General features: G+C 41.0%; 1 pseudogene; it reads right to left on the bottom strand.

Annotated features, from left to right (window-relative positions):
• Positions 1-230,522: 230,522 nt before the first annotated feature.
• On the bottom strand, positions 230,523-230,641 carry LOC148522202 (5S ribosomal RNA; annotated as a pseudogene).
• Positions 230,642-288,358: the final 57,717 nt, after the last annotated feature.

The following is a 288,358-nucleotide window of genomic DNA, read 5'->3' as shown; positions in this document are numbered from 1 at the left end:
AAATTTAGATCTAATCAACAAAAAAGGGAAATCTGTTTGTATGACATCGCTAGACCCTTCCATGGCCAAATTAAACATTTGTATGCATTTGGGCATTAACCAGGTGTACATTTAATATATTTATACAATGTAAAATATGGCCTAAATATTAATATCAACATCTTTGTCAATGTGTTACCTAACTTACCAATGCTTTCCATGTAGGTTTGGATGAAACACCTTTTCAAAATGTGGATGCCAGCTTTGATGAGAACCCTGTGATGGCAGAAGTTTTAAATTCACTTAACATAATACCTATTAGCCCAACCATGCCAGCTCACCACACAGGGGATACAACACCACCACTACTCTGACCTACCCCTCGTCTTCCTACATAGCCAGATCGGGATTTTTTAAATAGTATGGCTGGCTTTCAAGAGCAGCAAACTATCCTTCTGACAACATGGACAGCAGCAGTTAAATGTAATGAATACATTTTTTTAACAGGTGGAATCACACCGTGGCTGCACAAACATTACAACAGACCAGGATGGTAAACAGTCTGGAACAGATTTGGGAGGCAAATACATCACACCATCACACCTTAATCACAATGCTTGAAGGCCAGAATAGTTTTCATGAAGCAAATGGAAGTTTTCAAACTTTTTGGGACACTTATTACAGAAACAGATTCAAGCATTTTGTGATCTTAATGGGACCCTATTAAATTTTGGCATCCATATTTTAGCTAGGATCCCTGTCACTAATGCCAGTACTTCTGGTGCCAGCATATCTCGAACCAATACTCCGGTTACTACTCCACCCCAAAGATCTATCCGTACTAGAGGTGGTTCCAAACCTGGCCATGGCGGAAAGGTTGGGCCAATGGATAGTTTATAAATAGCTACCAAGATGACATTCTATATTTGTAATAATATTTTCATTTACCTTTGTATTTTCCTTCCTTAAATTGCACAGAAAAACATATTTTAACTATTGTGATTACCATATTTGCCTTACAAATACTATGTATAGTTTTTGGAATGTTAATTTGAACATTTGCAAATTTTCCAGGATACACTGTGTTTGTATATTATAAACAAACCAACTATTTGCACTAACAAATAAAAACAAAGATATAAGTTTGAGCACGTACTAAATTTAATTTATTTGACAGTGAGGCATAGTGCCCTCCATAACATTTTAGCTGGTATTTTGACCTTTACAGCACACATGGGCTAGGATTAGAAGTAGGCTAAAGAACCATCCTATCTTCAGATGCTAACTAAAGGACTAGTGGGTGAGTTTTATTAAAGTAATGTGTTTAATTATGAACAACCAATTTACTTTGCAGTTTAGAGCAGTGATTGTTTAAACTGATGTTGCCCATAGCAACCAATCTAACATAAAAACAAGGCACCTACTGTAGCACCATCGTATCTTTAAAACCAACCAAACAGATTGTTGGATAAGGACAGCATCAAAATTCAAACAGACTTCTGTAAACTGACAAGGTAGTATCCAAAACATTAGTATGTGTGAAATGTTTAGTAATAACACTTTGCAAATTAAACTACAACCTGTCACGCTGGGCGGCGGGTTTTTGAAAACCAAGGTCTGAGGCTGTGGGAGGAGGCAAAGGCGAGGGGCCTATGATCCCCACATCCACAGGTCTTGGTCATTGGCTAGACCTAGTCAATGGTGCGGAGTCTAACTCACAAGGAGGTGTTCGCCAGTGACCACTCCAAGCGGGATATGGGCTTGTGTGGCTTCCTGTAAGCAGGTCGCGGGCCTTTGACTTGGTGACCAAGGCCTGCAGGGAAAAGAGAATCAAACACCCGTGGCCCAAGGGTAATGCCTGCAATAGGCACGTGGGGAGTGAGATAGAACTCCTGGCTGGAGAAAAGCACTTGAGGTGCTGGCTAGAGAGGTGTGGAGATTTATTGGTAGGCTGAGGTAACAGCTGGATATCCCACGAAGCATATACCAGATTGCCGGCCGGAGATCATGCACTAGGGTGTAATGAGATGAAGGGTTAACCTGCACACAGGCTGTGATGGTGAAAGCACTGTGATGAGATGAAGGGTTAACTAGCACACAGGCTGTGATGGTAAAAGCACTGAGGTGAGATGAAGGGTTAACTTGCAAACAGGCTGTGATGGTAAAAGCTCTGCGATGAGATGAAGGGTTAACTTGCACACAGGCTGTGATGGGAAAAGCACTGAGGTGAGATGAGGGGTTAACCTGCACACACGCTGTGATGGTGAAAGCACTGCAATGAAGGGTTAACTTGCAAACAGGCTGTGATGGTAAAGCACTGTGGAGAGATGGAGGTTAAACTTGCACACAGGCTGTTGATTAGTAAAGGCACTGTGGAGAGATGGAGGTTAGCTTTCACACAGGCTGTTGATAGTAAAGGCACTGTGGAGAGATAGCTTAGAAGCTCTGGAAGAAACACACTGGAAGCACGGAAACCTGGAACGAGACTCCTCTAGTTACACTAGCGGCGACAATGATTGTTCAGGCAACTACCTAGAGCACAGGAGCCGGATATATACCCCTAGAAGACTGCTGATAGGCCCACAGCATCAGCTGACCAGCCAGCCACTCAGGGAAGGAAGTACTGACATAGGTAAAGTGTCATGGCGGCGCCCATGACGGAAACTGCGATCCCCGCTCACCAGGTCGCCTGTCACCACAGCTACAGGGTGAATGCTCAGCTCCTCCCACGTTGCCGCGCCAGCCGCCCGACTGCCCGGGAAGTCAGAGGAAGCCAGCGGGATGGTAAGGGACGGCCAATCCCCGGCTGAACTCTGACACAACCATGGGAAGATGACAGTGAGCATGCACATAGTGTCACCCGATGATGCTGGTTGGGGGACTGTAGTAGAGTATTGTATAGTGCACTTTTCAGCTTATGTAGCCCACATAGACTGACAGTAGTTTTCAATATGTGTTTTTATTGTGGCAAACACAAAAACAAAGGTGCCTATGTATCCTGCATTTACCTTAATTGTTGCTTTTTAATTTATAAAAAAAAATTAAATGTATTTGTTTAGATTAGAAATGGGAAATTGTCTGACTTTTAAAGCCTAACAAAAATTAAATATACAAATTGTTTTAACATACTAGACCCAATGGATCTAAATGGGTATAAAGTTAGGACTATCATGTAGAAACCTAAAAAAAAAAAAACATACAGTATTACCTTTTTCCCCAAAAATAATACAATATCTTCAGATGCTTTAAACTCCTAAAGTTTTGTTGATTTTACCGTTCAGTGCACCACCAAAGTACTGGCACTTGTACCGATTAGTTTTGAATTATTTATAATTAATACATTTATATAAGTATATTACTGGAGAAATGCAGCCAAGTTGCAAACTCTGTGTATATTTGCAAAAAATAATGAATATAAAAAAACAAGAACTCAGCGCTTCCACTCCAGTAAACACACTAAAAAATTGTATTAAGATGGTATAATAAGGACAATATCCTAGAAATGAGATATATAAAAATGAACAATGTATTAGCCAATATTAATACATAAAATCAATAATCTAAACAATAAAGGAAAATAATAAATAACATTCAAAAAATACATAAAACGCAAACAGTAAACCAATAATGGGATATAGATGTAACCCAATTATTAGTATTCCTGACCACTGTGCTTCTTGTTACAGATCATAAGTAACCTTGTGTTAACTTTTATACAAAATAACTTTGTGCTCCTGTGAGCTATTGCTGTAGCAAATAAATGTGACTTGATATCCGGAAGGTTTTGATATAAGAAAAAAATGTTTACAGAGATCAGACAGTCTGTCCAAAAACATATAAGTTTTTTGTGTGTTTCCTTCCAGCTTTCAATATGCAATCTCTATAGATAAAATCAAGATGTGATGTTGGCTCCTGTTAGCATGTTCTAAGGCATGTATTTCAGACTGTGCCTATAACACAACCAACGCTAATCAAAAAATTAATGAAATTCAAAATAGTTCTCTTTGCAATCAATAAAGCTCTTTAAAGCAATGTGGTAAGTGTTTTATAGGCAATTGAAAATTAGATACAGCTTGTATAGCTGATTAAATCATGTCTCCAGCCAAGAGTAAGTGAAAACTTAGACACGGACCGTCCATAGGTAGAGGAACTGTGAGTACTCACGGTCTGTAGAATATGGGGGCCCCCTTTATTCTCCTCACCTCCTCAGTTTTCTGTATTCAGGAGTATATTGTCTGGTATCAGACTAGGCTGAAAGGCCGATCTGCGTACTGTGGGTCACGTGCTGCAATGATCTCCTGTGTGTCTCAGGCGCCTGGAGCATAAGCCTGGACACAATGCTGGAGCGTGTACCTGGTCGGAGTGTGGACAGTCACAGGAAGCAACAGTGTATCAGTGGATACTGAATGATGAGATAGTCCCGCCTAACGCGTTTCGTCACTTGACATGTGACTTTATCAAAGGTGATAGGGAGATCTCCATGTTACCTTTATATACCTGCTAACACAGGTGATTCTACAAAAATCAATTAATCAATCAATAAATTATTTAGTCTGTTCATTGTAACATTAAATAATATACGTACTACGTTTATATCTCATTGCATTAAAGGAAAGAAAATGAAATAAAATAAAAATATTCATAAAACCACACAATATATAATAAAATAAATGTGTATAGAAGCGTGACCAACATATATTGATATATAACAATGTTAATAGATTGATCAATCTACCAATAATAGATAGTAATTAAATAGTAATTCAATATAACATGAATATGACACTGCTAATATAAAACTGATTTTAGTAGATCAGTCTCTCGATCATATAGCCCATAACAAACTATAACCAGATATATAAATACTAGAAAATAAATATGTTGAAAAATACATAAAGATATAAATATCTACAATCAGTATTGAAAGATATATAAATATAAATATAAAATTATGTGACATATTAAACCCAATATATTGTTATGATGCATGACTCACCCTATATAAATCGTACAGACACTGTATAAATTTTTTCCGAAAATTCTTACAACAAGATGATCAATTGTAATTTATAAGATAGCATCAAAATACATCTTGATCGCTATATATAATAAAGATGAAATTATGGCGACTAATTCGTACAAATCCCAATAAATGTATATATATCTCCATTTAGTACATATATATATGATCTAAAGCAATCACCCTCAGAATCTATTAAAATCTTCAAAGCATAATAGCCTTCAATGCATATCTTAGTAGATAACATGTAGCAGTATATTATATTGTACAGGGACGTCAAAAGAAAAGATGACATTATATTATAGCATCAAGTGGATATAGAAAGATCGGACAATGCACAACAAATTTAGTAATGAAATAGGAAGGGCATAGTAAAGAAGGGGGTGGCGGAAATATAGATCTCAGATCCCTCCGGACAGAGGGTCCCCGATATCAAGTCCCACCCTCCCCTATTTCACATCTACCTAATAATCCAAAAAAGCCATTAACAAAAATCGTCATTGCTGGACAGTGTACTCATCAGTCTATTTCAATAGTTTCATTAAACCCCTCAGGAGAAAGTGTACCCATTTTGTGTATCCAGTAATTTTCTCTTAAACAAAGTTTCTGAAACCTATCACCACCCCTTACTGTATGTGGAATATGTTCAATTCCTGTAATTTTAATATCTTTAGGATTTGAGTGATGTATATTCATAAAGTGCCTCGGAACACTATGCATTATACTTTTCTTCATGATAAGTCTCCTGTGCTCTAAAAAACGACATCTTAATGGTCTAATAGTCCTACCAATATACTGGGTGCCGCAGGTGCACTCCAGTAAATATATCACGTATGTTGTATTGCAGTTTATAAAACTTCTTATAGGATATTTTTCATTAGAATTTGTTGATACAATTTCACAGCACCTACTTGTAATGTAGTCACAAGTAATACAGGATGGTCTACCACACTTGAAACAGCCCATAGGTGTATTACTCAGCCAATCGCCCTTATTAGTCATCTTGTTGGTGATTATAGGATCTTTTCTAAAAAAGCTCGGTGCCAATATATCCTTCAGATTATTGGCTTTTCTAAAGATGACTGAGGCATCTGCTGGAATATGCTCTTTAAGTTTATAATCTAATAGTAGAATCTGATAATTCTTAAATATAATATTCCTAATTTGGTTAGAGCAATTATTATACTTAGATATAAATTTAGGCTGAGCTAAAAAAGGATCGAATCTTAATTTAGAAGCTAGCAGCTCTTTCTTGTCAAGTGATCTGGTTTTTTCAAGTGCTGTGTTAAGAAGGGTTTCAGGGTAATCTCGTTCACTGAAAGCTTCAAGGATATCCACAGATTGACTCTCAAAAATGGCATCACTTGTGCAGTTGCGACACATCCTCCTGAGTTGTCCATAGGGGATGTTGTTGATCCAAGGCTTATAATGTAAACTATTAAAGTGCAAAAAATTGTTTGTGTCCACATCCTTTCTATATGTTTTGGTATGAATATTATCATCCTCAATGTAAAGGGTGATATCGAGAAAGGAAATAGTGGAAGGGTGATAAGTGCTCGTGAATGTTAAATTATAAGTGTTAGAATTAAGCTGAGAAATAAATGATGTAAGTGATTCTACATCCCCATCCCAAATAAAAAATAAATCATCTATATAACGACCATAGAGCACGAGACTCAAGCTAAGCCCCGCCCCCCACACATGTGTCTCCTCAATGACACCCATGTAGAGGTTGGCGAAGCTGGGCACAAATCTCCATCTTATACCATCTTAATACAATTTTTTAGTGTGTTTACCTTTCAGTGCACGGCCATGTATGGAAGCTTCCACTACGCACATGCACAGTGCCAGCTTCCTATGTAATAGGCTTCACATTTGCAAGGTGTCTTCTCCTAAATGGCAGGGATATAACTGAGGTATAGCAGTTACCACAGGCGCTGTGAATTGCCAGCAGGACTTAGGCATGATTTTCAGAATACAATTTCTTAGATAAACAAACACTTGTAATGGCCCAAAAAGAAATATAAAACCAATTTAGGATACCTAGCCCCCCAATTACCATTTTTAAATAAAAATGTGATTTGTGGACATCCAAATACAAGATTACTTAAATAATTTGTGGTTACCACTAATAAAAGTCAGACCACAAAGTAAGCCTCAAATTAAAAGAAAACTCAATGTGTATAACTTAAATGGTGAAAGTGTTGCCAAACTAAAAAATGGCAGGAGAGAAAACTTAGGGAAGTATGACTTCCTCAGGTAAAACCCACAGTACGTACGCTATTTAAACTTTATACGCCAAAAATAAAAAAACAGTGGTAATCACATGTGCAAAACCAAATGCTGAGTAAATATACATCCTTATATACATAACTATGTTCTGCACAATCAAAGGAAGGACCTGCTGGGCTAGGAAGTAAGACAGCAGGTGGAGGCCCACATGTTTGACATACCTGCAAAGGAGTAATTTGTGTATTTTTCCTTAAAAAAATTATTGTAAGTTAGTTAATTAAATGAAGAAGGACATAGCAAACCAACAGAATGTACTTTACAATTAACTAACACCTTCTTGAAGATAAATTAGATAATCACAATGCTTGCTATGGGCAACATCCTATTTAAATGACACTTGATTTTAAAAAAAGAGGGGAAAAGTCAAAAACACAGACAGTACTGTTGTGGTAAAGGATACTTACATCTAAAATGATGTCTGATGACCTGCAGCCTGATCTGCCTCCCACTACCTGTTGTCAAATTGTTACCAGGTACAACAGAGTCCCCTGTCTGCTCACTGTCTAAAGCAAAATCAGCTGGGATTGGCTGCTGCAAACACAAACTACGCAATAGACAGCAGCTGAGCACAATATCTGAAACTTTAGCAACAGAATATAACAAAAGACCATCAGCTTTATCCAAACATCGGCAGTGAGATTTAATTAGACTAAATGTATGCGCTATCACAGATCTAGTGGACTTATGTGCTCGATTATAATTATGCTCAGCAGGAGAAATTGGAAGTGCCAATGGAGTTAAAAGCCAACTATGACACCCATACCCAGCATCACCTGTAAATAAATTAAAAACTATATGGAAATATTGCGCACTGGACCAGAACTATATGTGCGGGGTGAGCTGCACTTATAGAAGGGTGTCTGACCTTCTAGGAATAAACTATAATAACTAGACTAGCAAATTGTAAACAAAGTGCATATAAAATGCGCTCAGAACTCCTGTTGTTTATGATGGACGTAAAGTGTTAGTTGATATCAAGTAACAAACTTCAGTAATGCAAAAAGCAAAATACCAAAGTAAATGCTCTAGGTTAATGCTTTACTGTAATGATAACAATGACAATCATAAAATATACATGTAAATGAATGCATAGTAAAATAATCTCCTAAAATAAAATTGATGAAAAAAAATAGAAATAAATATATACACCAAGCTACACAAAAGAACCAATAGTCAAAAAATATAAAGAAGATGAAATGTCAGTTTCTTTGTTGGTGAAGAGTATACCCTATATGCCCTGGAGCTCGTAGTAAAGGGTACTGCATGGAGTAACAGTAAGTTTGATGTGATGGTGCGGTGTCCCGCACAATATTATAACAGATGATGCAGGAATGGTCAGGATGCACTGTGTAAGACGATCTTCCTAGGGCAAGTAGTACGGAAGGTAACTGGAGTCTGTGGGAGGTGTGGCTATCACTCTAGTGCCCACCAGTGGAAGTGTACATCGGAGACCGCCCAGGGCCACCCGGCAATCTCCTGCGTGTTCCAAACTGGCAGGTGCCTAAGGGTGCAAGTAGGGGGAGGGGGGGATGTGCGGTCCTGGTGGTAGAGACCTGATGCTGCACTCCCCTCCTGACCTATGGACTCACCTCCTTATTCTCAACAGCGTCCCCTCTTGCCCCTGGCTGTCCTGCTCAGTCACTCTGCTCCTCTTCTTGCATGTCCCCGGGTGTGTGTAGCAGGTCCTGAGGTGCTGCCAAAGGCCGGTGGTCTCAGACTGAGTATATAATCCTTTATAATGTCCAAAGTGTGGCCAATATGTTTCAACCCATGTGGGGTCTTCTTCTTGGGCAAAATGATGGAATTGGCTGTGTCCAGGGGTAACTTAAGTTCATAATGTCTGGGGCGTGTCTCATCATAGATAGGCTGCTGCAGAATGGGGCGTGGTGCATGTACTCTGTGCATCGTCTAGTGTTGGGCAAATGAGCTGTCATTCAGCCCAATGCATGGCTTGAATTAAATACAGTTAAATAGGTTCATAAGCCATTCAGTAATGTATTATATTCTGATCATTAACGAGAAAAAAAAGATGGTAGAATTACCACCATGTATTGGAAGGTAATGAATCCCATATGCGTGCAATAAATAAACCTAAATATAACACGTCATATATATGAAACACGAGAATCCCATCTACCTAAATCCTAATATCAAAACTACAGCCTAATGCAGGGATAACGGATCACTGGTGGGAGTAATGAACAATAAATATATATTTTAGACTGTATATCTATGTAATGACGTCTATGTTCACCTAGTATAATAGAGGGGCTGCCGTGTCTACAAATCAGGCTCAGACTAAGTCTGGGCCTTACACAAGGAATTAATTAAATTGATGTCTAATTTATTTAAAGTCTTGTGAAACTAGGCCTAATGAGACATTGTCCATACTAATGAAGAACAAACTGGATCCATGTGGTCGGTCAAGTTCTCCCCACAAGATTATTGTAAATTAATAGAAAGTAGTATTTGTGGTCCGCGCATGATGATTAAAGGACTCGTGTTTATAATGTATGTCCTGCTAATGGGCATAGGAGTAATAAGTCAGCATGTGATGGACTAATGCCTGCGGTGTGTACTGCTGGACTTAGTCACACACAATGGACCTGATTTCGTTGTCCAGATTGAGTCCTCTTGGGTGCAATGTGCCCATGTATATCATAGCTCTGAGTTCCTCTTTGTTAATTGCTTTAATATAATCCCCACCTCGCCAATTATGCCTACTTGCTTTTGTTGTCACATGTTATTCAGAGTATTTTGTGTAATGGCTGTATTGCAAGGTGGTATATGATTGTTAGTGATTTTCATTCTGATGTCCAGTGTCTTTCAAAATACTACTTTGGGCTTGGGGGGTAGAGCTTTGCTCAGGATTTTGTCTGCTAAGAGAATAGGCCAATGTTTGGACACCAGTTGTTTGATACATTTTGCTTGATTACTGTATTGAGTGATAAAGTATATGTCATTATCTTGATGCTTATCTGATCCTGATTTATTATATGTCAAAAGGGGGTCTCTGTCACCCTCTTTTACTGCTAGGAAGGCTTACTCTACTATACCTGTGTTGTATTTCTTAGCTATGAGTTATGATTTAAGCTGTTCACACTGTGTCACAAAATCCTTGGGTCTAGAGCAATTGCGCCTAAGTCTCATAAACTGTCCTGTCGGTATGCTCTTAAGCCAGCTTGGATGATGACTGCTGGTAGCTAGGATGAAGCTGTTGACATCTACTTGTTTACGGTAAGTGCTGGTGTGGATATGGTTATCGTCTATAAAGATATTTAAATCTAGATATTCAATGTTGGTCTTGCTGTATTTGGTCATAAAATGTAGATTCTGATTGTTATTATTGATGTAATCCATAAAGGATATGAGTGATTGTTCATTGCCTTGCTATATAAAAATTATGTCATCTATATAGCGGGCCCAGAGGACGAGGTTTGCACCAAAGTCATTGTTGGACCAGATGTAATCATCCTCCCAATGACTCATAAAGAGGTTGGCATAACTAGGTGCAAAACTCGTCCCCATCGCCATGCCTGTGACCTGTAGAAAGAACTGCTCATTGAACCATAAATAATTATGTGATAAAATAAAGGATATACTGTTCAGGATGAATTCAGCTTGAATCGAGGACATTTTAGAGTCATCTGTAAGGAAGTGTTTGATGCTTTCTATACCTTGAGTATGTCTAATAACTGATTAGAGGGAAGTGACATCACTGGTCGCTAGCCAAAAGTGTTCATTCCAGTCTATTGTGGCGAGTTTGTTGAGGATACTTGTAGTATCTTGTAGATAGGACTTTTGCAGTTTTACATAAGGATGTAAGTAGGTGTCGAGATATTGGGAAAGGTTGGAAGTTAATGACTTGATACTTGATACAATGGGCCGACCAGGTGGGTTAATGGAATCTTTATGAACTTTGGGGAGCTAATAAAATACTGGGATAATGGGGTGTGTGATGTCTAAAAACTCATGTTCTTTCTGAGTGAGTATCTCCTTGTCTGATCCCTCCTTTAATAACAACCTCAGTTCATGCTGGTATTCTCTTGTGGGGTCATGTGGTAACAATTTGTATGTAGAAGTATCATATAAAATCCTATGTGCTTCTTGAATGTATCTGATTTTATCCAAAATAACTATGCCACCTCCCTTATTTGCTGGCTTGATGACTATATTAGTGTTATTTTTTAACTTTTCAAGTGCTTGTACTTCCTTCTTAGTTAGATTGTTGTGATTGAAATGGGGCTTTGATGGCTTATCACACAAGTGTTTGAGATCTTTCACTAACATGTTTGTAAATGTAGTGATATGATTACCTGTAGCTTGAACGGGGTAGAATCTGGACGGAGGTTTTAGTTCTGTGTGTAAAAAGGCATCTTGAGATGGTTTGTATTGTGGTGGAGGTTTTTGATAAAATAATCTCTTGAGGGTTAATTTCCTGGCAAATTTGTGTATATCAAAATACGTATTCAATTTATCAGGTTGGGTGGTGGGGGCAAATTTGAGTCCCTTGTCTAATACTGATATATGGTTATCTGTTAATGTAAACATGCTTAAGTTAAAGATGCCTTGTCCTCTATTGATGTTTGTGCCTGTCCGGATTTTTTTGCTACTCTCCCCTCCAATGCATCCTCTTCTAACTTTATTTTTGTTTGTTTAGATTACACATTGATTGGATTCAGAGGTGTTGGTTGTCCTAAAAAAAGGGGGTGTGCACATGGTGAATTTGGCACTTCTTTATATATACTCTATAGAGTTATATCATTGGTCTGATCGTCAGTAGTGGGATTTGGTGTGGTCTCTGGATGGTTTTCATGAGTGATCAAGTTCAGGAGTTCAGAATCTGTGTCTAGCCAACCCCTTTCTAATGACAATCTAGCTAAATTGTGGTCAGTATCTTCCTCTGTGTCATAAATTAAAAAAGAGACCTCACTGGATATAGTAATATCAGAACTGGTCGAAGGGAAAGGGGCAGCCAGAATATTGACAATTTTATTCTTTTGTGCAGTTCTTTTCTCTGTGTGAATCTTGGTTTGGTATTCTTGATATGTCAGATTCAATTTTCTATATACTGGAGTACATTGTGTAGAATAATTAAACCCAGTATTTGTATGGCTATTTTGTTTGTGTCTCGTTTTACCAGGATCTTGTCCCTTTTTTTTGTTTGGTGTGTCTTCAGTAATAATGTATTATTACTTATTCCATATTTATATCTAAGAATTTTTTTCTTTTTAATTGAGATCTTATCTTCTTTTTTATTTATTTTATCTGTAATGAGTCTAGCCAGTGTAAGAAACTCAGTATCTTGTTCATACGGGGTAAGTAATTAATACAACTGTTGTATGTCCTCATTAAGACTTGACAGATGGTTTGTATGTGTTTCAACCAGTAATTAGACTAATTAATGTGAACATTCCTGTAGTATTATACACCATGCGTCTGTAAACTTAGTATTGTTGTGATAACAAGATGGTTGTTTTTTAATTTTCAAACCTTTAGATATTACTTTATTGTCTGAATACCATTTAAGAGTCTGTAGGTCCCACCATAGTTTACTTTCTTGTGTCGCTAATTTTTCTAATTTAGTGAATGTTGTGAAAAAATCATTTATGTTATTACTCTGTATGTCCTTGTGTCCTAATTGTGAAAATAAGGTGTTTGCCTTATCTTCCCTGACATCTTTATTTGTAAAAGGTCCCATCTATGTGCATATGTTTTGGTCCTTGCTGCAATATATAGACACTCTGGTTAGTGTAGGACAAAATCTATATGGAAATATTGCACACTGGACCAGAACTATATGTGCCGGGTGAGCTGCACTTATAGAAGGGTGCCTGACCTTCTAGGAATAAACTATAATATCTAGACTAGCAAATTGTAAACAAAGTGCATATACATTGTGCTCAAAACCCCTGTTGTTTATGATGGACGTAAAGTGTTAGTAGATATCAAGTAACAAAATTCAGTAATGGAAAAAGCAAAATACCAAAGTAAATGCTCTAGGTTAATGCTTTACTGTAATGATAACAATGACAATCATAAAATATACATCTAAATGAATGCATAGTAAAATAATCCCCTAAAATAAAATTGAGGAATAATATTGAAAAAATGATGAAAAAAATAGAAAAAAATATATACACCAACCTACACAAAAGAACTAATAGTCAAAAAATATAAAAATGATGAAATGTCAGATTCTTTGTTGGTGAAGAGTATACCCCATATGCCCTGGAGCTCATAGTAAAGGGTACTGCACGGAGAACCAGTAAGTTTGTGTCCCGCACAATATTATAACAGATAATGCAGGAATGGTCAGAATGCGCTGTGTAAGACGATTTTCCCGGGGCAAGCAGTACGGTAGGTAACTGGAGTCTGTGGGAGATGTGGCCGGTGCTGTGATGGGAGAGGGTTGGGGAGAGGGGTTCATGAATTAGGATTGAAAGTCTAGGGATATGGATTGTTTGAGGGAGGGGGCCCCCAAAATCGGTATCTTGCCTAGGGCCCCATAAGGTCTAAATCCGGCTCTGCGTTGTGGTCTGAAGGCCTCAGACTGCAATTTTTCTACACAGAAAAAGTCCAGCACCTGACAACTGTGTTTTTTACTTACAGCAAAACAGGTGAACAATTTAATGATGGGCACACCACTTAGTTTTTCCAGTACCAGGATGAGAAATTAATATTAAATGTGCTATGTCAAAATGACAGTTTATATTAAAAAGTAAACACATAAGAACAGTAAGCTGAGATTAATCTGCCAGTCCATTCACTTTATAAATTTAGAGAAAGTACATAAATAATGTGATAAATGAAAAAGAGTGGAACAATAAATAAGAACAGTATACAATATCTTCCTAGAACTTAAGCTCATTATTGCTCAACATTGGCTGTAATGAGAGTCTGAGAACCCAAGTCACTTTTTAACATGTGAGCAGTAGCATATTGTAATATAGGCAGAATGGGCAATTTCTAGGTTCCCAAGGAAATAGGGAGACCACAGTTGCAGCCTAATTATCTCCAGGGCTTACCACAGAAATCTGCTTCTTTGGATGTTTAATTGGATTAGTTTTATTACCTAGCAATAGGTGGAGGATCTGGAGCAGATGGCATAGACAATGAACTGCAGAAAATCTGGCATTGTTGTCCTTTATGGTGGCTAGCTGCTCACCAGGGTTCTGCTGCTGGTTATTTATCCCTTGCCCTGGCAGGCATAGCTCCATGCCATGCTTGAAATTATCACTTTGTTTCAAGAATACAGTAAACCGCTATAGACCTTATATTGTACTTACTGTATTATGGGACATCCATACTGTATATTGTTGCTACATGGTGTAAAGGTGCCTGGTTAAAGATGCATCAGCAGTTTTTCATAAATACAGATTATTTAAGGTTAAAAATTCTTAAAGTGCTATTGTCAACTTTTTGCACTGGCCTGCTCTTTCCCGGATATTACTGCACAAGTTTCACTTTGATTGACAACAATTGTGCATAATATGTAACCAAAATGAGATTAACCCATGAAGAAGTCTCTTGGAGACAAAACGCGTAGGGATTCTGTTTACTGGATCCTCTCTAAGAATACAAAATTGTGGATATTGACTCCAACAAAAAGGTAAATTGTACATGCTCAGATGTGGGATTCTTTTATGTATAAATCATGTATTGGAATTTTTTTATTTTTAATTTTGATAATCTTTGATCTAGAACAGCACCCTCTCATAGACCTTTCAGACATATATATATATATATATATGGTGGTGGTGGAGATTGCATGTTATGGTCCAAACTGCTGGTAGCTGATACTGGACTGCTTTTTATTAATTTACAAATTGTAATTTTGTTAAACAAATTGCATGAACTTGCTGCAAATGATGTAACAGGGAGGAGGTGCCAAGATGGTTAATGTCCCTTCCTCTACTAACTGTGGCTTTACAAATGGAACAGATGCCTTCACAACTGTTGTCAAAATTTAGATTAAAATAATTCCACATGGAAGACGTTGCTTTTCTGGCTTTCGTCTTATCAGTAGCAAGAACTGCTGCCACTGATGGCTGATTTACGCAAACCACATCCTTATCATCAACTTCCACATTAGCATCAGATAGGACACAAATTTCCCCCTCATCCTCCATTTGCACTTCCTCCACACTGTCATCCTCATTTTTTATTATTCCACCATCTAATACTAGCACAGCCGTCATGGCATCAGTGATCAGCTGTGAAACTGGGTGACAGCTGTTATACATACTTCCTCTATCAAAGGACTGTTTAATAGTCAATTGTTTTTTTAAAATACTACCGATCATGAATGAGGATGTAGGTGATGATGCTGGTGTTGGTGTTGGAGATCAAAGGTGCATGGATCCCACAGAGAGGGAGTAGGTAGGTTACACTGGACTTGTTATGTTTTGAGTTTTGGAACTTGGCGACATACACTTTGATTTTTGATGAATGCGCTACAAGTGACATAACAAGGAGGAGGTTCTTATGTGGTTTAGGTCCCTCACTCTACTCACTCTTGGCAACGGGCACATATGGCTTGACTACTGTTTCCGGATCAGAATGGAAATAATTCCACACGTGAGAAGTAGATTTTTTTGTCTTTTGTGTAAGCATGACAACAAAGGGCTTTGGCTTTTTCAAACCATGGTCAACAGCTGTTGCCTTACTTACACAAAGGACATCCTCGGCATCAACATCCTCATCACCAACATCCTCATCATCAACATCCTCATCATCCTTAGTGCCTTCAACTACCAAAATATCCTCCTCTTCCATGTGCAATTCCACAGCAGCATCCTCAATGACTACGTGTGCAAGATGTTGACTGCCCTTCCCCACATTTACAGAGGGTACACAAATGTTGGAACTTGGAGGATCCTCCAGTACACAAGTATTTAGGTCGGGCTCACACATGGCAACCGCGGACACACTTGCACTCTCCTCGGGGATTTGTGATTTCGATTTCTCAGGGCACACAGTTGGTTTTCCCGGAGCTGTCTTAACAACTTTCACATTTTTAATTGGACCACCACCACTACTACTACAAGCAGAAGGGCAATCAGCAGTCTTCATAAAGAAAGGCTAAGGCCTTATCCTTTCCTTTCCACTTCGTGTAGTGAATGGCATATTGCCAATTTTTTGTTTATCTAAAGGCAAATATCCTTTCAATTTTTTTTTCTTATCTTCAGTAAAACTTGCTTTACCATATCGATGGCGTGACTTAAGCCCTTGGGCATGGGCCTTCCTAGAGGATGAGGAAGTTGACGGCCTTGCACTGCTGGCGGCAGCTACACCATGTGGTTCTTGGCCTTGCTCTCTGGTCATGTGACAGCCCTCCATATTTTCTGCAGTCTTGAAACAGGGTCACAATCACCAATAGTGTAGGCAAAAACTTCACACACGTGCAGTCATGCACACACACAAAATGTTAGAAAAAAAGACAAATGATGATTTATATTTTTGACAGCTCTAGAAGAACTTGGGCCAAGAACACCGATTGATCATGACTGGAGTTGGGCAGCACAAGGTTGCAACTTGCATTGCTGGCTGGCTCTTGTGCACTACTGCAATTAAGCCCAACACCCACAAGCACACACAGAAGAAAAATATATATGAGACAATTTTATTGGTTTTTTTTTGGAGAACAACTGGAGTTGGGCAGCACAAGGTTGCAATTTGCATTGCTGGCTGGCTCTTGTGCGCTTCTGCAGTTATGCCTAACACCCACAAGCACACACAGAAGAAAATAATATAAGACACTTTTATTATTTTTTTTTTAGAACAACTGGAGTTGTGCAGCACAAGGTTGCAACTTGCAGTGCTGGCTGGCTCTTGTGCACTACTGCGGTTAAGCCTAACACCCACAAGCACACACAGAAGAAAAAAATATAAAAAGCACACACAGAAAAATATAAAAGACACTTTGATTTTTTTTTACTTTTTACTTTTTTTTTGGTGTCCAGCACTTGGGCCCAGAGATGGACACAGCACAAGCCCAGGACACAGTAGACAGCCCAGATGGATCAGCAGATAGCACAGTAACAGTGACAGCGCCATGACCAGAGACCGGAATGGATCAGCAGTCACCAGCCCAGGACACAGCAGACAGCCCAGATGGATCATCAGACAGCACAGTGACAGCATCATGACCAGAGACCAGAATGGATTAGCAGACAGCACAGTGACAGCAACGTGACCAGAGACCAGAATGGATCAGCAGACAGCACAGTGACAGTGACAGCATAGTGACCAGAGACCAGAATGGATCAAATGGATCAGCAATCACCAGCCCAGGACACAGCAGATAGCACCAGCACCTCTCCCAGCCCTACACTACCCACCCTCCCTGTTCAGTCTCCACAGCCAGAGTGAAATGGCATCCATCACATGGTCCCTTATATACTACATTCATCATAGAGACGAAAGCTCAGAGTCAGATTCTGAACAGGTAATCCAGTGGAAGAGGACAAAACAATATAATTTAGGTTCAATTAATCAAACGTGATGTAATTATGGGATAACACAAAATCAATCTAATAATTAAGCCATGAATTATCACACTAAGGCCCGTATTCAATTTGGAGAAAAAAGTCCATTGCCAGACTTTTTGCTGTCTTTTCTGCTTTTCTGCATGAAAAAGTATTGCCCGCATCCCCGCATATCCCCATATTCAATGCCAAATTGGCAAAAGAGGGACGCGGAAAAACTCAAACAGGCGAAAAGTCCTGTTGTTTTTGGGGAAATCTAGCCTGACACCCCCCAAAAAATGCTCTCACATGGGGGTTCACTATGGGTATCCCCGATTAGCCCTGCTTAAAGTATTTGGGGTCTTTGAATGGTATCAGTAGGCGCTGTTTAGTGTCTGTCAGCAAGTGGTGAAGAATAGTATTTTGCAACTTTCTTTGGGGAAAATAAGAATTCCCATCAAGTTTGGGGTACATTAAAATGGGTGCAAGCATATTTTAAAGTTACTAAAGTCAGCATTAAAAAGCACCAAAAACGCACCTTCAGCAAACACCTGCAATCAAATATACACCTCCCTCATACTTCCAGAACCCCCAAAGGCTATTTAGCTAGATTATGAATTTGTACCCCTACTTTTAATTTTTTTTCACCCCTTTTTTCAAAGTGCTTATTTGGGGTGTCCTTTGTGTTTATTTTTTGCATTTTTTAATAAAGTTAGCATCAGGGGGGTGTTCAAAGTGTGCAGGCTGGTTCCCACAACATTGCACCCCAAAACCCCAATTCTGCACTTTTTTCCACCGGGTGTTCACTGGCGAAACTTTGTCGCCTATTACATGGCATTGCATTATCACGAACGGTGCTGAAATTGAATACGTGGATAAATGAAATCGGTAAAAATGACATCATCTGCAAATTTGTTTTGCCTAAAATGGCTCTTCTCTTCTAATTGAATACGGACCTAAATCAATTCAGATACCCACAATGAGAACAATTTGGAATTGTTCAAATAATTTGCCTGGGGCATTCCCAGAATAATTAATGCTTGGTGCACACCAACATAATATAATAAATGTGCAATAGGCATAAGACATGCAAAAACACCATCCAGGGTCCTCAATATAGATGTGCACAGACCCCGTGTTTTGGTTTTGGATCTGGATTCATTTTTATGTTTTGTCTCTGGTTATGGTTAGGGGTGTGCACCAGCCACTTTTCGTGTTTCGTGTTTCAGTTTTGGATCTGGATCTTTCTTCGTGTTTTGGATCTGGATTGGTTTTGCCAAAACCACCCTTCCGTGTTTTGGATTCTGGGTTTTGTGTTTTGGATCTGTATTTTTTGGAAAAAAATCATAAAAACAGCTAAAATCACAGAATTTGTGGGTTTTTCTGCTCCTATGCTATTATTAACCTCAATAACCTTAATTTCCACTCATTTGCAGTCTATTCTGAACACCTCACACCTCACAATAGTGTTTTTGTGTCCAAAAGGTTGCACCGAGGTAGCTGGATGACTATGCTAAGCGATACAAGTGGGCGGCACAAACACGTGGCCCTTCTAGGAGTGACACTGCAGTGGCAGACAGGATGGCAGTTTGAAAAGCTAGGCCCCAAACAGTACATAATGCAAAGAAAAAAAAGAGGTGCAAGATTGAATTGTCCTTGTGCCCTCCCTCCCACCCTTATGTTGTATAAACAGGACATGCACACTTTAGCAAACCAATCATTTCAGCGCCAGGGTCTGCCACATGACTGTGTCTGAAATTATTGGTTCGTTTGGGCCCCCACAAAACAAGCTGGCAATTAATCTGTCTCTGCACAAACTGGCTCTACGGAGGCAAGATGTCATCCTCATCCTCCTAATCCACCGATTCCTCACCCTCTTCAGTGTTGTGTACATCCTCATCCTCACAGAGTATTAATTCGTCCCCGCTGGAATCCACCACCACAGGTCCCTCTGTATGTTCTGGAGGCTGGTCTCCCTGGAAGAGTTGATAATTCATTTTATGAATACCATCTTCTCCACATTTTGTGGAAGCAGCCTCCTACGCCTTTCGCTGACAAGGTTCCCGGCTGCACTAAACACTCTTTCGGAGTATACACTGGAGGGGGGGCAACTCAGGTAAAATAGAGCCAGTTTGTACAGGGGCCTCCAAATTGCCTCTTTTTCCTGCCAGTACAGGTACGGACTGTCTGAAATGCCTACTTGGATGCTGTCACCAATGTAATCCTCCACCATTCTGTCAATGGTGACAGTATCATATGCACTGACAGTAGACATGTCAGAAATTGTTTCCATGTCCAAACTTGGTCCTGCCTGCCCTGCATCACCGCCAGCGGGTTGCTTAGGATATCTAAGTTTTTTCCTGCAAGCCCCAGTTGTGGGAGAAAATGAAGAAGGAGCTGTTGACGTGTCACGTTCTGCTTCTGCTGACAGTGTTTTCACCAGGAGGTCTTTGCACCTCTGCAGGCTTGTATCAGCCGGAAAGAGAGACACCATATAGGCTTTAAACCTAGGATCGAGCACGGTGGCCAAAATATAGTGGTCTGATGTCAACAGATTGACCACCCTGAAATCCTGGCAAAACGGATGAAGGACTTCATCCACAAGTCCCACATGCCGAGCGGAATCGCTCAGTCTTAGCTCCTCCTTCAGTTTCTCCAGCTGCCTCTGCAAAAGCCTGATGAGGGGAATGACCTGACTCAAGCTGGCAGTGTCTGAACTGATTTCACGTGTGGCAAGTTTGAAGGGCTGGAGAACCTTGCACAACACGGAAATCATTCTCCACTGCGCTTGAGTCAGGTACATACCCCCTCCTTTGCCTATGTTATAGGTGGATGTACAGGCTTGAATGGCCTTTTGCTGCTCCTCCATCCTCTGAAGCACATAGAGGGTTGAGTTTCAGCATGTCACAACGTCTTGCTTCAGGTGATGGCGGGGCAGGTTCAATAGTGTTTGCTGGAGTTCCAGTCTTCGGCACACAGTCGCTGAATGGCAAAAGTGGCCAGAAATTTTTCGGGCCACCCAAAGCATCTCCTGCACGCCCCTGTCGCTTCTCAGAAAATTCTGCACCACCAAATTTATTGTGTGAGCAAAACATGGGACGTGCTGGAATTTGCCAAGATGTAATACCCGCACAATATTGGTGGCGTTGTCAGATATCACAAATCCCCTGGAGAGTCTAAGTGGGGTAAGCAACTGGGCGATCATTTCCCTCAGTTTCTCTAAGAGGTTGTCGGCGGTGTGCCTCTTACTGAAACCGGTGATACACAGCGTAGCCTGCCTTGGAACGAGCTGGCGTTTCAGAGATGCTGCTACTGGTGACGCTACTGTTGTTGCTGTATAAGGTGATACATCTACCCAGTGGGCTGTCACAGTCATATAGTCCTTAGTCTGCCCTGTTCCACTTGTCCACATGTCCGTGGTTAAGTGGACATTGGGTTCAACCGCATTTTTCAGGACACTGAGGACTCTTTTTCTGATGTTTCTGTACAGTCTTGGTATCGCCTGCCTAGTGAAGTGGAATCTAGATGGGATTTGGAACTGGGGACACACTACCTCCATCAATTGTCTAAATCCCACTGCACTAATGGCGGATACCAGACACACATCTAACACCAACATAGCAGTCAAGGCCTCAGTTATACGTTTTGCTTCAGGATGACTGCTGTCGTACTTCATCCTCCTCGCTAAGGACTGTTGGAGGGTCAATTGTTTAGTAAAAGTAGTGGTGTTCCTACTTCCTCTCTGGGATGATGAACGACTCCCAGCAGCAGCAGCAGTAGGCGTAGCAATGCAGGATCCTCCGGAGGTATCCCGGATAGGAGAGTCAGTCATGCCAGTGACATGGCCTGCAGGACTACTTCTGATCCTGTCTAAGGAGGAAATTGATGAGGAGGGTGTTGACGGTGTGGTTTGCAGGCACTTGGATACAACAGGACGAAGGGGTTTAGGTGTCCATGGACTGCTTATGGTCTCAAGACAAAGTTTCTGAACTTGACAGTAACTTTTTATGAATGCGCTGCAGGTGACGTATAAGGGAGGATGTTCCTAGGTGGTTAACATCCCTACCCCTACTTATTTCATGTTAACATATGGTACATATGGCAAGACAGTTGTTGTCCGGATTTGGATAGAAATATTGCCAGACCAAAGAGGTGGAATGCTTGGTCTTCTGCCCAGGCATGACCATGATGGTCTTTTTCATCCCACGGACAACAACTGTCTCCCCTGGAGCCTGATTTAAACAAACGACATCACCATCAGAATCCTCCTCGCCAACTTCCTCCTCAGCGCCAGCTACACCAGTATCCTCATCCTGTTGTACTTCAACAGTGACATCTTCAATTTGCATATAAGCAAATGGACTGTGGGTGCTCCTTTCAGCACTTGCAGAGGGTATGCAAATGGTGGAAAGAACCACCTCTTCCCGTCCAGTGCTGGGAAGGTCAGGCATTGCAACTGCCACCACACTTGGACTCTCCTTGGAGATTTGTGATTTATTCTTAGAATGCACAGTTCGCTGTGCTTTTGCCAGATTAACTTGTTTGATTTTTTTAGCGGGAGGAGGGCTTCCATCGTCATGTGGAGCAGAACCACTAGTCATGAACATAGGGAAACACCTTAGCTGTTCCTTGCCACTCCGTGTCGTAAATGGCATATTGGCAAGTTTATGTTTCTCTTCAGATGATTTAAATGTTTTTTTTAAGGTCATTTTCCTGAACATTGTCATTCGGAATTGTATGTGCCCTCTACTACTAGTGGCAGCTGCTTCAGCACGAGGAGGCACTGGTTCTTGATCTTTGCCTATTTTATTTTTATCGGAGAAAATTTGGTCCTCCATTTATGTTACATTGATATATACGTGCGCTTAAGGCGCACACAAACACAGAAAATATTTTTTTATTTTTGTTGGAGACTAGCGCACTTTGTGGGTTACACCACCATTTAAGAAATGAGCCAGCCGGCTCTTTACCTATGACAAAGGCGCAGGCTTAATGCTACTTTGTTGATGCACGTGCAGCTACTGCGCACACAATTCACAAACACAAAAAAATATATTTTTTTATTTTTTTTGGAGTGCACTTTGGGCGTTACAGCACCCTTTAATGGACAAGCCAGCAGGCCCTTTACTTATGGGACACAGGCGCACGCTTAGCGCTGCTCCTTTGTTGATGCACGTGCAGCCACAGTGCACACAATTCACAAACACAGAAAATATTTTTTTATTTTGTATGGAGTGTACTTTGGGGGTTACAGCACCCTTTAACGGACAAGCCAGCCGGCCCTTTACCTATGACACAGGCACACGCTTGGCGCTACTTTGTTGATGCACGTTCGGCTACAGCGCACACAATTCACAAACACAAAAAAATATATATTTTTATTTTGTTTGGAGTGCCCTTTTAGGGTTACAGCACCCTTTAGCGGTCAAGCCAGCCGGCCCTTTACCTATGGGACACAGGCGCACGCTTGGCGCTGCTCTTTTGTTGATGCACGTGCAGCCACAGTGCACACAATTCACAAACACAGAAAAAAAAATATTTTGTTTGGAGGGCCCTTTGGGGGTTACAGCACCCTTTAACGGACAAGCCAGCCGGCCCTTTGTTTATGGGACACAGGCGCACGCTTGGAACTACTTTGTTGATGCACGTGTTGCTACTGCGCAAACAATTCACAAACACCGAAAATATTTTTTTATTTTGTTTGGAGTGTACTTTGGGGGTTACAGCACCCTTTAACGGACAAGCCAGCCGGCCCTTTACTTTTGGGACCCAGGCGCACGCTTGGTGCTGCTCCTTTTGTGGATGCACGTGCAGCCACATTGCACACAATTCACAAACACAGAAATATATTTTTTTATTTTCTTTGGAGTGCCCTCTGGGGGTTACAGCACCCTTTAACGGTCAATCCAGCTGCCCCTTTATTTATGGGACACAGACGCACGCTTGGCACTTCTTTGTTGATTTAGAAAAGAAAATATGCAGCGCTGATAATAGATGCAGTTTAATATAAATATAAAAACAATACAATCATAAAAATAAAAACATATCAGAATATATTATGTGGTAATATTGTGGATCCACTGCGATAGTAAATGGAGGTCCAAATTACAAACTCATAAAGCATGCATGATATCCTATAGGCACTATTGCTGCAGCAATTTATACTGGATGGACACTGATGTAATGTCTCGCAAGGTAACTTGGGATATAGTTGTAAATCCAACAATGGGAGAGATTTTACCAGCTTGTGTTCAGATGAAACGAGGGTCCCAAAATTAGCGATGGTATCACACCGGCGAACAACCAACGCACGGAAAAACCTCTAGAAAATTTATGCTGGAACCAGAAATGGCATCCCAAGTTGAGTAAACTCCAGTACAGTTCCTGAATGGTGTCCAAATGATGAGTGCCTGATATAGGAAGAACCACCAATGCGTTTCACTACCACCTGGTAGCTTTTTCAAGGTGTCTCTATGGCTGATATACAGCCCTCTTATACTGCTTTTCATTAGGCTCAATTGTCCTCAGGTGGATCCAATTAATTGTATAAAAAAACTACTTAGTAGTCAAAAAATATAAAGAAACAAACAATACAAACAACAGGAGGCAGACATTGACATACATTAATTCAAATAGTTAAACTTACTGTTTAAAATACAATACAATATTCGATCTAAAAACTCACCACAGATGTTTTCTGTATTGGTAGGTATTTATTGGTCAGAAACAATCACGTGACCATATGGAGCGCTATGGAATCACATGTTGCGTTCCAAGCCTCCGGCTGATGACGGATCTCTGCTGGGCAGCGGGTCACATGACCCGCTCGGGTTTTCGTGTGGAATGCTACGGCATAAAGCGCTGCGTTCCACAGATTTAACTTCCCCATTCCATTTAGTATGTTCGTCACATGGTTTCCCTGACGGGACCACCGCATACTCCTATACCATGTGCCCAGTCAGCGCTCAGATATTTTTAACTCCTTAGTCCCCAGATGTTATATCAAAATACTACATAGAGGAATATGGTATCGATTCTCATTATAATACTACAATTATATAAACTATGTCTTTAATAGAAAGAACAAGGAAAAGAATATCAATGTAACTATAAATAAATAAATGCATAACTGAGTCTATTAGATGTGATATAGACATCATGATAAATAATATAAACTAAATGAACAAAACAACAAAATAATAAATATATCAAGGACAACATCACAAAAGCAGATATAAACATTCTTAATCCACTCTGTATGACATATATATCATAAATTGGGTGGACCACTGAATAGAATAAACAGGTAAACCACTAACCTATTAGATATGACACACGCCAGAGGTAAATCAGTGTTGAAGGTACACTGAAAACATACATCTGATAACCCTAGATAATACAATAAAGGAACAATCAACCACCCAAGGTGATACCTAAATGTCCCTATTTTATAGAATAGCATTGAGTTCAGGGCTTCATTAAGTCCACTTGGGAATAGAGAATTAAGTTGAAATGTCCAGTAAATTTCCTGTTGGCAGAGTTTTCTAAATCTATCACCTCCTCGTGAGGTTGATGGAATAAATTCTAAACTGATAACTTTTAATGAGCTTGGATCACTATTATGTTTCACCATAAAATGTTTAGGAATACTATGGTTCTGTTTTTTATTTATAATATTCCTACAGTGCTCCATGTAATGCACCTTAAGGGGTCTCGTTGTTCGACCAACATATTTGAGATTACAGTCACATTGGAGGAGATAGATTACCCAACTAGAGTTACAGTTAATAAAGCTGGTAATACTTTTTTCTTCTCCTGTCATAGTAACAACAGATGTAGTTTTATTTAATACATATTTACAGGTTGTACATCTTGTGTTTCCACATCTAAAAAAACCTACTGTTCTTCTGCTTAGCCAAGAATTAGTACAATTGTCCGAGTCTTTGACCACAGGAACAGATTTCATAAAGCTTGGAGCAAGAATGGTTTTTATGGAGCGATTTTTCCTGAAAATAAATTTAGGATGACTGGGAAGGACTTGGTTGAGTATAGGATCAACTTTTAATATATGGTAATTTGATTTAATGATTTGTTTGATAGTATTTGAAGGGTTATTAAATTTACTAATAAAAGCCAACTCTCTAGATCCTTTTGGATTGTTATCATTTATTTCTAACATTGTCTCCTTTTTTGGGTGTAATAGCGAATCTCTATCTATTTCTGATACTTCTTTGAATGCCCTCTCTAAGATATGATTAGGGTATCCTCTGCTCATAAAAGATTCCAACAACTTTTTCGATTGTTCCTGGAATCCTTTTTCTGTCGAACAATTCCTCCTAATCCTGAGGAGTTGCCCCTTCAGAATATTGGTCTTCCATGGCATGTAATGAGCACTACGGAAGTGTAGATATGCTTCTGTCCCAACATCTTTGATGTAATTAGAAGTGATGATTTTATCACCCAAAATCTCAAGGGTCACATCCAGAAAATTTATAACACTCTTGTTATAATTGTAAGTGAAAGTCAAATTATAGGTGTTAGTGTTGAGAAAACGTGCGAAATTAAGAGCTGTGTCCAAATCCCCATCCCAAATGAAAAATAAATCATCTATGTAATGGCCATAGAGAACCAGGTGGCCTCCCAGCTCGCCCCCCCATATGAGCTGGTTCTCGACCTTGCCCACATAGAGGTTGGCGTAGCTTGGTGCAAACCTGGTTCCCATGGCCGTTCCCATAGTCTGTAGATAAAAAGTGTCAGAAAAAAGAAAATAATTGTGGGTAAGAATAAAGTGAATGGAGTCTAATAAGAATTCTTTGTGTCTGTTAGTCAAATCTCCATCTTCATTAAGAATGTCACGAATGACCTGGACACCCATTTGATGTGGAATATTGGTGTACAAACTTTGTACATCCATAGTAAGAAATGCATATGAAGATTTCCATTTCACATCTCGTATTAGTTGCAAAAAATGTATTGTTTTTATATTTATATTAAACTGCATCTATTATCAGCGCTGCATATTTTCTTTTCTATATTGTTATATAGGAGGCTGACTACCTCCCCTTTTTGCAGCTGCTGGGGAGACTTCTTACCACAGCACCCTATTTACTATTTTTATAGTTCCATTCTTGCACTTCTTTGTTGATGCACGTGTGGCTACTGCGCACACAATTCACAAACACAAAAAAATATATATTTTTTATTTTGTTTGGAGTGCCCTTTGGGGGTTACAGCACCCTTTAGGGGTCAATCCAGTCGCCCCTTTATTTATGGGACACAGGCGCACGCTTGGCAGTACTTTGTTGATGCACGTGCAGCCACAGTGCACACAATTCACAAACACAGAAAAAAAAAATTTTTTTTAGCACTTGGGGGGAGCACCCCTGATGGACAGAGCACTCCCTGGACAACACTACAGCACCCCTTTAGGACTGAGACACTGCACAGGACTTTGGAGTGGACACAGCCCCTATTGACAACTGACTGCACAACACAGTCCAGCCAGCCCCTATGGACTTTGAAGTAGTGGACACAGCACCTATGGACAACAGCAGCACAGCACAGCACAACACTACACTGCACTACACTACACTACACACCCCAGCCAGCCCTAACTCCCACCCTCCCTCTTCACTGTCCACAGCCGAGTGAGAAAATGGCACCGATGCGGGTACCTTATATAGGATCCAAAACCTGCGAGACCCGGAAGGCGGGATGATGACGTTTTGCCTCAATTTCAGATCCGATTCAGGCGGGAAAAGTCGAGCCTGACTCGGATCTGCCTTGGATCGGGGGGGCTCGGGGGGGTTCAGATTTCAGAAATCCGAACCCGCTCACCCCTAGTTATGGTTATGCTAAACCAAGTGTTTTGGATCTGTATTTTTTTTCAAAAAATTATAAAAAAATATATTTTAACATACTTCATTGCTCCTATATTTCCCCTCATATAGGTTTTCTCATGGGAATCTTGACTGATTCTGCTTGCCCCAAATGATGACTCTGGTTGGGGGTTTGGCGTTTTGCTACTGATTATTTAGTGAATTCTGTCCTGCTAACAACCGAATGGGCCATATTTGGCTTTATAACTGTTGATACTAAGGATAGGTTCAGATGTCTAAGATCCAAACCCGCTCATATCTAGTTGATACCTGGGTTCCTAGAGATGTTAAAAGAATGCTATTCGCACTTTCTTTTGCTGCTTGATAAACCATGTTACATTTATGGATACAGAGCTCTCTGCCAACCCTTGAAATTTTTAAAATAAATGTTTTCTTTATTTTTAGTATGAATTGGCTGGAAGCCTCCCTTCAGAAAGAAACATGTACTAAACGATTCTTTGCAACATGGGTGAGTTATACTGAGGTTTCCCCTGCCTCCACTAAGGAGGCAATCCATCACTGCTTTGGTAGCACTATGTGGTACTAGACTTATATCCTTCTGCAGGACCCCCACAATATTTTTAATATACCAAGATTGTTTAGTCCAGTTCTGGAGTGCCTCCACATTGTCTTTGCTTTTGTATTATAAATGAATATATGATGTTATAATTTACTCTAAAATAGCTTGTTCATATTTTTGTATTACTTTTGAACCTATTTACTATTATTCTTTTGATGCTTCAATAATTTCCATGCATTTCCAGTCAATTTTAATCACCTCACAGCTCACAATATTCTTTTCACTACTTTTTCCCAATACAGGCCAAAGTCTGCAGCGAGCTGCCTGGCTAAAGTAAGCAACAGAGCAGTGGCACAAATGCACAACAGTTTAAAAAATATTGGACTTATATGAAGCATTGCCACACAGCAGTGGCAGTAATATAGACTACAAAAATGTCAGTCAGCAATGCCCCATATAGTGCAAAATGCAAAGAAAAGAGGTGCAAGATGGAATTATCCTTGGACCCTCCCACCTACTCTTATTTTGGATATTAGAAAGGACATGCACAGTTTACCAAACCAAGGACTTCAGCCACAAAAGTGTCAGTCCTTCAGCGACAAGGACTGACAGTTTTCTGGCTGAAGTCCTGCGCTTGTTTGGGCTCTCACAAAACAATTTTTTGGATGGACTACCTACAATCATTAAAGAACAGGTTGATGATGAGGGTGTTGGCGGTGGAGATTACAGGTGCTGGTCCAAACTGCTGATAGCTGATACTGGACTGCTTGCTATCATTTTACAAAATATCATCATTTTGTTAATTAAATTGTATAAAACTCACTGCACATGATGTATCAAGGAGGAGGTGCCTAGATGGATAATGTCCCAACCTCTACTAAATATGACTTAACATATGGTACAGATGCCATCTCAACTGTAGTCAACATTTGGGTAACAATAATTCCACACCCAAGAGGTGGGTTTTCTGGTATTATGCCCAGGCATGACAATGGCTTTCTTTTTATCATGAGCAAGAACTGCTGCCACTGATTTACACAAAAAAAGTCCTCATCGTCATCAACATCCTTATTAGCATCAGAAAGGACACAAATATCCCCCTCATCCTCCTTTTGCACTTCCACCACACTATCATCTTTAATTTTTATTATTTCACCATCTAATACTAGCACAGCCATCACGGCATCAGTGATCCACTGGGCAACTGGGTGATGGCTGTCAAACTTGCTTCCTCTATCAAAGGATTGTTTAACAGTCAATTGTTTTTTTTAAACTACAGCACTACCACTAGTAGTCTTATTGGTCTCATTCAGGGATGAAGATCCACCCCCCAGCAGCAGCAGGCCTAGAGCTCAATGATTTTTTTGAGAAATCCAGTATAAGGGAGGACTTAGTTAACCTTATCAAATTGGATGCGTTAATTGAGCTCACACTAGCTCAAAATAGCTTTTTTGCTTTCTTTTTAGATGTTTTAATATATATTCTCAATCTTTATTAGTGCCTGCTTAGTAGTTATTTGTCAAATTGGATGAAGGACTAATTCAGATCATGATTGAGGATATTGTTGATGAAGTTATTGGTGGTGGACATGGCAAATGCTTGGATCTAGCAGAGAGAAGGGAGCTAGTTGATGCTGGACTGCTTGTTGGTACTTTTTTAGTTTAGTTTCTTGTTTTCCTAAAAACTTTTCATGCACGTGCTGCAAATGACACAACAGGGAGAAGGTTCCTATATGGTTAAGGTCCCTATCTCTACTTAATGTGGCTTTGCAAATACTACAGATGGCTTGACAATTGTTGTCTGGATTTGGATAGAATTAATTCCACAGATAAGAGGTTTATTTTGTCATGTTATGTCCAAGCATGACAATGTTGTTTTTTATCATTGGCAACAACTGTTTCAACTGGTGCCTGACTAAAGCTGGGTACACACTGACATATATTGGCCGATCAATTGATTGGCCAATATATCTGATGCTCGTCAGCCAGTGTGTACACATGATATGTCTCTGAACTGCGTCATTCACAAACATATTCCACAGGCTGTGCTGCACACCCGATGGACAGATATGTTTGCAGACAAATCTGTCCATCGGCACACACAGCCGCAGCCACAGGGAGGGGAGTGGTACACATTCCTGACCCACCCAACAGCTGCCTGGTCCTGACCCCTGGCCGCCAGGTCCCGGGGGCACAAGCAGATGATCGCCCTTCAGTGTGTATGAATGACCATCATCTGCAGATCTATCTGCAGATCACTCGATCTGCAGATATATCTGTTAGGTGTGTACCCACCATTGCACAAAGAACCTCATCAACATCCTTATTAGCACTAGTGTCAGCTATAGAAATATCCCAGTGCACTTCCACATTAGCATTCTCTATTTCCACATGCATGTTGACATGTGCATCTCATTCCCACATTTGCAGAGGATGCATAGATGGTGAAAGGAGGCTCCTCTTTGAATATAGTATTGAAAAGGTTAGGCTCACACATTGCACCCACAGACACACTTAGGGGTACATTTACTAAAGTGAGAGTTTTTAGAAGTGGAGTTGTTGCCCATAGCAACCTAACAGATTCTATATATTATTTTCTAGAAGGTGCTACTTAAATGTCAAATAAAATCTGATTGGTTTATATGGTCTTAGCACAGCCCTGGATGGACACAGATCCTGGATGGAACACTACAGCCCCTGGATGGACACAGCCTAGCCTCCATATGGGCACAGCCTAGCCCACCTCACAGCTGGATGGAACAGTGCAACAACAAACCAGCAAAAAAAAAAATATATATATATATATATATATATATATATATATATATATATATATATAGTTTTTTAACTGATTTTTTCCATTTTTTTTAGGTAAACTGGAGGGTGTTTTTACAACCGACATTGCTCAGAGTCACAGTGCTTATTCAAAGTTGTTGAATGCAATGGGCTATGGCCTGCAGACTCAATGCAGCACCAGTGTGTGATAGGACAGGGAATAGATGGACACAGCACATCTGGATGGATGCAACAGTAGTGGTGGATAGACAACACAGCCCCTGGTTGGAACAGTAAATCCCCTGGATAGAAAAATGTAGCCCCTGGAAAGATTGAGCACAGCCCTTGATGGACAAAGACCCTGGATGGACACAGTCCCTGGATGGAACAGTACATCCCCTGGATGGACACAGACTCTGGATTCAACAATACAGACCCTGGATGGACTCCGCACACCCCTATATTAGAAACAGCCAAACAGTCCATCCATTGAATGGAACAATACAGTCCCTGGATGAAGTCAGCACAGCCTATGATGGGCACAGACCATGGATGGATAAGTACAGCTTTCTGGATGGAACAATACAGCCCATGAATTGACTTAGCAGTCAACACAGCCCCGGATGGACACAGCCACTAGATGGAACAGGACAGCCCCTGGATGGAACAGTACAATCACTGGATGGAACAATGCAGCCCCAGATGGAACAATGCAGAACCAGGAAGAGCAATGCAACCCCTGGATGGACACAGCCCCTGGATGGAACAGTATATCCCCTGGATGGAACAGTACAGCCCCTGGATGGAACAATATAGCCCCTGGATGGACTCAGCACAGCCCTGGATGGATCGGCCACTGGATAGAACAGTACAGCCCCTGGATGGAACAGTACAGCTCCTGGATGGAACAGTACAGCTTCTGGATAGAACAGTACAGCTCATGGATGGAACAGTATAGCCCCTGGATGGAACAGTACAACCGCTGGATGGAACAGTACAGCCCCCTGGATGGACTCAGCACAGCCCTGAATGAAAACATCTTAGCAATTTGATGGAAACAGCCAGGACCAGCAACAGGGGGGTACAAACGGTACCCCAGTCCCAGGCCCAAAGGTTTGGGGGCCCTGAGGGGCAAAAAATTGGCCTTTTGCGCCTAATTATTATAAATAAACTGACAAGCTGCCAGCGCGATACAAGTGGGCAAAGATAATCTACTTAATAAGCTATTAAGCAGCAGCTAGCAAGGGTACCTCCCTCATGGTCAACTGATCCGGGTCTGTGAGCATAGAATGAATGATGCTCTGACATCATTACAAATGATGCTGTGCCCAACTGGTTGGTCCCTGCCTGCCTCCATGCCGCCGGCTGCCACAGCCCATCTCAAAGGAGCATGAGCAGGCAGCCTGACAATGATAGTGACTCATTAATGGAACCGCTGGGCTGTGGGCACTGGAGAAAAAACTGCAGGCATGGTCTTCTCCCTGAACCCTCCCACCAATGAGGCAGCCACTGCAGCAGTGTGACACTGCCATCTGCAACCTGCATCAGACACAGTGTGTGGTGTGGTAAGGTGACAGTCTCTATTTACTTATTTAATTTCCATATTAATAATGTCTTTCTGCATATCCTGTTAATTGAATCTGTTGCTTATTTAAGTGCAATATATTCATTGGATTGTACACTGAATATTAGGTAGAAAATGTTGCTGTGTGGGGGGAGAGAGAGACTTGTTAGCTATATTCATCATGTGGGCTTTTTAATATCTGAAGCTTAATTGTGTTTTTGGGACAAGTGTATATGAGAGAGACTGTTGCTTGGGGTTGATAGTAGCACAACATGTACAGTATATTGCAAAGAGGTAGAATGTGGGCCTGATTGAGAGATCCACAGTATGTTCATTTGATGATGCAAGTACATCTCTGAAATTTCCAGGCTACAGCATGATTGACATGCTGTTGTATTTTATGAGTGGAGCAGGGGCATGGTCACCATTCTTGGAAGGGATTAGACTGTGGTCTTCGTAAGTGATCAGCACCCATTCAGGCTGTGGGAAGCTTCAGCTTCTGCAACCTGACTAGAGGAACAACCATTGCAACCAGTCGCGATGGAGATCCCAGCCTGCGACATCGGTCACAGTGCTGGGATCACAAATGCAAGAAGGAGGTGTCTGATACTTCCATCTGTATTTGCATCTGAGATCGATGGATTTGCACATTCACTTGTGTGTGGCTCTGCAAATCTGTCCATTTCTAAAGCAGGCCCTGTGTGCAGAGGTTGGAGGTGGGGCCGGGAGGAAGGGGCCCCAGAGAAACCAGTGTACCAGGCCCCAAGATTTCTGTTGCTGGCCCTGGACACAGAACTGCTGGATGGAACAGTACAACACCAAACCAGCAAATGTATATGTATTATTATATTATATTTATTTTACACTTTTTAATTTAAACTTGTGTTTTTTTTACAACCAACTTACAATGCTCAGAGTCACAGTGCTGCATTTCACAGTTGTTGAACACAGTGGAATATGGCCTGTGGACTCACTGCAGAACCTGTGTGTGACAAAAGACAGGGAGTGGATGCACAGCTGGATGGATACAACCGACCTGGATGGACACAACACAGTGTTTTCTGTGCCACTGGGTAACTTACCTCTCCTGTCACACTGTGCTCCATGGCAAGATGTCAGCATCCTTTGTCCATTGTGGATGCATAGACTTCAGTTTGGTTTGGTTTCTCTGCCTGCTAGGCCAAAGGTCCCAAACTGTGCACCGCGGCACCCTGTGGTGCCTCGGGACACTTGCAGGGGTGCCTCAAGTTGGTGGTCCAGCACCAAATCAAAATATTTATGGTCAGTGTAATGTAATTATGTCTACACAAAGAAGCTCAAACCTGTCCACAACCACATTATTGACCCTAAGGATGACAGGTAAGCACAATTTACTTCACTTTACTACTGTACTAATTTTTTTCAGAATTTCTCAATAACAAACGTTTGCCTTAAGGGTGCCATGAAAACAAAGCTGATACTCTAGGGTGCCATGATTCAAAAAAGTTTGGGAACCTTTGTGCTAGGCCATAATCCACATAAGAGCCTAGCTTGTTATGCACCCTGGTTCCATCCACTGGCTCTAGCAAATTGCCAGTACAACATCTAAACTCATGGTCTCATTCAGACCTGCTCCAAGTGCAGGATGCTCGCAAGCAGGTCGATGGTAGCCAAATGCGCATGCGCACGACGGAGGGAGTTCCGTAGTGTGCATGCGCGAGACCCGGATAGCTACAGCCAAGCTGTCGCTCCGGGTCTCGCACCAAAGGGGGCGTGCTGTCGATGGTGACAGCATGCCCCCTTTGGTGGGTGTGCCAGGGGCGTGGCTGCCAGATGGAGGTGTTCCCATGGGAATGCTTACCGTCTGGGTCCGGCCCCACTGACATCACTAGTGATGTCAGTGGGAGTGATTTTGGCTCTGATAGAGCCAAAATCACTCCAGGGCTTGCGGCAGTGAGACCCTACCGCCTGGTCTCGTTGCAAGCCCGATGGTCATGATGGTCTTGACCATCGCGACCATCATCATGGACGCTCGCATAAGCTGTGGGTGGTAACCCACAGCTATGCAAGCGTCCAGAAGGACACTCCAAAAAAAAAAAGACCCTGATTCTGTGCAGGCGCTCGTTCAGAGCGTCCGGCTCTGAATCAGGCCCTCAGTTCCCACAGAGCCTATGTTACTCTAAGCTCCTGAACTAGTCTCCTGAGCAGTGTAGTTCTACTATCCTGCTGTATTGCTGCTGTTAACCAAGTCTTTACTGGGTGAAGCTGCTCCTGAACTCTGTGACTCATTTCCTAATTAGTGCCTTTCCTAGCAACTGCAATATTTGTTCCAGAATTCAGATAGCTAATATCTTGGCTTCACCTTCAGAATACAGAACCAGATATCTATTAGTTTGCAAGATTTCAGCATTATTAGAGACTGTGACTTTGCCTGTGTTGAGTCAAATTACCATCTCTGTGATTCACCTGTACTTCCACTCTGCTACAAGGAATCCTTAATCCACAGCAATGTAACTATCCTGTGGTCTGATTCAGCATTTCTTCATATCTGCTTCATCTCTGGCCCACCATTAATCAACTGTGTATTGCCTAGCTCAGTCCCTACTGAGTGAAGCTCAACTGTGCTCCACTTACATTCATTTGTTATCAAGCTGGTGCAGTTTTGTTATATTTGCAGCAATAGTTTTTTATTAGAGATGTGCGCTGACCCCGGTGTTTTGGTTTTGGATCTGGATCTCCCCTGGTTTTGGATCTGTATTAGTTTTACCAAAACCTCACCTCCATTTTTTGTTTTCGTGTTTTGGTTTTGGATCTGGATTTTTTCTTAAAAAATAAAAAACAGCTAAAATCACATAAAATGGGCTATTTTTGTTCTTACAGTATAATAACCTGAATAACATTTATTTCCACTCATTTCCAGTCAATTTTAACCACTTCACAGCTCACAATATTTGTTTGTTCTTCTTGTTTAGGCCCAAAATTTGCACCAAGATAGCTGGCTGACTAAACTAAGCTGCAGTAGTGGGCGGCACAAACACATGGTAGTTCAACTTCAAACATGGCACATCAGGAAACACTTTTATTATTGAAAAGAGGCCTAAGGGAGTTGGAGTATGTATGTAGTTGAAGGTAGGGCAGGGACAGGAAGGGTTGATTGGTAGTAAATTTAATTTAGTTTTTGGATTTATAAGAAAATTTATGAGGGAGAAGGGGAGGGATGGAGGCATTTAAATAAAAATGTGATACAGTACATTTACATCAGTCCTTGCAATAGAAGAATCCTTGAGCATGACTGCTGCTGCTGGGAGTTGATTTTCTCATCCCAGAAGAGGACCAGGAAGAGTGCTTTCCAAAAACAAATAAACAATTGACTTAAATAATCTTTGCAAACCTTCTAAAAGCATTTCCCAATGTGTACAAGGACATAAAAAACATAATTAGCAAGTGGCCTCAAAGTGCCACTTAACCAGCACAGATATGTGCACAAGCATAAACTCTATGATTTATGGCAGGGGTAGCCAACACTGGTCCTCGAGAGCTACCAACAGTGCATGTTTTCCAGGTCTCCTTACATAATCAAAACTATAATATTTAACTCCACCTGTGGATCTTTCTAAATGTTTGGTGAGTAATGAATACACCTGTGCACAAGCTAGGTCATCTGGAAAACGTGAGCTCTTGAGGACCGAGGTTGGCTACCCCTGAATTAAGACCTTATGTTGTGTCTTTTTTGAGAATCCTGTGCATGCTTCTGCAGCTAGGAGTGGATTTTCATCCCAGAAAGGGTCCATGAAGAGTGCTTCTGAAAAACAATTGACTTAAATAATCCTTTACAAACCTTCTGTAAAGGAATTTTCCAACCTGTACAGGGACATTAAAAAAACAGATTTAGTTAGTGGCCTTCAAACTGCCATTGTTCCCCCTGTCCACTTAACCATATGAGATATGTGAACAAGCGGAACAGAGCATTAAATGCAACATTTCAGATTTTAGGTTTAAGTCTTGCGTTGTGTCTTTCTTGGGAATTCTTTCTTGAGCGCCATGCCTGCTTGCTGGGCGTGGAATTTTTTCATCCCAGAAGGGAACCAGGAAGCGTTCTTTCCCAAAATAAATAAACAATTGGCTTAAGTTATCCTTTGCAAACCTTCTGTTCTATAAAGGAATTTCCAAACCTGTACAGGGACATTAAAACACAGAGTTAGTTAGTGGCTTTCAATTTGCCATTGTTCCCACTGTCCACTTCTTAAATATGAATATGATGTTAAAATGTAGAAGGCCAATAATTTTGTGGACCACACATGGCTGATTTATCAAACATGGCAACTGGATTCATGTCATAAGGAAGAGGAGGCTGCAAACTGGCTGTCATATTATAAGTTGGCCATATGGGGTGTGATGCTGGTAATGGATTAGGCTGGTTATCATAATTTATCAGTTGACACATTATTATTATTATTATTATTATTATTATTATTATAGCTGTTGTTATTTTGGGTTGCCATCTCCTTAAGGGTGTTTGCCAACAGACAGAGACTACCTACCTATCAGCTCAGGCATAGACACTTCCTAAGCAACAGAGCTCTGTTCTCTGGAGGGAAGTCAAATAGGTGGGAGCCCTTGTTCCAACATCTGAAACTCATATCTATCCACATCATCTATTATAATGAAAAAAATGTCATTGGGGACATCTAGCTCCTCTTTCCATAATCTACTCACCCTTTTTGGACAGGAAGTCCAGGATGGATGGTTTGGAAGAAGAAGGCCTACCAACAGATGGGGATGGTCATTATCAAAACCTGTTTCCCCCAGTGGGTGTAGTCTGGGAGGTATTGGTTGGCATGCAGGCAGCAGTATAACAAAGGCCTCCATGTTGTCTGTGCTTACTATTCCATATTTCAGTTTGCGATTCAGGTAGGAATAAAGTTGACTACAGAACACAGTGACAGAATCACTGGATGTCTTAGTGCATTCAGGCCAAATACGATCCTTGAATTCCCAGACAGATTCCAGACAGATGAATCCTTTGCTTGTAATAATCTTTGGTAATTTCTGGCAAAGGTGGGTGTTATAGCCAGACACTTTGAAGGCTGTAACTTTGAACTACTTTATAAAAAGCATGTGAATGAAACCTTTCCATACTGCAGAACATGATGGAGAAATTCCTTAAAGTTCAGCACCTAGAGCATCTTTTTTCATGTTCTCTGAGGACTCTCCTGACTGTGAAGAAAGATTATCCACACTGTAGTCTTTCATTGTGACTTTCTAATGATGATTTCAATGCTGTCCACTGGCTGAGATCCATCTCATCTGAGGGTTGGGTTTTCCCCATGCAAATGAGACAATTCAAATCCAGAAGGTGACTCTTATGTTTTTGTTTAGCCATGGTGTCAGTCCCTCTTTTGGCAGAATTTGCAAAATCTTAGGACCTCATTCAGAGTCAGTCGCAGCGGCCGCACGGTCGTACGCATCCAATGTTTTTCTTTCTGTGCCTGCGCATGGCTAGCTGTGTGCATGTCCGTACGAGCTTTACCGATGCAAAATACTGTCGGTCGTAGGGCTTCCGAAATGGAAGTGGCTTGCAAAAGTTGATTGACAGGAAAGTCCGTTTTTGGGTGTATACGGGGGTGGTGGTCTGCAAACGGAGGCGTGCTTCAGCGTTTCCTGGTGTTTTAGGGGAGTGCATAAATTATCTGCTTCGTACGACCATGAATTGCTGATGCATGACAACATCACTCTACGAACAGGATGATCGTTCAGGCTAAGGTAGGCAAGAAGCGTCCGTAAGCCACAACAGTACAATCGTTAATCCGATGTTACTTGTGATGTTTCTAATTGGAACCACACAAACCAAGCAGCTAAGATTGGTGCATTGTAACTATTAACACTGCTAATTACCTTGTAAATGATTTCACTTGCGTGTGCATTAGGGAATTCGTAACACAACTGTTTATTTGTGTTTTTTTAACTTATTTTTTTCAGGCATTTTTTAAAACATATAGCATTGTGTTTTGTGTAGCAGCCTTTTCAGATACCATACTTTTTAAACCATGTATACATTGATATAGTTAAATATAGACATTGTGTTAATAAAATGTTTTATTTTTCGGAAATTAGCCTTTAATCACAATTTTACTTACAATTGTTAGGGCAACATTTGCCTATAAATAAAAAAAAAAATACAATTCTCAAATTAAAATAAAAAAAAAAGCTTGAGTCATTGGTGACAAGAAATATGGGGACTGGACAAGAGGTGAGGGAGGAGATATCCATGGCTACTTACATCATTTGGGCCGGCTCGGGGGAAGAGGTAAGCTAAGGACAGCTGACTGGCATGTAACCCGCTGACTGGCCTGGTAGATGGTATTTCCTCAGGCCTAGGCATAGGGCTCTCCATACTTGTGGGGGTGGCAGATGGGCTGCCAGAGGTGGTGGTCCTGGGAGGAAGGGAGCCTCACTCCATCATGGCAGGTGGGTTTGCCTGCTCCTGGGTATTGGCCCAATGATCTATGGCCCCAGCAATGGTCTCCAGGGCCACCGGCACCCTCACCAGAGTGGTCTCCATCCTCAGAAGAACACATCTGTTCTCCTGAGTTTGGGAGACCAACCTGGTGAGGAGAGACACTGCTCGTTCCGATGGTTGCCCTGAAGTAGACTCCACAGGGTCACCAGATGGAGTACTTGGATCCTCCCCTGCAGAGTCTCCATCTGTGCTGGACCCATACCTGACCTCAGTAGCAGGCACTACCTCCTCTGAGTCTGGAAAAAAAAATGTTAAAAAAAAATGTATTTTTTATTAAAAAAAAATGCATACACGTTTTAGCTTTATACTTTTTTGAGTCCAAAAAATATTTACATTCTTGCACATGTGGAGCATTGAAGTCGGCCATGTCAGTGTCCATAGTGGACACACCAACTATCTCCTATTCCATCACCCATCCCTGAGCCAACATCTCCAACCTCGTCAAGGTCAGCTCCTCAGGGATGGGACCGCTACCTGTCCCCGCAGCATGGTCCACCCTACTCCGTAGCTTCCTCTTCAGCTGGTATTTGAAATCAGTCCATCTGACAATGTGATTTGGCATTTTTTAAGGGTTAGTTTATTTAATTAAGATCTCACTTTTGACTTCAGTACACTCACAATAACATTTTTTTACCTTTTTTTGATGACTTTCATGGTTCTGTGGGTTGTCCCCACAGCATTAACAGCCCTGGATATCTCCTCCCAAATCCTGTCTTTGGCTCCAGCCCCCATATTTCTTGGGGCATGGACAAGGTTATCCATTGTCATGGTCACCAATGTCTCAAGCTCTAGCCTTGAAAACGGTGGATTTCTGGGCCTTGGCCTGCTTGGCCCCGCCTCCTCCTCCTCTGGTGGTGGTAGTGGATTCCCAGCACCTACAATATTTTTTAATTTTGTTAATTGAAAAAATGCATTTGTGGAAGATATGAACTGTTATTGTGTTTTTTAAAAAATGTGTTTAACACTTACCTGCCTCATTTGTCCTCTGCCCACCATGCTCCTCGCTTGCCATTTTCAAAACTTGTGACAGAGCATGAAGAATAGTGCTTTTGATGAGTATTTTATAGATGTGAGCGCATCCCTGGATTGGTTACCGGGGCATCCCTATTTGACTACGTACAATGCACACCTTGCCTGCATTCCGTAATCACTGCGTGGGTTGTCCGAGATGTGAGCGCATCCCTGGATTGGTTACCCGTGCATCCCTATTTGCCTACATACAAATGCACACCTTGCCTGAATTCCGTAATCACTACTTGGGTTGTCCGAGGTCTGAGCGCATCCTTGGATTGGATACCCATGCATCCCTATTTGCCTATGTACAATGCACACCTTGCCTGCATTATTCAACCATTGTGGGTTTTTTTGGCCATTTTTAAGGCCAAGCCAAATGTTCCCTTACTTGTGTTTTATAGTTGGAGTGATTTGTGGTGCAGGAAGGGATTGCTAGTGTTTACAATATTTGGAGTTGTTTGAGTGGTGCATGTGTTTGTTGTTTGAGTGTTGTTTTTTAAAAAAAAAAAAAATTTTGGGTGGTGGGTTTTTTATTTCTTTTTTTTTTGGTGTTCCTTTTTTTTACATTTTTTTATATTTTTTTGGGTGGTGGTTTTTTTTTTTTGGTGTTCCTTTTTTTTACTTTTTATTTTATATTTTTTTGGGTGGTGGGTTTTTAATTTCTTTTTATTTGGGGTTTCCATTTTTTTTTTGTACATAAATTTATCAAACCTGGTTACTTTGTGTGTTTGGGTGGACGTGTTTTTGGAGGAACAAAATAACAACGTTCTTTGCAGACTCCAGTAAGTGTGCCAACCTACTGCAAGCTGTTTTTTTGGGGGGGAATTTAAAACAAAAAAAGAACATTATTCAAAAAATTATTGTCATTTTCTATTGTTTTGTTTTAGGTGTTTAACAGTCCAGTTTGTACTGGATTCAGGTAAGTTTCTATTTTTAAAAACCTAAAAGTTTGTTGTATTTAATAATGAAGTGTTTTATGCAGTCTTTTTTACATTTAATAATGCATTTGTGGTTTTTATTGCTAAAACAATAATTATGTTTTCAATTTTTAATATTGCCCAATTTCAAAGTTAAGGATTGTTTTAACAATAATAGTAGTAATAGACATTTTTTTTTTTCAAAATAATATTTTCTTTTTCTTCAATAAAATAAAAACCCATACACAAACAACACCTGTTGGGGTTCCAGAAGATGGCACAGCCCGACCCTGTAAGAATATGCACCATTATTACTAAGCTAAGTATTTTTTGAAAAATATTGAAAATTCTTTCTCAACAACACTTTTTTTTTTTAAATTATAACTTTACAGAGTGATGTGGGCCAACTAATAGTGGCCATGTTGCCCCCCACCAACCTTCCTCAGCCTCCTCCTGGGTGTAGGCATAGGAGGCGTGCAAGGGCAAAGATATATAGAACACGTGTCACCCTTTTTGGAATGACTGATGATGTGGTTGTAACCACTTATTGCCTGCCTCCAAATATTATCCTAGACACTCTTTCAATAATAAAGAATGATCTAGAAAATCAGATTAACATTTCTACAGCAATCACACCACTTTACACAGTTGTTGGTTGTGTTACATTTCTGCACCTCAGGGTCGTTCCAAACCACTGTGGGGCTGGTGGGTGGCCTCTCCCAGCCCTCATTTTCATAGATCTTGAGGCGTGTGCTAGATGCATTCTTTAATCATATAGCACATTTTATTAGTATGCCTTTGGATATGGATGCCCTTGATGTGGTAAAGCAGAAATTTTTTGAGATTGCAGGTTTTCCACACATCATAGGGGTAGTGGATGGCACTCACATAGCACTTCAGCACCCTGCATGCAGGGAACAAATCTATAGGAACCATAAACATTTCCATTCGCTAAATGTAATGGTGCTATGTGATGCCTCCCTCCAGATCCTCTCCCTGAATGCCAAATTTCCAGACTGCAGCCATGATGCATACATGATCCAGCATTCAGGGATTTGGCCAAAATTAAGCACACTGCAAGCTGGTGACGCGTGGCTTCTTGGTAAGTATAAATCCAGTATGTAGCTATAGTAATAGTGTAAACATGTTTTCATTTACAATTTATGGATCTTTTGGTGTCCCATTTCCATCAGGTGACAGTGGATATCCTTGCACGCCCTGGCTGCTGACTCCTTATTTGAATCCCACACCAGGGCCTCAAACTCAATATAATGCCACATTTACTGCCACCAGGCAGGTGGTGGAGTGCTGTATCGGCCTTTTAAAGGGCCGGTTCCGGTGTCTCCATCACTCTGATGGTGCACTCATGTACTCGCCGGATATGGTTTCTCGCATTCTGGTCCTGTGTGGGATTTTACACAACATTGCAATAAGGAGTCAAGTACCCATGCAGCCAGAGGATGCCTTGCCAGAGGATGGCCCCCCAGAGGAAGGTGTTGTGATGATGTCGGGTGGGGGGCAGACACGATTCTGTGGTTTCAAGATTTTTTAGGTAAAAATGTTTAACTTTATTTTTAATTTTACACTTAGAGCAAATGTATTTTAAGGTGAACCTAATTGTTTTTTTTTCTAAAAAATCACAACACTTTCCGAAACTGAAAAACTAAAGGAACCCATTGGCAATACCCTGTACTGTTTTTGGACAACTAACATAATTTTTCCGGATATACCACCACATGTTTAGTTAATTTTGATTATTTTTTTTTATTTTGTCTGTTAAAAAATAAATATTATGATTGAGTTTTGCTTTTGTTGTTTATGTCTGACTAAGCAAGATATTTTATTTTAGGAAAACCTGAGGACATTTTTTTGTGTGATTCTGTGATGAAATGCTTTTTACAATTAAAAGCATGTTGGCAACATGTTTGTATATTTAATAAATGTTTTACCAAAAAATATGGTTTGGTGTAAATATATTTTGAAACCCATTTTGAGGTGGATAGTGTAGGGCAACCCCAAACAAAAAACAAAAAAAACATTACTGCAAATGTTGTTAAGGTTTACATAATCATTTTTGTATTAGTTACTCTATGGAAAGGCACCCAGCTTTGTTCACAAAGTATTTGAAATGCAGAATTACACCATTTAAATTTTTAAGAAAAAAAGAGGACAAATGTTTTTAGAACAAAAACTTTACTGGAAATATCTACATTTTTAAATGTACAAAGGTAAAAAACCCTAAAAATGCTGAAGACTCCCCACAATCCGCTGTAGGCAGCAGTAGGCCTCCAAAAGATGGCCAATTGTTCTAGTGAGCTCCTTACGTATTCCCACAAGTATGTTGGTTAGATCTGTGGACAGAAAAATGTATTTTTAGATTAAAAACATCTAAAAAATTACCCACATTTTAACATTAAACATTATTCAATGTCCCAAACAGGGGGTATACACAATGATGTTAGGGTGTGTTCTAAAGTTTACTCCACACAACATTATTATTATGTGTAAACTTTAATGGTGAAAAAACACTTTGAAACCCTAACTAGGTGGCATAATCAAAAATACCCTAGGATGATTTATAAACAACTGGGAGGTGTATTCTTAAGTCATGACGGCCATATCCTTAAAACACAGTGCACGTATTCACTTCTAGAATGTCCTTGATAATCCAAAACTACAATGTGTTTGTCTGCTATTGCTAACATCACTTATCCTAATGAAGTTACATCTTAGTACATTTTAAACACAGTGTACACAACATTAACAAGGTTAGTCTGGTTCCTATCACCTTCCCAAGTTCTGTGACATGTTTTATTTAAATCTAAAATACAAATCCAAATGTAATCAATTTTTACAACAAAAAAAGCATTTTGTAAACCCCAAAAGGCATACATTTTTGGCAACCCCCCCCAAAAAAGGGTCCAGGCACAAAACATAACCACAAAATATTGAGTAACAGGATTACTGTGCAATGATTATGACACCGATACTGTAAAAATGAAAACTAACACACAGCCAAAATATTTAAAAAAAGAACATAAATAACAACAACATTTAAAAAAAAAAAAAAAAACATAATATTAAAAAACACAGAGCGTGGCAAGGAAGCACCCGATGGAGATGGTGCTGGAGATGTAGATGGGGAGAAAGTTGGAGTTGGTGGAATGGTGGGAGGGGAAATGGAGTGTAAAAAATCCAAGGGAGGGGATATTTGGGTTGAGGACTCGGGCACGAGAGTGGTGATTGAGGATGAGTGGGCAGGGGAGGGAGGAATACTAGGGGAGTTTTGGAAGAGGGAGGGTTACTGGGAGAGTATGGTGGTGGGGAGGGAGGGCTCGTTTGAGCAGATGGGGAAGGTGAGGGGGAGGGCTGCATGTTGGGACCTGCATTGCGGCCAAATCTGCGGGCCCTTCTCTGTCTCCGCTGTGTTTCTAAAATTTAAAGATATTAAAAAAATCTAAGTTTAGTTTTCACTTTCGGCTACACAATACAAGTACACTTTACACATTCAGGACAATAGGCACAACATACAGGAGGGTTGGTTTACATTTAAGAAAAGAATTGGAAAAGAAACAGACATTTTTAACAGTCCACTAATTTTTACATTTATACAAACGCATACTTACGTCTGCGTAATCGCGCCCGCAAATTAGCCAAAAGGACTGGCGACCAGCGGCGCAAATCAGACCAAGGCCTCTCTAGTTGCGCTATATTGCATCGAAATCCAGCACGGCGAAGGGCTCTCCTCACCTCCACATAGGCCGCATGCTTTAAGCAGTTGGAAATGGGAGGCTGGGCGTTTGTAAGCGGCCTGTCCAAAATGTTTACCAGGATGCTCAATTCCTGACGGGTAAAGGCCGCGGCTCTCATGATGGTAATGGCCGATTTTACAGAAAACATGAAATATACATGGGGTAATATAAAGATGATTGGCTAAAATATTTACTCAGTTTCCTAAAAAAACCACTATTGGACAATCCTTTAATCATGTGACCTGAAAAATACGGTCAGATTTGATTGGTTAAAACACGCAGTGTGCAATTGCAAACATAATAGTGCACATGATCCTAACGCAAAATGCACATGCATTTTTAAAGTTAACACAATTAGCAACAGTACATTCACAGATAATAAACATTACTTTGTTTTGGAATTTAAAAAAAAAAAACGAGAACTGGGAAAACCACCACAACAAAACCAATAAAGTTTATTGACACATTAAAAAAACTGAATAAAAAGAACAGCAAGAGTTAAACACTCTTAATTAGATAATTAACAACAAGCTAATAACAAGCTGTTCGATAGTCCATGTAAACATGACATGTGACCATCAATACAACACATACAGCCGCAACCAACACAACATAATTTGAATACAGCGACTGACAGCGCCTGACTACGACTGTCTCATTCGTTCGATCAGATCAGTTGTTAGCTAGAGGAGGTGCAGTGCTAACGAATGGGCGTCACTTTGTTTACGGTCGACCAGCCGTACAATCAGATTTTACAGCCGTAGCCCATACGACCGTGCGGCCACTACGACCTACTCTGAATGAGGTCCTTAGTCTTGGGGGCACCATGATGAATCAGACAGATCCTCCAGGGTAAACATCTGATCTTCTGTTGTATCTATTTCTATTAAACCTTTGTGTGTGAGTTTAGTCATCTGCCACTTGTGGTGGAGCTCTTTTTATGCTTTCTAAATGATCTCCAGACACAATGTAAAACTTAAACCTTAAAATGAAATGTTGCATTTAATGCTCTGTTCCGCTTGTTCTAATAACACACTATAACACACTAGACTTATAATCTTTGCTTTTGTTTACAGTTTTGAATAGAATAGTTTTAGAATTTAGGATGGTTACTCTATATAGGTTGTAAACAAATATAGGCTTTAGATTTTTAGAGAATATAACTTTATAAGCTGTTAAGATAACATTTCTGCTATGTTTAAGATTAAAAAAAACAACTTTTGGTAACCCAATAACTTAAAAATAAAGTTTTCATTGCAATATTCATGCAGCCCCTTGACAGACAGGAGCACAGCACCCCTGTGCACCTATGCCGATGACAGTGGCAGCCAGGTGTGGCTGACCTGCACACAATAAAAATTGTTTATTTATTATTTTGGGCAGCAGCCCCTCAACAGACAGGAGCAAAGCACCCCTGCACACCTACCCTGATGACACACACCCAAAAAAAAATTGACAAAAAAATAAAAAAAAATTTTTCAGCTCCAGAACTTGGGCCCAGAGCACAGATTGATCACTACTGGAGTCAGGCAGCACTAGGTTGCAACTTGCATTGCTTGCTGGATCTTGTGCGGTTAAGCCTAACACACACTCACACAGACAGTAAAAGATCAAAAATAGACAATTGATTTTATTTTTATTCTTATGCTCAAGAACTTCGGCCCAGAGCAGCGATTGATCACGACTGTAGTGGGGCAGCACTAGATTGCAACTTGCATTGCTGGCTGGATACACACACATACACAGACAGTTAAAGTTAAAGATAAAAAAAGACTATTTTCTTTTCTTTTTTTTATGCTCCAGAACTTGGACTCAGAAAATAAATGAATCACGACTGGAGAGGGACAGCACTATGTTGCAAGTTGCATTGCAGGCTGGATACATGCACACACACAGACGGTTAAAGTTAAAGATAAAAAAAATATATATTTCTTTTTTATGCTCCAGAACTTGGGCCCAGAGCAGCGATTGATCACGACTGGAGTCGGGCAGCACAAGGTTGCAACTTGCATTGCTGGCTGGATCTTGTGCGGTTAAGCATAACACGCACACACACACACACACACAGAAAAATATTACACTAAAAGACACTTTTACTTTTTTTACAATATATATTTTTTTTGGGGGGGGGGAGTCCAGAACTTGGGCACACATGGACGCAGCACCAGCCCAGATATATTCTGCACCAGCCCAGATGGACACAGCAGACAGCAGAGCACCAGCCCAGAATGGATCAGCACTGCAGCACCCCAGGACACAGCAGACAGCAGAGCACCAGCCCAGAATGGATCAGCACTCAGAAGCACCAGCACAGAATGGATCAGCAGTGCACCAGCCCAGGACACAAGACACAGCAGACAGTACAGCACACAGCAGCACTCTCCCAGCCCTACACTACCCACCCTCCCTGTTCAGTCTCCACAGCCATAGTGAAATGGCATCCACCGTGTGGTCCCTATATACTACATTGATCATAGACATGTAAGCTCGTGAACCATGAGATTTCTGACTCTATGGTTTTTCCTCGGTTTTGAGATCCGTGTCAGGCAGGAAACTTCGAACCTGCTTGGATCCGACTGGGATCTGCAAAATGCGGGTGGGCTTGGTTCTCTGAGAGTTGAACCTGCTCATCCCTACTTTTTATGCCATTCTACTCCTCTGTAATCAGCATTTCAAGTTTTACAGGTAATTACAGCTTTCTTCTGTTTTCTGAATCTGTAATACACCTGTGCAAAACATCCACCTGTCTGCTCAGGTATATTAGCCACTCCTGATTCTCTGGTTCAGTGCCAGATTACTGCACAGCTGCCATACATTCTGGTGTTTGGTTTGTATCCTGTCATCATTAGACTGCTCCCAGACTACAGAGAAAACCCAGTCCAAACCTGGTAAATACTTCTGCCAAGATCTGCCACTCAAGTATCCTGGACTACAGAACCAAGTAAGTGATTTTATTATTATCAAGTAACAACAACGCAGTTCAGCCTTGTACTCTTCTCTGTTACATACATCATACCATCAACAACACCGATGTCCCTGGTGGTATAGTGGGTATAACCCAGCATCTCTCTGCTGAGACCAAGGTCCAATTTTCTGTAAGGGAAGCATCTATTCACATGTCAAGAGGTCTCTTCAGGCCTGCCAGCTTTGCATACACACCTCCCACTACTCAAACAGACATCTACCTGACCCTGGTTTCACAAGAAAACACAATCATGACACACAACCCCCCTGGATGGACACAACACAGCCCCCCTGGATGGACACAACACTGCCCCCCCAGATGGACAGCCACAGCCCTTGGATGGACACAGCCACAGCAGAGTACCACAACAGTAAAGCAAATGGTGCTGATCATCATGGGGAGGGACATACTGTATATGCAATCTAAAACCCACAAGAATCCAAAGCAGGTGACATTTTGCCTTGTTTTCAAATCAGAGTCATGTAGGAAGACACGAGCCTGTCTCAGATCCTATTTGGATTTGTTATGTTCCAGTGGGTTCAGTTCTCAGAGAGCCAGACCTGCTCATCTCTTGTCTTTAATAATATTTTGATTCGAAAGCAACAGTCTCTCATGCCAGTGGTGTCTTCAGTGCAGGTTTACTGGCTGTGTCAGCAGTGCAGGGGTTTGCTGACGGTTTCCTCAGTACATGGATTTGCAGTGCTGGCAGTGTCCTCAGTGAAGGGTATTGGCAATGTCGACAGTGCCAGTGGTGTCTCTAGTGCAGGTTTGCTGGCTGTTTCAGCAGTGTAAGGATTGCTGATGGTGTCCTCAGTACATGGAATGGCAGTGCTGTGGTGCTGGCAGTGTCCTAAGTGAGGGGAACCGGCCATGTCAGCAGTGCCAGTGGTGTCTTTAGTGCAAGTTTGCTGGCTGTGTTGGCAGTGCAGGGGTTGCTGATGGTGTCCTCAGAACAGGGAATGGCAGTGCTGCAGTGTTGGCAGTGTCCTTAGTGAAGGGTACCAGCGATGTTGGCAGTGCCAGTGGTGTCTTTTCTACAGGTTTGCTGACCGTGTCAGCAGTGCAGGGGTGTTATCAATGCAGGGTGCCGGTGGTGTCAGCAGAGCGGAGGAGCCAGCAGTGTCCTCAGTGCAGGTTTGCTGACTGTGTTGGCAGTGCAGGGGTGTTCTCAATGCAATGAAGGGTGCCTGCGGTGTTGGCAGAGTGGGGGTGCCAGCAGTGTCCTCAGTTCATGTGTACTGACAGTTTCTGCAGTGCAAGGGTGCTGTTGGTGTCCTCAGCATGGGAGTACCATCAGTGTCGGCAGTGTGGGGGTCACTGATGGTGTCATCAGCATATGGGGCAGCAGTGCAGGGGTGCCGGCAGTGTTGGCAGCAGGGGTTGCTGCCAGTGGGGATTCCTGGCAGTGTCGGCAGCGGGGGGTGCAGTGTCAGACAGTGGGGGATGGCGAGCACCATCTTCTTATGCTTCCTGTATGTGTGCAACAGTGCATATTAAATGGGCTTAATGCTGATTGGCTGAGTGCTGTGACAGACAGCTCTCTCAGGCAATCAGTGTAAAGCCAGCTCAATACAAAACCACACGACACGACAGTGGGATTGCGAAGTTATGCCTCAGGTGAGGGATCCAGGGCAGGCAGGTAGATCCAATCTTGGCTCGGATCGCCCCAATCCCCAAAACTCAGGTGGGTTCAGATCTCTAAGATCTGAACCCGCTCATCTCTAGTTGATACCCGGGTTCCTAGAGATGTTAAAAGAATGCTATTGGCACTCTCTTTTGCTGCTTGAAAAACCAAGTTACATTTATGGATACAGAGCTCTCCGCCCACCCTTGAAATATTTAAAGGAAATGTTTTCTTTATTTTTAGTATGAATTGGCTGGAGGCCTCCCTTCAGAAAGAAACGTACTAAATGATTCTTTGCAACATGGGTGAGTTATACTGAAGTTCTCCCTGCCTCCACTAAGGAGGCAATCCATCACTGCTTTTGTAGCACTTTGTGGTACTAGACTTATATCCTTCTGCTGGACCCCCAAAATATTTTTAATATACCAAGATTGTTTGGTCCAGTTCTGGAGCGCCTCCACATTGTCTTTGCTTTTGTATTATAAATAAATATGATGTTATAATTTACTCTAAAATAACTTGTTCATATTTTTGTATTACTTTTGAACCTATTTACTATGATTTTTTTGACGCTTCAATAATAATATGAACTACTTTTCCCCAATACAGGCCAAAGGCTGCTGTGAGCTGGCTAAAGTAAGCCACAGAGCAGTGGCACAAATGCACAACAGTTTAAAAAATATTGGACATATATGAAGCATTGCCACACAGCAGTGGCAGTAATATACGCTACAAAAATTTCAGTCAGCAATGCCCATATAGTGCAAAATGCAAAGAAAAGAGGTGCAAGATGGAATTATCCTTGGACCCTCCCACCCACTATTATTTTGGATATTAGAAAAGACAGGCACAGTTTACCAAACCAAGGACTTCAGCCACAAAAGTGTCAGTCCTTCAGCGACAAGGACTGACAGTTTTCTGGCTGAAGACCTTGCTCATTTGGGCTCTCACAAAACAATTTTTTGGATGGACTACCTACAATCAGTAAAGAACAGGTTGATGATGAGGGTGTTGGTGGTGGAGATTACATGTGCTGGTCCAAACTGCTGATAGCTGATACTGGACTGCTTGCTGTCGTTTTACAAAATATCATCATTTTGTTAACTAAATTGCATGAACTCGCTGCGCACGACGTATCAAGGAGGAGGTGCCTAGATGGTTAATGTCCCTACCTATACTAACTATGGCTTCACATATTGTACAGATGCCATCACAACTGTTGTCAACATTTGGGTAACAATAATTCCACACCCTAGAGGCCGGTTTTCTGGTATTATGCCCAGGCATGACAATGGCTTTCTTTTTATCATGAGCAAGAACTGCTGCCACTGATTTACACAAAAAAAGTCCTCATCATCATCAACATCCTTATTAGCATCAGAAAGGACACAAATATCCCCCTCATCCTCCTTTTGCACTTCCACTACACTATCATCTTTCATTTTTATTATTTCACCATCTAATACTAGCACAGCCATCACGGCATCAGTGATCCACTGGGCAACTGGGTGACGGCTGTCATATTTGCTTCCTCTATCAAAGGATTGTTTAACAGTCAATTGTTTTTTAAAACTACAGCACTACTACTAGTAGTCTTCTTGGTGTCTTTCTGAGATGAAGATCCACCCCCCCAGCAGCAGCAGGCCTAGAGCTCAATGATTCTTTTGAGAAATCCAGGATAAGGGAGGACTCAGTTAACCTTATCAAATTGGATGCATTAATTGAGCTAACACTAGCTCATAATTGTTTTTTTGCTTTCTTTTTAGATGTTGTGATATATATTCTCAATCTTTATTAGTTCCTGCTTAGTAGTTATTTGTCAAATTGGATGCAGTACTACATCAGATCATGATTGAGGATATTGTTGATGAAGTTTTTGGTGGTGGATATGGCAAATGCTTGGATCTAGCAGAGAGAAGGGAGCTAGTTGATGCTGGACTGCTTGTTGGTACTTTTTTAGCCAAAGTTTCTTGTTTTCCTAAAAACTTTTCATGCACGTGCTGCAAATGAAACAACAGGGAGGAGCGTCCTAGATGGTTAAGGTCCCAATCTCTACTTAATGTGGCTTTGCAAACACTACAGATGGCTTGACAATTGTTGTCTGGATTGGATAGAATTAATTCCACAGATAAGAGGTGTATTTTGTCATGTTATGTCCAAGCATGACAATGTTTTTTTTTTAGCATTGGCAACAATTGTTTCCACTGGTGCCTGACTAAAGATGGGTACACACTGACATATATTGGCTGATCAATTGATTGGCCAATATATCTGCTGCTTGTCGGCTGGTGTGTACACATGATATATCTCTGAAATGCGTCATTCACAAACATATTCCACAGGCTGTGCTGCACACCCAATGGACAGATATGTCTGCAGACACATCTGTCCTTCGGCAAGTGTGTAAGGGCAGTCTGCAGACTGGCTGAGCACACGCAGCGGCAGCCGCAGGGAGGGGAGAGGTGCACATTCCCAACCCACCCAACAGCTGCCTGGTCCCGACCCCTGGCCGCCAGAACCCGGGGGCACAAGCAGATGATCGCCATTCAGTGTGTATGAATGACCATCATCTGCAGATATATCTGCAGATCACTCGATCTGCAGATATATCTGTTAGGTGTGTACCCACCATTACACAAAGAACCTCATCAACATCCTTATTAGCACTAGTGTCAGCTATAGAAATTTCCCAGTGCACTTCCACATTAGCATTCTTTATTTCTACATGCATGTTGACATGTGCTTCTCATTCCCACATTTGCAGAGGATGCACAGATGGTGAAAGGAGGCTCCTCTTTGAATATAGTATTTAAAAGGTCAGGCTCACACATTGCACCCACGGACACACTTAGGGGTACATTTACTAGACTGAAAGTTTTTAGAAGTGGAGTTGTTGCCCATAGCAACCAAACAGATTATATATATTATTTTCTAGAAGGTGCTACTTAAATGTCAAGTATAATCTGATTGGTTTATATGGTCTTAGCACAGCCCTGGATGGACACAGATCATGGATGGAACAGTACAGCCCCCTGGATGGAAAACTACAGCCCCTGGATGGACTCAGCAGTCAGCACAGTCCTGGATAAACACAACCCCTGGATGGACACAGCCTAACCTCCGGATGGGCACAGCCTAGCCCACAGCACAGCTGGATGGAACAGTACAACAACAAACCAGCAAAAAATAAATAAATAAATAATATATATATATATATATATATATAGAGAGAGAGAGAGAGAGAGAGAGAGAGACAGAGAGAGTTTTTAACTGATTCTTTCCATTTTTTTAATGTAAACTGGAGGTTTTTTTAAAACCGACACTGCTCATTCAAAGTTGTTGATTGCAATGGGCTATGGCCTGTGGACTCAATGCAGCACCAGTGTGTGACAGGACAGGGAATGGATGGACACAGTGCATCTGGATGGATGCAATAGCAGTGCTGGATGGACAACACAGCCCCTGGATGGAACAGTCAATCCCCTGGATAGAAAAATATAGCCCCTGGAAAGATTGAGCACAGCCCTTGATGGACAAAGACCCTGGATGGTCACAGCCCCTGGATGGAACAGTACAGCCCATGGAAAGATTCAGCAGTTAACACAATGCTGGATTGACACAGTCCCTCGTAGGAACAGTATAGCCCCTGGATGGAACAATATAGACCCTGGATGGACTCTGCACAGCCCTAAATTAGAAACAGCCAAACAGTTCAGCCATTGAATGGAACAATACAGTCCCTTGATGGACTCAGCACAGCCTAGGATGGACACAGACCCTGGATGGATAAGTACAGCCTTCTGGATGGAAGAATACAGCCCATGAATGGACTTAGGAGTCAGCACAGCCCAGGATGGACACATCCACTGGATGGAACAGGACAGCACCTGGATGGAACAGTGCAATCACTGGATGGAACAATGCAGCCCCAGATGGAATAATGCAGAACCAGATAGAGCAATGCAGCCCCTGGATGGACACATCCCCTGGATGGAATAGTATATCCCCTGGATGGAACAGTACAGCCAATGGATGGAACAATATAGCCCCTGGATGGACTCAGCACAGCCCTGGATGGATACAGCCACTGGATAGAACAGTACAGCCCCTGTATGGAACAGTACAGCTCCTGGATGGAACAGTACAGCTCCTGGATGGAACAGTACAGCTCTTAGATGGAACAGTGCAGCCCTTGGATGGAACAGTACAGCTCTTAGATGGAACAGTGCAGCCCTTGGATGGAACAGTACAGCCACTGGATGGAACAGTACAACCACTGGATGGAAGAGTACAGCCCCCTGGATGGACTCAGCACAGCCCTGCATGAAAACAGCTTAGCCATTGGATGGAAACAGCCAGGACCAGCAACAGGGGGGTACAAAGGGTACCCCAGTCCCAGGCCCAAAGGATTAGGGGGCCCTGAGGGGCTAAAAATGGGGCTTTTGCCCTAATTATTATACATAAACTGACAAGCCGCCAGCGTGATACAAGTGGGCAAAGATAATCTAATTAATAAGCTATTAAGCTGCTGCCGGCAAGGGTACCTCCCTCACGGTCACCTGATCCGGGTCTGCGCACATACAATGAATGCTCTGACATCAATACAAATGATGCTGTGCCCCTCTGGTCGGTCCCTGTCTGCCTCCATGCCGCCGGCTGCCAAGTCCCATCTCAAAGGAGCATGAGCAGGCAGCCTGACAATGATAGTGACTCATTAATGGAACCGCTTGGTTGTGGGCACTGGAGATAACACTGCAGGCATGGTCTTCTCCCTGAACCCTCCCTCCCATGAAGCAGCCACCGCAGCAGTGTGACACTGCCATCTGCAACCTGCATCAGACACAGTGTGTGGTGTGGTAAGGTGACAGTCTCTATTTACTTTATTTAATATCCATATTAATAATGTCTTTCTGCATATCCTGTTAATTGAATCTGTCGCTTATTTAAGTGCAATATATTCATTGGATTGTACACTGAATATTAGGTAGAAAATGTTGCTGTGTGGGTGGGAGAGAGAGACTTGTTAGCTATATTCATCATGTGGGCTTTTAAATATCTGAATCTTAATTGTGTTCTGGGGACAAGTGTATATGAGAGAGGCTGTTGCTTGGGGTTGATAGTAGCACAACATGTACAGTATATTGCAAAGAGGTAGAATGTGGGCCTGATTGAGAGATCCACAGTATGTTCATTTGATGATGCATATACATCTCTGAAATTTCCAGGCTACAGCATGATTGACATGCTGTTGTATTTTATGAGTGGAGCAGGGGCATGGTCACCATTCTTGGAAGGGATAAGACCGTGGTCTTCATAAGTGACCAGCACCCATTCAGGCTGCGGGAAGCTTCAGCTTCTGCAACCTGACCAGAGAAACAACCATTGCAACCAGTCGCGATGGAGATCCCAGCCTGCGACATCGGTCACAGTGCTGGGATCACAAATGAAAGAAGGAGGTGTCTGATACTTCCATCTGTATTTGCATTTGAGATGGAAGGATTTGCACATTCACTTGTGTGTGGCTCTGCAAATCTGTCCATTTCTAGAGCAGGCCCTGTGTGCAGAGGGCGGTGGTGTTGCCTGCAGGAAGGGGCCCCAGAGAAACCAGTGTACCGGGCCCCAAGATTTTTGTTGCTGGCCATGGACACAGCACTGCTGGTTGGAACAGTACAACACCAAACCAGCAAATGTATATATATATTATTATATTTAATTTATTTTACACTTATTTAAGTTAAACTTGTGTTTTTTTACAACCAACTGACAATGCTCAGAATCACAGTGCTGCATTTCGAAGTTGTTGAACACAGTGGGATATGGCCTGTGGACTCACTGCAGAACCTGTGTGTGACAGAAGACAGGGAGTGGATGGACAGCTCGATGGATACAACTGACCTGGATGGACACAACACAGTGTTTTCTGCGCCGCTGGGTAACTTACCTCTCCTGTCACGCTGTGATCCATGGCAAGGCATCAGCATCCTTTGTCCATTCTGGATGCATAGACTTCAGTTTGGTTTCTCTGCCTGCTAGGCCAGTGGTTCCCAAACTGTGCACCGCGGCACCCTGGAGTGTCTCGTGACACTTGCAGGGGTGCCTCAAGTTGGTGGTCCAGCACCAAATCAAATTATTTATGGTCAGTGTAATGTAATTATGTGGACAAACAGAAGCTCAAACCTGTCGACAACCACATTATTGACCCTAATGATGACAGGTAAGCACAATTTACTTCACTTTACTACTGTACTAATTTTTTTTCAGAATTTCTCAATAACAAATGCTTGCTTTAAGGGTTCCAAGAAAACAATGCTGATACTCTAGGGTGCCATGATTCAATAAAGTTTGGGAACATTTGTGCTAGACCATAACCCACATAAGAGCCTAGCCAGGAGTACTGCTGTGACATGTTCTGATCACATGACCACAGTCCATCCAATCCTATGCCAGATTGAGCTTCCCTGAACCACCTTATTCTGCTAAGCCTCTCACAGCTAACCCAGGGGTATAAATTCCATCCATGGGCATAACTATTATAGGTGCAAGGAGTGCAGCTGCTATGGGGCCCAGAGCTTTGGGGGCACATCTTCCTTGTCAAAGTTACATGTGTTATATACATTTATCACCATTGGGTAGTACATGAGGGCCTTTACTACTCTTGCTATGAGGCCTTCAAATACCTAGTTATGCACCCTGTTTCCATCCACTGGCTCTAGCAAATTGCCAGTACAACATCTTATCTCAGTTCCCACAGAGCCTATGTTACTCTAAGCTCCTGAACTAGTCTCCTGAGCAGTGTAGTTCTGCTATCCTGCTGTATTGCTGCTGTTAACCCAGTCTTTACTGGGTGAAGCTGCTCCTGAACTCTGTGACTCATTTCCTAATTAGTGCCTTTCCTAGCAATTGCAATATTTGTTCCAGAATTCAGATTGCTAATACCTTGGCTTCACCTCCAGAATCCAGAGCTAGCTATCTATTAGTTTGCAAGATTTCAGCATTGTTAGAGACTGTGACTTTGCCTGTGTTGAGTCAAATTACCATCTATGTGTGGTACACCTGTACTTCCACTCTGCTACAAGGAATCCTTAATCCACGGCAATGTAATTATCCTGTGGTCTGATTCAGCAGTTCTTCACTTCTGCTTCATCTCTGGCCCACCACTAATCAACTGTGTGTTGCTTAGCTCAGTCCCTACTGAGTGAAGCTCAACTGTGCTCCACTTACATTCATTTGTTATCAAGCTGGTGCAGTTTTGTTGTATTTGCAGCAATAGCTTTTTATTATAGATGTACGCCGACCCCTGTGTTTGGTTTTCGATCTGAATCTCCCCTGGTTTTGAATCTGTATTGGTTTTACCAAAACCTCACCTCCGTGTTTTGTTTTCATGTTTTGGTTTTGGATCACATAAAATGGGCTATTTTTGTTCCTACAGTATAATAACCTCAATAATATTTATTTCCACTCATTTCCAGTGAATTTTGACAACTTCACAGAGCACAATATTGATTTGTTATTCTTGTTTAGGCCCAAAATTTGCACAAAGATAGTTGGCTGACTAAGCTAAGCTACAGCAGAGGGCAGCACAAACAAATGGTAGTTCAACTTCAAACATGGCACATCAGGAAACACTTTTATTATTGAAAAGAGGCCTAAGGAAGTTGGAGTATGTATGCATGTATTTGAAGGTAGGGCAGGGACAGGAAGGGTTGATTGGTAGTAAATTTAATTTAGTTGTTTGATTCAAAAGAAAATTTATGAGAGAGAAGGGGAGGGGAGGAGGCATTTACAAAAAAATGTGATACAGTACATTTACATTAGTCCTTGCAATAGAAGAATCCTTGAGCATGACTGCTGCTGCTGGGAGTTGATTTTCTCATCCCAGAAGGGGACCAGGAAGAGTGCTTTCCAAAAACAAATAAACAATTGACATAAATAATCTTTGCAAACCTTCTAAAGGCATTTCACAACCTGTACAGGGACATAAAAAAACATAATTAGTAAGTGGCCTCAAAGTGCCACTTAACCAGAACAGATATGTGCACAATCATAAAATCTATGATTTAAGGCAGGGGTAGCCAACACTGGCCCTCGAGAGCTACCAACAATACATGTTTTCCAGGTTTCCACACAGAATCAAAACTATATTAAATAACTCCACCTGTGGATCTTTCTAAATGTTTTGGTGAGTAATGAATACACCTGTGCACAAGCTAGGTCATCTGGAAAACGTGAGCTCTCGAGGACAGAGGTTGGCTACCCCTGATTTAAGACATTACGTTTTGTTTTTTTTGAGAATCCTGTGCCTGCTGCTGTGGCTAAGAGTGGATTTTTATCACAGAAGGGGACCATGAAGAGTGCTTCCAAAAAACAATTAATTTAAATAATCCTTTGCAAATCTTCTGTAAAGGAATTTTCCAACCTGTACAGGGACATTAAAAAAATAGATTTGGTTAGTGGCCTTCAAACTGCCGTTGTTCCCACTGTCCACTTAACCATATGAGATATGTGAACAAGCGGTACAGAGCATTAAATGCAACATTTCAGATCTTAGGTTTAAGTCTTACGTTGTGTCTTTCTTGGGAATTCTCTCTTGAGCGCCTTGCCTGCTTGCTGGGAGTGGATTTTTTTCATCCCAGAAGGGGACCAGGAAGCGTTCTCTCAAAAATAAATAAACAATTGACTTATGTAATCCTTTACAAACCTTCTGTTCTGTAAAGGAATTTCCAAACCTGTACAGGGACATTAAAAAACAGAGTTAGTTAGTGGCCTTCAAATTGCCATTGTTCCCACTGTCCACTTCTTAGATATGTGAATATGATGTTAGAATGTAAAAGGCCAAAAATTATGTGGACCACACATGGCTGATTGATCATCCTTGGCAACTGGATTTCTGTCATAAGGAAGAGGAGGCTGCAAACTGGCTGTCATGTTATAATTTGGCCATATGGGGTGTGTTGCTGGTAATGGATCAGGCTGGTTATCAAAATTTATCAGTTGATACATTATTATTATTATAGTTGTTGTTATTTTGGGTTGCCATCTTCTTAAGGGTGTTTACCAACAGAAAGAGACTACCTACCTATCAGCTAAGGCATAGACACTTCCTAAGGAACAGAGCTGTGTTCTCTGGATGAAAGCCAAATATATGGGAACCCCTGTACCAACATCTGAAGCTCATATCTCTCCACATCATCTATAATAGATGTAAAAAATGTCATCGGGGACTTCTAGCTCCTCTTTCTGTACCCTACTCACCCTTTTTGGACAGGAAGTCCAGGATGGATGGTTTGGAAGAAGAAGTCCTAGCAATAGATGGAGATGGTCATTATCAAGACCTGGTTCCCCCAGTGGGTGTAGTCTGGGAGGTATTGGTTACCATGCAGGCAGTAGAATAACAAAGGCCTCCATGTTGTCTGTGCTTACTATTCCGTATTTCAGTTTGCAATTCAGGTAGGAATAAAGTCAACTACAGAACACAGTGACAGAGTCACTGGATGCTTTAGTGCATTCAGGCCAAATACAATCCATGAATTCCCAGACAGATTCTGGACAGATAAATCCTTTGCTTGTAATAATATTTGGTAATTCCTGGAAAAGGTGGGTGTTATAGCCAGACACTTTGAAGGCTGTAACTTTGAACTACTTTATAGAAAACGTGTGACTGAAACCTTTCCACACTGAAGAACATGATGGAGAAATTCCTTAAAGTTCAGCACCTAGAGCATCATTTTTCATGTTCTCTGAGGCCTCTCCTGACTGTGAAGAAAGATTATCCACACTGTAGTCTTGCATTGTGACTTTTTAATGGTGATTTCAATGTTATCCGCTGGCTGAGATCCATCTCATCTGAGGGTTTGGTTTTCCCCATGCAAAAGAGAAAATTCACATCCAGAAGGTGACTCTTATGTTTTTGTTTAGCTGTGGTGTCAGTCCCTCTTTTGGCAGAATTTGCACAATCTTGGTCTTGGGGGCACCATGATGAATCAGACAGATCCTCCAGGGTAAACATCTGATCTGGTGTTGCATTTATTTCTATTAAACCTTTGTGTGTGAGTTTAGTCATCTGCCACTTGTGGAGGAGCTCTTTTTATGCTTTCTAAATGATCTCCAGACATAATGTAAAACTTAAACCTTAAAAAGAAATGTTGCATTTAATGCTCTGTTCCGCTTGTTCTAATAACACACTTTAACACACCAGACTTACAATCTTTGCTTTTGTTTACAGTTTTGAATAGAACAGTTTTAGAATTTTGGATATCTACTCTATATAGGTTTGTTAACAAATATAGGCTTTAGATTTTTAGAGCATAAAGTATAACTTTATAAGATGTTAGGATAACATTTCTGCTATGTTTAAGATTAAAAAAATAAAACCTTTTTGTAACACAATAACTTAAAAACAATATATAATATATAATGCAATAAAATTTTGCAATCAATAGAGGTTTTTAGCATATTCTTCGCCAAGGTTATGTGCCTACCTACCATATCCAGGTAACGTCTGTAGGGTAGGTCCCTAACATACTACGATTCAAATCCAGAGCACTGGACACCCCCAAACAAGCACAAATAAGCCACCCCAGGGCACCGCCATAGTAAGAAAAGTGCAGTGTGAAAGAGATAGTTAGGAGCAGCTACTTCTGCATATAAAGAGTGAAAATAAAAATTGAGGTACATATATAATAAACAAACAGTAAATGGTTCAAATGTGTTATAAAAGAAAAATGTGTTATAATGCGGTGCCCTGAAACAGATCAACAAAGGCAATCCAGGGGGACCCATGCCCCAAAAATGAACCAAAGTTGCACTACAGTATATAAAACTTGTAGGACTTACCTAGAAATGTGCCTAAAACTAGTGTGCATATACATTACAAGACTCCATGGTTTTAAACCAATAAGGTAGGGGTGCTAATCCAGACTGATGGCATCTCCTTTCCCTCAGAAGTGCAGTAAAGTATATTAAATGGATTATATGGGAAAGATTTCTGGACTGCACACCCAGCATATATATATATATATATATATATATATATATATATATATATATATATATATATAATGGAAGGTGCTACCTGATGAGACTAATTGCAGGCACAAAAACAGACCAGTCTCTGGTGCACAACTATAAATTATTAAAAATATATCAATGCAATACAATTTTGAAATCAATAGTGGTTTCTAGCATAATCTTGGCCAAGGTTATGGGCCTACCAACCATATCCAGATATCCTCTGTAGGGTAGGTCCCTAACATACTATGATTCAAATCCAGAGCACAGGACACCCCCAAACAAGCCCAAATAAGCCACCCCAAGGCACCGCCATAGTAAGAAAAGTGCAGTGTGAAAGTGATAGTTAGGAGCAGCTACTTCTGCATATAAAGAGTGAAAATAAAAATTGAGGTACATATATAATTAACAAACAGTGAAGGGTTAAAATGTGTTATAAAAGAAAAATGTGTTATAATGCGGTGCCCTGAAACAGATCAACAAAGACAATCCAGGGGGACCCATGCCCAAAAATGAACCAAAGATGTACTACAGTATATAAAACTTGTAGGACTTACCTAGAAATGTGCCTAATACTAGTGTGCATATTCATTACAAGACTCCTTGCTTTTAAACCAATAATGAAGTGTTGCTAATCCAGACTGTGGGCATCTCCTTTCCCACAGGTGTGCAGTAAAGCACATTGAATAGAGTATTTGGGAAAGATTTCTGGGACTGCACACTCTGAATATATATATATAATATGAGGTGCTACCAGATGAGACTAATTGCAGGCACAAAAACAGACAAATCATAGGTGCACATCTCCAAATTATTCATAATATATAAATGCAATAAAATTTTGCAATCAATAGAGGTTTTTAGCATATTCTTCGCCAAGATTATGGGCCTACCTACCATATCCAGGTAACCTCTGTAGGGTAGGTCCCTAACATACTACGATTCAAATACACAGCACAGGACACCCCCAAACAAGCCCAAATAAGCCACCCCAAGGCACCGCCATAGTAAGAAAAGTGCTTTGTGAAACAAAAAGTTAGGGGAAGCTACTTCTACTTATAAAGAGTGAAAATAAAAATTGAGGTACATATATAATAAACAAACAGAGAAGGGTTAAAATGTGTTATAAAAGAAAAATGTGTTATAATGCAGTGCCCTGAAACAGATCAACAAAGACAATCCAGGGGGACCCACGCCCAAAAATGAACCAAAGATGCACTACAGTATATAAAACTTGTAGGACTTACCTAGAAATGTGCCTAATACTAGTGTGCATATTCATTACAAGACTCCATGCTTTTAAACCAATAATGAAGTGTTGCTAATCCAGACTGTGGGTGTCTCCTTTCCCTCAGGTGTGCAATAAAGCACATTGAACAGAGTATTTGGGAAAGATTTCTGGACTGCACACTCTGAATAGATATATAATGGGAGGTGCTACCACATGAGACTAATTGCAGGCACAAAAACAGAAAAATCTCAGGTGCACAACTCCAAATTATTCATAATATATAAATGCAATTAAATTTTGCAATCAATAGAGGTTTTTAGCATATTCCTCGCCAAGGTTATGGGCATACCTACCATATCCAAGTAACCTCTCTAGGGTAGGTCCCTAACATACTGCAATTCAAATCCAGAGCACAGGACACCCCCCAAACTACCCAACTAAGCCACCCCAGGGCACCGCCATAGTAAGAAAAGTGCATTGTGAAACAAATAGTTAGGAGCAGCTACTACTGCATATAAAGAGTGAAAATAAAATGTGAGCTACATATATAACAAACAACAGTGAATGGTCCAAATGTGTTATAAAAGAAAAAAGTATTATAAAGCGGTGCCCTGAAACAGATCAACAAAGGCAATCCAGGGGACCCACGCGCCAAAGATGAACCATTGTTGCACTACAGTATATAAAATTTGTAGGACTTACCTGGAAATGTGCCTAATACTAGTGTGCATATTCATTGCAAGACTCCATGATTTTAAACCAATAAGGTAGGGGTGCTAATTCAGACTGTGGGCGTCTCCTTTCCCTCAGGTGTGCAGTAATGCACAATGAATGGAGTATTTTGGAAAGATTTCAGGACTGCATACTCTGAATATATATATAATATGAGGTGCTACCAGATGAGACTAATAGCATGCACAAAAACAGAAAAATCTGAGGAGCACAACTCCAGATTATTCATAATATATAAATGCAATTACATTTTGCAATCAATAGAGGTTTTTAGCTTATTCTTCGCCAAGGTTATGGGCCTACCTACCATATCCAGGTAACCTCTGTAGGGTAGGTCCCTAACATACTACAATTCAAAACCAGAGCACAGGACACCCCCACACTAGCCAAGCTAAGCCACCCCAGGGCACCGCCATAGTAAAATAAGTGCAGTGTGAAAGAGATAGTTAGGAGCAGCTACTTCAGCATATAAAGAGTGAAAATAAAAATTGAGTTACATATATAATAAACAAACAGTGAAGGGTTAAAATGTGTTATAAAAGAAAAATGTGTTATAATGCGGTGCACTGAAACATATCAACAAAGGCAATCCAGGGGGAGCCACGCCCCAAAAATGAACCAAATTTGCACTACAGTATATAAATAACTTGTAGGACTTACCTAGAATTGTGCCTAATACTAGTGTGCATATTCATTACCAGACTCCATGCTTTTAAACCCATAAGGTAGGGGTGCTAATTCAGACTGAGGGTGTCTCTTTTCCCTCAGGTGTGCAATAAAGCACATTAAGTGGAGTATATGGGAAAGATTTCTGGACTGCAAACCCTGAATAGATATATAATGGGAGGTGCTACCCGATGAGAGGTTTTTAGCATATTCTTGGCCAAGGATATGGGCCTACCTACCATATCCAGGTAACCTCTGTAGGGTAGGTCCCTAACATACTACAATTCAAATCCAGAGCACAGGACACCCCCCAACCTACCCCAGCTAAACCACCCCAGGGCACTGCCATAGTAAGGAAAGTGCAGTATGAAAGAGATAGTTAGTGGCAGCTACTGCTGCATATAAAGTTAACCTCTCTAGGGTAGGTCCCTAACATACTATGGTTCTAATCCAGAGCACAGAACACCCCCAAACCAGCTAAAATGGGAGTTTCGTAAGAACCATAATGCTTCAGGGGCTGAAGTAGGGGAGAAGATAGAAGGATGGGTCTCATGGTTGAACCCAGTGAAATGGTTCTCAGGCCTAGGGGAATGGGTCCAGGAAGTGATCATCACAATAGGCAAATTCTTGATTCTTATACTGGTTTTTAGCATAATCTTGGCCAAGGTTATGGGCCTACCCATCCATATCCAGGTAACCGCTGTAGGGTAGGTCCCTAACATACTACAATTCAAATCCAAGCGATGGATGCCCCCAAACTAGCCCAGCTAACCTACCCCAGGGCACCACCTTAGTAAGAAAAGTGCAATGTGAAAATGATAGTTAGGAGCAGCTACTGCTGCATATAAATAATGAAAATAAAAAGTGAGGTACATATATAATAAACAAACAGTTAAAATGTGTTATAAAAGAAAAATGTGTTATAAAGCGGAGCCCTGAAACAGATCAACAAAAGTCAATCCAAGGGGACCCACGCCAGTATATTCCTCCATCCAGTGCCTCCAATCCTCAAATGCCCACTTGATGGCCAAAAGCTCTCAATTCCCTATGTCATAATTTCTTATTTCCAAGAGAAATAAGCACAGGGATAGAGTTTGCCATTCACAGGATCATTCTGAGACAGTACAGCCCCCACGCCAACCTCTGAGGTGTTTACTTCGACAATAAGTGAAAGGTCAGTATTGGGATGCCGAAGAACCAGAGCGGAGTAAAGGCAAGTTCAAGGAGTCAAAGGCTTGAAGAGCTTTGACTGGTGAGTTGGCGACATCAGCTCCTTTCTTGGTGAGCTCCACAATATTTGTGACTATGAATGAAAAGGAATAGTCAAATCTCCTGTAATAAGAGGGCAAAGCCAAGGAAGCGCTGTATTGCTTTTAGATTGGTAGGCTGATCCAATCTAAAATGGCCTTAACTTTGCTCGGATCCATCAAGAATTCTTGAGAGGAAATGATGTACTCCAGAAATGACACTTCTTGAACTTCAAAATCGCATTTCTCTGGTTTTGCATATAAATTGTTCTCCATGAGTTCTAGCAGCACCAGTCTCAAGTGCTTGCAATGTTCTTCCAGGGAGCTAGAATAAATTAGGATATCATCGAGGTAGACCACCGCAAATACCCTGAGATATTCCCTCAATACATCATTAATGTTGTCCTGGAAGACAGCCGGGGCATTAGACAGGCTGAATGGCACCACCAGGTATTCATAATGGCTGAAATAGGTGTTAAAGGCCGTTTTCCAATTGTTACCCTCTCTGATGTGGACCATATTATATGCACCTCTGATATCTATTTTGGCAAAGATGGAGGCCCCCCGAGGTTTAACAAACGATATTGAAATCAAGTACAAAGGATAGGAGTTCTTTACCGTGATGTTATTCAATCCACGAAAATCAATGCATGATCGAAGTGAGCTACCCTTCTGTTGCACAAAAATGAAGCCCGCTCTGACCGGCGATTTGGAAGGCCAAATAAATAATTTCTCCAAAGCGTCCTTGATATATTCCTCCATAGCCTTGCTTTAAGGAAGTGATAGAGCAGAGAGTCTGCCTTTGGGAAGCTTAGCACCAGGAAGGAGATCAATCGCACATAGGAATGGTGAGGTGGAAGGGTTTCTGCCTTTCTTTTAGAAAATACTTCTGCCAAGTCTTGATAAGGACCCAGAATCCTGGGAGCCAATTTGGACTGAAATTTAGTAGCCAGATGGACAGGAAGCATGATACAGGTAGAGGAACAAGAATTACTCCACTGAATAATTTCTCAAGTTTGCCAATTAATGACATGGTTATGTCTTCTAAGCCAAGGAAGACCCAACACTAATGGAGCCAGCGGACACTGGAGCAATAAGAATGTGATGGGATATGTCGAAGATATAACGACAACTCTGGAACGTTCTTCTCCATTAAGTCCAACTACTGAAAGAGGTTGTATAAGAGGTTCGGCTGCCAGTCCAAATGATTCAAAAAAGGAGACGTCCATAAAAATTCCTGCTGCTCTGATATCCAAGAATGCTGGAACAGAAACTTGACTGCCTCTACCTTGAATGATGGTGAAGATAAGGACTGAATTTGCAGGAGAGACAGATGCATGGTCTAGGTGCAGCTCTCCTAAGACACCTAGACATTACCTTTTCCTGATTTAACAAGACAATTCAAGGCTGAATGCCCTTTCTCTCCACAATATAAGCAGAGGCCCTGGGAGCTGATAGGCACCTGACTGAATAGGTTCTCCAGGATCCGGTTGAGTTACCCAAACAGGAGACCAAGGAGCAGATGTAGGGAGCTCCTTCTCCATTCTACATTCCCGGATGCGGTGATCAATATGAATGACTAGGTGCATGAGGTCGTCCCATGTCTCCGGAACCATATATTGTACAAGGATATCCTTTAACTGATCCGAGAGACCAAGATGGAATTGACTTCTTAGTGCAGGATCATTCCAACCAGAGTCATTGGCCCTCTTACAGAACTCCGTGCAGTAATCTTCTGCAGATCTTTGATTTTGTGACAAAGATCAGAGTTTTGATTCAGCCAATGCTGCCTTGTCTGGCTCATTGTACAGAAGGCTTAGAGTGTCAAAGAAAGCATACACCATTTAGAGAGCACCATGAGCTGGAGGTAGACCAAAGGCTCAGGTCTGGGGGTAATCTTGCAGCAAAGAAATAATAATACTGACCTGTTGAGTCTCTGATCCAGAAGAAGCTGGCCGAAGCCTGAACACCAATTTGCAGCATTCCCCGAAGTTGTGAAAATCTTTACGAATGCCATAAAAATGATCCAGCAGGTTAAGTTTAGGCTCAGGGAGCTAAACTGGGGCTGAAACTGATGCTGAGGGTGGAGCTGCCCATGTCTCTTTCACCCGGAGAGATAGTTCCTGGACCTTTTGTGTTAGGACCTGTATTTGGACAGCAAGGATTTGAGCTGGGTTCTGACCAAGCTCCATTATCAATCTGTGGCTCTACAAATCTTTTGTGGCCAGTAATAATGTTGTGATTCCTGGAGGAATCAACTGTATAAATGTAGAGCCAACTGATGACAGCCTTGAGGGCTGGAATGTATAGTACTAGTCATGGCCAAGGGTTAAGGATTTGATGCAACCTGTGGGCTGTAGGTGCAGCCTTGAGGGCTGATTGTGGCCTCTATAGTTGTGGCTAATGGACTGATGATGTGAAGCAGCTTTTGGGCTGTTGCAGCAGCCTTCAGGGCTGAAAAAGACCTGGGGCCACAGAACCGTTGCAGCTCTTGGGCTGATGAGACTCAGGTGTGGTATGCAACAAGAACATGGGCTGCTATCAGTGCCGCCGAGATGACACTGGCAACGGTGCTTAATAGCACACCTGGAATGCAGCGTTGCTACCAGTGTTGCTTGGATAACATTGGCGACGGTGTGCTAAATTGTGCACCTGGAATGCAGAGTTGCTACCAATGTTGCCGGGATGACACGGGCAACAGGTAGCAGTCGGGAAGCCGATAGACTTAATCCCGACCACTGGCTTCCCGACTGTCTAATCCTGGCAAGTGTCTAATAACAGGCATTGATATCCCGACACCTGTCATTAGACCTACGACAGGAGATCAACACCAGGCTTACTGATCGAAGGTAAGCATGGTGCCAGGCATTGGCAGCCACTTGGGGGAGGGTTAAGTTTAGTGTTCCCAGGGGGGATTTAGGATTAGACACCTCCCCAGGAGGTTAGGTTAAGGCTAGAGGAAGGAAGTGTTAGGGTTAGGCACCCCCTGGGGGACTTAGGTTTAGGCAGCAGTGAGGGGGGATTAGGGTTAGGCACTTGGGGGGAGATTAGGGTTAGGCACCCCTAAGGGAGGGTTAGGGTTATGGGGGGGGATCAGGTTAGTTTATACTTACCTTAGGATGTTGGGGATCTTCACCTCTGTCGGTCTGCATGCGTCCGGCGGTAAATCATACTGTTCCTCTGGTGATGGTGTGCTGAATTGCGCAACTGGAAAGCAGAGCTGTTTCCAATGCTGCCAGGATGATACTGGCAACAGTGTGCTAAATTGCGCACATGGAACTCAGAGCTGCTACCAATGCCGCCAGGATGACACTGGCGACGGTGTGCTAAATTGTGCACCTGGAATGCAGAGTAGCTACCAGTGCCGCTGGGATGACACTGGTGACAGTGTGCTAGATTGCGCACCTGGAATGCAGAGTAGCTACCAGTGCCACCGGGATGACACTGGTGGCGATGTACTAGATTGCGCACCTGGAGCGCTAAATTGTGAGTGGTGCCGCCGGGTTGACACAAGCTGCCGGATGGTGACAGATGTTTCTAAGGTAGGAAGCACACTGTGCATGTCAGATGGTACAAGCAGCACGTGTGGATGAGATGCATGTGGAGCCACCTGGATGGAATAAATGGCACCAAGAATACACAGCTTGACTGTCTCAGGAACTTGACTGACAAGCAGAAGACTAGAAACTGGAAGAATGAAAAACTCTATCGCTGTCATGGAATGAAGGGCTGGCTGGAATTTAACAGAAACATGACCCAACCAGAGCAAGCCTCCCTTAACGATGCACCTGTGCTGGGCACAGACAGGAGAATCACATAGCATGCACCTGACACTGTACACAGAAGCTGCAAACAATATGATCTGCTTAACCACAGATCCTGACAATGGGTCATCCAAGGTAAGTCTACTTGCCTAGATATCTACAGCCATACCTATTTCTCAGCACCCAATCTCATCCAATCTTGGCAGCTAAGAGTTGTCGGGCCTGGGTAGTACTTGGATGGGAGTCTTCCTGGGATGTCTGGATGCTGTAGATGGATCTTTGATTTTATACAGAAGCCCTGGCCCTGAATAAGAAGAACAAAAGGAAGCAACATCCTCAGATGAAGAAGGAGAAGGGACACATGGACCATTATCTACCATTCACTGAAAGATATATTCATTCCTAATGAACTAGACTCCTGGTGGACTTGAAGGAAGAATGAAAGAACCCTGCAAGGCTCCCACAAACTATTTAAGTCACTATGTGATGTAAAAGAAAAGAGTCAATACCCGTGAAACATCATGGAAATTCTAGTGCCATTTCCACCCCTATGAAATGAATAATAAATAAGGGAAAAATAATCCCAAATGCTTAAATACATTATTATTTTTATTTTTATTTATATCAAAGAGGTAGCTATTAAGATATCAACATATCTATGAATACTATTTAGTGTGTGCAGTAAATATTTTACATAATGGGGTAATATTAACCATTGGGTTCATATCCCAAATCACAACATATTTTACATTCATACATGCTATTTACTTTGTCTCCAGAAGATCCATAACATCTGGGCTGGGGCAATATTCTAATAGTCGACATAATAAACATATCCAGTTTCTTATGTTTCTAAATTAATTTAAGTATTTTACTAATAATGTTATTTTGCAATATTGAAAGTTGATATATACTTATTTTCTATAAGATATTAGTTATTTGTGCATATGTGTTTGATTAGTAGTCAATGACATTACTTTAAATGTATATCTGAATTTGAGTATACATTGTTGGACTAAATTCTATCAGAAGGAATCTGAATGGGAGTGTGTGAATTGGAAGAGGCTGCATGTATTTATTCAGCTAAATTATAGTTATCAGGTTAAACTCAGCTCACAGGAAGTGAGGTCATTGATTAGTACTTATTGACCCCAATTAGTGGGGTATATATCCCTAGGATTTCTTATGGAGCCACATTTCCCTTGACAAAGTCTGTGGATCAGACGAAGCTCCATACCCTTTCCTTACATGAATTTGCCTAAGAAATTACAAACTTAATATGAATTACCTCTTTTAATCCATATTGCTCATTGTATATGTGTTTTTACTTTCTATTTTTAGTCTTTTTTAGATATATTTATGGAATGTTGTTATTAGCATAATAAAATTGTTTTTATCCTTTTTTCATATTACCACTTGTTTCTCTGGTTTGTACCTAAGAATGAGGTAATGTATATCAATTGCCCATAGACTATAAGGGACCTATTATAGCATGTGCTGCTATTGTATGCTGCACACAGGTTCTCTTTTTAAATATCTCTTTTTTGCACAGATGCACTGGCACTTTATCATATCATCTAAGTTTTAGTTTTCTATATATATATTACCTATACATTGTTCACTAGATTAGAACATAATTGCACATTAATAATTTGTGAAAGATATTCACATCAGTATACTTCTTCTTCTTCATATGCTCATTGCTAATACTAATTAGCTCATTTGTTTATAGCACTAAAGTCGCTGCACACTAAGGGCCTGATTCAGACCCGGACGCTATCAGCCGTTCACTCGCAGGAGGTACGTCCGTCCAAATGTCAAACCAAGCGCTCGCACGAGTGATCGCTCATAGCGAGTCTTCCACCCCCTATTTCCACTACCCCTCCTCTAGCTAACGAGCGTCCAAAATAGCGAGCGTACTACTCGTTTTTGGATGAAGTGTTCGCTCGCACAAGTACGACCAGAAGTAGGCCTGGCATTTGTAGATTGCCTTGTTTTTCCTTCGTTAAACATCCGTGAATTGATTGGTGGCAATCATTACCTTAATTGACTTAATTGTTGTTCGTAAGTTTTCAATGTTGTTTTTTTTTGGAATGTCAATAAACTTTATTGTTTGTTTTGAGTTCATTTTGGTCCATAGAATCTGTCCGCTTTTAACGGGAAACTTGTTTTTTTTCAATCCAAAGGCAGTTTATTTTATTTTTTCTTAGCTTTTAATTTGTTTTTAAATTATGAAATTGTTTGATTTCCAGCTTGTTGCTAACGCATCCAAATGCAGCAAGCCAATCATAAGTCACAATATATTTTAAGGGGTTGTTCACATGACTCACACATTAACCAATATAATGCTTCATATTATTTATGAAAGTACATTAGCCAATCAAAATTTAGGGGTCACTGTAATAAAACTGATTTGTGTAAAAAAAAAAACATTGCCATCATGAGAGCCAGTGCTTTCACACGGCGGGAGCTACTGGTGCTGACGGAAATAATAGATCGCCGTATAACGGACATGCCGCCCCCCATCACCAACCAACGCAAGTGCCGCGCGTACGGCGCAGGCTGTGGGCCATTGGCTTTCGGCAGACCATCGGCCAATTGAAAGGCCGGTGGTCCGATTTACGACGCCAGTCCTCACACCTGCTTGCGCATCTTCGGATGAGGATCCATCGGTGTAAGTGGATATTTGAATGTTTATATATCTATGACAATCTGTGTTACTTTTTGTCTTTGCTAATGTAAATTTGCATTAATGCATGTGCATGCATGCAGTATGCTTTTTTTTAGGCCTAAATGACACCTTTTTTTCTCACGATTAATATTTTCTTTTGATTTCATGTTTTAGCTTTAAAATCTTTTTGGGTATACATATTTGCTAATATTACAAACTATACATCATTTAGGTCAGGAGCAGATACGGAGACATAGAAGAAGGCCTGCCCGACCCCTCTCCACAACTCCCTCCATCTCCTCCCCTGCCCACTCCTCCTACATTTCCCCACCCTCCCCTGACCTGCTCATCCCTATTTCCCCTCCCTCTCCTGCTCCCCAAAAACAAATAACCCCTCCCTCCCCTGTCCTACCCATTCACATTCCCACACCCTTCCGCTGGTGCACCCACTCCTCAATCCAACCCCTCCCCTTTATCCCAATGGACATTTATCCCCCATCTACACCCATCCACTGGCCCACTTCGGAGGAAGAGGATCTGGCCCAACCTGGCCCTCAACCTGCAGGTATTTTGTTTCTGATGTTTTCATTTTTTGTGTTAAAATGTGCCCTATATGCATACACTGTTGTATCCCTGCTTACAATCTAAGGGCAGTCCTTGTTTGGGGGGGGGGGGTTGAAAATTGACTTTCAAATTTTTTTTTTTTTTTTTTTTTTTTTAATAGACGTTTTTTTTTTTTTGTCTAATTTTTCTTTATTTTTTGTCTTAATTTTTGGCCAATTTATTCCTGTTTCAAAAAATAAAAGAAAAAATTAAAAAACATATGCCAGAGCCAAATACAAGTTTCATTGTGATGTTTAAAATGTATACACTAAAATCAATATACAAATGGTGTAAGGATTATTTAAGTTCCCAAAGTGATTGTTCAAACCACTCTTCTCATGTCCATGTTTTTTTGGGGGGGTTTGTGGCAATTGCTAATTTTTGCAAATTTTTGATAACACTATAGTTTGGCAACAAAATTAGCATGGTATTTAAATTTTATTTAAGTGTCAATAATCCTGTTTTTCTTGTATGTATTTGTTTTACAAATCACATTTAATTTAAATACATATTTGTCTTTCTACAGACACAAGGATGCGTGATTGTGCCATTTTGGGGCAGATCGTGGAAATGTGAGGACATTTCGTGCAGCTCCTGTTTGCAATGGACCATTTGATTGTTTTGCTGCACTATTCATTTTTTGATTTCTTCTATTTTGTTAATAATTTTTTTTGTTTAAAACAATCTCATTTATTGACTCACAAATTAGCTCACAAGGTAATTTTGTTTTATATTTATGGTGTAAACATTTGGGTTTATGGATTTTGCATAGGAAAATGCAAACAATGTGGCATACCAAATTCAGGGAGTATGTCATCTTTTAAAGTTAAACTTTTCACCCAAAAAAAGTGTTTTCCTAGACTTTAATACATATTTTGACATTCCAAAAATTGGTCCAAATGTCATTCAGTCCATAAGGTTTTTTGAAAAATACCTTATATCATTATTTTAGTTAATTCAAAAATCCATGCAACTCCCAAAATGTAAAAAAAATGAGAAAAGGTAGGCCCACTATGCAAACATGTTAATTGTTATGTGTTTTTTTTATTTTTTAACAACCCCAAAAATAAATTTATAAAACAAAAACCCAATTAAGTTAAAAGGGAATGTCCATTTGCTGGTTTTTCATGTAAAAAAAACAAATGATTTTAAAAGTCATTTATTAAACAATATATGACAATAAAAAGCAAATACACACAATGAATGGCAACAAAAAAATCAAGAACTGCTTGAAGATGGTGCATGCCAACATGTTGTCCCAAAATCAGGTAAGAAACACATTTGTCCAGGTGTAAAGGTCATTTTGGAGTCATTCATGTCACAGGTGAGCATTTTCAGGAAGTAAGAAAGTTGTTGTTTGGATTTTGCATTAAAAAAAAAAGGTTAAAATTCACAATGTCAACACATGTAAAACCAAGGAAAATCAAATACCTGAAAAAGCGGGAAACGACATCATCACATATGGCCCCCCTGACACTCTCCTCCGACCAACCTGGGGGGGCCATCCTCAGGCAAGGCATCCTCTGGCTGCATTGGGACACCACTCTTTATGGCAATGTTGTGAAATATCCCACACAGGACCACAATTTTGGAAACCATAGCCGGCAAATACATGAGGTCGCCACCAGAGCGGTGGAGGCATTGAAATCGGCCTTTTAAAAGGCTGATACAATGCTCCACCACCTGCCTGGTGGCAGTAAGTGTGGATTTATATTGAGTTTGTGGCCCTGATGTGGGAACCAAATAAGGAGTGAGCAGCCAGGGCGTGCAAGGGTAACCACTGTCTCCTGTGAGAAAAAAATAAAATTCAGTACCATTTCTAAGTCAGCAGTGTTTGGTTTTCAAATTAGGGGTACCACTTACCCAGAAGCCACGCGTCACCAGCTTGTAGGTTGTTTAATTTGTGCCAAATGACAAATGAATCATGTGCCCTTCCTGAAAATTTGGCATTCAGGGACAGGATCTGGAGGGAGGCATCACATACCACCATTACATTCAACGAATGAAAATGCTTGTGGTTCCTAAATATGGCCTCCAGCGCTGCTGGAGGCTGAAGTGGTATGTGAGTGCTATCCACAACCCCTATGTTGTGTGGGAAGCCTGCAATTTGGTAAAAATTCTGCTTCACCACATTTAGGGAACCCATATCCAATGGCATATTAATAAAATGATGTAGGTGCTTAAGCAGTGCATCCATGACCGCCCTCAGGATCCTTGAAAAGGAGGATTGGGAAATGCCTGCAACAATCCCAACTGTGGTCTGGAAGGATCCTGAGGCACAAAAATGTAACACTGACATTAACTGCATAAGTGGTGGTATTGCTGTTGGATTATTAATTTGCCTTTCAAGATCACTCTCTATTAATGAAAGAGTGTCTAGGATGATTTGGGGTGGTAGGCGATACCACCGTAAAACCACATCATCAGGGATTCCACAAAGCGTGACACATGTTCTAAATATCTGGGGCCTTGCACGCCTATGATGCCTACGCATACGAGGATGTTCAGGTTGGTCGGGGTCGTGGACCATTGCCACTATAATTCGCCCAACATCAATCTGAAATGTTAGACAATGTAGTTAGTTTAAAAATATTTATAAATAAGAAAATATACTTGACGTCTTGAAGAAAACCTACGAATTAGATTTAACATAAATAAAAACTCCCAAAACAAAATAAAAATAAAGACAGGCAAAAATCTAAAGAATGCATGCACTACACAGAAGTTATTAGTGTCTGATTTAAATCAATTAATCCAGTGTACGCTAATGCCACAGTCAGGAGCTGTGCAAAATATATGCAATAGAGGACCAAAAATACCGCTAAATGGTACGCTAATGCCACAGACAGGAGCTGTGCAAAAAAATCGCAATACAGGACCAAAAATACTGCTAAATGGTATGCTAACGCCACAGACAGGAGCTGGGCAAAATATACGCCAGACATTTCGCATTTTTGATGGCCAAATAATCATTTGGGCCCCCCCCAAAAAAAGGCAGAATGATATCCCTTAAAAAAACATGATAAATGTTAACAATAAACAGGGTCTAATGTATCGCAATAAACACTTACCTTACAAAGACAATCCCGAAACTCGAAAGGCAGTCCACAAGACGAAAGGAGATAAACTTTAAAAAAAAAAAACTAAAAAACAAAAAAGCGAACCACAAAACTTACCTCAAAACAAAAAAAAACTTAATAGAAAAATGGAAAAATGCAAAAAACAAAACCACTCGACAACTCTCAGCAAATCCAAACACCTTCACAATCAACAACTCCGCACCTAGAACATCCACCAACAACTTCTATCAACCCACACTGAAACAAGGCCACAAAAAAGCTTTAAATAGACCTAACTTTCCCGCTCAAATCAATGATGCTCAATAGATGCTCCCATATAATGCACACGCATCTATAAAAATGTCACAAGAGGCCACAATGGGTCTGCTGATTTCAAGGGATGAATCATGTCCACTGAACAGCAGCAAAGCCAAATTCTGGGACCAAACAGTAAGTAGCTCCAAATGTAAAGTTAACACACCAAAATAAAAAAAAAATGTTTGTTATGTTTTTGGAAGGTGTTGAGACTGACAATGAGGAGGCTGCGGGGCCTAGTACCCAGGCCAGGGCCAAACGAAAAAGGCAGCCACAATTCACAAGAAAGGAGATGGAGGATTTGGTGTAACACTGCGTGGATAACCTGGCACAGGCACCCCGAAATATGGGTGCAAGCCAGAGATGGAAACTGTGGGAGAAAATAGCCAGTGCTGTCAATGCTGTGGGTGATTTTGTCCGTTCAACCAAGTGGAACACCGGTAAGTAAATGATGGAACCTATTTCCACAATTCTAAAAACTTAATTAAAAAAGTAAACATACATTTTTAACCAACAGATGGAGCGACTTCAAATATCAGCTCAAACAAAAACTGGTAGATAGGACTAGGCAAGCAGGGGGGACAGGTAGTGGGCCAACCCCTGTGTCATCGGAGTTAACCGATTTGGAGGAACTGGCACAGGGGTGTGTGCAGGAAGAGGAGGTGTTTGGCATGTCCAACATGGACACAGAAATGCCAGACTTTGCGGCTCCACATGTTGCTGCAGGTAAATTTTTCTACAATGTTTGAACAACTTGTTTAAATACAAAGACAAATGTACTAATATTTTTTTGATCTCTCTTTTTCACACAGGCACATAAGAGGACGAGTCTGCTCCAGAACTGAGGTTTGGCCACAGTAGATCTGCTGGCTCTGCAGGGGAAGAAGCAGTATTTCTGGCTATGGACCCTGTGGCGGATAGTCCAGGGCCTTCCCCCTCTCAGGCAGTGGCCCTTCTCACAGATCTTAATTATAAAACGGAAAAAAAAACGAGATTCTGGTGAGGATGGACGCCAAACTGCTATGGGTGGCGGCCGCCCTGGAGGAAAATGCTGCTGCCAACGTTAGAATAGCTAATGCCCTGGAGCAGCTCGTCCACCTGCGCATGTTGGAGCCGGCCTCCCTTCCTGCCGGAATATCAGGGCCCTCCACCTCTGGCGCAACATCGGCCATCCCTCCAAATGTGCCTAGCCCTATGCTTAGCACAGAGGAAACACCAGCTACCTCTGCCCAGCCACGCTGGACAACCAGACAGACAAAATCATGCTCCCTCCAACATCAAGCCAAGCGGGGCAGAAGGCATTGACAGCACTGGCTAATTTCCACAAATTACATCTCTGTGTTTGCCCCATATTTTGGCTACACCAAACCTCCCTCTCCTTTCTTGTGAATTGTTTTTTTTTTAACATAATTTTTTTGTTTGAATGTATAAAAAATGTATACATTGGCTGTAAAAAAACCAACATTTGTCAAGAAATGACAACATTTAATTTTACCAGAAATAAAAATCCATTCTTCCAAAAATGTGTGTCCATTTCATTAGCAAATGGCTGAAAGGGACTGGAACAAACATACTTAAATACATAACAAAGGTCATATACTTCAAAAAATATTTCAAACCAAAAAACATAAGGTAACAGGTAGGAAAACAATAACACAAGCAAAGCAATAAGTAGATGATTGTGTTTCTGTATTGTAACCAAATTGTCCCCAAAAATTAGACATAAAAAAAGGTGGTGGCCTTTTTAAAAAACAAAAAAAACTGACAACAACATGCGTACGGAATTTTTGTGATTGCTGTGATTATAAAACCCAAACAAATAGGAACACAACATGCGTTCCAAATTTAGCTAATAAATCATAGCCATTGAAAATCACCTTCTCGCAAGTGATCCAATTATTAGGTGATTGGTCTTGTGCCTTGTAAAGGAGAATAGCAAAACATCGATTCGCTAAGGGAGCTACGAAGAGACCATCTTATTTGCGAGATCCAATACCCTACCACAAGCTGAACGAGCAGTCATAATGGAAACTGGATCACACAGTGACGTGTACAAAATAGCGTCCACATTGGACATTCGCACAAGATAATACATGTACGCCCAAAAAACGGCTTGCCACGCCTGCGTTATCTCATCTCCACGTCCGTTACCACCCATAAACGGAACATTCTGTCAATCAAATGACATAGGTCACTTCCTGTTCGCTGTGTATACGAGCGAACGAAAAATGACCACAATGATCCGGCCGCACATGCGCAATGAGAACCGGACGCATGCGTGGTTCAAAACAATCAAATGCATATGAGCGAACGGCTGATAGCGTCCGGGTCTGAATCAGGCCCTAAGTTCACTATTCAAATAATTTTCTTATATTAGCAGATCACCTATATCTCTTGAGATAGCTGACACCAATAACCAGATGGGAAAGTGCATTCAGTTACATTGCTATATATACTTCTCTGTATAACTGAATCCAGGTGGCGCTTATATATATTTTACTTGTTTCAACACCACAACACTCATTAATTTCATGTTTGCCTCCCATTTTGGGCCGATTGCCAATTTTTGATGCGCCGTACGATAAATCGTGTAAAAATTGTGTATTTTTTAAGTAGCATATGATCTAATGCGTGCTCCCGCAGCTCCTAAACGATACAGTATGATCAGATGTGCAGTGCATACGATCCATCGTATCATGTGCAGATCATACCGTGTATTTTTGCATGTGATGCATCTTGCGTCCATTCATGTAATTTCAATGACTTTTTCCTGATGACTTTTTCCTGATGAGTGCGTGAGGCACATGATCAATCGTACAAAGAAAATCAACAAATCATGTGACTGGGACTGCCAGGGAGCTTCGGGGAGTTGTATGGTGAATCATCTTATGTTATGCTGCTCGTACTCTAGTGTATGGCCAGCATTAGTGTTGTTTCCACTAAGTGTTGCGTATCACTATATCATGCCTCAGTTGCTTAAATGCTTCCTAGAGCCTAAGAAGATGAGCTAGTTGGAGTCTGGTACTAAAATACACACAACAAAAGAAAAAAAATATCAGTACTCAGGGTAGCACAAATAAATCCTAATATTTCACACTGACTCATCTTTATTTAAATGTGCAGTTTTTAAGACATTAGGATCTGTTAGAGGAAGATACCTTTGTATGATACAATACAGACACCAGCAAAATATTATATAGCCTGCAGGTTCATAAATTTATGATTTGTTTGTTTTTGTATTTACTTTTCTCCTGTCCATCCTGCCAATCACCAGTGCCATTGATAATGTGATCTGTTCTGCATTACTTATAAACCTTACTTGTTATAAAAAGTAATGAAATAATTCACACAAGTGCAGATTCTTAAATAAATGACAAGGCTTTTACTTAAAGACAGCTTAATTATACATGTATGTTGCCAGTGCAGATTTACAACAAAAGCATAGGTTATACAAGCAGCAGTGGAGATAATTTGCAATGATTAGCACAGCCTAACAGGTCTGCAGTCTGCCAATTTTCATACATACATATCATCGCCCCCGACTCTCGACCTATGCCCTCTCCACATTCTCTGATTACCTCCGCCTCCCTCTGTCTCTCACAAGCTTTATACTATGCTTCTAGCTATACCTCCAGTTAATCCAATGGGGAATATTAATTTAATTAATATTCATAAGTGCTAGGTCTTAATTGGTTATGGGTGTCTTAACCATAATATTGGCACTATTCTGTGTTATCTTTCTGTTCTCATGTATAATTCTAACATGATTGCTCATTTAGCCTTTATTTCAAACTATTGCAGAAAAATGCTATCTTGATTTAACTCTTTTTGTTTATAAAATTCCTGAGATTTGCTGTCTACTATTCTGCACACACTAAACTGACACATTTTATACCCATAATTCTTATTGCTAAAACATTGTAAATAGCAGTTTAACCTATACATATCTCTGCAGTTAATCACACCTGCATAGAAGTAAAACACTAATTTGTATATACTTTTTAATACATCATTTAACATACATTTAGCTAAAATATTAAACAAAATGGCTGCTGCATCAGACACACACACTTGCTTACTTTAGAGAGAAAATGAATGCCTTATCCTCTCTATGCCTAAGGCTATTCGACAAATGCAGCCTTCTGCAACTCACACAGCTATATGAATATAATCTCAATCATTTCTATGTGCTCTTAATTGCAATGCAGGAAATAATAAAATACAGCATGCATATATTCGTGAATTGCTGATGAGACATGTACATCCACATATTTCTGTATTATCACCATATTAAGGCAATGTATTTGGACATATAGGACCAGAACCATATTAGTTTAATATATGGCACTTTCATCATATTTCAGAAATTGCTGGAAATATGGCATATGCACATTAGACAACGGTATAGTTTCAGGGACTTAGTTATTTTGTGTATGCTTTGGTGCCATTTTTTTTTAGGAAATGGCCCATGGGCATCTGCCTACAGGTCCCTTTCAGTCTTAAAATTGCCCTGTCTAATATTCTGTCCACACAGAGTCAGTATGTGCTACTTCTTTTACACCAAAGTTCCGGGTCTGACCCGAGGGTTGGAACAGGGTTCCAATCCAGAACTTAACCCTTTGATACTGCGGCGCTGACAAAGGATATTCCTGTGTTGTGCCATTCACACTGGAGCTGGGTCTACAGTGACCCAGCTCTTCCAGCATTGCAGTGGATGTTTGAAGATGAAGATAACTTCATCTCCATGTGCCACTGAAGCCGGACAATCGGACGGCATGCGGCATGATCCAGGTCATCATGACCGAGATCACGCTGTTTACACTGCAGGGTTGTTTCCATGTTAAACACTGCAAGTTACCTGGGTTGGATTGCTGGGTCACTCGACCAGGAAATCAAACCCTGTCCCCTTTTACACCTAGAAGAAACCCAGGTTAACCCTGCAAGAACCTGGGTTTTAGCTCTGGTCTAAAAGGGGTAAATGTAGTCAGGGCTATTTTTCTGTGAAAAAAATAGGTTCAGGAACTGTGCAAGAAGCTATTGGGGATGGAGCTATAGTAAAACAATTATATATACTTATATATCTTTATTTTATACATTTTGGCCCGTTCTATTTAATAAGTGGTTCAGGAAGTTCTTGCTTGTAGACTAGGAATTTGAGGAGAGTAGAAAACCATCATTTATTTGTACTGATTATGATATAAACAAGTGTTCTAGACATTATCATCTTTTATTTTTTGGACATTACAGAACCTATGAGTAATTCAACTCTGAGTTTAAGTTGAAACATGCACTCCTCCATATAGAATAGCTTTTGCCATAACTATGCAGTTTCTGCATAATTTAATTAAAAACCTACTTGATTACTAGGCCTGTCAGATATGTTTACAGGTTGTGTTTCTGTTAATGTTTCATTTGTTGTTCTCATTCTGCTTATATTTTGTAAAGATGATAGTTAGTCTATTTTAATGAGCTAACACTATTGACTCATGTGAGACATTATGTTAGTAACATAATGTCAGTAATGGCTTATCTCTGCAATGTTGATTGCATGAGCAACAAGTGTTACACATCATAGTAACTGGTCCCTTTGTGAGCAGTAAAGAGTTGTAAAGAGTTTATATACTTCAAATACAGTAGAAATTACTAATACTTTGCAGGGACAGTTTGTGGTAAATTTACTAAGCATCATTTATGTTTTCATTTTGTGATTTTACATTAGATTTACTAATGGCAAATTTTACAAAGATGCACAGAAAAACATAACTTTAAATGGCATTAGACAGTAGTGGACCATTGGACTGACTATTCATTATTTTACATAAACAAGATTATAGACCCCAAATTTACTAGCCAATGGTTAGTTAAATCTGAGAGAACCCACGAAAAACCCACAGAAGACATGTCAAAAAGTTTATAGACTAGAATTTTATAGATGATTTTGTAACTAAAATGACATTCTATTCATACAAGCTTCATCAGGGTTCCTATAAACTGGGACATAACCACCCGGAACAATGTGCTTTTAGGAAATATGGCAGCAAGAAGTTTGTTACTGCTCAGCATTTACCTGAACTATGCACTACTCCACCGGCTGACTGCGAGAATGCAGAAACTGAGGAGGATCAGCCACTTTCTGAGGTACTGCAGAGCCTATGCAAACCTAAATGTGAGAATATAAAGATGTTCTGCCTTAATCATAACAACTTAATGGACCTGTATGTCCTTGTCATGACTATTTAGATAGAGAGGTTCTATTATGGGACACATGGAAACTAAATCAGTGATATAAAATGTTTACAAATTAACCTTTATTGTCAGTGGTAGTTCTAGGGGTGGGCTAGCAGGGCTATCACCTGGGGTGCTGTGGCCTGTGGGCGCAGCCACATTCACCCTGCTGTCGCTGCTAATCTGACAGCACCCGCCTGCTCTTGCCCACTGCTGGCTGACACAATTACACTGCCTGCTCTTGCCCACCGCTGGGACTCTGGCATCCTTGCCCACCCACTTGGAGTCCCAGTCTCCTAGCAACCCTCCTAGAATGTCGATGACAGGAGTGACAACATTGCGCATGGCATTCTGGAAGCGGCCGCGGAAGACAGAAGATAGATTAGCAGCAGCAAGGGGGAGGGACACACCTATCTTCCCAATTTAAGCCCTGCACCCCCCTCCCCAGCAAACAGCTCCACCCAGATAAATGGCACTCACTCACCTTGCAAGTGGTGCCCCGTGATGCAGTGCACAGGGACATTTTGCAGCCCCACATTTACTATTTTCTTAATTTTATATTTTTGTCCATCAATGGCCACGCCCACTTTCAGGCCATGCCCCCAAAGCTCACAGCATTGAAGAAAGCTCTTGCCCTGAGCTCCACTAACTCTGTAACTGGCCCTGTTTTTGTACTAAGATAAAATGAAAGTAAATTATATCTAATTATATATGTGAGTTGTGTTTATTATTTCTCCCTGTCAGGTTCTGTATCTGTTACAAAACAGGATTTATTGACTTATTAAATACAAATATTTCAACCTGTATTATATCCTGGAGAATTTAAATGTAGTACTTACTGTACATTATATTTCCACATATGTAATTTCTCTATTATTGTATATTCATGAGGTTAGGATAAAGTAGAGTATAATCATCCTATTCAATTACTAATTTCTGATATACATTTCCTGTAGAATATAATTGGATAAGAGCTATACAGTATACAGTAATTATTTTCTCAGTCTCTTACATCGGCAGCAGAGTGGTCAAAATTTGTCAATTTTGCTGCTTGAGGCTTATTCCTAATGGTTACATAAATAACAGCATGACACAATCGTAGCTCCTTCCAAACCAGATCTATATTTATCCTCATCATAATAAAATAGCAGCAGGATGTTTATTCTATGATCAAGCAGTCTGAGGTGATTACTGGTTAAATACATTTTGGAGTCTTATAAAATAAGTTATAGTCACTCTTGCCAGGTTGACTAAGGGTTAGGATTCTTGTTTTATAGTACACAAGTTCTTGTCGACGTATGTTCTTATTTTTAAATCTCACCCACGGTCCTGGAGGCTGTAATTGTGAATGGAACTGTTGTATTTCTCTTTTATCACTGAAACACCATTATATGAGCAATAATAGTGTGTGCACTTTATATACCCACATATTAATCTCCATGTGATTTGTTGCAAATCATTATATTTAAGTAGTGGTATTTATAGTTTGCTCCACATTTGTTAATTTTGTGTCCTGCAATTAATAATCTAAAAGCAGTGAGCAGTAAATTCCATTTTATATATGTACAATTCTTACTTCTAAGGGTATTCTTATAGCATTGTTGGGTACAGTACAGCCAAATGAATAGGCCAGCACTGTGTTGATCAAAATGTTATAGACACACTCCCTTCCTCTGTTAGGCAGATAGCACAACTGACTCTGTATGCTAGTGTACTTTCCCCTTATTTGGCTATTCCTACGTCCACTGCGAACATAGGGGCTGATTCACTACCATAGGCAACTGCGATTACACATGCAATTGGTCAATTGTTGCTTTCTGCGCAATCATATGCATCGCAGTGCACGTTCACAAACTAGCCACTGTAAATAATGACTGTGATCACAGAGGGTACACAGACCTTCTGTTATGGTTCTCGCACAGTTGTGTAAGACCTCTAGAGCCAGGGAGAGGATCTTCCACCAATAACAGCCACCCGCTTTTCCCTTAGAGAGTTATTTACTCGCCGGTACTTAGCTGGCTGCCTGGATTTATGCCTCCAGCAGTAGAGGCTTACCCAACCCACGAGACACCGCAGGACTGATGACAGATAATTGGTCTCAGGAATGTCCAGGGACAGTGATGCAGCTGGGTGTTCAGGCAATGAGTGGCATGACAAAACTAATTGCTGCTGGGCAGCAGCGACCTGGACTGGACTAGACAAGACAAGAATAGACTAAGAGACACAAACTGGACGGACACAACAAAAATAGACACAAGGTACTAGATGGCCTTGCAGGCCGTGGTGCAGCTATGACAGCCAAGACGAGATGCAGGTTATGATGCGGCCTTGCGGGCCATGATGCAGCTTTGACAGCCGAGATGAGATGTAGGCTATGACGCGGCCTTGCGGGCCATGATGCTGCTATGACAGCCGAGATGAGATGCAGGCTAAGGTGTATCTGGAGCTATATGGCAGACAGGTGAACTCAGGCATGACAGGAACACAGGCAGGAAGCAGACTGACATGGCTTGGCTGGACTCTGGAATCAACGTGCCACAGGCAGCAGCAGGATATATTCCACAGGTAAATATTAAACAGACAAATAGGTGCAGGACACTGGAACTGTGGAACTTGGAGAGACCGACGAAAGTTCAGACTTCAGAGAGACATGCATACATTGGTTGTCAGACATTATAACCGGCATGAACTGAAGGGCTAACTGAAACTTAAAGGAAGCAGGATCCAATCAGAACCAATTCCTGGAGATGATTACTAACCCAAGGCATGTGTGTATTAGCTCTGCAAAGAGACAGCTAATAATTAGTGTACACCTGAAGCAAACACACATACAGACATGAATGACAGGTATGATAAAACACAGGCAAGATAGGATTTCCAGCTTCCTGCAAAAAGGCCAGAACAAGGATAGAACATGATGCAGTATCCCAATAACAACTATGACTGGGAACTGCCACCAAGATGATTTGCTCCGCAAATCCTAACAGTACCCCCCCTTTGAGGGTGGACTCCGGACACCCCAATGTCACTAAGGGGAGCATGAATCTTGGAGTGACAGAGAATGATTAATGTTTTTTACGATGTCTCTTTTTTCTCCCCACCTTTTTAGGCTTAACAATGGGGGTCCCAAAGATATTATTACTGTCCACAGGAAGCACAGACATTTCTTCCAAGAATCTTTCAACTGCTACTGGATCGTAGTCAGAACTAGAGTCGTCATTTACAGACAGAGCCATATACTTTTTATTAGACATGGCTTGCTTCACAGATAGAGAAGCTAATGACTTCCTCATTACCAAATTGATTCGAGATCCTATTCCTGGGTAAAGTTAGCAAGCATCCCGAGTGGAGATATGTAGGTTGAGTCTCCTGTAGAGATGAGGAGATACTACAATCTTGAGGAGGTAGAGATTTACTAGCTGATTTAGCAGATCTTGATTTGGGTAGTCTTTTGAAGGTACAGGTAGAACTTCTAGAAGGTTTAGCAATCACAATGTCTGGACCCCCAAACTTCCTAAGGACTGCACAGACAAATAAATCAAGATCATAGAGAATGGAGTCCTTCGATCTGATGTAGGGTTCAGCCCATCTTTTAGCCTCTCCTTTAAATGCCAAAAGCAGGAACAGGATTTTATCATATTGTGAAAGATTTGAAAGAAGCATCTGGAGTTGAAGCATTAGGTCCTGAAATTGTTCTAAGTTCCCATCAAAGGTAAGACAGTCAGAGTCCTGACTAGGCACAACAGATTGAGGATCCCCAGCTGGAATAGATATATCGGACTCTCTTCTTGGGAATGGAACACCAGAGTTCTCTTTTGGGGTCAGTAAATCGAACTCCCCTCTTGGTATCGGTACTTCACACCTCTCCTCTGAGGTTGGTACAATAAACTCCTCTCCTGGGAGCAGTACTACAGAGACCTCTTCTGAGGGCAGAACATCAGGCACCTTTTCAGAAGTCGATACATCGGATTCCACTGTTGGCGTCGGTACTTCACAACTCTCCTCTGAGGTTGGTACATGAAAATCCTCTCTTTCGAGAGCTATACTATGGAGACCTCTTCTGAGAGCAGTACATCAGACACTTTTTCTGAAGTCGATACATCGGATTCCCCTGCTGGGGTCTGGACAAATGAAATATCAGGAACCCCTTCAGGAGTAGGTACATCGGACACCTCACTTGAGGTTGGAACATCGAAGTCCCCTCCTGGGGTCTGTATGACTGGAACAATGGGAATTGCTTCAACATCAGGCACCCTTTCTAAAGTCAATACATCGAGCTCCCCTCCTGGTGTCTGTACATCAGGCACTTCTTCTGAGGTTGGTACATCAAACTCCACTCCTGGAGTTGGTACTTCGGAGACCTCTTCTAAGGGCTGTACAACAGGCACCTTTTCTGAGGTTGATACATCGGAAATCACTTCAGGGGTTGTAAAATTGGACTCCTCAGTTGAGGTCGGCACATCAGACTCCCCTACTGGATTTGGCATTTCAGACACCTCTTCTAAAGTTGGCATATTGAAGTCCTCTCCTGAGGTCTGGACAACTGAGACATCAGAACCAGAACAGGCAGAATCCGGGACGGGACCGGAACAGGCAGAATCCAGGACAGGACCAGAACAGGCAGAATCCAGGCTGAGACCGGAACAGGCAGAACCTGGGACGGGACCAGAACAGGCAGAATCCAGGACGGGACCAGAACAGGCAGAATCCAGGATGGGACCGGAACAGGCAGAATCCAGGCTAAGACTGGAACAGGCAGAGCAGACCCCTCCTGGGGTAGGAAAATCAGGTGTCTCTCTGGTTATGAGAGGTTTATCGATTTTAAAATTGGAAGTTCTTCCTACGAAAGAACATACTGAACCCTTGCTGATACAATAAGAGTCTTTGTTTAATTGGTTCCGAAACTTGGAATTTGGTCCCCTAGTGATGGGACCCCAATTATCAATAACTGGCTCCTTTTGGGGAACTATGGCACCTTTGTCAGGAATTACGGAGTCTGTGGCATTAATAGGCTTACAAGGTGGGTGGTTGACTTGAGTCCTAGGACTTTGGGACTGGTCATTTTTCTTGGGGTTGCACATGGAACAGTCTCCAATAAAATGATCAGCATTCCACAGTATAAACAGAGGTGATTTTCCTTACAACTTTGCCGCTCGGCTTCAGAGAGCCTGGGTCATAAGTAGCTCCGATAACCACTTTCTTTCTGCATAGAGGTAGCCATTGCAGAAGTAGGGGAAATGGAGACTGTCACCTCCTTAGTGACTGTTAGGAAAGATGGAGTCTTTTCAAAGTCCGATAAATTCCCCCCAAGTTTTTGTATTAACAGATTAGTACTGTACAACAAATTTTGTAACTGTTCTGTCTTTGAACAAAATTCCTGCAATAACTCAGGGTTCATTAATTGAAAAGACTGAGATGTTCTAGAACAGTTAGCAATTGGGGTGCCGTCCAATTTTTCCTTCCTAGACAGATTCTTGCGATGATTAGTTGCATCCAATGAAGTCTGGGAAGCGTGAATTATTTGCTGCTGCAGCACATCCACATGTGAGGACAGTCCAAGGACAGCTTGTAGCAGCAGCATTTGTAAACTCTCAAGGTTCATAATTTTATTTGTTAGTCCCAAATCGGGGTTCATAACTGAGGTCTGATTTGGCAAGACCTGAACCAGATTTGACAAATTAGAGACCATGTTGAACATTCCAGTTGCGTCTGTATTTTGGGCCGGTTATAATGTTATGGTTCTCACACAGTTGTGTAAGAACTCTAGAGACAGGAAGAGGATCTTCCACCAATAACAGGCACCCGCTGTTCCCTTAGTGAGTTATTTACACACCGGTACTATGTGGCCGCCTGGATTTATGCCTCCAGCAGTAGAGGCTTACCCAACCCACGAGAGACCGCAGGACTGCTGACTAGGACAAGACAGGATGGTGATGTGGCAGTCCTTCCACAACTGGCTAACTGTAGTGAGGCTACAGGTAATGGTATTTAAACAGGCGGAATGGACAGGATACACCAGCAGTGACAGATAATGGGTCTCAGGAATGTCTAGGGACAGTGATGCAGCTGGGTAGTCAGGCAATGAGTGGCACGACAAAACTAATTGCTGCAGGGCAGGAGCGACCTGGGCAGGAGCGACCTGGACTGAACTAGACAAGACAAGAATAGACTGACAAGACTGACAGAAAATAGACACGAACTGGATGGACACAACAAAAATAGACAAGGTACGAGATGGCCTTGCGGGCCGTGGTGCAGCTATGACAGCCGAGATGAGATGCAGGCTATGATGCAGCCTTGCGGGCCGTGATGCGGCTATGACAACCGAGATGAGATGCAGGCTATGATGCAGCTTTGCGGGCAGTGATGCGACTATGACAGCCGAGATGAGATGCAGGCTATGGTGCAGCCTTGCGGTCCGTGATGCGGCTATGCAAGCCGAGATGAGATGCAGGCTTTGATGCGGCTTTGTGGGCCGTGATGCGGCTATGCTAGCCGAGATGAGATGCAGGCTATGATGCTGCCTTGCGGGCCGTAATGCGGCTATGACAGCCAAGACAAGATGCAGGCTATGATGCGGCCTTGCGGGCCGTGATGCGGCTATGACAGCGAAGACGAGATGCAGGTTATGATGCGGCCTTGTTGCAGGCCGTGATGTGGCTATGACAGCCAAGACGCGATGCAAGCTATGATGCGGCCTTGTGGGCCATGATGCGGCCTTGTGGGCCATGATGCGGCTATGACAGCCGAGACGAGATGCAGGCTAAGGTGTGTCTGGAGCAATATGGCAGACAGGTGAACTCAGGCATGACAGGAACACAGGCAGGAAGCAGACTGACACGGCTTGGCTGGACTCTGGAATCAACGTGCCACAGGCAGCAGCAGGATATATTCCACAGGTAAATATTAAACAGACAAATAGGTGCAGGACACTGGAACTGTGGAACTTGGAGAGACCGACGAAAGTTCAGACTTCAGAGAGACATGCATACACTGGTTGTCAGACAGTATAACCGGCATGAACTGAAGGGCTAACTGAAACTTAAAGGAAGCAGGATCCAATCAGAACCAATTCCTGGAGATGATTACTAACCCAAGGCATGTGTGTATTAGCTCTGCAAAGAGACAGCTAATAATTAGTGTACACCTGAAGCAAACACACATACAGACATGAATGACAGGTATGATAAAACAAAGGCAAGATAGGATTTCCAGCTTCCTGCAAAAAGGCCAGAACAAGGATAGAACATGATGCAGTATCCCAGTAACAACTATGACTGGGAACTGCCACCAAGATGATTTGCTCCGCAAATCCTAACACCTTCATAGAGTGATTGACCGGAAGTGCCATTTGTGGGTGGTGACAAGGGGGCTGGTTGGAGAAACGTAGGTATGCCAGTGCGTTTCCACGCCATTTCAGGGAAGTGCATGTGCATAAATTAGCCACTGTGATATCCTGCACAGTCTGAGGTCTCATAACGTGCATAGTTGTTAGCAATTTCTGAGTAAGATCAGGGCTTGTGTAAGTGTGTGTGAGGCTGCAATATATTTTAACAAGAATACTAGCATTCTGTTCTACTGCACAGATCTAATATATTATGCAGAAATGTCTGTTAAATACATTTTACATGAAAAATGTATTATAGATTCATGACCGAAAATATAATTAAATCTTATTTCTTAGTTAATAGCCCTATGAGATATTTCTCAATTACATTTTATAAGAAGGGCTTAAAATATAAAATGTGATACCATCTTCAATTCATTATAAATTCCATGTATTTTTAAATAAACTTACTTCTAAATGAAAATTTAGGATAACATTAGCTCTTCATTATTATAACCTGAATATAAATAATCCTATAGAAATATAAACAAATATTTTATATGGAAATCAATTTATTATTTTTCTGTCTGCTGCACTCTGCTGTGAGGTTTGACCGGGACCCCAACCACTAGGCATCCCAGACCAATTGCCAGACCTCTGTGAAGTTTTCATACAAATCCATCCAGTGGAAGGCCCAGAACAGGCTTTCCTGGTCAAAGTTCTGCCCAGCATACACCAATGGGAGGTCCGACTAATATGTCTGCTGGGATCCAATGTTACCACTCTGAAGTTTTTATCCAAATCCATTAAGTGGAAGGCTTAGAACAGGCTGCCTGGGTCAACATTCTTCCCAGAGTACATCAATAGGAGGCCCAACCGGGACCCTAACACCACAAAAACTTGGCCAGGATCCAATTGGACCACCTTGCATTGGTTTCATCCCAATCAGTGCAGAGGTATATCTTCAACTCATTAAGTTTTATTATGTGATGTTGTCCAAATCCATCCACTAGATGGCCCAAGATAGACTAGCTGAGTGAAAATTATTCCTGGTGCACTCCACCTTGAGGTCCGAGTTGCACTTCAACCACTCCTTTATGCATCCCAGTCCAAATGCCACCCAGTCCAAATCCATCCAACAGAAGGCCCAGAAAAGGCTCACATGTTCAAAGTTCTGCCAAGCATAATCCAATAGTAGGTCTGACTGAGACTCTCTAGTATGTATTCTGGGATCCAATGGTACCATCCAAGTTTTCATCCAAATCCATCCAGTGAAAGGCTCATTACAGGCTCCCCGATTATGGACAGCCTCTCTGGGTCAAAGTTCTTCTTGCGCACTCTGCCGTGAGATCCGACTTGAATCCAAACCACTCCATTAGGCATCCCATACCAATTGCCACTCCTCTGGGAAGTTTTCATTCAAATCCATCCAGTGGATTGCCCAGAAATGGCTCCCTAGTCAAAGTTTTGCACTGCATCCTTGGTTCAAAGTTCTGCCCACCATACACCAATGGAAGGTCCTAGTATGTTTTCTGGGATCCAGTGTTAATACTCTATGATGGGGTTTCAATCGGGAAAACGGCACTCAGCTTGGTGATTGCTTTATCCCGGCAAGGGTTAAATGACAGGTGTCTAAATCTAGATGCCTGTAATTTTTCAGATGCTGGAAGACCGGCACCTGGCATCCCGATCGAAGGTATGCCGGGGGCAGCGAGCAGACAACCATGGGGGGGAGGGTTAGCTTTAGTGCACCCAGGGGGAACTTAAGGTTAGGCACCCCCCCGGGAGGGTTAGGGTTACAATAAGGGAATGGGGGTTAGGTTTAGGCACTTAGAGTGGGGATTAGGGTTAGGCACAGGGGGGAGGTTAAGGTTAGGCACCCCTAAGGAGGGTTAGGGGGGTTAGGTTAGGTTAGTTTGTACTTACCTAGGGATGATTGGGATTTCCAGTGCTGTTGGGCAGCCGCTGCCGGGATCTCTGCATCTGTCAGGCTGGCGCTGCCGGAGATCGAACTGCCGGCCATGCGTCAGCCGTTATTTCATACCGAATGCCTATGATGTAATCCCCCAAATTCAACCAGTGGAAGGCTCAGAACAGGCTCCCCAGGTCAAATTTCTGACCAGCATACACAAACAGAAGGTCCAACTGGGGCCTTAAACCCCCTAAAACTGATAAAATGTCCAAATGGACCATCTCACTTTAGTTTCATCCCAACTGACAAACAAACAAAAAAACAAATAGACAAATAAATGTTATATATAAAATACTGTATAATCTCATCTTATATATCTAACGTGATTTGTAGCACAAGGAGGATATATGTACTCTATGTGAACACATCTGTATTCATATATTGCCACATATATACAGTATATTACATTGGGCACGGGTTCTAACATTGTATGCCAACAGCAGGTGAATCTGCAGACAAAGTCAGCCTCCATAGATTACTGGAGATACTGAATACCACAAGATTATCTGGTTCTATGCAACATGGCTCACACTGATCATTACCACATCTTACCCATTTTACTAAGTAAACTAGTGAGTGACATTGAGGTGGTCTGCAAACCTTTGAAATTGCCAGGAATAAACCTTGATGTCCGGACAAATTATAAGCTTGCATAATTTATAGTACCAGTAGACAACTGAATTAGCTCCAAATGGTCTGCTAACTATGGTTCATAAATAAACCACAGTTTTTTTAAAGGGAATACTTTTTCTATATATAAATAAGTTTATCTGTCAACTGAGAGTATTCAATGCAAACTGAACAATAACTGCTGAATTAAGTCTCCCATAAAAGAACAACTACTAAAGTGATGCATGCTTTCAATATTCTTTGTCTTGGTATTGTGTGATACATTTTGATCACTATGTTCTATAAGCATAGTTTATTGTTACATTGTGTCCAGTGGATTTATTAAATATCTCTCTCTCTCATTTTCTCTCTCTCTCTTTTACACATTATATGCACAATTTCGATCAATCACAACGATCAATCGTGCATATAGTGTGTGTTTTGACATGCTGTATGACTGCGATGCGCGTCCCCGCCGTCGTACAATTGCATCGTAGATCTCATGGAAAAACCATAAGATCTGTGATCCATCATGCTGTTAAATAGGTAAATGAAACATCTTGTAAGATGCATCATTTACCATTCACAACAGCATGTTATGCATCGGGCTGAATTTGAAGATGTACCGAGGTGTCGTACGTATTCAAATCGCACCATGCATGGGCCACTTAAGTCTTTCCAAAATTATAGAAAACTTTTAGTCTCTGCGGTATCCAAGAATTATTTTCTCCCATTAAATTTTGTTTCTTTTTTACAAATAGACTGGGGGCCATATTCAATTTCAGCTTATCTGATTTCCAAAATATTACATTATCACTAAATTCAGATACATTGTTTTAACTTCATTAAGCTTGAGCAGAAGAAAATTATTTTTTTATAATTATTTAATTTAATATGCTTTGTATTATATTTGGTGACAAACAGCATGGATCTGTCACCATTCAAAAATGTATTTATCTTTGTACAACAAACATGTACAGAGAACATCAATAGAAAGCCATATTAATTGATACAGTTTATATATATATATATATATATATATATATACACACACAGTCAGGTGCATAAATATTGGGACATTAACAGAATTTTCATATTTTGGCCTCTATTCACCACCACAATGGCTTTGAAATTAAACAAAAAAGATGTGCTTTAACTGCAGACTTTCAGATTTAATTTGAGGGTAATTACATCCAAATCAGGTGAACGGTGTGGGAATTACAATGGTTTCTATATGTGCCTCCCACTTTTTAAGGGGCCAAAACTAATGGGACTATCAACTCAAAAGCTATTTCATGGACAGGTGTGGGCTATTCCCTCATTATTTCATTATCAGTTAAGCAGGTAAAAGTTCTGGAGTTGATTCTAGGTGTGACATTTGCATTTGGAATCAGTTGCTGTCGACTCTCAATATGAGATCCAAAGAACTGTCACTATCAGTGAAGCAACCCATCATTAGGCTGAAAAATCAAAACAAACCCATCAGAGAGATAGCAAAAGCATTAGGTGTGGCCAAATCAACTGTTTGGAACATTCTTAAAAAGAAAGAATGCAACGGAGAGCTCAGCAACACCAAAAGACCCGGAAGACAACGGAAAACAACTGTGGTGGATGACAGAAGAATTATTTCCCTGGTGAAGAAAAACCCTTCACAACAGTTGGCCAAATCAAGAACACTCTCCTGGAGGTAGGTGTATATGTGTCAAAGTCAACAATCAAGAGAAGACTTCACAAGAGTGAATATAGAGGGTTCACCACAAGATGTAAACCATTGGTGAGCCACAAAAACAGGAAGACCAGATTAGAGTTTGCCAAACAACATCTAAAAAAGCCATTACAGTTCAGGAACAACATCCTATGGACGGATGAGACAAAGATCAACTTGTACCAGAGTGATGGGAAGAGAAGAGTATGGAGAAGGAAAGGAACTGCTCATGATCCAAAACATACCACCTCATCAGTGAAGCATGGTGGTGGTAGAGTCATGGCGTTGGCATGTATGGCTGCCAATGGAACTGGTTCCCTTCTATTTATTGATGATGTGACTGCTGACAAAAGCAGCAGAATGAATTCTGAAGTGTTTCGGGCAATATTATGTGCTCATATTCAGTCAAATGCTTCAGAACTCATTGGACAGCGCTTCACAGTGCAGATGGACTGCATACTGCATACCCGAAGCATACTCCAAAAGCAACCAAAGAGTTTTTTAAGGCTAAAAGTGGAATGTTATGCAATGGCCAAGTCAATCCCCTGACCTGAATCTGATTGAACATGTATTTCACTTGATGAAGACAAAACTGAAGGGAAAATGCCCCAAGAACAAGCAGGAACTGAAGACATTTGCAGTAGAGGCCTGGCAGAGCATCACCAGGGATGAAACCCAGCGTCTGGTGATGTCTATGCATTCCAGGCTGTAATTGCCTGCAAAGAATTTGCAACAAAGTATTAAAAAGTGAAAGTTAGATTTAAGATTGTTTAGTTTGTCCCATTACTTTTGGCCCCTTAAAAAGTGGGAAGCACATATAGAAAGCGTTGTAATTCCTACACCGTTCACCTGATTTGGATGTAATTACCCTCAAATTAAATCTGAAAGTCTGCAGTTAAAGCACATCTTGTTTGTTTCATTTCAAAGCAATTGTGGTGGTGAATAGAGGCCAAAATATGAAAATTATAGATATATATATTGATATTTTGTATTCTTAGTGCTTACAGTGTGCATCTGCATCCCCCCCTTTATCTTCATTAGAGCTACAAGTCTCAGAATGGTAATACCTCTTATTATGTTTAAATTAGGATGTGCCAACAAGCCCCCGTTTTTCCTATGTATGAGTGTATTTAAGGAACACTTGAAGGTGAGACCCCCTTTCCTTGGCTAGCTCTCCTCCTACCTGCCCAATTTGATTTTAATTAGTATGGGTCCTGTGCATTGCAGTACACACATGTAATGGGAACTATTAAAGGTAAGTCCTAGATACATTTATACTATATGTCAGTATTATGGATGTCAGGGACCCACGTGATGAGGTCACCTTGTTGTGGTAAGTGGGCAAACATATTTGGCCAAACATGTACAAAGAACATCAATAGAAAACCATTAATTGATACAGTTTATTATATATATTTTGCACAATGGCATCACTTTCGTGTATCTAGTACAGTAATCCATTTTCACCAAAATATATTGATGGCCCCGGGATGATTTCATTAGAAGTCCAACCAAATCCATAGCTATCCATTCAAACAGGACCTCAATAATGGTGGGACAAGTGGACTTTTAAAATGTGGCCTTGGAGCATGATACTGACATACACTAGTGGAATCAATTCTGGACACTTTTAGGAAATTTTTAAAATTTTGAATTTAGTCATTATTTGTACATTACAATCACTTCTAATTTATATTCCATTTTAAGTATATGTGAGTGCAATCATTACTATTTGTTTTTAAGTTGACATTTGACAAATTTCCAGTGAAAAAGTTTTACAGGTATGCTTTTAATACGGAAAAAAATTATGCAATTTCACCAATAAACAAAATTAATATTTTGTTGGATATCCTTTGTTTTTAAGAAAAGCTTTGATTCATCGAGGCATTTTGTGAACCAGACATCCCAGATCTTCAGGTGAAATCACGTGGTACCAGGCCTGGATTGGTTTCACCTCCAGCACTGCTTTTTGGCATTGATATTGCTATCAATGACAGCCAAATGTCCCACACAATGGCTGGCCATGCTGCCCCACACCATCACACTCACTGGGTGCTTCATAGTTGCCGTGGTGCACTCAGGAAAAAGATCTTCCCCAGGCCGACGCTGAACCAATTACACTCCATCACTCCTGAAGATGCTGATTTTGGTCTCGTTGCTCCAAATAATCTTGTCCCTGTCTTCTTTTCTCCAGTCCTTGTGAGCCAGAGCCCAAACTATACATTTCTGCCTCTGTTTCTGGTTTAGATTAGGCTTCTTTCTCGGGGTCCTAGCTTGCAAACCATTTTCATGAAGTTTTTTTTTCGCATGGATTGGTCACAATCTTGGACACCAGATGTTTTCATTATGTTGTTGATGGCTTTTGCAGACCTTCAACTGTCATGCAGGGCCAGGCGACAGATTCTGCACTCATCTTGTTTTGTAAGTGTGGGCTTTCTCTGAGTTCTTGCAGCTGATTGTCGATCCACTGCTCGCAACCCTTATGCAGAGCTTCCTTACACCTGACTTTGTTGCCTCACCACCCAACCTCTTCACAAAGTCTTCATAGGTATACCCTTCCGCATGAAGTGTCATGGCTTTGCCTCTCTTCCCAGGCAACCAGCCAACACGTTTTGAGGAATTCAGAGCCATTTTAGTCGTTATTCACACTTTGACCAGTGCTGCAACTAGCTTTGAGGATTGATTGTAAAGGCTGCCACAGTCTGGATGAATTGAGTGCTCAACAAAGCACATGATCCTGTATGGATGCTGTGTGGGACCTGCTCCCGGATCCTGTCAGCTTGCTGGTTCACCACTGACAGTGGCTGGTAAGTGTATTTCAAAACCTTCTCTCTCTCTTTTCTTTCTCCCACTCTATCTCTCCATCCCCTTCTTCAAGTTTGCTTTCTCTCTCTGACAAATCATGTTAAAATATTAAGTATAACATCATAGATTAAAAGAAAAACATTAAAGTATTGATTTGGTATAGCAGAATATGAATTTTCTGCATAAATATCAAATAAAACTTTTTTTATTGGATGTGTCCAGAATTAATTCCACTGCTGTATATGGTATGGTGTACAATAATCAGATACCTGTTTATGGACCCCGGGCCAGAAAAACCTATGTAATATTCGCTCAGTGGTTTTTTCTACCCCTAGGTGACCTGCAGTTATGTGACCATGAGCCAGGTCTAACACCGTTCTTCTATTTGCCTTAGGAACTACCAATTGTTCCACAATATCTTCCCCTTTCTCAGTCACTTGATACAAAAATCCTGGTATACTGCCATGTGAGAATATGACAACTGGTCATTTAACTGCTCTATGGAAAATATCTCTTATCTGACTTCAAGATCAGGCAGATGATCAATTGGTTCAATAACATTTCCTATTTAAGTAGAAGGTACATCATTTGGTTCCCCACTACTGCTCTTAGCATTTTCTGGTTCCCCAATAATGCTAGAAAAAGAGAACATTTCACACTCGGAAGACACTACCACTGCTACTGTATCAGTAACCTTCTCAAATGGGTCTGGGTTATTTACTTATGTAACAAATCGGCTTTCCCACAACTTCCATAAGTTGGCAAAGTCTCTCCCCAATATTGCATCATACATCAAGCCAGGAACCAAACCACACTGCATATCTATGTTCACTTCTGCAGTAACATAATACCAAGTATCCCTATGTATGCAAGTCACACCAACAGTTTCTCTTTTATGATTTAAGGGGTTCACTAGTTTGGCTTTCATAAGAATAACCAGGCTACCAGAATCTAAGATAGCCTCTATACAGTTGCCTTCTATAGTGACTGTACACATTTGCTTATTTGTCTCACCCTGTCGGTCAGCAGTGCAGGCTGGTTGAACAAAGAAAGACATTCTGTGATTGACATAAGCAGTATCACATTGCATAGGTTCAGAGGTAAGTGAACAATCAGCAGCAATATGGCCCAAACCACCACAATGAAAACATTATATCATATTATTATCAAGTATTGTATGGTGTAGGAACCTTCTTGGCCCTGCTGACCTATTTCCAGGTACCAAACCCACAGTCTTAGGTTCATTCCACCATCCAGCATCCTTCTTCCCTGGAATTGTCTTACCAGTGATGGGAGATCACCATTGTGGAGCTAGGGCCTGGTGGGGTATACTTAATATCTCCTCAGCCGCCACATACCTCTCCACCATTTCAACCAATTGGTCTGCTGTTTTAGGATCTGCATGGCTCACCCATTTTCACAGAGTTGTAGGTAAAGATCACGGGTACCGATCCATAATGAGTCTCTTTCCATGATCTGTGGTCCTGAGGGAGGTCTCCATTTTTATTTTGCTTTGGGCTCCAAATACCCTAGTTACGCCACAGCACAGTAAACAATAATAGAGCATGCAAACACACACACACTAAACATTGACGCTACCCACCTAGTGTACTAGATGTTGCACATTTAATATACTGATTATTAATGTTATACACCGGTTGCACTACATCCCACACCTTTATTATACTAATAATTGATGCTATTCCCTACATGCTCTAATGTTGCACCTTCAGTGTGGCCTAAAATGGTGGGCTCTTCATACTGGGACTTATAGTTCCACCTGGTTGTCAATTTAGGAGCAAAAGAAAAATACAAAAACTTTCTTATAGTAGGGGGTAAATTTGGCAAAGTAAGAGATTTGAAAAGTGGAGATGTTGTCCATAGCAACCAATCAGATTCTAGCTATTATCTACTAAAATGTGCTATTTATATATTAAGTAGAATCTGACTGGTTGCTATGGGCAACATCTCAACTTCTAAAAACTCTCATTTTAGTAAATGTACCACTAAGTGTCACCTTGCACCCATATTTACAATATGATACAGTAGTAAAGCAAGCTGCATGCACCCACACTGATCATTGACGCTATGTACTGGGTGCACTACATGTTCAGTGCTGCCTAAAATGTTGGGCTTTTTATGCTGGGACTTATAATTCCACCTGTTTGTCAATTCTGGAGTAAAATAAAAAAAATAAATAATAATGATAACAATAATAATAATATTAATAATAATAATGTTTTATAAAATGAGGTGTTATTTTGCTGAAACTTGCAGATGTTAAAAAATATATTCAGCATCTGTCCTTAAAGGGGATCGAACCCCATTTGGACAATGGTATTGATTATACCAGTAGCCAAAGGTAGCCACATTGTCTGGTACTTCACACCTGCAGTGAAATAGCGATGTCACTGATTGTAGTGAATATTTTTTTTTCTAATGACTGTCAGCTGTTAGAGGTTATGGCAGAATTAATATATTTATTCCCATACCCTTCTGTACACCACTCCAGATCCCTTCTAACTATTATCACTATTTTTCTATTTTACTATTTTTTCAAACCCCCCGACTATTGTACTAAACAGCACTGTGGGATGCCACTCTCTGCTGTCCTCTGCAAACCAGGCAGCAGCCCGCAGGAATGGCATACCGTATATCAAGAACTGCTACTAATACCATACTACCATCTGCTAATATGGAACTATACATGGTAGCACCTAATGTTCATTGTTTCCACTGTATAAAGTACAAGTAATTGATACCACTGTATACGTGTGACACCCTTTGTGATAGATATTATACTAAGATACTCTGTATTTCCACCAATCTGATTCCTGTTTATACTACTGTGACTATATACAAGGCATGTAAGAATAACTCTGTGAATAACCATTAAACACTATAGCTGCATACACACACAACGATTTAGTTAATGAACGATTTTAGTAAACTATTTTTTCCCTTGAAAAAATTAACTAAAATCGTTTACTAAAGTTGTTCATTTACTAAATGTAATGAACAATTTTTATGAACTACAAACGATTTTTGCATATTAACTTAAAGAAAATCGTTGAGTTGACAAGTCTGACTGAACTACAAACTACAAACTACAAACGTGAACGCGCATGAACAATAATCGTTCATCGTTTGACTCAGAAAGCGAACAATTTTTTCAAACGATTATCGGTAAACGATAATCATTCAAAAAATCGTTGTGTGTGTATGCACCTTTTGACTTTATAGCATCTTCTTCCATGGGCACTGGCAGTGGATCTGTTTACACTGTCAAGTACATGACTGGCCCAGCCATCAGGATTTGCTAAATATAATGTAGAGTCATTTCTATCCACTGCTATTGGATTTAGATCTCTAGTGTTAATCAGTGGAGAACTGGTCACCCATTGGTAAAGATGTGTATTACATGCCATGGATACTGTCACTTCTCACTGCACCTCTCTACAATATTTTCATGCCGTAAATTAACTGATCTCTGAGGCTGCTAAGCAGCTACTTCTGTCAGCTATCAGCTTTGCAAACGTAAGCTGGGCATCCACTATACCACAGGTTCTCAAACTCGGTCCTCAGGACCCCAAACAGTGCATGTTTTGCAAGTCTCCTCACATAATTACTAGTGAAACTGTTAGCTGCACCTGTGGATCTTTTAAAACGTGTCAGTGACTAATGAATACACCTGTGCACCTGCTGGGTGATCTGCAAAAAGTGAACTGTGGGGGGTCCTGAGGATCGAGTTTGAGAACCACTGCACTATACAATTTTCTGACAGATATCTGTCCAATCTGGCTGGTTGGAATGATAACCTGGTAATGTATAGGAGCAAATGACAGTCGTCCATTTGCTCACAAACACTGGAAAATAGGCAAAAATGGTTGTTCAGACAAATTGGTTAAAACACACAAATTTAACCAATTTGAACAATTTTTTTGTCCTTTTTTCAGTGTTTAAAACTATATGATCGACTGTCATTTGCTCCTATACATTACCAGGTTTTCATTCCAACCAGCCAGATTGGACAGATATCTGACAGAAATTTGTTTAGTGGATGCCCAGGTTAACACAGTCCAACAAGCACGGCAGAGGAGAGGAGGCTGGGAAGTAAAGAATCATGGGAAAAAAATGAAAAAGAGACAAGTCCCTGAGGGCTTGATTCAGCAAGGAATGCAGTTGCATATATGCACAGAATTGGTCGATTAATTTGCACTGTGCATTCATATGCATTGCAGTGTGCTTGTGCGAATTAGCAATTGCAATAGGAACTGTGTCTGCAGAGGCTAATTAAGACGCAGAGCAGAGTGATTGACAGGAAATGTTGTTTCTGGCTGGTGACGATGGGGTGTTTGGGCGAACGCAGGCATTCCAATGTCATTGCATGGGTGTGCATAAATTAGCCACTGCGATACATGATGCCTTCTCAGGTCTCATAGCATGCGCAAACGTTAGCAATTCCTGAATGAGGTCTGGGCTTCCTTAACTGTATGCATGGTTTCGATGTTACTTGATGTTACCAATTGTTTTGCTATGTTGCCCTAGTATACGGATGTCAGTAGGGGGAAGTGGGTGTCCTTATGTCAGGCTGTGTACGCAATGTGTATGCACACATTTAAAAAGCACCTCTGATATTCGCAAAGCAGTTGCGTGTATATATGCAGAATAGCGTTCCTTACTGTGTACCCTGGTTATGCCACTGCATCAGATACATATTCTGTATGACACATAGCCATAAATAACAGCTGAGGAATCTATACGGTTGATCTTTAATTGTTCATAAGCATTGTCCATTAATGGCAGTATTTATGAATCAGTGGGTTTGCAAATAAACTAGTGGAAAGGTAATGTGGCTTCTCATAGTATAATCATTAACAATTATTTCATAAGCATTTGCATAGTCTAGTGCTTGACACTACTGTATGTATGAGTTCAGTGGAGAAATTTGAACAGATAGTTGTAAGTAACCACAGTAGTTATGACCATAAACATAAATAGTATTAGTGTATCATTTATTATAATGCCTGCATATAGTTGCCACACTTATACTTGTTATTAATTAATTTAAAGTTGATGTCTGTTGTGGCTTGGCATTATAACAATACTCAATTATTATATGATGTCTGCTTGCGATTGCCACATAAATACAATTGCTGTCAGCTACTTATAAGTTGCTATCCGCATTAAGGTAAGGACATAAGCAGTATTTGTAACTTACCATAGTAGCAGTGTTCATCTACTACAACGCCTGCTTGCAATTATCACATACACGTACATGCAAATACTGTTGGCCACTCATAAATTGCTGTCTGCATTAATGTAAGGACATAGATAAGGTTTGTGGCTTAGCATTATAGCTGTGATCATTGTTATACAATGCCTGCTTGCAATTGCCACACCTAAACAGTAACTGTTAGCTACTTAGAAAAAGCTATCCACATAACGTTTAGTAAATCGCTGCCATAGTCGGCATAATTAACAACGAGTGTATGAGAGCCCCCTGGCATCATATGATGTGCATTTCGGCTATAGATTATTTATGGAATCAATCTGATGGGTGGGTTGATAGGATTTAAATACCATCACCTTTCAGCTCATTAGTTGTCCAGCTAATCAAACATCCGGGATCACTGAGATTCTGAAAATAGGAGTGCTGGGCGCTTGCTGAATTATGTATCAGGCATAACTAATAGATAATGGTTACCGTGATTCTGTATACTCCCGTATAGTCAGTGATATCAGATATACAATGATTGTATAAGGAATCTATGATGATATTGACATGTAATGTATTAACTGTGTGATGTTCAGCACCAATTCAACAGAGAGTTATATATAGGAGAATTAAAAGGTGTTATCCTATTAATATAGATCATGATCACAATATTGTCAATATATTATTAAAAAGATATAAAATATATCTATGTATAAAAACAAGAGCAGGACCTAATAAAAATAATTGTGTCTAAAGATCACCAAATGAAGATAAGTCAACAAATGAATCCTAAATGCAAAAATATGCTAATGAATGCAATTGCATAGCAACCGCAGCACTATACCAAGACACCCACCACTGTATAAAGCCGCCCACTTCCCATGACATGCATCCACAAGTCAGCGAACACATCGGTAACATTGAGTAATATCAACCCATAGGCACATTTGTGGTTGACCATGACCTGTCGCACAAACTGCTAAACTGCCTGTCTCCAACTAAATCTCTGGCTACATATACAATTGCAGGGGCTTAATTATGCATGCCTCTGTAAAGGCATTCAAACAAACAGGCACACCTGCATTCACCTGACCACCACCCTTCTCCACTCTCAAACGGTCACTTCCTGGCAATCACTGTGTAATGGGACTGGGTGCTTAATGCGATTGATTCCCGATCACAGTAGACAGTTCACGCACACGCGCACAGTGATGTATTCATATTTGCAGAATCCAAACATCATCTGGCTGTATGCGAACGCAGCCTTGAGAAGCAACCTGAATCAGGGCCTTAGAACGAAAATTGAACAAGCTTTGACCCATTTTTATCTATATACCAATACTACTGTATATTTCAAGCTCCTGCTTTCTATACTTTTTGATACACCATCATCATCTAGTGGATCTGCAGGATATTACTTGTACCTGTTATAATACAGCTCTGCTTGATTTTTGCTTATCTCGTACAACTATTCATATTCTAATTTTCTCATCTCCTGCTCACCCGGATTTCTCTCACCTCCTGCTCACCCAGAATATACCTGCACTCTATTTAGTTGACTATATCCTCTATCATGCATAAGACCTAGACTAGAGGCAGAAGAAAAAGTACCCAACAGGGTATCATACAACACCTCTCTCAGTCTGACTCCCAGCAACCATCAGAATCTCCTCCAGCTTCCCCTGTGAGCTCACACTATCCTGCACTTTCCCCTGGACACACTTTTTCAAATAAAAGTGACATCCAAACCAAGATTGCTGACCTTAGTAAATTGCAAAATTCCTCCAACTGTCTTTGGACCTTAAGACTGAGATTGCTACACTTAATGGCTGCATTTCTGAGGTGGAGACTAAAGTAGAATCTAGCACCAGAGGGCTGCAGGAAGTCTGTCAGGACATGAATTTTCTAAATAAAGAGCTTGCTTTTCTTTGCAATAAAAATTATGACTTGGAAAACAGACAACAAAGAAATAACCTTAGGACTCGCAATGTTCCTGAGTTCATGCCCTCCCAGCAATTGGAACACTACTTGCAAAGATTCTTTATGATGTTGGTCCCTACCATTACAGAGCAGTCTCTCCTCATTGAAAGGGCTCACAGAGCCTTGCGTCCTAAACCTAAAGATGCTGCTCTGCCTAGAGTTGTTGTTTGAAAATTCTTATCCTTTAAAACTAAGGAGCTGATCATTAATGCTAGTAGGAAGTTTCCTCATATATTGTTTGAAAATAGCCATCTTCAGATTTTGTAGGACTTAGCACCCAATACCATTTTTAAACTCCGAGACCTTTGGGAAGTCACCAATACCCTGCCTGACAATGGCTATACATACAAATAAAGTTTCCCTTTTCATCTGATTGTGTCAGTCAGAGATCGCACAGTGTTGGTGTGTGACCCTGAAGAAGACACATAACTTTTACATAGGTTGAAGATTGGTGCTACTGCGGTGAATCACTCCTCCCGCAATTAAGAAATTTCTCCAACTTGAATTCTGCCTCTATATCTCTGTTATCACTGTTACATTATTAGAACTGCCTTTTCTGGGGCTTACCACTGACAAGTTGTGGTGTCTTTGCTGTCTGCCTTGCCCCATAATGCTTCATAATTACCTTTGGAGTCTAGTTTGTGGTTCCGTCTATACTTATTTTTCCTTTTGATGGAGCTTGGGCCTGGTGGTGAGTACCTTGATTACACAATTTTACATGTTGTTTGGACATGTTTACATTTAGTTCCATTTCTTAAATGTAACAAATGCCAGTATTTGAACCTTTAATTAATGCTGCTTGCTTTTTCAGTTCTCTTCCGTTACTCTGTCTTGATATTGTTGCATGGGTATCTTGGTCACCTATATTTTGGTTTCCTCTGAAACATCTAAGACTTGGGTTAATGGGTTAATTGTGGAGACTGGAACATTGCACTTTCTTTGGTTATGTTGTTATTACTTTTTATTATTTTTCAGAATTGCTTTTATTGTTAGATTATTTGCACTTGTTCCCTAGAGCAGGTGTAGTGACCTGATAAGTTGGTAATTTTAGTCCTATTATTTATAGGTGATCAGTATGTAGATGTCCTTCTTTGTCCACTCTCCCTACTTGATAAGACTAGTGAGAGTCTGCCTGTGGTCATTAAGTCTCGCTTTCTTTTTCAATTTAATCTTTATTTTTTGCTCTCCCAAATTTTTGAGCCCATGTGATCCATTCCTCTCCTTGAGGGCTATTGCAAACCTTGATCTCCCTGTTGGGAAGTGATTTGTCTGCAATCCCCTAGTCTTTTCCTTTTTATTACCTCATTCCCCCTCCTCTACACCAGACAATATTGTCTTTGACTGTTATATTTGGGGTCCAGTTTCTTCTCCTTTTTCTGTCACTATGCCCCTTTCCATGCTCTGGCTTAATATAAAGGGCCTTAACAACCATTATAAATGATAATTTCTGTACAAAACAATTGTGCTCACTGAGGGGACCTTGTTTTTTTACAGGAAACTCACTTCAAAAAAGGTTCTCTTCTTTCCCTGGTATCTTGTAGATTTCCAATTGTTGAATATGCCTTACACTCTACTAAAAAAACTGTTAGCCATACTGATTACCACTTTTCTCTTTAAAACATCTAAGGGGGGGTATCACCACTTTTGTGACAAAAACACCTAAGGGGGGAGTATTGCCACTTTTATGATGAAAACCCCTAAGAGGGGAGTATTACTACTTTTGTGACAAAAACACCTAAGTGGGAAGTATTATCACCCATTTTGATAAAAGCTCCAAAGAGGGGAGTATTACCACTGTTGTGACAAAATACCTATGGGGGAGTATTACTACTCTACTGTTTAAAACACATAAGGGTTGAGTTATCCTGCTTTTGTGATAAAAACACCTAAGAGGGGAGTAATATCATCCCTTTTGTGATAAAAAAAAACTAAGAGGTGGTATATCGCCACTCTACTATTTAAAACACCTAAAGTGGGAGTTTTACCACTTTTGTGACAAAATCACCGAGGGGGGGGATACTATCACCCCTTTTAAGATAAAAAAACACCTAAGGGAGAGTATTACGACTATTTGGACAAAAACATCTAAGGGAGAGTATTACCACTCTTTAGTTTAAAATACTTAAGAGGGAGTGTTACCACTCTTCTGTTTAACCACTTAACTGACAAATTATCTTTTCAAAAACCGCTCCAAATCTTAATGTGGGAGTATTATGACTTTTGTGACAAAAACACAAAAGAGTATTATCACCCTTGTATGATAAAACTAACAATATTTTATTTAAAACACCTGAGGGTGGAAAGTTACCACTTTTTTGACAAAAACATCTAAGGGGGGAATATTATGACCTTTTATGATAAAAACACCTAAAGAGGAAGTATTACCACTCTTCTGATAAAAATACCTATGGGTGGAGTGTTACCACTTTTGTGACAAAAAACAAAAGAAGTGAGTATTGTTGCAAATTAGTAATCTATTAGTGCAATAACTAACAAAAATGTTTATCTATGCAAAAAATAATATCCCAAATGCCCCCCCATATTGCTGGCCATAATAAAAAAATAAGTTTTACAAGATGGAATTGTCCTTGGGCCCTGCCACCCATTCATATGTTGTATATTAAAAAGGCCATGTACAGTTTAACAAACCAAGCACTTCAGTGACTGACAATTTTGTAGTAAGAATAGATGGTTTGCACACACTAAGTAACCCGCTAAATGTACCAAGTGCTGCTAGCTTTATGAGGTGTTCCAGACCCCTCCAAATATATTGTAAAGAAAATTTTAAGCTAAGCGCTGTATGGTACTGCAATAAATATTCTATTCATGTCCTTATGTGTGTCCTGGTCTATCTATAGAGCATACTAATGATTGTGTATAGTTCCTAGTAGGCTTATGTCAGGTAGGCAATATCTGTAGGCTGGATATTCCTTAATAATGCAAAAAGACCTTGCACTTCAGTCCTATATCAGCTCAGCTATATCTTTTGGCAGTGTATTCGGATGGTGAAATATGCAACAACTCTGTGTTCTTACACCAGGTGGACAATAACTTAGGGCAGTGTGTTCAATAGGTATTAGAGAAAGACCAGCGCTACACATTGTGACCACATACACCTATCGGAGCATGTGCAGTAGGAATACATAGACATGTGATGAGTCACATGAGCAGCAATACTGACAGAACCAGGAAGTAAGGCTGATAAACACACAGAAGGGATGCCCAGGTTAATTACAGTGGGTATAAAGCAGGGTAAGTTACACCATCACCCCATTTGCCCTTGAAAAAGTCCCAAAACAGGGACGATACGCGTTGGGACCACCAGGACATTTGTTGCATTGACTTTTTTGTTAATAGCAGCAACACACAGCTGTTTTTTTTAGTATAAGCCTACAATAAAAGGTTTTTATTCAGATAAACATCAGCTCCATAGTCACATCATTTAGCCTTATATGCATGAAGTTACAAGTCAGCAAGCAGGGGGACCAGCAGAAGCCACTATTTGGTTAGTACTTTCCAATCTACTAACAATCTGCATATATAGTGTCCAAGTACCCTGATACTGCACTCATTTCACTTTGAGGTATCCATGATGTTATAAAGAAAGGAGGGAAGAAACACTCAGACTTCCTGCATACAAGGACAGTTGGATCACAGATGTTTATGTGTTTATTTCACCACCTATTGAATACACTGCCCTAAGTTATTGTCCACCTGGTGTAAGAACACAGAGTTGTTGCATATTTCACCATCAGAACACACTGCCAAAAGATATTGCTCAGCTTATATAGGACTGAAGTGCAAGGTCTTTTTGCATTATTAAGGAATATCCAGCCTACAGATATTGCCTACCTGACATAAGCCTACTATGAACAATACACAATCAATAGGACGCTCTATAGATAGACCACGACACACATTAGGACGTGAATAGAATATTTATTGCAGTACCATAGAGCGCTTAGCTTAAAATTTACTCACAATTTTGTGGCTTAAGTCCCTAATTTGTTTCGACTCCCACAAAGCTAGCTACCAATGGTCTTAAGGCAGCTAACAGTGTTGTTAATGATCCCTACAGTGGTGAGATTACATTATTAGCATCCTTATCCTCAGCCTCATCAGTATTATTGTCATCATCATCACTACCACCACCATCACCACTACACAATATTAACTCATCCCAACTGGATTCCACCATTACATAAATCTCCGTACTTTGACATAAATGGTGGGAATGGTCTTCTTCATGGAATTTGTTGGAACTCTTTGCATCTCTTAAGATTTGTGTCTGTGAAAGACATTATGTATGACTTTCACCTACAGATGTAGCCACTCTCATCTATCCCATAATGCAAGTGCATCACGGCATGGATGGCATGACTAGTGTGTCCGCTTCTGTGTTATGCACATGTGTTTGGACATGCACACTATAGACTTCATTGGGGTAATTGTCAGCTGTGAGTGCTTGTGCCTGTCGAATGCTGTGCTTTGCCACAATGCATGTGCACGTGCAAGCGGATAGTGGCAAAGATGCGCATGGTAACATCTTTAAGATCAAGTATAGTAACCAAAATGAAGTGATCCAATTTCAAGATGTTAACAACCCTTTGGTGCTGGTGAAGTGAATAAAGAAGTTAATCTACAAGTCCACCATACTTGGTGGAATCGCTGTGTTTCATCTCCTCCTTTAGTTTCTTGAGCTCCTTTTCCATTTATTTGTTTAAGGCAGGGGTTCCCAACCATGGTCCTCTAGGTGCACTAACTGTCCAGGTTTTAGGATAGCCATACTTGAGCACAGGTTTCTTAATAGTAACTTAGTCATTTTGATTTAGCCATATGTGCTCAAGCATGGATATCACTAAAACCTGGACTGTTGGTGTGTCTTGAAGACCAGTGTTGGGAAATACTGAATTAATGGATTCTCCTAACTCAAGCTGAACTAACTTCATACAGTAGTTTACTACTTTGAATGGATTAAATACCTTGACAGAATATATTCTCCACTGTGCTGGACTAAGGTACATTCCCTCTTCTCTTCCTATGGCATGTCTTCTTGTATAGGTTTGCATGGCATGTTACTGTTCCATCATTCTCTGAACCATATAAAGGTTGGAATTCCACCTTGTTACTACTTTTTGCTTCAGTTGGTGGCATGACAAATTAAACTGTTTTAAAGCTGCTGCAATCTTTTACATGCTGTTGCTGAATGCCGAACATGTCCAGCATTTTTTCTGGTCACAGACAACATTTACAGAACAGGCTTGTCATTTGTATTTAAACTCTGTAAAACCAAATTGATGATGTGCTCAAACCATTGTTGAAGTCAATTTATTGAGTATGATCGCTGTGCAAATATTATCTGACAATTTGGTCATCTATAGTCTGATGACGAATTGCTTGGACGTTGCTCTGCGTCAGCGCAAATCCGATATACACAAATATATATTTATATTACTACAAGTCAGAGTGTGGAAAACAGGTTTTAATGTGTATGTCTATGAGTGTTTTGGGAAACTCCACATACTAATACAATATGTCTGTAACAAATAATTAATATGTAACACAGATAGTGATATGATCAGAGAAGGGTTCTAAATGCAAAGTTAGGAATCATTGTCAGGAACCTGCAAATTGTTAACAATTGTATACCTTTTGTTCAATACTGTTTTGGTTCATTGGAACTGACATCTTCAATCTAATTAAGTAAAGAAAAGCCTGTCACAGGCTACCAGACAAGGATGCAACAGCAAACAGCTGAGGGTCTCCCCCTGCTTAGAGATAAACCTTTTTATAAATGACACCTTAGAATTTGGTTCAGGCAATGTCTAAATATTAAAACATGCCAGAAATGGATAAAAGTTGGGTATATATATATATATATATATATATATATATATATATATAATATCCATTACACATACTCTGATGCACATAACACATAAATATATAAAATGGTGATTCACAATGGTGCATGCAACATCAATGCATCAGAGTTCTACAACTAAGTTGTTGTATAACAGAGATTTCAAATATACAGAATGGCATTTCAAAAACCCTTGTATCAATACATCAAAGTTCAAAAAAAGAAGAAAAGGCTCTTACTCTATGAGAATTTAGCCTACTTCTTTTCATTCTGTTTGTGGAGATCTTCTTTTAGTAATTATCAATTCAAAGATTCTCAATGTTTTATTTAAAATATAAAATACAGGCATATAACACCTAAACAGTAATATAGTAATTGGGATATACACACGATCAATTACCCTCCTGGATAGTATAGGTAAAGGGGGTGTTCAGAGTTCCAGAATTCTGTTTTCCTCCTCAACCCAGAGTCAGGATAAAATCACGCAATTCCCTCTTAGTCCTTGTGTCACAGGCTCAACGCGTTTCGGAACATGTGTCCTTCATCCTTAATTCTCATAGAGTAAGAGCCTTTTCTTCTTTTTTTGAACTTTGATGTATTGATATAACAAGTGTTTTTGAAATGCCATTCTGTATATTTTAAATCTCTGTTGAGCAACAGCTTAGTTTTTGAACTCTGATGCATTGATGTGGCATGCGCCATTGTGAATCACCATTTTATATATTTGTGATTCATTAGAGAAGAAAAGTGTGAAAGTTCTTCATTTGTTGTTTAATAGGTAGTTGTCAAGATTTGCGCATATTTTAAGTTAATTTATTTTTTAGCACATAACACACACACATGTGTCCTTCATCCTGAATTCTCATAGAGTAAGAGCCTTTTCTTCTTTTTTTGAACTTTGATGTATTGAGAAATATATATATATATATATATATATATACAAGCTGTCTGCGGATATTGGAGGGGAGTGCCGGGCTGAATTTGGACATATATATATATATATATATATATATATATATATCCATTACATACACTCTGATGCACATAACACACACACATAAACCTATATGCATACACATAGACACTCACATGCATACTCACATACATATGAACATTACACGGATGCACATATGTGAACGCATATGTATAAAAATGTCCCTTCACATTAAACGTAATATTAGAGGTTTTAGAAGCACATAATTAGTTTGTGAAATGTATGTATATGGTATTTAAAGTATAGAACATAGTAGACAAGTCATGTTTGGTACCATTCTAAATCCCTGTTTATTTGTAGATCTCTGGTTCTATCGGCAAGGAAATCGCAGCATGCATTCACAAGATATGAATTATAGGTTAAAATGTATCTTTGTATGTAGTCTCTTTTTTATTAGTTCTTCGGCGGGAAAACCATACAAAGCAACATCTGAAGATCAGGGACATACCCCCAGTGATACCATATGAACTAACCAATGAACAGAGTGACAAGAAGCAAGAACCAATGAGCATCTGTTATTCTGTGCCTTTTTGTCTCTGAAACCTGTACCAAATATAGGCTTGTGAGCTGGGAAAGTAGTCCGTCATTTCATCCTATCCTTGGGTGACGATGACCGCAGATTCAGGATTGAAATACTACATACTGGACCAGTGCGCACGCATATGTATCAGTTTCTACCTTTGTATTTACTTGCTTTTTTTGCGCTGATTGTGTTAGATCAAAGTGTGTAACTTTATTTTTATTGCAAAATAACTTTTTGTGTTTTGGAACCACAATAGGATTGGAAAGCAATTATTTTTTATGTGACTTGTAGTGCTAAATAGTGACATTTTGGGTATATAGATTTAGGGGTGTCAATAGATGGGGGCTTGCAGCTGATATCATGCCACCGGAATTCGCATGATAGCGAACGGATCTTGATTCCGCAACAAAGGGTAGATGGCACCATATGCAGGTAAGAATGCACTGTGTTCAAAACCCTGCTCCCATTCAGTGTTGTGGAATTGATATCCTTTATTGTGTGATTTTAAGGGGCACTGATTAGGAACCTGGGTAAAAGAGAAAAATGTTTGTTTCTTTTATTGTCTGTTCACGCTTTGTGTGGAAGTCGCATTATTGTGCATGCGACTAGTCGCACAATAGCGTAATTTTTATTTTCACGCTTTTGTGTATCAGTCGCATTATTGTGTATGCGACTAGTCACACAATAGCGTACATGTGTATCTGGTAATACTGCCGTGGGTTTAAACAGTCATTTTGATAAATAGTTTTGTTACATACATGGCATGGTTAACTGGTTAACCCCTTTAAATTGTAACTGCCAAATTTAAATAAAAGTTTTTCTGTGCAGAAAACAAAAGGTATATGAAAGTAAATGTATGCGTATGATTTAAATAGGTCACTGTCTGTTAGGCGTAGGGAAACTTGGTTGGTGCCTGACAGGGCAAGAAAATTACTGGGGCAGTGTACAGAGAAGGTACATTGCGGTATTCAGTAGCTAACCGTAAGTTTCCCGTGTGTTGGGAATACAGAGGTTAGCTGTTGATTGGCCCCTCAGAGTAATCGCAAAGTGCATTGATCAGTTAGGTTCTCTGGGCGTTGCAATTGGACCGCATGGTTGGGTAGACCATGATTGTGATGGGGCATATGGAGTCAAATCACTGGAAAGGGTAAGCATTAGTGGAACAATTACATGCTACCAGGGGAAATTGACTCAAAAAGGGGAGGAGTGGGTACATGTAGCTCATTGAAATCATTTATAAGCGAGCGGTGAAGCTTTGCTGAATTTGCCGCAAGCAGGGCAGATTGCAATAGGCAGGTATTTTGCTCCTTGTTGTGCAAGATGACCAGAATGGATAGTGGGTTGGCAGGCATAATGGGAAGGAGTGCGTACACATAGCTTGTGAAATCATGTACCGGTCAACATTTTCTTAGCGAGGTTTCGGTGTTTTCCCAGATGGGTGCTAGACAATCGCTAGCCATGATCGACAATAGGCTGCTCATGGAAGGAACAACAGAGTTGGCAAGGCATATAATGTATACTAAGTATGGTACACATGCAATTGCGCACTGTGATGTATGAGTTAAGATGAAAGAGGAATGTGTGAAGCCTTTCCCTAAAAGTGACAGTCTCGATTTTGAGGTGCTAAATAATTTAAAAGATAGGATATGTGTAGTCAAATCCCTGAAAACATGTGTAAAGTACAATGACTGTTTAAAGTTGTGGCAGCACAAGGGGAACATGTGTTTAAGGTAGCATGCACGCGACACAAGATAGCGCAGGCATACTTCTATCGCCCTATGCGATGGAAGTTGAAGGTACTGCCAATGAAAAAAATAATAAAAATTTAACAAGTAATATTTTTTTTTCCCTGTGTTAAGGCACTTTAAGGTAAGGTTTCTGAAGAAGAAAACTTAACCTACTGTAAAATCAGCCATGACTGAAATTGGTGAGATTAATGTAAAAAGTAATGGTTTAAAGGAAAAAATGTGTGTTGTTAAGCAAAATACTTTATCATTGCTATAAAAGAGCAATTATTATTATTTTAGATACTTAGGTGGTTATTCATGATTTTGGAATGTACTGTATTAATCATTGTGCATTTCAGGAAAGTAAGATGTCGTTGTTTACAGTAAATATTGGGATTAGGAATTCAATTCAGAATAGTTACTATATGCTAATAAGGACAGGTTTTTATTCCCTTGAAACATCTTTTTTTTTAATTCTTATTATTGAATCAGAGACATATAGACAAATGATTCAAGTCAACATTAAGTCACTAAGAAAACAAATTGGTGGATATAAATTAACAGATATTTTCAATTTGATATAATCAAAATATCAGAACATATGCAATACATAGATAACAGTATATTGAAAATAAAATTATTTTATTACTGTACATAATATAAGTGAAGGGTGCGTTGTGTGGGATATCACTATGGAACCACTGGAGGATCACTGTCAAGCAAACGTAAAAGGTACCATGAAGAAGAAGAGAACCATTTAATGAGAAGTTGTTGAGTGTTTACTGGGAGTGTAGAGATATAGCTCTCCCATATTTAAAAAAAATTTTCCACCCTAGATTCTTTGTCCAAAGAAGCCTCCACCCAGTCCATTTGGAATATATAATATAACTTCTCTTTAAATAGTGAAAAGGGGGGTGTACCTGGCTGATTCCATACCTGTAAAATGGTTTACTTAGCTGCCGCGCTAACCGCCAACAGTAGACTGCGACAACCTTTTGTTATATGTTGATCTTGGGGAAAAATACCCAATACCGCCCATAAGGGGTCAAATGGCACAAAATTAACTAAATTATCCATAGTATATTTGCGAACTCTCAACCAAAATATTCTAATCAAAGGGCAAGACCATAGACAATGAAAAATATCTGCGTTGTCCTCTCCACAACATCGACATGCATGTGAAGTCGAAGATCCCATCAGGAAGCTACGATGTGGGCTAATATATGTTCTGTGGTAGACATTTAAAAATAATTCTTGGTAAGAGCTAGCAGAGATAATTTGACAAGAGTGATATAAATTTTTTAAGTAAAATATCAGGTGTGAGTTGGGAGAATTGGCACAGCCACAAGGGCAAACCAGTTTGAAGAGTGTTGTAATCCAAGCTATCTCTCAAAAATAAGTAATGGTGGGATATCGCTTTACATGAAGGTGGAGGGGCTGACAGTAAATCGTCCAAGTTATTGACCCAATCTTTTTCTGAAAAGTATTTAATGACTTGCTTTATATAATGTTGTGTTAGGTAATAAGCAAAGGGAAAACAAGATAAAAACTAAAATTTCTCTATCGCCCCTTGGAATGTGAGAGGACCTCTAAGATCAAAATCTACCAGACAGCATACAGACCCAATACCCCGGGCAGGCCACATTGAAAAGGGAAATGTAGCACTTCCATGCTGAAAATCTGGGTTTCGATGTAGGGAGACAAACAGAGTTTTATGGGCATTTAATCCCTGCTTATGCCTTAATATATGCCACATCCTACGTGTGGTCCATAAAAGAGGGTTAGATTTTGGATCTAAGGTAACCTCACAGTCATGAAGATGTAAAAATGAGATTAGATTGTACTCTGTTAAGAAATTATCCTCCAGGGTTAAATCAGTGTATATAGATGTGCCATTCAACCAATCTCATAAATGGCGCAATAAAGCAGAATGGTTATAATGAACAATATTTGGGAAATTAATTCCCCCATTAGATTTACATTGTTGGAGCTGAATCAGACCAATTCTACTTCGTTTATTATTCCAGATAAACTTAACAAATGATGTGTTACATTTTTTAACATCCTCTAAGGACAGTAATAGTGGTAATGATTGAAACAAGTATAACAAATGAGGAATCGCTACCATTTTGAGCAAGCCAGCCCATCCCAGGTAAGAGAGCCGAAGATGCCCCCAACCATTTAGAACCCCAAGCAGAGTTTTAATAGCCCTCAATATATTAGTATAATATAAAGATGAGGGGTTTTTAGTTATCTGAATTCCCAGATATGTAAAACACCCCCTCGCCCAGGTAAAGGGTACAGTAGCATGCCACCGTGGGCGAATTAAACCCGGCCATAAATATAAAGCTATCGATTTTTCTGAGTTTACCCGGAGTCCAGAAATATCCCCGAATTCTCTAAGTAAAGACAATAGATAAGTTATAGAATTTTTGGTTTGAGACAGATATAGGAGCACATCGTCTGCAAACGCCATCACCTTAAATTCATTAGTACCTATCTTAATGCCCTTAATAGAAGAATCCTCCTGAATAAGATGAAATAGGGGGTCTAATGATAAATTAAATAGAAGAGGGGACATTGGACACCCCTGTCTAGTGCTTTTATGTAATCTCATCACACCTCCCAGTAAGCCATTGAATAAAAAATTGGTCTGTGGGGAGTTATAAAAGTAATGTATTAAATTAATAAAATCTTTTCCAAAGGCTCTACGTGACAAAATTGCAAATAAATGGGGCCAAAGAACGGTGTCAAAGGCCTTGTGTGTATCAAGACGAGCAATAAGTTGGAGGAGGATATATCTTGGGAAGAAATAATGGTAGCCGCTATTGCTGACCAAATGCCCTTGACTGAATGTCTACCTTTTACAAATCCAAGTTGGTGTGACATCAATAAATTAGGGAGAATAGATTGTAATCTATTAGCCATAATCTTTGCCAAAATTTTGAAATCAACATTGAGCAGGGATATGGGTTGATAGGAGGCCACCAACTGGGGGTCTTTATCGGGTTTAGGCAAAAAAATAGTATGGGAGGAGTTAAAAGAAGGGTATGGAAGGGATTGTCTATGTATTAAATAATATAAATCCAGAAGTTCCTCCATTGACATATCCTCCTCCAGACAATCCACCTGATTCCAGGACAATTTAGGAAGACAAGCACTATTTAGTAAACTGTCTTGCCTAGCAGTATCTACACTTTCAGAACTATATAATTGTTTATAATAAGAGTAAAAATGTGAGGTAATGTCTGTGAGACGAGTAAAGTAGGATCCTGTTGATTGATCCCTAAGAGAATGAATAAAAGTTTTTCTTTGTTTGGTCCTGGCCAAATTTGCGAGTAATTTACCTGGCTTATTTCCCCACCAAAAATACTTATTTTTAATAAAGTCTAATTTAGACTTGGATTGGGACAAAAGATAAGACTCTAAGAGACGACGGGCTTGTTTATATAATAAGAATGTGTCATCACTAGGCCCATCCACATACGCCTGAAAAGCCGAGGCCATAGTTCTCTGCAAGGAAGCATAGCGAGCTCTTTCTTCACGTAGTTTTTTAGTAAGGTAGCTGATAATATGGCCCCGCATCACTACTTTGGACGTTTCCCAAAACAGAATTGGGGTATCCCAGTGACCAATATTGTCATGTAAATAGTCGTTCCACCTCCAGGAGAGGTAGTTTCTAAAGTCTTCTGAGTTTGATAAGTAGGAAGGGAATTTCCAAAGGCGTGAGGACAACATGGGGGAGGAGTAACATAAAGATATGCTTATAGGGGCATGGTCTGAGATTACGATATCTTCTATAGTCACATTTTGTACATAAGACAATAAGGATTCTCTTACTAATATACAGTCAATCCACGATAGGGAGCGATGGACCGCAGAGAGGTGAGTGTAAGAATGATCGGTGGGATTAAGAATACGCCAAGGATCAACCAAGTCACACAATGTCATAAACCTAGTTAAGTGTTGCCAGGCAGAGCTGCGCAAAGAGGTAAGGGGTGGAAATTTATCAATTAGTGGATCAGTCACCGTATTAAAGTCAACCCCCACCACCAGTCCTGGGGTGTCTTGCTGAGCTAAAATTTGGGACAGATCTAACAAAAATTCAGCAGGATTATTGGGAGCAAAAACATTCAATAAAGTATATCTAACCCCATAAATAAGTATTTCCAAAAGGATAAATCTGCCCTCCTGGTCCAAAAATCGGTCTAATATTTGGTATTGTAATGAACGACTGAATAGTATTGCAACTCCCCTAGCTTTGATGCGAAAGGGGGCAGAAATACATTCCTGGATCCATCCATCCCTTAGAATGGAGTCATCTCCAACCATCCAGTGAGTTTCCTGCAAAAATACAATCTGTGCCTTATAACGCTTTAAATGTGTGGCAATTCTTTTCCTTTTAATAGGTGAATTAAGTCCTCCCACGTTCCACGAGACTATATCAAGGCCCGAGCTCCGAGGCAGAGACAACGGATCCTGCTCCAAAGAACAGGAAGTCATCCTATACCTCCAGAAAGGAAATAGCTATCAAAGATTAATAGTGTATGGTAAGGCCTCTCCCCGTCCCAGCCTACGAGGAGATTCAGCCATGACATATGGCCCACACAATGCTTCACCTTCATAACATTAAAATTCCATATGAAAAAATTGAACAATAATACCATATGTTGAATACACAAAATATATACTACATAAGCAATAAAATGGACATGTCTCTGAAAAAAGCAATTTTCTATTTTTCCAACCCAAAAAAAATTTGAAATGTCTCTTTCAAATGTGAAGAAAGAAACAAAAATGAACAATGATAATAACAAGAAAGTATTAAGTTTACGAAGTTTTGATACACTAGTTAGAACCAGCGTATAGAATATGAAGTGGGAACACTCCAGGTCACCAACCTCCAGAAATCTAATACAAGAACAATCATAAAGCAAGATATGATATCATACTGAGTAATATTAAATCAGATCAAACTTCAGGGCGATGAGCAGGTGACCGCGGAGGGGTAGGATGACGCAAAAAATGAGCCTTAGCTCTATCTGGATCCGTGAAAAACCTTGTTTGACCATCTATGTCAACTCGAAGTCTTGCCAGGAAAAGAAGAGCAAATCAAAGATTATTCTCCACTAAGTGACGACAAACTGGAGAAAAGTCCTTCCTTTTTTGAGCCACCAAGGCCGAGAAATCTTGGAAGATTAACACATGGTGGTCATCTATTATTATTTGGGGGGGTTTTCTGGTGGCTGCCAAAATTTTTTCTTTAACCCTAAAATCTAAGAACCTGGCTATTACAGGACGTCGGCGGTCGTTGACTCCATCTCTCTCCGGGCCTAAACGGTGTGCTCTTTCAATTTGAGGTGGGATGGGGTCTGTAGATATGTTTAGAGCATGAGGTAGTTTAGTACTGAGATAATCTATTAAGTGTGGGTTTTTACTGATTCGGGGATTCCAATAAAACGCAAATTATTTCTTCGATTCCTATTTTCAAGATTGTCTAATTTTTCAGACATTGAGTTTTGGGATTGGGTTTGGGCTTCAATAGAGGCTTGTAAAGAGTGTATAGTGTCCTCCGTGTCACTCAAATGTTGTTCAAGACCAGAAATACGGGAGGTATTGCAAACTACTTTAGTCATAGCCACATCTAATGAGGCTTGCATATTTTCTAATTGTTTGTTTATTTGGGGAAGAAAAGCCTTGGTCATCACCTCCACCATCTCAGTGATTGATACAGGAGCCACGACTACTCCCTGTTCTAAGTGGGCATTATCTGAGGTATTCGAGTGACCTGAAGCCCCTTGTGAGGATGAGGCTTTGTTTGTACCTCTATTTCAGCCCATTTTTGATGGAGTTTCCTGTGGTATATCACCGGGATTTGTTAACTTATCAAAATATTTATCCATTCCACACTGATCGACCAATAAGAGAGGAAACAAATATTGCGGTCACCTGCTATAATATTTTGAAATACAAAAAATGTATGGCATGACAAGTATGATAGTAGACCTGGAGTGGGGTTCCCACATTTAAATTTAAAAAAATCTCTTCATATATTGCACAAGCAAAACACAGTAAAAGAGAAAAGAGAGATAAACAAATTAGAAGAAAAATACAGTAATTGTTATAGCTCTTATGGTTTAAAGAATTGAGTATGTAGAAAGAATGACATATGCAATAATTCACAGACACCACAAGAGGGCAACCTTGGCTGAGTAATATTGGGTATTCTGAAATGAAGCAACATACATTAGAAATGTTTTCTCTGAATTTCCTACCCCTAACCCTCCCACCTCTGCTTCAACCTCAAGTTACCATATAAAATAAGAGATAACAGAAATGAGATATTAGGTCATACAAGCCTGTAATGAATTGTCAGCCAGTACGAGAAAGCGGACTTCTGTGCGGAAATGAGAGTCCCTTGAGAGTCCAGAACCAATAAGAGACAAAAGTCCCAGAAAGTAGGTAACACAAAACTGTAGAAGATCCGTCTCACAATCCCTCGGAAATTAAATCTCTTGTATTCCCTTCCTCTCCACGGCAATACGATAATTGGCTGTCAGCGGTGTGGACAGAGAGAAAAAAGGAGACCAAGGGGGGAGTAGAGAGGGGAACAGAGGGACAGAGATCGGGGTATGGAAGGAAACACCAGGGAAGTAAAATAAAAATAAATAAGGGGGGTAGAGAACTAAAATGACAAACCAAGGAGGAAGAGACAAGCAGCCAATTTCCAGCAGATATCCTCCGGTCGTCACAGCCAAGTGGGGAGCAGCACACGTCCAGGCAGTCTGATCACTTCTCTCAGGTGCAGGAAAGGGGATCGCAAGAAGGTGCCAATGTCAGAGGGATACCGGGAAATCTCTCCTCAGGGAACCCAGGCGATTGTGCAGGTCAGCAGCACAGCTCTGAACACATATTCCGGCAGCCGTTGTTGCAGGCTCCTCACTGTAAACGGTTCCAGCGGCTGCAGTAACCTTCAATGTCAGGTGTAGGTCTCAGCTCTCTTGCGCCGTGCAAACAGCTCCCCTCAGACAGAAAGACAGCCTGACACACGCGGAGTCTCAGGCAGCCGTGTTCACCTCTCCAGCCAGAACAGCAACCCCGCTTAGAGAATCAGTTCCCGGCAGCTCTATCCCCCGCTACAATTCACACGTCCTCAGCAGATGGTTGGGCTGTCAGATGAAAGGACTAGTCAGTCCTGGCAACCCCTCGCAGCCAAAGTGGCAACATCAGACAGCAGTTTCCACACTACAAGCGGTGACCACACAGGTTTGAGAACTCGGCAGTCCGACCGCCAGGTGCAGGTAAGGGATTCTTGTAGGAATCACAGTGGAGCCATCACAACAGTCAGCACAGCTTTTCAACAGCACAGCTATAGCTCCAAGTGCAGCACTCCCTGTCTCCCCACGTTCAGGACTCCGTAGATGATGCACCAGTGTGTACTGCAAGGTATGCTTAGCAGCTTGCAGGGTAAGAGCCTGACAATTAGCTCTCTCTCCCCCTGCCAAATTTTCATGCCAAATATATGGTGGTCATACTGGCCAGTAATTCGTGTGGCCAGACTCCGGTGGATATAAATATCCTGCAGAGACAATATAGGTCTCAGTCAGCTCACCCACTGTTTAGCTAACATATATGTCAGATGTGAGGAGCCTACGAACCCTCAAAATCACGGATTATCTCCGATAATATATGTCCCCTGTAGAAGCAAGACTAAAAGGCGGCCATGCTTGATGCCCCGCCCACCGGAATCCCCTTGAAACTTCTTATTAGTCTAGACAGTAGATTATTTTGTTGTGTTTATAAGAGATTTACTTTGATCTAGTATTAAAAAGAATTGGGATTCTAAATTACAATAGATAGAATGTTAACTTAAGTTATAAGGTGGCCGTCTCAATAAGAATATCACTTCAGCGTTGAATTCTCATAGTACTAATTATAAACTTACTTATGTTAATTTTTCTCTATTTTTGAAGAAATGGTAATCAAAGGTATCTTGTATTAACCCTGTCTGTGCTTCCTATATCATATAGGCCACCCAGCAGCATATCTGCTGTGAAAATTGGGCATTAAAGTCACACATATACAATGCTTGTTTTAAAGTACTAGGGGAATTCGTAAATAATGGCAGCCAATGCAGATATGACTAATTTTCATATATTTGAAGCAAATGAATGTAGCTGGAAATTCATTTTTTTAGAGATGATAAAATTATTATATATATATATATATATATATATATATATATATATATTTTTTTTTTTATGGATTGTTCTAATGTGGTGTGTTCTGACTTCTAAGTATGACAAACATTATAATTGGCACATTTTAAGATGTTTGTTATGATTTATTTGTATTTAGGACTTTCTGTTGTTCTCAATGTCTTATTGTGAACAAAAGGGGGGTGGGTTTACACACAATCTTGGAGAATAGGGATCTGTGTAATACAGGGCATTACTGAACACACACACATGCAATACAGAAGTATTGAGGTTTATTTTGTGTATGTACTTCTGAAAATTTCCTTGTAAGTACGGTAGTTTATAGATTTATGTTAGGTTAAGAAATGTAGTTCTGAGTTTTTTATGACATATGACATGTTACATTGTATTATCTGTGTATTAGATCGCATGTAAACCACACATTACCTTGCAGTTATAACTGAGTATGATTTGAATGCTGAAACATGCATAGTACATTGTTTAAGATGATCAGGTTACTGGATGTGTCTTGTAAATTAAATAAGGGCAGGTATGGACCCTGTGGAAGCTGACAGGTTTAACTCACAGGAAGCTTTGGTTGCTATACACATATAGTGCAGCGAGGAGGACTCGGTGTTGGGGGTCTGTAAGTGGTACAAGATAAAAGAAAGCTGTAGAGAAAAGTTAGCAATGTTAAGAGATATAAGATGCTTAAGAATATCTGGGATAAAATCACGCAATTCCCTCTTAGTCCTTGTGTCACTGGCTCAATGTATTTCGGAGCATGTGTCCTTCATCCTGAATTCTCATATATATATATATATATATATATGTATATCCATTACAAACACTCTGATGCACATAACACACACACATAAACATATATACATAAACATAGACACTCACATGCGTACTCACATACTTATGAACATTACACGGACGCACATATGTGAGCGCATATGTATATAATGGTTCCTTCACATTAAACGTAATATTAGAGGTTTTAGCAGCACATAATTACGTTGTGAAATGTATGTATATGGTATTTAAAGTATAGAACATAGTAGACAAGTCATGTTTGGTACCATTCTAAATCCCTGTTTATTTATAGATCTCTGGTTCTATCGGCAAAGAAATCGCAGCATGCGTTTGCAAGATATGAATTATAGGTTAGAATGTATCTCTGTATGTAGTGTCATTTTTATTAGTCCTTTGGTAGGAAAACCATACAAAGCAACATCTGAAGATCTGGGACATACCCCCAGTGATACCATATGAACTAACCAATGAACGAAGTGACCTGAAGCAAGAACCAAAGAGCATCTGCTATTCTGTGCCTTTGTTTTCTCTGAAACCTGTACCGAATATAGGCTTGTGAGCTGGGGCAGTAGTCAGTCATTTCTCCATATCCTCGGGTGACGATGACTGCAGATTGAGGATTGAAATGCTGCATACTGGACCAGTGCACAAGCATATGTTTCGGTTTGTACCTTTGTATTTACTTGTTTTTTTGTGCTAATTGTGTTAGATCAAAGTGTGTAACTTTCTTTGTATTGCAATATACCTTTTTGTGCTTTAGAACCACAATTGGATTGGAAAGCAATTATTTCTTATGCGACTTGTAGTGCTAAATAGTGACATTTTGGGTATATAGATTTAGGGGTATGAATACCATGGGACATGTTCAAATTATCCCAGTAATAATGATCTCACAATATACAGATGTAGCCACCCTTATATATACTGCGATGCAAGCGCATAGCAGCATGAGTGGCACAACTAGTGTGCCTGCTTCTATGGCATGCAAATGCTTTTGCACTCACATACTATAGACTTCAAATGATGTAATTGCCGACTGCGAAGACTTAATTTTCTGATAAAATGCAACCAATGTGAAATTTGTTAGCAGGGACACAGGAGCACAATTAACGGTCTATAAACCAGATGCATTAATGGAAAATATTGGATGCAAAGTTAATGCTAGCATAGCAGCCTTGGCTTCAGTAATCTGCTGTGCAACAGGATAGCATCTGTCATACTTGCGTCCTCATTCAAAGGATTGTTTCATAGTCAATTGTTTTTTGAAACTACAAGAAGTCTTCTTAGTCCCCTTCTGAAATGAAGATTCACACCTAGCATCACCAGGTTTACTGCTCAAGGATTAGTCTAAGGAATCCTGTATACGGGAGAGGAGTCAGTTAGCTTTAGCAATTTGAATGCAGGACTAACACTAGTCCTTAATGAGTAGATTGATGATGAAGGTGTTGGCAGTGAAGATTGCAGTTGCTGGGATCTAGTTGAGAGAAGAAGCTAGCTGATGCTGAACTGCTTGTTGTTATTACTTTAGCTTTCCTTTCAAATGTTGCCAAAAAATTTTATGAACTTGCTATAAAATAAGTAACAGTGATGAGGAGGTTCCTAGATGGTTAACATCCTGACTTCTGGCTTTACATACACTATAGATGGCTTGACAATTGTAAGGATTTGGGTAAAATAATTCCATCCTTAAGATGTGGATTTTTGGTCTTAGGTCCAGGCATAACAATGGCCTTCTTCTTATCATTGGCAAAAACTGCTTCCACTGATGCCTAATGTACACAAGAATATTCTCATTATCAACATCCTTATTAGCACCAACATCAGGTACACAAATATACCCCTCATACTGTTGCACTTCCTAAGTAGCATCTTCAATTTCTATATCACCATACATATTTGTGCTGCTCATCCCAACATTTGCAGAGGGTACATAAATGGTGGAAGGAGGCTTTTCAATGAGTGTAGTATCAGGAATGTCAGGCTCACACATAGCTCTTGTGGACACTCTTAGACTCTCCTCAGGAATTTCAACATTTCTAAACACAAAGTTTGTTCTGCAGTCTGATTCATTTCTGCAAACATTTGCATGTTTTAATTGTGGCATATCTTCTTGACTCTGAGGGGTAAAATTTACTAAGATTGGAGTCTGATCAAGTTTTTTTTTTCAACACGATTTACATCACTGAAACTCAGGTGATTTGATGCTTCTGAAACTCGCAAATTTGCAAAAACGTGAGTTTAGCTGAGAGTGAGTTGGCGGATGGTAAAGAAGATCAAGATTTCTCTCCGAGTTGCAAGTTTTAAATAAAATAATAAAAAACCACAACACACACATTGTGTCAAGTATAACTTTATTACATACACCTACCTCACTCACACATACTTAGCTGCTGCCCATCACTCTGACTGCTTCTCCAAGTAGAAATCCACCTGAAAAAAAATACTCTCCTTCCTGGCGCTGGTCTCAAGAGCAGCCATGTGTCTTGGCTGAAAAACAAACCGGCACCCAGACCAGACACTTACATTAGTGATGTACGTGTGTGACCACATACACCACTAACTGGCTCCTAACTGCTTAGCACACATGTGAGCTATCAAGAGTCAGCCTCCAATCAGTGGCTACTAACTGTAGAGCTGCTGCTGATTGGCTCTGACTCCTGACTGACTGACCAGCCCATGTGGGATTTGTCAGGAGCCAGAGTCAATCAGCGGCTGCTCTACAGTTAGTAGCTGCTGTTTGGCTGCCGCATCCTGATAGTTCACACGTTTTCTGAGCTGTCAGGAAAGGAAAAAAAAGAAATAAAAAAAACAGTGCTGTGAAAATGAAAAAAATTTATCCACATATTAATAAAATGTAGTTTAATAAAACACATATGTCAGCACTCAGGTAACAAATATTAAATACATAAAATACATAACATTAAAGTCATATCAATACAAAATATGTAGCAATATTTAAGTGTATTTAAACTGCAACAGCAGTAACAATAATTGTTTCCAAATCCTCACAGCTCCACAATGTAACCAATTGAATCCTCACAGCTGCATCCAGCTCAAAAAGAATGTCTCTGTGTGCAAATTATTGCTAGATCCACACACGTATTATATATGCCTGGTGTTTTTTGTATAAGGAATGAAAACATATATATATAAACTTACCTTATAGGAACCATACTCAATTAATGCATTGTTTGAGTAGCCACCAGAATAATAATAAATCTCCACTACAGGTATACCTGTTCTATTCACAGCTGATATAGCTGGTCAACAATATTGTACGGAGGGAGCTCCGTCGTGCGCATGCACGAGACCCACATAGCGACAGCCAAGCTGTCGCTATGGGTCTCGCACCAAAGGGGGCATGCTGTCGATGGTGAGTGACAGCACTCCCTGGTGGGCGTGCCGGGGGCGTTGCTGCCCAGATGGAGGCATTCCCATGGGAACACCTTCCATCTGGAGCCGGACCCACTGACATCACTAGTGATGTCAGTGGGAGTGCTTTTGGCTCTGATAGAGCCAAAACCACTCCTGGGCTTGCGGCAGCGAGACGCTACTGCAGGGTTTCGTTGCAAGCCCAATGGTTGCGATGGTCTTGACCATCGTGACCATCTTTTTGGCCGCTTGCATAAGCTGTGGGTGGTGACCCACAGCTATGCGAGCGACCAGGAGGCCGCTCCATTTTTAGGTAGGAGGGCCCTGATTCAGAGTGAGCGCTCTGGTCAGAGTGTCCGGCTCTGAATCAGGCCGTCAGTCAATTGCCAGTATCTGTAGTCACCAAAAAACAGCCTCCTCAATGCGGCAGCCAACATAGATTTCTGCTTAGCTTTGTGTAGTCATCTCCATAAGGAGCAGGTGACGGGTGTCTAGTGTAGCAGCATCCACAGCAGAGTGATCCCAATGCATTGGTTTAATGAATCCCCCATTCTCTGCCTCTCCATGTTGGTAGTGACACACTGCCAATTAACGGGTTTTGCTCACAATGGGGCTTAGCCTGCAGTTTGTCCTGTATGAACTCAGCAAATCCTGATAATCATACAGCATATGCTGTAAAGTCTTTGAGGTAGATAAAGTCTATGCAAACAGAACTATATAGTGGAGATGGTGCTGTGGAGATAGTATCCAATAGCCTTAATGCATTTCTTCCAGTATGGGATTTCTTCATCCCTCTGAAGAATCTCATATGAGTAGAAACACGTTAAGGTGCGTCACTCTGCTCTGCTCTCTATACGCTTTATATAGATGATTTGTTTTTTGTTTGGAAAGGGAATAATTAGGAAGCTTTGCATTTTGTTGATCAATGTAACCACAACCAATACAATCTCACTTTCACGAGCCCAATACACCACCAGGTGATTCATTTACTTGACATTACCTTAGAGATTGTTGATAGGAACATAGGGCCTGATTCAGAGCCGCTCGCTAGATGCGATCGCTCGCACGATGTGTATGCAAATTGCATAGGCAGTGCTATCACACAGCAATGCATTAGCACACCGATAATTCTTAGACAGCGATCACATAGTGTATGCAGACACCCACCAGCCTGTTTTAAGATGCCCACATGTGCACATCATGTCCAGGAAGTGTATGCAACCATCAGTACATCGGTTAACATCAGATGCTATCGCAGTGCTTGAGGTTGACCATACCCTGCAGCAAGCACTACGAGCACTTCAGTGTAAAAAAAGCCAGGTGACATGTACTATGATGCTGGCATGTAATTATGCACACCTCTAAAACACAGTTGAGATGCTCAGGCACGCCTGAGTTTGCACCTCCATTCCCCCATTTTTAATGGCCAGCCCCTGTTACCACCTACAAATGGTTTCCCCTGTCACTCACTCTGCTGGACTGTCTATGTGCAGCGAGTGAATGCATTGTGAACTTTCGCTAAGGTATGCACATACGCACTGAGATGCATGTGCACAATGCATACACATTGCATACCATCGGTAGCAGCGAGAGTATACATCTTAACGAGCAGGTCTGAATGAGCTCCATAGTCACTTAAACCTTGCAAAAGGAAGTGGACAGTAATAACAATTTAGATTATACCAGCAATCATCAAAGGAGCTGGATCGATAATATTCCACGTGGACCATTGTGCAGGTAGAGACGTAATTGCACCAATACTGATAAATTTAATGAACAAGCATTAAAGATGATAGGTTCCTTTAAGGATAAAGCTTATTCAGATGAATTAATACAGAACTCGAGGGATACCTTAAAGCTAGATAGGTCTGATTTATTACATCCCCCTAATCATAAAAATTAGAATAAAAGTATATTTGATGGTTCCATGGTTTTTGTTTCCAAACAAAATAGTGCAATATATTAGGTTATAAATATTATAAATAAAAATGTCTCCATTTTGAAACTTGATCTGATTTTAAATTATAATTTGAATGATACACCAATTGTTGTTTAAGAAGGCAAAAAATGGTAAGGAGCCATTTCATATACAAAGGAGAACAGAACAGTTTGATCGCTCTGTTGAACTGGCACAGTGCTAAACCCTGTGGTTGCTTTAAATACAGCCATAATCAGTGTATCACTTGAATACATATCTGTCACTGACAGACCAATCTCTCCTCTTTTATTACAGGACAATGTTTTCATATTAAGAGGTACATGTAGTAAAGTGAGAGATTTTAGAAGAGATGTTGCCTATAGCAACCAATCAGATTCTAGCTATATTCTTGTAGAATGTTCTAGTAAATGATAAGTAGAATCTGATTGGTTGCTATGGGCAACATCACTTCTAAAACTCACTTCTAAAAACTCTCACTTTAGTAAATGTACCCCTAATTCTTTTTTGAACTGTGAGTCAGATTTTGTGATATATGTACTATCCTGCCCATGCAATAAACAATACGTAGGGTGCACTATTAGAAAATGTAAAAGTTGGTTCCTGGAACATCGCAGGAAGATTATTAGAGGTATATTGAAACATATATTGAAACATAGCGCCCACCACTCTAACCCAGAAATGCTCACTGCAACTATACTATAACAAATTCCATGCACACAATGAGGGGGCGATCGATATCGCTGACTGTGTGCTAGAGAGACATTCTGTATTCATTCACTTCATACTCTGTTCCCTGAGGGTCTTAAAATGAAAATGTATAATTAGTTTCTTAATGGTGTTTAGTATATTTTGATCTATTGCTTGTGATCTATTTATGTAGTATGTTAAATAATGCTCTATTTGATACAGCATATTAAATTTTGTCACGGTTTATTTACTATATTTTTTCATCTATATATTTACATCTGATGGGTGACGATTAGGATTATCTCATTTTTCATTTATATATCTATATTGTATTTTTCAATTTCTGTTTTAGAAAATAAGATTTTTCTTCCCTTGAATGGGATTCTACCATTCATGTTCATTAGCTTTATTATTTCTATCATGCTTATTATTATTTTTTGTAGGTTGTTTGTAATTTATTTGCTTCATTATGTACATTTTAGATTATCTGCAATATTATATACATTGTTCATGTGTTTGTATATATCAGCAAGCTTGTGATATGTCAGGTGTAATGAACCACAGGTGTAAGTAATTGACCTTAATTAGAATTAACTCACTATATAAGGGGCTTTCAGCACCGGACATAGGCCCTCATTCAGACCCGCTAGTAGTGGTATGCGCTCACAAGTGGGTCAATGGTGAGGGCCTGCGCATGTGCTGCACTCGCAGAGAACATGTGCAAGCCCTGGAGCGAGTGACAAATTCTCTCGCTCCGGGGCTAACTACCAACGGGGTGGCTGTCAATGTTTATCGACAGCTTGCCCCATTTTGTAGGTGGGGTGGGGGGGTGGCCAGACAAACGGAAGCATTCCTGAAGAACATCTGCCATTTGTAGACAGCACTACTGACATCACCAGTGACCGTTAAAGGGTACTGTAACCCCCAAAGTGCACTCCAAACAAAATAAAAATTTTTTATCTGTGTTTGTGAATTGTGTGCATTTTGGCTGCAACAACAAAGGAGCAGCGCCAAGCGTGCGCCTGTGTCTCATAAGTAAAAGACCGGCTGGCTCATCTCTTAAAGGGTGGTGTAACCCCCAAAGTGCACTCCTACAAAAATAAAAAAATATATATTTTTTGTGTTGTGAATTGTGTGCGCTGTAGCTTGTGAGGACATGAAATGTGCGTTACAAATGTACTGGCAGAATCTCAGTCCTTGCAGAGATCAATTTACTTTTTAGTCCTTTTGTGTTCCCCTTCCCGTCTTCTAGTGTATGTGATCATTCACAGGACACACATTTCCATTAGCATGTATATTATGTACTGTAATAATGTAAGTAATTGTAATGTTTAATACTGGATAAGCCTTGATGTTAGCCTGGTCCATATGTCTGTGTTATTCGTAACCACTAGAGCAAGGTGACACCTACCAGAACAAAAGACCCTCTAAGTTAATTCCCACCTCCCCAGGGGATGCTCAGGATTTACTCCTCCTTTCATTTGCCTGTTTTGTGTCTCACATGAATCTGGTAGCCCGAACGGAACCATCGCAGCAGGTGTTCATCAGGGAAGTAATACCCGGAGGAGGTAGGAGAAAGTGACAGCATAAGGGACGCGCACCAATCAGCAAATGGTGCAACCCCCCTGGGTGATCACAAAATCATGGGAAATTGAAAGATTTCAAAACAGGTCACCAAAGGTAGCTCCACATGTTGGTTGCTGACTTTGGCTAAGAGGTCTCACTCTGCCAAGGTGCTAGTGGAATGCTTCACCAGTTCTGTGGATTTATACTTTGGAAATTCTGCAAGGAACTATACACTATTCATTGCTGTGTGTTCTGTGATTAGCTTCTACTATATGGGGTCCTGGAAACGCTTGATTGGACCTAGGGACTATCACTGCTGTGTGATCTCTGATAGTTTCTACGTGTGGGGTCCTGGAAGCGATTGAGTGGACATACGCTATTCACTGCTGTGTGATCAGTGATAGTTTCTACTGTGGGGACTGAGGGTCTCTAGCTAGTTTGTGGAATTGTTCTGGGACATTATACTCTACTGGGACTGCCTCTGTCTGGACTGCTACCTGTTTATTGCCTGTTCACTGGATTTACCACTTGTCCTGACATATTATCTATTTCTGTGTGCTGTGGAAAAATAAACCATCACGTTGGTTTCATCTGCTCGGTGTCTGGGTGATTGAGAGAACCCCGTATCCTCACATTTGGCGGCAGTGACAGTGGGATCATTCAGACATCAATCAAGGAGCAATGAAAGCATGAAGTCCCTCACAATAAAGAAGAGAGGATCAGGCCATATGTAAGGAATTTGCAGTAAAGTGGTCCCAGCAACTGAGCAGTCGTCAGTCCAGTAAAAGGTAAAATGGTGCTAAGGAAAGAAAGTCAGTGCCTCAAGTCTCCCAGGGCAGTGAAGCTCGTGGATGGAGGCACGTCGGCATGTCAGCAGGATAGTAAGCCGGATATGTTATTTATTATAAGGATGCAGAACATATGGACCTACAGGAATAATGCTCGGAGGATGATTAGCGGGTGGAGAGTATCCAGCTTATATGACAAATTGTGTTATCTGGGAGATGCTTTCATGCACTACAGAAGTGTAGCAGTCACATGGAAGATGCTGGATGAACCAGAGTTTGAAGAATTCACAGAGGAAGTGAAGACTACAATGGCCCAAATGATACAAGAAAGCCACTGTACAAAGACAGAAGGGCAGGTCCAGAATAAGTTATCCTCCTGGACAGACCCAGAGGAAAGATCCAAAATAGAACTACTGCAACCTGGCCAGACAACCGAGGGGGTTGCCCCAAAATTAACTGTTACCAGTGGAGCGGGGTCATTGTCAGGGGGGCCCCTAAGCCCTCTGGAAGAAATGAACATCGAGGAGTTGATAGCAGAATGCCAGCTGTAGGGCATCCCTGGCCAATTCGGCACACACAGGGAAATCCTTCAGTGTATACTCCAGGACCAGGGGGACCCCACCAAAGCGTTCACAGATTATCGGACATTTATCCTCCATCTCGGCCCATGGATGAGTGTGGGGGAACAGCTGGAGTGTCTGGAGTCATGCTTTGTTGTAGCAGAGGAAGAGGCCTCAGATCGTGGTCTCCTGGATACCCCAGGCTGGCGGGACCAGTGTGGCAGGGTGGATGCGGAAAGGCACTGCCTGCAACAGCTTCTCCCACTCCCAAAGGACACAGCTGCCCAGTGTACAATACTGGGAGAGGCTAGCGTCCAAGTGAAGGAAGCAGTGCCCATAATACAGGCACCCCAGGAGGAGTCGCATTACACCTTCCCTTTTTGCTGAGGTGGAAGATGGAGACCATATTAACCAGATGCCAGGGGATCTATGAGGATGGTGTCTGAGAGGAGATCACCAAGGTTGGGGGAGTACCGTCTCACTTCCCGACCACAAGCATACCGGTCGCAGATGGCATCGTGGTCCAGGCTTTTCAGCATACTCAGCTGGGAGAGGCCCATCATGAAGAACTGGCAATGGCAGACTCTTTTATTTCATCGGGGGAGGGTGAGGAGAAAATGCCCTGTGTATATTCTGCTATCCTAACTCCCCCTGAAGGATATGAAGGATTGTACCCGATCCCCTATTTGGAAACTGAGGAATTGCAGGCAAAATGTTGGTACGTACCCTGTGATTTAAATGGAACATGGGTAGCAAAAACTGTTAATCTAACATCAGATCATAAATCAGGAGAAGATTTGTTATCACCCTGTAATAACTCAGACAGTGGTGTGGACTGTAACTATGTGCCAGGGGATATGCCTGCCGTTGTTAAGATTCCAGCAAGTACAGACCAGGTGGATGTCAGGAGACAGCACTTGCAACCCCTTCTCCCACCCCAGGGAGAAGGCACTGCACAACCCGGCCCCCTGCATCTCACAGAACACGAGACATTCACGGAAATAAGTTTGGAGTGTTCAGCGGTTAAAAACCTGAGTGGTACCCAACGTGTTATCCAGATGACCGGGCTAGTAGAGGGAGTTACCAAGGAGGAGGACAGTCCAGAAGAAGTTCCAGGTGAGATGCTGGCCTTTGAGGGGGGAGGGCCGGGACAGGACCAGCCTGTCCTGGTGGCTCCCCTGCAGCCACTAACTGCATTGTTCCAGATAGAAGGTTCTTCCTGGGACCCGAGCCGTGAGGAGCCCACATGTTGCACTGAAAGTTGTCAGCCCCCTAGTTGGTGTTTGGGGGAGGAAGGAATGGACAGTGCCACAGAAGTGCCATGTAAAGATCCCCAATATTTGCCTGCCCCTGGGCAGCCGTTACTTGTACAAAGTGGTGAGCGGGAAGGTACCCACTGCCCCTGTGTTCCAGAAGTGAGGGTATTAGGACACCTGATTGGTATGCTTTGGGGAAAGGGTTGTGATAATGTGAAGGGGGAACACTGACTGTCTGACTTGAGGGAATTGCTAAATCCTCTGGTGGTAAAAGGGGACATGTTATATTGTAATTTTGTACTTGCAGATTATCTAACTAGACTGCTTCTTACAGCCTGGGTCTTATGTTACATTACTCCATGGGACACAGGTGGCACACTCACCCACAATATGCTTTACTTTGCACCCCACTTCGCCCAGTCTGTAGTGGTTTTGGATCCCCCCCTGGAAACAAGGCCTAAAAAGTGGGAGAGGAATGTGAGGACATGAGAAGTGTGTTACAAATGTACTGGCAGCATCTCGGTCCTTGCAGAGATCAATTTACTTTTTAGTCCTTTTGTGTTCCCCTTCCCGTCTCCTAGTGTATGTGTGATCATTCTCAGGACACACATTTCCATTAGCATGTATATTATGTACTGTAATAATGTAAGTAAATGTAATGTTTAATACTGGATAAGCCTTGATGTTAGCCTGGTCCATATGTCTGTGTTATTTGTAACCACTAGAGCAAGGTGACAGCTCCCAGAACAAAATACCCTCTAAGTTAATTCCCACCTCCCCAGTGGATGCTCAGGATTTACTCCTCCTTCCATTTGCCTTTTTTGTGTCTCACGTGAATCTGGTAGCCCGAACGGAACCATCCCAGCAGGTGTTCATCAGGGAAGTAATACCCGGAGGAGGTAGGAGAAAGTGACAGCATAAGGGACGCGCACCAATCAGCAAATGGTGCAACCCCCCTGGGTGACCACAATATCATAGGAAATTGGAAGATTTCAAAACAGGTCACCGAAGGCAGCGCCACATGTTGGTCGCTGACTTTGGCTAAGAGGTCTTGCTCTGCCAAGGTGCTAGTGGAACGCAACACCAGTTCTGTGGATTTATACTTTGGAAATTCTGTAAGGACCTATACACTATTCATTGCTGTGTGTTCTGTGATTAGCTTCTTTTTTTTTTTTTTTTTTTCAAAAATGTTTTTATTGAAGTCAACAAATACACTCTGGTACACAAGTAAATATGACAAGAAACAATGACATAATTACAATTTATAGCATACAGTTCACTTGTGGTTTGAGGTAATAGACTTGCCACAATTTTCTCTTTTTACCGATCAATTGAAAATTAAACAGTAATATATTATAATGACTTCAACCATAATAGAAGAAATGAAGGGGGAAGAAAGTAGATGGGTGATGGAGGGGTGGGGGGGTGGATAAGTATAAGAAGAGAGAGACGGAAAAAAAAAAAAAAAAAACAGAGAAGAAGAGGAAATAAAGTGGGAAGGGGGTTATGAGCCATGCACTCCCAGGGTCAATCCCCTACTACTCTTCTTTTATTTATGTAGGTCCCCTTTTTTTTTTTCTCTTTTTCCCTCTCTTAAGCGTAAGTTATTGGGGGGTCTTGTAGCAGTATTCTAGTTTCATACCATTGTGTTGATTTGAAACACTGTTGTATTTGTCTTTTAATCTCAGGATTTAAAGCCTCAATAAAGCTTTCCCAAATTAAGAAGAATTGTTCTGCTTTCTTTTCCTTGTTGATAGAAGAGTTGACCCAATCCATTTTGAAAATATAAAATAATTTCTCTTTGAACATGGTTAATGAAGGAGGGGTAGGAGCAATCCATTGTTGCAGGATACATTTTTTAGCTACAGCCGAAATAATTAATAATAATTTTTTACAACCCTTGGAAACTCTAGTTATTCCTGGAATATAACCCAATATTGCCCATTCTGGTGTTAATGGAAGATAATTGATTAGCTCAGCTAGCACATATTGTTTCACTTCCATCCAAAATTTTTTTGATGACCCTACAGTCCCATAGGCAGTGGTATAAAGATGCCTCTAAATGGGTGCATTTTGGACACGCAGAGGAGGTTGCAATACCAATCAAGTGACAACGTTTGGGAGAAAGATAGCTCCTATAGAATAATCTGTAGAACATTTCTCTGTAGGTTGTAGCTGTCAATGTTTGGAGGGAATACTGTAGCGTGCGCAAAATATTAGTTTCTGTTAGATTTGGAAAGCAAGTCTGCCACTTAGTGATACCAGTGGAGAATGTTCCCGTAAAGTAAGGAATTCTTAGTAGGTGGTAAAACAGGGATATAGCCCTATATGGATAGCCAGCCGACAAGAAGGCAGTGTCTAACCTATTATACCAATCCAAGGGAGATAAAAAAGATAATATTTTACTGGTGTAGTGTTGTGCCTGTAGGAAGGCCAAGTTACAAGAATGAAGAAAATCGTATTGTGTATGTGCCTGTTCAAACGTTAATGGGCGTTTAAGTGAAGAATTAGTGAAATGTCTAACTGTACGAAGGCCCAGTGAATCCCACCTTCGGAAAGGGTGTGTTGCAGACCCATTCTGAAAGTCATTGTTTCCCAGCAGAGGGAGATGTAGTGAGTAGGAAGCATGAATTTTAAATTTGTTAAGTATCGAGTGCCATGTTGACCATGTTGACATCAGGAGTGGGTTATCAAGCAAGTGCGGTGGTATATCATGTTTAGGCATATGTAAGAAGTAAACCAAGTCCAAACCAGATAGGAACTGTCTCTCTAATTCATAGTGGGCGAAATGATTTCTATGTAGAATCCAGTCATGAATGTATCTACATATTGCAGCTTGGTTATAAAGGAGAGTATGGGGAAAGTTAATTCCCCCCTCTTCCTTAGTGCGTTGAAGAATTTTCAAACTAAGCTTTGGTTTTTTGTTATTCCAGATAAATTTCCGAAAAGCGGCATCTATCTTTTTAATATCAGTTAAAGTGAGAAGTATCGGGAGGACTTGTAGAGGGTATAGCAGTTTAGGGAAAATTATCATTTTTATTAGATTGGCCCTTCCTAGGTAAGAAAGCTGAAAATGTTGCCAGCTGTCCATTTCCGCACAAATTTTATTTATTATTGAGGTAACATTTAAAGAATATAGGTTGTTAATATTCTTGGGTAATTGTATACCCAGGTAAGGTATGCTGGAAGATGCCCATTTTAAGCCTCCTAAATTGTCTCTAGGTCTAAAAGATCTATTACCCAAAGCTAGTGCCGTAGATTTAGTAAAGTTAATAGTAAATCCAGAAATGTGACCAAATCGTTCCAATTTTTCGAACAAGGGGGTCAAACTAACCTCTGGATTAGATATGAAAAGCATGAGATCATCCGCAAAAGCTATAAGCTTTAATTCGTAATCTCCAATGGAAGCACCGCGCAACAGCGACCAATCTTGAAGAGAATGGATTAGCGGGTCAAGTGCTAAATTGAATAAAAGGGGTGAGAGCGGACACCCCTGTCTCGTACCTCTAAACATATGTAATGTGTTGCCGAGAAGGCCATTGACAAGTAACTTAGTACATGGATTCAAATAAAGATATTTGATCATATTAATAAAAGACGTACCAAATTCCCTGGCATCGAGAACTAGGAACAAATATTCCCATAGAATTTTGTCAAAGGCCTTCTCAGCGTCCAAACTCAACAGAATAGTGGAAGATCTCTGATCCGCTGGGGAGGAGGCCAGAACTGCAACTGCCGAGCGAATGCCCAACACCGATTGGCGGCCTTTTGTGAATCCTAGTTGATGTGGGGTAAGGATTGTCGGCATCATATTATGTAATCTAATCGATAAGATCTTTGCCAAGATTTTATAATCCTGGTTAAGCAAAGTAATGGGTCTATATGAAGACAGCAAGGAGGTATCCCTATCTGGTTTGGGAATCAGGATTGTTGTTGCCTCGTTAAATGAGGGATATGCAATGTTATTCGAGTAGATTTGTTGCAGTAAATTGGTAAGTGTAGGTGTAATGTCGTCTTTTAGGATATTATAGTAATTTGCTGTAAAGCCATCAGGGCCAGGTGATTTATTCAATTTGAGCGATTTAATAGCCATGAGAACTTCCTCCTCTGTGATATTATCTTCTAAACATTCCCTCTGCTGGGTGGATAGTTTTGGTAGAATTGTCTCATTAAGAAAAGTGCTTGCATTTGCTAAGTTAGACGTTTCAGCTGCATATAAATTTTGGAAATATACTTCCAAAAGTTTTGTTATATCAGATTGAGATGTAATGGTCTCTCCCGTTATAGGATCGCATAGACTAGTGATGTAATGTCTTTTCTTTTGTCGATTGGCCATAAATGCTAGAAGTCAACCTGTTTTGCCCCCCCAACGAAAATATTGATTTTTTGTGTAATCTGTTTTAAGTTTAGCCTCTTGCAATAGAAAAGCCTCCAATACTTGTTTATTTTGAAGGTAGAGGGATTTATTTTCAGCTGTTGTAAAAAACAAATAACGTTTATAAGAGGTTTGTAATCTGCTATTTAAAAGGCGTAACTTTTCCTTGTGGTCTCTATTACGTTTTGCCAAGTAAGATATGACATGACCCCTCATAACTGCCTTTGATGCTTCCCAGAATAGTACTGGGTCATCCCAGTGTTCAATGTTATCATCCAAGTATTCATGCCACTTAGCTTTTAGGTATATTTGAAAATCTTCATTTTGAGAGAGGAAGGAAGGGAAGCGCCAAAGGCAGGAAGTATTCAGAGGAGTATGTCGCGTTAAATCCAAAACAATAGGGGCGTGGTCAGAAATAATGATGTTATCAATATAAGTTTGGGCAATGCGGGAGAATAGTGTTTCTGCAATTAGAAAGTAGTCGATTCTGGTGAAAGAGTCATGTACTCGAGAGTGAAATGTGAATTCACGACTAGAAGCACTCTGGAGTCTCCAAGCATCGATCAGAGCATGGTGAGAACAAAGGAGGGAAATGCCTTCCTGTTGATTGACAGAAGATCTATTCAGTGGATTGGAATGGTCCAGAGTACTGTCATGAAGCGAATTAAAATCTCCGCCAATTATAAGGTTAGGTGTATCGTGTTTCATAAGTATATTAGAAATAGTCCTATAGAAGGAGAAATTAGGGAAATTTGGAGCATATATGTTGAGCAATGTGAAATGCTCACCTTGGATTGTGACATGAATCAAAAGGAATCTGCCCTCAGGGTCCGCCAGCGTCTCCGAAATAGAATAAGCTAAATTCCTGTTAAATAATATAGCTACCCCACGTTTTTTCTTACAATATGAGGCAGATACACATTCCTGTATCCAAGGGCTTTTTAAAGTAGAGTTAGCATTTTTTAACCAATGGGTTTCCTGAAGCATTATGATGTCAGGGCGAAAACGTTTGAGGTGACATAAGACCTTACGTCTTTTAATAATTGAATTTAGCCCTGCAACATTCCATGACATACATCTGAAGGAAGTAGAGTTGAGTTGTATATTAGTTGGTGAGGAGGATTGCAATGACATCAACCTACCCCAGTTCTACAGTGAGACCAGCCAAGAAACTGCGATGGAGTGTCCTCCGTCTCATCCCAGCGAGCAAGACGAAAGAGGATTCTAGGAAAGTCAAACGACCAGACCCCAGGAGTGCACATCCCAAGAAGGAAAGGGAGGAGGAAAAGAGGGGAAAACAAAAAGGAAAGGAGAAAAACAAAGAGGAACAAAAACATGTAGTATATCAAGAACAGTAATAGCAATGATCGCTCCACGGTGTGGAGGTAATCATTAATAGACATACCATACATAAAAAATATCAAATTGCAATCGCGTGCTATTCACGCTTACTCAATATGGAATTTGTTGTGTGTTAGCGCTAAGATAAAGTATTCATCCATTAGGGGGTGGATTGGTGGAAGATGTGTTCTGTGAGATTTTAAAGTGATTTCTGGCCAAAAGAGGGTCCTCAAAAAGAATGGGTTTACCATCAGCCATGACCCTAAGCTTTGCTGGGTATAGCAGAGCAAAGCGAATGTTATTTTCAAACAAATGTTTGCAGATAGGGGTGAATTCTCTACGCTTCTGGGTGACAGAGACCGAAAAGTCCTGAAATATCAAGACCTTAAAGTCACGTATCATGAGTGTGCGCTGTTTCCTGTATGCTGTCAGGATGTTCTCTTTATCTCGATAATTCAAAAATTTTGCAATGACTGGTCTAAAATTTGCATTACGAGTTTCCCGTTCTGGCCCAATGCGATGTGCTCTTTCTATAATCACCGCACCAGAAGTGGTAGGAACATTAAGTGTATTGACAACATCTGTACAGAGGAGGTCAAACAGGTCAGATCCTTTAATTTGTTCCGGAATACCAATGAACCTCAGGTTATTTCGTCTGTGATGATTTTCTAAGTCATCTAACTTGGATTCCATAGTCGCTATGTATTGGGCCTGTTCCTCAACAGTGTTTTGAAGTGCCAAAATGGCGTCTTCATTATCACTTGTACGTTGTTCAACCTCAACAAGCCGTTTGGTATTAGACTCAAGGTGGGTTAGGATTGCATTAATGGATGATTGAATAGCATCCAATTTTTTATCAATTTGTGAAGCCTGTGTTGAGGAGAGTACCTGAGAGGATTCAGGGATATCATGTAAAGGTGGGCTTTCAGGGGGCATAGTTGTAGGGGACACAGACCCTGGAATTGATGAATTAGATACTGGTGAAACCCTGGTAGGAGCAGATTTACTGAGTTGCTTTTGTGGTTTCCCCATTTTAGGTGTTTGAATCTTAGTGAAGTATCTGTCCATACCATGGAGAGAAATGCAGGCCAGAAAGATGATATTATCCCCCCCAGATGATACACAACGATTACATATTTATACTAGAACAATAGAATGTTATGAAACAAATTACCTTGTTTTGTTTAACCAATATTTGTCAGACTGATACTGAATATAACTGTATTAATAATAGTTTGCCACTAGGTGGCGGTCCTGCACAAGGTAACTTTCAGAACGAAGGTAATGGTATCAAGATAATCAGTATTCTGTGAAAATGTAACCCAGCAAAGCTATGTGAGTTAAACATAAATCAGCATGTAATTAAAACCAGCAAGAATTAGCATATAATTAGAAGCCAACAAAAATTAGCATACAATTAGAAGCCTTGTCTTCTGTGAAGTGAAATCACCATTGTCACAAATGTAAAATGTATTAGAATGGGACGGGAGGGGGAAGGAGGGGTATGTTTTATCAAAGGAGAGGCAAAGGTGAAGCAAATGGAAAAAATCAGCGTGATTTATAGTACCAGACTGCCGGGAGTGGAGAGTCCCCGTCTAGCAGTAATTCCCACAGAGCAGCCGTCTCTTAAATCACTTCTCGTACATCAGCAGTGCAACAGACATGTACCGTAGGAGTTCATCTGTTTCTGGTTAACTGTTTCACTGCAGAGGTTAAGACACTGTGGGGACACGGTCTGTCAGTTTCCAGAAAGCTCCTCAATTAGGCGATGTCCTGTGTTCAGGTATGGTAGGGGTTAAGTCCACTCTCGCAGCACTACCAGGTAATATTAACTGCCTAGATGAATGGCAGGCTCAACGCGACCCCAGCCCTCAGATTGCAGCAACCGGCAGACGGGAGCCAGGGGGTGAGAGAGAGAGCCGCTAAAGGAGATCCGATTTACTGCCGTGTCAGATCCTATCAGTTGCTCGATATGCAACAGCCCCGGCAAACTCCACCGGCCTCCCGTGTTACCGGCTCTATCTCCTGAAGCTGATGCACCCGCAGAGTATGAAGGATGCCCCTTACGACCCGGAGAGTCAGCAGATGTACTCCCGCGAATATGCAAGGAAGAGTTAGCTGGCGAGCTCCGCAGATCCACTCACAGGCAGCCGGACAGCAGACAAGCAAGATCCCACAGAGGTCATTCGTGTGTCCACACTCAGCAGTCCATCCCAACAGCAGCCCGTAGACACCGCAGGTTTACTCACAGACAGCAACAGCAGGTAAGTACAATAAGTGGATGCTCACCAGGAGGCAGTCTGCGGCGTTCACAGAGGGCCGAAGTCACACTCCGACATCCATTTCAGCCGTTTCCACGGCAGCAGGCAAATGCTGTATTCCACTCACAGGCGGAACCTCCGTCCAGCCGGTCTTCAGTGGCACCTGCCGTCCCAGCCCGGCGCCGGGGTGAGACAGCAGATAGAGGGACCTGCAGCCGGGTTTTCACAGTAGGTCTATTCAGTCTGTGATGTAGTGTAGGCAGGCCATGATAGAACGCCGCAGCTGTGGATGAAGGGATCAATGTTGGGAAGGATGTTTGCCTCGTGGCGCCAACGGCTCACAGCATCCGCATGCCTCTGGGCCCTAATACTTTCAGGGTGAACCCCGGTGGTAATATGCCTCCGTATAATAAAAGATTTATATTGTCAGATTTATCTGACCCTCCACTGCCAGCAAATCTCCTTCACGTGTTGAAGGGACCGAGGGAAGCTTTAGATGCAGTTAGATTAGGCAAAAGGGTGACGGAGCTTCAGTAAAACGCGGCCATCACGATGCTCCGCCCACCGGAAGTTCCTGTGATTAGCTTCTAATGTAAGGGGTCCTGGAAATGCTTGATTGGACCCAGGGACTATCGCTGCTGTGTGATCTCTGATAGTTTCTACGTGTGGGGTCCTGCAAGCAATTGAGTGGACATACGCTAATCACTGCTGTGTGATCAGTGATAGTTTCTACTGTGGGGACTGAGGGTGTCTAGCTATTTTGTGGAATTGTTCTGTGACATTATACTCTACTGGGACTGCCTCTGTCTGGACTGCTACCTGTTTATTGCCTGTTCACTGGATTTACCACTTGTCCTGACATATTATCTATTTCTTTGTGCTGTGGAAAAATAAACCATCACGTTGGTTTCATCTGCTCGGTGTCTGGGTGATTGAGAGAACCGCATATCCTCACATAGCTGCACATCCATCAACAAAGGAGCAGCACCAAGCGTGCGCCTGTGTCATAAATCAAGGGCCAGCTGGCTCGTCTGTTGAAGGGTGGTGTAACCCCAAAGTGCTCCAAAAACTAAAAAACTATTTTTTTCTGTTTGTGACTTGTGTGCGCTGTAGCCGCACGTGCATCAACACAGTAGCAGCACCATGCATACGCCTGTGTCATAAGTCAAGGGCCAGTTTGGACATCTTGTCCGGACTGAAGGACATGTCAACAATTTCTGACATGTCTACTGTCACGGCATATGATACTTTCACCACTGACAGAATGGTGGAGGTTTACATTGGTGACAGCATCCAAGTAGGGATGTCAGACAGTCCGTACCTGTACTGGCAGGAAAAAGTAGCAGTTTGGAAGCCCCTGTACAAACTTTCTCTATTTTACCCGAGTTGCCCCCCCCTAGTGTGTACTCCCAAAGAGTGTTTAGTGCAGCTGGGAAGCTTGTCACCAAAAGGCTTAGGTGGTTACTTCCACAAAATTTGGAGAAGATGATGTTCATAAAAATGAATTATCAACTCTTCCAGGGAGACCTGCCTCCAGAAAGTACAGAGGGACCTCTGGTGGTGGATTCCAGCGGGGACTTATTAATTGTCTGTGAGAATGAGGATGTCTACAACACTTAAGAGGGTGAAGAAGTGTTGCATGAGGAGGTTGAATACGACATCTTGCCTCCGTAGAGCCAGTTTGTGCAGGGACAGATTAATTGCCAGCTTGTTTTGTGGGGGCTCAAATGAACCAATCATTTCAGCCACAGTCATGTGGCAGACCCTGGTGCTGAAATAATTGGTTTGTTAAAGTGTACATTTCCTGTTTATACAACAGAAGGGTGGGTGGGAGGGCCCAATTACAATTCCATCTTGCACCCCTTTTTTTCCTTTGCATTATGTAATGTTTGGGGCCTAGTTTTTCAAACTGCCATCCTGTCTGCCACTGCAGTGTTACTCCTAGATGGGCTACGTGTTTGTGCCGCCGAGTCGTGTCGCTTATAGCATAGTCATCCAGCTACCTCGGTGCAACCTTTTGGACTAAAAACAATATTGTGAGGTGTTCAGAATAGACTGGAAATGAGTGGAAATTAATGTTATTGAGGTTAATAATAGCATAGCAGCAGAAAAACCAACAAATTCTGTGATTTTAGCTGTTTTTATGCTTTTAAAAAAAAAATACCGATCCAAAACCCAGAACCCAAAACACAGAAGGGTGGTTTTGGCAAAAACCATTCCAGATCCAAAACACAAAGAAAGATCCATATCCAAAACCAAAACACAAAACACGGAAAGTGGCCGGTGCACACCCCTAGCAAATATTGCTGCAATATCATTTCAGACCATGCACTCATCACTGTCTCTCTACAGTTATACTCTGACAGAGGATCAAATAAACATTGGAGATTTCCTTCATGCCTAGCTCAATCTCCTAAATTTCATAACAGATTGGGAGTGGTTTGGGAAGACTATAAAAGTAATAATAGTACTTATTTAGACACTAACCCGATGCTATACTGGCAAGCAGCCAAGACAGTTCCAAAGGTAGAGATAATTTCTTATGTAGCTAATACTAATAAACAATATGCTCAGTCATATGCACAGCTCCAAACAACTCTCACAGACGCATACCAAAGTTTTAAAACACTCCCAAATACTTCAACAAAACATAATTACCTACAAGCAAAAACTCATTTTGATGAACTACTTCAAAATATGGGTGATCAATATTTATTTACAATAAACTATCGCTTTCAGAAATTCTTTAATAAACCAGGAAGATTACTGACCAATCTTCTTAAAGGTTCTAATCCTCCCACGGTGATACATCCACTTAAACTACTCAACGGTTCCCTCACTAATTCTAATGCTCAAATCGCATGTTATGAGCTCATTTTGTAAGTCTCTATACTCAGCCCCCTCCAATCCATCTTCAACGGAGACACATGCAAACTCATCCACAGACCAAATGTGGAATTCCTTACCTTATCCAAATGTCCCCTCAGACCTACTCTCCACACTAACTAATCCCATTATATCAGAGGAAGTAGCAGCAGTGATTCAAAACCTTAAAACAAATAAAGCTCCTGGTCCAGATGGATTAAATAGCGATTTCTACAAAATATTATTGCTCAGAATTGTAGAAGTTCTGGCTCTAGTTTTTAAAACAATAATCTCCATGAAAACACTTCCACTATACTTTACTTTGGTCCTGCTAAAAATCCTTCTGAAACCAGACATTGACCTATCCCTGCCCAGCACCTACAGACCAATATCCTTACTTAACTCTGACAAGAAAGTATTTACAAAAAATCTTAGCTGATAGTTTGAAAATAATTCTTCCTCATATTATTCATGAAGACCAGACTGGCTTCATATGGAGTCGCCACTCAGTGGTTAATGTACGACGTGTTTTAGCTGCAATTCACTTGGTGGTGGTTGGTGGGGATCCTGGGGCTGGCATGATTATCTCACTCTTTGCAGAAAAAGCATTCAATCTCATCTCTTGGGAACATTTTTTCTCCACCATGCTAGCCTTCGCATTCCAGGAACCGTTCATTGAGGTGCTCAAATCTCTTTATATATCCTGTAATGGATTCAGATATCCTGTAACGGATTCCTCTCCTCTCCTTTTACAATTCAAAGAGGCACTAGACAGGGCTTCCCCCTTTCCCCCCTTCTCTTCGCTGTATCTCTAGAGCCATTGGAGATAGCTCTTCTGACATCACCTGCTTTTCATGGTATACGTATAGGGAATGTGAATCTCAAATTGTCATTATTCGCAGATGGTATGCTGCTATACCTGACTGATCCTCTATCTTCCTTATCTGAAATTCTTAGATTAATATCTTCATTTCGTTTAATATCCGGCTATAAAATAAATTATGACAAATCGGAGTTCATGTGGCTGGGATCACAATCTGATAAACCACAATCTGCATTAAGGACCTGATTCAGAGCCTCTTCATAGATGTGATCGCTCGCCCCCAGCGTATGCAAATTTGGCTAATTGACAGCATGGCAGGTGCTTGCTCGGAAAGGCATTAGCACGCCCATTTTGTCTTAATGAGCGATCACTTTGTGTATGGAGATACCTATTTGCATATATAGAACACCCACTAGTGCACATCATCTCCAGGAAGTGTATTAAAACATTGGTACATCGAGGACCATCGGAAGGACTCAGCGCTTGTGGTTGCCTTACCTTACTGCAAGCACTGCAAGGATTTCAGTGTAAAAGAAAAGCTTGTGACATGTACTATGATGCTGTCTGCTAATTATGCATGCCTTAGAAATGGCGTTGCAACACTCAGGCATGCCTGCTTTCGCACCTCCACTCCCTCTTTATTAGTGTCCTGCCCCTGTTATCACCCGCAAACAGCCTATCCTGTCACTCATTACAATGAGCTGTCTGTGCATGGTGAGCGTGCAGATTCCGATCGCTCGGAGTAGTTCGCGCAGTACGAAGTGTGCACATGCGTGGTCGCTTAACATTGGCCGCATACGAGCGAGTGGCTGCTTGCAAACGGGTCTGAATTAGCTCCTAAATGTATTCAAAGAAACAACATCCAACTTCAAATATTTAGGTATACAAATTCCTTCCGACCTCTCTAAATTGTACCCCTTAAACTTAAAAAACAATCATTACCAAAGTCATTTCTATGTTGGATAATTGGAAGCTTCTCCCCTATCTTTAATGGGACACACAGCAGTTGTAAAATCCCTCATATTCCCAAAAGTATTTTACTTCATGCAAATGATTCCTCTGCAAATTCATAAAGCGAATTTGAACTCTGGGCCTGATTCAGAGCTGCTCGCATAGCTGTTGGTGACCACCCACAGCTATAGCGAGCGGCCATGATGATGGTCATCGGGCTTGCGACGAGACTCTTGTGGTAGGGTCTCATTGCCACAAGCCCCAGAGAGATTTCATCCCTAACAGAGCTGGAATCTCTCCAATGACATCACTTGTGATGTCAGTGGGGTCGGTCCCAAATGGTAGGCGTTCTCATGGGAACGCCTCCATCTGGGCAGCCACCCACCCGGACCGCCCACCAAAGGGGGCATGCTGTCGCTCAACATCGACAGCATGCCCCCTTTGGTGCAAGACCCGGAGTGATGGATTGCCCGCCGCTATCCGGTTCTCGCGAATGCACACGACGGAGCCTACTCCATCGTGCGCATGCGCTCTGGGCCACCATTGACCTGTTGTGAGCGCTCAGCGCTTGCGACCGGGTCTGAATCAGTCCCTCTATCTCCAGCACAATTTCCCATTTTTTATGGCAAGGTAGAAGACCAAAAATTGCTTTATCTAATCTTACCTTTCCTAGTAAATTTTCTTTAACTATAACTTTTTTTTAACCTATGTCCACTGCATAGGTTAGAGCAAAGGTTTTCAACTTCTGTGCCATGGGCAGTTGTGAAGTGTGCCATGGCACAAGAGATGCTTGTTACATTAAAGAACTGCAGACTTGGCAGCACTGCTGCTGAGATCATCTGGGAGGCTCAGGCGTACCATGACCATGACCTGCCTAAATGTTGTGGTATGAAACACAGGTCACACATGCTGCGTTGCCTATCGGGCCTGCCCACCTACCTCTCCAGACTCATCCAGCCCTTCTTTCCTACCCATGGCCCACCAGATAGCCTGCAGCCCACCTGTCATGCAGGTAGTCCTTCCCTACTAGATGCCCACAGCCAGCTAGCCACTGCTGACAGCTCTGCACTGTGGGAACCCACAGCCGATGAGGGACAGGTAGGTCTAGAAAAAATGAAAGTTATTTATAATGTAGGAGCCAGTGTGATTTGTTTTGGGGGGAGCAATGTGCTTTTTCACTTTGTATGTGTGTTTTATCCCTGTGGGGCCAATGTTTGTGTGTTTTATTATTTTGGGGCCAATGAATGTGTGTTTTATTCCTGTGGAAGCCAATGTAGTGTGTTTTTTTTCCTGAGGAGGCCAATGTAGTATGTTTTATTCCTGTGGAGACCAATGAATCTATTATTTTTATGTGGAAGCCAATATGTGTGTTTTTTCATAAGTTGTGCATGCCATATCACCGGATGGTGTGCCTTGGCAATTTTTGAAATCTTGCGTAGTGTGACTGGAGTCGAAAAAAGTTTAAAATCACTGGGCTAGAGGGACCAGGGCTGTAACTTTGGTGGTAAGGATGGTGCACCTGCACAGAGCGCACATGCCCTGTTGGCAGAACTGGTCACATCTACCCATGACCATCTCCTCTAATTTGCCTTTAATTTACAGTGGATGCCCACTGCAATGTATAATAGAAACTGTGTGCCCAGCTTCTTCCCTGCCAGGTGCACCACTACTATTGCATACACAGTACAGTGGGCAGTGCTGCAGTGCCTGCCCCGTGAGCTCCACCCCCTCCCCCATCTTCTATGGTGGCTTCAAGGACTGGTAGAGACATCATGACGTTCCTCCCAGTCCAGTCCCCTGTGCTGAGGAGCCAGTTCCTTTGGCTCTAGGCTGCAGACATAGAACTTTGAAGGAGGAATAGGCAGGAATGGAGAGTGCAGCTTCCCACAGTGATGCAGGTAAGTGCTGAGAGACCTGGGGGGCCTTTGTACAGTGTGGCATAATGTGTAAGGTAGAGTGAGGGTTGTACTGTGTGGCATAATGTGAAATGGGGTAGGGGGGTTGTACTGTGTGGCATGATGTGTAAAGGGGGAGGGGGTTTGTACTGTGTGGCAAAACGTGTAATGGGGGTGGGAAGTTGTACTGTGTGGCATAATGTGTAATGTGGAGGGGGATGTACTGTGTGGCATATTGTGTAAGGGACAGGGATTGTACTGTGTGGTATAATGTGTAATGGGGATGGGGGTTATACTGTGTGGCATAATGTGTAAGGGAGAGGGGGGTTTGTACTATGTGGCAGAATGTGTAATGCGGAGGGAGTTGTACTGTGTGGCATAATGTGTAAGGGAGAGGGGTTGTACTGTGTGGCATACTATGTAATGTGGAGGGGGTTGTATTGTGTGGCTTACTATGTAATGTGGAGGGGGGTTATACTGTGTGGCATAATGTGTTTAGGGAGATGGGGAGTTGTACTGTGTGGCATAATGTGTAAGGGAGATGGGGAGTTGTACTGTGTGGCATAATGTATAAGGGAGAGGGAGGAGTTGTAGTGTGTGGCATAATGTATAAGAGAGAGAGGGGGTTGTACTGTGTGGCATAATGTGTAAGGGAGAGGGGGTTGTACTCTGTGGCATAATGTGTAAGGGAGAGGGGGGCTTGTACTGTGTGGCATAATGTGTAAGGGAAAGGGGGGGTTGTACTGTGTGGCATAATGTGTACTGTAGAGGGGGGTTGTACTATGTAGCATAATGTGTAAGGGAGAGGTGGGGTTTGTACTGTGGCTATAATATGTAAGGGGTATTACTACTGTCTGGTGTAATGTGTAAGGGGCACTACTACAATATAGCATAATGTATATAAGGGACACTACTACAGGTGTGAAGTGTAATGTAAATAAGGAGCACTACTGTGTGGTGTAATGTGTATTGGGGTACTATAGTGTGGCCATGCCCTTTTCACTCTAAGCACTGTCCTTGTTTACAATGGGGTGGGACAGGTAACAAATCTCTTTCTGGCACAGGGCACCATAATGTCTAGATATGGCTCTGAGAGGGAATAAATAGAGTTTATTACCATTAGGGAGTAATGCTGCTTTCAGACCAATCTTTGAAGAATCATTTAAACAGTCAATGCTCACGAGTATTCCATTATTGATCATAAAACCATTACAAACACACACTGAATTTTTATTTTAAAAGAGTTCTAAAACTTGAAATTGTCGTACCTTGAGCAGAAGGTTCCACTGTTGCAGCCTAAAACCCAAACGTTTTTGTTTGTTGTTTTTACAGTTCAAATCACAAAGAAAATCTTTTAATTCTTCCAGTTCTATGATGGGAGGTGATTTGTCTTGAGTTTTGGGGTGATACTCCAGTGTAATTTCTGTATCTTCTGACTCTTTTCTCTGATGTCCCTGATTCACTGGTACACACTCAAAGTACAGGAATAGGCAGCACATCTCCATGAGGCACAGCTTTTAGCACTAAAGACACTTTATGATGTTTTACAGTGTGCATAGTTCTACTGTAATGCCCAGCAATACAAGTTAGACAAAATAACTGTCAGTACAGTGGTCCTTATGCTGGGTACACACTAGAGTAAGGGGTTCCCAACTACGGTCCTCAAGGCACACTAACAGTCCAGGTTTTAAGGATAACCATACTTGAGCACAGCTGAATTAATTAGTACCTCAGTTATTTTGACTTAACTATCCATGCTTAACCATGGACATCACTAAAACCAGGACTGTTAGTGTGCCTTGAGGACCGAGGTTGGGAATCACTGCACTAGAGGATGTGCCGTTCAATCTGGCAGGCTTTTATGACATATCAGGCACATTATCTATTGTGTACCCACTATGTTGCTGACAATGCGTGCTCTCACTCATCATCAGTGACATCGCCTGTTGGACTAGCATGCAGGTCAGACGGGCAACATAGTTACTGAAGGCCATGCAGCCAAATTCAACATGGCCTCCTCCATTGCTTCATTGCTGCTGGCATCGGCAAGTGTGTATGCACCAGCAGATGCTGGCACCCCAGCAGGTTCCGTAGATGATGAAGTTGGTACACACTAGACATTGTCTAGTTTGTATTGGCCTTTAGGCTCTCACCATACAATTGGGAAAGCAAAATGCATCATATGGTGGTTTCCTGACAACCATTCTATCAAATTAGTTGCACAGGTTATGCAAGAAATATGGGGTGCAAAGATTTTATCTTGGTCACCAAGAGCACAGTCAAAATAAATTTTATAAGTCTTCTTTATCAGGGCACTAATAGGCTTTCTTTGACTTTTTGGTGTGAACTTACAATGTTTACAATAAAAGTTTTCAGGACAGTATAAACTAGAGATGAGCGGGTCCAGTTATCTGAGAACCGGACCCACCCAAACTTTGTGTTCTGTGGTGGGATCTGACTCTTGCTTGGGTTTTCCCATGTGACTTGGATCTCAAACTTAGGCAAAACGTCATCATCCCGATGTCAGATTCCCATTGGTTTTAGATTCTATAAAGGTCGCAGCGCTTGGCACCATTTTCACTCTGGCTGGGGACAGTGGGCCTGATTCAGACCCACTCGCAAGCACTATGTGCTTGTGAGCAGGTTGATGTTTGGCCACTGCGCAAGCGAACGCTGCGGCTGGCTCCAATGTGCGCATGCACGAGACCCAGCTAGTGACGGGTGCTCTGTTGCTATGGGTCTCGTACCAAAGCAGGGCAGCTGTCGATTTTGATTGACAGCTTGCCCCATTTTGGAGGCGGGCAGCAGGGGTGCCTGGTCAAACAAAGGTGTTCCTGAAGGAACACCTGCCATTCGGGGGCAGCCCCACTGACATCATGAGTGATGTCAGTGAGTGAGCTTCTGGCTCTAATAGAGCCAAAAGCTCACTGGGGCTTGCGGGAATGAGACCCTACCACAAGGGTCTCATTGCAAGCCACGATGGTCGTGATGGATGAGACCATCGTGACCATCACCAGGCCGCTTGCAATAGCTGTGGGTGGTCACCCACAGCTAAGCAAGCAGCCAGTAGGCCGCACAAAGAAAAAAAAATGCCCTGATTCAGAGCGAGTGCTCTTTCAGAGCATCTGGCTCTGAATCAGGCCCAGTGTACAGAGCAGATGTGGTGCAGTTAATGTAGTTTTCAACTTATCAGTCATCAATTATTGTCAGTGACTTGTCATTATTTGTTCAAGGGTGCAGTGTTGTCAGGCTGGAGCTACAGTACATAAAGTGGGGGGTGCTGCTCTGTCACTCACTGTTGTCCTGTCAATCAAGGAGCGGGGGCTGCAATACATAAAGGGCTGCTGCTGTCTTGTCCAGTCCATCAAAGGGCTAGGGCTGCAGATCATAAATGGGTGCTGTGTTGTCCTGTGGTCCTCTTCCCCAGTATAAAAAATATTGTTCGCTGACACTGCCGGTCAGACCACAGTGTAAGTTTGTTGATATGGAGGATGATCAAATGAGAGGAGGCAGGAATCACATACCATTCTTGCAAATGTAATGATGATAATGCAAGGCTGTCAACATCATCTATGAAGGCAGATGCCTAAGCACTTACCTAAGGGTATTAAAAATCAACAAGCAATGTTTTGCAGTGGTAAAGAAAAAAAAATAAAAGGTAAGTTAGATGCAGATAAATAAAAAATTGGTAATATGCCATTTACTACACAAAGTGGCAAGGAAAGAATAAGGCATTGACCATTATTTATGACTGGTGGGTCTGCTATTCTCCCTGTAGAATTGTCAAAAAAAAAAATTGCTAAGGCACATGAACCAACTGTGTGCTCATAAAAGTTAAAGGTCCGAGAGGAGAGTCCAAGTGTATCCGCGGTTGCCATGTGTGGGGTGTGATACTATTTGCCGACAAAGCTAATACCGTCATGAAACCAGGCGACAGTGGAATCCCGGTTGTGTTAAAATACCAAACAACGTAACCAAGATACTAAACATAGACCTACAATCATTATACCGAAATATAAAATCCAGACAGTATCATTATACCAATATATTGTTATCCCGAACGTCAAGACTCAGACGGGTTATAAACTCGAAACAAATGAAATAACGACAATTCATTATGCTCACAGTTTAAATACCGAAACTGCAATAAACCCGACAGCCCAAAAGACTGAAAATCACAATGTAAATAAGTTAAAATACCTACATATATATAATATCAACATTAACATTCCCTGACAGAAAACCGACAATTTAAATACCAACAAATAAATTTACCAACAGAACATTTTAAGATGCTGACAATAATTTCAGGAACCAAAATATTGACAACTAAAATACCGACAAACCCAATCTTGACACACATATAACTATTATAATACCAATCCTTACAATACCAACAAGTAAATAACCTCCATTAACTGTCATAATATTTCAGGAATCAAAATATTGACAACTGAAATACCGACAAACCTAATCTCGACACATCCATAACTGTGACTATACAGATCCTCATAATACCCAACCCGAACCCGAACCCACCTGAATTTAGCAGATCTGAGTAGGATCCAAGCAGGCTCGGGATTTCCCGCCTGACTCGGATCTCAAATCTGAAGCAAAACCATAGAGTTGGAAATCTCGCTGTTCAAAAGCTTAGGTCTCTATGATCAATGTAGTGGACAAAGACCACGTGGCAGATGCCATTTCACTCCGGCTGTGGAGAGTGAACAGGGAGGGTGCTGGGTAGTCTAGGGCTGGGAGAGGTGCTGGTGCTTGTGCTCCTGCTCGTATGCTGTGCTGTCTGCTATGTCCTGGGCAGGTGCACTGATTCATTCTGGGCTGGTGCTGTCTGCTGTGCTGTCTGCTGTGTCCTGGGCTGGTGCTGCTGATCCATTCTGGTCTGGTGCTTTGCTATCTGGTGTGTCCATCTGGGCTGGTGCAGATATGTCTGGGCTGGGCCTCTGTCCATCTGGGCCCAAGTTCTAAACTCAATAAAAAATATAGTGTAAAAAAAAAAACAATTAAAGTGTCTTTTTGTGTAATATTTTTCTGTCTGTGCATGTTAGGCTTAACTGCGCAAGATCCAGTCAGCAACGCAAGTTGCAACTTACTGCTGCCCAACTCCAGTCTTCATCAATTAGTGCTCTGGGCCCAAGGTCTGGACCTGTAAAAAAAAATACTAAAAGTCTTTATTTGTGTAATCTTTTCCTGTGTGTGTGTGTGTGCGTGTTAGGCTTAGCTGCACAAGATCCAGCCAGCAACACAAGTTGCAACCTAGTGCTGCCCAACTCCAGTCGTCATCAATCGGTGCTCTGGGCCCAAGTTCTGGACCTGAAAAAAATATATATTGTCTTTTTTTTTCTAATAATTGTCTGTGTTTCTGTGCGTTTTAGGGTAAGCTGTACAAGATTTAGCAAGTTAACAATGCAAGCTAGTGCAGCCCGACTCCAGCCGTCATAAATCTGTTCTCTGGGCCCAAGTTCTGGAGCAGAAAATAATAGAAAAATATTGTCTCTGTTTTCATGAATTTTTTATGTGTGTGTGTCAGCCACACCTGGCTGTCACTATCATTGGCGTAGATGCGCAGGGGTGCTATTCTCCTGTCTGTCGAGGGGCTGCTGCCCAAAATAATAAATAAACAATTTTGATTGTGTGCATGTCAGCCACACCTGGCTGTCGTTGTCATCACCATAGCTGTGTAGGTGTGCTGTGCTCCTGTCTGTCAAGAGGCTGCATGAATATTGCAATTACAACTTTTTTTAAGTTATTGGGTTACAAAAAGTTGTTTTTTAATCTTATACATAGCAGAAATGTGTTCCTAACAGCTTATAAAGTTATATGCTCTAAAAAACTCAAGCCTATATTTATTTACAAACCTATTAGAAGAAGACATCCTAAATTCTAAAACTGTTCTATTCAAAAACATAAACAAAAACAAAGATTAAAAGTCTAGTGTGTTACAGTATGTTATTATGATATTATAAATGAATGTAAAAGGCCAAAAATTGGGAGGACCACATATGGCTGATTGATCAACCATGGCAACTGGATTAGTGTCATAAGGAAGAGGAGGATGCAAACTGGGTGTCATGTTATGAGTTGGCCATATGAGGTATGTTGCTGTTAACGGATCAGGCTGATTATCATTATCAGTGGACACATTATTATTATAGTTGTTGTTATTTTAGGTTGCCATCTCCTGAAGGGTGTTTACCAACAGACAGCGACTACCTATCATCTCAGGCATTTTCACTTCCTAAGGAACAGAGCTCTGTTCTCTGGAGGGAAGCCAAATAGGCGGGTGCCCCTGTTCCAATGTCTGAAGCTGTCATCTCTCCACATCATCTATTATAGATGAGAAAAAAATTTAATCAGGGACATCTAGCTCCACTTTCTGTACCCTGCTTACCCTTTTTGAACAGGAAGTCAATAATGGATGGTTTGGAAGAAGAATACCTAGTAATGGGGATGGTCATTATCAAGACCAGGTCCCCCCAGTTGGGTGTAGTCTGGGAGGTATTGGTTGGCATGCAGGCAGCGGAATAACAAAGGCCTCCATGTTGTCTGTGCTTACTATTCCGTGTTTCAGTTTGCGATTCAGGTAGGAATAAAGTCAGCTACAGAACACAGTGACAGAATCACTGGATGTCTTAGTGCATTCAGGCAGAGTATGATCCATGAATTCCCAGACAAATTCCAGACAGATGAATCCTTTGCTTGTAATAATCTTTGATAATTTCTGGCAAAGGTGCGTGTTATAACCATACACTTTGAAGGCTGCAAATTTGAACTGCATTATAGAAACATGTGAAAGAAACCTTCACACTGCAGAACATGGAGAAATCACTTGAAGTTCAGCACCTAGAGCATCTATTTTCATGTTCTCTGAGGCCTCTCCTGACTGTAAAGAAAGATTCTCCATACTGTACTCTTCCATTGTGACTTTTTAATGGTGATTTCAATGTTGTCGACTAGCTGAGATACATCTCATCTGAGGTTTGGGTTTTCCCAATGTAAATGAGACGATTCACATCCAGAAGGTGACTCTTATGTTTAGCCATGGTGACAGTCTCTCTTTTGGCAAAATTTGCACAATCTTGGTCTTGGAGGCACCATGATGAATGAGAGAGATCCTCCAGGGTAAACATCTGATCTGGTGTTGTATCTATTTCTGTTAAACCTTGTGTGTGAGTTTAGTCATCTGCCGCTTCTGGTGGAGCTCTTTTTCTGCTTTCTAAATGATCTCCAGACACAACATAAAACTTAAAACTTAAACTGAAATGTTGCATTCAATGCTCGGTTCCACTTGTTCACATATCTAAGAAGTGGACAGTGGGAACAATGGCAATTTGAAGGCCACTAACTAACTATGTTTTTATATGTCCCTATATAGGTTGGGAAATTCCTTTACAGAACAGAAGGTTTGCAAAGGCATATTTAAGGCAATTGTTTATCTATTTTTGGAAAGCACACTTCCTGTTCCTTGTCCCCTTCTGGGATGAAAAAAATCCACTCCCAGCATGCAGGCATGGCGCTCAAGAAATAATTCCAAAGAAAGACACAATGTAAGACTTAAACCTTAAATCTGAAATGTTACATTTAATGCTCTATTCTGCTTGTTCACATATCTCATATGGTTAAGTGGACAGGGGGAACAACGGCAGTTTGAAGGCCACTAACTAAATCTGTTTTTTTAATGTCACTGTAAAGGATGAAAATGCCTTTACAAAAGGTTTGCAAAAGATTATTTAAGTCAATTGTTTTTTGGAAGCAGTCTTCATGGTCCCCCTTCTGGACCACAGGACCACAGAAGCAGGCACAGCTTTTCAAGAAAGACACAACGTTAGGCCTTAAATCAAGGGTAGCCAACCTTGGTCCTCGAGAGCTCACATTATCCTGACCTAGCTGGTGCACAGGTGTATTCATTACTCACCAAAACATTTAGAAAGATCCACAGGAGGAGTTAATTATTCTAGTTTTGATTCTGTGAGGAGACCTGGAAAACATCCAATGTTGGAAGCACTCTAGGACCAGGGTTGGCTACACCTGCCCATAAATCATACATCTTATGCTTATCTCTATGTGCAAAAGCACTTTGAGGCCACTAACTAACTATATTTTTTATGTCCCTGTACAGGTTGGGAAATGCCTTTATAGAAGGTTTACAAAGCATTATTTAAGTCAAATTTTTATTTTTTTGGAAAGCACTCTTCCTGGTCCCATTCTGGGATGAGAATATCAACTCCCAGCATCAGCTATGCTCAAGGATTCTTCTGTGGCAAGGACTGATGTAAATGTACTGTATCACATTTTTTTTGTAAATGCCTCCTCCCCTCCCCTTCTCCCTTATACATTTTCTTTGGAATCAAAAAACAAAATTAAATTTACTACCAATAAATCCTTCCTGTCCCTGCCCTACCTTCAACTACATACATACTCCAACTCCCTCAGGCCTCTCATGAATAATAAAAGTGTTTCCTGATGTGCCATGTTTGAAGTTGAACTGCCATGTGTTTGTGCCTCCCACAGCTACAGCTTAGCTTAGTCAGCCAGCTATCTTGCTGCAAATTTTGGGCCTAAACTAGATGAACAAATCAATACTATGAGCTGTGAGGTTGTGTAAATTGACTGGAAGTGAGTGAAAATAAATGTTATTGAGGTTATTAATACTGTAGGAATAAAAAAGGTCAATTTTATGTGATATTAGCTGTTTTTTTTTATTTTTTAAGAAAAAATCCAGATCCAAAACCAAAAACACGAAAACAAAACATGGAGGTGAGGTTTTGGCAAAACCAAATCAGATCCAAAACCAGGAAAGATCCAGATCCAAAACCAAAACACGGGGGTCGGCATACATCTCTACCGACAAGTAAACAACTTCCCTTCATTGTCACAATACTGACAAAAGCCAACCAAGAAGTGACATCAGTCATAGGAGTCACTAAGTCCCATAATAACTGTTCAGATCCGCCATGTAAGAGACGGCAATGTAGACGGCTAACCCTAGGCTAATGCATGAGTCCGCCATCATACCCCTTCTAAAAATCAAAATAGCCGTCCCTTATTAGATAGAAAGTTAGATGCCCAAACATATGATAATATCCGGCCATCAACCCCTCGCAGGCCATCCCATCTACAATGGTCATACAAGGGCAAGTTAGATGGATAACATTCTCTATTTGGATTCTCGGTATATTAACAAAATCCCATTTTCATACCTAACTATATACACTTTTTTTTGTTTATTTTTTTTCCATCAATGATTTTTTTAATCATGTTTGCTTACTGTAATGCACATACACATGCTGTATATATACGGGATATGTATCCTATGCCTACAAGGGGGGTGCCTATCTTACCATCACCCCATGCGGCTACTTCTTCTTTTACTTCTCTTAAGGATGCCGGCAGTCTGGATTTTGGTGTCTAGCTAAAGATAGGTGTCTGAATTTAGACCCATAACTTAATTCCTGCTTTATGTTTTAGGCGTCAGGGTATAGACCAGCAGAATCTTATCCACCAGGGTGTATTAGCTACATCACAGACCAGCGGAATCTTTTCCACTGGTGTATTAGTTACATCCCACAAGGAGTATATCTATATAAATAACTTTATTGTTTAATATGCATTAACCAATTGAAATATAACATATATTAAGTATAGACTTTTTTATTTTTTAAATGACCTTAAACCGAATGATGGCTTAGCAGTATCAGGTAGAGGGTTAGACAATAGGGTGAGTGTTTTTTTTATATTAATTTTATGCATGGCATGGATGTAGCTAATATACTGCCCCAAAGATCCTGTCCAGCACTCTACTGTTATTTCGATATTTAGCCTAAACCCAGATGGAGGGACTTGAATAAAATCCAATAGAATTTAAATTCTAGAACATGTGATTATGAATAATTTTGTCAGTTACAGCCTACCTATAAATACCATGCCTTTCAGCACAAATAGTCCAAACTAGAAAATTTTGCTTTGGATTTGGTCAATGGAATTGAACGACCTAAAAATGGAACAACAACAGCAACCCTCCTGCAAGCTTGTTCCTTCACAAAAGGGAGGTATGTTGTTGAACATACATGGACAATGTTTGCTAAAAACAAGATGAGAAGTGACATTTCAATTTGAAATTGTGTGGAGAAAAGAAGTGGCTACTGTTTGTCATATGCCAGTACCACTGGTTTTGGAGAACCTGCAGTGTGTTCACATGGAGAGCACAAACATCGTCCTCATGCCATTCAGACTGATGTATTAATCACCAGAGCTGCTCTGAAACAAAGGGCAAGATGTACAACAGAATCTCCTGTACAAAGAATTCAGAATGTCACCATAGAAATGTCAACTACCAGTGCTATTGCCATGCCTAATCGAGATGAATTGAGGCAAGTTATAAAAAGGGCCAGAAGAGAGGATATACCTAAAGAAGCCCAATCTTTGACAGATATAAATGTGCCCCAAAACTTAAGAGAAATTGATGGCGCGGTTTTGCTGGCTTAAAGATAAAACCTTTGCTGGTAACAGAATATTATTGTTTTGTACAGTAGATAACTTAATTCAATTTCAAAAGGCACCATACTGGATTATGGATGGGACTTTAAAAACCTGCCCCACTCTTTTATGTCAATTATATACTATTCATGCCATGGTTGGGACAGATGAGTCCTCCCAAAGATTACTACTTTTGGTATATAATTTACTTTCCAGCAAAAGGAGATCAAATAACCTTGCGTTAAATGGGACATCTGTCTTTGTTAATAATCAGGTATCTCTAGCAGCCAACCAGCACAAAACACGTGAAGAATGCCAAACTCCACACATAAAAATTGAGAAGAAAATATGTGTAGTGCTTAGTGGTGCTCAAAAATACACAAGATGAATAAATCAAAAAGTAAGATTATTTATTACATATAAAATGACATCCACAAATATAGAACTCCCGGGAGTAATGAATCTTATATTAATTAAATAGTAAACATATAAATGATAGAAAATGTAAGTTATAAAAATATATGAAAAAATACTAAAATAAAAAATAAAATAAAAAGAAAACATGAACAAATCCTTAAAAAGACAATGCTTGAACTGAATGAGCCAATTGGAGTGGCACAGTCTTACGTATTACTTAATACTCCAAGGTGTTTTGAGAATACTTGAATGACACAATGATGCCTTATATTATAGAAAATTCCAATGTAGACAATGTAGCATAGTCTCTAATATCAATCCGAGAGCCTGTATCTCAAATTCAGCCTCAGACTTTAGATTCCAATTTAATGTATTGTATATAGCTGTAACAGTAATGTATAAAAAACAGTCTCTGGACTCTTTTCCACTTGGTTTAAATATTGAGATATATTCACAAGTCAGAGCTCAGTAAAATTCCAGAGTCCACACTTAATCTTTATCCATAAATGCCAAAAAGTGTGTGTGCCAGCGGTAATCGGGAAATGATCTGGATACCTCCCGCTGTCATCAATAACTTACTGGGGAGCTGCAGACTCGCATCCAGTGTGAGAGCAGATGGATGTACTGCTCTGAGATTCTCTGTGCCGGTAACCGGAGCCAATAGTGCCGCTGACACCGGATGTATACCAGTTGGTCCTCCCGCTAAATAACGGAGCCTCACTCAAAGGTGCTGACAGCACAATAAGCAGGAAGGTGAGCGGGCTGAGCTGGATAAGCTCCCAAGGGGACGGGAGGCTCCATGCTGGAAGGTTCTGGATGTGAACAGTCTATCCAGAGGGCAGTCAGGATAGTTAAGCAGTAATAGCACAGAGCAGCAGGATAGCACCTGTGCCTTCAATGCGTTTCTCTGTATTAGACAGCTTTTTTTAAGAAGCAGGTGCATGCCTGTCAGCGGCACTATTGGCTCTGGTTACCGGCGAAGATCATCTCAGAGCAGTACATCCATCTGCTCTCACACTGGATGTGAGTCTGCAGCTCCCAGTAAGTTATTGATGACAGTGTGAGGTATCCGGATCATTTCCTGGTCACCGTTGGCACACACACTTTTTGGCATTTATGGATAAAGATTAAGTGTGGACTCCGGATTTTTACTGAGCTCTGACTTGTGTATATTGTGATATATTAGTATATCTCAATATTTAAACCAAGTGGACAAGAGTCCAGAGACTGTTTTTTATACATTACTGTTACAGCTATATACAATTCATTAAATTGGAATCTAAAGTCTGTGGCTGAATTTGAGATACAGGCTCTCGGATTGATATTAGAGACTCTGCTACATTGTCTACATTGGAATTTTCTATTCTATAAGGCAACATTGTGTCATTCAAGTATTCTCAAAACACCTTGGAGTATTAAGTAATACCTAAGACTGTACCACTCCATTTAGCTCATTCAGTTCAAGCATTGTCTTCTTAAGGATTTGTTCATGTTTTCTTTTATTTTTCTTTATTTTTTATTTTAGTATTTTTTCATATATTTTTATAACTTACATTTTCTATTTCATTAATATAAGAACCATATATTCCCGGGAGTTCTATATTTGTGGATGTAATTTATATGTAATAAATTCTCTTACTTTTTGACTTATTCATCTTTGAGCGCCACTAAGCACTACACATATTTTCTTCTCTACTTTCTAGCAAACCCTGGACTGCTGCAAGCAATTTTTTTTCGGATTTACAGGATTTTGCAGATGAAACTTAAATCCAACTGGCATCACAATATATCATGACTGACTTTGAATTGGGTTCCATTAATGCAGGTAAGAATGAGTTTGGGAGCAGTGTACACAAATGCTGTCTTTTCCACTTGTCCAAAAATATTTGGAAAAGCATACAGGGTGTCAGACTAGCAGAACAATATGGGTCAGACCCTGATTTTTCATTACAAATGAGACATTTACAAGCACTTGCTTTCTTGACAGAAAGTGAAATCCCAACTGCCTTCATTGAATTAAAAACTCAGATGCCTGCTAATGCTCAACCAGTACTTCAATACTTTAAGGAAATTATGTACTTGGCAAAACACGAACAGGAATGAGGAGCAACTCAGCCAGAATTCCTCCAATTTATCCCCCCTCAATTTGGTTGGTAGCAGTAAATAATGACCTAGGTATACCCAGAACGCAGAATAAATTAGAAGGTTGGCATCGCCGCTGGAACACTATTCTAGGACACAAAACGTGGGAATTTTTAATGTGATTACCCATCTAATCAAAGAACAGTGCAATACAATCATTCAATGTGAAAGAGTTGTAGCCAATGTGTCCAACCCCCCATGTAAAGAAAATGTCACTACAGAAAGAGCATTGCAGAATTGCATCCGCAATAGAGATACAGTGGACACAATGACATTTCTAAGAGGCATTTCTCACAATTTGAAACCTTAAATACATTTTTAATGCTAAAGTATAGAATAAATCTTCTGCACTTTTCTGCATATGTTAAGTAAAAGTTTACCTGTGTTATGCTTGAGTTCTTAGATTGTTTATTTTCTTTTATAATGTGATTAGAACCTAATTTTTCTACTTTAAAATCTAAATATTATGGAAGTTGCTCTTTACAGAATATTGCCTAAGGAATAAATAATAAATTAATGACTTTTGACTTTACTACTGCTTTGCCTTTTTTTAATAAAATGTACACTTATTTTAAAATATATATTTATATTTTAATACTTATTTATTATGATTATATGTAAAATTTCAATCATACTCCAATTTTTTTTTGTTTAAAAAAAGAAACGTTATATTTTATTACTGTAGCCACCATCTTTTTCTAGGATTTAATAAGTAATGCAAAATATAGGTAAATCAGTATGAATTTACAAAACCCCTGACTTATGTTCCCTGTTTTATACCTACTGTACCTACTGTACAGTACACACAAGTCTGTGTATGAGTGGAATGTAGATAATAAACCTGCAACCGAGATGTTGCCGGTCTATTTTACAACAACTAAATCCCCATGGGGACTTAAAATAGGCATCTAAATATATATTTCCAGCATGTTGTAGATGGCTAACGGTAGCTGTGATCTTCCAGTCTCTAAACCACTAAACCATGCATATCCTCCATATTCTAGATCGATAACCCTAGCAGCTGTACATACAGGGTTAGTCACAATGATTGTGATCCTAACCCCTCCCCCTCTAGTTTCCTAAACCTTGCCCACCCCCTACTGCCGACGGCTGTGAAGCCACCGGTTCAAAGCCAAACAAGAGGAGATCCCAATGCTGGCTGTTACGTACCCTAACCCTCCACCCCTCTAACTCTAACTATCCCTTAGGGGTGCCTAACCCTAAAACTCCAGGGGTGGTGTCTGACCCAAAGTCACCCCCCACTGGGGTTGACCAAACCTAACATCCCCCCTGCACCGTAAACCTAATTTGAGTGACCTAAGAGGAGAGTCACTCACCACCTGACCTCCAGCCACTCACTATCAGTGAGCTACCACTCCATTGGATCCAGGTGCAGTGCGGACACTGCACCCACCTCTGAATCCAACCTTGCCTCCGTCAACTCTGCCACACCTGAGTTCCAGCCACCGAACCAGCAGACAAAGGCAAGACAAAGACAAAGAAGGGTATGAACCCACGTCCACCACCCGGCCGCAACATTCACCACATGAGCAACCTACAGGTAGGTACACCTAAATTCTAGAGACACTGCATCTCATTACCACTGAGCGGGACACGGTAGACACAAACTTCCTACCACAGACCTCACTCTCTCAGATGGCTCCTGAAAACTGTAGACCATAGGTCCAGCAGGGACAATGTGCTGGTCAAGAACCACATGGCAAGGAGCCCCCTGAAAGGGTCGACCTACCTTCCCACCGGAGGCCCAGCCCATCACACCTCTCCCACCAGACCCCAATTCTTCCCCCCCACTCAAACACTTCCCACCCCTATGGACCATATCGAAGCAGCATTTTGCCTCTCAATAAATGATTTGGCCCCAGCATTCTGTGTCTGTCATTTCTCACAGCACTACACAACACACTGCATACCATCACCTCCGCACACAGACAACAATTTTTTTTATATATTTTTTTAATTAAAAAAGTAAAAAATTTATATTTTGGCACAACAATAATCTTAATACACTTTTATCACCAGCAAAACACATGTACTGCACAGATGCATGCCTGTTAACATGGGAGAGATATACATTTATAATTGGATGAATGTATATATTTGAAATGGAATGTAGTTATAATACTAAAGGTCAGGGTGCCATCAGTTTGAAAGAAGTCCTCAATCCTCAAACCAATCTAACAGTCCTAGTTTAAAGAGAATACATAATGAAGAATTTGATAAGTAATATTTTACTTAGACAAGTAGTGAAACCATGGATATCCTTAAAACATGACCTGTATAAATGCATTAAGTAATTAGTGTAGTAAACATCTTTATATGTTCAACATATTAAAGTTTGAAAAAAATTAGAATGTAAGCTCTCATGAGCAGGGACCTCTTCCCTCATGTGCTTCTCTTTACATTTTCTTCTACTCTCTACTCCCCATTAGGGCACCTAACACGGGACCGCCAACTCCCGGCAGCTTATTGTGAGTGCTTTAATCACTATTTCAGCAATGTATATAAGTTGTGTCCCTGTCCTGCACTGTAATGTACTGTAAGTTACTTGTTTCTTGTTCACTTATTAGTTCTATGTACTATGTAAGGCGCTGCGGAACACTTGTGGCGCCATATAAATAAAGGATAATAATAATAATAATAATTAAAATAATACGTTTAGTTTGTTACAAATATTTAAATTTTGATATTGCATACAGGACGTAATTTTGTATCAGGATTACATCATACCAATGCTCACCTTTATGGAGCCTGAATGTTGCCACCAGTATAACTGTGGCTACAATTTGATTATGTCAAATTATACTGTTTACTTTTGTGGGGTAGGGTGAAGTGAAGGGTTACTTATTGATGTAAGGTTAGTATAAGGGGATTTGATAATTAACTTTAGACGTGTGGGATGTCACTGAGTATTCCTGGTCTGTGATCCAGAGCACTAGCATTATGTTTTCTGTGATCTAGTACACAACCTGATTTACCTTGTTTAAGGCCTTTATGCTTTATAAATGTGTATGTTTATTTTTGAAATTGTTTGAATAGTAATTTATTTTTTGAAGTAAGTTTTTTAAATATAAATATTTTTTTTTTACATTTTTAATAGCTATTTCAAGCATGTGTGAGGTGGTAAGGACACAAGAAGAAACTGATCGTGACCAGAGGAGGATCGGTCAAGAAGAAGGAAACCAAGACACCTCAACAATGGAGACTGTCAACATGTCACATGATGAAGATGAGTCAGAAGATAAAGGGTCAAGGCAGAGAGCCCCAAATTTCAGCGCAAGGCAAACGGAGACCCTCATAGACCAGGTAATTCTTCACACATCTCTGCTTTTTGGTTCGCAGGCAAAAAACATGCACCACAAATTCAAAGATTAAACATGGGAAAAAAATTTTGCAAGCCGTTTCTTCAATCGGTAAAACAGAACACACACCCGGAAAATGCAAGAAGAGGCTTTCTGACTGTAAAATGACAACTAATACCGAAATCCAATATGGAAATAGCCTTGAGAAAGAATGGGAAAATAAGATACAGACACACTTCAATATGGTCATTGAGGAAGAAATTCCAGGCACTAGCTCACAATGTATGTATGTATGTATGTATGTATGTCATTTATAATTATTATTTGGTTGTTTTTTTCCTTTTTTTACAAGTAGTGAGGTTTAAGACTTGAAATTGTCAAAACCAAATGTCCAATTTTTATTGTGGTTGTTGTATAGGAACGCCAAAGCAGAGCAATAAAAAACCAGACCATCAAAGAAGGAAAAAATTACATGAAAGAAACATGCAACGACACCATCAGAAATGGAAGGTAAAAAATATTGTTATTTACATTGCTTTAACAATTTTTTCACATAATACATACACGGCATTAACCATGTTGGACACAGGTATGCATGTTTAACCAAAATGTACAATGTATTTACTTAGTAGAGACATTGAATAGTTAGTGATTATAATAAATTTTTCAGCTATAAAACTTAAAGGAGTGTTTTGTCCATTATGGTTGTTCTTGAAATACAGTCAGTCAGAATTACAATGCAAATGTTCCAACACATTTTGGTCCATATTATATGCCTCACAATCTCATTACTCTAACCCTCATTTCCTAGTGTTAGAGCCTAAAATATCACCTACTGTAGTAAGTAAAGTTAACCTAACACTCACCATACACTATACCTAACTCTGTCCCTTAGTGCCTAAATCCAACCCTACCCCCAACTACATAAGTTATTTGGAGTGGGGAACATTTATTACATTTAAGTCTTTAAAAGTTCATTCACGAGATCAAGAAAATTGCACTCTGGTTATATGTATAAATTGGACATAAATATGTCAAAACTCCATGATATGATTCACTTTTCATCTTCGTCGTGGTTAGTTCATCCAAAACGAGACAGATGTTCTATTCCCATAAAAAGTATCTTTCATTGCTGAGACAATTTTGTGAATTAAAGACTTGTGGATATCATTTAATTGTAAAACGGGGAAGCTGTGCACTTGAACACTTTGGTCCAGATGTACTAATCTCTGGAAAGTAATTAACTGGACAGTGATAAATGACCAGCCAATAAGCTCCTAACTATCATTTTTTTAACAAAGCCTGAAACATGACAGTTAGCAGTTGAGTTGCTGGCCGTTTATCACTTTCCAGCGGATAACTTTTCACAGCTTAGTACATGATAAATATACTGGACTTCAACTAAGGGACAGGAAAATAATGTTTTCTTATTTTCAGTAGATTGTAAAAGTGTATCAGAACTCGTGCTTTCACCCAGCAACATTTTTTTTGAATGAACTTTTATGATTAACTCTGGTGGATGTCCACAATATTTTTTGGGAAATCACAAAGCTGTCTCATCAATGAAAAAGGCTTGTGGAAATAGAACATCTAGATTGTATGTGAGTTCAGCACACATTTGTTTAAATTAAACCTAAAATACTTGAGAACACCTATTGCATAGTGAGTGGAGTACACCACTTTTTTATTAATTGAATCTTTATTGTGGGATTCAGAAAGAACTGCTGATTACATAAAGGGAATCTGATTTAGTCCATATACTACACATTCCACTAGTGATTTTTCTTGGGTTATCAATACTCATAACAGAATATGATTTTACGACATTGGTAAAACATTAATATGTTGTAATTTTAAAGCAGAAAACACAGAAAGAACTGTTCCTTTTGACAAGGAAGAAACTGTAGGTGCAGGGCTGGATTAAGGTCTGTGGGTGCCCCTGGACAAAAAACATATGGGGCCCATATTAAATGTGACAAACTGGGGGTATGCACAATGGGGACCCCAGTAGTGTCAGTGCCCACAGTGGTAGTGCCCCATATGCAGAGCCCACAGTAGTGGTGCCCTTTATGCAGTGCCCCCAGGAGTGGTGCCCCTTATGTTGGGCCCCTATGCAATACTCCCATTAGTAATGCCCCCTTAGAAATGCCACCTATAGTAATGCCCCCTGTGGTTGTGTCCCTAATAGTAATGCCCCCAGTAGTCATGTCCCCTGTGTTTGCCCAATAGTAATGCCCCCTGTGTAAATGCCCTCAGTAGTAATACCCCTGCAGTTGTGCCCCCAGTAGCCATGCCCCTTGTGGTAGTGGCCCCAGTAGTAGTGCCCCAGTAGTAATGCCCCGCCTTCAAGTACTAAAGCCCCCCAAGAGTAGAGCCCCCAAGAGTAGAGCCCCCAATAGAAATTCCCCCAGTAGTAATACCCCCCAGTAGTAATCCCCCCTGATAAATGCCCCCAGTAGAAAAGCCAATAGCACTTAAAGAAAAAAAAAAGATAACACTTACCTCAAGCCCCACTCCCACTGCTGTCCACATCCATTCCGCCCGGCTGCTCCTCTGCACTATGGAAGAGATGTCATGATGTCTCTCCCATAGTGCACTGTGTGAGCCAGAAGCCGGAGCTCACGAATGAGCTCCAGTCACTGGCTCCAGATGACACTGCTGGGAGGGAGCCAGGTGCACGCTGGTTACAATCTCAGTGGGCATCTGGCAAATAATGCCTCCCTGCCATGCCGGGGTTAGGTTGGCCAGAGGAGGCGGAACTGGTTCCGTCTCCTCCAGTTCACATTAACACCAATGGGTGTGGGGTCCCTTCAGGTGTGGGGGCCCAGGGACAAATGCTTTAGTCGCCCCCCCCTTAATCCGTCCCTGTGTAGGTGAAACGGCAGCCAGGACTATGACCACAGTACAAGGTTTTGTTGACACAGGTATGTCTGTTTCAAAATAATCAAAGACTGTCTAAGTTTCATTCATTGTACTGTTTTACATCAACATAATCACTACATACTATTGTTATAATGTAATCTTTAGAAACTTTCATTTTTGAAATTGGTTATTTTTTCTATTAATCAATATAAAAAATAAATGTTTTGTAAAAAATGGTTTCTATATATATATATATATATATATATATATATACATTTAAAATTTTAATGGTTTTGTACAATTGCAGGAGGACAAAGTACAATAGAGAGTAACATAGATACTGCATCTGTAAGACCATCCTCCACAAACTTGCAATCAATTGAAGAAAATGTACCTCAAACAGAGATTATTAGTAAGGACCAAAATTATTGTACATAAAAAAGAATTTTTTTTTTTAAATATATTTACATTTATTTACATAATTTTACATTTGTTATATTAATACTGCAATAATAGAGCATCGTGAATGGATGGAACAGAAAATAAGGGAAGATCGGGAATGGTTTGAAAAAAGGAGAAGAGAAGATTGGGAATGGATAGGAGAATGAAGGACAGAAGATCGGGAATGGATGGAATGACATTTTAACAGCCTGGTACAGATCATGAACTAGATTTCAACTATATAGCTAAATCACTCATGCAGTTGGGAAATGGTAGGCCAGTACTTTGGTCAAATGACTACAATGATTGATGTGCTTTTTAGTCATCTCCAACAGATGGACAGCCGCCTTAACCATATGGTAGTGTGGTAGCATCAAGGCAACACAAACACAAGATTGATTGCTAACCAACTGCAGCTTTGAGGGATGATATCTAAAGAAGATACTCTGAAGTAGATCAACCACTACAAACTGAACAGGTTGCAATGCCATCAACATACAGTGGAGTCCAGCAAATACATGAAGAAAACAGAGAGCTTCGGATGAGGATGGAAATGGAATGGATGCAATTCTCAAGCCAGGAAGAACAGGACCAAGAACCAAGAACTGATGAACCATGATTTTTAAAGGTAAAATATATTTTTGATTGTAACCCTATAAATGTATTGATTTATTTTTTGCCGGGGGTTGAGTATGTGTTTTATTAGACTCCTTTTATTTATTTTTGGTAAAAGATTTATTTTGGGGTATTTTTTTTGGAGTTAGACTGGGTGTAAGGGGTCTGTGTCCTACTTTGGTGCGCAGGAACCTGTGATGACAGCACGAGGATATCGGGCTAACAGTATGACTTGGGGACCAGATCCTAGTTTTTTTTCTTTCGGGAAAAGATTGGAGTTCCATGTTTTCCTCCACCTTTCAGTGCCCAGGAGATGCAGGATGGCATGAAGGGACCAGCCTGCCACTAGACTGGGAGGAACCAATGAGGCTGGCATAGAGCTGTAAAGGTGGTGAGCAGACGGTAAGTGCAATATATTCTCTATGGCTTCCCCCACAACCACCTTTTAAATGTTACCTATTACACTCCTTTTATTTATTTTTGGTAAAAAAATGTTTTTTTGGAGGTACTTTTTTTTTTTAGTTAGACTGAGCATAAGGGTTCTGTATCCTACTTTGGTGCGCAAGACCCTGTGATGACAGCACTAGGTTATTAGGCTAAGAGTAGGACTTGGGGACCAGATGCTAAATGTTTTTTTCTTTCGGGAAAAGATTGAAGTTTCATGTTTTCTTCCACCTTTAAGTGCCCAGGAGAAGTGGGATGGCATGAAGGGACCAGCCTGCCACTAAATAGGGAGTAATCAATGAGGCTGGCATAAAGCTATAAAGGGGGCAGATGGTAAGTGCAATATCAGAGCCAGCCCTAGGCATAGGCATTCTAAGCAAATTCCTAAGGCATCTGGAATTCCTGGGGGCATTCCACGGCACTGCTCCACTGCTGCAGAGATTGATAGGAGCTGAGATCTCTGATCAGGCCAGTGGAGGGGGGTGTTGAGGGTAATTCCTCCTCTCTATACTATTCATGATTCATGCAACTTACAAGGAAGTGCATTGTTCTTCAGCAACCCCCTAGTTGTCCCCCAGCAATGTCTGGCTACAGCTTCCCGACTAAACAGTGAGTGGAGTGCAGTACTGGTATGGAAACTGCTGCTGCTTCTGCTTTTGTGATGTAGTGTATCCACTGCCCCATTTACCCCTTCACTACCTGGGGAAATGGGCATGCATTTCAGTCACTGTACCAGCTGTTGCTACCAGCAACAACTTACATTATACAGGTACAAGCAACAACTTATATTGTCATGTATGAGAATAGGAGGCTGTGTGCAGGATGTCAGAGGTCTGTTATGTATGTCGGCCTGGAAAGACCACACAGTGCAAGGTGGGTTAATAGAACTGAACTCTAAGGGGGTGCAGAGGGGGTTAAATGTATTGTAGCAGAAGTGTCAGATCTTATTGACAGTGACAACTTTATATATGGGTAGGGGGGGATAAGAGAATTCTGCAAGGAAGGGACACTCACCTACACATACTCAATGGGCCTGATTCAGACCCGGTCACAATCGCTGTGCCCTCGAAACCAGGTCGATGGTGGGCCATTGCGCATGCGCACGACGGAGCCGGCTCCGTTGTGCACATGCGCAAGACCCAGATAGCGACGGGCACTGCGTCGCTTCGGGTCTCGCAACAAAGGGGTTGAGCTGTCGATGTTGAGTGACAGCTCGCCCACTTTGGTGGGCGGTGCGGGGGAGTGGCTGCCCAAACTGAGGTGTTCCCATGTGAATGCCTCCATTTGGGGGTAGTCCCACTGACATCACGAGTGGGAGAGATTTCGGCTCTGTTAGAGCCGAAATCTCTCTGGGGCTTGCGGCAACGAGACCCTACCACAAGGGTCTCATCGCAAGCCCGATGGTCACAATGGTCTTGACCATCACGAGCATCTTCCTGGCCACTTGCAAAGCTGTAGGTGGTCACCTACAGCTATGCGAGTGGCCAGGAGGCCGTTCTAAAAAAAAAAAGACCGTCCCTGATTCAGAGCGAGCGCTCTGTCAGAGCGTCCGCCTCTGAATCAGGTCCCATGTTCCAAAAGCTGCCTGAATTCCCAGTTTGTTGTACTTCTATGGCTGACATTACAGTTGTCCTATGCAAGGGTGCAGAGGAGGGCTCTCTGTCATGTGCTATAATAATAATGTGCACTATGTGTGCTGTATGGTACGGTAGGTGCAGAGCCTTTAGTGCCAGCTACAGGACAATGAGCCATGAGGTTCTGCAGATATGACTTTTCCTGGTCCAGTTGGACTGCTGGAAGAACTGATCTGGTCCCCATTCTCAGAGGCTTCTCCAGCACCAAGCATTTCCCTATTCTCAGTTAAAGGTACATATGTATGTACTGTGTCACGGTGTGTGTATTATGGAGCATGTGTATGTACTGTGACATTAAACAAATAGAGACATCACACATTTTAAATGTTAATTTCAGCATTGTGAAGCAGGAGGCGGGGCCACAATGATGCAATTCAGCTCAAATCGCATCACCACCCTCTCGCCCTGGCTTTGAGGGTTTTTATCATTACTGCAGGGCGGAGTGCGGGGGGTGGGTGGGTGGGAGACTTGATATCTGCTAGGGGGCACCTGCCAAAATTTTGCCTAGGGCATCAAATTAGCTAGGGCCGGCTCTGTGCAATATATTCTCTGGGGCTTCTCCAACAATGTTTTGCTTTAAGATAAAGTAATACATGAATAAAAAAGGGATACTGTCATCATTCCAGCTTAAGGGATGCTCACTGTAATTACCATTACTAGAATACAAACAGTGGCCCTAATTCTACAAGTAAAACAAGTGCTACCTTGCGGTCAGATGATTCTTGCATTCTGCGTATACATCTTAGTCAGTGAGCGTATGCAAACTAGTCACTAAAATAGGGAATGCGATTGCAATGTATACACAGTCCTACCTGGATGTGATTGACACAAAGTGGCATTGGTGGGTGGTGTGGGACTATGGTCAAGCAAGTGCAGGTGTGTCACTGCATTTGAATGAAGTTGCAGGGGCATGCATTAATTATCCATTGCAAACCTATATGCAGCCTGAGCAATCACTGTGTGAAGGGGCAGGATTTATGATGTGCTGGGTCTGTATTGTGATGGCATTCATTACAAAAACTTTGCAGCGTGCGTGTGCAGGATTGTTATACGTGATGAATCAACCCCAGTGTCAGGTTCCCAGCTACAGAATGCAAAACATGGGCATGAAGAAGGTAAGATTCAGAGGTTAAGGTAGTGTTAGGTCTTGGCAGAACTGGTGTGTTAGGGTTAAGGTGAGGGAGGGGGTTTTATGTTTAGCCACCACCAAGAGGGACTTGGGGTTAGGCACCACAGGGGGGAGTTAGGATTAGGATTAGGCACCACAGGGGGGAGGTTAGGCACCACTAAGGGAGGGTTCTTGTTAGGGGGTGGGGGAGAAGGGGAGGGTTAGTGTACTTACCATGTCCAGTCAGGATCTTCAGAGTTCCTGATTGCAATGTTGGTATCTAGTAAGATACTTACCAGACCTCAGAATTTCATGCACAACGCTATAGAAAATAGTTTGCTAAATATTTATTATGCTAATGAAGAACTGTTTCAATAATTTAGGACTGTGTGCTTTTGTTTTAAATAACATATTGGAGTATAGTTGGATTTTAATCTTATTTTTATTCACAGCTAACAAAGTAATTTGAACTAGTGAAAATGGATTGAAAAAAATACAAGTCAATAAATAAAAAAACATTTATACAAATACAATAACAAAAAGATACAAAGAAAAACATGTATTTGTTTTTCAATTGCAACCATAAGAAATAATGTATAATATGTTTTAGCTTGTAAATTTTAAAATTTTATAGTTTGTTGATTTGATTTGTGAATAATAAAAATATGACTTGCATTATTTTTTTCTTTAAATTTTATTTTTATCAAGATATGTAATACTGACTTGCCATTTAAAATTATACATGTATGTGTTTGTTTATACATACATAAATGAAGGTCCGTTTATAGGGGCAGGCGAACCATGCAATTGCATGTGGCGCTCTGCCCTGAACCCTGCTGACAGAAACGCTGGCCTCTGAAGCCACCGGAGGCTAAAGAAGCATCCACTTCAGAGAACAGCAGTGTTCCCAATAATGCACTGCTAGGGTGAAATCATTACATTACCCGCACGGTGCAGTCCCTGCGCACCTGCTGGATCAAGTTAAATTAAGTCAGAGGCACAAGACAGTAGCAGCTGTAGCGGTGCTCAGAGTCTGGAGAAGACAAAGGAAAGTGGCCAGGTAAGTAATACTAAGTAGGCTGCGGATGCTGCATATGGGGCACTACTATGTGTGAAAAAAACTAACAGGAGGCAATGCATAAATGACACTGCAAAAGGGGCACAACAACAGGGCCAGAAATACAGTGGGGCACTGAATAAGGGCCACAAATACAGGGGGCACTGCATAAGGACCACAAATAAAGGGGGCACTACATAAGGGCCACAAATACAGGGGGCACTGTTGCTTGATTGCCAGTGGGGGGGGCAGCCTGCAAGGTAGGGGGCTGGAGTGACATATGGAGGAGCTGAAGTGTGTATTAAGTGAACCTTGCTTTTTCATTGTATTTTTTGCGGTTCTGGATTTCTAAACATTTCAATTATCTGCCGTTAAATATTTATTTGGAAGAGTGTCGGCTTCCACATTTGCTATATTGGAGTCCACCAGGGATATTTAAGGAAGGCACTGGGACACGCTATCGCTGGTGATTAGAGTGTGTGTGTATGTGTGTAGTCCACAGCAGAAAAGGAGGACTACCACATTTTTGCTTGTAAAGCTAGAGGCAGCACTAAAGACAGACATCTATATAGACAAACCCATCTAGATCTAGATGCCAGAACCCTGACAGACGGATTCCATAATGAATGTAAGCAAAACAGGAGTAGCTGTTAGCCGTGGGGTGAGGGTAGGCTTAGTTTTAGGTCCCCCCAGGAAGTTAAAGATTAAGCTAGGATAAGGGGGAGATTTGTTTTAGGCACCACCCTTGTAGGATTAGGATACATTTCCCGTATATACAGTATGTGTATTACAGGAAGCAAGCGTGTTTAAAAGCTTTGATTGAAAAAGAAAATAAAACAAACAAAGTGTATATAGTTAGGTATGAAAATGGGATTTTGTTAATATACTGAGAAACAAAATAGAGAATGCTATCTGTCTTACTTGCCCTCTAATAAGGGACAGGTATGGCCGTTGTAGACGGGATGGCTGGCTAGGAGTTGACGGCCAGACATTATTATACATTTGGGAGTTTAACTTTCCATTTAATAAGGTATGGCTATTTGAAATTTTAGACATGGTATGAAGGCGGACCACGCATTAGCCTGGGGTTAGCCGTCTACATTGCCATCTCTTACATGGTGGATATGGACAGTTATTATGAGACTTAGCGACTCCTCTGACTGATGTCTCTTCTTGGTTGGCTTTTGAAGGTATTGTGACAGTGAAGGGAGGTTGTTTACTTGTCGGTATAATGAGGATTGGTAAAGTCACAGTTATGGTTGTGTTGAAATTAGGTTTGTCGGTTTTTCAGTTGTCGATATTTTGGTTCCTGAATTATTATGACAATGAATGGAGGTTAGTTACTTGTCAGTATTGTAAGGATCGGTATTATAACAGTTATAGGTATGTCAAGATTTTGGTTCCTAAAATTATTGTCTGCATTTTAAATGTTGAATTTATATGTTGGTGTTCTGGCAGTAAATTCATTTGTCAAGATTTGACTTGTCAGTTTTCTGTCAGGGAATGTATCATGTTAATGTCGGTATTTCAAGTGATATGGGTGGTGTACTGTTTGGTTTTATGTAGTGTCAGGATTTTTGTTTTGGATTTATGGTAACTGTCTGGATTAAGTGGGTGTCTGTATAGCCTTTGTCGGTATTATGTTGTTGTCGCCATTTCTCATTTGAGCTGATTGAACATATCAAAATTTTCAGTAGTCAGTATACAATAGTGATCAGTATTTTGTTCATCAGGATATCATTGATGGCCACTATCGCTCCAACATTCATCGGCATCTTGACTACAACCCCATGTGTGAGCCTGACCTTTCTCATACTGTGCTTGAAGAGAATCCTGCTTTCAACATTTGTCTGCCTTCAGCAAATGTGGGGATGAGCAGCACAAGTCAACATGCTGATGTAGCAATTGAGGATGATTCTGTGGAATTGCACCAGGAGGATGAGGAGGATATTTCTGTAGTCAGCACTAACAAGGATGGTGAGGATGTTGATGATGAGGATGTTGATTCCAAGGATGTTTTTTGTGTAAATCGGGTAACAGTTGTTGTCCATGGTATGAAAGTCCTTTGTCATGCTGGGGCAAAAGATAAAAAAATCCACTTCTCATGTGTGGAATTATTTTCAAACAAATCCGGACAACAGTTGTCAAGCCATCTGTAATGTTTGCCAAGCAAGAGTAAGTAGAGGTAAGGACCTTAACCATTTAGGAACCTCCTCCCTGTTATGTCACTTGCACCGTATTCATCAAATTCCAAAGTATTTGCAAAATTCAGAAACTTTGGCTAAAAATGTAGCCATCAGTTCAGAGTCACCTAGCTGCTCCCTTCACCAAGCACCTGCAATCTCCACCACCAACACCTGCATTATCAACATCTTCAATTGTGATCAGAAGTAGTCCTGCTGCATCCAATTTTATAGGCATGTCTGACTCCTCTCCTATCTATGATACCTCAGAAGGATCCTTGAGTGCTACGTCTGTTGCTGCTGCTGCTGGGGGCAGAGCTTCATCCCAGAAAGGGAAAAAGGAGACTACTACTAGTAGTAATTTAAAAAAAACTATTTACTATTACACAATCCTTTGATAGAGGAAGAAAGTATAACAGCTGTCACGCAGTTGCACAGCGGATCACTGATGCCATGATGGCTGTGCTAGTATTAGATGAAGAAATAATAGAAAAGGAGGATGATATTGTGGAGGAAGTACAAAAGGAGGATGAGAGGGAAATTTCTGTCCTATCTGATGCTAATAAGGATGTTGATAATGAGTATTATGTTTGCGTAAATCAGCAACCAGTGGCAGCAGATCTTGCTTGTGATAAAAAGAAAGCCAGAAAAGCCACATCTTGGGTGTGAAATTATTTTAATCTAAATTCTGACAACAGTTGTGAAGGCATCTGTTCAATATGTAATGCCAAAGTTAGCAGTGGAAGGGATGTTAACCAACTCGGCACCTCCTCCCTGTTACGTCATTTGCAGCGAGTTCATGCAATTTGTTAAACAAAATTATAATAATTTGTAATTTAATAACAAGCAGTCCAGTATCAGCTACCAGCAGTTTGGACCAGCACATGTAATATCCACCACCGACACTCTCATCATCAACCTTCTCCTTAATAATTTAAGGTAGTTCTTCCAAAAAAGGTTTTATGGGGGCCCAAACAAACCAAGGACTTCAGCCACAAAAGTATCAGGCCTTGTCGCTAAAATGCTTGGTTTGTTAAACTATGCATGTCCTTTTTAATATCCCACATAAGAGTGTGTGGGAGGGCCCAAGGACAATTCCATCTTGCACCTCTTTTCTTTTCATTTTGCACAATTTGGGGCATTGCAGTCTGACATTATTATAGTTTATTAAACTGCCATCCTGTCTGCCACTGCTGTGTTTCAATGTTTCATAGATGTCCTATACTTTTTTAAACTGCTATGCATTTGTGCCACTGCTCTGTCGCTTACTTTAGCCAGCCAGCTCGCTGCAGCCTTTGGCCTATACTGGTGAAAAATAGTGAGATCAATATTGTGAGGTAGATAAAAATACATGGACATGCCTGAAATGATTGTTCTTAAGGTTGATAATACTGTAGGAACAACGCAGCCCTAAATTATGTGGGTTTTACCTGTTTATATAATTTTTTGGAAAAAAAAATACAGATCAAAAACCAAAGCCAAAACACGCAAGGGTGGTTTTGTAAATCCAAATCCAGATAGATCCAAAAACCATGAGAGAGATACAGATTAAAAAACAAAACATGGGGGTTGACGCACATCCGCAGTTTGAACACCCACAAATTTTAACTGCTGCCATTACATTATACAGTATGTATTTACAAACAGTGCAAAACCTGTACTCACAAAGATAACAAATAACTATCACAAGCAAAGAATACCACTGATGTGACAGGATCTTCATAATTTTCACATGCAGTGAATGTGGAATGTCCAGATATCTCAGATTTGGTAGAGCAAAAGCAGTAGGACCGAAGGTCCAGTTCAGGTGTCAGATCCAGGCCAGGGTTTGTGTGTGTAAGTTTGAATCTGGAAAGGCAGCTGATTACAGACAGATGGCCAAGCTCAGGTTATAGGCCCGAGGATAACTAGTGTTATGGATCCTGGACCTGTGAGTCCACCAAATAACTGTATTGCTGTTTGTAAGGTTCTGTGTACCATCCTGTAACATCTTGCCTATGAACAACTGCACTGTCTTGTATACCTGCAAGTGGAAAGCAAATAATTGTCTGTTGGATTTTACCTGGTCTATGTGATTCTTGTCACATTTGGTGCCCGAACAGGGACCTTGCTGGATACTACTACACAGCAAGAGCACTGCCCGGATCCACCCACAGTGGCAGTGAGACTCATTGCAGGATGCTACACACTGTGCAGTGGCCTGGTGAGTCTGAGTCGCATTACTAGCAGCTGGGTAGGTGAGTGTGGCAGGTAAAACATAAAATTGCAGTTGTTCACAGTTATAATCTGTCCATGTGTATATGCAAATTGTGCACAATATAAAAATGCTTAATTCCTGTGTATGGGGCTGTGAGCCCAGGGAATGTAGTGCAGTTTTAAGGGAAGCCAGCTGATATAGATTGCTGGAAATCTGGATTGCAAAAGATAATTTCTAAAGCCTCCTAATTTTGTCCACAAAGGGGTAAAGCAGTGTAATATGGAGGAGTTTTTGAAAAGTTTTGCTGAATTAACAGCAGGGCAGCAAGCACAGGTGCAAGGACAGCAAACTTTGATTCAGGGTCAACATACTCAAATTCAGTTATTACTTGCAAAGTTAACTAAAATGAGGAAAGGTGGGCGTGAGCGAAAGGTTTTACAGAAGCTTACCCCATCTGATGACTTTGAGGCTTTTCTGTGCACCTTTGAGCATACTGCTGCACGTTTAAGATGGCCTGAGGAGGTGTGGGCTGCCAGACTTGCTCCCTGTATTACAGAGAGCATATGTGATTTAAACATGACTGAGGCAAACTTCTATCCTAACTTGAAAAAGGCCATACTCTGCAAAGTTGGTGTGACTAGCCCTAGCAAAGCTCAGGAGTTTCAAGAATAGTGGCTGAACCTGTCTGAGCCTCCAATGGTCCAGGTGGCCAAATTATCCAGGCTGAGCAAAGCATGGTTGCAGCCAGATAAAAACTCTGCTCAGAGTATAGTATAGATGGTGGCTTTGGACCATGCTGTGCATGTACTAGACCATGTGGTGCAACAGTTGGCCCTACAGGCTGATCCTCAAACATTTGAGGAGTTAGCGGTGGTGATTGAATTGTACATGACTCATGGGAAATTGAACAAAGCCAAGCAAGGGTTACAGCCAGTACCCAAGCCTAGAAATCAAGTCTAAGTTGTCAAAGCCAACAACCCACCTCCAGATGTGTGTTTCCCTGGTCATTTGTGCCGGGACTGCCCAAAGCAGGACAAGATGATGGACTGTAGTGCTGGAAAAACAACTTGACCAGTCATCAACATGGCTGCTGGAAGCACTTCACTAGTGCAAACCACCTTGTTTAGTTTGGTGGTGCAAGTGGAAGACAAGGAGGTCTGGACCTTTGTGGATACTGGCAGAAAATTAACCATCATCTTTGCCAACCTGGTTCCACCTGGGGCTGGTCAGTTGCTACCCCAGTAAAGATTATATGAGTACATGGGGATGTAGAAGAACGCCCCCGAATGTAGTATTCACCAGACCACCCTACCCATTGATTCTAGGTTGGAACTTTCCATTATTACAAGAGGTGGTTACGTGGCATGATGACAGCAGAAAGTCCATGTCAGAGGTGTCCCAGGAGCAAAGCTCTGCTGTGTCCCAAAGTTTGGTGGCTGTAACACCCTCCTTGGCCAGTGAGCAGCAGGAGGGGAGTGAGACCGAAGCACAGTGGCAAGCAAGTGTCTTTACAGGACTTTGGCCAAGACCAAAAGAATGATATGAACTTGATAAATGCATTTGAAAATATTGCATAGATAAATGGTAGAGTACTCATGGTTTTACCATCAGAAGGTATACCATACTTTGCATTGAAATTATATTTGTTGTATTGTGTAACATATTTGCAGGGTTAGAAAGTATACCAATTGTTTGTTCCCCAGAAATACAAGCAGTTGGTGTTGAGGGTGGCCATTTGGGGTAGGATAAAACTCTTCAGTATATTGAGTTAAGATTCTTATGGCCTGGCATTCATGCAGCAGTAAAAACATAGTCAGGAATGTCCAGGAATGGTAGGGACCCACCTGCTTAGGTTCACCAAGGTGGGAAAACATCTTTGGAAAATATGTACTAAGAACCTCAATTTAAAACCATGCTTATTGATAGTTTATTATATATTTTGTTATATTCACTGTTCTTAGTGCTTAGAGTGTGCATCTGCTTTCTCCCTTCTAGTTCGGCTATAGAACTACAGGTCTCAGCAAGGTAGCAACTCTTATGGTGTTTAAATTAGCATGTGCAGCCAAACCTCCACTTTTTTTTAGGAATGCCCAGTGTGTCAGAAAACTGCACCCCGGGCAGGGTTTCAGTAAACCTTGTTTCCCCTACCTGTCATTTCTGTACCTTTTGAGAGTATTGGTATTGATCTGATAGGGCCGGTGGTAAAAATCTGCTTGTGGGCATCAATACATATTAATGGTAGTAGAGTATGCCACAAAGTACCCAGAGGCAATCCTGCAATGTAACAAGAAATCTAGCACTATTGCTCGGGAGTTATTGATGCTACAGTATATACCCATCAGAAAATACCAAAAGAGGTTCTGACAAATCAAGGTACCCATTTTGTATCTAAATTGATGAAGGATTTGTGCTGGCTGGGAGCAACAGCCATACCAAGAAATATCATTCAGTTTGTGTCCCAATGTATGACCGGTTAAGGCAGATTGCGCCACTGCTGAACGAACATATGGAAAGAGCGCAACAGCATCAGAAATGCAATTATGATGTTACCACAGTCGACCGGTCTTTCAAACCAGGAGACAATGTACTACTGCTTATGCCTATTACTGAAAGCAAATAGAATGTTCAATAGCTAGACCCTAATGAGATCATAGAGGACGATGGGACCTGTAAACTACAGGGTACGACAGGAGGGTAGAAAGAAGGAGGCACAAATTTATCATGTAAATCTATTGAAACCTTGGAAAGAAAGTGCCAGTCAGAAAGAATGTGCCAGTCAAGAAAACCCCAGACTATCAGGTAACCATAGAGGGCACACTCAGTCTTAGTAGCACAAAATGAAATTGTATTCTCTGCTATTCCGGGAAAAACCAAAATCATTCAGCATGATAATGTCACTCCTCCTGGGGTGATAATAAAGCAGAGACACTATTGCATACCTGAGGCAAATATAGGCAGCGGTTAAACGAGTGGTGGAGGAGATGCTGCACTATGGAGTCATAGAGGAGTCAAACAAATAATGGAATAATCCCATTGACTTAGTGTCTAAGCCTTTGGGGGCTTTAAGATTCTGTAAAGACTTTCACAAGTTAAATCAAGTATCGCAGTTTGACACCTACCCTATGCCCTGGGTTGACGAGATGGTGGAGAATCTAGCAAAAAGCCAGTATCTCACCACTCTTGAATTGGCAAAAGTGTATTGGCAGTTTCCTTTGACTGAAGCTGCTAAAGCAAAAACATCCTTCTCTACCCCAGATTGTTTGTTCCAGAACAATATGCTGCCTTTTGGTTTGCATGGAGCCCCAGCAACTTTCCAGAGGGATATGAATAATTTACTTCTGCCCCAGAAAGAGTATGCAGCTGCATATTTACACAACATAGTTATCTTTAACCCCGACTGGGAGTCACACCTTCCAAGAGTAGAAACAGTGTTACGGTCTTCACAATCACATGGGTTTACTGCTAATCACGGGAAGTGTGCCATTGGAATGGCGGAGGCAAAATATTTGTGATATGTTATAGGTAGAGGCCAGGTAAAACCTCACCACAGTAAGGTGGAGGCGGTACTCACATGGCCTAAACCCAAATGTAAGTCCCAGCTCAAAATGGTCCTTGGCCTAGTGAGTTACTACTGCAGATTCATTCGTGATTTTTCTACTAGGGCAGCACCATTAACTGAATGTCTAAAAAAAAAGTTCCCAGACAAAATAGTGTTGTCTAGACCAGCAGAAGCTGCATGGCAGGAATTTATGCACACCTTGTGTGTAGAACCTGTTTTGCAGGCTCCTGATTTCAAGAAGCAATTAATATTGCAGACAGATGCCTCAGGTATGGGATTGGGGGAAGTCCATTCCCAAGTGGTAGAAGGGGAAGAGAAACCCATCCTCTACTTCAGCTGGAAATTGCTGCTCAGGGAGTGCAAGTACTCAACTGTGGAGCAAGATTACTTGGCAATAAAAAGGACAGTAGACTCATTAAAATATTATTTAGTTGGGGCAGGAATTTGTGTTGGTTACAGATCAGTGGATGCACTCAAATAAAAGAAGTAATTGCTCATGTAACCTGCTCTTTTTTGTCTTTGCAGCCAATTAAATTTGAGGTACAGCATCATACAGGGAAATAGCACCTCAATGTTGATGCCCTTTCCACTAAATTTGTTGGGCCCAATCCTCCAACCAACCCAATGGTGAAGCTAGGGGAGGAGAAGGAAGAGGGTGAAGATGGCGATCTCTAGAAAAAGGTAGTGCATGAGAAAATGTGATCACAAAAATTCTGTGACGATGGGCTGCAAGCTTAAATGCATTGATCAATTCATGAACTAAAACCCTACTGTCTATTATGTTTATTATTAGTTATTATGGTGAGTACAGAGCCCCTGTGATTTCTATTTAAACAATGTGGTCACATACCATGTTGCACCCCAAATCTAGGAATGGTGAGTGCCGTGGATTAGTGCTTTTTGTTTATTTTGATTAATTTTTATAATGAATCATTTTTGTGATCACAATTTCTCATGCACCCCTTTTAACTAGTGTAATTAGCTTGTGTCAGCTGTTTTCCTAGGTGCTTTGGAACAGGTGTGCTTGGTAACTGTCTCACGTTTAAAAGCAAAATTGCTGTGAGCTTTAAAACTTGATAGCATACCCTGAGTTTAACACTAATGTGATGGCTATGTCCATGTTATAATTCTGAGCAATAGATTAGGGACTTGTAGTAAAGTGGGGTCCCCGTGATGATGGGCTGCAAGCTTAAATGCATTGATCAATTCATTAACAGAAACCCCACTGTTTATTATGTTTATTATTAGTTATTATGGTGAGTGCAGAGCCCCTGTGAATTTTATTTAAACAATGTGGTCACATACCATGTTGCACCCCAAATCTAGGAATGGTGAGTGCCGTGGATTAGTGCATTTTGTGTGTATATATATATATATATATATATATATATATATATATAAAGTCAGAAATCCACTGCACTCGCCACTCCTAGATTTGGGGTGCAGACCTGCACTCGCCTTTTCCACGACTGGGGTGCAAGTGGCCTGTGACCACATTGCTTAAATAAATAAAAACAGAAAACCCAGCACCACCATGTTTAAACACCCACAATGATGTATAAATAAGTAAATAAATAATAAGTAAATAAATAATGGAGATTTGGTTCATGGATTGACCAAAAAGACTGCTGACACAGCTGTCTTTTTGGTAGTGTGATAGAAGCTTTGTCAGGTGACTGCCTTACCTTTAAAAGCCATTAGCTGGCAGGTGAGCTTTAAACCAGGTAAAATTTTTTCAGTCTAAACTATGTGATAGCAGCTACCAGGTTTCCATCAGTGTGACGGATAGTGTAGGACCTGCAGAAAGTGGGGTCCCGTGATGTGGGCTGCGGGCTTAAATGCATTGATCAATCCATGAACCAAATCCCCATTATTTATTTACTTAAGGTGCATACACACTGGGCGATTTTGTGACCAATTTAACGATAAAGATATTGTTATCGTTCAATCGTTTAAAAAATCGGGTGTGTTTTTGCAAAAAACGATGACCGATCACGATATTGCGCGCTCCCGTTTGTCATTTATCTGTGTCGTTTATTGCCAGTACATGCAGGCCGATTTGAACGATATCATTGTGTATTTCATTCATATCGGTCTGTATTTTAGAAAACGATAAACGATATTGTCCCATTCAAATGGCTTTCAATATCGGTTGATGACATCGTTTATCATGGATCGTTTATAAAATCGGCCATAATATCGTTCATTAAAAATGAACGAAGTGAACGACATTGCCCACCAGTGAGGACAATAAATTTCTAAACAATCGTTGATCGCTATCGGTGAATCGCTAGGTCGCCCAGTGTCTATGCGCCTTTATTTATACATCATTGTGGGTGTTTAAACATGGTGAGTGCTGGGTTTTCTGTTTTTATTTATTTAAGCAATGTGGTCACAGGCCACTTGCACCCCAGTCCTGGAAAAGGCAAGTGCAGGTCTGCACCCCAAATCTAGGAGTGGTGAGTGCAGTGGATTTCTGACTTTGTTTATGCGGTTAATTTTTATTAACCTTTTGTGATCATAGCTTTCTCATGCACCCCATGTGCAAGCTCGTTTATATTAACCTGTGTCAGCTGTCTTTTTGGTAGTGTGATAGAAGCTATGTCAGGTGACTGCCTTACCTTTAAAAGCCATTTGCTGGCAGGTGACCTTTAAACCAGGTAACATTTTATCAGTCTAAACTATGTGATAGCAGCTACCTGGTTTCCATCAGTGTGACGGATAGTGTAGGACCTTCAGAAAGTGGGGTCCCGTGATGTGGGTTGCGGGCTTAAATGCATTGATCAATCCATGAACCAAATCCCCATTATTTATTTAATTATTTATACATCATTGTGGGTGTTTAAACATGGTGAGTGCTGGGTTTTCTGTTTTTATTTATTTAAGCAATGTGGTCACAGGCCACTTGCACCCCAGTCCTGGAAAAGGCAAGTGCAGGTCTGCACCCCAAATCTAGGAGTGGCGAGTGCAGTGGATTTCTGACTTTGTTTATGCGGTTAATTTTTATTAACCTTTTGTGATCATAGCTTTCTCATGCACCCCATGTGCAAACTCATTTATATTAACCTGTGTCAGCTGTCTTTTGGTAGCATGATGGAAGCTATGTCAGGTGACTGCCTTACCTTTAAAAACCATTAGCTGGCAGGTGAGCTTTAAACCAGGTAACATTTTTTCAGTCTAAACTATGTGATAGCAGCTACCAGGTTTCCATCAGTGTGACGGATAGTGTAGGACCTGCAGAAAGTGGGGTCCCATGATGTGGGCTGCGGGCTTAAATGCATTGATCAATCCATGAACCAAATCCCCATTATTTATTTACTTATTTATACATCATTGTGGGTGTTTAAACATGGTGAGTGCTGGGTTTTCTGTTTATATATATAATGTGACACAGTCAGGATAGGGTTCCCTCTCCTGGGGTAGATGGACTCCCGCTTTACACAAACAGCAGCTGTAGAAACCGGATACAAATCAGGGGTTCTTGTACACACTGGTCGGTGCCAGTCTTTATTGTGCCAAATGAATATAAACAAAAACAAAACATAAACATAAGTCCTAGCCCGGCTCGGCACTAGCTACACAGCAGGTTCCCTCTCTATAATTATGGTAGGGCCTATTGCCTTCACCATCAACAAAACACATGCACAGTACTTACAAGGATTATCACCAAGTGTCTCTGAACATGCTAGTCTGCCTGCTCTACCAGGTGTGAGACACTCATCCACAAACAAACCATGCTTATATTAGCCATTTCCAGCTGCAAGCCCTAATGAGCCTGCTTCCAGGGTGAAAGGCCCAAAACCCAAAGTAGCCTGTGGATGGAGCACTCCCTCTCCTCGCATCCACACCCCCAGGACACAAATGCCAACACTCTAGTCTGCTTACAAAACAGACTTCTCCTAGAGGTTTTTAGAACACATAGGCCAAAAACCTAGCACAAATGTACCTGCCATTGACCACTTTACCAGTGCTTCTATCACATACCCCCTCTTTGTTTCGACCTATGGGGCGGAACAACTGCTGCCCCCAAACAATGTACATGTGACAAAGCATCAACTTCAGATGGGCATGGTCAGTGATCAATCTGAACTTTCTTCCCACCAAGTAGTACCTGAGAGTCTCTAATGCCCACTTTATGGCCAATGCTTCTTTCTCGACTGTAGTAAATGTACATTGAATTTCCAGCTTAAGAAGAAAATCGGGTGTTCTTCACTCTCTTTGATTTGGGACAGGACGACTCCGATGCCTCCATCTGATGCATCAGTTTGTACAACAAACTCTCTGTCAAAATCAGGGGTCATCAGAACTGGTTGGGTACATAACGCTATTTTTAACTCCTGGAAAGCCTTCTCTGCTTCAGGACCCCATTCCACCATGACTTTCTGTTTGCCTTTGGTAAGGTCAATCAGTGGGACTGCAATGGTGGGAAAATTGGGTATAAACCTCCTATAATACCCAGTGATCCCTAAGAAGGCTCTCACCTGCTTCTTATTCAGGGGTCCTGGTCAGTTTTGTATTGCCTCGATCTTATTGAGCTGTGGCTTCATCAAACCTCTGCCAATGGTGTTCCCAAGATACTTTACTTCTTACATCCCCAGAGAACACTTTTTGGGTTGGCTGTCAAACCTGCCTCATAGATGGAGTCCAACACTGCTTGTACTCTGGGCAAGTGAGACTGCCAATCAGGACAATGAATGACAACATCATCCAGATAAGCAGCAGCATACTGTCTATGGGGCCTTAGAATTATATCCATCATTCTTTGAAAGGTATCTGGTGCCCCATGTAGCCCAAAGGGCAACATTTTGTATTGAAACAACCCCTCTGATGCAGAAAAAGCTGTCTTTTCTTTGGCATTCTTAGTTAACAGCACTTGCCAATACCCTTTGGTTAAGTCAAGAGTAGTTAAATATCTGGCTATCCCCAGCCTTTCAATTAGTTCATCCACCCTAGGCATAGAACTTTGACACACTGTTCAATTTAAGGAAGTCATTGCAGAATTGCACACTCCTGTCGGGTTTTGGAATGAGCACAATGGGACGTGACCACTCACTTTGCGATTCTTCAATTACACCCAACTCTAACATTATTTTAATTTCCTTCGACACTGATTCTCTTTGGGCTTCTGGTAACCTATAGGGCTTTAGGTTAACCCTTAACCCCTGGGTCAGTGATTATGTTATGTTTGATGACCGTGGTTTTCCCTGGTAGGTCAGAAAACAGCACCCTATTTCTGATCAGAAATTCCTTAACTTCCTGCTGTTGACTGGCTGACAGGGATTTTGCCACTGCCACTTCGGGTACCATGGGCCCTTGGTTTACTGGAGGGGCTCAGAAGGCTGACAGTGCTGCTCTATCCTTCCAGGGTTTTATACGATTTACATGGTATATCTGTTCTGGCTTTCTGTTCCCCAGCTGGTAAATTTTATAATTGACTTGCCCCACTTTTTCTAAGATTTCAAAGGGTCCTTGCCATTTAGACAAAAGTTTACTTTCTACTGTGGGAACCAACACCAACACTCTGTCCCAAGGTGCAAAGTTGCGTAAGTGAGCATTGCGGTTGTATACCCTCTACTGTGCCTGTTGGGCCTGTTCCTAGTGCTCTCTTACTATCGGCACCAAAGCAGCAATTCTTTCTTGCATTTGAGAAACATGATCAATTACTGTTTTATACGGACTGGACTGCCCCTCCCATGTATCTTTGGCAATGTCAAGTAACCCCCTTGGATGTCTCCCGTACAAAAAATCAAAAAGGGAAAACCCAGTTGAGGATTGGGGAACCTCTCTTATGGCCAACAGCAAATAAAGTAACAAGTAATCCAAATCTCTACCATCTTTGTCCACTACTTTCATTAGCATGTGTTTTAAAGTTTTATTAAACCTCCCCACTAATCCATCAGTCTGGGGATGGTACACAGAGATTCTTAATCAGTCAATTTTAAACAAGCGGCATAAATCCTACTTGATTTTTTACATAAATGGGGTACCTTGGTCAGTCAGGATCTCCTTAGGTATTCCCAACCTGCTAAAGACATGGACTAATTCTCTAGCAATGGTCTTTTTTGATGTATTGCATAATGGTATCGCTTCTGGGTACCGGGTAGCATAATCCATTATCACCAGAATATATTGATGGCCCCGGGCAGATTTCATTAATGGGCCAACAAAATCCATAGCTATTCTTTCAAATGGAACCTCGATAATGGGTAACGGAACCAGGGGACTTTTGAAATGTGGCCTTGGAGCATGATACTGACATTCAGGGCAGGATGCACAATAGTCACATACCTCTTTATGGACCCCAGGCCAAAAAAACCTCTGCACAATTTGCTCAGTAGTTTTATCTACCCCTAGGTGGCCTGCCATTATATGACCATGGGAAAGATCTACTATTGTTCTTCTGTATGCTTTGGGAACTATTAATTGTTCCACAATATCTTCCCCCTTTTTAGTCTCCTGATACAATAAATCCTGACATACTGCCATGTGACAAAGGATATGACAAAGGACTATCAAGGTCTATGGGTTTACCATTGATGACCTTGACATTCTCCCTGGCTTTTACCAGAGTAGGGTCATTCAACTGCTCCACGGCAAAGACCTCTCTCCTGATCTCAAGATCAGGCCGACGGTCCACGAGCTCAATAACACTCCCCACCTCAGTGGGAGGCACACCACTTGGCAATCCACCACCATCAGTCTCTGCATTCTCTATTTCGCCAATCATACTAGAAAAGGGGAACATAACTGACTCTGCTACTACATCAGTAACCTTCTCAAACAAGTCAGTGTGATTTATCTCTGTGCATAATCGGCTTTCCCTCAACTTCCAGAAGTGAGCAAAGTCCCTGCCCAATATTTCATCATACATTAAGCCTTGTACCAAACCCACAGAGACTATCACGGAACAACATGGTGTATCTATGTTCATTTCTGCAGTATCATAATACCGGGTATCCCCATGTATGCAGGTCACACCAACAGTTTTCCCCTTACATTTCAAGGGGTTCACCAGTTCAGCTTTCATAAGTGTATCCAGGCTACCAAAATCTAACAGAGCCTCTACTCGGTTGCCTTCTACAGCAAGTATACACATGTGCTTATCTGTCTCAACCTGCCGGTCATCAGTACAGGCTGGTTGTGCAAAGAAAGACATCCTGCAGTCGACATGAGCAGTATCAAATTGCATAGGTTCAGAGGTAAGTAAATAATTAGCCGCAATATGGCTGAAACCACCACATTGGAAACATTGAATTACATTAATATCCAGTATTTTACGGGGTAGGAACCTTCCTGGCCTGGCTGGCCCATCTCCAGGTTCCACACCCCCAGTCTTGAGTACATTCCACCGCCCAGCACCCTTCTCCTCTGGAACAGTCTTACCAGTGTCAATGGGCACACTCATCAGCTCCTTGACTAGCTGGTCTATGGACTTAGGATCTGCATGGCTTACCCACTTGCACAGAGACGCAGGTAGCGATCACAGATACTGGTCCATCACGACTCTTTCCACAATCTGTGGCCCTGTCTGCAACTTGGGCTGCAGCCATTTTTTGGTTAGTTGGACGAGGTCATGCGTCTGTGGGCATGGAGGTTTTTCCATTTGGAACACCCAGCAGTGGACTCGTTGGGCCCAAACAAATGAGGTGACTCCCAAGTAGGTTAGGATATCCAGTTTTAACTTGCATAGTCTTTTGCATCATCCAGGCATAAATTATAGTAGGCCTCTTGTGGTTCTCCAGACAGGAAGGGTGCCACAAGACTTGTCCACAGCTCTTTAGGCCACTTCTCTCTTTTGGCGGTTCTTTCAAAGGCTGTACAGTATGCCTCCACATCATTGCTCTGGGTCATCTTTTGCAGAAAGTGACTGGCCGGTATGGTATCAGTGTTAGCTTGAAGAACAGGGTAAGCATCTCCAGACCAGACTACAAGCTGTTGTACCACCTATTTTATGGCCTGGCTGTTTTCTGCTATGGCCTGGCAAGTTTCCTTGATGGTGACTAGTTGTTGCCTCTGGGCTGCCTCCAAGGCCATTAGTTGCACCTGGGTGGATTCCTCCTGAGCCCTGGTAGCTTCTTGCTAAATTTTGTTAATTTTCTGCTAAGCCCTGGTAGCTTCCTGCTGAGTTGCCGTAGCTTGGAACAAGGCTTTAACAATGTCCTCCATTTTGTCCTGGGGTGTAGGCTGGAAGCAGAATCTGGCTTCCCTAAGCATCTGCAGACACCACGTCTATGGACTTCAAAGGACACAACTTTATATCCACCCTGATGAATTGGAATCTGTCCCTTTAAAATTTTAAATGAAAATGTTTCCTTGCTGCAAACTTCAGTGTGTGATTGCCCACATTCTCCACCAAATGTGACACAGTCAGGATAGGGGTCCCTCTCCTGGGGTAGATGGACTCCCTCTTTACACACACAGCAGCTGTAGAAACCGGATACAAGTCAGGGGTTCTCATACAAACTGGTCGGCACCAGTCTTTATTGTGCCAAATGAATATAGACAAAAACAAAACATAAACATAAGTCCTAGCCCAGCTTGGCACTAGCTACACAGCAGATTCCCTCTCTATAATAATGGTAGGGTCTATTGCCCTCACCATCAACAAAACACGTGCACAGTACTTACAAGGATTATCAACAAGTTTCTCTGAACAGGCTAGTCTGCCTGCTCTCCCAGGTTTGAGAAACTCAGCCACAAACAAACCATGCTTATATTAGCCATTTCCAGCTGCAAGCATTAATGAGCATGCTTCCAGGCTAAAGGTCCAAAACCTGGAGTGGCCAGTGGATGGAGCCCTCCCTCTCCTCACATCCACAACCCCAGGACCCAAACTGGCTTTTCCAAAAGCCTACACTCTGGTCTGCTTACAAAACATACTTCTCCTAGGGGTTTTTAGAACACATAGGCCAAAAACCTAGGACAAATGTACCTGCCATTGACCACTTTACCAGTGCTTCTATAACAATATATATATTTCATAGACAAAAAACCTTATGGCTTCACATGTCCCATTAAGGCTTCTCAAACATTATCTGAAATTTCAGAAAACCTACTGAATTTGTGCCACTCAAACTAAAAAAACAATGAAATTTCAATCATTAAGGCTGACGCTTTATTGGATGTGTTTCTTGTGCAATACAGATATGGTATGCCATCACACCCTGTGGTTAACTGCAGATTCAGCACTCTCACAGAGTGAGATTGTTGTCACTCACAAAATGGTGGAGCTTCTAATTCACAAAAATGTGTGTTCTAACTGAAGATTGTCAGAAAAAACTGACAGTTGGAAATTTAGATTACTCCCAAAACCTATTTTTTTTATGTTTTGCCCTTTAAATTTGGTATGCAGCACCAAGTGGCAGTTCTACCCACCAGTGCCAAATTTCAGCTCCATACCTCCAATAGCTTCTGAGGTGTAGCCCCTTAAACATGATGCCCCCTCCCCCTCAGGATTTCTCTATGGGTGAATTCTAGGTTTATAGATTCAGTCTTAAAATAAGGGAATGACTGTGGCCTTATAAAAAAAATCTATAAGCTTTACAGTGCATTCAATAAAAGACATGCTGCTAACCACCTTTCCTCTTTATTGTTTTAAACAATAAACAAAGATGTTAAAGTGAAAATGTATAAAACTATTTATGTATGATGTGGTGTCTATGTAGCACAATGCCTTTCTTGCCATATAGCACAAAAATGCTTGGTGTATAAGAACACATTTGTAGACTAAGGAGAGAGAGAAACATTAGATATTGTATGTGTGAGAGAGAAAGAGGAGTAAAGAAAAAAGAATGTGGAAGGAAGGAGGAAAGAAGAGAAAGAGTTAGGAGACAGAGATGAAGATAATTACTCCCTTGCATCATCACTAGGATGGGTGTTTTACTTTTTTTTTTAAATGGGTAAAAATATTGGAAATGTACAATTACATTTACTTAAGTATATATACAGCTTGTTTATTACCATCAGGTTCGTAATGGCCTGCAGGGGAGCCAAGATATTCCCCAGGGGGTGCCACTGATACTAGGACCCTCCCTCTGTAGTGGAGGGGAGGGGCCTACAATGCTGATGCTGTCTGCAAAAGGAGCTCCTTAGGATAACAAGGAATAATGACAGGGAGCTACCCAGTGGGTACTTAATATGCTTTTTTTAACCCTCGGGAGTCCCAGCACTTGGAGATGGAGCCTTGGGGAAGGGGTGGTGCTCCATGGAGGGGAAGAGTCTTCTTTCTCCTAGGACTTGACTGATGTGTACTGACTGCCTCTGTGACTATTCCTGTTGGCTGCCCATAGCCCCAGAAAGGATGTCACATGTAAGTCAGGCTCAATGAGTGAAATCAGCGTCAGAGATTTCATAGTTGAAATTAGCCTCTGCTTGACTCACAGATAGGATTGGACACCTAGAGCTGTGCCCTTTTACAGTGCAGGTGAGCTCCATTATTGATGATATTGGGTACTAATAGTATTCTCTCTCTCTCTCTCTCTCTCTCTTCATCAGGGTGAAAGAAGTGCAAAAGAAAAAGGACCTCATTCAGAGTCAGTCATTGCAGCTGCTTGGTCATAAGGGAAAAGAGGCTGGATATGCAAATGAGGTGTCCGCAAGTTGCGTCGTTAAGATGGATCATTAGCTGGACGAGCGAGGGGAGGATGCGGCCGTAAGTCTAAAAACATGCCCCCCTTCTCGTTCACAATACACGTCATCTAGGGGCATATAAGGATTGATTGAGACCATCAGGAACCATCGGAGCTGGTCGAAGAGCTTAAAGTTGACCATACCCTTTCTTAAGCACTACGATCAAGAAAGTGTAAAAACCTCCCATGTCACATGTGCCATGACACTACTTAGTTAATTATGCACTCCCATAAAATGCCGTTTGCATAGTCAGGCATGCCTGCATTCGGATCTCCACTCCCCCATTCACAAGCATCTTCCCCTATTACCATCCACAAACGTCTCATCCTGTCACTCAAACTAATGACCTGGCCAAGTTGAAGGAGAGAAAATTTCCAATCACAACAGCTAGCTTGTGCATGCACATCGCGAAACTTACGCATGCGCTGTTTTGCAAACATCGCTGGGTACGACCGAGCGGCCGCTTACAACCGACTCTGAATGAGGTCCAATGTGCTTACCTTATATAAGGGGATATAGGACCTCATTCAGAGGCAGTTGTTAGATGCCAGTCCTCGCTCTGAATGAGGGCTGCCGCTTGCATCTTGTAGTGCCGCCTCTTGGTCGCTCACTAAGCTGTCGGTTACCACCCACAGCTCTAGCGACTGACCAGGGTGATGGTCGCGATGGTCAAGATCATCACGACCATCAGGGCTTGCGACGAAACCCTAATGTTTGGTCTCAGCACTTGCAAGCCCCAGGGAGCTTCCTGCTCTGATCAAGCAGGAAGCTCCACACTGACATCACTGCTGATGTCAGTGGGGCTGCCCCCAATGGCAAGCGTTCCTATGGGAATGCCTCAATTTGTCCAGCCATGCCCCCTGCCCACCTCCCAAATGGGGCGTGCTGTCGCTCAACATCAACAGCTCACCATCTTTGGAGCAAGACCCCTAGCGATGGAGCGCCCATCGCTAGCTGGGTCTCATGCATTCGTTCGTCAGAGCTGGCTCCAATGTGCGCATGCCCAGTGGGGGAACATCGACCCGGTTGCAAGTGCTCAGGGCTTGTGACCATGTCTGAATTACCTCCATAATCCCAAGAGTGACTGGGTGATCATCTGTCTCTCGCCGCCAAAGCAGTTGTCGCGTAATGCGAGACATCATCAAAGGGGAACGGGATGGCTCAGCAGTGCTGAAAAGGTAGCCATGGTAACAAGGATACAACATGAACTGTAGTACACTCTGCAGAATCCAGCAAGGTGGGAGAGAGAGGGAGAAATATTGGCCTGGAGGAAAACATATGCATAAGTGTTAAGTGTTACAAAACATGTTAAAAAATTATTGAAAGACCCAAGTGCACAATAAATTCATTAGACAATAGTAAATACAGTAGGTGCAATGTGATAAGTGTCTAAAAAAGACATCGTTTTATGAAGAGAAAATAAAATAAGTACATATAGAGCTCCAAAAATATGGAAATATGATCAATCAACTAAAATAATTGCAAGGATATTCAATAAAGTATTGTAAATAATATGTTGTAAAAGAAGTGTTATAAAATGAATGCTCTACAGGCGCTTTTGTCATTAAACCCTCTAGGGTGTATGGTATCCAAGGTATGAAGTCATCTGGACTACATGGGCATGTTATTAAGTAGATTACATATTTAGATGTACATGTGAGAAAATGGTTAATTTTGTACTCTTCAACTGAGTGGTGGTGACGGAAACTGGCTCCTGTCTCTAAATAACTGCATGTAACACAGGGGATACATGTGTAACAACCAGGTTTTTATAGAAGGTATTGATTTTTTTCGTAAGAGTGGAGTGACGTCGGTTTTAACTAACCTGTCTCTAAGGTTGCGTCCTTTTTTGTAGCTGATGAGAGGTCTACTATTGCGAAGGATAGGGAGATCATTGTCTAATGTAATAATGGGCCATAAGAATCTAGCAGCTTTAGAGACAACTGGGCTGGCGAGTGTGTATTCAGTGACTTACAGGACCTAAATTTTAAATGGTTGTTTCTATCTATTTATTTGAAGAGATTCCCTGTGAAGGTCTGGGTTTGTTGTGGACCCGGGGTGGTGACAGGAGCAGACACAGAAGCAGATTTAAATAAACATGTGGAGTTTTTAATAAGTGATTTAGCAGACTTGGAAATTGCAAAAGAAAAAGTCCAGGTTTAGCACTAAAGTGCACTTGATAATTGTGGTGAAGCAAATGGGAGAATGTCCAGATAGTGAGAGGCAGGAAATGCCCAGTATGCAGGTTTGGTGAGCTGTAACGAAGTGCAGGCAGAGGTAATGAAGTCCAGCTGGGAGTTAGAGTGTGAGGAAAGGTGCAGGGAAACAGCAGGTTCAGGTACTCAGGCAGGGAAAAGGTAAATGGAGTGCGCAGGGTGAGTCCAGCAGGTTTGAAGCAGGCAAGGTAACAGGCTAGTAGCACTTCCAGGCATACAGGTAAGGCACAGGTACTCTCACTCAGCCGCAGCTGAGAAACACGTTGCACTGGCAATGAATGATGGCTCTGGACCTTCCTAAATACCAGGTGCTGTGCTGTGACTGGCTGGAAAGAGCACATGACCAACCAGGATTGGACAGCTTGAATCACATGACCTGAGGCAAGATGGCAGCACCCATGCCAAACAGAACGGAAACACCACCAGGCCTCAGTGACAATGTGCCCACACAGAACCATGCGCAGCCAATGCCCCTCGCCAAACACCAGCACCACTGCCAGAGACCCCTCGCCTCAATGACCTCATAGGTAATACCCGGTGACCACCATGCCGAGAAACCCTGGCCGTGACATTCCATAGTTAATGCCATCACTTCTGCTTTCTGTTTTGAAAGGAGGTGATAGTCATATTATAGTTGGATACATTTTTGAACAATGTCATCGATTTGTGACTCCACCTCATGGGTATCACTAGTGATGCATGTTACTCTCAACATTTGTGACATAGCCAGACCTCTTTTTAAAGCTGGAGGGTGGAAGCTGTTGGCTTCCAAATGGGTGTTCCTGTCTGTTTCTTTAGTGTATACAGTGGTGGATATTTTGTTATTTATAGAGGTTAAAGTAACATCTAGGAAGTTGACCCTTAAATAACTGTATTGAAAGTAAAATTTTATGTTGAATCCTGAGCATTTATGTCATTAATTATGGCTTTGAGTTTTTCTACACCTACTATCCAGAGTAGGTTCAGGTTGTCTATATATCTAGTATCTAGAAGAATGTCTTGTTAAATATGAGGGTAGAATAAAAGAAATTAAACTCTTATGAAAACATATAGATGTTAGCAAAAGACGGAGAAACATTAGAAGCCATTGCACAACCACTTTTTTGCAAGTAGTATGATCCATTATGAAAGAAATAAGTAAATTTTAGGGTTAATTCTATAAGCCTGATAAAAATATTAATCTACTTTATCAAAAGATTTTTCACGTAAGAATTGTTCCATAGTTGTTAACCCTTCCCGGTGGGGTATAACCATGTAAAGACTGTGTACATCTAAGGTGCAGAAAACGGTGTTATCCTGTATTGTACCAAAGTCTTGGATCATTGATAGTAAAGAAGTTGTGTCTTTTAAATAAGTGGGCTATGTAACTACATACGGTTGAATGAGACCATCTAAAAACTGTGCTACAGGTTAGTATAGGGAACCATTGGCCGAATATTATATATATATATATATATATATATATATATATGTACACACACAAAGAAATACAGGTGCTTAACTCCAAATTAACTGATTATATATAAATAAATAAATTTTTGCACTGAATAGAGGTTTTTTGCATAATCTTGGCCAAGGTTATGGGCCTACCCATCACATCCGGGTAACCTCTGTCAGGTAGGTCCCTAACATACTAGGGTTCAAATCCTGAGCACAGGACACCCCCAAACTAGCCCAGCTAAGCCATCCCAAGGCACCGCTATAATAAGAAAGATGAGTGATAAAGAAATAGTTAAGAGCAGCCGCTGCTGCATATAAAGAATAAAAATAAAAAATAAAAAAGTGCAATACATATATAATAAACAGACAATGAAGCATTAAAATGTGTTAAAGGAAAAATGTGTTATACTGTGTTGCCCTGAGGCACAACAACCAAAGCAATCCAGGGAGAATTACGCCCAAATAATTAACCAAAGCTGCACTACACAGTCTAAATATTTGCAGGACTTACCTATATTGTGCCTCTGACTGGTGTGCATATTACAATGCCAGACTCCGTGCTCTATACCAATGTAGTAGGGGTGCTAGTCTGAGTGGTAGCACCTCCAAATATATATATATATATATATATATATGTTCAGGGTGTGCAGTCTGAGGTCCATTATATATATATATATAAATATATATATACAGACAGAGTCAGCGGCACTCCGGTTCAAACAGCACACAGGCGCAGGTTCATAGTTCAACGTTTCGATGCATTTATTCACATCGTCATCAGGATACAAACAATTGCAAAAAAAACACTTACTTATACACCACCACCGAACACCACGTGCAGCCCCACAGCTTCCGGGTTCCGGTCACTGAAGACGTCCACAAATGACATCATCATGCACGGCCCATTGCCGTGGTAACAAATGACACTACAAATTAAAAACAAAGCAAGAGCGTGTGTGAATTACACGTACTAAGTGCAGTATGGTATATTACATATCTAGTATGAGCAGCAAAGTCATATCAGCAGCATACACAGAGTTACTTTAATCAATATACTGAACAAGGATATCTCTTATAGGATGCCAAACACATTATACATAGAGGTCATAAATAAAAACCAATGTTGCTTATCTAAGACAAGTTTCCCTCAATGATACAGTACATAATCATCGGTAGACATTAATCACAAATCCATGTATATTATATAAAACAATGTAGACCAAGGCTATCATTCAAACCTTTAGGGTTTAATGTGCCTAGTCTATAGATCCACCGTAACTCGCACTGCAGTAACCTACATGATCTGTTACCTCCCCTCACCATTGGTGGCACAAGGTCAATAATCATATACCGGAGCGTAGATAAACCATGGCCTGCTACAGCGAAATATCATGCCACAGGTTGGTCACTAGACCCCAATGCAATGGCCGCCCTGATTGCAGAGTGGTTAACAGCCATGCGTTCGCGAAGTGTACGTTCAGTTTTCCCAACATAACTTAACCTGCATGGACATGTGATCAAGTAGATCACAAATTTGGTAGTGCAAGATAATCAATGTAAAGTCTTATTTCTTGTTCCTTTATGCGGGTGGGAAAAACTATCACCTGTGATTAAATAACTACAGGTCAAGCAGTTAAGGCATTTAAAGCATCAATTTTTCTGTCTTAGAAAGTGCTTTTCTTTTCTATCTACACATTCACTGATGTCAGCCTTAACAACCCAATCACGTATGTTTTTGCCACGCGAATAACAAGACATAAGTCCAATGTCAGCTAAATTCAACTCACCATCCTCCTGAACAATATTCCAATGTTATTTAGATATGGAACTGATATTACTGCTAGAGGTATTAAAATGGTTAGTCCAATGAATCCACTCCTTCCTAGGCTAATTGTTTTAGACCCAAGTAGTTGTTCTTTAGGAATTTTCAAAGCTCGATTCCTAGCTTTAATCAGTAGCTCCCAATCATATCCCCTGGCTCGAAAATCATCATTCATTTCATTGATTTTCTGTTGTGCAACCCCCTCATCACTACAGATACGTCTTGCTCTCAAAAATTGTGAATATGGCAGGCTATATTTGGAGTGTTTAGGATGAAAACTATTCACATGGAGAAACGTATTCCTGTCTGTAGGTTTACGGTAAAGTGATATACACAATTTACCATGATGATTTTGTATCTCTACATCCAAGAATGTTACCCGTTCAACATCAATACAAATACTCAATTTGATGGGACTACCTGATGCATTATGATTACTAATCACATTCTCAAGGTGGTCCCTAGTGCCTGTCCAAATTAAAAATATATCATTGATGTATCTAGTGTAGAAATGAATCCACCTAGATACATTGATTGTAGAAAAAAATATATTCTTTTCAGCCATAAACATATATGCATTGGCATACGCGGGGGCCATATTAGACCCCATCGCACAGCCGCTGAGCTGTACAAATACCTTCCCATCAAACATAAAGTAATTGTGCAGCAATACAATCCTTAGCAGCTCAATAACCAATTTAATGTCCTGCCCCTTATACAATGGGTTGTCATTCAATAGATGGAATACAGCATCCAATCCCTCATCATTTGGTATAACAGAGTAAAGACTCGAGACATCGGCACTACACAGTAAGCTGTGTGGCGGGATGTCACCAATGTCCACAAGTTTCATCAAAAAATAGGTAGTATCTAATAAATAATCAGGATGACACAGGGTTGTAATAAGGAATCAAGGTATACAGACGTTGGCTGGAACAACGACCCCCTTACCGAGATGATCGGTCAGCCAGGGGGCTTGTCCAGACCTTTATGCACCTTGGGCAAGGTATATAATAGAGGCATGACTGGAAACTTTGGTAACAAGGCACCACATAATTAATGAGTAATTATTCCTTCAGACACTGCCCCTTCCAGGCAGTGTTGTAATACACCTCTAATGCGAAAAGTCGGATCAACATCAAGGGGTACGTACACGGTATTATCAGATAACTGATGTAATATTTCCTTATGATAATCAACTACATCTTGTATAACAATTGACCCGCCCTTATCGGCGGGCCAAATTACAATTTCAGTATTGGAAGACAGTTGTTTTAATGCTTGAAATTCTTCCCTATTCAAATTTTGCTGGACATGTACCCTTTGGCTCCCCACATTCCAAGATGTGACTTAGATAGAATACGCTGTCTGTGTAAGGGGTTAATGCGATATAGGTATTGATGTAATCATCCTATACAAGTTAACTGGAGTGTATAAGCAGTGCAATATACCTTAGATATAAGGTCCCTCTGTCCCAGCAAGGAGAAGGAACCCAAAGTATTGCTAAACAACATGGATCCGGGTTCACCCAATCTACCAGCAATGTACAAAAAAAACAATATAAGCATGCTCCAATACATTTTTTTCCAAATATTTTTCCATCCAAATAAAGTCCTAGTAGAGTCCTGGCATGTGGCCTAGGAATTGTAAGAGTCCTTAGAAAATATAAAAAAATAAAAATAACAAACATAACAGTACCTTTTCCCTTTGTATACATGTATTAATAAACTATAACTGCCAAACAAAACCAGGAAAGCAGTTATTTTTTAACTAAAAGAGCCATAGAGGCTCATGACCTGGGAGAAGGGTAGGTATGTGTTCTGGATGGTGACCTCCCAGATAAACTATGTTGAAAAAAATGAGTGTGGGCCTCATCAGGGTTATCAAAAATAAGAATTTGTTTATTGTCAGTAACTTTCAATTCAGCTAGATACAGAAAAGCAAACTGATTATTATCAGCCACATATTTACAAATTGAGGAAAATTCCTTTTGCTTTTGAGCCACTGCCACTGAAAAATCAAGAAAATTGAGAATCTCATGGACATCTACCATCAATTCCCTATGATGGTTTATAGGCTGTGCGGAGCTTTTCTTAATAGTCCAAAAACTTGACTATCACTGGGCAAGGTCTGCTATTAGTGCCCTCCCAAACCCGACCCAAGCGATGTGCCCTTTCAATTTGTGGGATTCCCAAGTCTATTTGGAGGAGAAGGCCAGACACCAGAGTTTTACCCAAATAATCAAATAAAGCTGCCCATTGATTTGCTGAGGAATGCCAACAAAATGCAATTATTATGCCTAGGTTGAATTTCCCAATCATCCACTTTGTCATCTAGTGAATTATAGGAGGCTGTATAAGAGGCTTGGCATGTTTGCAGTGATTTCGTATTGTCCTCAATATTACTAACTCATAGCATCTAATCTGTTGGTATGATCTGCTAAAATGGGCTAGTGCATAAGCAATAGAGGATTGAATCTTGTCAAGTCTCTTAACTGTTTTGGACACAAGTTGATCAAATGTTTCTTCTAATTTAGGCAAAAATGTATAACATTTTTCATCAATCTGAGGAATAAATAAGAACAATTTCTCATTAATTTTTGGCATTTTTACATTTAAAAGCATGGTCACCATATCAGGGCTAACTGACATGGAATCACCCATTCCAGAGTCAGACATCTCTGAGGATGAGGCCATTCGAGGTGAAGATTGAGAGGCTCCCGCTTTCGCAGGCGGATTTGTTAGGTTTGACCATATTGCAAGTATTAAGCCTAGGCAACAATAGAGGCAGAGATTTATAAAGGAACTTTTCCATACAATGTAATATAAATACAATTAGAAATATGTCCTTATGAGATGGGTCACCAACCACACTGAAGTAGAATAATCAATACAAGTAATGCACCAATAAAATGTGGCCTCTCCTGGCTATTACAAAGGGGGCTACATAGGTGCCAACAGTGGTCAAATTCCAATGTTGGTGTTGTACACTGCACCAGAATAATTAAATTTTATTGCCAATACTAGATATTTGACAATATTTCCATAAAGTAGCAATAATTAGCACAATGGGTAAAATACTCTCAACCACCATATATGTATGTTATTAAAAAAAATTTACAACAAACTATCACTTCTGAAAACATAATTATTAAAACAGTAGTCGCTGTGAGGTACTATCACATGTAGAACTATTTAGTCACATTAGTGTCTTGCGGTTTATTGCATATATCCACTAATAATGTATATGAATAGCAAATGTTCCATGAAAGTGAAATGTACAAGTAGTATATATCTATGCTGTAACTCATAGTATCACTAAGCAACAGCCAAACCTAAACTTATAGGAGGTCAATGTAAAAAACAAATGCAAGAGCAGCCCCTCACACTGAGAACAAATAATTGGTGACCAATAAGCACACCTTATACGCATGAAAATGATTAGGAAATGTCTAACATATACATATGTATATATATATATATATATATATATATATATATAAAACCAGTGTTAGGATGGCACTCCCAGTTAGAATTGTTTAAAGTCCCAGTCTGAAAGCATGCTGCAAAGTATCGGCTAATATACAGACAGAGTCAGCGGCACTCCGGTTCAAACAGCACACAGGCGCAGGTTCATAGTTCAACGTTTCGATGCATTTACTCACAAGGATCTCCTCATTCCTTAAAATAGTTATAGATATAGTTTATCTACAGTAAACTTATTGGAAGGCACATGAGGATTCCACTTTGCCTGATGGCTGGATCGGCAAATGTATTTTTGCCTCTTAACATTCCAAAAATTTGTGGCATAGCAATTATTTTTGCCTAGCATCTTCCTTATACTATTTTACATACTATTTCAGACTCAGAGGGTTGACATATTTTAATGGATGTTCAAATTTATGATGTCAAATTCACTTTGCTTAACATATACGTGCCTAACAGCAATTCTTAGAATATATTGCAATTTTTACATAGCAGAGTGAATTATAATGTATTATTTGGTGGGGATTTTTAGACTGTTTTAAACCCTTCTAATGATAAGTTCCCAATACCACAAAACACCACAGTATTGGCAAACTACTCTCTGGTGGATCCTTGGAGATTGTTCAATCTCACCAATAATCCTACATATTTCACTTGGTGGTTCATGGGTCCCCCTCTCGCATTGACTACATTTTAATCTCTACTACACTTCTACTTTTAGATGCTACATATGCTTTTTAGATGATAAAGCAGTATCTGACCACAACCTGGTCTCGGTTTACTTATGCCCCTCCTTTTGGCACTTCCCCATGCCTTTATTATTCTGAGCATTTTCAAAAGTTCTATAATTAAAATTGGCAGAATTTCTGGATGATAACCTTGAGCAGTGGGACAACCCTGTCTTGTTTTGGGAAACATCTAAGATGGTAATGAGGGGACATATTGTGTCATTTATTGCAAAATGAAATAAGGAAATAAAGACTCAACATAATGTACTGCAACAATCTATGCAGACTTGCCTAAGGAATTAAATAGAATAACCCCCAATGATACAACCAATACTAAATACATACAAACCCGTAAACTAGTGGACAGCTTTCTTTTAGCTCAGGCCCAGTTGAAGATGGACTACTCTAGACAGAAATATTTCTGCTGGGGTAACAAAACAGGCACTTTATTAGCTAATATGACTAAATCGTTTAAACGTAGACACCATGTTACAGCCCTTTAGAATGGTCAATCTTCTAATTTACTTCAAAAAACTTCAGCCATTTGTATGGCATTTCAAAAGTATTATGATATCCTTTATAAATCTACCCCGCATGACCCTGTACTAACTGCTAAATTAGTGGTTGAGGTGACCCTTCCCTGTCTAACACCCTTACAGAGTGAAGCATTAGAAGCTGAAATAACTGAGGAGGAGATTGCTGGCACTGTAGCTAACATGGATTTAAGTAAATGGCCAGGACCAGATAGTTACTCCATGGAATACTACAAACTTCTAAAGCATGACATGGTGCCAGCACTTATCAGGGGTGCTCTTCACCCCCAGTGTGAAAAAAACATGTTTTTTTCTGTGTGTGTGTGCATGCGCTAGCCACACTTATCAACAAATTAGCTGTGCCAAGTGTGCTGCCTGTGTTAAATAGAAACATAGAAACATAGAATTTGATGGCAGATAAGAACCACTTGGCCCATCTAGTCTGCCCCTTTTCATGTATCCTTTAGGCAACTTCAACCCTATTTACTCCTTACGACTCTCAAGGATATTCTGAAGCCTATCCCAAGCGTGTTTAAAATGTAACACTGTTTTTAGCTCCAACCACCTCTGATGGGAGGCTATTCCACTTATCCACTACCCTTTCTGTGAAGTAATTTTTCCTCAAATTTCCTCTGAGCCTACCTCCCTCCAGTTTCAGTGCATGTCCTTGTGTTCTTGTATATCTCTTCCTTTGAAGAATGCTTCCCTCCTGTCCCTTGTTAAAACCCTTCATACAGTTGAAAGTTTCTATCATGTCCCCCCTTTCCCTTCTCTGTTCCAAACTATACATATTAAGATCTTTTAGTCTTTCTAGGTAAGTTCTGTGCTGTAGGCCATGCACCATTTTAGTTGCCCTTCATTGTACCATCTCTAAAGTGTTTATATCCTCCTGGAGATATGGCCTCCAGAACTGAACACAGTTGTTAATCAAGGGGCTGCTGCCTTGTTCAGGTGTGCTCTCCCCCCTCACAAGTGCAAAAAAAATATATTAATGTTTTTTTTATGTGTGTGCATGCGTGCGTTAGCCACACTTATTAGCAAAATAGATGCACAGGGGTGCTGCCTGTGTTGTTTATCAAGGCGCTACTGCCTCATTCAAGGTTGCTCCCCCCCCAGTGTAATTTTTCTTTCTTATAAAAGTGTTTCTTTTCTGTGTGTGTGTTAGCCACACTTATCAGCAACATAGCTGCACAGGGGTGCTGCCTGTATTGTTTATCAAGGGGCTGCTGCCTTTTTCAGTGGTGCTCTTCCCACCAGTGTAAAAATAATAATAATAAATTAATGAAAGGTTTTTTTTTCTGTGTGTGTGCGTTAGCCACACTTATCAGCAACACAGCTGTGCAGGGGTGCTGCCTCATTTAGGGGAGCTTTCCATCAGTGTAAAAAAACCAACAAATTAATTAAAGTGTTTTTATTTTTGTGTGTGTGTGTGCATTATCCACACTTATAAGCAAACATAGCTGCTCAAGGGTGCTGCCTCATGCTCTCCCCCCAGTGTAAAACAACCCCCAACAAATAAATAAAAGTGATTTTTTTTCAGTGTGTGTGTGTTAACCACATTTATCAGCAATATAGATGCACAGTGGTGCTCCCTGTGATGTTTATCAAGGGGATACTGCCTTGTTCAGGGGTGCTCTTCCCCAGTTTTAAAAATATATATTTTTTCTGTGGTTGTGTGCGGTACTTCACAGAATACTACAAACTTCTAAAGCATGATATGGCACCAGCACTTATCAAGGATGCTCTTCAACTTGGTGTGAAAAAAAAAAGTTTTTTTTCCTGTGTGCGCACGTTAGCCGCACCTATCAACAACGTAGCTGCGCCAAGCGTGCTGCCTGTGTTGTTAATCAAGGGGCTGCTGCCTTGTTCATGGGTGCTCATCCTCCTCCCAAGTTCAAAAAAATAAATTATATTAAGTGTTTTTTTCTGTGTGTGTGTGCATGTTAGCCACACTTATCAGCAATGTAGCTGCGCAGGGGTGCTACCTGTGTTTTTTATTATGGGGCTGCTGCCTCATTCAGGGGTGCTCTTCCCCAGTGCAAAAAAAAATAATAATAAATTAATGAAAGTGTTTTTTTCTCTGTGTCTTGTTCAGGGGTGCTTTCCCCGAGTGTAAAAAAATATAAAAATAAATGTTTTTTTTTCTCATGCATGGTTGCCAAACTTATCAGCAATGTAGCTGTGCAAGTGTTGTTGAATCGTCAGTATTAATCTTTAATATATTCCTGCCTATAAACCTCTAAAATTCACCTGCCTAGAACCTCTAAGACAAAAACCTGCCTAGAACCTCTAAACAGAACGCTAATTGTGTATGCAGTATAACCGCAAATAAAGACAGGAGTGGAATCTGTGTTTCCAATGCACAAGTATTATTCAGGTAAAAGTACAGTCAGTTACACGCAATCTATACATACACAAGTTAGGCATAAAAGGAAATAATACAGACCCAAGTACAGTTATACATACGCTGCGCCTCTGGACTCAGAGATAGACGTCAGACTAGATATCCTCAGTACACCAGTCTTATAACAGCAGTTTTGAAGGGGAATTTGAGACTTTACCTTGTCTGGGTGTTCTATAAATAACATTTCAATAATATCTTCTATACATGTCTAATTATTATACATTTAAATGATGGTACTTCCTAGCTCAGGGTTGTAGTGCAGCTCTGTATCTACCTCAGTATACATATTATCATTTCTGACCACCATCATAGTTTCATTCCTTCATTTCACTCTGTTTTCACATTTTCCACACTTCAACACAATAGGAACACACCGGATGCATATGCCAATTACTATGATGACAATCAGTATAAGGATCAAGAATTTGCCTACGCTGGCGACCACTTCCTGGACCCACTCTCCTAGACCCGAGAACCATTTCACTGGGTTCAGCCATGACACCCATCCTTCTATCTTTTCCCCTGCTTCAGCCACTGATGCATTATGGTTCTTACGAAATTCCCACTTTAGCTGCAGAATCTCATCCATCTGCTGGTCTATCACCTCCTTAGGGTCGCTGGTATCATTGGTGACATAAGTACAACACTTTACTCCAAATTGTGTGGCTAACGTTATGCAATACCCTCCAGTAACAGCAGTTAAATAATTCAACACTATCCTGTGTTGCACTAGTTCTTTCTTGTACGCTTGCAATTCTCTCCCTGTGTACCTGAATGTGTCAACGTACATCTCGGTGATATTATCTATTAATTTAGCAAGTTCCTGGATATATCTAAAATTTAATGTACCCCTAGCAATTCTGGTGGGATCCTGGGCGACTAAAACTTGGAAGCCAGTTGTCTCACTGATTAACTGAGTGGCTTTATGCATATCACCAGGTATCATATTTCTCTTGCCTCTGTGTTCATATTGTGTGTGAAGATATGGTGACGGTGTGTTTTTATGTATTCCCAACATTTCAACATGTGTGAGGGTCATAACTTCTGGGACTACTCTTCCCAGATAACACAAACTTTCGAAACTCGGGGAGAGCCATTTATACGCTGTTCTTCCACATATAAAATATACATTATCAGGGAGAATATAAGGAATGGTATGCATCATTATCATTAAACACATTTCTCTTGCAAACAATCCTATCTCAGGCTCTTCCATCTGGTATATGCAAGTTTCTGGTTGTATTATTTTAGCACAATAACCATCTGGTACATTACCAATTATTTCTTTGGTGGAACTCAATGTATACCGGTACCTAAAATATTTACCACTTGATTTAATTGAGCGTAGCAGATCATGGTTTATAGACTCATTATCAGCTCTTTGTGAGAAGGTCATCGTCTGATTATTCCCCGTCACTTCCCAACCTCCGGGTTTATTGGGGTTGGTTATGTTTAAACACAAAAGTGATTTATCTACTTGAAATTGATAGAGTTTGAAATGAGGCGGTTTGGATGAGAGGAATTTTCCATCCAATGTTTTCCCCTTTTGTAATTCTAAAATTTCCGTGATATTCAGCGGAAATGGCACCAACCCTACATTATGCTGTCCCTGTGGCACATGTGAACACACCCAGCAATCGGTTTGTTTTAACACTTTGCCTACCATGCTGTGATAATCCTCTAAAGGATACCCTCCCCAGTACGGGTTATATTTAGGTTGGCACCGTTGAATACAGTTCTCATCAACCCACAAAACTCACAGATACAGGAATCTTCAGACGATAACCCTTCACACCTTCCCCGAGTAACCAGAATGACAGCTCTCTTAACAATAACAGTACTAAGATTGGTCAGACACTCCCCTGATTGGCATTGTACACCTCCTTTCTCCACTCCATCAGCACTGCCATCAGCTCCTGTTTCCTCAATAGGTCCCCCATCACAGACACTGGATATTCCCGAACTGACCAGGATGGTGAACACTCTAAAAGAGAATATGAAAATGAACACAGCAGGCGCGTCCATTGTCACAACAAGACCTGCAAATTTCTCTCAGTTCAGGTATCTCACTACAACCTTTTCAATCCTCCCGGAACAAGCTCGTGAGTGACAGATCCACACTACCAGCTTTATCTCCGACTTGTTTCTCCACCGGTTGATTGACCTTTTTGCAGTGAGTGGAATGGACCCAGGTATCTCTCTTGGCCACCTTCAAAGATGTAGTACTTGTCAGCAGCACCTGGTACGGACCTTCCCACCGATCAGTCAAACAACCTGAACGTAAGAAATTTCGGATCATTACATATTCTCCTGGTTCAACATCATGCAGTTCATTTCAGGCATATCATGGGACAACAATTTCAGTTTCTGCTGCTGTTGCTTTAACTGCTTACTCATTGATATAAGATACTTCACAGTTATCTCGTTGTTACCCTTTAGATCTTCCTGTGGACTTATAATCAAATGAGTTTGTCTACCAAACAATATTTCAAATGGGGACAGATTCAGAGGAAATCTAGGAGTGGTCCTTATACTATGTAGGACCAAAGGTAAAGCTTCTGGCCATCCCAGTCCAGTCTCCGCCATGATTTTACTTAGCTTATTTTTAATAGTCCCGTTCATCCTCTCTACCTTGGCTCTGGCTTGCGGTCAGTAGGGGGTGTGAAGTCGGCTATTAATACTCATCAGCTTATACATATTTTGGAAAACATCACCTGTGAAATGGGTACCCCTATCACTTTCGATGATTCTAGGGATACCGTACCTCCATACAAATTCCTGAACTATTTTCTTGGCAGTAAACGCAGCAGTATTAGTGGCTGCTGGGTAGGCCTCAACCCAGTTAGAGAATATGTCTGTGCACACTAATACATACTTAAGGTTCCTGCAGGGTGGTAATTGGTAATCAATTTGTATCACCTGGAAAGGTCCATCAGTCGGTGGAATGTGGGACGGTTCGGTAGGGATCGCTTTCCCTATGTTCTTTCTCAAGCAGGTCAGACAGGACATTGCTATATTCTCTGCTTGTGAAGAAAACCCTGGTGCGCATCAGTATGCCCTCACCAACTTGCACATGCCCTGTTTACCCAGATGAGTCAGACCGTGTGCTTCTTCAGCCAGGCTGGGGTAATATGCCTTGGGGGCTACTGGCTTACCATGTCCGTCCCTCCAGAGCCCGGAGGACTCTTGCTCACACCTCTTGGACTTCCAAATGGATTTTTCCTGAATTGAACACAAATTTTGCATCTCAATTAATTTCAGTATATCAATGGTTTGGAATTACATAATTGTTTCAATTGGAGAAGGCATTTTTAACCCTGCTGCCCATTTTGCAGCTTCGTCAGCTCTGTTGTTGCCCAGTGACACTGGGTCATCCTCACATGTGTGGGCTTTGCATTTAATTACTGCCACTGCTTTGGGCAGTTGGATTGCTTCTAAGAGATGTTTTATGTGTTGGGAGTGTGCAACTGGTGTGCCTGCTGCTGTCATAAAATTTCTCAGATACCATAGGGCCCCAAAGTCGTGCACCACCCCGAACGCGTACCTCGAGTCAGTGTAAATGTCAGCAGATTTGCCTGCTGCCAGTTCACATGCTCTAGTCAGTGCTACTAACTCTGCCACCTGGGCTGAGTGAGGAGGGCCGAGAGGTTTAGCTTCCATGATGTCTGTCATTTACAACAGCATAACCTGTACATAATTCACCTGTGTCTGTTTATCTGTGACAACTCCCATCCATATAGAAAGTTACATACACATTCTCTAAAGGTGTGTCATGTATGTCAGGTCTAGCAGTAAAGGTCTGATTCAGATATGTCATACAATCATGAGTATCATCATGTCTGCCGAACTCACCTCCCGCCAGCAACTCCTCTCCTTCCACCCTTTGTACATCATGTTGTACATATGGCAGGTATGTTGCCGGATTCAGCGTACTGCAACCTTTAACTTTAATATTTGCAGGAGCGGTTAGGGCTAGTTCCCATTTGTTGAACCTTGCCGAGGAGATGTGTCTAGTTTGAGCTGAGTTCAACAGGGCAGATACAGCATGGGGAGTCTAGACAATCATATCATGGCCCAATACTACATCCTCACTTTTACTCACCAGTAAAGCGATAGCTGCTACACTTCTCAAACAGGTGGGGAGTGATCTTGCTACCGTGTCCAATTGGGCACTGTAGTATGCTACGGGCCTACTGGCATCAACATGTTTTTGTGTAAGGACACCTGCAGCACAACCATTGGCTTCCGTACAATATAAATCAAAAGGTTTTTCATAATCGGGTATTCCCAATGCAGGAGCTTTTGTCAGACTATCCTTAAGATTAAGAAAAGCCAGTTCTGATTCCTCAGTGTGTATGACGCGATCAGGCTTTGAGGAAGAGACTAGTTCCTGTAAAGGCAAGGCCAAAATAGAAAAACCTGGTATCCACATTCGGCAATATCCACACATTCCCAAGAAAGTACGAATTTGCTGTTGATTCTGTGGCAGTGTCATGTTTTGTATGGCCTGGATTCTATCATTTGTCAGATGTCATAACCACTGGGTTAGGCAGTGTCCCAAATATTTTACTCTGGGCTGGCACGGCTGTAACTTGTCCTTAGCCACTTTGTGTCCTGTTTGTGAGAGATGAAGTAACAAAAGTTTAGTATCATTCACACATGACATAAAAGAGTCAGAACATAGCAATAAATCGTCCACATATTGAATTAGAACTGATCCATTGGCAGATTGAAAAGCTTGTAAACAGTCATGCAATGCCTGGGAGAAAATACCGGGGCTGTCTATGAAACCTTGGGGCAATCGTGTCCATGTATATTGCACACCTCTGTATGTGAATGCGAATAGGTACTGACAGTCAGGATGGAGAGGCACAGAGAAGAAAGCAGAACAGAGGTCAATGACAGTGAAATGGGTTGAATTTGGTGGGATCTGCATCAGGATGACAGCTGGATTTGGCACTACAGGGAATTGGCTCTCTACTACCTTATTAACACCTCTAAGGTCTTGCACCAGCCTATAACCCCTCCCACCACTCTTCTTTACTGGAAAGAAGGGACTGTTGGCTACACTAGCTGTACAAACTAAAATTCCTTGTTGCAATAATCGCTCGATTATTGAAAACACCCCTATTTCCACTTCCTGTTTAAGTAGGTACTGGGGAATTTTTGGAGCTTGCCTACCGCTTTTTAAGTTTATCATTACCGGGCTTACGTTTGCCATTAATCCAGTGTCCTGTCCATCTTTTGTCCAAAGGGAATCTGGAATTTGGGACAACATTTCATCTATTTGTGATGGATTTTCTTTTAAAACTGTAGAGTGGTACATTATTCTTTGAGGGGTGTCTAACATATCCCGCACATCGTATACCATTCTCTCTGGGATATCTAAATATACACCATCAGGGGTGCAATATATGACACATCCCATTTTACATAACAAGTCTCTGCCCAGCAGGTTAGTAGGAGCTGCGGCAGCCAGAAGAAAAGAATGTCTGCTATGCAAAGGACCAATACTAACCTCTGCGGGCCTTGTTAAAGGATAACGTTCCACTTTATCTGTCACACCCATTGTTGGTATTGTCTCATTGGTCACCTGTAAATTAACGGAAGATTTCATCACTGACTTGGTCGCCCCTGTGTCTACAAGAAAAGGATTTTCAGTACCAGCTACATCAACCATCAAGACCGGTTCTTCCCTAATACTTCCGGTTAACCTGACTATCTGTAGACTACAGGTATGACCTGACCCCTAGCTTTGGCTACCATTCTCCAATAAAGCATTTACGGCTACAATTGAAGCTGGTGCTTGCTGAGCATTTGCTGGTCTCTGTGCATATCCCTTATGGGGTGTCCAGATTTTCCTTGATGTGGGGTCCATACTCTTTTTACTGTGCAGTTTCTACTTAAGTGTCCTGTTTGTTTGCAATTAAAACATGTCCGTGATTCAGGTGAAAGCATGTGTTGTTGTGAAGTTTGAGCAGAGGGTAAAGGTGGTGGATATGGGTAAGGATAGGGAGGGTAAGGGTATTGTGGGGGAAAAGACGTGGGTGGATATCCTGTGACCTGTGGTTGCATTGGGTTAGTGGGATAGAATTGTGTTTGTTGTTGAGTGGGGTTAGTGAGAGCAACTTGTTCTGACATGAAAGTGTGTGCAAGTGCAAGCGTGTCTGTTGGCTGTGATATTAACGTCATTCTCTCCAGAGCATGTATACTGACAGCCATTAATTTTTTGCTCTGGGTCTCCCTCTTTTTTGAGATGTTTTTGTCATGTTCTATGGCAGACTCTATGAGGTTATCTATTGTAAGTCCCCACCAGCCAGGCTGTGAGGTCTGAACCCGAGTTTTTAAATTCTCTTTTAACCCATCCATTAATATTGTGACTATAATTCCCCTGTGGTGAATGCTATCTTTAATCTCTTCTATCCCAGTGTACTGGGTGATAGCCTGCAGAGCCCGGTCACAATATTCTTCTGCAGTTTCACTCTCTTTTTGTTTAATTGTGAAGATTTTGTTCCAGTTAACTACTACTGGCAAATATACACCCAATTGAGTCACAATGTGGGAAATGTTACCTTGCTTTACTTGGTCTGTTAAGGGAACGTCGCCATCCAATACACAGTCCGTGATAAATTTTGTCACGTCGGTATTGCGTGGCAGGCAGGCCCTTAAAACCACATGCCAATCTTTATTTGTGGGCTCATGAGAACTATCCAAATTTCTCAAAAATCTTTGACATTTGGCTAATTCTTTTTTTGGATCAGGGAAATCATTTATGATGGAATTTAGTTCTGCCCTTGTCCATGGACAATGCATCACTACTTCCCTCGTGGGTACTATACCATTTGCATCCTCATTTCCATTCAAAACAGTTATTGTCCGAATGGGATGCAGACCGGCAGCGCTGCTACCTCTGACCTGGTTACCTGGCTGGGTGTTTAATCTGCTGCTGCTACGTATGGTATTAACAACTTCCTCAATGGGTGCAGAGTGTATTAACACTTCCCTTGCTGTTACCGATGGAGATGGCGGCACCACCCATGATTGTGGTGATGCAGCATCTATCATTTGCACTGCATGGGAAATGGCAGACATTACAATAGGCTCATCTTCTACATCATAAACATTTTCTTTATGGTTACTTAAGAGGGGGTACAAATTACTTGTTACATTTTTATTGGTATTCTCCAACGCGTTTCGTACCTCACGTACTTTGTCAAGGATCCTTGACAAAGTACGTGAGGTACGAAACGCGTTGGGGAATACCAATAAAAATGATCCTTGACAAAGCACGTGAGGTACGAAATGCGTTGGAGATGGCACAGTTTGAAGGCTGCTCGTTTGATCTCCCCACTTCACCAGAAGCAAGACGCTGCTGACCGCCGTGCAAGGAGGCACAGCACGCCAAAGCCGAAAGTGACGGAGGAGACACCGCGCGCCGCACAGCCAAAGGAATACCGGAGGGATGGCAACTTTAGGGTAAGAGTAAGGGCAGTGTGCTACTCTACAAACACCCATGTTCCGCATTCACCGGACTATCTTTGAGACATTCTACTCCATACCACTCTGTCACAAAAAAAGGGCTATAAACAACGAGTGTGTATAGGAGAATTTATTTATTAATTCAAGTAAATAGTGGTTTATTTATTTATTTATTTCTATACACAGTACATGTTCAAGTGCTCATTTTTAACATTGATTTATGACACTAGAATTTAACTGAGCAGCTTTTTCCGCGCAACACGACAATTATCCTAAACCTGTATATTATTCAGGTACAGTCAGTTACACTTATTAAAAGTACAGTCAGTTACACGCAATCTATACATACACAAGTTAGGCATAAAAGGAAATAATACAGACCCAAGTACAGTTATACATACGCTGCACCTCTGGACCCAGAGATAGACCTCAGACTAGATATCCTCAGTACACCCAAAATTCAGCATGAACTGCCAAACCAGTATTTGGACACATGTATTTTTTCCCCCCCAGACTGAAACAGGACAAAGGGAAAACTTCCTGCTGATCTCATTGGTTCCCAGAGGAGAAGCATATGTTATGGCACATTTAACAGGTTGTTTCAAATACACTTTCCCTGCCTCCGACAACAGGGGTCTTTCTAGTAACGCCTCCTGTAACATTCCATCAGCTAAACATTTTGTTGCTTGTAAGTTCTGTGATCCGTAACTTGAGTTTGCATGATGCGATCTCTCCACCGATAACACCTGGATGCTGTAAAAAGCGTACGCATCAGAACGAAACCAAATACACCTTGCTTATCATGTATAATACCTTAGTTATCAAGAACCTCTATTTCTTAGCATTTAAACTAACTTAACCAACTTGAATCATACAATTTGATGCTAATGGAACCTTGTGTGCGAATATGTAGTGTGTGGGTATTCGGAGTTTGGTATAAGGACGCTAGTTATTAATGGGTGAGATTTAAGTGCATAATCTCTCATACACGAAGTGAACATCCAGCAGTGTGGATGGCTGAGGGTTGTAGTTCTACATGCCGTCTGTCAGCAGGCCCCCACCTGTTGTGTGTTCAAAGGAAAACAAAACCTCTTTTGTTCTCACAGACTCTTGTGTGAAATGCAAATGTATTACCTCCTCAAGGTGTGGAGTTTAGGGCCATTCTGTCTAGGATTCAGACAAATCCAATTGTGTAGATCAATGCCTGGATTATATTACAATTGCAACAACTATACTTTATCTGCATCCAGGGATTCCCAATTTGTATGTAAAAATACCCATTGTCTATTCTTATTTACTTTTACTCAGAAAGCTTGTTTTTCCAGTTGCCCTTGGTAGGTTAACAAAAACATTGCCATCTGTTCTTAGCTCCTGAGTTATAACTTGAATTGATGCTGGCCACAAAATGGTGTTTGGCGATCTCATTTCCAAAATGGAGTCTTGCAGACATCGCAATATGGCGTCGCCGCGATTAAATTTTAAACTGAACTTGTCTCAGCCAATGATTCAGCTTCGACAGTGTGTTGCCTGTGTTGTTTATCAAGGGGCTGCTGTCTCATACAAGGATGTTCTCCCAAAGTGTAAAAAAAATAATAAATTAATTAAAGTGTTTTTTTGTGTGTATGTACACATTAGCCACACTTATAAGAAACATAGCTGCACAAGGGTGCTACCTGTGCTGTTTATCAAGGGGCTGCTGCCTCGTTCAGGGGTGCTTTCCCATCAGTGTAAAAATATAAAAATAATTGTTTTTTTATGTGTGTGCATTTGCCACAGTTATAAGCAATGTAACTGCGCAGGGTTGCTTCCTGTGTTGTTTATCAAGGGACTGCTACCTCAATTAGGGATGCTCTTCCCCCAGTGTAAAAAAAAAATATATGAATTAAATTGTTTTTTTTCTGTGTGTGTGTGTGTGTGTGTGCACGGTAGCCACACTTATTAGTAATTTAGCTGTGCAGGAGTGCTGCCTGTGTTGTTTATCAAGAGGCTGCTGCCTTGTTCAGTGGTACTCTCCCCCCAGTGTAAAAAAATAAAAATTGTATTTCTTTCTGTGTGTGTGCATTAACCACACTTATCAGCAATGTAACTGTGCAGGGGTGGTGCCTGTGTTGTTTATCAAGGGGCTGCTGCCTTGTTCAGTGGTACTCTCCCCCCAGTGTAAAATTAAAAAAAATATATAGAAGTATTTTTCTCTGTGTGTGTGTGTGCGTTAACCACACTTATCAGCAATGTAGCTGTGCAGGGGTGGTGCCTGTGTTATTTATCAAGGGGCTGCTGCCTTGTCAGTGGTACTCTCCCCCCAGTGTAAAATAAAATAAAATATAAAAGTATTTTTCTTTCTGTGTGTGTGCATTAACCACACTTATCAGTAATGCAACTGTGCAGGGGTGCTGCCTGTGTTGTTTATCAAGGGGCTGCTGCCTCATTCAGGGGTGCTCTTCCCCAGTGCAAAAAAAAATTATAATAAATTAATGAAAGTGTTTTTTACTCTGTGTGTGTGTGTGCATTAGCCACACTTATCAGCACTGTAGATGCGAAGGAGTGCTATCTATGTTATTTGGCAAGGGGCTGCTGCCTTGTTCAGTGGTACTCCTCCCATTGTAAAAAAAAATAACAATAATAAAAGTGTTTTTTTTTCTGTGCGTGTGTGTTAACCACACTTATGAGCAATGCAGCTGTGCAGGGGTGCTGCCTGGGTTGATTATCAAGGGGCTGCTGCATCATTCAGAGGTGCTCTAGCTCAGTTTTAAAAATATATATTTTTTGTGTGGTTGTGCACGTTAGCCGCAACTTAGCTGCTCTATAATTGCTTGGTGAAACTGCTGCAAGACTGCAGTGAGTATGGAGGACAGTCACATGACAGGAGAGCAGGATCCACATACCATTCTTATAGCTGCCGGCAGCAGTCATGATAATAATGCAAGGCCGTCAACATCACCTATGAAGACCGATAGACCAGGGCTTAAGTCAGGCCATGTAAAATCAACTTTTACCCTGTTAATCTAATCTAAATCTAAGTTAGCTTTAGAGAAACAAAAAACTGGCAATATTCCATTAACTACATGAAGTGACAAGGAAAGGGTAAGGCCTTCACCTTTAATTATGACTGGTGGCTCTATTTGTGATGATTTTAGCCCTTTTTCTTGTAGGAAAGATACAAAAAAAATAGAATTGTTAAGATGAGCAAGACACCAGAACCAACTGTGTGCTCTGAAAAATCACAGATCCCAAAGGAGAGTCCAAGTGTGTCTGCAGTTGCCATGTGTGAGCCTGACCTTTCTAATACTATACTTGAAGAGGCTCCTCCTTCCACCATGTGTGTGCCCTCTGCAAATGTGGGGATGAACAGCACAAGTGAACATACTAATGTAGAAATTGAGAATGCTTCTATGGAATTGCACCAAGAGGATGAGAAGGATATTTATGTAGTTGGTGATGACAACAAGGATGATGAGGATGTTGATGCAAAGGATGTTTGTGTAAAAACTATAAATCAGGAGACAGTTGTTGCCCATGGTGGTAAAAACTCCCATTGTTGCCTAGGCAAAGGACCAAAAAATCCACTTCTCATGTGTGGAGTTATTTCCACCTAAATCCAAACAACCTTTGCCAAGCCATTTGTAACCATTGTCAAGTAACAGTGAGTAGTGGAAAGGACCTTTACCATCTTGGAATATCCTCCCTGTTATGTCAATTGCAGTACATTCATCAAATTGGAAAGTGTTTTTCAAATTTAGAAACTTTGGCTGAGAAAAAACATAATAACAATCAGTCCAGTGTCACCAATTTGCTCCCTTCTCTCTTGACCCAAGTGCCTGCAATTTCCACCACCAACAACTGCATTATCCTCAACATCTTCAGTCATGATTGGAAGAAGTTCTGTATCCAAATTCATAAGCATGACTGACTCCTCTCCTTCAGTATTTCCTTAGAAGGATCCTTGAGTGCTATGCCTGTTGCTGCTGCTGGGGGTGGAACTTCATCCCAGAAAGGGCCAAAGAAGACTACTACTAGTAGTAATTTAAATGACTATTAAACAGTCCTTTGATGAATAAAGTAAGTATAACAGCTCTCACTTAGTTTCACAGCGGATCACTAACGCCATGATGGCTGAGCCAGTATTAGATGGTGAAATAATAGAAAAGGAGGATGACATTATGGAGGAAGTGCAAAAGGAGGATAAGGGGGAAATTTGTGTCCCATCTGACACTAATGAGGATGTTGATGATGAGGATGTTGTTTGTGTAAATCAGGCACCAGTGGCAGCAGTTCTTGATCATGATAAAAAGAAAGCCAGAAAAGCCACATCTATTGGTGTGGAATTATTTTAATCTAAATTCTGAAGACATCTGTTACATTTGTAAAGCCAAAGTTAGCAGCGGAAGGGACATAAACCATCTAGGCACCTCTTCCCTGTTATGTCATTTGTAGCGAGTTCATGCAATTTGTTTTAACAAAATTATAATACTTTGTAAATTCATAACAAGCAGTCCAGTATCAGCTACCAGCAGTTTGTACCAGCACATGCAATCTCCACCACCAACTCCCTTATCATCAACCTCCTCCTTAATAAAATAAGGTAGTCCTTCCAAAAAAATGTTTTGTGGGAGCCCAAACAAACCAAGGAGTTCAGCCATGAATCAGTCCTAGTCACTAAAGTGCTTGGTTTGTTAAACTGTGCATGCCCTTTTTAATATCCCACATAAGAGTGGGTAGATGGGAGGGACAATTCCATCTTGCACCTCATTTCTTTACATTTTCCACAATTTGGGGCATTGCCAATTGACATTATTATAGTTTATTAAACTATCATCCTGTCTGCCACTGCTGTGTGGCAATGTTTCATAGATGGTGCAAAAGAAAGAAAAAAAGTATTCCTATAATGGGGCACTCACAGAGCATAATTTAAATAATCAGTAAATATTTTTTATCAGAAAATATAGTTGTGACCTATTTCATAAACATCAATATCATAAAATATAACTTTTATTGGTCTCTCATAAAATATCAGTGAAATATTAATACATATAACAAATAAAAATTTAAATTGTCTATCAACCACCTGTATAGTATAATAATAAAGGCATCAATGCTGTCCGTTATTTCCTGGAAAAATCTGGAATGGATGATTTTGGTCACTTCTTGTTAACCCTACTTTCCTTTGTATTGCCAAAAATTTTTTTCGTCTTTAATGATAGATTCTACTTGCAAGTAAGGGGGACAGCTATTGGGGTGGCTTGCGCCCCCACGTATGCTAACATCTTCTTAGGCTGGTGGGAGGAGACCATGGTTTTTAATGATGATAATGATGATTATTCAAACACATATTGTTATGCTTAGGGTATATTGACGATCTCTTGATTATGGTCCTAGAGATAAATTCATTAGATTTATTGATTTGTTAAATACCAACAACTTGAATTTGAGACTGATGTATGAAGTCAGCGAATTGGAGATCACATTTCTGGATTTGAAGATCAGTAGGATGGAAGATGGGAAAATTGTTACAGATCTGTTTAGGAAACACACTGCTACAAACAGTGTTTTTCACAGAACTAGTGCACACTTTCCTCTGGTTCTTAAAGGGATACCAAAGGGTGAATTTTTTCACCTGAAGAGGAATTGTTCGGATCAGGCACAATTTCTCAAAAGGTCTGAATAACTGACTGATAAAGAGAGGGTACAGTAAAAGGGCCATTAAAAAGGCCAGATATGAGGTCAGTTTGAGGGACCATAATTTTTTATTGTATCCCAATTTAGTCCAAGATACAGTACCTGATAGGATTAGACTTGTTGGAGACTTTTGTGCAGAATGGCGGGAAATTCAACATATAATTCAGAAATATTGGCCGATATTAGAACTAGATTCAGATCTGGCCAGAAAATTTGGTCCCAAAGTTTCAATGAGCTGGAGACGATCAACAAATCTAAAAGACAGATTGGTGCACAGCCATTGGAATACTAACAAGAGAAGGAAACCTGTGATTGAGGGATCATACAAATGTGGGAACTGTAAAGCCTGTATTTACATGGTACGCACTACGGAATGCAAGGACAATTTTAATAAAGTACATAAGATACATGATTTTATCAACTGTAAAACTTCAGGGGTTATATATTGTGTGATCTGCCCCTGTGACAAGAAGTATGTTGGTATGACTACTAGACCACTGAAACAATGGGTGCAGGAACATGTGGGTAGCATCAGGAATTCATTGACAGATCTGTCTAAATTTAAACAAATTACATCCATTGTGAGGCATTATTATGAACAACATCAATGTGACCCTAAGAGTTTGAAGGTACATGGTATAGAGAGGGTGAGCCTAGGAATTAGGGGTGGCAATCTCACCCAAGAATTGTTAAAAAGAGAAAATTATTGGACCTTCCTCTTAGGTGGTTTACAACCAATGGGACTAAATGAACACATTAACTTTGGTGTTTTCTTAAAATTAATTATTCGTATTTTTGCGAGATCTACATATGAATTGATCTTTGAAATATTATTGAAAATTCTTGTTTAATATTTATTAGGTAGTTTTGGTATATTTTTTATTTTATTTTATTTTAGTTTATTTTTATAGAATTACATATTATTCCCATAATATACATGTTAATAGGGTATAGGTTTTATTATTTTTATTATTATGCACATATATGATTGTATTGTTTATTCAGTCACTGAGGTGTACTGTATATCATATATATTTATAGGTGGCTTAGTTTGGATCCCACTATTTGATATACATCACAAGGACATTTTTATTTATTAATATATTCTTTACTATCACGGGGTTAAACCTTGGCATAGGTGAAGTAATTTATTATAATAAAATGAAATAGTTTCTTTTTTTCACTTATTTTAGGTGATGAGGATTTTTGCACTAGATAATAGGAATATAGTAATAATAATATTTGAATAACTACCACTGTAATATATATTTATGGTTATATAATTTATTTTCTGGAGACTTGTAATGATGTACTCACTTTATTTTATTTTATTTTAATTGAAATATGTATAGATCAATGATATATTGGTTTATAGGTGTTATATTGTATTGTTTATAATTGTGGATTATTGGAATAAATAAATAAGTAAATTCACAAGATATTAGTCTATTAATAATGTTATGCTTACATCTTTAGCTTATATATTAGTGCTCAGTAAGAGATATTTATAATTAGATCTTCATGGTAATTCTATAGTAACCTTATATGTATCATTACTGGGATAGGACTTATGCTGTTCGGTTAGGATTTCAATTCACACTGTTCCCTATGAGAATGCATTACTTTGACTCTTGAGCCAATGACAGAGCTGACAGGCATAGCAGATTGGCCCTGCACTCCATCAATCAAATAGAGATGTGTTGATTGGAGAATCAGCACTTTATAGGACCATGCAACCCAGAGGGTGGGTCGCTCCTTTGAAAAAGCTAGACAGCGAAATGCGAGTCAACAGACACACGATACATGCTATCCAGTGTGTGTTTTGTGTTTTAAATGTATTAACCACCATTGAGTAGTAGTCTCTACGAATGTGATGGGTGTCTGTTAGATGCTCGGACAGCACAGCGGGGACAGCTGACCTACACTAGTTGCTGCCCAAAGAGAGACTTTGTATCAGATTATTATGGCACATGCCATGTAGTGAAGTAATACTGATACAGGACACCCGGGTTATTATCTATGGTTACCATCAGGGGATTGTGTTGTCTTATTGAATGGTGATGAGACAGTGTAATTTAACTGTTAATGTATAATAAATTATTGCAGTTTGGGGTTGGTGTGGCTGGGCTGCTCTGGTGAGGCACACATTAATACTTTATTCAGCACTTTTACACTTTCCAATATAATTTGTGTATATATATATATATATATTTTTTTTTTCTTAGCTTTTTAATTACACCTTCACTTATTAACACATACTTTTTCCTTTAATCCTATACTAACACTTTAGTCTCTCTCTGGTGTGCTTCGCTGGGGTGGCTGGCTATCGCCGGCTTTTTTGGGGTTCTGCACCCCAGATTCTGACCAAGTGATAGGGACCTCCGGTATCAGAGACTCCGGGACGCGGCCCGGAGGCTTAGCCATATCTTTGCAAATATATGCAACTGAGATCTCTGAATTATCTACCACCATGTAGTTTTTCAAATCTTATTGCTGATTTCATTCTGAGTGCTGGGGGAATACTTTTTGTTGTTTCTTGTATAGACTAACCCCTCCCTTACATGCACCTGAGTGATATTACTGAAGTGATTGAGCAGCTTCCAACTTGTATTTCTGTATTGAGAGGCATAGATGGGACCAGCGTTAGGAGGGCGTGCTGGTTCTTGTAGTGCCATTAGGAGGACTTAGGGGTGACTCCAAGGTAAGCAAGCTCTCAATTCAGTTATATTTGTATGTGCCATTATCATGTGGCCTTATATTGGGCAATTATTACCCTAATTGGATATAGTTATCAGTTTTGGGGATGAGTTTGGGGTGCGGTGCCCCTTGGGGTTGGTGTGGCTGGGCTGCTCTGGTGAGGCACACATTAATACTTTATTCAACACTTTTACACTTTCCAATATAATTTGTGTATATATATATATTTTTTTTTTCTTAGCTTTTTAATTACACCTTCACTTATTAACACATAGTTTTTCCTTTAATCCTATACTAACACTTTAGTCTCTCACTGGTGTGCTTCGCTGGGGTGGCTGGCTATCGTCGGCTTTTTTGGGGTTCTGCACCCCAGATTCTGACCAAGTGATAGGGACGTCCGGTATCAGAGACTCCGTGACGCGGCCTGGAGGCTTAGCCATATCTTTGCAAATATATGCAACTGAGATCTCTGAATTATCTACCACCATGTAGTTTTTCAAATCTTATTGCTGATTTCATTCTGAGTGCTGGGGGAATACTTTTTGTTGTTTCTTGTATAGACTAACCCCTCCCTTACATGCACCTGAGTGATATTACTGAAGTGATTGAGCAGCTTCCAACTTGTATATTAGTTTACTAATCAGACCTGCTAATAGATAACCATATATTATTGTGTGTGTGTGAGGCAATGTATCTAAAACAGCAACTGTGTATATGAGATAACGTATCAAGAGCTACTATGATACCTGTTATATAGGGTAGAAGCGCATAATCACAAGGGTGATCTTTCAGGCTTGTGGATATAAAACATAATATAGTAGGAGCGCTATATATATATATATATATATATATATATATATATATATATATATGTATATATATATATATATATATATATATACACACACATTAATCCTTGCATCCTACACCATTCAAATATTTATCTGGGGCATTGAGTGATCTTGTGAGGTATTATAATACTGTTCATTAGCAACAGTATGTTGCATTATTAATTTAACTTTGTTCATTGTGATATAAATTTGGAATTATTATGACCTCCGAATAGCACCTTTGATACCTTGATACCTTTATGATTTAATTCCTTGGTGTCATTATTTTGTCTCTAGTATACAGACGCCCATCCAACGTACTTATTATATACTGCTTTATTAGATGAATATAAGATATTATACTATACAGGTGGTTGATAGACAATTTAAAGATTAAAACATTTTTTGACAATACAAAGGTAAGCAGGGTTAACAAGAAGTGACCAAAATCATCCATTCCAGATTTTTCCAGGAAATAACAGACAGCATTGATGCCTTTATTATTATACTATACAGGTGGTTGATAGACAATTTAAATTTTTATTTGTTATATGTATTAATATTTTGCTGATATTTTATGAGAGACCAATAAAAGTTATATTTTATGATATTGATGTTTATGAGATAGGTCACAACTATATTTTCTGATAATAAATCTTTACTGATTATTTACATTACGCTCTGTGAGTGCCCAATTATAGGAATACTTTTTTTCTTTCTTTTGCACTATGTTAACCTTTATTCCTGGGTGCACCTCCCCATTGTGACAAATACACTGATACTAATAGTAATAGGGGAAAGGACGACGATTATTCAGGTTTGTGCGGATATTTCTTTTTTCTTTAATGTTTCATAGATGTCCTATATTTTTTTTAACTGCTATGCATTTGTGCCACTGCTCTGTTGGTTACTTTAGCCAGTCAGGTCGCTGCAGCCTTTGGCCTATATTGGTGAAACATAGTGAAATCAATATTGTGAACTGTGTGGTGGTTAAAAATATTTGGAAATGCCTGAAAATTATTCTTAATAAGTTTAATAATACTGTAGGAACAAAAACAGGCCCAATTTATGTGGTTTAGCTGTTTATATACATTTTTGAAAAAAAATACAGATCCAAAACCAAAACAAAACAACAAAAAACTGAGGATAAATATCCAAAACCAGATCCAGATCCAAAACACAAGTAGATACAGATCCAAAACCAATACCAAAACATGGGGTTCAGCAAACATCTCTTCTTTTTGGTAGCATTAGAATGGATGCTCAGACATGCCTGCATTCCCACCACCACTCCCCCGTTTTCCTGGACCTTCCCCTGTCACCACCCACAAATGGCACATTCTGTCCCTCAAACTAGCAGGCTGTCTGTGTATTCCGAGTGATCGCTTCCCGATTGCAATGACTGGCTCAAGCATGTGCATTTTGTTGCATATGCATGCACACACAGGTGACAATCAGCCAGCAGCGTGTGAATGCAGCCTAGCGAGCGGGTCTAAATCAAGCTCTTAATTTGAACTCTGTTATGCCAGATGTAAGGGAGGATGCAGAGAAATGGAGACATCTTAATTATTTTATACCTAGGTCAAGCTAACTTGGTGAAGATGATATTATTTCCAAGAATCATATACTCTCTTCAGTCTCTTCCCATATTTTAGTCTAGATGTGATGCCATGGAGATTGAAAGAATAATACATACTTTTATTTGGAATGGTAAGAGGGATAGAATTGAACTTGTAAAGCTCCAGCAGAGTAGAGTAAATGGAGGTATTGATTTAACTAATAGCACTTACAGTCATGCAGACCACCTTCGCTACTTGAGAGTTTGGCTAAATAATAAAAATTTGTATGCCAACACTAATGTGGAGGTTGAATTCTTAAATTGCATTATCTTAACCTATTTCTTGCATTTACATGGGAATGAGATTGAAAAGCTGCCAGTTCAAGTCCCAACAGTGGATACCCAACAGAAGGAGATCTCGACTGAGGTAGGTCAGTATCTTAACCCTCCCCTGTCCCCCCCAACCCTCCTTTAGTGGTACCTAACCATAATATACTCACCTAAACCTAACCTCAATTCCACTAGAGTGCCTAATGCTAACCCACAACCCCCATGGCTAATGCAAAGGGTGCCCCGGAATTACCTTCATACGTGCTTGCATCCTCTGCGTTCTGGCATCGGGATTAACATAGGCATTGGTATTTCAATGCTATGTGGTGTAACTAGGGCAGGGTGAGCAGGGTGCATGCCCTGGGGGCCGTGGGACCGCCGCCGGCCACGGTCCGGCCCACTCTAGTTAGCCACCAGTGTAGTGCCGACCACAGTGAGTGCGGTCATTGCTACACATTTACACAGGACCGGCACTAGGCTTCCAGCACTGGTCCTGTGCTGCACACCTGAGCCTGTTCCCTCCCCCTGAGTGCTTGCCCAATAGCGCCAGGAGGCAGGCTCAGGCTGTGCATAACACATGCATTGCCGCCAGCGCTGGTGGCGATGCATGTGTTAAATAGCAGCCAATGAGAGTCAGATAGACTCTCATTGACTGCTGCAGCACCCACTGCAAGAGCCGACCTTCCGTCCGGCTCCTACAGTGGGTAATGGGACAGACGTCATGACATCATGACGTCTCTCCCATTATGCTGAGCGCGCCAGCCAGGGAGGACTGGCGGGCAGCGGCAGTGGCAGGAGAGGTGTCGTGGTCCGGAGCAGCAGCGTGGATTCAGGTAAGTATATTTTTAAATATTTTTTTTAAAAAACTGTCAACACTACTGGGGGCACAACAGGGGAGGGGGGTGGCTACCACTGAGGGGACCTCTACTGGGGTGGGGGCACAATGGAGGGGGGTGGCTACTACTGGGGGCACCATTATTGGGAGGACCTCTACTGGGGGGCTATTACTGGGTGCTCCATTATTGGGAGGACCTCTACTGGGGGGGGCTATTACAGGGGGCACTTAATCGGGAGGGGGAACCTCAACTGGGGACCACTACTTTTGGGGGGGGAACTACTACTGGAGGCATTATAAAAGGGGCCTACTACTAGGGGCACTGCACTGGGGGGACCACAACTGGGGTCAATAACAAGGACAACTACAGGGACCACTGGATAGGGGGGCTCACTACTTGGGGCCTGCATCAGGGGGACCACTACTGGGGACACTGCATGGGAGGGGGGAGACTACTGCTGGGGGCACTATATAAGGGGCTTACTGCTAGGTCACTGCAGGGACCACTACAGGGGGAACTAGATAGGGGGGATCACTACTGGGTGCCTGCATAAGGGAAACCACTACTGGGAAAACTGCATGGGGGGGACTACTGCAGGGGGCACTATATAAAGTGCACTGCATAGGGTGGGACTACTACTGGGGGCACTATATAAAGGGCACTGCATAAGGAGATACCACTACTGGGTGCACTGCATTGTGGGGACTGCTACTGGGGGCACTGCATAAGGGGGAACACTACATAGGACACTGCATTTGGGGGGACCACTACTGGGGGCACTGAGTAAGTGGAACTAATTGGGGGCTGTATAAGGGGGACCACTACTGGGGATACTGTATAAGGGGCAATACTATGGGCCTGCATAAGAGGGACCACAACTGCATACTGGGGGTACTGTATAAGTGGAACTGCTGGGGTTAAGGTGCATATGGATAGGAATGTTCAGCATGAAAATAAAGGGGTGTGTCATGTTGACACTCCCCATTTTTAAGTGACCACGCCCATTTTTTTTCCGTGTGCACCGAAGGCGCGCGCACATACCGGGAAGTTGGTGGGGGGCTCCCTTTTCAAATTTGCCCTGGGCTCCAAATACCCTAGTTACGCCACTGGTTATAGCACTTGCCGGGATTCCACTGTCGAGATTGTCAGCCATGTGGCCAACGTCTCATAACTATATCTCCTTACATGATAGCGAGATACCCATATCGGTTCATCAATAAATACAATTTATACATTTGTTAAAACAGTATCTATGATAAATGATCACTTAAATGTATCTAAAATTTTGTGGTCACAATCTTGAATCAAACAAGAAATGAAAGTAATCCTTTATTATCCCCTAGTAACATGTTACATCAAGGTATTTATCACAGCTGTGTTTTGAAGAATGAATATCATGACATCTAGTGGGATTTCAACTCTGTTTCACAAGTATATTAGCATTGTTACTTCTCCTCTAACAGTGTATGTAGAAGTAGATATTCCTGTGTTAGTTTGTTTTGACATGACACAGTATATATAGGGTTTAACCCTTAGGTGAATGAAGTCATATCTGGGATTGCTTTCATCCTTTAATATTTAAAATTAGTGCTCAACTATTTTATTCCTGAACATTTAGAATTTAAAGATACGAACAGTAAGGATTCACTGCTTTGACTGGGAAACATAAGTTGCTGAATCTTATAAATCTGTCTTATTTTTATAAACAAGTACATGCCTCTAAAGGAATCATTAAAAAAAGTATATTTTATCCTCTAAGGGGAGTTGTGCTGTAATAAAACAGCAGGAATACTGTGTTGTGTCAATACAAACTGACACAGGAATATCTACAGTACTTGTACATACACTGTTACAGTAGAAGTAACAATGCTAATATACTTGTGAAATAGAGTTGCAATCCCACTAGGTGTCATGATATTCAATCTTCAAAACACAGCTGTGATAAATACCTAGATGTAACAGATTACTAGGGGATAATAAAGGATTTCTTTCCTTTCCTGTTTGATTCAAGATTGTGGCCACAAAATTGTAGATACATTTAAGTGATCATTTATGATAGATACTGTTTTAACAAATGTATAAATTGTATTTATTGATGTTTACTATCAGTTAAAGTAAAATGGCTATCTACATATGCTAAAGAGCTGATAAATCCTATTTTAGAAAAGGAATAATAAAAGATTATTTTTTATTTTAGAACTGTGTGTTAGCGCTTTTTATCATTTTTTCTATATTTACAGTTTATTGCCACAGGGACTGAGTAATCCCCTTGATACAAAAAGCAGCAAACACTCTAGTTCTATATAAATTTTAGTATTGGCACCAATAATACTTTGTTTATTTTTATTTTTTGCTATTTACTGTCATTTTTGATTACTCAAGTTAGGCACCCGATTGTTTTAATATACACTATGATGTCATTGTAATGTCTAGTTGATAGAATGGAGAGAAGAAAAAGATATATGAAAGGAACAGGTCCCGAGATAACAGAAACACCTAATAGGGATGAAATTGGACATATGCATAGATTGTTCAATAAGCTTGAAAATCTATGTACCACAGAAACAAGACACTGGTAGGATAAGGTCACTCTGCAAAAGTATCTTGATAGTGACCTCATTCCCCAGGGTCTGAGAATTCTAAAAAAAACAATGTTTTGGGAGGACAAGGAATTTACTGAGGAGTGGAATCAGACTTTAGATTCATGTTCAAAAAGTCTGATGAAACTACTAATAAAATATAGAGAGCTAAAAGTAAGCAAATTACAGGAAGAAATAGAAGAAATACATAACCTATTAAAAACCTTTGACAAAGACCCAGAATTCAAAATAAGAGACCCAAAAGTTAATAATAAAATTGAAGAGTTTGAACAAATGCTAATTAAAAAGAAAGAACATAAATGAAATAGAGACAAAATAGACTATGAAAAAGGAGAGACACGTGATTTTAACAGAAAACAAAGAAATGTAATAAACACTTTGTTAAGGGAAAACAAATTAGTGAGATATCAACAACAAAAACATGGACAATCCAGAAAAAGACCTTTTAGTGGAAATAGAAATATTTTTAAAAAACTTTAAAGAGCATAACCCAAAAACTTGGGGATATACACATAAAAACAAATATGAGATACTAGATCACTCCACAGAATTTGAACACTATACACCAGAATGCAAAAATAGGGGTAGATATAGGACATCAGAAACTGACGAAGAACTGGATTCTCCCTATATATCTCCCTAAATTTTTTAGACAAATGACAGTTCCCCAAATATACTTACAAGGAAAGCCCAAAGCGACAAAAAAGGTTAAGATAAAGAGAGCAAGGGGATCAAGAGGAGGAAAGGGCAAATCCACAAAAAAATCTGTGTCAGATAAAAAAAGAAAAAAATAAGGTTATCTTCAACCTATCTACAAAAAGATTAACAGAAGACGAATTAAAACTTTTAGGAAAAGGATTACATTTTGCTCTGATTACAAAACCAAACTTGTTCACACTCTTCATAGATCTAAAAAGGTATGTTAGAACTTTGAGTCAAAAAAGGTACTTTGCACTAAAAGACCTAAAAAAATCTAGAATAATAGGATCACCCATACTAATGGACAAAAAGGATGATGAAATGATAGAATTATTAGAATCCCTACAGGAAGAGTCAGATATACAAGAAGATGTCAAAATATATGACCCAAAATGGAAAAACATCTTTAAAAGAAAGTCAGACTTCTATCCATTTCAAGCTAAAGGACCATTTATTGAAGGTTTCTATAATAGTGCACTAGAAGATTTCCGTGAGATGTGTAAAAAAGCAGAAAAAAATATATTTAAAGATAATCTGAGTAAGGGTGAAAGAAAAGCAATAAAAACCCTCTATTCAGAAAAAGAAATTATAATAAAATCGGCGGACAAGGGTGGTGGGATTGTGATACTTAACATGGTGGATTATCTGACAGAAGCCAATAGACAGCTAAATAACAGAGACTTTTACGCCATGTTGGATCACAATCCCACCACCCTATATCAGCAAAAACTAAAAGAGTTAGTAGAAACAGCTCTCGAAGATGGTGCAATTTCATATAATTTAATACACATACGGTCACATCCACATTTTATTTTTTACCTAAAATTCACAAATCACTTATATCACCACCTGGGCGACCTATAATTTTGTGCGTTTGTTCACTTACTAATAATTTGTCCGCATTTGTGGATTGTTATTTACAAAGTCACGTGAGAAATTTGAAGTCCTATATCAAGGACACTAAACAGTTTTTGAATATCACTAAATGTATTAATTGGAAGGAGATCTACACATTATTAACATGCGATGTTGAGGCTCTATATTCCAATATTCCTCATACTATAGGTGTACAAGCCATAAAGCACTATTTAGATAATGATGTGGATATGTCGGATTCCCTATGTGACTTTGTTATTAATTCTATTTATTTCATTTTGCAAAACAAATATTATTTATTTGACACCTGATTTTATTTACAAACACGGGGGGACTGCGATGGGTACCAGGTTTGCTCCGAGCTTCGCAAACCTATACATGGGTTGTTTTGAAGAGGTACATGTGTGGGGGAGCGAGTTCGGGGCAAACCTGGTCCTATATGGCAGATATATAGATGACATGTTTTTCATTGGGATGGGGATATTTCACATCTGCACGCTTTCATCAAGAGTTTAAATCTCAATAATTATGGTCTCACATTCACGTTAATTTTTAGCACTACAAATATTAACTTTTTGGACATTGCACTATCAATCAGAGAGGAGAAATTGGTAACAGAAACCTTCATTAAATCGGTAGATCAAAATCATTATCTTAATTTTAAAAGTTCACATGCCAAAACATGGAAAATAAATATCTCAAAGGCACAATTTATCAGAATAAAAAGAAATTGTACCACCAGAGAATCACATAATAGACGGACAGAGGTACTGTTTGAGTCCTTTTTAGAACAGGGTTACCCTAAGGAAATTCTTCAAAAAGCTATGAAGGAGGTAGTCAAAATAGATAGAGAGGACCTTTTAGATATAAAATATAAAAATCGAGAAGATGTGCCCAAAAAACAGAATAGATCATCACTATTTACAAAATATAATAGCTCTGCACAAGAAATTAAAACTATAATAAAGAAAAAATTATCTTTATTAAAACTGGATAGAATACTGAGAGACACAGTAGAGTTGGAAGGAGAAGTCATTTTTAGAAGGGCAGACAATATCGAATCAAAATTGGTCTCTAGCCACTTAAAGCGAGAATCAGTAAAGATAGAAAATATAAATAGCTGGCTTCCTAAGAAACTGTTAGGATTTCATAGGTGTGGAAAGACCTCATGTAATACATGTTTACACACAAAAAGAAAATAAACTGAATTTTCATCACATTATAATGGCAAAAAATTCTATAGAAAGGACTTTATAATCTGTAGAACAACCTTTATTATCTATAAATACAATGTGGCTGTGGAAACAGTATGTGAGATGGACCACAAGAAAGCTTCATACAAGATTTATGGAGCATTGGTGAAATATTAGTAAAGGGATAAAAACTCATCCTTTGTCTAGTCACATATCATAATATAAAAATTTATCCCAAAGAAAAAATTTCTGTAAAAGGCATAGAACACATTAAAGTAACATCAAGGGGAGGAGATAGGTTCAGTATGCTATGTCTAAGGGAAGCTTTCTGGATCTATAGACTTGGAACACTTTTTCCCAACAGTTTAAATTACACAATAGAACTTAACAACATTTAGTTAATCTAAAGGTGGCTTTATTCATCCAACTAGGGATACATGGTACCAGAGGTCCCTGTGTGCCAGACTAACTAGGAAAGACTGAATAGTTTAAATCCACCATCATATAATGAATAGTCTAACTTGATGAAATTATAACATCTTGAGTTTAGAGAAAAGATTTATTACTCTCTCCTTATTCAAACATTGATCTACTTCAAATGATCTAGTAAGGATATCTGACAAAATAGAAAGCAGTTATTATAGTTATAAATATTGGGATCTAAGGCTGTCAATAAAATATTTATAGTTTTAATTTATTCCATTCATAAACTCATGTGGTTTACATTTGATGTATCAATTCAAATTCGGTAAGTGTTTTTCTATAATTATAATTTTATATATTTTTTTTATGTCTATTTATATGTTCATCCTTAGAGAGAAAAAAACTATAGGTAAATTTTATATATATATATATATATATATATATATATATATATAAGTTTTTCTTAAGATGTATATAATCAAACAATATTATCTTATTATCATCATTGATTTTTCTAGGTGTATATACTAATGGATGATTTATGTTACTTGAACCTCATCCGGCCCTCTAGATGAATATGAGTATGTATATGTAGTGTGTGTATATTTATATATATGTGTGTATCTTTGTGTCCAGGACAGTTCTGCTTCAAATCTTTCTCGCTTATATGATTCTAGGATTATATGAGAGTATCTCCAATGTCTATCAATTCTAAATGTTCAAGAATAAAATAGTTGAGCACTAATTAGAAATATTAAAGGATGAAAGCAATCCCAGATATGACTTCATTCACCTAAGGGTTAATCCCTATATATCGTTACCCAAATATAAAACCTGATTAGTAGATTGCCTACACATGTGCTGAATACATTGGCATAAATAAAATGTTGGTGAGAGAATACAACAAATATGCTAACTGAGGAAGCCGTTGATATTTTACAGAGGCAGAGAAATGCGTTTTTACTGACCTACTTACTGCCATTTAGAGACCAGTTGATTTGGTTTGTCTCCCTGAGGACTCCTGTCTCCCCCGGCAATCCGGCATTCAGGCTATTCACACCTGAGAAGCAGCTGCTGAGTACAGAGCGGATATGGAGTGGACGGCAAGGAGAAGGAGGAGAGGACAATTCAGTAGTGTGCCATGCTTACACCCTGCACCCACAACAGGCAATCCACCTTCCATTGGGAAGCTGCCCTCTGACACCCATCACCTGCCACACATCGGCTGTGGGAATCTGCACCCCGGCACGTTGGCTTCTGACTGTAGATAGATCTGCAGCACACAAGTCACGAGGTGGTGTTTTAAAAGGAGGAAGGGAAAAAGAGCTACAAATGGCACAATCAACCAACCTTGCTAAATGGGAGCACGTGGTAAATAATACTAGTTTTGAATACATATTTTTTAATGGTCATGATTTTTTTAAAGTATGTATAGTGTGCACTTAAAATGAATATGAACATTAAGAATTCACTGCTTTGAGTGGGGAAACATAAGTTGCTTAATCCTATCAATCTGTCTTATTTTTATAAACAAGTAGATGCTTCTAAAGGAATCATTAAAGAAAGTATATTTTATCCTCTAAGGGGAGTTGTGCTGTCATAAAACAGCAGGAATACTGTGTTGTGTCAAAACAAACTAACATAGGAATATCTACTTCTATGGTACATACACTGTTACAGGAGAAGTAACAATGCTAATATACTTGTGAAACAGAGTTGCAATCCCACTAGGTGTCATGATATTCATTCTTCAAAACACAGCTGTGATAAATACCTAGATGTAACAGATTACTAGGGGATAATAAAGGATTTCTTTCCTTTCCTGTTTGATTCAGATTGTGGCCACAAAATTTTAGATAAATTTAAGTGATCATTTACCATAAATACTGTTTTAACTAATGTATAAATTGTATTTATTGATGTTTACTATCGGTTAAAGTAAAATGGCTATCTACTTATGCTAAAGAGCTGATAAAACCTATTTAAGAAAAGGAATAATAAAAGATTATTTTTTTATCATAGAACTGTGTGTTAGTGCTTTTTATCATTTTTCCTATATTTACAGTTTATTGCCACGGGGACTGAGTAATCCCCTTGATACAAAAAGCAGCAAACGCTATAGTTCTATATAAATTGTAGTATTGGCGCCAATAATACTTTGTTTATTTTTTTTTTTTGCTATTTACTGTTACTTTTATTATACTACCCTAAGGCACGAGAGTGGCAAGGGGGGCATGGAAATTACTGTTAGCTATATTAGCCATATTGAAAATATGTATTCTACAAATTTTTGGAAAACAAATTTTCATGTTTTTAGAATGGAGTGGTTAGAGGCCTCATAACAAAAGTAGAAGTTTAAAAATTTTTTTTTCAAAACACGGGAAAGTTACATAGAAACCCTCTCCCACTCACTTAAGGAACAGATTTGGAAGTGTTTCAGAAATACCTTATGATGATAAACACGTGTATGTTATTAAGACCTGATCTCCCTCACTGCTCACTAGACTATGGCTGATTGTAATCATAGTGACAACTTTATTTTATATTTGTTACACAGGTATGGACAGGGGAAGAATAGACAACATGGATTCAGGTTACATCATAATTATTACTTTTATTTTTTATTTAACATTTATCTGAAATGTATAGAATCTACTAACTTTGATGTATATTGGTTATGTGTTCCAGAAATGTATCATGTTATATTTCCATTGCATGTACTATAATTGATATTTCTTATGCTTGTAATTGATTTGCTTCAATAAAGGAGAACATTTGATTTTAAAAAAATGTATACAATAAAGAAAAAAAATAAAGTATAACAAAGGGGGAGAAATAAAAGAGAAGAGAACAAAAAAGCAACGAAGCCAGCACTCACGTTCCGTCGATTCACTGTGAAGGTAACATATGAAAAATACAGCATACAGTAGTCAGCAGCAGCAGCCTGCCTGATGACTTTTTCAACCAAATCCTAGTTGGTTTATCTCAGGACAATCACAGTAAATCTACTAAACGTGAGTGCTGGCTTTTTATTGTTCCAAAACACTATATATATATATATATATATATATATATATATATATGTAAAAAGGGAAAGGCGGCACCCACAGGTCCGACGAAATGAAAGAACCAAACCCGACAACCGTGTCTGCCCCGCCCAACGCCCCAGTCCCACACGACCCCCACCAAGAACACATTGAAAAAACAAACACACACACCCCTACAGTGGAATCTCCAAGTTGACCGGCGCAGTGCAACGCTCCATGCCGCCGGGGGCCAGAGAGCGACACCACCACCGTGCGCCAGACACCCAGGCACAACACAGGACAAAGCAGCCTGACGCCCCCTGTGGACAGGAGGAAAAATTACCACCGTACACCGCGAACACGTGCGAACAGACAGCGAGGCACCAACATGCAGTGCCAAACACGATGAAATGTCAACAACGCGCCACCACACATAATGCAACCTGCAAGGTGTGAGTCAATGCCCACACATCAAAAAACTGAAGAAACAAAGCAACATAACACAAATCGCTCCCACAAAACGAAAGAGAACAAAAACTCCACACCACTGCACTCCCCAACAGTGAATGTGAACAAAGCAAAAATGCAAAACCACTATTCCAAGTGGAAAACAAACATGAACAATAACACATATACAAAAGACAACAACAAATGAAGAAGACATAGACAAAAAAACCAAGCATGCAACCACACCGCCACATACAAACGGCAAGCGTACCATCGAAAGGATCCCAAAAAGAACACATTGGTGAAGACATCCATCAAAACATGTGCACCAGAACTGGCACACGAGACAAAACGACAAAAAATGCACACGTGTGCCACAGAAATGCAAGGAAATGCATGACTGCAGAACACATGAAATGCAGCAAAAGAACCACAAAAGAAGACCCAAAGCAACACAGTCCGTGGTGAAGATTAATCCATGGTATACAAATATGACAACTGTGAGGCTATGAGAAAAAAAGCACATGGAACATAGGATGACCCAGCAGAGCTAAACCCAAAAAGGTGCTCAGGTAATCACTAATATGACAAAACATGAACATGTGCATAAATGCAAAGATAACTTGGACCACCAAGAGAACATACAGATGACTCAACAGTATGGGAAAAACATAAAAGAAAAAATCATGATAGAAAAAATCAATTAGAAAAAATGTTTTTACAAAAAAATATTGTACACAAAATATGTTATTAAAAAGCTCCACAAAATTTAAAAAGTTGAATATTCTTATAACTCCAGATGTGCACAAATGTCCAAACAAGGAAATGGACTAACCAGGAGATAAGCCAGAATTCAAAGGGAACATCTGTGACATATCACTCTCCTGTGTGCTACCTGGGTATATAGGAGACTTCTAAGTAGTACTTACAACACCGGATCTTCCCTGAAGGTCTCCCATTCAAGTACTGGTCAGGCCCAACACTGCTTGGCTTCCAAGTTCAGCTGAGATTGGGCAAGACCAGTGTGGTATAGTTGTAACAAAATACAACATCTCCCCCAGGGCTCACAGTGATAAACAAGAGGATATTATGTTTTTGTATTCGTCCCTGTATGTGTCCTGGAATAATCTAACTGGTAATAAAATATATAATTGCATACATATGTGCACATTATGAAATATGACTGAACGGTCTCATGAAGGCACAAATCTAGGAGATAATATGGAGCTCACAAAAAACAAGAAAAAGATAGAGGACCTCATTTAAATTCGGTCGCTGCGGCCGCATGATCGTAAGGGAAAATGGTCTGGATATGCAAATGATGCACTCTCAATTTGCGTCCTTAAGATCGGATCTTTAGCTGGCCGACCAAGGGGAGGATACGGCCGTAAGACAAAAAATACGCCCCCTTCTCGTACGCATTACAAGTCATCTCCGGGCATATAAGGATTAATCGAGACCATCGGGAACCATCGGAAATGGTCGTAGAGCTTAAGGTTGACCATACCCTCTCTTAAGCTCTACGATCAAATCAGTGTAAAAACCTCCCATGTCACGTGTGCTATTACACTACTTTGTTAATTATGCACTCCCATAAAACGCCATTTGCATAGTCAGGCATGCCTGCGTTCGGATCTCCACTCCCCCGTTTTCAATCACCTTCCCCTGTTACCACCCACAAACGGTTCATTCTGTCACTCACACTAACGACCTGGCTGTGTTCAAGGAGAGAGAAATTTCTGATCGACAGAGCTAGTTTGCGCACGCGCATTGCAAACTTTACCCAAGCGCAGTTTAGCGAACATCGGTAGCGTACGACCGTGCGGCCGCAATGTCCGACTCCGAATGAGTCCAGAGTCTCGTTTAGTCCAAAAGGAGTAACCGTATTCAATCTATGAATCCATTGAGTTTCTAATTGTAACAACCGCTTCTCACGGTCTCCTCCTCTCTTGTCCATAGGCACAAAGTCAATGATTTTATAGGATAAGGTTGCTAAATAATGTCTGTTCTGCTTGAAATGTCAAGCGACCAGCTGGTCCACTTCTTTTCCCGACAAAGCTTGTCGTATGGCTGTACGATGTTGAGTCATTCTTTCTTTGAATAGCCTAGTTGTTTTCCCAATATACACCAGACTACATGGACATTTGATCATACTGTATATACCAGGTATTTACTCGTGCAAGTCAAAATATGTCTGATGGGGAACCGTTTGCCAGAATGAGGATGTGTGATGCAACTCCCGGGATCCATATAACTGCACCACAGACTATATTGCTTCAAGTCCTCCCCTGTGACTCCCCAGCCACACCTCTCCACTAGGATGCACTCCACAGTCACTCACCCCCCCACACCCCTGCGGCACACATGTACACATTCCCTGCCGTTCTATCCCACACACCCACTCCGATGCACATGCTTCGGCAGATGTACTCACCAATACACTCCCCCTAGGATCCTTCCAATGGTACACTCGCCGTCCATACACAATGGCATGGCTACACACCTAGTTTCCTCCATCTACATCCTCTTCATTTTCCATCATCCTCTCTATATGCAACACTACTCCTATCTGTTTTCCACCTGGAACAACAGTTCCACACCTTCACCCCACTCACACCCACCACCAAGGAACACAGTGGTGTGGAGCAGTTGCTTTTTTGTTCCAAAAAGTGAGTGCATATATTTATTTTGTATGAAGCAGGCACCACATCTTTGAAGAATTTTTTCAGGAGTGCTGTCTTGTCTCAAGTGTATATGGTGCCACGGATGGCTGACTCCGTACTGTACTGGGCCAAATAACTAACGGGAGGAATTTTTTTATGTTTTTGTTTTTATGATTGGCTGTGAATTGTTATATATGTGTGCAGTAACCGGAGCTAAATTCCGGGTATACGTCTGTATACTTGGCCAATAAAAATTCTATTCTATTCTAAAAAAAAAAAGAGAAGAGAACAGGAATAGACAGGTAAGGAAGGAAAAGTAATTAAATTATGACAACAGAGGAGGATGAGTGGTGATGTGCATACAATAATCTTAGGTCTCCTTAACACTCAACCATCTATGCCCAGTAACCATAAAATCAGAGGAAGACAATTTCAAAGAAGTAGCATCTTCAAATCAGTAAAGCTCTGTCTCCTGTGCTTATCCCAACCCTAACTAAAATCTGTAATCTCTCTCTCTACTGGCAACTTTCCATCACTGTTCAAGCACGCAGTGATTACTCCCATTCTGAAAAAAACAAAATTCAGACCCTAATACTCTCTCAAATTACCGTCCGATCTCCCAGCTCCCATGCCCCTCCAAGCTACCTGAGAGACTTGTCTACACCCGCCTCACTCTCTTTCTTAACTCACACAACTTATTGGACCCACTTCAGTCCATCTTTCGTTCCCAACACTCCACAGAGACAGTACTGACTAAGGTAGTTAATGATCTTGCCACTACCAAGGCTAAAGGTCAATACTCACTCCTAATTCTTCAAGATCTCTCTGCTGCTTTTGAAACTGTTGACCACTCTCTTCTCATACAAACACTGCAATCTCTAGGTCGTAAGGACACAGCTCTTTCTTGGTTTTCTTCCTACCTATCTGATCGCTCTTTTACTGTTCGTTTTTCTGACTCCTTTTCGCTACCTCTATCAGTTGGAGTACCGCAAGGCTCTGTCTTGGGCCTCTGTTATCATCAATCTATACCACCTCTCTTGGCAAACTAATCAGCTCTTTTGGATTTCAGTACCATCTGTATGCAGATGATACTCAAATCTACCTATCCTCACCAGATTTATCACCATCTGTATTGGTCCGTGTCACTGAATGTCTTTCTGCCATTTCATATTGGATGTCATCTCACCACCTGAAACTTAATATTTCTAAAACAGAATTAATTATATTTCCACTGGCCAATAACAGCTGCCAACCTGATCTCTCTATCACTGTTGATACCTTGACCATCCATCCCGCCCCACAAGCTCGCTGCCTTGGTGTCATCCTTGACTCTGAACTGTCCTTTGTTCCCCATATTCAATCTGTCTCAAAATCATGTTACATACATCTAAAAAACATATCCAAAATTCGACCATATCTCACACAAGACACTGCAAAAACTCTAATCCATGCACTTATTATTTCCCGCATTGACTATTGCAATAGCCTCCTTACTGGTCTTCCCAAAAACAGGCTATCACCATTACAATCCATTATGAATGCAGCTGCAAGGCTTATCTTCCTTGCAAAACGTTCATCATCTGCTGCTCCGCTCTGTCAGTCCCTCCATTGGTTGCCGGTTTTCTACCGTATTCAATACAAAATACTTTCACTTACACATAAGGCCATTAACCAAACCACACCAACATACATCTCTTCACTCATCTCAAAATATCTCCCAACCCAACCTGTCCGCTCAGCACAAGATCTGCATCACTCATCCCCACACATTACTTGCTCCCATTCACGGTTACAGGACTTTCTTCATGCTGCACCCTCTCTATGGAATAACCTACCTTGGACAATAAGACTTTCCTCTAGTCTCCAATCCTTCAAGCATTCCCTGAAAACCCACCTCTTCAGGCAAGCTTATCAGATTCCAGAACCTCCCACATAACCTTCATAGCTTCCATATCTAATTACATCCCCTTTTACAGTCCACACACAATCTCACACATCGTCTTTCTCTCACATCCTCTTGACATTTGGTCAACATTCCTGTGTGACTATATCATGCAGCCAACTAAGAAACTGTGCATTCTGGCTGGACCAAAATGCAATATATAGCATCTATCCTTGTGTATCAATGCCTATTTCCCTATAGATTGTAAGCTTGCGAGCAGGGCCTTCCTACCTATATATCTGTCTGTTATTACCCAGTTTTGTTCTATTTATGCTTACAATTGTAAAGCGCAACGGAATATGCTGCGCTATATAAGAAACTGTTAATAAATAAATAAAAAATAAATAATCCTCAATGAGTATATAATGAACTAATCTCTGGAACCACCTAGAGACAGGATGGCAGGTTGTGGACCTTCAAAACCATGGCACAGTTGCTCTCTTAGCATTTGCCAGATGTCAAAGCAAGGACTTTTTATTCTAAATAGACATAACCATTAAATTGGGACAATGCAGCCTTCAGATCAGCTGCATGATAATCGGACATCTGAGAAACCGTAAGGTTACTGTGGATGTCTGGGAAAATCACACTGCTGGTGCAGTGAGTGAAGAATACAGCCACTGGCTTTGGCACACCCAGAAAATGGAGCCCGCACATCCCCATTTTTGCTGCATTGTCACCACCCACAAATACAAGTGCCATGTAAATCACATCTCTTCGCTAATCCAGGGCCATTCCATTAGCTGTCTTCTGATGAAATAGACCTGGATTGGTTTAGAAATGAGAAATGAGGAGTTTTATTTTCTTGCAAAATTAGCTCATGTTCAGATTTTTCTTATTGCTTATCCAAAACACGTGATACCCGTGCTGCCAATGAGATGCCATTTTGAGATCCCAAAAAAACAAATTGCTCATCTCTATTAGAAACATGTCAAGCCACACCTCCAGTGATGTTTGTGGAAACAGCTCTAAGCATCTAGGAATGTAATCAGCATGATGATTCCTGCTCTGCACCTGGAGCATGTGGTCATTACCATCATGAACCCTATTGCTGATTGGCGGCTCCATCTCTCTGTCTGAACTAGCTGACCTTCAGAATGCATGCTAGGCAGCACCTACAGTCCCTGTATTGCACTGCAGGTGAGATCTTTTACACTGATGGAGCACAAACCACTGCAGCTGGGACCCAATCTGCCGACAAGACACGGGCTACTGCTGGCATTTCCGTCACCCCCAGTCACACTGTAGGTAAGAAATAGTTTATGAGAACTGTGCATGCTGCTGACACTAAGACACAGTTACCTGGAATGTTCTCAGTGTGAGGCTTCAAAGATTATATACAGGACTGATTTAAAGGAGCTAAACTGTGGAGTAAGGCTGGGTGAGGAAAATCATTGCTGATGGTGCTTATCACATGTTTTATTAACTATTTTAATACTGAATGCAATTTTTCTTCTACCAATTACTTTTGTCTCTGTGGATCTAAGCATATATCTGTAGTGCAGTGGCAGGCTTGTGTAGACGATATGTCTGTGAGTGACATCATTCACAAACATATTGCATCTGCCCTGCAGCACAGCCATTTAGCAGATATATCATCATGTCTGGCTGTGTACAAGTGAACCGCCAACCAGCCATACACTTGCTGCAGGGACTGACATCTCAACTGGATGGGCAAATTTAAATTCTGTCAAGTTGTGATGTCAGCATAGATACATCGGCTGAGTGATTAGTAAATGTCTATGCACTTACCAATCATTCGATAGGTCAGTAGATCGGTGTGGTGTGTTCCCAGCTTAACACTAGCCAATCTGCAATTAACATTGGTGGATACATCGAACAAGTTGAGCTAAATTCATCCATTAGAGTCCAATAGAGACTAATATGTTCTTTATTTGGATAATGACTAACTTAGCTAATTAACCCAGACACAATTTTGCATACTAGCACAGAGGAATGTTCTATCTTTTAGGATATTGTTATATGGTTGTTCTGTTGGCTAGATATGGATTGTATCTAATGATGTAACCATAAGGTTACTTGAGGTGAAGCTTGTGGTTACATCATTGAATACAATGTCGCAGTTCCCACCATAGACTTCAAGGGCAATTTCTCAACATTGAAGTCTATGGAGGAGACAGGCTGATCACACACAGCCAATCATCAAGCAGCTTTGATAGAGATGCCCATTAATTTGCTGGTGGCTCCTGCAATGACTGGGCACATGTGTGCCCCAGTCATTTGCGCAGTGGAGAGGTATGTGTTTACCTTTTTACCTGTACGGCATGATTTTGGGGATTGGCATTTTTTTTAATCCCCTGGATGCCTACATGGAACAAAGAGGACCTGAACATTCCATAGGAGAGGCGAGTAAGGATATTTTTATAGGTATCCCAATGGATTCCTACAGAACAAGGGGACATGATGGCTTCAAGTATACTAGGTGAGTATGTTTGATAGTGAGTGTGAGTGTTCATGTATGTTATAATAAACTTTTACTGATATGGAGTGTGTGTTGTGTTTTTTTTAAGTATTTCTTTAGCTGCGTAACTACAGGTACCAGCGGTCCCGTAATGCCCCACATGCTGGTACTTGTGGTTCTCCAAGTAACAGTACAAAGGGGAGGTTTGCAGAGATGTGTAGTACCACAGCTAAAAACAATTTTTGAACTTGTAACTTTCTCTAAACACATTTAAACTATTAACCAGGTACCCAACGGCTAAGGGTACCGGGGATAGCCCCGGGCTATTAGCCTAGGCCTGGGGTGCCCTGTAAAGGAGGAACCCACTATTGGGGGTTGTTCACTTCTCCAGGGATCCCTGGCCTGGGCTGACTAGCGGTCAGGGGTAATGCTTTGGCAGGGGAACCGGTGAAAGGTTTTCCCTGGCTGTGGTTTAGCCCTCCCTGGTAGAAAGAGTCTGGTGCTGGCTATGTAAATTACAGGGGATCCCTACTAATTTTGTCCCCTGTTTTCCACAACCAGGACCGGCTCAGAATAGCCCTGTGCTGGTACTTAATATACATGGGCCCCCTATGCATTTAGGCCTCTGTATTTTTAGAACCAAGTCAGGCTTTATATAGCCCAGTGCTGGTTATGCTTATGGGGAGGGGGTGCACATCTTTTTTTAAAAAATACACAGACAGAAGCTTTCACGGATGTCACTGATCTGTGATGGCTTCTGCATAATGCTAGTGGCATTAAAGGTGTTAGTAGTTTACATAGAATAAATATTGTATAGATTTGCATAGGATAGTAGCCTTGAGCTGTAAAGTTTTCAGGCTATTACATTTGCAAGTCCCGGCACCAACTCACCCCTAAAAGAAAGCGAGAAGGTGCGAGTAGAAATTTAACTTTTATTCATGACCTACAGTATTACATTTGGCCCATAGTCTTTACAAATATCATCAAAACATCCATAACAGATGAAACACTAACAAAAACATATCCTGAGAACATATTTAAATCCAATCATAAGTGGAATAAAACAAAAAAAAATCCAGACACATATAATGACTAAAATACAGAACACACACACTCTAGTATAAGAGATTTATTTAGGTATCATATGGCAGCAAGGAGTTTTTCTTTTTAATCCATAAAACTTTGTATTCATCACACATGTATATTTATTTAATTATATTTTGCTCCTATCTCATTGCTGATTTATCATTTAACCATTTTTAAAGAAATGCTTGTAGAAGTTTTGTATTAAATACAGGAGGTCACAGATGAAAACCTTATTGGCATAAATACTTTGAGTACAGTATCTGAGTCGTTTTGTGCACTGACTAACATTTTTCTTTGTCTTGTTTGATACTGTACTGCAAGTGTGTATTATTCTTATAAATGTGCAGTAGCGCCCTCTATCCATACTGCTTCGATATTGCACCCTATAGGAGGAAAACAAAGACCACAACATAACTGTAATAAATAAAATACTGCTAGGGATTATTCTCTACTCTGTGCCTGACTACTTCCTATAGCATGCTGTAATATATCTGCAGTCTCCATTATGGTTGGAGGTGTATGCAGATCAAATTGTTAGTATATAAGATAATTGGTTTATTCATAATTAAAATTGAGACTAAAATAATTACTACACTGCAAACAGTGGTGCTCAATTAGATTTGAACTGTTGAAATGATACTTAGTTATCTGACCTACTGTAGAGACCAGGGCCATGGGGCCTGGATACTGAAAGGGGAGAGTCCAAATATGGGTCACAACACCTGCAGTATATGGATACCTAGTGGACAACCATTACAGCTCATCTCTCTTGTGCAAGTTTTTGGTGTTAGGAGCTGTAGTGGGCAGCGTGGCATTCCGCTGATTGCTAGGAGATCAGAATGCCAGCATCAGTAGCCGCTTTGCATGCTGGTCATGGTCACTGTTAGGAGACTCGGATGTCTGTGTAGGTGAACAAAAATGCTGAACAGGAATGTTTGAAGCTAGTATCAATTAGCTGGGACACCCACTAGTTGTTCTCCTACTGTATGTGCAGCCTCACACCTGTAGCATATTTCACTTGCAGGTGGTTTGTCTTCATTGATTCCTTTGATTGGTCTGTGTGTGTAGTAAAATGCTGACAGGCTTTTACTTCCTTGTCAGTCATAGCTCCATGCCTTGGTGTTTATCCTGCTGATCTTGGTGAAGCTCTGTATTGCTGGAACTCTGATTCATATATGAATGTCCAGTCAGGTCTAAGGTCTCCTGTCCTCTGCATCGTCTGTTGTTAAGTTTTGCTTTATTTCATTTGGGAAAAGCGCTGTTTGTCTGAAACTGCTATTATCAAGCTACCTGTTTAATCTGTACAGCTGCAGATGACATTACTGGGAAAAGTGCTCTTTATCTGCAATTACCATTATCAAGCTATCTGCTGTAATACAGCTTCAGTTCTCATTATCAAATCACATGTTTAACCCTACAGCTTCACATATTGTAACCAGTTACTCCAGCATTAACCCTGTGATTACCTGTTAAATTAATGAGCCCCTACTTTCCTGAGTGAAGTCTTAGTGCCATCTCAGTACTGATGAGAGCACCTCTGTAGCGTGGTTCTAGGGGTTGCATGCAATTATTCGGGTGTATCATAACATTTGGGACATCCATACACCATAATTGGACAATAAGTTGCAGCAATTATGAGTATTTAATAATTGATTGCTGGCATTTAGCCCTAAGATATGTTATTTGAGGTTTAGGATACATTTTTGAGACAATTATGGTTTTAGATTTATGAATGTTTTTACCTGTACATTTTATGATGTATTTAATAAAATAAATGTAAGCATTTTTTTACCCTATCCATCTATACCGCCAAACCATCCAAACCAGCATTGGTTCCATTTATTTCTATTATATAAAGTATATATTAGGGCCGACTACCCCATTATGGCTGCTATTGACAGCACGTTTGGGAATATTCCTCTTTTTACTATATTTCTTATGCATTCAATTGGATCTTTAACTTAACTTATGACAATACATATTTTATTAATTTGAAATAAATTTATTGATTAAAGAAATCATTGAGGAAATAAAGCAACAATCAAAACTCCTCAAAAACATGGGCGATCCAATGAGACTGAGAATATCAGGAAATCATTAATATTGAGCTGCAAAGATACAGAATCAGTTTTCGCCCTTGGAAGTATATGGGCTTTGGTTGGAGTTCTGTGCCTCTGTAAAATAATATTTAACAACATTACTACATTTAAGAACTGGAACTTTGCTCCTAGAATGAATGCATCTGTAAGTTACACTAGAATATTTGTTTGACATAAAACAGATATTAATTGAAGCATCTTAACTTTCTCAATATGTTTGTACATAGTGAATTTACTAGCTGTGGCTGATAATACAGTAAAGGTGCGTATCCACTTAGCGATAAAACAAGCCGATTGGACGATAATGACATTAGTATCGTTCAATCGCTTGTTAATGACCTGCAAATTATACATTTAAATGTCTAAACCGACCAGCGATGTGCGCACCCACTGGTCATTTAAGACATCTATCATCGCCCAAACATGCTGGACAACGTGACGATGTCATCAGGCTGCCCATGTTCAGGGATGATTGATGTGCATACACTGAACTACTGATCTTCAGTGTATGCACATCACAGACTTGGAAATGACAGCATGATTACAATGTCATAATCGTGCAGTCGTTTCCAAGTCTATTAGTGGATGCGCACCTTAGGAAAGCAATATAAACATGTATTCACACTTTCAGGCTACAAGTCTAATGGGAGCTGTTAGAAGACTGCAAGATGCTTTCAGTTTGCTGTATATACTCTGCGCTTTCTCCTACTCCTCTATGCTGCATCACAGCTTTGCTATATTGTGTGACTGTGTCATTGTAGGACAGTTACACAGCTAATGATATTTCTGGCACATCTGCACATTATTTTTAGTCATAGCTGCTATGAAGAGTTATCAATTTTCTATTTCTATGAGCAAGTAACCCCTCCATTCTGTACAATAATTACTGAGCAATACAAGTAATCCAAAGGATGTCTACAATATTAATATAAATGGTGTTTAATTAGTTTTAGACACATGTTAAAAACATCAACTTGCACAAAACTGACATAATATATGTATGAACACAAATTTCTAATAAAAACATTTTATTCACCTAGTACACAATTTCTTAGAAGATACATGGAATATGCTTTATGCCATTGTGTATTCTTGTTGTTTATTTCTATATGACACTACAGTAAAGGTGCCGGCTGTCATTGTATCACAGGTTAGAGGAGCACTTACTGTTATTAGATGTATGTGCACCAAGGATACAAGAGAAAAATGACACACATAATCTGACTGGTTGTGAATAGCAACACTATTACTTTTCATTCTTAGAATCTTTAGTAAATCTACCACATGAAATCTTGAAAAAACACTTTTCAAGCGCTTATCCACCTTGTGTCAACTTTGAAGCATTATTAATTTTTCCTCACTTTTTTTTACAGAATCTAAAGGGCATTTTCTCTGCAGGCAAAGAACTTAATTGGCAGGAAAACCGGGCATTTCAGTTAGAAATAGGATTTATTACCACATTGACAGAGATACAAAATGTGTTACTGCCAGTGATAGCATTGTTATTGATGATGATAAACCTGGGTCTGCATGGGGTACATTACTGTATGTAATTACAGTATTTCCACCTGCTGTTATCGCCATGTCAGAATGTCCATAACAGAAAAAACATTTATAAAAGTTTTATTATTTGATAAAAAAATTGCTTTTTATTGTATAAAGGTTTAATGTTTTTTTTTTTTTTAATAATTAAAAATAATGATCTATTTTTAAACTGTTTGATTTTAATTTGGGCTTTCAGTTCCAACTTTGCACATGCATAACCACAAATACTGGTCAGCCATTACTGTAAATTAAACTTTAACACTTTGAGACAGTATTGCAGGGCCAACAGTATATTGCTTAGCTGCCCTTGTATTATGTTTTGGTCAAATTTCAGTAAAAAAAATAAAATGAAACAGACTAACCATGATAGTGTTCTCAATTATAAATTGTTCCCAAATGTTACATCATCTCAGTACTCCAGCATTAAGGGAATATATTCATCCATCCACCATCCCATTATATCTGTTGCTATCTAGAACTAACTTACCATTTCAAAAATAGAATTTCACCTAGAGCTCCACATAAAGGTACACCACCTGCAATTTTCTATGGAATAAACAGAATAGTAATATAAGGAACTTAAACAATTACAATTGTATAATAAAGTGTTTTTCAATTTCATCAGGCTAAATAGAGAATGTGCATCCACGAGAAACTGGAACATATTTTGTTGGATTTGTTTGTGATCAGTAGCTAAAAATCAAGTACAATTATAAATATTCCAAATCCAAGTTTAAGGGGTATGCAACTTTTGCAATACTCCCATTCAATCATGTTGTACATGACCACTGGTCAGTAAAAATAGGATTTTGGTACTTACCAATAAATCCCTTTCTCCGATTCCACAGGGGACACTGGAATCTCAGTACAATGGGGTATAGGAGTGGGTTAACCGGGAGCTGGCACCTTAAAAAAAAACTAATAGTAGCTAGCTCCTCCCCCTCTATACCCACCCAGGTCAGTCTAAAAATAACTGTGCCCGAGGGGAGCTGGAAGTAAGGAAAAGGAGACAGTAAAGCTATGATAATCACATACATGTAATAACACAACATTCACAGAAAAAAAGCAAACGGCCAATCAGATTACCTAAATGCAAATAAACTGGTGAACCTGTAAAAACAGTAACATTGCAGGAAGAACAGCCCAGGGTGGGCGTCCAGTGTCCCCTGTGGAATCGGAGAAAGGGATTTATCGGTAAGTACCAAAATCCTATTTTCTCCTTCATCCACTAGGGGACACTGGAGTCTCAGTACAATTGGAAGGTCCCAGAGCTTACATCCCGGGTGGGAGACCACTGAAAACCCTGCAACACTGCACGACCAAACTCCGAAGTGGAGACCGCAAATGTATCAAAACGATAGAACTTAAGGAAAGTATGCTTTCCTGTACAAGTAGCTGCTCTACATAGCTGGTTTAAGGAAACCCCCCAAGCAGCCACCCATGAAGGACCTACCGAGCGCGTTGAATGCACCGTTATGGGACTAGGTGGTTGTTTGGATGCCACCACGTAAACCTGTCTGATAGCTAGGTGAATCCATCTTGAAATGGTCTGTTTGGAAGCTGGCCAACCTGGACAGGCCAAATCAAACCGAAGAAATAAAGCATCAGATTTGTGGAGGGATGCAGTCCTGTCCACATAAATCCTAAGAGCTCTGACAACATCTAGTAATATTGAATTTGGAAAATCATCCTTGAGTACTGGGACCACTATCAGCTGTTTTATATGAAAACCAGTCACCACCTTGGGAAGAATAGATTTCTGATTGCGCAGCTCCTCCCTATCTTCATGGAAAATGAAGCAGGGAGGGTGACAGGATAAAGCACTTAGTTCTGAGACTCGCCTTGCTGAAGCGAGTGCCAACAGCAGAACCAACTTCCAGGTTAAGAACTTAATTTCCACCCTGTGCAATGGCTCGAAGGCCTCAGACTGAAGGAAACCTAAGACTAAGTCCAAATCCCAAGGTGCAGTGGGCGGTACAAAAGGAGGCTGAATTCTGATGACTCCTTGGAGAAAGGTTTGAACATTCGGGAGCAAGGCCAATTTTCTTTGAAAGAAAATTGACAACAAGGATATCTGTACCTTCAAGGAACCAAGATGAAGGGCCGGTGTTAGACCAGCCTGGAGAAAAAGAGTAGATGTGATACCCTAAAGACTGATGGAGGATAATTACGTCTCTTGCACCAAACAACATATGTCTTCCATATGCGATAGTAATGCTGAGAGGTGACTTCTTTCCTGGCCCAAATCATAGTGGGAATCATGCTAGACAGAATCCCCTTGCTTCTGAGGATGGCCCTTTCAGTAGCCAAGCTATCAAACAAAGCCACCTTAAGTCTTGATAAACAAAGCCCCTGCAAAAGAAGATCCTCTTGAAGGGGTTTGGGCCATGGCTCATCTATTAGCAGATTCTGTATTTGCAAGTACCACGCTCGCTTTGGCCAATCAGGTGCTACCAGCAGTACCTTGACCCCCTTCCTGCTTCTTTGAAGTAAGCATGGTATGAGTGGAAAAGTAGGGAAGAGGTATATGTAACGGAATTGCCACGGAGCTGTCAGTGCATCCACCGCCGCAGCCTGAGGATCTCTTGTCCTGGAGTAGTAGACTGGCAACTGGTGGTTTAATCTTGATGCCATGAGATCGGCTTGTGGACAGCCCCATCCCAGAGTCAGTTGATGGAATACCTGATGATTGAGTGACCATTCCCCCAGATGGATGTCCTGCAGGCTGAGGTAGTCGGCCTCCCAGTTCTCGACCCCTGGTATGAATATTGCAGAAATCGATATTGCAAATTCCTCTGGCCAAAGCGAAATCCTGCCTACCTCCCTCATTGCGGCTCTGCTTTTTTTGCTGCTTTGCCTGTTTATATATGCCACCGCCATGGCATTGTCTGACTGATCTCGGATTGCCTGACCCCTCAATATGGGATGCACCATCTAGAGGGCATAAAACACTGCTCTCAACTCCAGGACATTTAAGGACATTTTGGCTTCCTGTTGAGTCCAGTGCCCCTGAAAAGGCTTCCCCAGGGTCACTGCTCCCCAACCTCTCAGGCTTGTGTCCGTGGTGAGAAGTATCCAATCCCACATCGCAAACCTTCTTCCCCCCAACAGGTGGGAGGGATTCAGCCACCAAATGAGGGATCTCATGTTTGAGACGCCAAAAGGACCCTCTGATGGAGAAACAGGTGGGATCCTGACCACTGGGAAAGTAGATCCAACTGAAAAGTACGGGCGTGAAATCTTGCATATTATATCGCCTTGAATGCTGCCACCATCTTCCCGAGAAGATAGATACAAAGATGTACAGACACTTGGCAATGTTGTAAAACCATGCACACCAGGTGTTGAATGGAGGAAACCTTGTCCTGGGGCAAGAATACTTTTTGTTCCCTTTTGTCTAGTTTAATTCCCAGGAATAGCAGGCATTGTGTTGGAATCAGGGAGGATTTCTTGAAATTTAAGATCCATCCATTTGCAAGAGCATACTCTGCATTAGGTGAATGTCCCTTAACAGGCGATCCCTTGACGAGGCTTTTATCAAGAGATCGTCTAAGTATGGAACAATCACAATACCCTGATGATGCAGAAGGGCCATCATTTCTGCCATAATCTTTGTGAACACCCTTGGTGCTGACGAAAGGCAGGGCCTGAAATTGAAAATGTGAGTCTAGTACAGCAAAACGAAGAAAAGCCTGATGTGGAGGCCAGATGGGGATATGGAAATAAGCATCCTTTTTGTTGAGGGACACTAAAAACTTGTTTCTCTCGAGACCCGCTATCATGGATTGGAGAGATTCCATTTTGAATTTTAAGACTCGAAGACAAGGGTTTAACTCCTTGAGATTGAGAATGGGCCTCATGGAGCCATCCAGCTTGGGCACCATGAACAAACTGGAATAAAACCCCTGTCCTTTCTGGTGGGTCAGAACATTCACTATTACCTGAGACAATAACAGTCTTTGTATTGCCTCCTGGATTACTAATTCATTTTTCTGCAACCAGGAGTAAACCCGGTCTTGAGAAAAACGAGAAGGGGGCCGACTCCTGAAATCCAGCTTTAGGCCAAGAACAATGACGTCCCGAACCCAAGCGTCTTGACAAGACTGGTTCCAAATTTCCTTGAAATGTAGGAGATGAGCCCCGACCCTGGAATCCCCCAAATGAGAAGGGAAAAAATCATGCGGCAAGCTTTGCAGCTGCTTTATCCTGCTGTGAGCTGGAGGCAGCTGAAGCTGATGCTCTACCCCGACCTCTGGCACCCCTGCAGAAAGCCGGGGCTCCTCTGGAACACCCTCTAAATCTCCCCGGGGCACGAAAGGACCGAACGGACGGACCTGGTGAGGGTCTTCTAGTAGGATGAGGTGTAGCAGATGGTAGGTAAGTGGATTTCCCACCTGTAGCTTGTGAGATCCACTTATCTAATTCCAAGAAGAAAAGAACCTTCCCAGTAAAAGGGAGGGCCTCTACCACTCTCTTAGACTCTGTGTCTGCCTGCCATTGATGCAACCACAGAGCCCTTCTAGCTGATACAGCTAATGCTGAAGATCTGGCGGATAGACTGCAAATGTCCTTAGACACTTCCCCCAGGAATGCAGCTGATTCTGCAATCTATTCAGCTAACTGAATTAGGTCATCAGGTTGTGTTCCGGACATAATCCCCTCGCCAATTGCATAGCACAGGCCTCAATGGCCTTGTTCACCCAGCAGCTGACTAGAGCTGGATGCATCAAAAACCCTGCTACAGTGTATAAGGATTTTAATGTATGTTCCAGCTTTCTGTCCAAGGTCTCCTTTAAAGAAACCGCACCAGGCACTGGAAGCACCGTCTTCTTAGAAAGGCGGGCTACTGATGGGTCTACAGCTGGATGAGTTTCACATAATCTCCTACTGTCCTGCAGAAAGGGATAATAAGATAGATATTTCTTGGACATTTGAAATTTCTTATCTGGGTGTTTCCATGCGGTTGAAAGAATATCATCCAGCTCTTCCGATGCTGGAAAAGTAACAGACAGTTTTAACCTCTTACCAAAAATAGACAGTTTAGCAGTTACCTATACATCTTCCACATGTAACACCAGGTGTACCACAGTAATTAAAACATCTATGTCCTGTGATGCAGGTTCCGATTCCTCAGGAACGTGAATCTCCTCCTCTTACACTTCACCCTCCTCCATGTTGTGAAGCTCCTCTTCCTCTGATTCATCGTAATGTAAGGGGACCTGAGAAGATGCCCTAGTAAGTCCCTCTACAGATCTGCCTAGAGATCGAGCCCAATCTGGTTCAGCTGCTGTCTGCTTAAGCCTCTCCCTGTCCTTGCGAGCTGCTTCCAACTCGGATGACAGGGTTGATATAACTGATGCTAATGGATCAGACCACATAGGCTGAATCTCATGAACAATGTCCTGAGGCTGACACATGCATTTATCACACAGTAAGGAAGCATTAGACTGGCCCTGTGTGAATTTCTCCCCACAAGTCTTGCAGGAAAAAGATTTTTGGGCTGCCTTAGACCCTTTGATAGACATTCTGTAGTATACTGTTCATCCACACACACACACACACACACACAGAAAAAAAGACAGTAGTAATTACAATCACACCTAGGACTTGACTGAAAGGGGCACAGAGGGAGATAAGCAATGAGCCCTACTGCGCTAAGTGAATAGTGCTGTATACAATAAATAGCAAGTGCTGATACACTGAGTACTAGCCTGACTCCAAGACACAGCCAGCTTTTTCCACATTAGTAGTGCTTCTAAAATGGCCCCCCAGCATTCTTTAGACGTGCTGAGGCTGATGGGAGGCAGGATCAGAAGAAACACTTAGTCTCCACCCCCCTGCTATGGCACCATCAGCGCGAGTGGAACTCACTGTGGGATGCCCACCTATTATAATGTCCTGGCTCCTCTGCTAACCAGGGAGCCAGGAAACACTGACCTTAACCCTGCCTATGCTGCCGGTGGTGGGCATGTGCTGTGGAAGCCTGCAATGAGCACTGCAAGCAGTGCATTTCTGGGCTCCCCAGAGACTGAGGTCTCTGTAGCAGGAGACCTCAGCGCAAACCGCGTGCAGCAGCGGTGAGGTCTCCCCGGCAGCTCAATCGGTGCAGACAGGCAGGGGCAGTGGGCTGCCTGTCTGTCCTCCTGCTGATTGGAGATCTTTTCAATGTTAAATAAAGCCCTAAGGAGGCCACGTCCAGCTCCCAGGGCACACTTTTTTAGACTGACCTGGGGAGTATAGAGGGGGAGTAGCTAGCTACTATTATTTTTTTTTAAGGTGCCAGCTCCTGGTTAACCCACTCCTATACCCCATTGTACTGAAACTCCAGTGTCCCCTAGAGGATGAATGAGAAAGTTAGGATCAATAAATTCTTAGTGCCTATTCTGTACATCAGCTGGAATAATCACTTATACACCTGCTGCAGAAAAAACAAAGGTGTTGCCCACCTCACAAAACTAGCATAAAATCACACAATTCTGTGCTGGAGTATAAACCAATTAAAATCTTTATTTAATCATAAATATCTCATAGAAAAAAATATATAAAAACAAAAAATTAAAAAATTTATTTGTATAATCACAGCTTCAGTAGCATACAAGTGACTTGAATTGTATCTTGAAGAAAAATGTATCATATCAAATTGCAACATAAAATAATGTTATATCCACAGAGCACAAATGTAACAATTTCCTTGCTACTGCTGGTTCATTATTAGTTGAAAATCCAATGTACTGACTGTGTTGGAATAAAAAAACCTCTTTATTTTCAGCTTTAAAGAGGTTTACTTGCATTCGCTGGGCATTACAACCACCTCCAGTATATAACCGCTAATTTAGCCTAAGGCAGATTCCAATACAAAAGAATTGAAAAACAGGTTTAAATTTAAGTACAAATACACTACCCATGCTCAAGATTATTCAGTACTTATTTATAAGGTACAGTAATGCTCGATGGGCAATAAAAATATTGGTTCGCTCCCAGTGTTCACTGGCCCAATATATACATTCCAGTTACTTTGTACAGTATAAGAATAGATCCACACTTATAATTCCTTTGTTGGGTATCTTTATGAAACAAGTAGAGGTACAGGGTGTCTCTCTGCAAGCCCAGCTATTGTATTCTAGCAGGTGAGTGCTGTTATAGAACAGCGCTGTTATCACCGCTTGTCTCAGACCTTTAAATTTCCATAAGCCAGGAGAGTCCTCAATATCCTGAGGCAATTACCTTTGGCAGGCAAATATCTTTAAGCAGGCAGGAATAGTTTGTCCCATATCACTGCCACCACTGCTACTTCCAGACTTTAAAATCTAGGCATGCCGGGGTATTCCTTTGCTTACTGGAACAATGGTCCTTAGCAGGCAATTATCTGTATACAGCTACTGCTTCTCCCTGGAGTGTCTGGGTCTCTGTATACTAGATGGATCTGTGTCTATCTGATGCAACTATGCATTTTAGTCACATCTGTGACCTTTTTCAAGTTGATTGTTCCTTCACTGAACCGATCATCCTTTATAGCGCGATCTCAAATTTCATTGGCTCATTTAAATTTAATATCCAGCTCTCCAGCAATTCATATGTAAATATAGGCATTCAGCCACAGCTTGCTCTGGTGCCCTCCTTTAGGGGTCAGCACCCCCGAACTGTAGTGTCCAAATACAAAGGCTGCATTCAGAGACAGATAAAACCAATACCCTCACCAGAGGGATTTTTATTGTGGGTCGACATTTTGGGGTCTTGCACCCCTTCATCAACATTATATATTGTCCTGAGGAAGGGGTATAAGACCCCAAAAGTCAACTCACAAAAAAAATCCCTCTGGTAAGGGTATTGGATTTATCTGTCTCTGAGTGCCGCCTTTGTATTTGGACGTACACAAACACACAAACACACATATATATATATATATATATATATATATATATATATATATGCACTGGAAAAGTGCTATATGGCATATACAGTATGCATGACCCAGATTTTTGACATGTGTTTTGAAACCCTCAGGAAATGTCTACACTTGTGCTTGATGAGAGTTGGGATTTAAATAAATGATGGATAATGGTCCTGGGTGTGTGGATGTTACAGTGAAGGGAGAGCTCCATCCAAAAAGCCTGTTTGTCTTTTCCAGACTTCTACCTGAGAGCAGGCTAATCAGTGCCTGCAGCTGGGAGAGTCTCATATAAGCTGTGCAGGGCTATGTTTCAGGGTCTCACATCTGGGGAGAGCTAGCAGGCAGGATTGTTCAGATATACTGTGTTATACTTGTTGTAAGTAATGTGCATATGCCAAGAGGTCAGTAGGCTCTAGCACTTTTTGAGAGAGGGAAGTTATTGTCTAGTTAGTGCATAGATGGGCTAGGATTTATGTTTATGATTTTCATTTTACTGCAAAATAAAAACTAGCTTTGGTTAGCTTACACGAAAACACTGGACTGGTGTGCTGCTTTCCTAGCTGTTGTGTGTCAGGAGGTGTCCAACTACTACAGGAGAGGGACCTCCTTCTCTGATACTATTACTCTGTATATATATATATATATATATATATATACATTCAGGTGCATAAATATTGGGACATTGACAGAATTTTCATATTTTGGCCTCTATTCACCACCACAATGGCTTTGAAATGAAACAAACAAGATGTGCTTTAACTGCAGACTTTCAGATTTAATTTGAGGGTAATTACATCCAAATCAGGTGAACGGTGTAGGAATTACAACGGTTTCTATATGTGCCTCCCACTTTTTAAGGGGCCAAAAGTAATGGGACTATCAACTCAAACGCTATTTCATGGACAGGTGTGGTCTATTCCCTCGCTATTTCATTATCAATTAAGCAGGTAAAAGGTCTGGAGTTGATTCTAGGTGTGATATTTGCATTTGGAATCAGTTACTGTCGACTCTCAATATGAGATCCAAAGAGCTGTCACTATCAGTGAAGCAAGTCATCATTAGGCTGAAAAATCAAAACAAACCCATCAGAGAGATGGCAAAAACATTAGGTGTGGCCAAATTAACTGTTTGGAACATTCTTAAAAAGAAAGAACACACCGGAGAGCTCAGCAACATCAAAAGACCCGGAAGACTATGGAAAACAACTGTGGTGTATGACAGAATAAATATTTCCCTGGTGAAGAAAAACCCCTTCACAACAGTTGGCCAAATCAAGGACTCTCTCCAGGAGGTAGGTGTACAAGTTTCAAAGTCAACAATCAAGAGAAGACTTCACAAGAGTGAATATAGAGGGTTCACCACAAGATGTAAACCATTGGTGAGCCACAAAAACAGGAAGACCAGATTAGAGTTTGCCAAACAACATCTAAAAAAGCCATTACAGTTCTGGAACAACATCCTATGGACAGATGAGACAAAGATCAACTTGTACCAGAGTGATGGGAAGAGAAGAGTATGGAGAAGGAAAGGAACAGCTCATGGAGGCAATTATCTATTCCATACTCTGGACACTCCGGCCACACTGTCGTTCACCCTGCCCACCGTCACCCGTGTGACATCATCATCCATGGCCGCAGTCGGCAGTGTGCGAGAGTACACACGTGGAGGCGCAGCTAACATCAATGCCAGCTTCTCCGCTAGCCTGGACCCCGCCTGACATACCATCAGGAGGACGGAGCCCGGAAAGGTAGGGACAGTCAGGGTGTAACAAACGGGACATAGTGACGGAGATTGGATCCTTATACCAAATGGTCATAAAGGAGCTATAAACATATTCCCTAAGTAACTTCTATATTTTTTACAGGTGCCACACTACATTATACATATAGCCTCATTTTTTATTGCATTTATTCTTGATAGTTTAATGAGCTGCTTTACAACTTCAGCATGGCAGCCACATATTTAACCACAGGACACAAACACAGAAGGTAAGATGGATGGTCTTGGCAAGGCACAGACACAGAGCTTGGATTGACATGGGAACAGGGCAGAAACCAACAGGACTAACATGGACAGGACACTGAGACCTGATTCAGAGAGCAAAAGGTATATAATGGCAAGATTACTGGAAACAGGACTAGGGCACACAGGCAAGAGTTCAGGAACAGGGAAGTGCACAGCGTGCAGCAACCGCGTGACCATCCACTAGGTGCAGAAACTGACCAGAATCCCTAATGAAAGGGAGAAGGACAAATTGCTGGAGACATCAGGGTGAGGTCAAGTAACGAGACATTCCAACAGGTGAGTGGCTGCACATAGCAGCCAGAGTCCAGGTAACTAGGATACAGACAGGATAGAGTGGCAGCTGCATATGTAACACATATGCCAATATGAAAACAGTTGGCGCAATGCATTAGATAGCTTAATAAAGAAATTGCAACCTTATTTTTACAAGCACAGTAATAGTCATGACTAAACATCTTGGTGCACAAACCAACAGTTATTTACACACACACACACTATATACTATATATAAATTTATTAGGGATGAGCGGGTTCGGAGGTTCGGATTTCTGAAATCCAAACCCCCTGATCCGAGTCAGGTTCGAGTTATTCCGTCTGACTCTGATCTGAAATCGAGGCAAAACATCATCATCCCACTGTTGGATTCTCGCAGGTTTTGGATTCAATAAAAGGTCCCCATGATGGTGCCATTTTTCACTCCGGCTGTGGACAGTGTAGAGGAAGGGTGGGAGTCGTGCTGCTGTTGTCATCCATAGGGGCTGTGTCCACTGCAAAGTCGATAGGGGCTGGCTGGGCTGTTTTTTGCAGTCTGTTGTCCATAGGGGCTATGTCTACAAAGTCCATAGGGGCTGGCTGACTGGGCTGTGTTGTGCAGTGTCCCATAAAGGCTGTAGTCCTAAATGCATGCTGTATTGTTTTCCAGTGGGTGATCTGTCCATCAGGGGAGCTTCCCCTAAAAGCAAAAAAAATATCTGTTTGTGTGCGCTGTAGCCACATGTGCATCAACAAAGTAGCTCCAAGAATGTGCCTGTGCCATAAGTAAAAGGCCAGCTGGCTCATCTATTGAAGGGTGGTGTAACCCCCAAAGTGTGGTGCAAAAAAAAAAATATATATTTTTCTGTATTTGTGACCTTGTGTGCGCTGTACCCACACGTGCATCAACAAAGTAGCAGCAAACGTGCACCTGTGTCATAAGTAAAGGACCAGCTGGCTCATCTGTTGAAGAGTCCACAAGGTGCACTCCAAACAAAATGTAATAAAATATATTTGTGTGTGCTGTAGCCGCATGTGCATCAATATCACATTAATGGAGGACAAAAATTAGTCTGATGCAAATAAAATAGGGAAAGGTCAAGAACCTCTTCCTCCTAGTGCTGAAGCTGCTGCAACTAGTCATGACATAGATGATGAAATGCCATGAAAGTTGTCTGCCAAGGCCGATGCCCAATGTCATAGTAGAGGGCATATAAAATCCCAAATGGCAAAGTTCAGGAAAATGACCTTAAAAAATAAATTTAAATCGTCTGAGGAGAAACGTAAACTTGCAAATATGCCATATACAACACGGAGTGGCAAGGAACGGCTAAGGTCCGCCCCTATGTTCATGACTAGTGGTTCAGCTTCACATGATGATGGAAGCCCTCCTCCCACTACAAAAATCAAATGAGTTAAGCTGGCAAAAGCACAGCAAAGAACTGTGCTTTCCATGCATTCTAATACTAAGAAGATACAACAAATTCCCATGAAGAGTCCAAGTGTGGCAACGGTTGCGATGCCTGACCTTCCCAAAACTGGATGGGAAGATATGGCTCCTTCAACCATTTACAAGCCCTCTGCAAGTGCTGGAAGGAGCACCCACAGTCCACTTGCTGATATTCAAATTGAAGATGTCACTGTTGAAGTACAACAGGATGAGGATATTGGTGTAACTGGCACTGAGGAGAAAGTTGACGAGGAGGATTCTGATAGTGAGGTGGTTTGTTTAAATCAGACATCGGGGGCGACAGTTGTTGTCCATGGGATGAAAAATGCCCAACACGGTTATGCCTGGGCAAAAGACCAAACATTCCATCTCTTTGGTCTGGAAATATTTCTATCCAAATCCGGACAACAGCTGTCTTGCCATATGTACCATATGTAAAGGTGGCATAAGTAGGGGTAGGGATGTTATCCACCTAGGAACATCCTCCATTATACGTCACCTACAGAGCATTCATAAAAAGTTACTGTCATGTTCAGAAACTGTGGTTAAGACCATAAGCAGTCCACCTAAATCCCTTTGTCCTGTTGTATCCAAGCACCTGCAAACCACACCATCAACTCCATCCTTGTCAATTTCTCCTCAGTCAGAATCGGAAGAAGTCCGGCAGGCCATGTCACTGGCATGACTGACTATCCTATCCGGGATTCCTCGGGAGGATCCTGCATTGCTACACCTACTGCTGCTGCTGCTGTTGCTGCTGGGAGACGTTCATCATCCCAGAGAGGAATTAGGAACACCACTACTTATTTTACTAAGCAATTGACCCTCCAACAGTCCTTAGTGAGGAGGATGATTTATGACAGCATTTATCCTGTTGAAAAGTGGATAACTGAGGCCTTGACAGCTATGTTGATGTTAGACATGCATCCGGTTTCCGCCATTAGTGCAGTAGGATTTAGACAATTGATGGACGTAGTGTGTCCCCGGTACCAAATCCCATCTAGATTCCACTTCATTAGGCAGGTGACACCGAGAATGTACAGAGATGTCAGAAAAAGTTTCCTCTGTGTCCTAAAAAATGTGGCTGTACCCAATGTCCACTTTACCACGGACATGTGGACTAGTGGAACAGGGCAGACTAAGGACTATATGACTGTGACAGCCCATTGGGTAGATGTATCACCTTATACAGCAGCAAGAGCAGCATCACCATTAGCAGCATCTCAGGAATGCCAAATCATTCTGAAGCAGGCTACGATGTGTATCACCAGTTTCAGTAAGAGGCACACCACCGACAACAGCTTAAAGAAACTGAGGGAAATCATTGTCCAATGGCTTACACCACTTAGACTCTCCTGGGGATTTGTGATATCTGACAACGCCACCAATATTGTGTGGGCATTACGTCCCATGTTTTGCTAACTCAATAAATTTGGTGGTGCAGAATTTTCAGAAAAACTACAGCAGTGTGCAGTAGATGCTTTGGGTGGCCCCTAAAAATTACTGGCCACTTTTGCCATTCAGCGACTGCGTGCTGAAGACTGCAGCGCCAGCAAACACTCTTGAACCTGCCCTGCCACCACCTGAAGCAAGAGGTTGTGACGTGGTAGAACTCAACCCTTTATATGCTTCAGAGGATGGAGGAGCAGCAAAAGGCAATTCAAGTCTATATATCCACCTATGATATAGGTAAAGGAGGGGGTATGCACCTGACTCTAGCACAATGGAGAAAGATTTCCATGTTGTGCAAGGTTCTCCAGCCCTTCAAACTTGCCACATGTGAAGTCAGTTCAGACACTGCCAGCTTGAGTCAGGTCATTCCCCTCATCAGGCTTTTGCAGAAGTAGCTGGAGAAAGTGAAGGAGGAGCTAAGATGGAACTGATTCTTCTCAGTATGTGGGACTTGTGGATGAAGCCCTTCATTTGCTTTTCCAGTAGTCAATTGTGGTCAATCTGTTGAAATCAGACCACTACAGTTTGGCCACCATGCTTGATACTAGGTTTAAAGCCTACGTGGTGCCTCTCTTTCTGGCCTACACAACCCTGTAGAGGTACAAACACCTGCTGGTGAAAGCACTGTCAGCTGAAGTGAAACTTGACATAACAACAGCTCCTTCTTCATTTTCTCCCGCAACTGAGGCTGCCAGGAAACAACATAGGTATTCTAAGCAACTCTCTGGCAGTGATGCAGGGCAGACAGAACCAAGTTTGGACATCTGGTCCAGACTGAAGGACCTGGCAATATTTTCTGACATGTCACTGTCACTGCATATGATACTGTCACCATTGATAGAATGGTGGAGGATTACATCGGTGACAGCATCCAAGTAGGCTTTTCAGACAGTCCATACCTGTACTGGCAGGATGGCAGGAAATAGAGGCATTTTGGAGGTCCCTGTACAAACTGTCTTTATTTTACCTAAGTTGCCCCCCCTCCATTGTGTACTCCAAAAGAGTGTTTAGTGCAGCCGGGAACTTTGTCAGTTAAAGTCATAGGAGGTTGCTTCCACAAAATGTGGAGAAGATGATGTTCATCAAAATTAATTATCAATTATTCCAGGGAGACCAGCCTCCAGAAAGCACAGAGGGACCTGTGGTGGTGGATTCAAGCAGGGATGAATTATTACTCTGTGAGGATGAGGATGTACATAACACTGAAGAGGGTGTGGAATCAGTGGATGAGGCCGACATCTTGCCTCCGTAGAGCCAGTTTATACAGGGACAGATTAATTGCCAGCTTGTTTTGTGGGGGCCCAAATGAACCAATTATTTCAGCCACAGTCATCTGGCAGACCCTGGCGCTGAAATGATTGGTTTGTTTAAGTGTGCATGTCCTGTTTATTCAACATAAGGGTGGGTGGGAGGGCCCAAGGACAATTCCATCTTGCACCTCTTTTTTTTCTTTACGTTATGTACTGTTTAGGGCCTAGTTTTTCAAACTGCCATCCTGTCTGTCACTGCAGTGTCACTACTAGATGGGCCACGTGTTTGTGCTGCCCACTTGTGTCACTTAGCATTGTCATCCAGCTACCTTGGTGCAACCTTTTGGCCTAAAAACAATATTGTGAGGTGTGAGGTGTTCAGAATAGCCTGTAAATGATTGGAAATTAATGTTATTGAGGTTAGTAATAGCATATGAACAGAAACACTATCAAATTATGTGATTTTAGCTGTTTTTATGCTTTTTTCCCAAAAAATACAGATCCAAAACACAAAACCCAGAACCCAAAACACGGAAGGGTGGTTTTGGCAAAACCAATCCAGATCTAAAACATGAAGAAAGAGCCAGATCCAAAACCAAAACACAAAACACGAAAAATGGCCAGTGCACACCCCTATATATGTCTTCCTGATAAGGTCGTCCTCTATTTTCAGAGGAGAGAGAATAGAAAATCATGATAGTAAGATATGAAAATAAGAGAGAAATCCTAGGCAATAGCAAAGCACATCACTACAAGCTCTGGAGACATAATGATACAACACATGAATCTCAGAATATCACCAATGTTTGAAAGAGGAACAATTTTAGATGGTATAAATAGTTTGGGGCACAGGGGAAAAGGATTAATCTAGACATTTGAAGGTTAATCACAGGTAACTAATACATGTAGCCTGTAATACATGTTTAACCATTAGTCAGTTATGGAGTTGCAGCTACAAATATATCCCAAAATGATCAGATTTATGTGTAGCCAACACCATAGGAACAATGGTCTTTTTTTGGAACTAAAAAAGTGTGCTGGTGCTGCGCTCTGGGTAGGGGGGTGCTGTGAGCCCATTATCCTGGCACAAAGCAGTGTGATCTCTCACCCCACAGGCATAGTAGACTGCTGTGGCAGTTGCCTAGCAGCCAAGAGCAGTCCCCTACTGCATCCCAGGACACGCTGTCTGTGTGCTGGGCTGCGGTGAGGAAGGGTTGCTCTGGGTCCCTCTAGCAAGCTTGGGCCCAGGTAAATAGTACCCAATCCTCCCGTCTCAGCACCCCTGACTGTACAGCTGGGCTTAGGCTTACATATGGATGCAACACTCTTCTTTTACTAGGGCAATACGCGGCATAGCTATAAATAATAGTGACAAAGTGGGTCACTCCCACATTCTGAGGAAAGGATTAACCTACTTGTAACCAGGAAGGAACCACACGCTTACCTCAAGACTGACAAGGTGGTACCTGGCTCTACAGCCTTTATCTATTGAAGTCCAGCACAGACTGGGACATTATTATATGAGGGTAGATTTTTTTATCCCAAACTGAGCTGGAGAGTCAGGCTTCCGCTGCAGGCTATTTAGGTTTGCCCTTTAACGGGGGAGGTATGTGACAGAGTGGGTCTCTCCTACATTCTTAGAAATGGTTAACCTACCTGTAGCCAGGGAGGAACCACACTCTTACCTCAGTTAAGACCAGCTAAGGTATAAAAACCTGGTAAGTTTAGTTAGTCAGTGGAAATGTTAGGGAGAGGTTGCACCTTCAGCAGCTCTCTCTATGCTGGACAATTTGAACCATGACTGGGCTGGGAATACTCTGCTCATTTGAACTGCTGTCTCATGTAAGCTTAATAATTGTTCCTAAATTGTGTTTGCCTTATATAAGAAGCCATTACACTGGCTCTACCTTTTCACACATGGAATAAAAAGTCTCCAATTGGTCATCTGAACTTACCCACTACACTAGTAAACTACTATGGTTCTTAAAATTAGCTAAGGCACTACTATGGTGCATAAATTTAAACAACTGTTATGGAGAGACACATTTATTACATAAACACAAATAAAAGTGTTAATAGCTGTATCTGAAAAAACAAGATAAGTGAAATTTTCAATTAATCTTTGTAGAATTTAAATATTATAATTTTATCTATTTATAAATTACTAATAAAATTACATAACTATTAAAAACTGCAGAAACTGAACTTTAGAAACCCTTATAGTAACAAGCCAAATTAACCGTAATTGAATTGTTAATAAAAGATACAAAGTAAAGTAATTCAGGGAAATAGGATGTTGACGCTTTCAGTTTGTACAGTGTCTCACTGGTCTCTCTAAAAAGGAACCATCAGTAGTCTTCCATCACTGCAGGTTCACAGCCTTCTTGGTAGCGATGCTCCATTGTTAGAATGCCTTGGTGATAACGTTCCCCCTGTTCATCAATTAAACTACCCAGGTTTTCAAGGAAAAAGTCTAGATGGGAATGTAAAAAGTGAATTTTAAGTGACATTCTACATCCCATATTCTTTTAGTTGGCCAATAGTTCATTCATGATGGACACATAGTTGGGTTCTTTTCTTTTCCCTAAGATTCCATGCACAGCATCCTTGAAGGAGGACCAAGCAGTAGACTAAATTCCCATCACTTTATCATTACTTATTTCATCTGTAAGCAGTTTCCTTATTTGAAGGCAACATGGATTCTTTTAGCTTTGCAAACTTTTACTTTAGATAACTAAAAAGTCTGGCCTTCATTTAGTGACTATGCTGTCCCATAAACATACAAAACAGCAGTACTTTGTGAATCCACCTTGCAAACCTAACAGCAGTGCATCTACCTTTAAGTCACAATACAGATTCCCTCCATGATCCTTATACTTGATTCCCTCCAACAACACAGCCATACTTTCATAACTTTCTTTCATGTCCGCTGTATAAGATAAAGGCACTAAAGGGAGTTTATTACTATTATGGAGTAACACTGCTTTCAAACTACTCTTTGAGGAATCAATAAACAGTCAACACTCACTAGTATTCTAGTATTGATTATGAAACCATTAACATCAGTACAAACATAATTTTTTTCTTTTAAAAAAAAATGTAGTAAGTTTTTTTTTCTTGTTCTAAAAATTTAAATTGCTGTACCCTGCATAAGTAGGTTCCACTGTTGCAGCTTAGAACCCAAAGTTTGGCTTGCTGTTCTGACAGTTTCAAATCATGAACCAAATAATTTATTTCTTGCTTTTCTAGGATGGGAGGTGATTTTGGAGTTTTGGAGTGATACTTCTCTGTAATTTCTGTATCTTCTGACTCACTACAGGAACAAGCAGCATGTCTCCATGAGACGCAGGTTTTAGCACTAAATATACTTTATTTTATAGCGTGCTTAGTTCTACTGTAATGCATACTGTATACCATACCATTGGGACAGCAATTAGTATCATAAGGTGATTTTCTCTCAATCATTCTGTGAGATTAGCTGCACAGGTTATACAAGAAAAATGGGATGCCCATATTTTATTTTGGTCACCAAGAGCACAGTCAAAGTACATTTCATACGACTTCTTTATCAGGGCACTAATAGGCATTCTTTGAATTTTTGGAATGAACTTACCGCATACATAATAAAGTTTTTAGGATGGTTTACACACTCACAAGTTTTATATGCTGCCATTACAACACAAGAAAAGAGTACCACTGATTTAAAATTGAAACATTAATAAAAAAGGTTATCTTGTCAGTTGCACTGTTCACTGTCGGTGGTGTAATGGCCACATATCTCCAAATGGTTATCAACCATCAGTCAGAGTGCTAGGGCACAGAGACAGAGGCTCTATCATAAAGCAGCCCAGTTGATGATCATGGTACAGTCTTGCACGATGGCTGGGAGCAGGGACAAGAGCCAGCAAGCAACAATGCATCCAGCACTAAGATGAGGGTTCTGTCCTAGGACCAGCACATGGAAAAGAATGAAGAAGATGAGGAAGGTGCAAGGCTGGTTCTACCATTAGGCAGCTTTAGACAGCTGCCTATGTTGCCTGGATCTGGGAGGCACCACAGAGTCTGCCTATCACAATATTAAAGATGTCTAAGAAAGTGACATTCTTATTTTACCACATTCAGTTGGAAACTGTGGAACTTCTAAGACAGCTCTTCCTCACTTTCAACTGCAGGGCTGGAAAGTGGGTATTGTGGCTTTTTTGAAAAGTGGATCAGTAGGCTGAAGTTTTGCCTATGGTGCTGAGAAACCTTGCACTGACTGTGGGAGGGCAATTTTAATGACATAGAGGATGGAGAGTCTGGGCAGAATGCATAGCCCATCACACAGTCAGAATGGAGTGAGATGTAGTCAAGAGACCAGCAGCTGTGTGTCTCTATGCTGACACTGAAATCCGGACAAGGGAGTTAAGATAGGTGTCAAAATACAGGTGCCTGTCTTATTCTTGATGCTGGAATCCAGGAAGATGTGTGCCTGACCAAGGTAAGTCCTAGGTGCCCATACTCTTAGCCACAGGTGGAGGGTTAGGTTTAAGGCTGTTAGCGGAGTTAGCGTTAGCATTTTGGGGGGAGGTTAGGGTAAGGCATCCATAGGGGGGAGGGTTAGGGCCAACCACCATGGGTGTTTAGGCAATAAGGGGGGAGGGTCAGGTTTATGCATGAAGGAGGAAGACTTAGGTTCAGGAACAAATGGGGAGGGTTAGGTTTAGGGTGCTGGGTGGGAAGGGTTATGGTTAGTGTACAAGAATGGTGGGTTAGAGTTACAGGGAGGATAATAATACTTACCCAACCCCTGTTGGGAGGTATTCCAACTATCAGGATGCTGCTGTCAGTATTGTGACAGGAGGCATCCCAATAACCAGCATTATATATCCATTCCTGCCAAGCACATACTGTGATTAAATACTTTCATTTTCTAATTTTAATTTTCAAAATATATCAAGAACCTTAAGTGATAAAACATTTCTAATAGTATGTTTGGATTCGATGCACACAATTACATTACAGATTTCTATTTATATTAGGGATGTGCAGGCTCGGATTAGTTCAGATTTTCCAACCAAATTCATATTTTTCACATTAAAAATTGGGTCTCAGAAAGATGCAAAACGTAATCTTTCATGGACAGACATCATCTTTCATGGACTTTTGTCCAGGAATGATTATGTTACATGTCTTGACAAAGAGACACATTGGTCCCGAAACATTGGTGTCATATGCGTTCCATGTGAATGCAGTTTTTTTTACTTTTTGCACAAGTCTCCGAGTGCCGCTGTTTATTCGGTCGTACAACTATATATATATATATATATATATATATATATAGCAAAGTGTGATTAAATATCCAAAACACATTATAACAATTAATTATTTACTACACTACTCAACAGCCATTTCCATCTGACATGATATATATATATATATATATATATATATATATATATATATATATCATGTCAGATGGAAATGGCTGTTGAGTAGTGTAGTAAATAATTAATTGTTATAATGTGTTTTGGATATTTAATCACACTTTGCTCTCTAATTTTATTTGCTGTAATTTACTATTTTGGGGCTTTCGGATTTTATTAAATAGTGACATCCCGACATAAATTTCTATTTTTAACATGTGGAATTCACCATTATGATTATTGATTATACAGATTATAATATACAGATTATAAAACTTACTGTAAAACCACCTTGTTGGAGAATAGTCACTAACTGATTTGAAAATGTAACAGTCAAATTCACAAGCATTATTTTCAAGTTATCTTTAAAAGCAAATTCATAAATGTGTTTTCCAGCAGTCTTAAAAGCTCTAGCATTTTTAAAATGTGTTCTAAAAACTGATCTACATGACACCATGTTCACAAATATAGAGATACATTTTGACAAGATTTTTCAAATTTTGACAGTAATAGTCTTAAAAGTGTTATTAGACATGTGGAATATTGATTTAAAAAAGTGGGAATAAAAAAAAATTGTGTTTTTTAGCTAACTCCATTTTTGGAAGTTTGGGATAAATATACTAAATTGAGAGTTTTTAGAAGCGAGTTTTAAAAGTGATGTTGCCCATAGAAACCAATCAGATTCTAGCTATTATCTTCTAGACGGTGCTTGTTAAATGTTAAGTAGAACCTGATTGGTTGCTATGGGCAACATCACTTTTAAAACTCACTTCTAAAAACTCTCACTTTAGTAAATTTACCCCTTTGACTCTTTGGGGTATATTTACTAAAGTGCTGATTTTAGAATTGGAAATGTTGCCTATAGCAACCAATCAGATTCTACATAACATGAATCTAGCACCATTTAGAGGATAATAGCTAGAATCTGATTTGTTGCCATCAGCAACATCTCCACTTCTAAAAACCCACACTTTAGTAAATATACCCCTTTGTCTATTAATAAGTGTTACACCTGTGTTATGACAGTTATATCAGACTGCAATTTCAGTATGTTTATAGCAAAACGCAAGACACTTAATACTTTATACTGTACTGGTATAGCATCAAAAGATGATTGTGAGGACATGAGATGTGTGTTACAAATGTACTGACAGCATCTCAGTCATTGCAGAGATCAATTTACTTTTTAGTCCTTTTGTGTCCCCCTTCCGTCTCCTAGTGTATGTGTGATCATTCTCAGGACACATATTTCCATTAGCATGTATATTATGTACTGCAATAATGTAAGTAATTGTAATGTTTAATACTGGATAAGCCTTGATGTTAGCCTGGTCCATATGTCTGTGTTATTCGTAACCACTAGAGCAAGGTGACACCTCCCAGAACAAAAGACCCTCTAAGTTAATTCCCACCTCCCCAGGGGACGCTCAGGATTTACTCCTCCTTCCATTTGCCTTTTTTGTGTCTCACGTGAATCTGGTAGCCCGAACGGAACCATCCCAGCAGGTGTTCGTCAGGGAAGTAATATCCGGAGGAGGTAGGAGAAAGTGACAGCATAAGGGACTCGCACCAATGTGGAAACAGTGCAACATCCCCCTGGGTGGTCACAATATCGTGGGAAATTGGAAGATTTTAAAAACAGGTCACAGAAGGCAACTCCAGATGTTAGTCGCTGACCTTGGCTAAGAGGTCTCGCTCTGCTAAGGTGCTAGTGGAACACATCACCAGTTCTCTGTGGATTTATACTTTGGAAATTCTGCAAGGACCTATTCGCTATTCATTGCTGTGTGTTCTGTGATTAGCTTCTACTGTATGGGATCCTGGAATCAATTGTTTGGACCCAGGGACTATCACTGCTGTGTGATCTCTGATAGTTTCTACGTGTGGGGTCCTGGAAGCGATTGAGTGGACATACGCTATTCACTGCTGTGTGATCAGTGATAGTTTCTACTGTGGGGACTGAGGGTCTCTAGCTATTTTCTGGAATTGTTCTGGGACATTATACTCTACTGGGACTGCCTCTGTCTGGACTGCTACCTGTTTATTACCTGTTCACTGTATTTACCGCTTGTCCTGACATATTATATGTTGCTGTGTGCTGTGGAAAAATAAACCATCACGTTGGTTTCATCTGCTCGGTGTCTGGGTGATTGAGAGAACCCCGTATCCTCACAATGATGTAAACCATATTTACAACAATTACCTCAACAGTCTCCTTATTTAGCTCGTCAATTAGCTCTGCTGGAAAACTGAAAAATTATATTGTTAAAATACAGAAAAATAATATAATCTAGAAAATTTTAAATGTGATTCATGTATTTGTTAGTTTATTAACTGCTACAAAACTACAATATTCCTATACATTGAGTCAGAGAAGAGGAGGAACTGTGACCAGTGCTGTGTGTGTGGCCAGTGTCACATGGGCATGTAGCCTTCTATACTACTAGGGGTATTCAATATGGGAGCGATAACATCGTTTTTTGCGTTAATATCGCACTTTTTATCTTTTTTTGCGTTAATATCACTGGTTTTAGTTTTACACCGTATTCAATTTCAAAGACTTATAGCAAGTTTTGAAAAGTCTTTGCTAGAAAACGGGGATAAGTTTTCACCATTGAATAGGTATCGAAAAAAAGTGCAGAATTGGGGTTTGGTGGTGCAGGCTTAAAAAAAATAGCCTGCACACCTGAGAATTACATTTAAAAAAGAACGGTGTCAAAAAAAGTAAAAAAAAAAAATAGGGACACCCCAAAAAATTAAGTTAAAATTTGGGGTGAAAAAAAAAATGGGAAAAAATTATTTAAGTATAGGGAAATAGGGCTCAGGGCTATTCTGCAAGTATGCGGCAGGTGTTTTCTAGAATAGAATTATAGCGGCTGGTGCACAAATGCAGAATTTAAAAAAATTACTTTAGGGACATCAAAATATGCTAGTACCCATTTTCATGTACCCCAAATTTGATGGGAACACTTAAAAAACGAAAAAAATAACCTAAGTGCTCTTCTGCATCACTTCTTCAATGTCGGGAAAAAAACACCTGCTGCGGCTATTTAAATCCCCAACTTTCAATTAAAGGCTAAAACGGGGGTACCTATAGTGTTCCCCATGTTTTTACAACTTTAGGGGGGTCTTACAATTATTTTAAGGAAAAATCCGTAACTTTACGCAAATCCAACTTCGGAGTTTCCCGTTTTCGTTAATTTTATTTTGAATACGGGGATAAGCAGGAGCGTGCACCATACCTTTACGCAGAAAAAAACTCCGATATGAAACGTTAACTTCGCCAGGGAAGTTAACCTTTCATATTGAATACCCTTCTATGAGCCCCAATGTCTTCCCAAACTAGTAAACATAGAAAATTTGCTTCATTTTGTGAGAAAAATATAAATTAGATTTTAATACTTATTATTTATTTCCAACTGTGTGGCCAGCTGGGCAGCTACTATCATAACTATGGGCCTATTTTTATGTGGAGGCCTGGAGCTGTAGTGCCATCTGCCCCATGGTTATTCTGGCCCTATGTGTACAGTAGTGGAAATAATTCTGGACACTTTCAATAAAAAAATGTTTTATTTGATATTTATGCAGAAAATTAATATTCTGCTATACCAAATCAATACTTTAATGTTTTTATTTTAATCTATGATGTATCTACTTAATATTTTAACATGACTTGTCAGAGAGAGAGAGAGAGAGGAAACAGAGAGAAGGGGATGGAGAGAGAGTCGTAGAAAGAAAAGAGAGAGAGAGAAGGTTTTGAAATACAGTTACCAGCCACTGTCAGTGGTGAAGATGCAGGCTGTCACCAGTCACAGCAGGCAGCATGCTGACTTGATCCAGGAGCAGGTTCCACACAGCATCCATGCAGGTTCATGTGCTTTGTTCAGCACTCAATTCATCCAGACTGTGGCAGCCTTTACAATCGATCCTCAAAGGTAGTTGCAGCTCTAGTCAAAGTGTAAATAACAACTAAAATGGCTCTGAATACCTCAAAACATGTTGACTGGTTGCTTGGGAAGAGAAGCAAACCCATGACACTTCGTAAGGAAGGGTATACCTACAAAGAAATTGCGAAGAGGTTGGGAAGTGGGACAATGAAGTCAGGTGTAAGGAAAATCTGCATAAGTGTTGCAAACAGTGGATCGACAAAATCAGTCACAAGAACTTGGAGAAAACCTACACTTACAAAACAAGATGAGTGCAGAATTTATCACCTGGCCCTGCAGGACCAAAAAAGGTCTGCAAAAGCCATCAACAATATAATGAAAACATCTGGTGTGCAAGTGTGTGACAGAGCCATACGAAAAAAACATTGTGACAATTGTTTGCAAGCTAGGACCCTGAGAAAGAAGCCGTATCTAAACCAGAAACAGAGGCAGAATTGTATATAATGGGCTCTGGCACACAAGGAGTGGACAGAAGAAGACTGGGACAAGATTATTTGGAGCGACGAGACCAAAATCAGCATCTTCGGAACTGATGGAGTGTAATTTGTTTAGCGTCGGCCAGGGGAAGATCTTTTGCCTGAGTGCACCACTGCAACTATGAAGCACACAGTAAGTGTGATGGTGTGGGGCAGCATGGCCAGCCATGGTGTGGGACATTTGGCTGTTGTTGATGGCAATATCAATGCAAAAAAGTATCAAGAAGCAGTGCTGAAAGTGAAACTGTTCCCAACAATAGAGGATTTGTTCGAATGTGACCCATGGAAGTGTATCTTTCAGCAGGATGGAGCACCATGCCACACAGCCAACAGTGCCATGAAGTGGTTTGGTGATCACCAAATCACTGTCCTGCCTTGGCCAGGAAATATTCCGGATTTAAATCCAATAGAAAATCTTAGGTCAAGGCTTAAAGTGATGGCATCATGAAAAAATCCAAATAACAAGAGAGAGCTGATAGAAGCCATAATCCAGGCCTGGTCACACGTGATTTCACCTGAAGTTCTGGGATGTCTGGTTCACTCGATTCCTCGACGAATCAAAGCTGTTCTTAAAATCAGAGAATACTCAACAAAATATTAATTTTGTGTATTCCTGAAATTGCATATTTTTTTCCATAATAAAAGCATACCTGTAAAACTGTGGTTTTACTTAATTTTTAATGGAAATTTGACAAATGATAACTAAAAAATAAATAGTAATAATTATACTCACATATACTTCGATTGGAATATAAATTAGAAGTGATTATAATGTGAAAATAATGACTAAACGCAAAATTTAAAAAATTTCCTAAAAGTGTCCAGAATTAATTCCACTAGTGTAGATTGGGGCACTTCAAGGCACATACCTAAACTCAGCTCTCGAGAGATGCCTAGAAGAGCACCCAGTTTTAAAGAGAAGTTGTTTTAGGTGTGCAGGGATCTGTTCCTCTAGTGTTTATTGAATATAAATAAAAATGTATTGTCTTTCTGTAGCCTTACTAGTGATAAGTCCGATCTCTTTTCATCTCATGTACTTTAATGGAATTCTCAGTTTTCACTTTCACTTGGCAGATAGATAAAGAAATGTACTTTATCTTGAATTTTACTTATGTTATTTTGTTATATTTCTGTAATTGCATGAATATTGTATTTTATTTGTAATTGTGTTTATCATTATCTGTCATACTGTACCTGCTTCTGATTATGGACCCATAATCATATTCAATTCCCAAGTACGTAATATAAATACTGTATACCAACCTTTTGTTCCTTTAAAATAAATATTTGGACTAAACAATCCTATTGTATGACAGGTGACCATAAATACTTATAAAAATGTCTTGGATGTTGAAAACATTAACACACAATGATGCTGCATAATACTGATAGAATATATGGAATACTTTATATGAATTTCTCAAACAGTGGACCTAACTGAAACAAAAAAAATGGTACATTTGTTTTGTTATTTTTAGAACATACATGGAATAGGCTTTATGCCATTGTGTATTCTTGTTGTTTATTTTCTATATTACACTTTGGTAAGGGTGCATGCTGTAACTGTGTCACAGGTTAGAGGTGCACTTACTATTGATAGGTGTATATGCAGGAATACAAGTTCTTCTGTGTAGTAATAGAGCCATGTTCAGTGCCTCAAAGACTGTATGAAGAAGTCTGGAGGCTTTTGAGTTGTTTAAAACAGGTGGGGGGAAGATTTACTAAAGCTTCTAGAAATACAACGTAGTGATGTTCCCCATAGCAACCAATGAGATTCTGTCTATCATTGCAAATGTCAACACTATTGCTTTTCAGTTTTAGAATCTTTAGTAAATCTACCCCATGGAATCTTGAAAAAACACTTTCTAAGTACTTATTCATCTCGTGTCAACTTTGAAGAATTATTGATTTTTCTTTTTGTTTCACTTTTAGTTTTTTTACAGATTCTAAAGGGCATTTTTATTAGCAGGCAAATAACCTTATTGGCAGCAAAACCTGGCATTTCTATTAACAATAGGGTTTATTACCACACTGATGGAAATACAAAATGGGTTACTGCCAGTAATAAATCCTGCATCTATTAATAACAGAAACAAAAACATTTGAAAAGGTTCTATTATTTGATAAAATAAATACATTTTTATTGTGTAAAGGTTTTAGATGTCTTTTTAAGAAAAATATACAAAATAATTGTTCAGACTGTTTTTTTTTTAAATCTGGGCTTTCAGTACCACAGTTGCACATGCATTAGCACAAATACTGGTCAGCCATATCTGTAATTTAAGCCTTATTACTTTGGGCCAGTATTGCAAGGTAGACAGAGTATTGTTTAGCTGCCCTGGTATATGTTTTGGTTATATTACAGTGAAAAAAAAACAGATGTATGACCATGATAGTGCTTTCAATGACAAATTGTTGCAAAATGTAACATTATCTCAGTACTCCAGCAGTAATGAACATATTCATCCATCTAAATATATCTATTACTTTCTGTAGCTCACTTACCATCTTCCAACTATAAATCTATATCCAGTTCCACCTATATATTGATTTAAAAGTCCAAAATCTCCGAACTTAAATAGAATAAACAGAAAAGTATTATAAGCAACTTACAGAAATGTACAATTGTATTACAAAGTGCTTTTCTTTTTCATCAGGCTTAATATAGAGTGTTCATCCATGAGAATCTGTGGTAAACTTTGTTGCATTTTATTATCAGTAGCTAAAATTTAAGGGTAATTTGAAAGTGTGGCACTACTCCAAGTGTAAGGAGTAGACAACATTTGCAGTTTTTACAAACAAAAGGTAGCGCTGATTGATAAGAAGTAAAAACAATATATTGTATCACATATAATATATTGCAATGGGACAAATATAAAACACAATGTGTCAATTCAATATAATAAGAATGTAATAAAAAGCACAAATAAAATGTGCAGGCTGCAGATCTAATCAAAAGGTATCTCCTTGTTTGATAATAAAAATCCCTCTGAAATAAGTCTTTCCAGGCAGTGTATATGCACAATAGAAAGTAACAAATCCCCGCAAATAGATGTTCTCACCTAATAAAATATGATTTTAGGAAAGTCAATTCCAGGATATGCAGTGATGCTTGAATGGTTACGCCTCAAAGATAGGCTGCAGAAGTGTAAAGTGAAACAAGTATTGCCGGAATCAGAGACAAATTCAGGGTGCTGTGGAATATTACCCATCCGGTCCTATGGTTCACCTCAGCCTTGGTCAGCTCTTGATGACAGTCTCTCCACTACAGACTCTTGGGCTGTATGAGCTTGGCGCCCCGCATCTGTGTCAGCATATCAGTGATCGGCAGCCACTATGCTTCTGTATCCAAATATGTAGCAATAAAGAGCTCCCGTGTGGCAGTCTAGGTGAGACAAAGTTGCGGAAGTGTAAATCCTTTCAAGAGGGACAGTGTTAGTCATCCAGGAAGATCCATCTGATGTAGCAGCAAAAGCCCAAAAACCTTATTATATTGAATTGACACATTGTGTTTTATATTTATCCCATTACAATATATTATATGTGATACAATAAATTGTTTTTATTTCTTGTCAATCAGCGCTACCTTTTGTTTGTTTATATTTGACATTTTTAGTGGGTTGCAGTTCCCACTTGTGTAGGCACTTAATTGACAATGTAGCTCTCAAGCAGACTTATCTGCACACCGGTTTCTATTCTTATAACATTTGCAGTAGTCTCTTGCAGTTATGTTGTATGTGAACACTGGGCACTAATGCATGCAAGCTGTAAGAAATTTTGAACAATTAGTCAATTATGGAGTTGCAGTTAAATGATCAGATTTACAGTATGTGTAGCCAACATCACAGGGGGACAGCGGCCTTTGCTGGCAACTAAGGATACATTGTGTTAGCATAAGGTAGAGCAAGGCTTATGCTGTGTACACACTAGATGATATTTGTGGACGATAATGTTATCATTCAATGATATACCGTTCATATCATCCAGTGTGTATGCAGTGAATGACTAATGATTCATGCTCCCACAGGATGATAACAATATCATCAGTCAGCTGTACAAGCAGCTCAACCTGGGAATATCATTAACAATGCCATGCTACTAAATGCAGCATGCCCCCCCTTCAGTCATTTGTTGTGGCTGGCACTAGCAAGTGTGGGTGAAATTGCCAATGCCGGCACCCCCCCTGGGCCCGCTGCTGCCGATATCAGCTCATACACACATCGTCTAGTGTGTATGAGCCGTAAGGTTTACTCTACATACTATAAAGGGATGCAGCAGTCACTTTTTTTTATTAGGTCACTACACATCATAACATGAACTAGGTTACCACTAGAGTTCATAAAATGATCTAGGGTACTACTATAGGGCATACATTTAACAACTGTTATTGAGAGACACAGGGGTGGATTAAGGTCTGTGGAGGCCCTGGGCAACAAATATGTGGGGGCCCGTATTAAATCTGGATGTAAGCGGTACATTGACAAACAGTGATAAGCTAAGCTTAGCACTGTTTGTTAAATACTGAAAGGAGGACATAACCCTTTTAGTGAGTGCTAAAGGGTTTTGTTGCAATGTGAAATGGGGCCCGTGGCTCCAGATGAAAAATAAATTGCACCCACATGAAATATTAGTCACCAGTTGGGCAATCTTATCCACATTACCCCTCACATAGTGCCCCTGATTCACATTACACCACATAGTAGTGTCACTTATTAATGTTATGACACACAGCAGTGTCCCTTATACATAATGCCCACAGTAGTAGTGCCCGTAATACACATAATGCCCACAGTAGTAGTGCCTCTTATACAATGCCCACAGCAATAGTGTCCCTTATGCAATGCCCCCAGCAGTAGTGCCCCAATGAGTTGTGCCCCTTATGCAGTACCCCCTATGCAATGCCCCCCATAGTCATGCCCCCAGTGGTAGTGCCCCAATAGTAATGCCCCCAATAGTAATGCTACCTCTAGTAGTTCCCCAGCAGTAATGCCCTGAGTACTAGTGCCCCCTGTAATAGTGCCCTCTGTAATAGTGACCTCAATCGTAATGCCCCAACAGTAATGCCCCCAGTAGTAGTTCCCATGCAGTAGTGCCCCAAGTAGTAATGCCCCTAGTAGTAATGCCCCCAGCAGCAATGCCCCCTGTAGTGAAGCCACTTACCAAAGAAAAAGAAAAAACCCAAAATGCTTACCTTAAGCCCTGCTCCCGCGTCCGTGTCTGTCCGGCTGGCCCCTACTCTGAACTAAGAGAGAGTCATTATAACATTATGATGTCTCTCCCATTGTGCACTGCACACTGTGGGAGCTGGAAGCCGGAGCTCAGGTGTGATCTCTAGCCTCTGGCTGCCGCTGGCACTGTGGGGAGTGAGCTGCGCAAGCAGCTAACGGAGCCTCTATGTGACTCCGGTGATAGGTGGGCCGGAGGAGGCAGAATTGGTTCTGTCTTTCATTCTTGCCCACTATAACCCCCGGTGGGTGCGGGGGCCCTGGGACGGCCACCCATGGTGCCTGCCCCCTCAAGCTGGCCCTGGCGAGACAGGTATCTTTAGATAAGCATTAGGGTGGGAGTTTCTTCAAGATGCTGCAATGGGGCACACAAAATGCTGGCTATGCCCCTGCTAGTAAATAATATTTCACACCTGCACAATCACAATAAGGAAAATGCCTTATAAGTCCTTCCAGGGTGTTCTGAAATACAATGATATTTTCTTTGTCGCAGCAAAATACACTACAAAAAATAAACTAAATAAAGTACTTGAGCCACATCTCTGTTTTAAAATTGTGATCATAATGTGAGATCCCCTTTTTCCCTAATGCCAGCAATTGTCTACTGATTTTATTTTATATTTCATGAGAGAAGTTACAGATTTACAGTAGAGTTTAGGGGCCAAATTCATCTTATACAGATTCTGGAAACAATACACATATTCAGGAAATGGGTGTGTGAAGGTGAGTAATGTAATAAGCACTAATAATTAATTCTAATAATGTATTTGAGAATTTAATCACACTTTGCTCTATAATTTTAATTACTGTAATTTACTATTTTGGGGCTTAGTAGTGTTTAGTAAATAGTGACATGCTGTAATTACATTTCCATAACTAACATGCAGAATTCACCATTATAGTGACACATATAATAACCATTATGACTATACTGTACATGCCCAAAATCACAAGCATTGTTTTCAAGTTGTCTTTAACCACTTGCCTGGTGTGGTTGCATCTGATGCGACCAGTCAGATTGAAATGCCCAGTGAGAGGCTGCTGAAAGTTAATCTTCCAGCAGCTGCCAATCTCAGAGGGACTTTCCGGTCCCTCTACACCAGCGGCTCCACCCTCAGTGTGCTAATTACTACTGGCCATAGTGATCGGGCAGCTCATTTGTACTCAGCAGCTAAAGAGCAGCCACAGCTCCTGGTAGCTGCGGCTTCACTCACTGTGTCCCAATCACTGTGGACATCAGTGACTGGGCTGCTCCCCTCAATGCACACCCGACGGCTGCTCCTCTGTGCTGGGAACAATAAGTGCTCTCGCTGGCCCCCTCTGTGCACACCCTGGGGATGCATAGAGTAGCAGCCACTGGGAACAATAAGCGCTGCCTGCCAGCCCCTCTCTGAACACCAGGCAGCTGCTTTGAGGAACAGCAGATGGGAACAGTCACTTTGTTCATTGTCCCAGCCTCTGAGAACCTGGTGGCTGCAGAGAGGAGTAGCCACCAGGAGCATTTAGCGCTGCCACTAGCCCCCCTCTGTGCACAGAAAAATCTGTTTGTTTTGTCTATTGATTGTAACCTGATGGCCTCAGTCTGCGCATGTGTAGAGCTCACCAATCAATAGCTAAACCATTGTTTTCTAATAATATTTTAAAACCATTAGCCATCAATGGTACAGGCATTGATGGCCATTACTACAATATTCCATGAAAATTGCCATTTTTATGGTATACTATGTTTAAAAAAATAATAAAAGCATGTTGGATAAGTTTAAATTATATGTTCTTGATCTTAAAAAAAATAGCCAGTTAAGTGGTGAAAACCATATTCATAAATGCAGGGCCATTTTTCAGAAGAATAGGTTCAGGAACTGTGGGTGGAGTTACTGGGGGTGGAGCTATATAAAAACATTTTTTATATATGTAAATATATATATATATATATATATATAATGTATATTTTATATCTAGTATTAGAATTAAAGGTACTCAAAAGGGACTACAAAATAAAACTAATTATATGGAAATTATATTTCAGCCCAGGACATTACATCAAATTTAATGAGAGGTTTATGAACTGAGGGCCTAATTCTGACCCGATTGCAAGCGCTGTGCTCTTGCAACCGGTTCGATGGTGGGCCAGTGCGCATGCACACGACAGAGCCGGCTCCGTCGTGCACATGCTTGAGACCCAGATAGCGAGGGGCACTCCGTCACTCCGGGTCTTGCCACAAAGGGGGCGTGCTGTTGATGTTGAGTGACAGCTCGCCCCCTTTGGTGGGCGGGCCGGGGGAGTGGCTGCCCAAACGGAGGCGTTCCCATGTGAACGCCTCCATTTGGGGGCAGCCCCACTGACATTATGAGTGATTTCAGTGGGAGAGATTTCTCTCTGGGGCTTGCGGCTACGAGACCCTACCACAAGGGTCTCGTCGCAAGTCCGATGGTCGCGATGGTCTTGACCATCGCTACCATCTTTCTGGCTGCTCACTATAGCTGTGGGTGGTCACCCAGAGCTATGCGAGCGGCCAGGAGGCCATTCTAGAAAAAAAAAATGACTGGCCCTGATTCAGAGTGAGCGCTCTATCAGAGCAACCGGCTCTGAATCAGGCCCTGAGTTCCTGCTTGTTCCTCCTTAAAAAATAACATCTCATAAATATATTTTGCAGCAGTCTTAAAACCTCTAGCATTTCTAAATTGTATTCTAAAAACTGGTCTACATGAGACATCCAAATATTAATTTGGACAAACGCTTATCAACCTTCACCTTCTTGACACTCACAGGCATATTCAATTGGGTGTGAGATTTTGCCTGCAACAAAATGCGGCTATTGCACTCAATTTTGAATTACCATGAGTATGTGCTCTCCTGATACATGCAGAATTCAATTTAAAAAAAACTGGACTCAATATTTTTTTGCGGCCAAAATCACGGGGCGGTATAATAAAAAATAAAATTAAAAAAGAATCAGCCTGCATAGTCCGTACCTACAGTTTGCTGCAGACAATTCCGGCTGGGGGTGGTTTGCACCATGAACACCCCTAACATACAGCAGCACCGCACATACAGACGCCAGGAGCACACACTTACTAGAGTCTTTGGTGCTCAAGAAAAAGTTGGAGGAAGTGACTAGAGCATGTCCAGGAAGCAGATGAGGAGGACAGCACTGCAGAGGTAAGTAATTATGGACTAATTACATAATTGGAAACTTCCAATTGTTTTCTTAGTCATTGGGTGGAGGGGGGCAGAGGTGCCCAAGGGCTTCAGAAGGAAGTCCAAACAATTTTTTTCTTTAAAAAAATGATTTTATGAAAAATTAGACCTGTCCTGAAGCAGTGAGAAAAAAAAATGAGTGCCACCCAAAAAAACTCACCCAATTTAATACAAAAAATCTTGCACCTGTGGGAAAAGCCCCATAGGTGCAAGATTTTTTTTAAACTTGCTCCTTAATATGCCTCAAGATGTATTAAAAACTGTCATTGGACATGTTGAATATGGATGAAGAAAAGTGGGAATAAAAAATGTTGTGTTTTTTAACTAACCACATTTTAGACAACTAGACTATGTCTATTAACATTACACCTGTGTTATGACAGTACCATCAGACTGCTTCTCCGTTTGTTTATATCAAAATGCAATGCAATTAAAACTCTATACTGTAGTGTTATTATAGCATCAAAAGAATTTGTACACCATATTTACCAAAATGTCTTCGTTAAGTAGGATATTAACAATTTCCGCCGTTGAGAACTGAAAAATGAAATTGTTAAAATTATACAGAAAAAAATGAAAAGATGTTAAATGAGTATTATTTATGTTTTTATTAACTACCACATATCCACCATAATTCTAAACATTGGGCCTGATACAGAGAAGAGGAGGAGTTGTTATCTGTTTTGTGTAAGTCCATTGTCACTTTGGTGTGTACCCAACTATACTATGAGACCCAAGGTCTCCTCGAATTCGAAAAATTACAAAAATTGCTTAAATTTGTGAGGAAAGTAGAAATTACATTTTAAAACTTCACGTTTATTTTTAATGATCTATGGTCAAATATGTGGCCAGATGGGCTGCTGGTGACCTTGCTGTCATGACTATGGGCCTACTTTTATGTGGAGGCCTGGAGCTGTAGTCCCATCTGCCCGATAGTTAATCTGGTCATGTGTGTAGATGGGTGCAATTCAAGGTACATACTTACTTGTGATAAGTCCCATCTCTTTTCATCATTCTCAATATCCATTTTCACTTAGTACACAGGTTATGAAACTCACTCCTCATGACCCCAAACAGTGTATGTTTTCCATTTCTCCTCACAGAATCACAAGTGAAATAATTAGCTCCATCTGTGGATCTTTTAAAATGTGTCGGTGAGTAATGAATACACCTGTGCACCTGCTGGGTGACCTGGAAAACGTGACCTGTGTGGGGTCCTGAGGACTGAGTTTGAGAACCTCTGACTTAGTAGATATATACAGAAATGTACTTTTATCATGAATTTTACTTATATTATTGTTTTACATGTGTGTAATATGAATAGTTTATTGTGTATGTTACTTCTATACTTAAGCAGTATCAAGTGTACTATTTGTTTATTACTATCTGTCATACTGTACCTGCTTCTGATTATGGATACATAATGATATTCAAATTCCCAAGTGTGTAACATAAATACTGTATACCCTGCATTTAAGTATTTAAAATAAATATTATTATTATGCCTTTAACTAAATTTTTATTATTATTGTTGACAAACTAAATAATTTTTGCCAAATGGCAGATGAAAGACTAAAAGTGCCCATCCACTTGACGATTTTGACAGGCGATTGCAAGATAACGACGTCGTTATCGTGCAATCGTTTGCAAATCAACTGCAAATCGGGCACTTTAAAGTCGGAAACGACCAGCAATAAGCACGCCCGCTGGCCGTTTCGAACATCTATCATCGGGCAAACATGCTGGACAACCTGTCGATATCAGCATAGTTTCACCATGTTGCCAGATGATTGATGAGCCTGCAAAGTTGCATCTGATGTTCATCTGATGCCGCATCTTGGCACACAAGGAGTGGATCTGAGAAGCCGAAGGTGGCCTTCTCTGTACAAAAAATGGTGGCTGTGATATTTGCATAACTTCCTTTGCGGCCACCTCTGAAATAGGGCCAATGTCTCAATGCAACCTGCTAAGCAAAATGATTACACATCGGATAAAAGTTTATCTGCACTGTACTACAAAGTACAAATATGATGAGTTTTTAGGCTGTAGAAGGAAACCAGAGTAACCAAAGGAAACCTATGCCAACATGGGGAACGCATACAAACAAACTCCACACATTAAAGGCCTTTGTAGTAATCAAACCCAAAGCTTCAGTGCTGCAAGACAGTGTGGACTAGTTAAAATAGGTCATGGATAATTAGATCAGGACAAGGTCAAGCAATCACAGAGGATAAGAGAGAGTTTTAGGGGCATAGGGACAAATTAAATTCAGTACGATGTTGAATAGTCCAGGGAGGGAGCTCAGGCAGCTATTCAATACAACGCGCTATTTGCCTTGTCAGGAAATGGTTAAGTCTGAGAATGCCAGTTACCACGACTTCGGATAGTATTCAATTCAAAGTTTTGCATGCCGTACTTTTAGCCTACATCATGTGTTTTGGCTGCAAAAAACTTTTAGTGCATGCCCCCGCTATTCACCGTATTCAAATCCGAAATATGCAAAAACTCGTCCTGGCAAATGTGAAACAGGCGAAAAGTGATGTCAGAATTGGGGAAATCAGCCTGACACCCTCGGAAAGATGCACTATCTTTGGGGATCAATATAGATGTGCCAGAATAGCCCTAACAAAGCTATTTGAGGTACTTAAGTTGTCAATAGTTTCTAATTAGTGACTTTGCGCAAGTGGTGAAGAATAGCATTAAGCAGTATTTATTGGAAAAAATAAATAGTCCTGTCAAATTTGAGGTACTTGAAAATGTGTACTAGTATAGTTTAAAGTCGCTAAAGTGTGGTTCCAAAAAAACACACCCGAAGCAATCACCTGCAAATAAAAAAACACCTGTCCCATCCTTGCAGACCCCCAAGAAGTCTATTTTGCTACTTTTTATGTTTGTACCCCCACTTTGTACTTTTTTGCCCCCATTTTCAAAGTACTTTTGTGGGGTGTTCCTCACTTTTTTTAGGGATTTTTTGATGCAGTTATCCTTTGGGGGGCTGTTCCAAGGTTTCAGAGTGGTTTCCCCTCCTTTGCACCCCAAAATAAAAAAATGCACTTATTTTCTCCTGCTATTCAGAGGCAAATCTTTTTCGTCTATTACATTGCATTGCTTTTTCGCGTACGCAAAAACTATTTGGAATTGAATATGGAAATAAGTTTCCAACTGGGTGAAAAGTCGCAATCGGTGATACTTTTTTGCGGATCTCAGCTTTTCGCGGTTAATTGAACACAGGCCGTAACCTGGGTGTTAAGGTGCGGTACCCGGAATTCTCTGACTAAGTGCCAGGTGCATGGCTATTACCACACTAAGCAGGAAAACAGCTGTGGGTGGGCCTGGCACTTTTGTTGGATTTCTCCTCACATCCCCAGGGGGGTGCGAGAAGAAATAATTTAGCCACCCAAACAGCGTATTGTATTGAGTAGTTGCAGGAGCTAGCTCCCGCGACTATTCAACATTGCACTGAATTGAATTCAGTCCATAGTATTCACAGTATACATTTAAATAAAATGTACAGAACAATATAAATGATGTGCTAGAATCGGTGAGAAAAACTAAGCTTTAGTAGAATAACTTACCAATGGGTTATAATTTTTCGGAGGTAATGGGCCATGAGGATCACTAATAGACTTGAAAAAATAGAAGATAAATGTTAAAATTATAATTCATTCTATTATAAATGTATGCTGTTTTTGTAAAAGAAATAAAAGTTTTAATACTTTACTATGCTCAACAGGGCTGCCATCATAAATTGTGGGGACTGGTACTGATAAAACAGACAGGGCCCCCCAACCCGGGGGGAAAAGATGTGTGTGGAGCTATATCAGGGGGTGGGACACCTATTAGATATATATATATATATATATATATATATATATCTATACAGAAGATCGATAGATATATAAAGCCATTACCACATAGCATTCGAAAAGGTCAGATCCACTTAAATACATTGAAAAAGTCAGACCCACATACAAAGTTAGGAAAGGCAGGCTGAACTGGGAGGGGTGAGGCACAGAGCAGAGAAGGCTGGCTGGACTAGGAGGGGAACATGGCAGGAAAGGTTGGCTGGACTAGGAGGGGGACAAATAAGGCTGGCTGGACTAGGAGGGGGATTGGAAAGGCTGGCTGGCTGGGCTAGGAGGGGGACAGGGTCGGCTGGCTAGACTAGTAGGGGGACAGGGAAGGCTGTCTGGACTAGGAGGGGGACAGGGAAGGCTGGCTAGACTAGGAGGGGAACAGGGAAGGCTGGCTGGACTAGGAGGGACTGAATCAGCACCGTCAGAAATATGGAGAATACAGAGAGGGGGGCCCAGTTGTCTCCAGCCCTGACAGTAGTGTAGCAGAGCCATGCTGTACTGGCAGCAACATTTCAAATATGGCGCCACCATGAGTCAATCACAGCTCGCAGACCAGCAGCCAATCAGGAACAAAAGCTCATGATTGGCTTTTAGTCCATGAGCACTGACTCGCAGCCATCACCATAATCATGCTGCTGGCATTGTAACAATTCTACCTGCTGCACCCAGGCCCCCCTCTCTCTCCATGCCCTAGACTTGAGGCCCGGTGGTACCCCCCTGATGGCGGCCCTGTTGCTCAACCACTGTTCTTCAACCATTTGAGATGAGCCCACTGTATATGGTTAAGTGTTGCTATATCAGGTTTTCAAAAGACATTTATGCCCAGCCCCACAACTATGTTTATAGTGAATCTAGTAGGTGCAATAAAGTGCAGTTAACATCTGTGTCCCACTAACTTCAACGGTGTTACTGGATTGTGTCATTTAGTTACAATTTTACAGGTGTATTTATACATGAAGAGCATATTAGACCACTGGATTACAGTACAAAAATCAGCAATAATGATCCTTGGGGGGAAAAAAAAAACAATAGAAAATGTGAAATGTAACATTGTGAACCATATAATGCCATTTATTTTTTATGTTACAATGGTAGCATGACATTGGATCAGTCACACATCTTTAATGGTCAGTGGTTGAAAATATTTTCTAAATGTAGTTTTTAATCTATACAAGTTCACTGTAATATATAAATTTTTTTGGACATTTGGATTATCTCAAATCTAATTTTAAAATCTTACTTAATCTACATATCTAAAATCCATATTTTTTCCACATAAAGATGCGTCTTCCTTTAACTATATGTAAATTCTATATTTAACCTATAACTATTGTGACAAGGTCACTGATATCATAGTGGAAGGCAGATATATTTGCCGTAGATTCCAGACCTATGTGTTTTGAAACCTCAGGAAGATGTTTGTGTTAGGAGCATTTTGGGCTGTTAGCTTCACAGGAGGCTAATTAGCACTCTCAGCTGTGTGGCTGTGTTTTAAGGCTGTCAGGCGGATCATTAAGGAGAGACACTGCCTGGGGAAAGGAGAATCTTTTCGTGTCTCTCTGAGAGAAACAGGTTGCTGAGACCAGGTGAACTATGGGCCTCATTCAGACCCACTCACGAGCGGCTGTCCTCTTGCAAGTGGGTCGATGGTCTGCACTGCGCATACGCACGACGGAGGGAGCTCCGTCGTGCGCAAGCGCGAGACGCGACGAGCGAAGGACTTTGTCTCTTCAAAGGGGGCGTGCTGTCGATGTTGACAGACAGCACGCCCCCTTTGTTGGGCATGCCGGGGGCGTGCCTGCCAGACGGAGGCGTTCCCAAGGGAACGCCTACCGTCTGAAGCGTTAGTGATGTCAGTGGGAGTGATTTTGGCTCTGATAGAGCCAAAATCACTCCTGGCCTTGCGGTTGAAAACCTCAACCGCAGGCTGTTGCTCGCAGTGGCGATGGTCACGATGGTCGCGACCATCGCAACCATCATCCTGCATGCTCGTATATGCTGTGGGTGGTGACCCACAGCTATACGAGCATCCAGGTGGATGCTCCATATTACTGGAGGTGGGCCCTGATTCAGAGCGAGCGCTCTGGTCAGAGCGTCCGGCTCTGAATCAGGGCCTATGTCTGGTAAAAACTTCTTCTACCTTGTTTTGTTAGTGAGCTAGAATCACTTTTGTGTTTAGTTAGTGCCAGATGGCAAGGTGTTTGTTTCTGTTTATTTCACTTTGCTGCATAATAAAACTTGCCAAGGCCAGTTGCACGAGACCAAAGGATGCTGTGTGATTTCTCAGCTGCTGCGCATTGCCATCTACCCTAGGAGATGGTACCAGTTCCCAGACCCTGTTACATGTGGTGGAGAATGTGCGCAACAGTAGTCTGCGCATAGGTGAAGACAAAAGCAGCTTTGAGAGTTCTGCAAAAAGCAGGTCTGTGTCTTTCTAGACTGAAATTAAATGTGGCACAGAGTAAAACTGAAGGTGTGATACTCTGCAGCATCTTTTTCACAGTGTGACAGGCTAAGAGCTGTGGTGCCTCGCACAAAGAAGCAAGTCCAGGTGGTTCTTTGCCTGCAGAGTTGTGGAATCTGGTTCAGTTAAAGGGCCAGACATTCCTTTTGGCTGGAAAACAGTACTGACACATGTCCTTAGTGAAAGTGGCTACAAAATTCTAAAAACCCAACAACATGGAAGATATTGTCCAGGTCTTGCTACAAGTGACAGCAGTGCAGCAAGAAGCATCTAGGGTACAGCAAAAAGCTACCAGGCAACATCAACTGGAGATTGAGGAGATACGGTGGCAACATCAACTGGAGGTTGAGGAGGCATTGCAGCATCATCACCTAGAAATTTAGGAGACCCGGTGGCAACAGCACGAGGACCGTGAGGTCTTAAAAGAGGTGGTGCAGCATCTTGCAGCACGGCCTGGAAATGCTTACCCAAATGTTCAAAACAGCTCCAGCTCCATAAGGGCAAGCCATTTCCTTCAAAAATTGACAGAGACTGATGATGTGGAGGCATACTTAACTACCACTGAGAGGTTTGCCAAGCAGGAGAGTTTGCGTAAGGATCAGTGGGCTGGATTGATGGCCACTTTTCTCTCCAGTGAGCCTCAAAAAGCATACTTTGACTTAAGTATGGCAAATGCTTTGGACTATGAAAAGCTAAAAGCAGAATTATGATTTGCTTGGGAGTTACACTGTCATTCCGAGCGCAATATGTGCATCGCTGGGTGTACTACATGGACAAACCTCCCCGATCACAAATGCACGACCTAATCCACCTGACCAAAAAATGGTTACAACCAGAGACATTAACTGGACCTCAGATGGTTGAAAGAGTTGTCATGGACCATTACTTGAGGTCCCTGCCCATGACTTTACGCAAGTGGGTGTGCCACGGGGATCCTAAGACAGCTGCCTCTGATAGTGGAGATGGTGGAAAGGTATCTGGCAGCAGAGGAACTGTTGGCTATACCTCAGCATCCATTAGATCCATGACAGCGAACTTCAGTGAAGCCTGGTAAGACTATTCCATGGGAAAAGGGTCCTGTGTGGTTAAGAGAACTTAAAACTGAAGAGACTGTGAGCGTTCGGTTCAAAGATGGGTCAGTGGGACCAGAAAGGTCTCACATGCCTAAAAAACACTTGGCAGTTATGTGGTTAAATGTTTTAGGTGTGGTATGCCAGGACATGTTGTTGCTAATTGCCCAGTTATTCAAGAACCTATGAAATGTTATGCTGTCTATGAACTTCACAAAATGTATTTCTTTGCCATATTAGCTTGTACTGTTGCACCATTGGCTGAGTTGAAAAACAAATTTGTGAGATTGTCTTGGGAGGTAACTGGGTAAAGGCATTGTTGGACTTAGGAAGTGTAATCACCCTTGTGAAAGATGGGTTGGTAAATGCTTTAAAGGGCCAGCAATCAACTGTTGATGTAACTTGCATACATGGTGACACCTGTTATTATAATACTGCAGATGTGAATATTGAGACCCCTTGTGGTTCAGCTACTGTTAATGTGGGAATGATCCCTTCCTTAGTACATGATGTTATAATAGGGAGAGACTTTAACCATTTTTGGAAATTGTGGAAGTCCTATTTGGTCACAGAGGTGAACGGTATGGAGCCAGTGGACCATCCTGATGATATGCTGGCTACAGGTGTGACCTCGGTACCCTCAAACCCTTGCCCTTTTGCTAGTATGGCTGGGTAAGTGGTAGATGATGAGAAACAAAGTGAGATACCTCCTCCAGAGTAGGCAGAGGTGATAGACATGGTTGAAAGCATACCTCCCCTTGAAGTGAGAGAGGATATGTTTGCATCTGAACAGTTAAAGGACTCCACCTTGATAAGAGATAGAGAAAATGTGAAAATTGTTAATTGGAACCCGTTAGACCCAGATAGCAGGCTTATGTTTCCACACATGGCCCTTAACAATGAGGTCTTGTATCAAGTGACAAAAAGGGGTGAGAATGTAGTAGAACAGCTAGTTGTTTTTCAGACATATAGAAGAATTGTTTTGGACCTTGCTCATGGTCATATCACCGCAGGACACCTAGGGGCTAAAAAGACCATTGACATGGTTTTACAGCAGTTCTTTTGGCCTGGGGTGTATAAAGATGTGTCTGAATTCTGTTCTTCCTGCCCTGAGTGCCAGTATCATGCTCCTACACCCCATTTCAAGAGTACACTAGTGTTCATGCCTGTTATAGAGGTCCTGTTTGAACGGATAGTCATGGATTTGGTTGGACTCTTGCTAAAGTCTGCTCAGGGACACCAGTATATATTCATAATAGTGGATTATGCTACTCGATATCCTGAGGCAATCCCTTTGTGTAATATGTCAACCAAGGGTATAGCTAGAGAGCAGGTGCATGTTTTTAACAGGGTGGAAATACCAAAAGAAATTGTAACTAACCAAGATACCCCATTTATGTCTAGAATTATGAAGGAGTTATGCATATTGTTTAAAGTTACTCAGTTGAGAACCTCAGTTTACCATCCTCAAATGGATGGATTGGTAGAGAGTTCAACAAAACTTTAAAAAGTATGCTTAAAAAGGTTGTTGACAAGGATGGGAAAAACTGGGATTGTTTGTTGTCATATTTGATGTCTATTAGTGAAGTACCACAGTATTCCACATGATTCTCTCCTTTTGATCTGTTATATGGAAGACCTCCCAGAGGGTTGCAAAGGAGACAAGGGAAGGACAACCCACACCCTATAAAAGTGTAATTGAACATGTGTCTCACATGCAAGAAAGGATTGTGGCAGTGGTGCCCTTTGCCAAAGAACATATGGAGCAGGCCCAACAGAGTGTGTATAACTGGAATGCCAGGGTACGTATATTATCCCCTGGGGACAGAGTGCTTGTTTTGATACCCACAGATGAAAGCAAGTTTTTGGCAAAATGGCAAGGGCCATATGAAATCAGGGAGAAAGTGATTGAGGTTAACTATAAAGTATACCAACCAGGCAAGAGGAAGCCTGAACAAATTTACAATGTTAACCTTATAAAACCCTGGTAGGATAGGTTAGCTCTGTTAGCTGAACATAGCCCACCAGTAGATTCAGTCACTTTGAATCCAGAAGTATAAGTGTTGCTTAGTAGGAACAGAGATTTGTTTTCAGCACTGCCCGGCTGAACAGCCATAATAAAGCATGATATCATTACACAACCAGGTGTTACGGTCAATCTAAAGTCATATAGAATTCCTGAAGCACAGTTTGAGGCTGTCTCTAAGGAGGTTAACTATATGCTAGAGCTTGGTGTCATCGAGGAGTCTAATAGTGAGTGGCCCAGCCCCATAGTTTTAATCCCGAAGCCTGATAGCAGCCTACGCTTCTGTAACGATTTTCAAAAATTAAATGCAGTTTCCAAGTTTGATGCATATCCCATGCCTTGTGTGGATGAGTTGATAGAGAGGCTAGGGACAGCCAGATATCTTACCACACTGGACCTGACAAAGGGTTTTTGGCAAATATCACTAAGTGATAGGGCAAAAGAAAAGCTTTTTCAGTTCCAGAAGGGCTATTCCAGTATAAGATGTTGCATGGGGCCCCAGCAACCTTTCAGCGTACAATGGAAAGAATTATGAAACCCCAGACAGTATGCAGCGGCCTATCTGGATGATGTGTTAATCCACAGTCCAGATTGGGAATCTCACTTAGTCAGAATACAGGCGGTACTGGACTCAATTAGGAAGGCTGGCCTACCTAAGAAATGTTGCCTAGCAATGGAAGAGGTTCAATACTTGGGGTATACCGTAGAGAGAGACCTGATTAAGACCCAGTTAAACAAAATTGAAGCTATACAAAACTGGCCCCATCCCATAAACAAAAACAAGTTAAAGCCTTTTAGGGGATCACTGGGTACTACATATGGTTTATCCCAAATTTTACCACCACAGCAGTGCCACTAACAGACCTTACAAATAGGAAACAGTCTAACTTGGTGAAATGGGGCCCTGAGGCTGAAGAAGCATTTCAGCCATTGAAAGTTGCTTTGTGTACACAACTGGTGTTGATAACACCAGACTTTTCTAAAGAGTTTGTGGTTCAGACTGATGCCTCAGAGGTAGGGGTAGGAGCAGTGTTGTCCCAAAATAGGGATGGGGAGGAGCACCCCATTGTTTATATGAGCAGAAAAAAAGGTACGCTATTGTTGAAAAAGAGGAGTTGGCCATTAAATGGGCATTGGACACTTTGAGGAATTACCTCTTGGGCAGATGGTTTAAGGTCATAACAGATCATGCCCCATTAAAATGGATGGCAGTAAAGCGAGGCCAAAATGCCAGGGTAACAAGATGGTTTTTAGCCTTGAAATAATTTATATTCACTGTGGAACATAGGACTGGGTCCCAATTGGCTAATGCAGATGCGTTGTCATGCATCTTTTGCTTGGGGGCTGCATGTGTTCCGCCCCCTAAGTCGAAACAGGAGAGGGGGATAAGTGACAAGGTCACTGGCATCATATTGGAAGGCAGGTATATTTGCCCTAGATTCCTGACCTATGTGTTTTGAAACCTCAGGAAGATGTTTGTGTTAGGAACTTATTTGGGCTATTAGCTTCACAGAAGGCTAAATAGGACTTTCAGCTGTGTGGCTGTTTTAAGGCTAATCACCATTGCAGAAAAAAGAGACAAAGGTTCCCATACGAGTGCACAGTCTCGCAATACATTACAGTTAAAACTAGAGATGAGCAGGTCCGGTTCCCTGTAAAGCGGACCCACCCGAATTTAGGGGATACAGGGCAATCTGCCTGCCCCGGATCCTTGATCCGAGGCAAAACCTCGAAACCCCTCTGTCGAGTTGCAAGGTTTTGTTTTCAGTGGGCTTAATGCTGATTTGCTGAGAGAGCCATCTGTCACGGCTCTCGGCAAAAGATGGCGCCCGCCATCCCCCGCCGCCTGACACCACCGGCATCCCCCGCTGCTGACCCCACCAGCACCCCCACTCGCAGCATCCCCCGCTGCCAACACTCCTGCACTGCTACCCAACATACTGAGGACACCATCAGCGACCCCCAACACAGCCGACACTCCCACAGTGAGGATACCACAGCACCCCTGCACTGCTGACACAGTCAGCAAACCTGCACGAAGGACATCGCTGGCAACCCCACTCTGCCGACACCACTGGCACCTTGCATTGAGAACACCCCTGCACTGCTGACACAGTCAGAAAACCTGCAATGAGGACACCGCTGGCACCCCACACTTACTCTTCACTGAGAACACTGCCAGCACTGCCATTCCATGTACTGAGGACAAAGCCAGCAACCCCCGCACTGCCGACACAGTCAGCAAACCTGCAAAGAGGACACCGGTGGCAACCACGCACTGCCAGCAAACCTGCACTAAGACACCGCTGGCACCCCTGCACTGCCGACATAGCCAGCAAACCTGCACTAAAGACACCACTGGCACCCGTTTACTGCCAACACAGCCAGCAAACCTGCACTAAAGACATCGCTGGCACCCCAGCACTGCCGACATCACCGGTACCCTTCACGGAGGACACTGCCAGTACCGCAGCACTGCCATTCCATGTACTGAGGACACCGTCAGCAACCCCGCTCTGCTGACACGGCTGTCACAGTAAGTGCACTATTGGTGTATCCAATCCACACTGTATAACACACTGTATCCTTGTTGGAAATTAGAAACTGAACTTCCACATGTTAGTGCCACCCACTTTGTCACTTAGCTTAGTCAGCCAGCTAGCTGGATGCAACCTTTTGGCCTTAACTAGATTAAGCAAATAATATTGTGAGATTGTCAAAATTGATTGGAAATTACTGGAAATAAATGTTATTGAGGTTAATTCTACTGTAGGAACAAAAACAGGCCCATTTTATGTGATTTTAGCTGTTTTTATGATTTTTTAATAAAAAATCCAGATCCAAAACAGAAACACGAAAACAAAACACGGAGGTGAGGTTGTGGCAAAACCAATCCAGATCCCAAACCAGGGGAGATCCAGATCCAAAACAAAAACACAGGGGTCGGCGCACATCTCTAGTTAAAACACAACTTTTATGTTCTTATTCATATCCACATATGTGGTTCCTTAAAACACAGCAAAATAGAGACACAAAAATAAGAAAAAATAAGAACCTACACAAATACACAGTATTATTTAAAATACACTTTATAGTGTTTTATTGTGTGTGGATTAAATTTATTGAATTATTTAGTGCAGTATATCCTTATTTCTGCACTTCTATTGATAAATGTAATAATAGTGTGACACAGCTCTGGTTTATTCACTCATCATATTATCCAGATAGAGTATCTGTAATGTCTGTTTGGTCATAAATACCTACTAGGTATTTAAATATGAGGCTATTTATTAATTCTTCTGTTAAAAATCATAAAAGCTTATACTGATTCATCATGCCCCTTGTATCTGGAGTATTGATTCATCTACAGTAGTCTCTCCCCATATCACACGTTCTGACCTCGTATTCAGAGGATGTATGGCTAGAGTTATTAGGACCACTATCACCCACAATGTTCTATAAACAGCATTCTGTTTGTGATTAAATTATGTTGCATACATTGATCTCCCCTGTTGACATCAGGTGATATGTCATTCTTGTATTTTATGTGTTTCACTTTAAACCTGTTAGAAGTGCTTTAAAATGTATTTAAATTTCATGATATTCATAACAGGGGCGGAACTAGCGGCGGTGCAGGGGCCCATGGCCACCTGCATCCAACAGCGCCGCTGCCCGCCGACCTGGTCCCCATTACCTAAATGTTTGGAGCTGGAGCGGGCCCGCTTTGGCTGCTCCATCTCCAACATGAGAGATACCCACTGTGGCCCCGCCCCTTGATCCAGCAGCCCTGCCACTTGTTATGACACGGCGCGCATGACGTCATGACGTCACGTGCGCCGTGTCATAATAAGGGGCCAGGCTGCTGGAGTATGAAGATTGAGAGGAGCCGCAGATCAGGAGGAGCAGAAGAGGAAGAAATAAGGTAAGTGGCGGTGGTATGGAGGGGGGGAGGGTGAAAGAGGCTGACACGTGCTGCGGGGGGACAGGCTGACATGCGCTGGGGGGGACAGGCTGACACACACACTGGTGCTGAAGGGGGGAGATGAAGAGGCTGACAAATGCTGGTGCTGAGAGGGGACAGGCTGGCCCTGGGGGGATGAAGAGGCTGACACACGCTGGGGGAGGACAGGCTGACACACGCTGGTTCTTTGGGGGATGAAGAGGCTGACACACACACTGGCGCTGGGGGGGACAGGCTGACACACACACTGGGGTTGGGGGGGGTGAAGAGGCTGACACATGCTGGCACTGGGGGGGGACAGGCTGACACACACACTGGGGCTGGGGGGGAGGCTGAAACATACACTGGGGCTGGGGGGGAGGCTGACCCATACACTGGGCTGGGGGTAGGCTGACACACACACTGGGGCTGGGGGGGAAAGAGACTGACACATGCTGGGGCTGGTGAGGTAAGGCTGACATGCTGGGGCTGGGGGGGAAGAGGCTGACAAACACTGAGGCAGGGGGGCAAGGCTGACATGCTGGGGCTGAGGGGGTGAAAGAGGCTGACACACGCTGTGGCTGAGGGGAAAAAGGCTGACACACTGGGGCTGGGGGAGAAGGGGCTGACACACACTGGGGCTGGGGGGGAAAAGGCTGAGACACATGCTGGGGCTGGGGGAAAGATGCTGACACACTGGGGGGAAAGAGACTGACACACGCTGGGGCTGGGGGGGAAGTGGCTGACACGCTGGGGCTGGGGGGGAAAGAGGCTGACACACACTGGGGGTGAAAGAGGCTGACACACACTGGGGCTGGGGGGGAAAGAGGCTGACACATGCTGGGGGGGAAAGAGGCTGACACACACACAGGGGCTGGGGGGGGAAAGAGGCTGACACACTGGGGTTGGAAGGAATACACGCTGGTGGGAAGAACGAGGCAGAGACATGCTGGGGATGGAGGGAAAATGAGGATGACACACTCGGGCTGGACAGACTGAATTTACTGACTGGGGGGGCAGTGAGGGGTGGTGAGAAAACAAGGCTGGGCAGCAGGACAGACACTGTATTCAA

The sequence above is a fragment of the Taudactylus pleione genome, unplaced genomic scaffold (assembly GCF_031769625.1).
Source record: "Taudactylus pleione unplaced genomic scaffold, aTauple2 ptg000151l, whole genome shotgun sequence".
Taxonomy (NCBI): domain Eukaryota; kingdom Metazoa; phylum Chordata; class Amphibia; order Anura; family Myobatrachidae; genus Taudactylus; species Taudactylus pleione.
Note: the sequence above shows the minus strand (reverse complement) of the source record. Positions and strands in the feature narration are given on the sequence as shown.